Here is a 288,358-nt window from a genome sequence, read left to right on the forward strand (position 1 = left end):
CTCTAAACCTGGATTAAATTCATTTTTGTTGCACCAAACCTTTAAACTCAAATTTAAACTGTGATCTAGTATTAACTTTAACGTCACACTTGAGGAGGTTTAACATTAAAAATTGCTGCCTTTTGAGATGAATAGAGCAACTGCCAGGTAGTCTCTCTTGCTGGGCTTATGTCCATTTTCAGTCTTCTGTTATTCAGCCATAATGCACCATTAATTGGGTAAACACGTTGAATGGAATTAGGGCTTCTCTGTAGGCCCATCATGAGAAGCCTAACTAGGCTAACTTTTCAGCTAGCTAGCAAACAGTAACATTTTGTTAACTTTTTAGCTCTCTATCTAACAGTAGAACATTAAGGCATACAGAGCAGCCAAAAGTTGGCTGGATTTACTCTTTTTAAACTTAGTTTCGCTAAACTCTGAACTAATCTTAAAATAACCTTTGATGCAACCAAGTCCAAGAGTTATAGTAGGGGTATGGAGATTAATCATTATGTGTGGACAAGCGGTATCACAATTCTCCAAATCCATGATCCGACATGACTTTGGATTGTAAGGTTACAATCTGATTCAATGGATCAACAGTTATTTACATTTTCTAATTCTGTAAAAGGATCTATCGACATGGTATCAAGTGTGATAAAACGGCTGGAAAGCCACCCTGTGTTGTTTCTGGAGTGTTGTTTTTTTTTTCTTCAGACATTTGTTGGACGCTGCAAGCAAGCGGGAGGCGGAGAGAAAATAGTCCAGGGACAGAAATCTCATTTCAGTTGATTTTTTAATTTAATATTGAAAAATGTGACACCCGTACTGTGGACACTGTCTATGGAGAGAATTTGCTTTTCATCTGACCTGTTCATTTCAGAGGTATTCCATATCTTTTGTGCCGGCGACCAGCTTCTCCTCCTCTCTCCTCTGCTCCTTGGCCTGCATGATCTCAGCATTGACACACCTGAGCTCCTCCTGCAGACACCACTTCTCCTCCCTCGTCTTCTCCAGGGCCAGGAAGAAGACAACCAGTCAAAGAGGAAACATACTTTAACATATGGATGCATATCCCTCTGACCATGTCTGGGACTCTGTCAGTGTTCTTATTTTTAGCGTTTGTGTGCGTTATCTTTGCATGGGCTGCACCTTGAGGTCTTCCTGGTGCGTTTTCTCCAACTTCTCCCGTATCTGCTCTCTCTCACACTCTTTCATCTCCTGCTCTTTCTTGTCCCCCACATGGGTCTGGATCTGATCATAAATTTGCTGCATCCCACTGGAAAATGATGTAACAATACATAGTAAGACCAAAATGACAAAAGATGTAACAAGATGAAAATGATGTAACAAGACCAAAGTAACATAACAAGACAAAAACTGCGATGTAAAAGGTGTAACAAGATGAATATGACGTATGCCTTGAAGTAAAGGCCAAAGGCAGGTATGAAGATTATCTAAAGCACTGGAGTTAGCGGATTGTAGGAGGACATATAACTGCATATCATCCGCATAAAAGTGATGGGAGATACCATGGTTTTTAATGATCTGGCTCAGAGGGAACATCTGACAGTCTAAAACACAAGTGGAGGAGTTTATTTGACTAATTAATTTACTGAGCTCTGTGATATCAGTAGGGTTAAACTGGGTGAGGGTGGCAGGGTTATTATAGGCGATGGCTAGATGTTGCGAATTCGGTACAGTCTTGGAACGAATACGTATTATCTTATCGGTGAAATGAGAAGCAAATTTCTCTACCCAAGCATTTCCAGGTTCAAAATCCACGCAAATAGCTGGCTCCAACTGTAATCTCCACTGACTGCCTGTGGCCCTTTCTGCTACAGGCGCTATTACGCCACGAACCGTATCGCGAAAAATTCCGGCAGCTTTAAACGCAGCATTCTTGCCAAGCACTTCTATGAAACTGCACATGCGCGAAATAAAAAAGAGAAAAAAAAAAAAACTTTCCGGAAGATTGCGTCACTTCCCGGTTCTCCATCTGACGTGTCGAAAAACTGTTTTACACTGGTGGTGGATCTTACTCGTGGGGGATTTATTATCTGTTTAAGTATTATCTGGTAAGATTTAACTTTTTGAAGAGTAGGCACTAGCTCTTAGGGTTTTCAGGGCAATTCATTTTCCACAGGGCTTTCGTTTCACCTTGTTTCTATCCCCGTGCGTGTTTTTAATTCTAGATACGTGGTGGCAAGATGCTGGATTTCTTCACCATCTTCAGCAAAGGGGGGATAGTGCTGTGGTGTTTTCAGGGAGCCGGTGTCACTGAATCCTTCACCGGGCCTGTCAACGCTCTGATCCGCTCCGTCATCCTTCAGGTGGGACACAGCGACAGGTCAAAACCCCGAGACAGTTGTCAGTTGTCTAAGTCTCCATCTGTGACGGCTAATGCTAATGCTAGCAACGGTAGCAAACGTTAGCTTCTTGCTGAAGACGTTTGTGTATTAAACAAGCGACTTCTGAGGAGCGGTTAGCCCATGAATCACCTTATTACGATCTTAAAGCTAAATTTTGATATGATTCGTTCAGCAGTGACTAGTTTATGTTGTTAGGAAAACACAGAAGGCTAACTGCTAGCTGTAGCAGCAACGACATGTGTGTTGTGGGTGTGTGTTTTGTTCCTGTTGACATGTCAACGCTGTTTGTGATGTTACAGGAGCGAAGTGGGAATAATTCATTTACTCATGAGGCCCTGAGTCTTAAATACAAGCTCGACAATGAGTTTGAGCTGATTTTTGTGGTAAGTGGAATTATTTGCTATCAAACACCCCTAGGGTTTACACTTCAAAGCTGTGACCATTAGCCATGTGGAGGATCACTCTAGTCTCTGTCTCTGTCCAGGTGGGTTTTCAAAAGATCCTGACGCTGACGTATGTGGACAAGTTCATAGATGACGTCCAGCTCCATTTTAGGGATCGTTATAAGAATGAGCTGGAGCAGAAGGGGGCTTTGAAGCTTCTCAACTACAGCTATGAATTCGAGGATGATTTCAAGATGCTTCTCAGGTAAAGACAGTTTCACTAATGGAGGACTTTTCTTATAACAAAGAACCTCAGTGCGACAGTTATAATGTAGGAGTTCTCAGCCTTTTGTAATTTAAGTTCCATTTGTGATTGTTAAAATAAATTGAAAATACCCCCATCCCAAATAAGTGAGAGGAAAAAAAACAACTTGGCAAAAATAGAGAAAAAACAAACGTGGCTGTGACAGGATTTCACTAGATCCAACACACTGTGCTTTGGCACAGCTTCACTGCCTACGATTATCAGTCCACACTTTATGTATCATATTGGGGACATATTTCCTCACTGCATGCTTTGTAGTTTATTCTTCTTAAGGGTTGTCTCCCACATCACTTTCTAAGTTTGAAAAAAAGATCCATTTTATGATTACCTGGTGATGGGTTGTGATTGACGTCAGTTCTCAAAATTAACTATGTCCCATACGCTATGTTACAGGTATTAAAAAAGTTACTTTGTAGAATGAACAAAGAGCTTCGGTGTGGACAGTTGCAGGACTCTGAGGAAAATGATTAATTTTGAGCCCTGATTGGAATGGTGATATTACTGGTTATTGCAATTATGCCTTTTAATTTTAGAATTAAATAAAAATAACAAACTTTGTAAAATACTCCCACACAATTGCAGTATTTTTATTTGAATCTACTTAAACATTTGGTGGTACCACTGCCTCTGAGCCCCATGAGATTGTGCTCTTAGGCCCATTTGAGGGCCCCAGTCCAGTGGTCGTCACAATGTATATCCCATACAAATAAAAGTAAGACCAGATAAGCTGTGAGAATCAGGTGTGCATGTCAGTGACATTTGAAGATGCTTCATTAACCAAAATTTTGTCCTGTCCATGCTGACCTATATTAAATGTCCACCAAAAGAGAGGCAGAGGACAACAGCAAAGCTCGGAGCCCCACCACCATGCGGACCTTTAAGGAGTCCGAGAAATCCCAAAAAACTGTGAAGTCAATGATTGAAACAAAGGGTGGGGAAAAAGGAAAGGAACAGGGTGGCAAGAAGAATAAAAATACCAAAAAGGAGGGTAAGTGCTGTAGCGGGTGGTTGTTCATTCAAAATTGCTCGTGGAACATAATCGCAATCCTGACTTAATCTGATATTCCAACCATTTCCAGCTCCTGCAGCTGAGCCTGCCAAAGTGGATCAGGGCAAGACCTCGTCCTCTGGGCAGAAGACGGTTGAGAATGGTAACCAGGGCTTGACTCCTGACGAGATCATGCAGAAGAAGAGAGAGGAATTCTTTCGCAAGCGCATTGTGGTACCTAGTGAAAAACCAAGGTAAGATAAAATACATTAATGAATGTCAAACAAATGTTTGTAAACTATACAAATTGCTTGTAGTTTTCCCTCAATCACCAGCCAAAAACACAGTGGTAATCTATTGAGTGGCTGGTTAAAATTTGAAGATTCGTTAACCAGTTAGTGAGTGGGCAAAAAGTAATGCTATTCTTACAGTTATATTTTGATTTACTTAGGTGACCCACCAACACCATATAGACTGAGCATGCTTAAAGAGATTTGTATGTGAAAGTTCTTCAGCAACTTCAGCAATATGCTCAGTTTTGATCTCCAGGTGGAACGTTATCACTTTTTTGGACTAGCTAAGAGGTTTTGTCAGTCTCCCAGTTTGAAGCATGTTTAATTTCTTATTTCTGATTTCTTTATTCTGATGTTGCATCATTGTAAATACAGCAAATCCCCAAAGCCTCAGAAGCCTAGGGAGAAACAAATGCGCGTTTGGGACATGGGTGGTAGCAGCACCAAGGATCTGGACTATAGCGAAAGGAATGGAGACAGTTCCCAAAATGGTGGTGAACAGAACAAGGAAGGACAAAATGACCTGGTACGTAACACCTGCAAAAAATGTATCAAAATATAGGGATAAGCCAATTAGAGGCAGAGTGGGGGGGGGTGGTATTGCCCACTCCCTCCACTCCAGCCGTAACATGTTTCTAGTCAAAGAGATGTCTGTAATAGTCACTTTGGGGTCTGTTGTTGTCAAGTTCCGAATGTCCTGGATGTGTTTCAGGGGATGCAGCTAAGTTCCATGAAGGGTGACCTCCTGTCTGTGGACTATGAGTCCAGTGAGGAAGAGGAGACGGAAGAGGAAGAGGAGAGAGTGGTTGTCAGTGAAACAAGCAAGGCAAGGTATTGGAGTGTTTGTTTAATTCATTATGACTTCATTTTTTGATTATCCTTTAAGGTTATAAGTACTATGCTATTTTTCCATTTTGTACTGTGAACAACCTTTGTTTGTTGATTGCAGCTCCAAAAAGGGTGGCGGCTTTGGGGGCATGTTTGGGATGCTGAAGGGCCTTGTTGGATCCAAGAGCCTGACCCAGGAGGACATGGAGCCAGTACTGGATAAGATGAGGGATCACCTCATTGGTATGATATCACATCTATTTCTCACTCTTACCCTCTTGATTTTCTGCAACATTTATAAGTGCATCATCTGAGATTTATTCTTCTCTATGATCCTCCAGCAAAGAATGTAGCAGCCGACATTGCCTCCCAGCTCTGTGACTCTGTAGCCAAAAAACTGGAGGGCAAAGTCATGGGCACATTCACCAGTAAGTCAAGTCACACCTATTTAACATACCTACAACAGAGTATAGAACCCCACCCACTTTCCTATTGATAATGATTTCCATTTGGTGCAGTGATTTTTTGACATTGCAGTGCGCATCCTCAGGTGTCTTACTCCAAGAGTGCATTTCTACAGGCTGGGAAAAATAATGTGATTACAGTAATGCAGTTTCCACAACATTGTCTGTATGATGACTGCAGTAAATTAACTACAGAAGGATCCCAACGTAATATTGGTGTAACAGCAGCCTTAGCAGGTGTAAGGTAGTGTGGTGAACTAAATATTGTTGTGTGAAGGTGTAGTCTGTGCTTCTGTGCCATGTTCAGATTTACTCATGAAGGTGATGATTCAATGGGGTATCTGTGAGAGAAGGAGCCAATAGGATGACCCTTTGTGGTGCTCTCACCCAGGTCACAAAGCACATTGTAATAACTATGATGATGCTATTGCAACTCTGAGATAACTTGCGTCAGTATGTATCGGTATAGCATGAAGAATAATGTGTAATGAAAGCTTGATACTTGGACACTGTAACAGAGTGTGTGTGTGTGTGTGTTTGTGTGTAGCTGTGGCCTCAACAGTAAAGCAGGCCCTGCAAGACTCCCTGGTGCAGATCCTGCAGCCCAAGCGAAGGGTGGATATCCTGAGAGATGTCATGGAGGCGCAGAGCCAGCGGAGGCCTTTTGTCATTACTTTTTGTGGTGTCAATGGGGTTGGGAAGTCCACCAATCTGGCCAAGGTGAGTACAGTTAATCGAATATTAATCTCTGCCAGGATTTTAGCTTCCAATTTAAATGAAAATGATGGACAGGGGTCTTGTCGTTAAAAATGCATGCCCTGCTCTGCTGCATATCAAATCGGGTGATTCCCAAACTAACCAGCCATCCTGCAGTGGCAGTCTGTGCAAAATGTCCTGGATATTGAGGCTGCAGTCCAGAGTAGAAGAGTAATACACTTCAGAGAGCAGACAGGCAAAACAAAAATCAGATGTCTGGTGCAGAAGGTTAAGAGCTAGTCCCTCGACACGCATCTTCATCCACTCTTTGGATGTATTTCGGATTTAGGGCAAGCGATGTAAAGCAATAACAAATGATGTGTGAAAAGATTGAAGATATTAGATTCAATATGTTTATTGTAACACTTTAAAACTAGCCCAAAAAACCTAAACCTAAAAGGTATGGAGCTCTTAGCACCCCCTTGGCTGAATATCCCATCTTGGCTTGATGCGAGTTCAATTTTTGAAATGAACTTCTGTCCAGTTGTAGCCTTGGGGCTTTACTGTGTGTGTTTGGCCTTGTTTTGTGAGAATTTGTGGTCATGTATAGCTCTATTAGTAGAATATGGGAATTCAAACTGGGGTTTCCTGTGATTAATATGCCTAGTAAGCATATATAGCTAATCCAGTGCACCTATGCAACTTTTTTAGATGAATCTTTCAATGATGTTAGGGGTGGGCCACATATTAAATTAAGTCCTCTGCTTGTATCAGTATCATTTCAAGGGGATTGGTATGGTCATTCTTTAAATAATAACAATACCTTATGATTGAAAAGAATTCAATATCACATGTCAAGCTCAGTCAAATGTTTTTGATATTTGACGTTCTATTCTTACTAATTTTATACTCTTAGAAATCGTTGTACATAATTGCTCTTATTATTTTTTAAGTATGTACTTTGATCATGGACAGTGCTGTGGTTTGTTGAGTGACATTTGATGGAAAATAAGTAAAAATATTTAAAGTTGTTAGATGAACTTTTCATATATATATATATTTTATTTTGGAGGCCACTGTGGGCAGAAGTAGTAGTGTTTCCACCATAATAAGCTCAAAACATGACATCAAAAATGAAGTCTACTTGTTAGATATCTTGCTTCACAGTTTAACTTCTTAAACCCCCCCCCCCCCACTCCCTCATCCTGTCCAGATTATGTGATACACATTTTCATCTGTGAAACAAACTTCCCTTTGTCCTGCTCCAGATCTCTTACTGGCTGATAGAGAATGGTTTCACTGTGCTGATCGCAGCCTGTGACACGTTTCGTGCTGGGGCGGTGGAGCAGCTCCGCACTCATCAGCGCCGCCTGAACTCTCTGCATCCTCCAGAGCAGCACGGAGGACGGACCATGGTCCAGCTCTATGAGAAGGGCTACGGGAAGGATGCTGCTGGTATCGCCATGGAGGCCATTGCCTATGGTATTATTAGTAATCATCAATCAACTGATTGGATTTGTAGTGAACATGAAGTTAGCCAGGAGAATGTAACGCTGTGGGTCCTTGTTGATTCTTGTGTGTACTGCGTATCAGCTGTAAAGAGGTTGTGTAGAGGTGGTGATAAAGATGCACTGTTAAAGATTAATATCACCTCTATGGCAAATTCACACGTGCTGTTCTGTGTCGGATCCCTCCAGCCCGCAACCAGGCCTTTGATGTGGTGCTGGTTGACACTGCTGGGCGTATGCAGGACAACGCCCCCCTAATGACAGCCCTGGCCAAACTCATTGCAGTCAACATGCCCGACCTCGTGCTGTTTGTTGGTGAAGCTCTGGTGGGAAATGAGGCAGTTGACCAGCTGGTAAGAAGACCACCGATAGTTTCCTAACTTTTGCTCAGGCGTACCGTGCACCTAGAAGAAATGTTATTGATGACACTTAGGAGAAAATCGGCTGAATTCTGATGAAACATTTTTGTCATTGCATTGTATTTAATAACAAGAAACTAGTATTGACTAAGGAAGGGATGGGATTTAAGATTGGGATTCAGGTTGCAAATCTTGTATATTTTCCTTAATCGATAAGTTGTTGAATCATTGAAAACAGTCAGTTAATCAAGTAATAATTAGATCAGAGTTAAAGGTCTCATTATACACAGGTATTTATCATAATTGTGATATTTTAAACAATTAAATATTTATAATCATGTTAATAATATCACATTATATGTATATTGTATATTGTTTTTCTTAAACTCTACTGTAGAGGTCAGTGTTGGCCCAGTGATCCGCTGTCTTACTTGTTAAATAGTCATGATTGTACATTGTAGAGGATTAGATACATATTAACTTAACTGTCATCAGTTTCCACATGAATAACTCAGCTTTCCCTTCCTTGTGTCCTCAGGTGAAGTTCAATCAGGCTCTGGCAGACCACTCCATGTCTGACAAGCCGCGCCTCATTGATGGAATTGTTCTCACTAAGTTTGACACCATTGATGACAAGGTAATGCAATGTTTCTCTCCATGTACTGGCTTTAAAGGGCTAGTTAGGATTATTTTAAGTGGCATTATGTCAGGTACTTATCAATAGTTGGGTGTATTAACTACAGTATATGCCAGTCAGAATGCCTCCAGTTAGAAGAGGCAGAGAGGAGTACTAGCACAGAAGCTAAGCAAGCTACCCTAGCTACTTTAAAAAGTTAAGGGTATGCTGCATTTAGAATATTTTCACCGCTTTACTTTGCTGTCAGACAGCCTTTTATGATGGGAAAACCATGATTGTATAAGCCAAATATAACTCTTTCAAACCAACCAAACCCTATAGGTGAAATCTGTCATTTTACTTATGCAGGAGTTTACTGGTCTAATGCTGTCATGATGTGTTTGTGTTATTGTGTGACTTCGGGGAATCTGATCTATGCTTTTATGACACCAAAGTTACTCAATAACTCAAACAAACTAACAGATCAAGGCAGCGGTAGACCAGAAAATCCTGTTTTACATGGTAAAATTACTGATTTAATAGCTAAATATAGCATACACTTAAACTGATATATTATTTTTAAGAGCATTTTTTTTAAGTGGCTAAAATGCCTTTTGTTGCTGACTCTATCTACAGCAGTTCATTGCTTAGCCTCCGTGCTGGTGCCCCTCTCTGCTTCCCCTGCCATCTACTCTAACTTATCCACTGACAACTGAAGTACCTCACACAGCCCCAGATCAAATAATCCCAATTATCCCTTTAATCTTGTGACGTGGCCTTTTGTTTGCAGTTAATGATTTGTCTGTGGGTGTTTTATGACTTATGGATCTTTTCCAGACGGAAAGTTGATAGCACTAATGCGTCATCCTTCCTCCCTCACAGGTTGGTGCTGCCATCTCCATGACTTACATCACAGGCCAGCCTATTGTATTCGTGGGCACAGGGCAGACCTACAATGACCTGCGCAGCCTCAACGCCCGCGCTGTGGTCAGTGCCCTGATGAAGGCTTAAGTGGCTGCATGCTCTGCTGTTAATTCATCGTCGCAACGAAGCCAACAATACCTTTGCCACGCTGCCGTGAGATGTTCCAGCCCCGCTAACCTGCGTATCTCATCCTCCTTGTCCTGCCCTCTCTACTTTGAATTAAATGAGGAACTCATGTCATGCACAGGACTTTATTCTCCCAGTAAAAGACAAGTGTGCACTTTGAAAGACAACATTTTGCAGCAAAGCCAGAGGGGTCTCCCTTTGCATCATTTCTAAACTTTTGGGCCTACATTGAAACAGTACCTCAGATCAGCCTGAGTTTTGAAACAACAAAGCCACATCCAAATGACATTTTAGCTGACTAAAAGGACCTAGTCTGTAAATGTCATCAGTTTACTGGTTTACACAGTAAAGACTTATCAAAAATCCCCTACCTGGCATTTTGTCAGTCAGTTTTCCCCTCTTCATGTAAATGAGGTCAGGTCGTGAAAGCTTGCTGGATGTGACATTTCAGCAGCTGCCTGTGCCTGAGGAAAGCTTAGTGACCATAGTGCCTATCTGTCTCCTGTTTTCTAAGTTAACACTGTCACTGCACGGGTGGTTATCCATCAAGAGTACCATAGCAGTTCAGGTCAGAAGCCCTCTTGTCTTGAGGAGCAGTCTGAACCTGATTACAACATCTGTTCATACAGTGGGAATGAATATCAGCACTCATGAAGTTAATAGATGTTATACTCCCCGTCAAAAAATGGAAACAAATATTTAGTAGTAAAGACTGGGCTCAGTCATGACTTTTTTTTTGTACTGTAAAATGGGGCAGTACATCAACATCCCCTGAACACAATAACAACTGTGGTACACCAGATCTGGATAGATTGTTCTATGAAAGTCATCTCCCAGAGCTCCTTGCCTCCCTACCACACAGTTAACATATTTTCATTAGAAAATGGAGACTTTTGATTCCTAAGTTTATAGTTGATGAAAAGTGGAAAAAATATTTTGTAAATTAATTTTTAGTCTTACAGGTTGTCCAGATTTTGAGGATACACTTTCTGTGTGGTCAGCTGAAGTTCTTTGGCCCTTTTATTTATGTTTTCCCCCTCTGATTTACTCTTCATTTGTAAGAAGAAATATGTCTTAAACATCTCTACCCCCCTTTTAATTTGTGGTAGTGTAATATGAGAGAATCAAGAGTTATACAGAAGATTTGAGCTAATTTATGAGAATGTAAACATTTCTAAATAAAGCTGCTATATGCTATGACAGCCTGTAAAGTGCAACTTGTTCTGTCATATGCCGCAGGGGCACATGTTCTGGTACCCGTTACAGACTGATCCAGTATGGTTGTTAATCAGAGTTTATGTGGGTCTTTAAAAAGTCTAAAAACTAATAATCTGAATTTTTTGATGGATCTTAACGATAGATTAGATAATGAAGTTAATATTACATTCATGTAGTTTAACTTAAGTCTCGCTTTTAGATGTGGTTTTGTGAAAAAAATTTGCACTGATCACACTGACTACAAAACTAAATCAACATGGACTCAAATTTTCCTTTATATCTCTATATTACATTCATAATAATCTTTACAGGCATAATATGCAACATTTCCCTAGAAAAAAAGTAAATGAAACTTGTTGAACCCTGCAGAAACTCTGTTATTACACATGTAACATGACAGGACAAGTGGAATACCAAAAGCTTTTATTTTGAAAACAGTACTTATAAATACTATGTCAGAAAACACATGCAAGTATTAAAAATACAAAAAAAGGCTTACAAAGAACATTTTCAGCACAGGAGTGGCAAGTGATTGCTACTGGCTGGGAGCCTCTCTGCTATGAAAACTATGAAACTCTTCTGAACTTCTGAGGACAGAATCATAACAATGTGTCTGCAAGCCAAGTAACAATGTATGACTGAGAGAATTATTTCCACCAATCCCTGTTCCCCACCCAGTAGTGTGCAAATCAAGTTTTCCTGGTTTCAGGGCTGAGCATGACAGATACAATCCTTACATATCAACACAAGACTGTTTTCAGTTAAGAGCATGTGATGTGCGGTACAGCTCGCACCCAGAACTTCTCTTACAAGGTAGGTAGGTCGGTCAAGCTCAAGTCCACATCCAAACAATGAATTAATGCAGCACATTCGACGTCTGTCAGTGGATTCAGATCTATCACTTTTGTCAAGATGAAATGAGGAAATGCCATTCAATCGTCTGCAAAACTTTCTTTACTGTTTGCTTTCCAACATTTCAATACAGCACAGTGGGACTGAGAGGTTGGGTATTGGCATTGACAGTTACTTTAAACTTCTCCTTTCCCTTTTAAACAAGAACTAATAAAGTAACATCACGGACACCTGTAAAACACTGACAACAGTTTTTAGGTCTCCCATGGCCCAAAGTGTTCCTGGATTCATAAATCCACTGATTGAAATCAGACTTGAGTACTACTCAAAGTAGACTGATCTCTCGACGGAGCTGTGGAGGAAAATGACTGATACTGATCCCGACTGTGTGCCTGTCAAGAATGATAGTCTGGGGCAAAAAGAGAAGGAAGGGACTTAGGTGAACGGTTGAGAAACAAAGATCATCAACTGAAATGTTGCAGCTGACTGCCATGCATGCAATACTGCAAAATCAGTTCTATCTTTGTGTAAAGGAATACCAGCAGGTCTTTTGGTACTGAAAATCAAGAAAAGACTTGAGTTTTCTATCTACCAGCATGCAGTAAGAAAACAAAGAGTCCTGGACAGTGCTTTATTGTATTATTCAGGAAATGTCTCTTGCAAGTGGCCACTGCCTGAAGTCAAAGAGAAGCATTCAGTCCTAACCTTGAAGGAGGCTTTTCTGTGAGTTAAAGCCGTTCTGCTGCTCCTCCCCATTTTGTGAGGGAGACCCTGGAGGTGAAAGACAAAATAGACAATTAGAAAATGTAGGGAAACCACATTGTGAAGAAGAAAAAAAATGCCACATTTTCGTTTCCAAGAGAGACACTAACGGCAAACTACAATTTATGTAACCTGTGTTATAACATCACTGGGCTGAAACATGGCCATTTGTTTTAACACACTAAAAGGTCAGATACTATTTATGAATCATTTTTCATTAAACAAACCTAGAGTACCAGATGAACACAGTGAATTACACACACAAAAAGTGTCAAATACACAAGTCAGCATTATAAATAAAGTAAGTGCCCACAGTTTAATTAACTTTGTAACAAAGCCCAGCTGATATAAAATGAAATGAAAAAGCGTATATCAGCCGATATTTCCCTTTTGAATCCTTATACAACCAGGCTTTATATTTGAGATTGTCAAGCCAGCTCTCCTCTATAAATAAAAACCCCAAATGAGGTGAAAACAAAGTTAAAAAATGAAATTTTTAATAACTACCATAAAGGCATGGTTTCCTTTCACAGAAAATATAATACATTTACTTTCATAATAACTGCAACAACATTGGATGCGTTGCTTCAAATACCATGAAAAACACTCTGCTTATATGATGGTATTATCTTTAGAATTTCTGAAAGCATTTCCCATACACTCTCTTCTTTTTTCCATACTTATCCAGACCTGGAATTTACTAAAATCGAATTTCATACTTTTCCATACAGTGTAGGAACCCTGCATTTTCAACAACCAACATATCTGTCTGGCTCTGGTTCGTAAGCAAGTACCAGTAATTTAAGTACTGTTAAATAACATCAAACCATCTTTTGAGTGGAGAATGAAGCAGAATTTGTTGGAGTCCCCTTTAACACAGGCTGACCTTAACTATAAATGTAAATAATCAAAAGGCAAAATCATGTGTTATGGAGCTGACATGCAGGACACATCCTCTACTACAGACAGACACACAGATCATCTGTGACCGACTCTGATCCTCCGTACCCCAGCCATTAGTAGACACATCACGATTGCAGATTTCATTGGCCAGCCTCTCGAAGTACTCAGGTAGGTCGCCATACTCGTCTCCATAGGAGATGACCTTGATGCCCTTGTCCAGCATGTTATCACGCAGCTTCTTGAACTCTCCTACGTCTTCCCTCCGCACAAGCATGAAGTGCTCCAGGTCTGACTTGTGCTTGACCGCCTCCAAGAACAGAGCCTGGAAGGTTGTGTCATCCACTGTGCGTCCGCAGCCAAGAAACACGAATGATTTGGTCTCGTACAGCTTCTGGATCTCACGCTATTGAAAGCAGCGGTAATGTATGTTATTACACTTACACAAAACTACCATTTTAAATACATGAAAGTGCAAAGACAAAGGCAGATTGCTGCTTCAACCTGTCCTGCACTGTAATATATACCATAACATGCTATAATTTACACTTAAGGCATTTAGTAGAACTGTGCAGAATAAAATCCTTCATCAGAGACATAACCATTAGTGACTCACCATGACCTCAGTGTTCCTCAGTACATTCTGGTAGCCAGCAGGGTGCAGCACAATACCACTGGGGTTGGTGTAAACACCGTGGATATGCAGAACACTTAACCTACGTTTCTCCTGAGCCCACTCCAACACCTAGACACACACACACACACACACACACACACACACACACACACACACAAACACAATCTTAACAGTCCATTGCACTCAATCCTGTTCTGGCTGGGCAGGGAGTAAAACAACTGAATAGCAGTGAGAGGATATTAGCCCTGATGGAGACAAGGCATAAATACCAGGACTGAGAGGCAAAGCAACTGGTCTCTCAGAAAACTCAAACCAACTTTTGCAAATCTGTATCCTATTTAACAAATAATCAAGCAAACTTTGAATCACCTAGAGCATAAATGACATGATTAAACAACTGAGATGCTGCAAAGAAACTGGTCAGAAGTGAAACAAATCTGTTTTAGTGGGAAAACACAAACTTCTCCTTCAGTGAAGTCTAAAGCCAAAAGCAAATATTGTTCAACCTATAAAATTCAACAGCAGCTGTGTAATGGCTAGAGCTTTAACCTTCCTCCACACGTCAAGAGACAAAAGGCTCTTTCAGGTCAAAGCATTATCTATTTTGCTCCAAAAGCAGCCAACAAGGAACGTCCCCGAAAGGCACCCTGATAGAGCAGAGAGTGACTTCACCCAAATGCTCAGAGGTCAAGAGACTATTCAAGCCGATTTGCCTGCGAAAATTTGTCTCAATTTTAAAACTCCTACAATCTGAGACTGGCCTGACATGAAGCACTTGGTTTAGTGCATGCTTTAGTGAACTTTGCACTCAACTGAAGGGATGTGTTGTGGGAGGAAAGATCAATCAATCCCATAACATAATCCATAACACTGTTTACCTTTTTCTCATCTGTCAGGTCCAAAGACTCCAGCTTGGTGCCCTGGTGAGCTGCATAGATTTCCAACAAGTTGTCAAAGTTAGTAGTGAGGACCAGTGCGCCGCTCTCCATTAACTGCAGGACTGAGCGCAGTAAATGTTTCCCCGCATGCTCCATCTTGCACTCCAAGTCATCAAACACCTCATATAGACAGTCCTTGAAGAATGTGGATCGCACATTGCCTGTTCGCTACAAAGAAAAAAAAAACGGACAGGACAGGACAAGCTGTTTTGAGTAGAAGAACTGTACATAATGTACAAGATTATGTGTAAGAAATTGGAATTAATTGGAATAGTTTTCAACTGTTTTGCAGGTCTGAATGTGTAAGGACAAGATTTGGTGATATCATAAGAAACAGTCTCACAAATAATTTCCCAGTGCTTTCTGACATAATGACAACAAGACTTCACACAGTGTATGATGCACTCTAGACAGAAGGCCATATTCACTGTGTCTACCTACTTACATCTGACGATCAGGCCAAGGGCCTTTAAACAGAATGCAGTATGATAACAGCTTGAAGAGGAAGTGCAGCGAATAACCAGCAGTGCTGTTATGTAGTGTGTCAAGAGGAAGTATAGCACATGCAAATAATGATCATTTGGGCACTGATCCTGAAGCTGAAAAGTGACACATTTAAAGCTGCTGCAGTGGTTCCTCCTCATTCCTTCCACAAAATATAACGTCAAAATTAAAAATACCTGTATACCTCACTGTAACTTCACCTGGTGGTAAGCATCAGCATAACTACATAGAAATAGCTGATCTGTTCACGCATGGGCCCATTTGATTATGTGAGTCATATAGAGGGATCAGTATTAAATTGAAACTGTTTCATGACCAGTTAAAAACTCCTTGTAGTAGCTTCTAAGTTCTAAAGTACACATGGTGGCTGTGTACCCAAATCTGCTTTGATTAGTTAAGAGTAGAGAGGAAATGGAATGAATATTACACATCGTGATTATAGTAACAAAAATGATCATGGTTATAAAAATTATTGTTAAAATGTGCTGAATGTCCAAGTTTGTTGTATTGAAAACCTGTCAACTATTTAAAATGGCAACATGTCCTCCATAATTTCAATGTTTTCATTACTACAAAACAAACCCATGTTGTACACTGTGCCTGCACACCTGCATCTGACTGTTCCTTTGGTTGATACTAGACAGTATTTACCATGAATTATTCCAAATGCTGTAATCCAACACAGTACTGATGATACTTACATGAAAATGTATATAAGGCTACATGAAAAGGTAGTACTAATTGTTGGGGACTTAATCATGGTTTATCATAAAACTGGCAATTTGTTTAATTCCTAATTAAGTCGTGAAGGTGTGTCAGATATTCTAGAGAAAAATAGTTTTGCATTAAGTCTCATTCCCAGGTTGTCAAATACTGATGTTTTGAAAATAAGACTCAACAATCAACTGTCTAACTGACCTGTCACTGGATAAAGTCTCCCGTCTCAGGCTAGATGTTCTAAAGACTGAAAATAGAGCCTAGAAACAGAGCAGAAGTCTTGTTTTCTCTCAGAACACTAACTGTATAATGTTTAAAGATTATTATGGAGCTTTTACCCAGTGATGCCAAAAACAGCCAACCTACCCTCGCTTTCATAGAAGAATGGTCAAATTGTGGTAAAAGGCAAATTTGCCCAGTGTGGGACTAATAAAGGATTATCTTATCTTAACAAAATCTGGACTCATTAAAAATAAAGCTAAGAATTTACACTGTTTCTAAACAAAAGTGCTGTGTATACCAACTACAGACTAATTCATAAAATAATTTCTGGGAGTAATAACTGAGAATGAATTAAGACCCAAATCTAATGGATCATTTTGCATATTCCTTAACTGATAAAAACTTTACTGGAGTCTAAGTTTATTTTTAATGTGAGTGGCCCCACTGAAAATTAAACTCCTGACTCTGTCTGTGTTTACTGTATTGGCTTTAGGGGAAGTAAAAGAAATGAAAATAACAGTAGGCCAGTGTCAAATGATCCCAACTGTGATATCAGGTGCACTTTAACCAACCCACAACAAGCAGCCTTTTAATTGGATTGGAACTCCTGAGTTCACAGTTTCACTTATCATATCATGTGACCTGAGCAGGAGTGCATCAAGTGTCTCAAAATAAATATGGGTATTTGAACTCAAACTGAGCAACAACTAAATGCAAATGTTTATTATCCATATCACAGTACTAGGTTATATAAACTAGCCCAATCAGTGCTCCTATTTGTAGACGCATTAGTGATACACAACTACACTAACTTACTCCTAGAAGCTTACAGTAGATTTAAACTTGAGTGCTAAATACTCATATAGTTTTGTACTCCAGGCCTTAGGCGTGACAGAGAAGGGTTTCAACAAGACGAGCTGCTCTTCACAGGAGTTCCAGCTGGCATCATAAGCACCCCCATGTACTCTTAAGTAAAACTTCATGGGTGTGTCAAGTGTGCACCAGTTAAAATATCTGCTTAAGGGCAACTTTGCTCTGTATCAACACTCTCACCTCCCTCTTTGATCCTGTCTGCAGCTCTTCAAGTAGCTACGCACATATTAACTGAGTCTGCTAAGAGATTAGGGGCTGTGACTACATGGTCTAAATCTCACCCTTACCTGACAGAGCCTGTTGTAAAAAAGCAGGGAAAAAAAGCAGCAGGCAGCTAAGAATAGCAAAGGGTAGAGCAGGGATGCAGTGACCAAGGTGATTCTAGCGCAGGGAAATGCTCCGCTGACTTCCAGAGATTACAGCTCTAATGGGCTAAACAGCGGGAGTCCTTTCCACAGGAAGAAGCTCATTATCCACATCTAGCGTATAAAGCACCCGTCCTGATCACCGTGTCCTTGGACTGTCTCGGGACTTATGTAATAATCAAGAGGAGTGCAAGTAAACAACCCTGCTTTCTAAATATTTAGAGATGCACAAGATTGGATCTTTAGCGATCTTCCCAATATTTTCTCAACTCATTTTGGCCGATAATGACGTGCACATATTTTTCCCAAAAATTGCAGAAAACATCCATACTCTCTTACACCGAAATTAACATATTATTATCATGACAGCTCACTGGCAGATGCTGACATAAAATACAATACTCGATATAATGTAATACTACTAAAACTACTGCTGATAAGTTTTGTTGCCATAATGCCTGGGATAGCAGCTCTTAAGATGGGCAATTAAATTTGTGGTGTTATAAGAATGTGATCTGACTTCTCTACGCATGACAAATGTTGAGCAATCATTGCAAATATCTTTTGTTTTGTTTTTTTCACACTGTTATATTTAATATAGACATACAAAAAAGAAAACAACCACACACCACAACAGTAATGATAACAAAAAAAGCCATATCAGGTATAAGACGTTGCAAAGGTGTTATACAGTATAATGCCCCATAATTAATTATTGATTTCATTATCTTTAAGAGTACTTGACATGTATATGCAAACCAGAGAATCAGACACTGTTCACACAGGGCTGCTCATTACCAGTATAACTTGTATAACACCATGCTGAAACTCACGTCAAAATTTGGTCCTAATCCAAAAAGTTGTATCCTTGATCATGTCAAGCTATTCGTTCCTCACCAAGATTGTTAGAGAATTCAAGTAACCATCCAATTTAACACAATAATTCTTCAAGCAGCCAAAAAGACTAGGCCTTCAATTTTCTTGTCTTTTTGACTTTAGCTGCCCTATCATGAACATGATAGTATTAACAGATGCTGACATTTGTTGCTACTGGAAAACACCTATAACAAAGTGATACAAGGACCACAATGCTTGATGTTTTTCCACAGACAGTTCCACATCTGACTTGTGGAAAATTAACTAAAGCTGTTTCCTTTCCTTATGCAAGTACAGCTTTATCATCTAAAAAATGGCAGATTATCACCACAACAGCTATCAATGGATGATTTTTCCTTTCCTCTACTTCCTGTGGAAAACATTTATCTTTCTTACCTGAATTGAGCAAATAAACAAGTCAGCAAAGTTGTAATTAGCCTTGTTTTAGTCAAGGCTAAAGTTGAGAAGATTACAACAAAACAGTCTCTTTTAGTGTTCACTCCAGATTACCCTCATTACCTGACCCATAATCAGGCTGATACACAATTTCATGGAAAGTGGGTTAAACTCACAGCTCACTGTTACTGGCCTTAAATGTACCAAAGGCACCTCTCTCTCTCAACCTTGTATGCCTCCTTTTTCTTAGGATATATTTCTTGTGGGAGTGCTGTGATTCCAACTTCAAGAAACTCCTTTCTTAGGGTCAGTGGACATCAACTCAGATCTAGTTCTAGCGTCTAACGTGCAACATGGACAATATTTGCAGACAGGGGTTTTGTGAATGGCGTCATTACACTCTACATGCCATCTCCTGTGAGTTCATGCTTGCTGTTTGGGTGGTGCTTTAACTGTGTCTGAATGGAAAATGTGGGGTTGGGGGCTGCTGGTTCACATTATTCTATACTTGTTTTTTTTTCCTCGGCATGCTAGAGCCTGCTGTGTCTGTAGCCAACAGCAGTGGCTTGGTGTCTGCACGACTGTGGATTGAAATAAACACGACGGATAAAGCCATAAAAGCGCTATTTGTTCCCTTTGTGACAACAGGCTGAGGGCTGAAACAAAGCATGTTTTATCAATGTCAAAGGTGCGATGAGACATGACTAACACAGGAGGCAAATGGTATTAAGGTTCCCATCTGCCAGCCCTGTTCCAGACCAAACTGGTCTAAAAGGAAGGCAACGAAAGGATATGGAAAGGAAGACCAAAAATCTTTTTATCCAATTTATTTTTTGTAATTTATGTATAAAAATCTATTTCATTTAGACCCGCAGTGCTCTGTAAAAATGTTTTATTACTCAAAATTTATGATTTGTACTGCCTCAGTAGTCTTCCTGAAAGCTTGTTACGGATAGTGATGTCGTGGTTAGGTGGCAGGCTTATCTGGGAATTTTGGTAGCATTGATTGGTTCATCAAATACTAGTTTTAGATGGCATTGCAATTAGAACCAGACAGATACAGTATATCACCCAGCCGATATTATTGGTCTGTATGGGGTGTAAAAAAAATACTGATACATTTGGGTATTGTGATATTATGTTTTGTGATACTGTATCTATTGTCAGAAACAGTGTTGTGATACCACAGTCAACTTTTTTCTAAACTTGGATTTCCTGCACATGATGGTGTGTTCTTTATGCTATCACACTTTTCTTAAATTAAATTTTATAATTTAAGAATGTAAGAGCAATGTATGAGCAATGAGCAATGTATCACTTTTCTTACTGTATCACAATATTTAACAATATATTGAATTGTAGCCCCCCTATTGTGATATGTATTGTATTACCAGATTTTTGTTCCTCCACAGCCCTAATATCAGTATCCATGTATATGTTTTCCAATATGGTTTTGATTTTTTTTACAGAACATAATGAAGACTTTTTATTTTTTTAGATTTATTGGCAGTATTTCATGTACTGTATATTTTTCTGTGTTTTTTTAATTATTGTTGTTAATAATTTAATAATTCTACAAAAATATTTAAAAAATACCAGTGATAGCTAACCCTTCTAGTGATCTGGTGTTAATAAAGTTTATTGTTATTGTTATGTCGAGACAGGGCCCCACCACCTCTTCGAACTATTCCCCTCTGGCAGACGATACAGGACAATACATGCACATGCAAGACTAAAAAATAGTATCATAATCTTATATTTTTATATGTGGATTTTATCTTTATTATTTACTTAACTGTTGTTTTCTAATCTCAGGGAGTGCCTTCATTTCCCTTATTTCACTGTATTCCTGTTTTGCAGCAGTACAATGACAACAAACAATCTTGAATCTTGAATGATGTCCAGTTTGTCATTGTATTTTAATCTCTCTCTAGGAAACTCACGATTGTTGTCTGAATTTTGATGCACAAGTTATTAATAATGGTAAGAAATGATAGGAAAACAGTGAGCACCAGTCTCAATAATATGAACATTTAAAAGTTGTTGCGGCTCCACTAAACATAGTTTTGGGAAGTTCTTTCTAATGCAGGCTGCTGTTTGCTGATAAAACTGAAACATTAGTGGCAGGTTTACCCACTGTACTCTATGATGGCAGCTCCATACTACTCAGCAGTCCAAGAAAAACCTGTATGAACTTTCAGTTTGAAGTTTTTTTTTTTTACACCTGAATGTATATTTGCATATTTTAGGCATACCGGTTCAATCAGGTTTGTGAGCAGTATATATGCTGGAAGCTGTTGATTAAGTAGAGAAAGAGAGGGTTAAGAAAATAAAACACTGATGTGGTTCAGCTCGTCTGCCTTCGTCAGGGTGTTTTTTTTTCCAGAGCCCTGAAGAAAGTACTCGTGTTAAATGAAAAACAGAAGATACAGCCTAATACTTGCATGTGAGGTTGACTCCACATCAACTGACTAAAAGTTTTTTGGTATTGACCAAAATTGAATTATCAGAAAAAGTGCCACAAACAAGCCTTGTGTGATTAGTTCTAGCTATTTTACTGAGATAAGGCTAAGATGTCTTATCGCAATCGATAAAAGCTGAGACAAAATGTTCCTGCCTGAGGAAAGGACAGTGAGCTGGCAGTCTGTCTGCCATGTGTTTATACATGTGCGACAGGGTGGTGTAGAAAGGAATGGCGAGGAAGAAGGCTTAGGCTTACCGGGGAAAGTTTCTGAATGAGGTCATGGGCCACATGCACCAAATTCTTATCTTCCTGCATGTGCTTCTGGAAACGCCGACTCTCCTCCTCCTCTAGCAAGTCAAAGTCATTGGCTGCATCAAGCAAGGCCTGGATGAGGCCTTTCCAGGAGCGCAGCGCAGGGACCTGAGGGGCCACTGCAGAGCTTACCCCCGTGCCAATCACGAGGACCAGCTCGGGGGCTCGCTTGGTCTTCAGGCTGGGCAGCAGTTTCCTTTGGGGCAGGCAGAGATTCAGTGATGATGGTTCCAAAGAAGATGTTTCCCAAATCCTTCCGACAGCATGAAGGTTAAACACACTGTATTCAAACACACTTCACATGCAGTGTGAAACTAGAACCTACCTTTATTTAGGACTGGCAAAAATAACGAACTCAAGAAAACAAAGATTTTAATCAATCCTGTTGACAAAACTGATGCATGGATCATGGATGGACTGTGCAGCTGGCTCCAAAAGCAGCACTTGTGCTTACCTGGGCTTTTTTGCATTTGAGTCTGCATCCTGAGAATCAGCTGCAGGTCGCTTCTCATTTTTCACTGCAACAACAGAGGCCATTCAGCTCCTGTGAAGGAAACATGATCAACCACATGTTAACTTTGACGACTACTTAAGCTAACAATAAGTAACACATGAAAAATTATTCTGTATATGAAAGGCTGCAACATGCATATTTGACCATCATCTGTAAATAGGGCTGCACAATTATCGAAATATTATCAAAATTACAGCATGGCCAACTGCAATATCCAAATTGCAGAATTTAGAATTTTTTGATAAAGGAAAAATGTCTGACAAAACAGCATTAAAATGAATAACTGACTAAAATGTCATGGCTTACAAATCCTGTTTACCAGCTATAAGAATACATTTAGTTTAGTACAGACATTAACAAATGTCATCTCATCATGATTTTAATTGTCAGTTAAATTGATAATTGAGATGCAAAATAAAATGTTAATTCCCACTACTAGTTAATCAAATCACAGTCACAATATCTGTGAAAATAACTGCATTATGACTGGACAATATATCAACTATTACATCACTATTGTGATTTGATGCTTGACATTGTGATCAATTTTGGATATTTTATATCATGATATTGCATGAGTGTTGTCTTCTCTTGTTTTTAAGGGCTGCATCCCAGTAAAATCAAAATGTTCTGGCTGTTCTATTAAACGCCTTTTTCTATTACCAAGGTGAGAAATTGACTTGTTAAAATGTGAACATCTACCAGCCATTGACAGAAAGATAAGTTTACTTTCCCCAGCCCATAGTAAATCATGATTTTGTGTTTGAAATCTACCAGCCACTTGCATATTTTACTAGTGTTTGGATGATCAGTGGTGCTAATTCCCCCACCCTGTCTATTACTGATGATTATTTACCAAAAATGTAATTTCTTAATATTCTGGGAAAGCACCACTAGTCATCTCTACAACACTGTCGCAATATTAAGGTATTTGGTCAAAAATATAGGGATGTATGATTTGTCTATATTGCTCAGCTCTGCTGTTAAGTAGTTTAATCTAGCTACAGCAATACATCATATTCTTTGAGAATTTAATGTCATGTTATTTAAGAGAAAACGTGAATGTGTAGATTTTTTTTATCATATTGTGCAATCCTAATATTGACTGACATTTGTAAAGCTTCTCTTTTATCATATTGGAATAATGTCATAGAGGAAATTACAATTGACATATCAATCCAGGTCACTGTAATAGCAGAGGAAAACAGTGATTTCACTTGTCATGCTTAACACTGTCTTTATCATTTTGCAAACAGGAAATAAATTCTAAATTCCCTCCTGGCAACACACCTTGCCTGATGACATATGCTGTTGGTCACCACAAAAATACAAGCAACAGGAAGGGAAACTGAAAAAGACAAGGTGACGCTGGCTAAGACAACGAATGCTTTCCTCGTGTTTTTCTTAACTCTAACCATAAAACATATGATAAACATATAAGCCTAACATTAATATACAAACATATGTTATAGCCTATATATGTATGTTACTCTAACATCAAGTTGATGTCCAACAAGCCACATACACTAAGTCCACAAATTAATGCTACCATGAATTTCTGAACCACCAGAACACATTTCACACAATAGTCAGATAAAAGATTACTTCACAAGCTAACCTAAACACACAAGGTAGCTAGTTAACGTTAATGAACGTTACCATTACTTACCTTGTTATAGTTAATGTCCAGTATTTAACTTATTCCTGATCAAGTAACGCTAGTTAATCCCTTTGTTCTGAAGTCAGAGAATTTCGTCTGTATGAACGTGAATCACGTTAAATAGCCTGGAAATTGACCTGAGTTCGGTGCTTTTTGATGGTGTTAATGCTAGCTAACCTGATAATAGTGATCGTTAACGGTAATGGTTACTGAAACACCAACGAGTAACTGAAAAACAAACTCCAACTAAGTCAACAACTAGCGTTAAGCTAGCGTTAGTTTTTGCTTTGGCTAAGTTAGCTATATCCGAGTTTGTTAAAAGCACGAAACTACCTGTATTTTAGTTGTCATTCTGATAGTAGAGTAATTAAAGTGGTCTATATCTCTTGTTAACTAATAGCTTTAGCTGAAAAATATGTCCTTTAATTTCCCCTGAGAACCGTTATGGAACAGAAACGCTCTCGACTTCACCGGCTGTTACGCTTCTATACATTGACCGTCTACTAAATTTCACGAAGCTGTTGAAGTCGCCGCCTGTGGAGACGTTCTACCACTCTTGTGATGCCTTCAATGACTGTACGAATAACTGAACATTTTTTGACTCACGTGGAAGATGTCTTACAACATAGCAAAAAACAAACAAAAAACAATCGGAATTTTTTGGGAATTTATATGTTCATAATAGGTACATTTTCATACTGAATTACTTTCGTTATCTCAATATAACCCCATCTCCGGTTAATTTGATTTATATCTTTTCTTTTCTTTATATATTTATTAATTACATTAGCAGACTCATAATCAGAAAACGGATACATCAGTTATAGTCAGAAACAGCGTACATGTAGGTCAGAATATTAAATCATAAATTTTCATATCGGGATCAAGCTTTTTACAAGACTTAAGGCCACCTGCCACCATAGTAAACTGTTATTCTGTATAACTTATATGCATATATGAACGTAAATATTGTAGTTTTAAATCCTCCTTTGCATCACAAAATAGATCAAGATCACTTCATATTTACTAGAAAAGTTCGAAATGTTTATTTACAATTTCAACGCTAAGAAGTGCAGATTTACAAACAGCACCTGGAAGCAGCAAAAGCTATACCCGCCTTTCTGTGACGTCTAACATAGGACAGAGGCTAGACAGCAGAGATCAACCTAAGTACAACCAAAGTACAACCAAAGTACAGTATGCTGTCAAGTGTTAACAAATGATGCTTTTTGAATATGCACTGCATATTAATTAATTAATTATTGCGTCAATTCTTATGTAACTTAATTCAGAAATGTATTAAAACAAAATATCAACACAAAATCTGTCAATGTCAATAAAAAATAAAAAGAATCAAAACTTTCAGCAAGTCTGAGTATATGCTCAATTTTACTTTTATTTGTATAATCGAAGATAATACCATATTTTGATTTTATCTCATGAATCAAATAATGTTATAGTTAATCTGGCATTTATTCACAGACCCAACAGCTGATGTTTTTCCAGATGACCAGCTGCTTTCTCCTAATACATATGGTTTTTCCCATAACCTATGCTAAACAGGAACACGTCAGCATAGACTGCTTCAGTAAAAGTACTACTAGCCTGCCACCCTCTGTTTAAAAAGGAAAACTGCACTTTTGAAGTATTCTGGACAAAAATATTTGTAATTTAAATCCTCTACTGTTCTGTCTACTGTAAATCTAGTTGAAGGTTTTGTTGAATTAACCAAAAACAATTATGTACAAATATGCATTCTATGCTTATGTCATTCAACAGTCCACTCATTACTCACATTATTTTTTCAGTTTATTTGAGAATCTATCCAAATGAACATTTCCTAATCAAAAGTTTGACACACCTCGCTCAAAGTACCAAATAAAACATCAATATATATTGGAGTGAGATGATCCACACGTGTGTCCACCTGGTGAGTAAATAAGCTATAATTATAGTGCAATACATATTGTGTATAGGCATATTTTAAATGATAGCCCACATCAATGCATATAAGTTAGTATTACATATTATTTAAATACATAACTGAATCAGCAATCGATACATATTAATGTATTTCGAGACACAATCAAACATTAAAGGCATACCATTTGTCAGTCTTGGACATTCAAAAAATATTTTCCATTTAACCCATTTTTATCCCAAATTTATCCTAAATCAGTAAAGAATATTACAGCTGTAAGATTTCATGTATCCTCATAAAAAGGCTCCGTGTTGATTTGTTGAAAGGAGAAAAGGCATACTGGTTGCATTTAAGAACTTAAACCAATGCTCTCTCTTACAAATGATTATCAGTCACTGGTTTATTTGCAAGAAAGTTATAATAGGCTGTATGAAGGTCTAAAATATAACCTCCGAGCTGCTGTAGAGGTAAAATCCCTAAAACAATGCAAGTTTTTCTTACTCTTCACTCTTTCCCTTCTTAAAATGCAGCAGTTAGCTGAAGTAGCACAGCATGAACCTGACAGTAGCATGACGCACAACAAAAGCTTTAGTTTCTAGGCTGGCAGATTTGGAGCTATTGTATTTCACTGAATCAGAATTTAGTATTAAATAACTGAAATAAACATATGGTGACAAATTAAGCGGCCATGAATCATATTAACCGTTAGAGTTATAATAATTGCAGATTTTCCAACAGTCACCCTTTGATAATAAAACAGAGTTATGTCAGGTGTTTGCAGATGTGTTACTGGTATGATTTTTGACTTGTCTGATGAGGGAATTAAGTGCAACTGATGGTTCATGAACTCTTGTAGAAAATCAGCATACCTATCACCAAAGTGAAATATGGCTTTAAGGGCACAAAGGATTAGCATAGGTCTGGTCAGGGCTTGGCTCTACACAGTGTCCAACAGTATCTTCCTGTTCTCTGAAATCCTGCATAGAGCCTGAGAACCAAAGGGCGAAGGAAGAGGACTATACAGAGATCGAACCCTCTCTGAAGTTGGTTTTTCCAATCAGAACATTGAGAAGTACAGCTTTGCCCTCCTGGCTCTCCTTCTGAGCCTGTCTGATGATGTCGTTTAGCCTGTCCTCGTCCCCACGCCCTATAAGGTAGCCCTTACCACCGTAACCATCTGCCACTATATGATAATCTGCAAAAAGGAGAGGAAAATATAAATTGCCAATTAGCAACTGCCCAAACGTCATACATAAATATAAACTGATTTTGTTAATAGTGCGGGATATAACCTGCGCATTTTCTACAAGCAGCTACACAACCTGTACCTGTAAATGCAAGGCCACATGCCACATTGCTGCCGAGTATGGGAACCTGCTCTCTGGATATCTGACTCCAGCATGCATCATTTCCCACCACAGCTATTACTGGTGTCTGTGGGGGAAAAAAAGAGTACAATGAGAATTTTCAGAAGAAAACAAAGAGAAAATATACAAGCAAAGAACACACATGACTTTCTAAGATGGTAAGTCTATACAGGCCTTCAATCATTTGTAAAGTTCAGTTGAGGATTACAACTGTCTTACTGTGAACCATGTAATGTTACCCACTGAAAACTTCCGTGGAGCCAATATCCAATTTATTTTATTTCTTTAGAGGAAAAAAAAAAACACAACTATTCACTCATTTAGCAGTTTATTATCAAAGTAATGCTATTGCATTTTCAAGCACTTGATCCAAAGTTCATGCACTTTTCAAACCTTGAAAACACTACATTATAATTCAGGTTTTCACAGATTTGCAGCACTGGAATGAACCCCGTCTCCGTGACTGTGTGCCAACTGTACTTGACTGACATCTATCTCACTCTCCCGTTGCACCTCTTGAGGCAGGACAACTTACAACAGTATTTTTCTTAGTAGTATGTTGATGCTGATATGGGCACATCCTTCATATTTGCAATATTTAATTGAGTGTTGCCATTTATTATGGATAATAGAGGTGCTTACATACATATAATGTAAATATTGTGATAAGTGATTTTACCTTGTGTCTAGTGAATGTGTCAAACTCTGCAACACTGTATCCTAAGGAGCCATCACCATACACTATCCACACCTGAAACACACAAAGTAGCATTTCATTCATAAAGGGTGAACAACACAGATCAATACATGATCAGATTTAGCACTTTCAGAATCAATACTGTACCTCAGATTCAGGCCGGCACAGTTTTGCCCCCAGAGCAAATCCTCCTCCAACCCCCAGGGTCCCGAAGGCTCCTGTAGAGACAAGGGGCAGTAAAGTGATGTGTCTAGGACTACTAAAAAGCACAATTGACAACAGATCAGATATAAAACAGATTTGTGATTATGTAGCACTTGACTCGCCTACAGCAGCACAGTGTTCTGTGCACTGATGTAACCTCTTTATGTGGCACCAAAAAAGCAACAAATCAACTGACTTGAAATGATTATTTTATTTTACTGAAATTACAAGCACTCTCCTCTTACACTTACATAATTAAACATCCACTGATTTAATCATAACAGTTCTTCATTAAAAAAAAAAAGAGTTGTTTGGTCGAAGAGATCTAACCTGGATCGAGCCAACGCATAGGTCCTCTTGGTCTCATTATGTAAGCAGCACTTCCAACAAAATCTCCCCCATCGGCAACGATAATGCTGTCCTCTGACATCAGCTCATCCACACGGTGGAGGACTTTCAAGGGATTTAAGTGGTGTTCAGTCTTCTCATCAGCTTTAGCCCTGGAATAATAAATTCTCGAGTTTGTATGACAGATAAATGATTTTGCAGTCACAGAGCTGAGATTGCATTTGCGTGAACATTACATTAATTGATGAAATTGTTTTGCTTTCTCGTTATTTAAGATTTAACTAGTCAAGGCTGTATTTCCCTGTTTTTTGGTACCTTAGCATTCTATGAAGGCTTCTAAAGCATACCTTAGCAAATGAACATCTTTTCCCATGAGTGTTTTCCAGACTGTCCCTTAGCAGGTGCCCTTAAGGAACAGCTGCTAAGGTACAATCATAAGCTGTAAGCTGTTTTTCGTACCACCATATCCACGTTTAATTGCAGTGTGTGTGCATGTGTGCACTTTAAGATGTACTTTCCATGAGGGATACCTTAGCTAAGGAGAAGGAAACAGCCTGTAAGCTTAAGGGAGACCTTAAGGTACAAGTTATGATGCATGTAGTGCTAAGGAAGCTCTGGGAAACGGGGCCCAGGACCTTTTTTTATCCTCAAGAACAGAGTATACTTGAGAGTAAATTTGTTTAAGGGACACTGATGTTTTTACACGAACCAGGAACTGGGATCACCTCTGCCTACTGTACCTGTTTGTATTTTCTTTGGTTATATCTCCTGCTTTAAGGCTCTGAGGCCATTCCTCTGGACAGCGATGACCCTTCAGGCCTTTGGAAAGCTGCACTAAGAAAGTACCAGCATCACCTAAAAGAGACAAGTATTTACATTTTAGACTTTTAACTATTTAACTGATGCATTTGACCTATAGTACAAATCAGCAGTAAAGTATTTTCAAAGTCACAATGTTGAATCAGTATCATACATGCACACTGTACATCATACAGACAGTATTTTGATTATATAATATAGAGATAAGTTTCTTAAATCACTTATTATTCACTAATCACCAGAGATCTTAAATTATAATCATGTGTCATGATGGCAGCTTGTGAACGTACCCTGAATTGCTACAGTTGGTTTCCAGAACATATCTGAGTTTTTCAGCAGCTGCGTCTTATCCCTGTTGACAGCGATGATCTTACTGCGTCTGTTAAGAACTCTGCCGTAGCTCAGCCTGAAGTCACACACAGTGCCTGCAAACACAACACACAATGTTAGCATTGCTTTGGGAATTCTTTCCCCTGTCCAATGATTCCCAACTTTTAATTCATCAAGTTAGATGCGTTTTTCTCCACTGCTTTTCTGATGTCCAAACTCCCTCTTATTCCTCTCCCGATATTTTCATGTCCAACACAGTGAATTTATTTTAACCAAACCAGAAATGGTGATCATTGGAAAAGTGGAACGACGAGCCATGGCGTTTATGGTAAGTTTTATTTCCGTTTTAGTCAGGTTTGAATGAAGTGTGATTTACAATGAGTAAACAATGAGTTAGGTGGCTTTGATAAGACCAATAAAACCATTTAACACTGGTTAAACAAAAACAATCTCAGTCATTAACAAAACAGTTTACCTCTGTAGTTCCTTTCCCATAATATTGTTAGACATCTATGAGAGCAACCTCAGCCCGGCAACGGCAAAACAAGCACTTTTAGTGGATGTACTCCGACAGTCCACAATTGCAAATAAGGACTACATTACAGTCAGTTTCGCTTCTGTCGAGCTGCAGCCATCTCTCTCAATAATGGGAAGATTTCAAAAATTGTTGTCCCCATGTGTCACTTAGACACAAAACATGGGAAAATATGGTCAATGGTTAAAAAATGACTACGTTATTTATTAACCTATCTGTTGATGTTATTACAATCTTAATATGAATAAAATTTTAAGACTGTATGCCTGACCTGCTAAGAGCACCAAGTCAGCCTCTTTCAGAGCATCTCGTCTGTTCTGTCTGATGTGGATGGGACTGTTTTTACCCAGCATGCCACGGGACATGCCCCCCAGGAAGCAGGGGATGCCCAGGTCCTCCAGTGCCTTCCTACAGAGCAGAAAAACATTTTTCAGCAGATGAGCATCGCTCAATAAAATTACAAAACAACACTTCAATGCTATTCAAACGCTCAGTGTACACTAATGAAAGCCACAGGGAGCAACAACACAGTAAAAAGCTCCAGAAAAACAGTAATGCACAGGATAGAAAGGTAGAGAAGAGGGGAAATAACACATAGTCCTTTACCTGATATCATCGACCGGTGTTGGGGGTAGTGTTGCTTGGCTACCCAACAGAATAACAGGTTTCTTTGCTCGACTCACCAGCTCTATGCACTTTTGTACCTGTACCAGTGACAAAAAGACCAAAGTCATCTCAAGACAATACATACTGAGAAGAACTGACTGAAACATATTTGACTGAAAAACTGTATAAGCAACATCAAATCTTTCATACTAAGAGCGGTCTGACCTGATCGTCTGTGGCTTGAGGGATGTCAACAGGGAGTGGAGACACATCTCTGGTCTCCCAAGCTCCAGCGAACAGGTTCATGAGGTGATTATTGAGGTACCTTACAAGAAATCACAATATTTCATACATTATATCTCTTATCTTTTTATATATTTTTCCTTAATATGATTTGTACTTCCAGTATTATAAATTCTTAAAATGCAAAAGAAGAAAAAAAAAGACCCAAGCTGCATAAAAATCCAGGACTTATAAAGTTGCTGATGTAGTGGTACATACTCTTCAAACTTTATTATCATGCAAGTCTAACTTTATATTTCTCTAAAATCAAACATTCCTCTACTCTCACACAGCATGACTTGTGTTTTACATACACTAAATAATAATGTGCATTGTAAGACAATAACATACCATGAGACAATTTTTCCCATGAGGCCTTTGGGAGGGTTCTTAACTCCAAACTCTTTGGACACAAGGTGGAAGGGGTAGAGCGTATCGATGGGGAACTCTATGAAAACAGGACCTGGAGTTCCTGACTGAGCGACGGCGAGGGCTTTCCTGACAGTAGGCACGATCTCCCTGATGGTCCTGATGGAGGCACAGAACTTACACAGCGGCTTGAATAGAGACATCTGGTCGATGTCTTGCAGCGCTCCTCTGCCCTGTAAGACAGTTGATGGAGAGGTTAGAAGAACACATTTAAAGGGCTGTCATACACTGTGTTGACTATTCAGTTCTCTTATTTTATTCCACCTGCACAACATATTTGCACAAGTATTTCAATCGACTCCACCTGAAGTAGTGTACCAGCGGCTCCTCCAATAAGCAGCAACGGAGATTCGGCCATCTGCGCGTTCTTCACTGCTGTCACTGTGTTGGTGAGGCCTGGGCCGGCAGTCACTGCTGCTACACCAACAGTGCCTGGTGGGGAGACAATCGAGATAGCAACCAGCTGCGAAAACATACTCACAACTGACTGAATGGCCCTGTTCAGACCTGGTATTAACATGCATCCTGAGTGGACAGCTCTAAGCACAGGTGTGATCACACTCAGGATGCATTTAAGATCTATACAGATGTGTCCTGGGCGACCTTGAAAGACCACCTACTTAACTGACATCTTCGTGAAACACTGCCACAGACAAATTCTTAATTATTGGGACCTTCTTGCAAATTTGGCAAATGTTATGCATTAAGTTATTTCTTTCCTCATAAAACATTGTGTTGCTGTGAAGAACAGACAGGAGAGAGGCTGCTCTCTTTCTGTTCAGCTTTTTTTTTTTTTTTTGTCATCTGTGATGTGAAAACATGTGATACAGTCAGTCAAAAAAGCATAAGTATGCATCATCCTGATCACAGTTCATTCATAAAATCACAGCACCACACAGAGCTCTCCTGCCGGGCTGCTGACAGTGCTGATTGGCTGGCTGGACAATGCAGGTAGAATATTGGGCTAATGTAAAAAAAAAAAAAAAAGGAATGAGGATATATGTTAATACCAGGTTTGAACAGGGCCAATCAACCAACCTTACAAGACAATGACACAGTTTTGTCTAAACATAATATTATACCAGGGTTATTCAGCCATTGTTAATGCTGCTAGTTACACCTGTGTTTGACAATCAAACAACTGCAGCGGGAAACATCAAGACCCACCTTGCCAAAGAAACAGCACACCCTATTATTTTATTCTCCATAATTTCCTGTGTTCTTAAATAATACTCAGGGTCAGACAGTTTACTAATCTATTGTTGCAAATCTGCACCTGAGAGTCTGGCCACAGCATCAGCAGCGAAGACAGCAGTGGCCTCGTGTCTGGTGTCCACAATGCGGATGCCCACCTTCTCGCATGCCACCAGGATAGGCGAGATGTGTCCGCCGACCAAGGTGAAAACATACTTGACCCCATGAGCACGGAGCACCTCTGCCACGCTCTCTCCGCCATGCCGTGGACTCTTCGTCTCAGTCTGAAGTGAGTCAGAGGACAGAACAAAAGTAAAGTTAAAGAGGAGAATATTCAGATAATTCATTTTAACCAGAGCATAATGCTGATTGTTTTTATCTACCAGCTTTATGGGCAGCATTCTCTGTATATTTCATTGATTGTTTTTCTTAATTCAGTTTTAATATAAACTTATATTTGGCTCTATTTGTGTTTTTTTTCAATATTAAGAGTTATTTCTAATTATTAAAAATATTGGTGAAACTTTACTGTTTCAGTTCTCTGATATCATTTGGGACAATAAGGTTTATTCTAACTGTAAACATCCTGCCTCTAGTGCATTTCTTTGTCAGTCATTTTTGAGGGATCATTGCAGAAAATCTGTGTTTGTTTACATAATCAATGTTCTGTATATTATACCTTTATATCGTCAGATATATTGATCAGAAATAATTCTTTTATTTATAATTACGGGTGTCAGCATCAGCCTCCAAAGTAGAGAACAACATTTATCGTCCAGGGCATCTCTGCAGAACTTCATTATCCTGCTGTTTTGTCACACATTTTATCTATATTTCAGATTTAGTGATTTGGATAATGCAGCTGGGCCATATTGCAATTTTAGCAGTATTTCAATTAATTGTGCAGTCCTATTGTAAACTAGAAAAAACAGCTCTGTGACAGATAAACAACTGTCAGTGTGTGGTGATGGCCTCTAAAGGTCACCTGTCACACTATCTCTTCACTCCAACGGTCATTCATATTTCACAATAACCACATTATATTGTTCTGGCTTGCAGAGGTGGTGGTGGTGAGCCTCTGAGCTTTGTGCAATCCCACTAACAGCCAGAGTGATGTGATGGCCTTTGTGCTGAAAAACCACAAGGCTGGTCAAAGTTTACGTAGATGAACAGAGCTTACCTTTAACCTGTGACAGCCTACAGAGCAGAGGGGATTTTCTTCAGGCATGCACAGATAATGCAGGTGTATTTACTATGACTGATACGTGCCTGCAGTTTTAACATAAAATGCATGTGGACAAATAAGCAGAAGAGGACGGTTGCTGTAATTACCATGGTTAATTTTGACAACCTACCTTGTGAAACAACTGGTAGAATAAGCCAAGTTTGCAGGCTGCAAACACAAGCCCTCCAATCGCAATGCCTACAAAGCACCCAACAAGGGTGCCACCGACTTCAAATGACTCCATGGTAGGACGCGGAAGCAAACCTTTATTTATATATTAAAAAAAAACTCAACTTAGCTAAACTTGATATCCAAACCTTCCCTTAACTGGTCCAGTGCAGCAGCTCAGCTCGGCTAGGCTAAGTTCAGATACCGTGGAGCCGCTCCTCCAACCGCTATACTCCCATTTCTAAAGTCGTATTTTTACCAATACATTCAAATTAAATAAAAAAAAAATTATAAAGTTACTGAAGACAGGCTGTGAAGGACATGTAGTCGACTCTCCTGCAACTGAACCAGTGCTCTTTCCGCAATTTCTGTGCCGACACAGGAACGTCAGGAGGAAATATATTTACCAGTCAAGCTAGCAGGAACGACATGTAGAACTTCCGGCTAATATTTTCAAAATAAATATGTGCTGTTGCTCATGCTATCATGGTAATAATAATAATAAATAACTTTTAATCTATTTTAAAGCGATTATATTTTTTAATCTATTTCAAAGCTACTATTACCGCTGTTTGTCTGTTGTCCACTTTTATTTATATTTCATATTAATATCACTGTACCAATGACAATAACGATCTTTCTGATTCGGAGCAACAGCAGCAGCAACTTTATTAGTATTATTATTTGCACACCAGAATCATTATGTCGTATCATTTTGGCGTATTACAAATGTATTTGGCCATCTACTGTGTAAACTTGTCTTTGTATTTTGTTGTATTTTAATGTATTTGTCTGCTATGACAATTTAATATCCCTCAGGCTTAATGAAGTCATCTGGCTATCTTATCTTTGTATCTGTCTTTGTGTCTGTCTATCAATCTAGTTTTCACTTTGTGTATGTATTCACTCCCTACCCATTTTCATACACTTGTACAGGTAATGAAAGATGACTATTATGTCAGTATCATTTGCCTTGAATTTAATCTACATTTTTCTGCAGTTGCCATTCATAAAAAAAAAACACTATTGCCCTTTAATGTGAAGGGTAAGCCAATTTCTTTTCCGGTTACTGTGCTTTGTTTCTAGCATAACTGATATGGCTGCGTGCGGTTAGGTATCTTTTGTGAATAGGAGAGCGTCGCTGGTGTAAAGGACAAGCCTTTAGTCCAATGAGAAGCCTGTGAGGGCGTGTCCCGCTGTCAAAGGTTCAGACAACGTTATTTCTAATCAGAGCAAAGTTCAAACTCAGAAAATAAGAAAACACGACAAATCAGAAGTTCTTGAATTGTTGAATTTAAGGCAGCAGAATCAATGGCAACATGTAACATTTCACACAGTCACAAATATTATGCTGTACAATAGTAATTGAAAGTATTGTGGTTAGTAAATTGCTTTAAATCGTTGACACCAACTGCCAGTATCAATAAACTCTGTGTAAGAGTGTGTGTGTGTAGCACATTATTTTCACAGCAGTGAGCAAAAGGGGAGTTTGTAAACGTCAATCGTCCTTCCATGGTCAGGATTTTCAGCAAACAGTATTTTGTCATCTGCTTTTTGTTCCTCAAACACAATAATCTGAAAGAGAACATAAAAATATATATTTTTTTAAACATTTATTAAACCAGCAAACAGACAGTATTACAAAAGTAACACAAATACTAAATACCTGCACATAACAAAATATAGTATATATTTTATAATATATAAAGAAAAGAGAAAAAACAAAACATAACATAAATTAAATAAATTTCAACTTTCAACTTAAATTAATAACTAACCATTCATATATTCTTTCTCAAAAACATTAAGTAATATTACTTGTTCCTGAGGTGGACTCAACTAAAGTGAGGCACAATAATTAAGTTTAATTTTATTAGAATCTATGGGTTTACCTGATTCTCTCCACTTCTGAGCCAGGCTCCTGGGAGATAAAGGAAAAGCTGAGGGCCGATGAACCAATGGCGTCCAAGGTTCTGCCCATTGACAAACACAGCTCCTTTACCCCAACTCTGTGGACGGATGCACTGCTATGATCAGTGAAATGACAGTGTGGACAGTCTACTAACATCGATGTGGAGCAGTAAAATGTAAGGCAAAATATGTCAAACATATTCAGAATGATTCAAAAAATGTGTTTTAAACTAAACTAAATACTACAATTCTGCATAATACTGTATATATATTTATTAAACATGGAATGCAAAGTACTGTAAGATAAATGTGAGCTATCAGAAATAGTATGTAACATGTCCTTAGATGCAGTTTACCATAAAAGATGACCGGCTGTCCTACTCACAGGCAGTCTGATGAAGGTGTCTCTGGGAGGACCTTCCACATACAGTCTGGCCTGGAAAAATCCTGGAACGGAGGGCGACTTGAGGTCAGACTTCCACTGACCTGAACTCATTAATCTGAAATAAGAACAAACACCCATTCTTCATAATCATGTGAAATGATAGCATAAATCTGGACATTATGAGGTAATAATGATATGTGATGCATTTGTTTTGTCTTTTCCCATGAACTATTTGCCTGCAACCAATAGTGCATGTGTGGACAGGAAGTCATACACAATGCTTGCCAACCTTGAGACCTTGAAGATAATTAAAATTTGGAAACCAAAGCAGGGGTATATCATCTATAAACTTTTTTCCTTCTCTCTGGTGACTTTTAAAGAATAAAAATAACAAAATAAAGGCACCTATTAGTTGCAAAATGCAATGGGGCCACAGCATTTAGTCTTGCCTAGTAGTTGTGATAACAAAAAGGGAAAAAAGGTCTGAAAACGTCAAGGTATCAAGGTAATTTATTATCATTATACAACACAGGGTTGTGCAACGACAGGAGAGTTAAATTCCTTTATGGTACACACACATGCGACAGATAATTAATTTAATTCAGGTGATGAAAATAGGATAAAATATGAAACAAATAAAACAAAACAAACAAAACAATGGGAGGGAACTGCTAGGTGTCTCCTGAGAAAATAGGGAGTATCATCTAGCATGATGTAAGACCAAAAGTGTGATTTATGAGAAGATTAGCAAGTATTTAAGGGTGAATCTGCTCTTTTATATGCAACCAGCGAATGTCTATCTAGTGTAATGGATGTAGTCTGGTGGTCTGGCTATTTTGACAGAATGGAAAATGAAATTCAGTTATTAACTAACCTTTTCACGAAGCCTGGCTTCATATCTAAACAGAAGGTGGTAAATCCTCTCAGAGGGATGTGATTCAACAGAATATCTCCCACAATACCTGTAAAACAATATCAGGCAAAAATATACAGACATTGTACACAGACACATGCTTTCTTTTGCTGGTGTGCTCTATCATACATGCAGTAGGTATTGCATGGGTGTGGTGGTCCAGAAAACATGTAAAAAGTTAGAAAGTTAACACAGGTGTGAGCAATGTTAAAATGAATGTTAACAATGGTTTGACTCAAATCTGGAAATTGTTCTTAAATGAGCAGTTAACTTCTAAAACAAACATAGTAATACAACATGTGTAGACATGAATTCAACTGGTATAAAAGCTGCACAGGATCCATGTTTCAGAGTGGAATACCTTTGCGTTGTTCATCCAGAGCTTTCCCATAATTCACTCTTCCACAGTTCTCCACAAGTAGACTCAGTGTCCTCTCTCCCTTCAGGGCACAAAACACAAATGCCATTTGGAAAGTTATTCTGTTCCTTTAAATCCTGTTTGAGCACAGTTAAATACTTAGTGTAGTTACATGCTGACTTTAGCCAGTTAGGTTTAGTAATGACTGCCAGCTGTTGCTGCATATTTTCCTGAATTAATCATAATTCTGCAGATACATGTTTTAAATAAATTGTTTTTAAATTATGAATAAGGAGCCTGGCATGAGGTGGATATTGCACTATCCTGCTATTGTTAACAGAAGGAAACATGAACTGTAATTTCCTTCTATTTTACTCCTTTTGCTTTGCTAGTTGATGCTGGACCACGTTACTCACTTGTACTTTTGACTCATCTCACTATCAATGCAAATGCATTTTCTTGGGAACGGTTTGGTACCTTTGACTCCTGTATAACAGGTGACCAATACCAACTGTCCTGCTGAAAATTCCTTCACTCCAGAGACAAAATATATTTTTGGGATGTTTTAGACATATGGGCAGGGTTGGGAGGGTTACTTTAAAAATGTATTCAGATACAATTACTAATTTCCTGTCAAAAAATGTAGTCAGTAACCTGATCCAAATGTAATAATTTGATTGACTGTCCGTTACATTTGGATTACCTCTAACATCAGCAGCTGGTCAGTGTAACTAAAGTTTGCAGTTTGTTTGTGTTGCTAACGTTAGTAGTTGCTCTGCACAGGTAATGTAAGTAACTGGTCTGCATAAGTAATGTTAACAGGTGATCTATGTAGCTGAAGGAATTACATGTAACCCATTACTCCCCAAGCCTGCATATGGGCCCTTGTACTTTGGTGATTAACTTCCAAACTGAGCATAACTTTAAAGGATGGCGTGTTCAGATAAGAATAGACAAAAAAACAGTCAGTACCTTTCCATCAGGCAGTGTCAGCTCATGAGCCTTGTTGTCAAAGCAACCGACACATTGCCTGTCCACAAAAACCTAGAGAAGCATTCAAAGTCACAACAACAGGATTATATGTAATGTTGTATAACCTCAGAAAAAAACTCTACAACAACATTATGCATGTAGAGAATGTGTGTTCTCCTTATGTTCTCACCAGTGCTCTGTCTCTGATGTTGTTCTTGGAGTTGAGGGTTCCTCCGCTTGTGATGGTGGTTTCATACAGCATGTAGCCGTATGACTGACCGTTGTTATTGTTGACAGGGAGATTCTCCATGTTCACCGGCCTCTCTGACCTGTATGGCTACATGAATAGTCAAGCATCCGATCATATTACATACAAGAATTGGCAGAGCACAGTTAATATCAGACCTCTGAAGACAATGAAATGAAATCTGTGTGTCTGTGTGCTTTACAGGCAGCGTATAAGATTCCACCACTCCTGGAGTTAGGAAGTTCCCTTCTCACTGTATTAAATATTACAAGATATGCATTCATTGCATGCAGGATGCTGCAACACGTGTAGAATAAAAGAGACCACAAAACAGCATCAGAAATTTCCAAAAAAGAAAAAAAGGAAAAGAAAAGAAAAGAAAACAAGCAGGAGTGTTGACACATTGATGTCTGGACAAATCCGAGCTGCTAGGTGTGAGACATGTTTTGAAGACACCCAAGGAGAGACACAGGCTGATAACAAAGATAGTCTTTTCTTTCTGAGGCTGACCACATCTTACATTTTGCTCTCATCCCAGCAGGGCCCCTATATCTGTCTGACATTATGGTGTAGTTGGAGTTTGAATACAACATTTTGCATTCTGCAGATTATATAATCAGCTGTCACAGCAGACAGGTAGCTTACCTTGTCGGCGAAGTGCAGGCTGTCCCACAGTGACAGGTGCCGCTGGATAACAACAGGGTCGTATGCTCTCTTCTCCTGAGGAGAGGGCACTTCAGGAAGAGGCTCAGCTGGAATACGAGTTGGCATAAACATTGCATTAATGCTAATTATGACAGACTTAATTACTCTTGGCAATAAAGTCATCAAATGAACTGCTAGGTGTGCAGTTTCTCATCAAAACTGCAATGCAACAAATTAATTGCTTAAAAAGACATTACAGTGGTACTGGCTGAATAACTTCCTCAAGAGATGATACTTTGGGGTGTAATCTCCAGCCTCAGATAGTGGTGCATCGTAATCTGCAGTCAAAACATTAGCAAAAACAGTAAGAAGCAATGCATTATTTAAAGGGAAGTTTTGGAACTTTTCAGGTGGATGTCCAGTCAGTGCTGATGGTAAATGTTGTCATTTGAAGCACTAAATTCCTCAGTGTGTGGTATATTTGGTAGCTGATAAACTGACTATTTTCTGTAGTCTCCACCTCTGGGTAGCCAGGGGATGAGCTAGATGAGTATTTTTGTCAAGAAACGTTGTAATAACTATGGGCCACATCAGTCATGAGGCTCGGCTCTCTGTTTAATATTTTGCATGCTTAGTTAAAATTTGAATAAGAAATACCATGGACAAGGCAGTAGGTCCCACATGTGTAGTGTCCACAGTGTTATGTGTCCCTGTGGGAATGTAGGGTGCGCGGAAAAAAAGAAGAAGAAAGAAATCGATCTGGTGATGATTACATTGGACTGATGCTATTTTAGCAACAATTCTAATGTATCTCACTTCCTATGTGTCACATAGTTTAGTGATTAATGTTACACATCAAGGATAAAATGTGAGCCGCTTTTTCTCCGTGTAATAACCGACCAGTCTGACGTGCGTACAGGTCTGTATGGTTACACTGTAGCAGCCTGGTGTCATTTTTAGGTGATCCGATGAAGATGATCACAGTCAGCATCTATGCCTGACAGCACTGCTCTCTGGTGCGGCACTTCTTAGAGGCTGCAGATTTTGCATTATCACTGGTGCCAATCTGACTCATAAAACAAACTGCTGCTGAAAAGAAACAACACACTGTATTCACTTAAGACTGTTTTCATCTGTTACCAGTTGTGTTCCAGGCCTCCTGGTGATACACAGCAACATGGGCGTCAGAAGCATCCTGGTATATGGCACGGCTGGCACAGCTCTGCAAGCATGAGGACCAGCTTTCATATTTAAGGAATTAATTGCTACAAATGACTACATTTACCATTAACACTAGTGGACATCCACATGAAAATTATGGAAATTTACATTTATGGGAATTCATATTCATCACAAATCTGAAACATCGTTTGCTCTGGGCTCTGAACCAACCATAACTGGTGACCTGAGGTTTGTAGGTACCAAAGTCCATCGCTCCATTCATGAAGCCAAAGCTGGTTCCCCCGTGGAACATGTACAGATTAATGGAGACACCTCTGTCCAGGATCTCTGACACCACAGCCAGCATGTCTGCAAACCACATGATAATAAATGATCACATAATGCACAAAATGAGCCAAAGTGCAGTACGCAGCAGTGAAGGAGTTGTTAAGTAAAGCAGTAACGCTCCTCTCTGTTGGCTGAAACGTCCTTGAACAGTACCTGAACCCAACAGCTCAGCGGTGACACTCTGAATTACCTTCATCAGGCTATCCAAAATCACAAGCAAACACACAAAGGCCTTTGTGGAGCTTGTAAGTGTGTGATGGAATGAAGGGACTGTAGAGTGATGCTGAAAATGAGCATGTGCACAGCAAAAGTGTTCACTGGAAAATTGCTCTGGTTGAAGAGTGTTTCTGTACCCTCAGCATGGAACACGTGGTGATGTTCTCCCCAGACGTCAAACCACCCAGACCAGTACTCCATCACCATTAGAGGCTTCTGGGGCTACAGAGAACACATGTCTGTATTACTTAGACATATCATTCTGTCTGTTATTTAAGGGCCACAGAAAGTCTTGAATGAGAAGCAAATCCTATTTTTCTTTCTGATACAGTACTACAGTATATGCAAAAACAGAAATAAATAATTAAGACATTTTTACTGTTAGAAGGTGCCCATAATAATCACCTACCTGCATGTTAGCTAAGTGCTGGATAGCTCCGAAAGAGAGTCTCTGAAGGTTTATTGTTTTTAGAACTGAAATGATAAAGATTTAGATGAAATGAAGGACAAAGTAAAACAATGACAAATAACATTACTACAGCTGTGCCAGAAAAGAAAAAAACAGCTCAGTATCATTTTAGAATGTGAAAAGGTAATATAGTTATAACATCAAAACGAAGAAACATTTTTGTTATACCAATACTATTTATTTTTTCATAGGGTAAGGTCAACTTGATTGAGGACACTGCACAGTGAGATTGTCTGCATTTAACCTAATTTTAGGGACTAAAACCAGTCATTAGCCTGCATCTTGGTCTGGGGTACTGCCTGGAGAACACACATTTTTGATGGTGGGGAAACCCACAGCACCCACGCAAGCACGGGAGAACATGCAAACTCCACATGGAAAGGCCATGTCTGAACTGGGATTCAAATCTAACCACTGTAGCACCACATCACCATATAACTTGTTATAACATAAAACATTTCACGTTACAATGTGATAACTTATAGTATTATAATGTGACATTATAAACATAAGTTATTACGTTATAACATGAAACATTTCACGTTATAACAAGAAAAAGCCTTGTTATAGCAACAAACTTTTCAAGCTGTAATGTGATACTGTCCTGTTTTTCTTTTTTTGGCATGGCAGCAATATGCTGCAATACATTGTGGACAGTAAAAAGATTTGATAAGTATATAATGTCAAGCAAAATGTAACTTATTCATCACAGTATTTCAATCTACTGTATATCACACTGTATTTTTTCAGTTAAATATATCTGTAGTAGTAGTAAATAGTACTAAATTAATTGGTAAATTAATTAAAAAAACACACACATTAAAATAAATATTTAGGCTGTAGATTTTTTTCCTTTTTGACTCAAGAGTTATTTATCTTCATTACCTCCTTCCACCCCTCCATATCTCAAGCCCTCCCAGTTGTCTGAAGTCAACAGAAGCTCATTTATTCCCCTGGACTGGAGACACTGCAGGAGAAGAAAACATTTTTTTTTCATATTTTGAATTACTTACATTATAATGTATTGCAAAGATTTCAGTGAAAAAGCAGCATCAGTCAACTCACATTCTTTATAAATGGCATGTACTTCTCATCTTTGGCATAAGATCCGTACTCATTCTCAACTTGAACGGCAATAATTGGGCCTCTCTCTTCAAACTGAGAGAACAAAGGAAGGAAAAATAAAGTTTTTTCTTACTGAGATATCCTATTATTCTTTTAGGAAATGTTTGACGCGAACATTATAAGAAAACTTTAAGTTTGATTTACCATCAGAGGTTTGATAACTGAGACAAGCTTGTCGAAGTAGAGGTTGACAGCATCTACAAACCCAGGATAAGTTGTCCTCAACTGCATGTCTTTATCTTGTAACAACCAGCTGAGAGAGGAACAAGAAATCAACATGGCTTACAGCTAATATATGGCAATATTTTAAAGCGATGGGCAGATGGTGTTACCTAGGCAACCCGCCCAAGTCCCATTCGGCGCAGATATAAGGTCCAGGACGCAGGATCACCCACAGACCCATCGCTGCTGCTAGATTCACATAGGCCCTGGGAACGGCACGTACACCTTCTGCTTCATCTCCATTCTACACTGCTTTTTTTAAATTTCCATTTATCAGACTAAAAATAGGAAGAAAAACAACATGGAAATCTTACTTTAGGTCCAACTGATCCTGAAAGTTGAATGTTCCTCTCTCAGGCTCGTGCAGATTCCACGGCACATATCTGAAAAAAAGAAACAAGTCTTTGTAGCAGAAGCAATATTGAGTTTCAAAAATCTGGTATTTGCTTTGTTTCTATTTCATTTTGAAGTGAACTGTTTCATTTCTGCATTTTAAACAAACACATCTGATTTAATCTGATCTGTGTTTGACCGTCTCCTGTAAAAGAACAATGAAAATCCTGCGGTGTAAGTTATAGTCAAGCAGCAGTGGGAGCCTACGTCGTGAGAGTATTGAGGCCACAGGCCTTCATCTTCAGCAGACGGTCCTCCCAGCAGGCTCTGGGGACACGGAAGTAATGGATGGAGCCTCCCAGGATGCGGAAGGGCTCTCCCCCCAGAGTGAACTGAGACGAGTCGGCCCTGAGACCCTCCACACCGGTCATTCTTCAGGGTGTCTGATGGGGAAAAACAGATAAAATATAATGGCAAACAGTTCATCTTTTAAAGCAGGTCATACACGTGCGACAACAAAATTCAAAGGGATACAAAGGTACTTGAAATATTCTAACATGTATATTAAAACTGTTGGCTATTATATTAAATATTGTTTGAGCACAATAAAAGTAAAAACTTACCGAGAAAAAGTCTGAAAAGCAGAATTACAGAAAATCCCAATTACATAGAAAACATTGTCAAAGCTGTACCTTGATGCTGAGCTTGCTAGGGTGCATTTGAAGGGAGGATGGTGCTGGGAGGCCTCAAACACTATGGATAAGGGAAACTATTGTTGTTTCAGAACAAAAATGTAACAGTGCTCTGTCTCTCTCCCTCTCTCCCTCTCTCTCTGTAGCATTGAGAGAACTGACTGAGAAGGGAGGCATCACATTGTACACAATAACATTATAGTTTGAAACATACTGATGCCCTATTGGCTCTAAATTCAATCACAGCCTAATACGGGACCTTGTGCGACTGTGGTCATAAGTTAGTGTGCAATAACATACTTGTGTCTGTTGTGTGTTTCATATTATTCATCCTGTTCGGAGGATAGTTGTATAGTTGGGGTGTTTATTTCCCACTGTCTCTCAAAGTACATCAACATTTTCTGATTACTGATGAGACAAAAGAACAAATTTTTGACGGCTTTGTATTCAATTGCAACAGAATTCAATTTAATATAAGTTTAGACTAGAAACTAAGCTGAGATTTAAAGGGAGGTTTAAATGTAACTTTTCATGAACTGTTTAAAAGTCCAGTGTGGCATAAACTTAAGTTCAACCATAATTTAGTCAGGTTTTAAAATAAATCTTTGTCGGAGCAACCCAGCCCAAGGGTTTCTTTTAAGGCAGGTTATGTATTTGCAAAACTCATTTTCTGATGTTTATTAAAATAAATGAACAAACTATTGCATTCAATGTTGTCAAGGGAGAGCAGTAAAACATCACAGATTATAATACATTTTATAGCTGGAAATTGTATTTGTTTGTGACTTTGACAGAGAGTACTGTTCAATACTTATATAATACTGCTGTTTGCCTAAGACTGAATAGACCCTTAGTCTGTGCTTTTGGGAGTTATTTCAGTGCATAATGTTGTTTTTTGACACTGTTGTTGACAGTGTACACATTATTAAGCATAACATAATTTATTTGATTATCAACTGAGTCTGAAACATTAATTCCTGAAAGGTTGACAGATACGTGGTATGTTAATCTGCAAATTGTCAGGTCAGGAAGTGATGGAGCTACACTTGTCAGTGCCTTTTTTCACTTTCTATGGATGTAAACTCATTCAAGCATTCAGGTAATGTATGTAAAACAGGGCTAATGTGAACCCCAGTTGGCAGGTTGTCAGAAATCAAATATATTGTTAAAAACTGAATTAGACTGTATAGCAGGGATTTGGGGGTGGCGAGGTGAAAGAAGACATAAAACATATGAAATTGAAAAATGGATGGGAGGATTTCAAGGTCGAGTTAAGTAAAAGAATGAGTGATCACTACAGTGAAAGGAGGACATTCAAGACTAATTTTAATTTTGCACCTCATTAGGAAGCATCCTGAGAGCTGTGATGGCTGCCATCAGATTGTGGAGAGGATAGCGTAGTCTTTATTTGGCAAATATGAAAGACTATCACTAAAAAGGAACAGGTGAACAATGGTATTAAAAGTGTGGATGTAAAATAGGCTGCATTGCTTGTGGGAATGCAACAAATTTCAGTCATAATAGCCCATTTGAAAACATCATTACAGCAATAGGCCAACAGGTGTCAGTAAACCCACTTTTATGTCTAATTGGAAATGTGCTTGACTCTCAAAAACATGAGGAAATGGATCATGTTCAGTTGCTTTTAATGCTGGGAAGGAACGCCATCATTGTGAAGTGGGTCACTATAGCGAGGTGGATGAAACTGTTGGGATATCTGGGAGTTAGATCATCTGGATTGGGATACTGGGGGGGATACTGGGCATGAGTCAGCTCTATAGTTATAGTTTAACACCACTATATTGTGTTGCATTATGCAAGTGCTGTGCCTAATTATTATTTTTTCCATCATTATATTTTTTTTTCATGGACTAGTCCTATAACAATATTATATATATTTTTTTAAATAGTTAAAAGCAGGAATGTAAAAACAATAGCCTATTCCCTGTGACTATTTTCTGGTTTGTTTTTTTAGGGGACACTGATTGACATTTTCACCATGTTCTGACATTTTATAGACCAAACAGCTGATCATGTGAATGCAATGAAGCAGTATACAGCACGTAGCTGGATCTTATTTATTGAAGGCCTAATTAGATTTTTTGTTTGTTTTGTTTTCTTAGTCTTTTTTCCCCTGCTAGTTTTGTTTTCTCCTCCCATATTAGCCAGTCCTTTGTAAATTGAACTACCATGTTAATGATGCATGTGACTTTGTACATGTGGCTTGGGTTGTAAGTGGGAATTCCTCCATTATGGATGGGAAAAGGGGGGACAGGGAGAGGCGAAACATCTGTACTAATACCTGTCCATTGTTATGTCAATCTCTAAATAAATGATAATTATAAACAAACAAACTAAATCAATATATGGATGAATAGATAAAGGAAAATAATAAGAAGTTTTAATTTTTTGCGCTTTTTTTCAGGAGTGTAACTGTATGACGGTCCCTTCATACGGATAGTAGTACAGGCGGGTGTTTGTATGTAGCGACTTTACAACTAACGTCAGCAACGTATACAAACAAACACCGGCTATAATAGCGACTGCAGGAGAAAACTACATTATTTTCTTTCATTTTTCAGTTATTAGTCCCGGAAGTAACGTTACGAATTTCTCAACGTTTAGTGAACATGGGGTAACTCAACCGAAGTGGCGTTACCATGAACCATTTGTCAAACCGGATTATCATGATGTGACACAATTTACTCGCTGAACAGGACTGTCAAGAGCCGTAGGTTAGCTACAGGTTAGAGCTTTTAAAGTCGTGTGGTGGTCGCCGATGGAAAACTTACAATGGTTAATCTCCGTCTGTCACTAAGACGAAGATATTTTCTTCTGGCATGTTTTGCCGTCGGGGCGGTTATTGCTTACAAGTACTCAAGGTAAGGCGCAACACATGAACGGCTAACAATCAGGAAGAACGACATTTGTGAACGGGTCTTAATACGAGTCATGCATGAAGATGAACAACCCGCCCACTCTTAACTTCACAGGCGGTTGTTTTAGTCCAGCTTCTTCTGCATTGTGCTTATATATGGTTATATTACTGCCTGTAGGCTCAGCTATATAGTAAAGAAGCGAAACAGACGGTCTGAACTTTCACCTGGCTCACCTGTCGCTCCGTGGTGACAGCACGTAACAGGTTACCTGTAACTGTGTTAGACCTCACTGTGTCCTGTTTTGAGGTGTCAGTGCAAATCTTTTCTACTGATCAGAACGAGGTGTTAAAGTTGTAACATTATGCTGAAGTATTGACATGATGAAGATAGCTAGATAACTTCATTAGCTGTCAAAATCAAATGCATTAAATATAATCGGCCATAACAGAAATTTGCAAGATAACCAAGATAATCTGTTCCGAGCTGATTTTGATATCTGTATTTGGATCTGTCGACACTTATACGATACCAGCGCTCTTTTCTCTTCACTATTATTATCATTGTTATTGTTGTTATTATCATTAATAGGGTGGGGCTCTTCAGATTGTGGCTTGCAACATTCATGTGCTGCAGATAGTGCAGGGAGCGGACACTCATTTTCCCATGATGCATCAATGCATTCCAAACACCACAAAAAGTTTTAATGCTGCTTTTTATTAGTGTTTGTAATATGTTTGCAATGAGTAGCATAGCACTTTATGTTGCTTTATATTGGTGATTGTCATTTCAAGCATTTGGAGTAGTGCTACTACGAAATTAAGGTGAAGAATGGAGTTGATCTATTCATAGAAAATGTGGGTCTGTGGAAGCTGATCATGGATTGGTAACCTTAAGTTAATTATCCAATGAGTTTAATACATTGTTATTGAGCCCGATACTGATACTGCATTGGACCAGTACCATCTCTAATTGTTATATGGCGTAGTTGTTGTCTTATCTTGGTTTTAAAGGCTGTATTACAGTGCAGTGATGTAGTTTGCTGATCTTACCTGGCTCTTTTAGCTGCATTACTTGCTTGTACCCACTTAATTGTTATATCCACATTATTGCTAATTATTTCTCAAAAATCTCCTTGTGTTAATATTTTGTGAAAGCACCAATGGTCAACAATACAATATTGTTGCAATGTCAATATATATCAACATTGAGGTATTTGATTACAAATATTGTGATGTTTGAGTTTGTTGATATCACCCGGCCCTAATTCATATTCAGCAATAACACATGAAGGGCACACCTACGGCAAAAGCTGCCTTTTATCACCAAGATTCCTGGGTATTGTTTAGAAAATGATTTTACCTGTACCAGTACCGGTAGCTTTAAACTAATACTGATGCCAACAGAGTACCTAGTTGATACCTTTTTTTCTACCTCATCTGATATCCCTCATGTGAATGGAAGTATTCCTAAAATAATCCTTCTTCCACCACAGGGTAGTGCGTAGTATAACCATACTTTTAAATGTTTTGGTTGCATGTCACAATGCTGAATTGCCTGCTCCATCAAATGCACAACGCTTGATTTCACCACACCACAGACTGTATTATTTGTAGCTGCTAAGACAGTGGGACAATCACACTTAACGTTAAATCAACAAACACTTTCAGTGATTGTCTGTGAACAAAATCATACAAAAATATTCATTTGCGGCTTGCTTCCCATCATAGAAATATGTCTCAAATGTCTTCATGGCTTTTGATCCATTGGCAGTTTTAGTTCAACAGGTTCTTTTCTCAGTTGTTAACTGTGGTTTTCTGCTCCGCAGCAATCGCCCTGAAGAAATAAGTATGATCCGTGTGGAGGGTCTTAATGCCAACTCGTCTCAGTTCACTCTGGAGAAAAAACCCTTCCGCATCCTGGGAGGCTCCATCCATTACTTCCGTGTCCCCAGAGCCCACTGGGAGGATCGTCTGCTGAAGATGAAGGCCTGTGGCCTCAATACTCTCACAACGTAGGTTCCCTACTCACGGCTGGTTGAATATAATGTACCTGAAGACACTAGAATGAACAGTGCCTGATAGTTGTTCTACGAGAGACAATCATACACAGATCAAACAAAATGTGAGTAAAGCAAAGTAGAGCTAACAAAATTCATGAGTCATAGTTTTACAGTGGTAGAAAGTAACCAAGTACATTTACTCAAGTATTGCACGTAACTTGAGTATTTCCATTGTGTGCTACTTTATACTTCTAGTCCACTACAGTCCACTTTTACTCCATTACATTTATTTGACAGCCGTAGTCACTAGTTATTTTGCAAATTAAGATTATTAATGCAAAATACTAGATTTAATCAATTAATAAAACATGAGTTAGGCTATTATTATAGATTAAGCTACCCGGCAGTATATACAGTAGCTGAAATTAGCATCAAGTTTTCCAGCCAAAACATTAAAGAGGCATTCTGTATAATAAGTACTTTTACTTTGGATACTTAAAGCGTATTTTAATGCAAATACTTTGGTACTTTTGTAGGATTTTGAATTGAGGACTTTTATTTGTAACAGAGTATTTGTACACTGTGGTATTGCTTCTTTTATTTATGTAAAAGATCTGAGTACTTTCTTCACCACTCTAGATTGATTTTTTTGTAAGAAATCACGAGGATCATTGATTTCTTTTTACAAGAAGCAAACATAGCCCTGTAAACTACTGAAGTTCATTACTTTTAATTAGAATACTAAAAGAAACTTTTTATTTTTCTGTTTTTTTGAGGTATGTGCCATGGAACCTGCACGAGCCTGAGCGAGGGGTGTTCAACTTTGAGGATGAACTGGATTTAGAGTAAGGATCAATGAAGGTCTGTTGGAGAGCAGATGAACTCCTGCAGATGGCACTGTTGCACTGCAGAAGGGCTTAGCTTTCTACTCTCATGCATAATATGATACTGCTGAGAAGGTGTACGTTTACCCTTAAGAAATTAATTAGTTGTCCGCCCAGTCATCCAGTATCAGTGATTCTTAATTTATTGATTGCATTGGCAAAGATCCATCAGATGTGTTGCTTGCTGTCAGCCCTTCTTTGCATCTGCTGATCTACCTGAATCAGATATAAAAAAAACACCCTAGTGACAGCACCCGTTTTTGTATCATTTATTTTTTTTTTTTTAGAGCCTACCTCCGCCTTGCAGCCAGGCTGGGCCTCTGGGTGATTCTGCGTCCTGGCCCGTACATCTGTGCCGAGTGGGATTTAGGTGGGCTCCCCAGGTAAAAATCACAAAGCCACAATTAAGTGTTTCCTTTTGCAGATATTTTGTATCTGCCTCACAGCCATAGTAACATCGTAATGCATTATTTAAAAATAGCCAGTGGGGTGCTGAATTAATCCCTTAAATTGGCTTGGAAATGAATTGTTCAGTCAGGTAATCTGTTTGTTAGCGGTATCTTTGCTCCAGGCTAAATCCATTCAACTCGTGGAAATAAGTCATGGATTAGTTATGTGAATTATATCAAGTGTGCTGTCTCTGTCATCTGTGGATGGTTTCACCAGATGTCTTTCTAAGAATTTGTCTGGTTTAGATTGGTCCGCTTTACAGTGTTGGACATATATGATATAAAGACAACAAGGCATTTTACAGTGTAAGACATATTATGGTTAGAGGACATAATCCATCATATAAGTTAAACACTACTCAGATGAAAGCCAGTGATGATTTACCAGATTTTTGGTGAGGTATTAGAGAGAACAATAATTACATGTGACAGGCATATCTCCCTGAAAGGATGAATTCATTTAATTCTGTAATCAAAATAGATTTGGACAGATAATGGGGGTGAATGTTGCGAGGGAAAAAGACTGGAAGTAGGTATTTTTGGAGTAGTTTTGCCTTCAGGGAATGTGACGTTGAGGTAATATTTATTTGATAATCATCAAAACAGAGTGTTTCCAGGGGCACGCAGTGAAGCATGACTTCTTCTGCACCACATTTTATGATAGTCATGCTTAGGCTGGTGCGATTATCTTTGATAGCTAAAAACCATTAGTGAGTTCACAGCACAGCGCTTTGAGGAACTCGTGTGATATATTATATTTAGGGACATTTTGCTTTTGATTTATTTTTCAGTTGGCTACTACGGGATCCAAACATGACCCTGAGAACAACCTACAAAGGATTCACTGATGCAGTCGAGTCCTTCTTCAATCAGCTCATTAAAAGGATTGTTCCACATCAGGTACTTTCCATTTTAGCAAAGGGATTTAAAAAGCAATTTAACTGATGTACACACTAGAAAATTTCTTGAAAAATTATCTACACTAAATATTTAATAAATATATTATTAAAATACACCTGTGCCCAAAATAGACAAACTTTTTATTTTTGTTTACTGAGTTTTCTTGGTCACATGCATACAAACTTATTTCAGTTCATCTTTTAAACATTCAATATGTAAATCTCGCCCCGAGGGGTCACTCTGAAAAATGTAGTTTGATGATGTTGTGACGTAGCATGGGATCATGGGAGTTGTTGTCTTCACTGATAAAGAACCATCATCGCTGATGAAAATCTCTCTTACATGACTCAGGCAGAAATAATGTTCATGGACAAGATAATGTAAGTTTTATTCACGTTACTTGAAATCACATTTACCAACTTCCTTCCACCCTCTCTGACATACCTGATATATCCTGTGTTTTCCTGGAAATTATAGTAACTAGTGGCTAGTAGAAAAGGCACTGTTACTTTGAATAAATTATAGTTTTGATCATGGTTTGAAACATTTGGGATAATGTACACGTTCCAAATTATAGCTTTAGAAAAATGTGTGCATACATGTAGAGTAATTAAGAAAAACCTTTCGAATCCCAAAAAGACTGAAAAGTAAAGAAAAAGATCCCATCGTATTTTATTCCTACATGCAATATTTCTGTTACCCCCTCCCTATAAAACTGCAATAACTAGCTGTGGTTGACCATGTGGAAACCAGTGTTGGCAATAGATTGCACCATACACACCCAAATTGTTCAACTCGTGTCCTCCCAGCCACATTTTCTTTTTTTTTTTTATCAGCTGCATGCATCATTGCACAAGTTCTTATTTCCATTTCACAGTGTTTTTAAAATTCAGCTGTAAGAGGTAGGGATGGTCAAGAACTAGTGCCAGATCCTAATATGCGTCCTCTATTCATTGACTAATTAATGCGCAGTACTCCAAGGGTGGCCCAATTATCGCGGTTCAAGTGGAGAATGAATATGGCTCCTATGCCAAAGATAAAGACTACATGCCTTTCATCAAGGAGGTAAGAAACTAAATTTTTCAGTGTATTTCAATCATAAATAGTAGCTTATAGATGAGAGTTCATTTATTTACCTTGTTCTCTCAGCGGTCCTTTACTAACTCAATTTCCTTTTCACTCTCTTTCCAAGAAAAATCAATAATATTTCAGAAAGAACCTCCACTGTTTTGTTTAGTTGCCTGCCTCCATAATCCCCCTTCTTTTCAGGCGTTATTGTCAAGGGGCGTCACAGAGCTGCTGCTGACCTCAGACAACAAGGAAGGACTAAAGCATGGAGGAGTGAAAGGAGGTATTGTCAGATAGGCTGACAGACAAACAAGACTGTGCATACACACACACACGCTCAAACAAATACACACACGTATACAGTATGTTTGCAACAAGAGGTCTGAGCCCAGTGTCAGGCAGCTGCATTTCACTACCAAATTCTACACACAAAGGATTCTGTGTTGTACCAGAGAGTTGTGGCTCTTTTTATGTGCATAAACATTGTGAAGCCGCCAAATGCAAGTCTTATTTGTTTGCTTTTCTTTGACACAAGTTTTATGATTAAATCACAATTTTCACAATTTGCATCTGGATTAGTAACTGTTGTCATATGTGTTAATCATGTTGTTCTGCCTGCTCTTTTTTTGTCTGTAGCACTAGAAACCATCAACTTCCAGAAACTGAACCATAATGACATCAGGTATCTGGATAAAATACAAGTGAGTCTTATTTACACGCCACTGTCTTCTTTATTCAGCGTTATTTAAGACATGGTTCTAGATTTTGGAGTTAGTCTTTGCTAGCTACTTGCCACATTTCCACCCAAAGTATCTTCAACTATCAGTCCCAGGAGCTACTTTTAAAGAAACTGAAAGGTTGCAGGTCTTTAGACAGCAGTGGAAATGCAGACAGCACAAGGCTGGCACAAAGACCACTCAAATTAGTCAGCTGACATTTGACACTTTTACCCGTCATTTTTACAACAGCGAGACTTTGTCATCTGTCCTTCTAATGTATGCTTTCTTCTGTAACTTTATGCTGATTTGTCAAAGCACAGTGAACAAAGAACAATCTTGTATGCAGCTATAGATTTTTTTTTTAATGGTGGCTGAAATAAAATGCTTTAAGTATTTGACCAACCAAAAATGTTCAGCGACACAAGCCCCACCCCCAAAATTCCAGTACTATTTGAAAATACAATGATACTTTTTGTCTTTTATTTGATTGAATACTGTACAAAGACAATATATGTAATGTTCAAACTGATAAATTTTTCTTTTTCCTTTTTTTTGTAAAAATCCCATGTTCTCTGGGATAACAAGGAAAAGGACCGTACAGATTGTTACCAGCCCTAACTTAAAAAGCCAGCATTTGTGACTGTAGGGGGGTGTATTAGTGCCCATATGTCAACCATGGCATCATGGCTAACTGTCACATGTTTCCAGACTCCATTTATGCTGAAATACATACAAGTTTTGGAGCAAAATATGTTGCCATCCAGACGATGTCTTTTTCAGGGACATCCCTGCCTATTTTAGCAAGACAATGCCGAGACACATTGTGAACGTTACAATAGTGTGGCTTCATAGTAAAAGAATTTGGGTACTAGACTGTCTGCCTGCAGTCCAGACCTGTCTCCCGTTGAAAGTGTTTGCTGCTTGATGATGTACAAAATAGGACAATGAAGTCATATATCGAGCAAGAATGGGAAAGAATTTTGTTGACAAGACTTGAGCAATAAGTGTCCTCAGTTCCCCAAATGCTTTCTGAGTTGCTGTTAAAAAAAAAAGTGATGTATCACAGTGGTAAACGTGCCCCTGTCCCAACTTTTTTGGACCATGTGGCAGTCATCAAATTCAGAATGAGAATCTTGACAAGTTGAAAAGGATTTTCAAATCATTTCATTCTAGTTTTATTTACATTTTACACAATGTTCACAATATTGGAGTTGTGCCTTTAAAGGAAAAGTTGGAGCCATGAAAGAATATTTTTAATCTATAAGACAATTTATTACACATCTTTGCTGAATGCTCAATTCTGATTCAGTTACAGCCGTCTGTGGTCTGTTATTTCTGATATAGTTCTGATCATAGATTCTAGAGGACGTAGTAGAAATATTTTTGTGCTGTTAAATACTTTGTAACTGTTTAATAAGCAATTCAAGACCCCTCTGCTTCACACAAGGGCACAACCCTGTTGAGGTTTATTTTTGCTGACTGTACATTATCCCTTACTTATTCAAGGCTGGTGCATGTGCAGTAAGGGAGCTACTGAAAAAAAACTTGTATATTCTGTTAAATTGAGTGTGTGTTGCTTTCCAAAACTGTTTTAATACTGAACATGTTTTTTCCTCCACTAGCCTCAGAAGCCCAAGATGGTGATGGAGTACTGGTCTGGCTGGTTCGATCTTTGGGGGGAACTTCATCATGTGTACTCAGCTGAGGGTAAGACAGACTTAAGGTTGGTAGACAGGTTCTCTTTGGGGAGTGCTATAGGATCCTTGATGAGAGAAAGATACGTGCTCACCTGAGAGTGAGACAGGATTTCTGCTGATGGATTCTTTGTTGAGGGTGAAGCAGTTTCTTTCTGTACAGAAGGTCGATAATACTGGCTAATTTGAGACTGGTGTAAGACAGGTTTTGTGTTGCAAGCCAATACAGAATCTCTGAGGGTAAAACAGACTGTCTTGAGGGTAAGACAGAGTCTCAGTGCCTTAGGGTAAGAAAGGCTTAAGACAAACCTTTTTAGCTAAGAATAAAACAGTTTCTATGCCAGAGGAAAGACAGGGTAAGGACAAACTCACTGCTATGGGGGTTGTGGAAAATAATGACTATGAGACAGTCTCTCTAAGGCCGTGGCTACTTCACAAAAGGCACGGAGCCCACTCACTGCAGCTGGGATATACAGCTTAGCATATGGTCATTTCCTCTCTGTTTTGTGGCTTTGTCAGAGATTTATATACTTTTCATGCATGGTAGGTTGTGAGCCAAGTATCACAAACCAGAGTCTGTGTGACGTCCTCCAAACTTTGTCTCTGGGCCATATATTTGATGTTCAGAGGGCAGAATTTCAAACACTTTCTCGTACAGGATTGTTCAAAGACGTGCTCCACTGATTCTGGCTCACTCTATGGACGCAGGTGGGGGGTGTTACTTTTGATAGGAGTCACATTCGTGCTCATGCTCTTCCACATCCCCTGTATCCACATACAGTTGTTTAACTACTGTAGTAACTCTTGGTTGACATATCTAGATTCCTGTGGGTCTTGTATTACTAAATCCTACTAAATTTCAGTAACTTGCCCAACACTGCTAATTATATACTACAGTACCTTATAAGTCACAGGCAATTGCAACAACATTTAACTGGCTGCACCTGAAGATAAGACATAATATGTGAAATCTGGACTTAAAATGACCCTTTGGAGGTGTGCCTATATTCACCGCTTCTCCCCAATATGCATTGTGCGGATCCATGAGGTCTAACAAATGTGTTGAATGCACTTGTTTCCTCAGAATACATTTGCAGAGCTGATTTTTGGAACAGAGTGAAATCTACATTGTTTACATTCATGATTTCCTGCTAGCAGCCTTCTTCCTCTCTGGCCTCCTTCCTGTTGGTGCATTGCCACATTTCTTGGCTCCTCATTGCAGCAACTGTCGATCAGTAACACAACAGAGATTAGGAATAGCGTGAAACCACTGGCATTGGCCCATTTCTTAGCGTTACACTGTATACATAATATTATTGGATTAATATTACTGATGCATCAATGGGTATAGCATTTCCTCTTGTAACTGCTGGAGGTGTTTTTAACTATTTTATGCACCGTTGGACACTTGACTCTCTAATTCTGCAAAAGCACCAATCTTATAGAGACAAGTCTGGGAGCAACTGGGTTTAAAGGCCCTATTTTCATTAGACAAGTGAAAAAATCTCCATTTGCACAAACAGTATTTCAACATAATTAATTAATAAATATGTAAATATAAAATTGAAATAGTTAAGTACAGTTCAAGTACCTCAAAAATACACTTAAGTGCAGTACTGAAGTAAATACATGTAGTATCTTTCCACAGCTGCCTGCAAGCTTATGCATCCTGTGCATGCGCTAAAGAAATACAGGGAACCTTTTTGGAAAACATTGTTTCATAGTGCTACAAGCAGTGAAAAGAGGATAGATGCCAGTATTTTTAAACACGGGCCACCAAGCCCCTGAATTTGTTGTTTGAGTACATTTTTGTAAAAGCAATAAAGAAAAGGCAGTTTAACACAGACTTCCTTAACTGTGACACATCTGTTTTCCACTTCTACCATGAATAGTAGTGTGGTGTTTCTTGAAGGCACTGGGAAAAAGTAGCTAGACTTTTTGGCTAGTTGAAAAAACTGCCCGCACACATCAGAGTACATTACGTCCTTGAACTTCTGCTTCCATTCTGAAATTTTTGTTGACATTTTGTTTTCTCACAGTGCACCTTTTGTATTTCTGGTTCTGGAACTTCAGTAGGACTCAACTTGTAGTTATTTCTATTGTCAATTACAATCCCTAAACTAAACATATCTGATTTTGAACATCAGAACTGCAGCCAGCAAAAGTTTGGAATTTTTGCTTGATGAATAATGAATATTAATGTTTTTTTCAGAATTGTCAAGTAATTCTCTGTTTATTTAATAATCAATTAATCTGCAAGTTGTTTCATCTACATATTGCAAACACATATGTCATAATAAGCTCATAGCTAGCTACTAACTAGGTTGTCCTGGCTGTTAGTATTGGACCCTAAAAATATGAAGAGTCCTGGTACAATATTAATGTAAAAGAGCCAGCTGTTAACTCATAACAACTCCATCCCATATTACCAGCCATATAACACAGTCCACATGCTAGGAGGGGGATATTTTTAGCGTGATGTACGGTCCTGACATAAATGATAGTACCTGTTTCACAATTGCAAAGATTAATGGAAATCACACACCCTGCTATTGCCATCGTGAGTGCTCTCAGAAACGTCTCATTTCAAACACGCGGTGCAGAGCCTCCAGCTTCCTTTTTACTCTCTGTCATTCCCAGCAGCCATCCACATCTTAACAAAAAAATTCTGAAAATGAAAAGGGGCTTCCTTATGTATCTCTTCCTCTGTGAGAAAGGGTGGAGAAAAAAAAGACCCTCACCGTGCAGTAAGTGTCACAGCTATGAAATGAATGCTGGAATATTCACAGGGGATTCGTGTCCTTGACAGTTCAGCGCTCTGCAGACTGCAACACAGCCAGCAGTTGGTCACAGCTAGTACCACCACCATGAAACCATCTGAGCCCGGCTCTGTCACTCGCCCTGCTCAATTGTTATTCTCTCAGGCTCATGCCCTTGATTCAAATCATTAAAGTCAGTCCAATTTGACCATTAAAGTCCAATTTGAATACTTAATTACCTGCTCTGCTATGTTCACCGCAAAATATAGGTAGCTAATTTGTGCAGCGAGGTAGGCAATTTTTTATGGGTGTGAGCATCGTCCCCTTAATGAATTATAGTAACCTGTAATAGGATGTGTGGCAGAGGTCCATCTATGTTTCAATTGAAGTGGAATTGAGGGCGATAGGATTATTGAAATAGCGGCTCTGGCTTGTTGAAGCTGAAGTCAAATGGATTTTTTTTTCTATTTTTGTTACTCATGGGTCTCAAAGGGATATGGTGGCTTGTTTGAAGTGGGGTTGTATGAGGTGCTTATTCATAGTCAGTGTACTATCTACAGTAGATGGTGGTCAGCATGCTCCCAGTTTGAAGAAGCAGAAGGAGAACTGGTGTAGGAAGCTAAGTAATGTAGAGTCAGCAGCAAAAAGTATTTTAGCCGTCTAAAAAGGCGCAACTTAAAAATATCAATACCAGTCTAAGTGTAAACTAAACTTATTTTCACCACTTTGCCAAGCTGTTAGACAGCCTTGTGAGATAGGAAATTGCCATTTTATAAGCCAAATATGGCTCTCTCCAAAGCAGCGTGACTTCTTTGGTAAAAGCAATAACCTTATCTCACAGAACTTGGGAGTTGCTGGTCTAATGCAGCCTCGATCCCTTTATTTGTTTGCGTTATTGTGCAGCTTAAGTAAATCTGAACTATACTCTGAAGGCCAGAGTCACACAATAAGGCACACCAACAGCAGCAGGTCCAGTAAACACCCATGTTCTGTGAGGTCGACTTTCTGATTTTGACTGTTGAGTCTGGTTGGTTTGGGGAGTATGATATTTGGCTTTTATGTTGGTGATATCTTTTTTAAGTGGCTGAAATATTTTTAGTTTTGTTGCTGACCCTGTTCACAGCAGTGCATTGCTTAGCTTCCTATGTTCGTTCTCCTGCTGTTTCTCCAAACTGGTCGCGTGTCAACCGCCATCTACTGTAGGTCATAAACTGGCTATAGATAAGTACCTCACACAATGCCACCTCAAAAAAAAAATCCCAAAACTATCCCTTTAATGTTTACGCTTTGTAATTGTGATGATTTACTCATAGTAGAAATATTAAGCTAAATTGTGTGTATTTAGTGGGATTTGATTGTTTGTTTCACTTTCCTTGACAGATATTACACCTGTGGTCACAGAGATCCTTAAAATGGACATGTCCATCAACCTCTACATGTTCCATGGAGGGACAAATTTTGGTTTCATGAATGGGGCATTTGCAGTGGGAATGCCAGCACCTAAACCGATGGTAACGAGCTACGGTATGTGTAATGAATCTGTTTTTGACCTGAATTTTGTTACATAGGAGAAAAAAATATATACAGTAGGACTGCGTGGTATGGCCTGTATCATGGTATAATTTAAAGCACAAATGGCAACAGTATACGTCACGGTATCTTATAAAATTTCAATATAAATGTTTTTGAAAGGGTAAAGTATATGATATGACATCTGTCACTGTACTCTTAAATGTATTACTAGGCCATATTTCACCTAGTACAGATGTATTTAAGAACAAAACAGGAATAAGAAAGAAAGAAACAGAAAAAGCTTTTCTCAAGTATATGAAGTATTACCACCCATTTTAGCCAATTTATAGTTATTGGATAATAATTTTCTAGTTGTTCTCTGACTTTTCAAACCTGAATCATGACCATGTAATGGAAGATGCACCGGCCTTTTTACCACCGCCTCCTCCTCATTGTGTACACTGTAGAAAATTGTTACAAAGTAATTTTTAGTGTAGTTTTCCCAGATATCTCAAAATTTAGCAAACCTCTGACATTATTTGCTCATTTATTGTTTTGGTGTGATTTATTATCACGCTGCAGCCTCTCCGCTGCTCTCTGTTTTGGGGCAGCTTCTCTCCATACACACACGTACACAGAGTGAGGTCAGCAGAGAGGCCGCATTGAAGACAAGGAAATGAACCGAGTGTAGCTAACTCAAAGAACAAAGAAAGCAGTATTTTAAACTCTTTGGTCATAGCACGCTAGCTCATCCGTGCAGTGCCCTCAGCCGTTTCTTCATTTCCAAACAAAGCAGTATAGGCTCCCACGTTTTCTGGACAATTACCTTTTGCAAACCTTTGGTCAAGCAAAATTTGAGCTCTGCTGATCAGCCATGGACTCAAAACCATGTCAATCAGTCAATCAATCCATCAAACTTTGTTTATATATTACCTTTCATACAGGTTAATGTAATTCAAAGTGCTTGACAGATGACTGACAACAAAACAGAACAAGTGAAAACTGTAATGGAGTGAAATAAAAAATATATACTCTATTTCAAAGAGAAAGTTAAAACGGAATAAAATTGTAGAAAATGACACAATGAAATCGATTTAAAAACAATATTAATAATGTAGAGTTAAATAAAATATAGAATGAGAACTAGTTAAAATAAACTAGTTAAAATAAAATATTAAATAAATAAATAAACCAAAAACCAAATAAAAACAAAGAAGAATGCTAAAAACAAAACCATACTGATAATAATAAAATAACAGCTAATGTTGAACAGACTTTGCTGATATTTTGGTCATATTTTTGAGATGATCAAATGCAGATTTTGTGACAAACCCCACATGAGCTTTAAAGTTCAGGTCTGAGTCAAAAACCACATCAGTGTCTCTTGCCTGTTGGTTTGGAGTCCTAGGGAATTTAATTTTACGACCAGTTTCTCTCTCAGAGCTTTAGAACCTATGAGTAAAAATTTCTGTTATATCCTGGTGGAGCTGTAAAAGGTTTTGTGACGTCCACACATTAATATTTAAAATACATTTGAAAAGGGTTTACAGTGGGGAAAATTCATGCCAGTGTACTTTCTGTACCTCTTACTGTCCATCCCTGACAAACAGTTTTGATTGCTCAGGCATGAACAAGGATTTATGTCAAAAGGATTCAACATAAAACTGCATTTTAACAGCAGCCAGACCCATAGTCACACTTACTTGACTTTCAAAGTCCAGTGATTCTGCACCAAAACAGGCTGAAACAGTCCATAAAGAATCTGGGGAAAAATATTTGACTCATGAGTATACAATCATTAAACATTAACCTTTTATGAAATTCTATGTGCTTGAAACACACACAAATAGAAGAGGAAGATTAAAACATGATTAGGGTTTTTGAAATGTCTGTAGATGGCACTATCCCTGCTCCTGAGCCTCTGACCTCCGGCTGCTTAGAAATTTGAATATTCAGTGCACACTAATGAATTCATTACCTAATAAAATGCACGGGAAATGTAAATTAAAGATGGTACAATGGGTTTTATATCATCCTCTAGGGTATATAACATTGTAATGACCTCATTCTTGAGAAAAGAGGAGAATTCTGAAAACCCCCGCGCAGTAGGGAAGACCGCCCCTGACCTTCAGCGGTCTTCATACCTGTGTTTACGCCTCCGAACGACCCCTTTTACCTTTTTGCCTCAAACGGCTCCATTTACTCTCAAGATAACCCAAAATGTGTCTCGGCCCGCTGCTGTCTCAAGATGTTTGATAGGGGAGCACGGTGAAAGCATCTGCCACGGTGAGAGGCATCCCTGCCTCTCTCCCTGGCTCCCGAGCCCGCTGTTCTGATAGCGCATTATCTTTCAGATTACGATGCTCCATTATCCGAGGCTGGGGATTACACCACCAAGTACCATCATCTGAGGAATTTATTCAGCCTCTACCACAGTGAGTGTTGTGTGTTGTTGCTGAGACGGGCCCCACATCTTCTGTCTCTCTTTCTCTCCTCTCCCTTTCATCTCCTCACTTAAGTTAATTCTCCTTGTAGAACCTGCTCTCTGTTGGCTAAAGTAGGATAACTTTGCATATGATTACAAGCACGGATTAGATATGGGTTTATGTGTGTTTGGGCATGTGTGTGAGATTTCTGCCCAAGTCAAAGACCCTCAATTACCACCCATTGTGAAAATTACATACTAGGGCTTTTATTGTGTTCATTGCTTATGCAGTGTTCTCCATTTGTAAAACAAGGGTTTGTGGTTGGGGGCAGAAGTCTCAAGTGTTTTGTGGCCAGGACTGGAAAAGTAGCTTTTGGCAATCTGGGATTGAATCCAACAACAACAAAGTAATAATTTGCCCAGAGTTGTGGTGATTGAAGATAGTTTGAAAGGCTGCCTGTGCGTGATTCATCCTTATGTTTTGTAGTCTGCTGAACAATGAGCAGTGGCCTGGATATGAGAGTAGAGTCTGAGAAGGCTTTGTGTTCTACTCAGCAACCACAAACACATGACCTAATTCTTTAATTAGATCAGCTTGATATTTTATTATTGTTTGGTTGTCAGATCATGTACATTGTGCCTTTTACTCTTTTGCCCGTGGTGTTGTTTTTGCATTACCTTGCCATAGATTCAGGCTGATCAGACCTGTCAAAAGTCTTAACAGTGATCTTTCACAACAACATGGCACTCAAAGCAGACCTGTGACATGTATGCTTGGGGGTGTTCTTGTTATTACAAAGCTGTCAAAATTGCAAAATACAGTCTGTAATTTGAAACCAGGGCACTCTTAAAGTGATTGTTAGGATTATTTAAAGTGGGGCTGTATGAGACACTTATTCATAGTCAGTGTATTACCTACAGTACATAGAAAAAAGGTCCACTTTAAAAAATCAATTTCAGTTTAAATGTATGCTATATTTAGAATCTTTTCACTGCTATACTTTGTTATTAGACAGCCTTTTCTGATGGAAAACTGATGTTACATAAGCTAAATATTCCTTTTGCTGTTTGCGTTGTTGTTGGACACAATACAAATCTTTGACATAGAAATGCCTTTTCAGTGAATTCTTAGATTTGACACATTATATACACTACTAAAGGCACTTGCTTGCAAGCATTGTAGAAGCCCATTTAGGGGAAAGGTGTTGGCCATTATCCTAGAAGCTTTCCTTAAGTGATCCAGCTGTTACCTCTTGGTGATAAGGAAATGCTGTCAAGTCTTTTCCAGAGGGACCGCTGGTGTCTCTGCATGCTTTAACACCTTTAAAAGCAGTTCAGGGGCATGGGCTATCATTGTTAATTGCTGTAAAGAGACTTTTTTGTAACATAGAGCACAGACCGGATGCTGCTGTTGAGCTGAGGACAAATGGCTCACCCAGGGACCAATAAAATAAGTTTCCATGGGACTCTTATAATTGGTATTGAGTGATTAATAGGCCTTTGAATATGAAGATCCCAGAATGGGACAGTCTGCAGTACTTCATAGCCCAGAGTAAGGTCCAGTAACCTTTTCTGCCTTTTAGTGAATTGTACTGCAAGTCAAATTCAAGCATTCCAAAATTAAATAAGTTATCTTACTTCATCTACTTTGAGCACGAGCTGTAGACTTAGTTTACAGTTTTCATTTGCAAAGCTAGTCTCTTGTGCCTCCCTCTTTCTTTCTCTCAGATATATTATGCAGATATGTAGATGCAAAGGTGTATGCCTTTGCAAGTTTTAAGAGATTTCTTCAAAGATCAGAAATGTCCATCTTCAGCTCTCCTCTTTGACTGGATTTGCGTATGCTTACAAATATCTAGATTAATGTTAGGGCTGCATAATGAATCAAAATTTTATCGCCAAGTGCAATATCTAAATTGCAGAAGCTGCAATTTTTTGATAAAATTAAAGTGTGGGGAAAAAACAACATTATAATGAGAGAGATGCCCTGGACTGCAAATCCTGTTTCTATTTTAAAGGATTTTTTCCCTGTGAAAATGAAAATCGTGATGCAAAAATGATCATTCCTACTGATTGTCAATCATATCTCAATTGCAATATCTTTTTTTTACCATATTTTGCAGCCCTAATTCATGTCTATTTTTGTGTTTTGTTTTATTGGACATATGTATACATATAGTCTGTACACTTGTTGACAATATATACATCATGTTATAATAATTATATAATAATTCCCATTGCAGGCTAGTTTGAGTTGTTTGCATCCCCTGGGGCAAATAAAGGATAAAGAAAATGAAAATGACTTGATATACATCCAGACAATCCTGCAAACTACCCTCATTTTATCTCCTTGTTTTTCAGCCCAGCCTCTCCCTGAACCGCCCGCTCTTCGAGAGAGAAGAGCGTACCAGCCTGTTCTCATCCAGCAGCACCTGTCTCTGTGGGACAGTCTGCATTTCACTGACAAGGCAAGCTACTGACGCACAGAGTGCCAATATTCGAAGCACAAAAATAATAAACATCATCCTCATAGTATTGCTCAAAATAGAGTTGCAAGGTTGTTGACTGACAACAGTTACACACTGGAATACTTAATACACAAAAGCCAATCAAGTAAACTCAAAGAAAAATTGCTTGTTGTTGTGGTTTGTGTAAGACTTAAAAAAAAAAAAAAAAGATTTCTCCTGTGCAAAGAGCCTGTCCCAACCTGAGGACAGGTGTATTTACAGTACACACAATTACAGTAGCACAAGCTCCTTATCACATCTGTCTATTTAAAGTAATTATTATACTACCAATCAACATTAGCAAATGATAGACCCCCAGTGATAACACAGATAATTACTGTAATCGCTCTTGTACCTGTCAGCATTGGTTATTTCTTCAGATTCCTAAATGTTTCAATGCTTCAACTTACTGTATGTGTGTGTGTGTGATTAACAACAAAAACAGACAAAAAACTCGCTGGGCTGCACAATTAGTCGAAATCTTATTGAAATCACAAGTGCAGTATCCAAATGACAGAAGCTACAATTTTTTGATACATTTTTGAAAAATGTGTGATGAAACAGCATTATGATGAAGGACTGTAGTGCGGCAGAGTTGTTCTTTAGATCAGGGGCGTGTCAGTGTCTGGGAACCCAACCCCTGTAGTTTGCTTGATTAGTTTCACTTAATTCCTGAATGTCCATGGGATCTTGATGTGGATGTTATTTATCACCTACTATTGCTGTTGAACATGACTTCAGACTAGATACATTTAAAAAAAAAGTCTGAGCAAAGGCATTTATTTGTTTCTGCCTCTGGGAAAGTGGGAAAAACAGTAAAATTCCCCCAAACTACTGTGCTGCATGTCTGAACTAAGTCTGAAATTGCACACATTTAGGCTATTCTGCTTGATCTCCTTTTCATAACTAATGTAGTATTTTTTCACTTACATTCACTGAGCCTCCCCTGAAACTGTTAAGAGCCACACTGGGGAGGCCCACCTCCCATTTTTAAAATCTCTGCTCTAGATGGAAGAAAACATTTTTGTTTGGTACAGACTCCCAACAAATGCTGCATCATCGTGTCTTTAATCTCTTTTTTTCCAGTGACTTTTGGCCTTCATCAGGGTCCCTAATGGACCAAATGGAAAAAATCAGGACCCTGATAAAGGCCAAAATCATAAATACGGTGGTCTGACATTAAAGTTGTTTGACAAAATTGTGGCTGGGCTTTTACCTCCTGAGCCCTTTCACCTTCTCCATGCACTTTGGATGTAGGTGAAGCTGTGCCAGAGACCCCTACGTTGTGCTTGTGCAAAAATGATAATTCGTGAATCATATCGCAGTCGCAATATATATGTCCAAACAATTGCAATATGATTTTTTTCATGCAACCCTATAAATAACAGTCAATATCCTCTGCAGAACTTCCTGAATGTCATTTGGTCTATGCAAATGATAACAAATTGAATATATAGAGTGACATATGTTCCTCTTGTATATAAACCCACCAGGTGCCCATAAGCAAGACATCCCCTCCGCTCTAGTGGCTCAGAGCTCCGAGACCAGCAGTAATCAACGTTGCTTTGTGACTGTAAGGCAGGCTTTTGTAGAAATAATGTATGAATACAACAGACAACCTCCCTTTGCTAAACAAGGCATTTAAAATACAGATTGGTTAAAAAACCTGTTTGAATGGTGCCACCACGTCCGTTTGCTTTCATGTCCACCAGTCTAGTTTAGCCATTTACACTGTGCTCTTCAGGGGCATTTATATTCCAACCAGATGTAGCACGTCTGGCCGTTGCTTACAACATTAATTATTCACTCCCCGTCACCATAATTTGCTTCCCTCTGAGACGACAATTACTTTGCCCCTGACCAGCCGCACGGCCTCGTTTAAAAAGCGCGTTTTCTCTTCAGTCGCCTCAGAGAGGCTGAGTGGGATGTGCGAGTTTGATATTGTATCTGTGCGTTTGGAGGTAGGTGGTTAATCGTGTCATAGCAGGGAATGTTTATTGTCTTGTGAAGAGTGCATAATGCGCCTCCCAAGGGTATGCAAAAGATTGTGTCTGAATAAAAGAATTGCTGTGAATTCCAGACAGGAAAGCTTCATTAGGTTTGATAAATCATCACTTTGGGTGAAGCCATCTTGTAAGTGGGAGACTGTGCGACAGGAAGCATGAGATCCATTCTGCTTTGAGAGTGTTTTTGAGATGAGTGTTTTCCCTTTAAACAAAGCAGAAATTACATGACCGTCTCTAAAAATACGTATTTCCACAGCACATTTAAACACCCGTTTTAAGAGCTACATTGTATGAACAAAAAAAAACTTCTTTCTCAAACTCTTCATTTTTATTTGCATTTTTAGCCTTTCAAGTCAGAGAGGCCAGTGAACATGGAGAATCTCCCTGTCAACAACAACAACGGTCAGTCTTACGGCTACACTCTGTACGAAACCATCATCACCAGTGGAGGAACCCTCAACTCAAAGAACAACATCAGAGACAGAGCACTGGTAAAGACAGGAATACAGACGGCGACATAATGGTTCTGCGCACAGTCACACGTTTAACACTTGTCTTTGTGAGAACATTTAGAAAGCTGTTATCTGCTTGTTAAAAATCACAGCCCTGCTCAGTGTACTTGTGGAGTACAATTAACAGGCTCAGGCTGCGACCAGTTGCTCTGGTATTAAAATCAAACAGTTACAGGAGTGGAATGTGAAGACTTTGTACTATGTTCATTAGTAAAAATGTTTGCTTTCCATTTCATTTTTTTCTTTGTCCTTCCAGGTTTATGTGGACAAACATTTTGTTGGCGTTCTGGATTACAAGACACATGAACTTTCGCTCCCTGATGGGAAGGTACCTTGTGTGTTTGTATTTGATTATTTCATTTTTGATTTAGGTTTTAAATTCGGTTTAGTTTCTAAAGTTAGTTTGTTTGTTTCATTTTAATTTGCATTGTTTACAAATAGTTTTAGTTCAGTTGGTTTTAATTTTGGGGGGAGGATGCGCTGATGAACCGGCTAGAGACTGGAACTGGCCGGTTTTCAGCTGGACCGGTCATGATCAGATATCAGATTCTGTTCCAGTCAGATTTACATGCATGTTCCCATGTTCCTCACAATGGTCACATCACGCACAACTACCCAGACAGCAACATCAAAGCCTCCGTACGCTTGTTGTGTTGACACATTTGACCAAATTGACAAAGACTAAAACTAAAGACATTTCCTGTAAATCTTTATTGTATTTTAGTAAGATTCGCTAGTACATAATGTTGTTTGAGTTAGTTTTCTAAGCCTAATTTTTATTTTCATTGTAGTTAACTTTAATATTTTTTCACACCTAGTTTTAGTTTTAATTTAGTTTTAGTTCACTAACCTTGGTGTGTGTGTGTGTGTGTGTGTGTGTGTGTGTGTGTGTGTGTGTGTGTGTGTGTGTGTGTGTGTGTGTGTGTGTGTGTGTGTGTTTGTCCGTCCATGCTGTATGTAGTTCAGACTTAGTCTGCTATTAGCTTCTTTCAGAGGGATAAAGTTATTAATATTTAACAACACCCAGCCTGTGGAAGCTTCAGGGGAAGCTGAAATATATTTTTGGCTGCAAGGTTCCAGTATTGAGCCAACAGCAAATCATCAAACGACTGTTTATCTTAACAAATCTGAATATCACCCTTACCAGAAAATGCAAATTCAGATCGTCCTTGATCAATTACTCAAACCAGACCCACTGAAAGGAATTTTCTCCTCTGTTTTTGTGAAATCCTTCCATTGAGGAGTTCTGCTGTATGTCAGTAATGCCTCTTATGTTTTATGTATCTTTTCCACTGAAGGGAAAAAGAACTCTGAGTTTACTGGTGGAGAACTGTGGAAGAGTAAATTATGGAACAACTCTGGATGAACAGCGCAAAGGTACAAATCGTTAAGTAAACTGATGGCTTTGTAGATGTTCAGTCTGCGCAGGTCTTGCTGAATGATCTTTACCGCTTGAGACCTTGAAAGAAACTAATTAACAGGGTGTTAAGATCCATAAGAAAACTTAAAGCAGCTTTGACTCACCTTTCAGGTCTGGTTGGAGATATCGAGTTAAACAAGCACGTCCTCCGAGACTTCATTATTCATAGTCTGAGTATGAAGCCAGGCTTTATAAACAGGTTTGTACCTTTCAATTATAATCCAGTTTCCCCCCCATGTTTGTGTTTCCCTGTCATTACACCTGTCTGCTCCTGATTCAATCCATCTGATTATCTCGCTCCTTAACACAATTACAGCGGGAACATGACAGGAAAATTCAGAAATCAAAACAGCCTTTCAAGAGTGTCTTGTGTTAAACATGTTAAATTATAAGCAGAACAGTATGTAGATTATACAGCTGCACTCAACACTTAAGATCAGTGGTGTTATCAAAGGCTTAATATGACTTTAAACCTTTTACCTGTTGTCATTAAAATTACAGTGTTACCTTCTGGGAAAAGAAACTCTTTAGAATACTTTTGCATTACCAACCTCTTTGTGATTCCTGGTGCATGTTGGTTAATATTGTCATGACGATTTGACAGCGAACTGGGCAGAGGCAGATTACACAACTGCCTCTATGAAAACAATATATTATGCTGCAACAAACAACTAATTAAATAGTTATCTTCTCAAAACATATTCCTACATACAAACCATAAAGTGCACAAGCTTTTCAAATCACACAGACTTCTCTCTAGTTTACTCTTTTATAATGCAGGAGAAGATTTTCAAAATGTGTGTCGGATAGTCGGTTCCTGTGACAAGACTTCCAAGGCTAAAAATCCTCTCTGCTGGCACACTCTTCTGGATGGTGTTGGAGTATTGACTTGAAGAAATTTTTGATCATGCAGAATTTGATCAATACTTTCGGCTTGAGACCTGACTGGAGATACTCCGCAATTTCAGTGTTGTCTTAACCAGTAGGCCTGTCTGTTCTGATAGTTATTAAATAGTACAGTACATTTACCAAAGAAATGGCAGGGTCATTAAAACAATGCTGAGACTCAATACAACTGTACATTGAACCTTGCATTCCAGATCAGTACACACAAAAGCATCACCAACTAACAAGCACATGACTTAGACCTGTGCTGTGCATTGGAAAAAGTATTGACGATGGTGATTTGCATTGAGACAGGTTTAGATTTGTTAAATACAAAGTGTCTTTTGCAGTCTGTTAAACATGATGGGGGACCTTTTAATGTGGCACCAATCCCATAATAGCAATCATGTCTGGTAATTTCTCTGCATTATGAGGTCTCATTTTGCAGGAATCCCTGCACCCTGAGGTGCAAATGCATTTCCCCCATGATGTTTCCATATTACTAGATTGTAATATATTTCTGTACATTGCTAATCACATGCAAGATTAGTGTCCCTATCACCAGGATGGAGTCAAACATCTTCCACAACCCTGCCCAATCACAGTATCACATAATATCTGGGTGTTTTTTATATCGATTACCGTCTTTATGCAGCTCATATTTGTTGCACAGATAATAAATAACAGGGTCAGTAGTATTAGCTGACTGTGTGGTTTGTTTAGAGGTTAATATTTGTACTTAATGGACTGTCTGGTATATATTTCCATGCCATTGTTGGGTCTCTCCTCATTTAATGAAAAATTGCAATTTCTTTACCTCAGCACCACCCTCAAAATGTCATGGCCTGAAGCGCTGTATGAATGAACACTAAAAATTCATACCCGTGGAAGGAGGTTTGGTCTTATGTCATGTCAACCTTTTGAATTTACTTAGGGGCGAAATATAATCTACTGTACAGCCAAAACAAAGATAGTGATTGAGAATATTTCCTCTGGCATCCATTTGCAAATTTTCACTTGACATTTACCGTTGGCACATGAATACAAAATGACATGATACACTGTAAACTGCTGGCAGGCCACCTAAAAGTCAAGACTGATGGATTTTTTGATAAAAATTGCAACAGAATGTATCTAAAAAATACATTACTGAACTGATATTTGTGCTTTCGTGCCATGAAATATGCAGCATTTTGGAAAAGTGTGATCTTCAAGTATTTGAGCAAAATGAAAAGTGCAGTGTTTTCTACTCTTGCAGACTTGAGAGTTCAAGCCACTGGACATCTATGCGTCAACAACCCTCCTTCCCAAGTTTTTTCCAGGCCAGACTCTATGTGAACACTTTCCCTAAAGACACCTTCATCAAACTCCCCGTGAGTAGAACAGACATTAACTGCAGACTCAAACAACAACGTTATGTTCATTCAGTACCTCTTTGGCTGAACATCAGCAATAAATTGAACATTAAAACTCCCAAACTTGTTACAAGCTGTTTTCTTGGATAGCAGTACAGTATATTGACTGGTATTTAGGTTGTGCTTCACAAACTTTCAAGGATTCACAATGGAAATTAAAGTTTAAAAAGATCAAGTTAAGACATTTATCTATCAGATATGAATGACACTTTTCTTCCTCAATGGACAATGTATATGTTTTTGGTATGTTATTATTACCTGAGCTTTAGCCAGACAACTTTAGTAGATGTGATTGAATAAGTCAAGTTCCTTTTGACTATTTCCCTCCTGCTATTCTGTATCTTTTCTTAGCTTATATATTGTTACCTTTCACACATTTTCTGCTGAGACTCAAACATGAAGTGGCTGGAAGTAGAGAAGCTAAAAGCTATCATTAACTACAACCTAGGATGTACTAAGAAAAACATGCTTATCATAAAGAAGGCCACATGCTGTTTATGATCATTCAGTTTCTTTTTTTACCCACCAACATATAATTGGCTGAACCTGCCTGTTGTCATGGTGAACAGTCACTGGTTGTGTTCACAGGGCTGGGGCAAAGGTGTGCTGTTCATTAACGGCAAGAATCTGGGACGCTACTGGTTCATCGGTCCCCAGCAAACCGTCTATGTGCCAGGTCCCTGGCTTCACAGGGGGGACAACCAGGTACAGTGTGTGTCTATTTGTGCTTACTTTTGTCAAAGTCACTTCTTGACATTGTTACTGACTTAAAGCTCTGTACAGGAACACTTGTTTTCCCCAAGTTATCTTACAACAACAATGTCTTCAGTCCTGTATGTTTGCCCATGCATCGTGATGTAAAACCATGTTTATTTGACGTGTACTTTGATCTTTTTTTGTTTGGCCAATGTCCCTTCTGCTATCATGATGGGGGCAGGATTTATTACCTATTTATTACCTATGCCGTAGCCATTTCTCCAAAGTTTGACTTTTAATTCACCCACAGGTGGCTAGTAACATAATTAATGAAAATGGCCGTACCTCTGTGGTCATGGGTCAGATTAATTTAAAACTTTTCAAAATTCATCCATGCACAATCCATTCATAATCAATGACACCCTAATATTGCAGGGTTTTAGATATTCTCAAATATTCAGTAGGAATGTCTGTCATTTTATGTGTGTTGGATGCAGGCCTAGATGCAAATTACAAACTTCCAGATATTTTACTTTATTGATTAAATAATTTTAAGGACTGTGCATGTTGTCTGAGTGCGATCTGGTTCCTTCAGTCATGTGCACCCTCTCTAATATGGCAAAGTAAAAGTTATATCACAGGTCAACAGTTACAGTCTACATCTATTAATATTCTTCACCATGTGAATTTGATGGTGTTGAACTCTGGAGGATGTTCTGGAATCCATCTGCTGTATCTCTGTTCTTCTCCCTCATGCCTTTCCCAACTCGTCTTCTCTGTGAGTGTGCATATATTGACGTTAGCACTCAAACACCCACTCTCAGTGTCCTTTTCTCGACCTCGGCTAAGCTGGTATTTTTTGCATTATTGCAGGTCATCTTGTTTGAAGAGCAGGAAACAGATGGCAAGATCCAGTTCACCACCAGACCTGACTATGGCATGCCTGTCGATGTCCAGTGAGCACAGGAGGTGAGCGGGGAGCGTGGATGAGGATATGAGGATGATGGGAGAGTATTCGCCATGAGCTTCGTCTACTCAGGCCCTGACATCCTGCTGTGACCAGCCGCTCTCACAAGTCACCCACGTCGGTGAACGTGGCATTTCTCATTCAGTGACATCCTGTTGAATCCTTTTCATTCAAATTAATTAACAATATCATTAACCGGCCTTCATATTACTGGAGACCAAGAATGATCTTGATTATAATAATGTGTATAATAAACTGTATTCCTCTGACAGACTTAATTTATAAATTACATGCGGTGTAAAAAGAACTGTGAATAAATGCTGGTTTGACCTGTGTCAGTAGCCAAGGCCAAGGAAGCTGGTGAACTGCTTTATTTATCCTGCACACTGAGAGAGCCTGTTTGATATAACACTGGCTGCTTTTCAAATTTACCTTCTTTATGATTCGCTGTGAGCTCCTGCAGAGAAGTCAAGAGCACAAGCTGTGTTTGGAGATCATCTTTTGAAAATTCATCTGTTGTGTGTTAGCGCAGCCTGGGTACCATCGCTTTTATTTTCTTTTAAGATTGATGCCACAGTGACGCTCTGCTGATTAACCATTGTATTTTAATCATATCACATTGTATACCAGGCCAATATTAACAGGTAATCTAAAAGTTGATAGGTAGTCAGATTTCCTGTGGTGCTGAAACTCTGGAGCTGCTTGCGCCAGCTGTTCATTTAAGTTCAAACTCAGCCCAGTTATTCAAGTGTTTGCTAAGTGGAGATTTGCAGATCACTAAGCATCTTATCGCTTACCAGACAATCAGAAATCTCACCACCTACCAATCATCTGGAGATTTCTAAATACCGGACAAATTGCTCTCCCCCATTCTTCTCGGTGGTAAGCAAACAATGTTACTGCTCTAATATGAAGGGCCACCCTAAATACTGGACTGGTTCTGCAGTGCAGTTTTTTTTTTTTTTTAACTCTAGTTGTTTCCACCCACTTTGAGCAACAAAAGCTGAGATATTGTCCTCAGTAGAGTAGTTCTTATATAGTGTTGCTCAGTGAACAATCAAACATTGGCCAGCTAATATTAAAACAGTAATGTTAGCTTGCTAATGTTGGTCTTGTTCAAAGTATAAAGGAAGCAACAGAATAAGGTCAACACATCTGACCTGACACTTGATGAACTGATGTTTAATAATGATGCAAACTGGGAAAAATTTAAAGATTCAGTGTGTAAGATTTACAGGAATCTATTGGCAGAACATGGCAGCAATTAAATCTAATATTTATTAGTATATTTTCATGAGTGTGTACTTACCTGAACAAAAGAATTCTGTTTTTCGTTACCTTAGAATGAGTTGTTTACATCTACAGAGGGCGCCGGTCGTCTTCCATAGAGGCGGCCATGTTGCACCACCATGTTTCTATAGTAGCTCAGAACATAATAATATGTATTATAATAATATAATAATATACAATATTGTCCCGTTGACCAACAGACAAGAAACACCCAAAAACATTACCTCTTTGATAATAAAACAACAAATCATACCCACATTTGCAAATATTAACACATAGGTTTCATATATAATTTGGCTGAGTTATGATACAGCTAGCTTGCTAGCTAAAGTCCAGATGAAAGAGCATTTTGAGATTAGCTTGTGACGTATTCCAAGTAAAACGGGTCAGGCAGGTGGGGAGTTGGGAGAAATTTGATTTGGACATTGAAAAGTGGGCTTGTCATAACCCATCTCGGGTTATGACAAGCCCACTTGACAAGCACCTTTCTGTTGCTAGCTAGATGGCTAATGACTTTTAGCTCTGTGCCGCTAAAAGTTGAATATTGTTTGATGGGTGGATGTCAAGTTTTACTGGAAGAAAGTGTCATATATTGTTAAATAGGTGCATGATGTGACTGGGGATTCCCTGTTTTAAAGGTACAAAGTGATGTAGCTAGTAAATGGTTAGTTGTTTCTAATAACTTATGAAGGTATTGAGTCAAACTTATTGATGGTTGCTTGAACTGCTGTAGCAACCCAATCCAGTCAAAGTTTTATAAAAAACACTGTGAATTCAAGATAATATCAAAGAAGTTTGTGCAGAATAGTTAAATATTTCTCACAATTTTGATGGTGGTGAAATATGTACTATGTACAACTGTAGCGTGAAGCTCTCATCAATATGCATTTGAGCAAGTACCGTGCCTCTTCACGCATTCCCACAGGCCAAGAATGTCAGATATCTCAGTACAGAAACACATAGTACAACACAACACACAGTGTAAAGACGTCCAGCGTACAGAAACAAGACTTCAGCACGTCTGAGGTTCTTCTCAGTTATTTATTTCTCTTGATTCAACTAACATCTTTCTCTGAGACAGAATCGCTGTGGCAAATAAACAACCTTAAGAGTCACATGCATAAAATGTGAATCACATGAGGCTGGAAGATGACGGTGGAGATGATGAGAAGGTAGGACTTGTGTGTAAAGTGTATTGTGCCTTAGAGAAGAGAAGCCCTCGGAGGGTAATGCTCATTAACTGACATTAAATACTGAATAATCTGTACTGCTAAAGTTGATGTATACGCAGGTTGGTTCTAGTAGACTAATTCTGTGTGAGTATTAGATATTGCTTAATACGTCATCTGTCGGAGTTTTTCAAGACAAAGTTGTAACAACATCATTTTCAAGGTGAAGCCCTTTGAATTGTTCTGCTGCTTCAGGACACACCACAAATGATATACAACAATTTCAGGAATACTTGTTAGCACATAATGAAAACAATTTATGCTGCTTTTTTTTTAAAGGATAGTGTTCAAATTAAGTCTTTTTTTTTTCCATTTTGGACTACAACTCTTAATTTGTTTTAGTGCTAAAAACAACTCAGGTGGATTAATTAATTAAGAAGAGGATAATGACCATTTGAGTAGACTAAACAGTAATGCTATAAAGAGGATGGTGTGTGTGTGTCTGCCTGTTGGTAGCACTAAACTTTTATTGATCTCTATGATAACCAATGTTTACAGTATACCATATGTGCGCATGCTTTTTTAGAGAGCAATTGAAAAATACAGATTCAAGGGCAAACACCGCTGTGATTTAAATTGCACATCCACACTTGAAATAAATACATAAATAAATATATTAAATTTGATTTTTAATAAATAATGGGAGGCAAGTCGAAGAATAGAACAAATCCAAAGATAGTCTGTGATCTCCATGGCCGATCCCTGTGCAGTGTAATTATCATGCAGTCAATGAAAACAGCCAGTTTGATGAGAGATACAATGCAGCCATTGTCTGAGTGTGTATCTTATCATATTCAAAGTCAAATACTGTATGTAATAACACGCTTTCTCCGGCTGATGAGCCCAAGAGGCTGTAACGTCTTTGTAAGTTTTCATACTGCAGCAGTGTATTTTGGGTTGTGTGTGTGTGTTGGAGGGGGGTGTTGAGGGGTGCACGGAGATAATCTGGCAACAGTACAGAGGCTCAGTGTTTGAATTATCTCCAGCTACTTCTGCCGGGCAATGTAAGATAAGAACCACCACTGTGTATTGCACTAGACGGATGATTTATCAAGTCGAGGAGAGATTCTATTATACGAGGTGTCGAATAACTTTGTTACAGTGTTCAGCCGTACGGCGTTGCAGCTACTGATGTCTATCATTAGAGGTGCCGTGACTCTCTCCTGTGATCCAGTTAATGTACAGCAGATGGACACTAATACAAAAAGAAACCATGAAATACAGACATCCAGTCCACGATACTGTAGACAACACGTCAACGTTGCTACCCAGTCATTAGCAAAAATAAGATTTATTTTTGTTGTGCTTTTCTTTAGCCTGCTGTCAATTCAGAGTAGCATCTATCATCTCATTTCCTAAGTGGAAACCAAAGTTGGTCAAGAAAAACAAAATATTTAGGGCCATGCATAAATTATTTCAGTCAGTTATTCATAACTTACAGCAGATGTTTGAAGGTGGGTTGTAGTAAAGGCATAGTTTGGATTATTTGAAGTGGGGTTGTATGAGGTATTAATTGATTGTCAGTGTATTAGCTACAGTAGATGATGACCAGCAGACCCCCAGTTTGAAGAAACAGAGGGGAGTACCAGCACAGGAGCTCAGCAATGTATTGCTGCTACAAAATCAATGCAAGTTTAGGAGTACGCTATATTTAGAATATTTTCACAGCTTTACTTTGCCATCACAAAGCCTTTTCTGATGGGAAACTGCCATTATATATCACAAATACTGCCCTCTCCAAACCAACCAAACTCTGTAGGCAAAATCGGTAATTTTACCTCACAGAACACAGGAGTTGCTGACCTCCTGTTGCCCAATCTGTTACTTTCTTTGTGTTATTTTGTGACTTTGGCATTTTAAAAAGATAGTTTGGATTCACCAAAGTCACACAGTAACATAAAGACACAGAAGGAGGCAGAGGACAACCAGCAACTCCATTGTTCTTTAAGGTAAAATTACTGCTTTCGCCTATGAAGTTTGGCCTATATGTCGGTGTTTTCATGCCTAAATACAAAGTAAACTGATGGTGGACAGGTGGACCTATTTTGAAGTGGCTAAATTATCTTTTATTGCCAATCCTGTCCACAGCAGTTCATTGCTGAACTTCCATGCTGATATTCCTTTCTGCTTCTCCGTAACTGTAGCTAATATACTGACTATCGATGAGTAACTCATACAGACCCACATCAAATAATCCAAACTATCCCTTTAAAAGTCAGCAGATGTAGCCTGGGTATTGAAATGTGTGTTTTAGGGAATTCTATCTCCTTCACGTCACATTAAAGTGTTTTTTTTTTTTTTTTTTTCTGTAGAGAGGAGAGGGACTGACAATCCTACAATAGTAAAACCAAATTATTGGGCTTTGTTGCTGTTTCATCCTGCTCTTTTTTTTGTACTTGCACACAGCTGACCTTTGTTAACCAGCGGCTCGTGTACATGAGCGTGCATAGACAAGGGGAAATATTAATAACCCACTGAAATGACACACTGTTTCCCCCACAATGTCAAGAATGACACTCAATGTGAAAGCTTACACGGCAATTAGGCCGGCATTGGTGAGTCCACCATGTAGCTGATTTGAAGCTCCTGTCTGTGTGTTATGAAATAAAGTTGGTGATGTGCTATTACTCTTCCCATGTGTTGAACCTAGAGTGAACCTGTGCCTTGTCATGTGTCACTGTGAGGAATTCACCAGTGGAGGGGGGAGAGAAGACTTTTTTTAAACCTATAAATACAGTAGTTACAATGCTTTTGTCAAGATTTGTCACTAATCATCTGATTATTCTCATGTTGAATTACTATTTACACGTGTTGCCACAGAGGAACATCATTTGTGTGTGCATGTTTTAAGTGCTAAGAAGACTTTTGATGTTTACATGTCCTGTATGTTTCAGCTCCCGAGCACAACAAAAGGGGCATGTTTCAAACAGCAGTCTCTCTTTAAGTGTATTGGGGGGGGGGGGGTTGGTTGGTTGGTTTAAATGCATGAGTTATAATGACACTATAAAATGAACGATGATAACCCAAGAGTAAATGCAGGTAAAAGTCAGTAGAATAGAACTAGCAAGTCAAGTGCCTGTGAACACCCAAACCAATTAAATTAAATTAAAGCAAACATTTCATAGTTATCAAAAGAACATTCCTTCCCTTTCTATGCTTGTGTTTGCTCAAAGGAAAATCCACAAGAGACACATTTGTCCTTGGAGTTTGTGTTTTTCTTTCTTCCAGGCTGATGATGTGGAATTTCCCTCTTGTTTCATGTGCAGATCCAGACAATATGTGTTTTATTTCCATTTTTTTTGTGTGTGTTTTCTTGTTGTTTTTTGAGGTGAAGGATGTTCTGTAACCTGCTCGTTTGGTTGAATCCGCTGGCTGTATGCTCTTCATATTGTGCTGTCTCTTTGTTGTTAGGTTGTCCTCAGCGGGCCATGAAGGTGCAGGTCACGTCTGTCCATGCCCGACCCTGTGAGGTGTCCTTCATGTCGTTGTCTCCTCTGCACTTCGGTCCCAGCAAACGGCTGCCGCCTTTTACTAATCTGTGCTTTAATATGATACATTTGTACTGTTTCAGTCCATATTTCAAAAATGTCAGATTCAGTCAAGAGGATTAAATCCTCTTTCAAAGGCCCCCCATTTCCTTTTTTTTTCTTCTGATGATTAAGACATGAGCGTTGGTTGCACTTATCAAGAAACTTGGACGTTTTCTTCCTCTGCAGCTCCAATGACCTGCAATAGAAAGGGATTAAGATATTCTGAGAAGGAGTGCTAAGCCTTAATTAAAGTTAATTGAAGCCGTTTATTTCACAGGTGACATTTAACAATGAACAACAGCTGCTGTGATTGTGCCTTAAAAGAAATCACATTAAAAAATCTGTGTACAAAGTACTGGGAAAATAAGAACACCTGCTCTTTTTGTAGTCTAGCTGAAATCAGTTGAAAATGAACATGACATTTACATTTACCCTTCTGAAGGAAATTTGTTGAGGGAGAACAGAGGGTTTAGGGGCCTCGTTACAGAAAAATTTCCTCCTATTACAGAAGCAGTTCCTAAACTCATGGATGTATCCAATCTCAACTTTGTATCTTATCCTAACTTAGGAAAACCTCACTACAAATGTAAACTTGATTCTTAAATCAGCATTCGTCCTGTCAGGACTGAGTCTTTGTTTAGAATACAGGAGTATCCTTGACAACGACAAGAGATCGCTCATCACTGGCTAGCTAGCTTTCTATGAAGAAAAGATGAGCGTTAAGTTTTAGCTTTGATGAGTTGGAGGAGTTAATCTTATCTTATCCTCCTACTGTAAAGATTTGAACAGATGTTACATGTCGATCAAATTCAAAATTCATCATCTTGGGAGTTGATAAATACACATTAATATAATACATGGTCCAGGAAATGTAATCATTAATATTTTATGTTCATGTTGTTGTCCATCTTCATTATTATTGCCATACAGACCTAACAATAGTGGTGCCGCCATCTTTTTTTGCAATACAAGATATCCTAAATGTCATCCTTTACTGGTTTAAGATGGAAAGTTTCTGTAATGAGGCTCCAGGTCTGTAATAGAAGGTATTTCAAAATGTCTAAATAATGATTCATTTACCGTGTTCTGAGGGGAAATGGTCAAATCTCCACATTGGGGTCTGTGAATCCTTTTTTCCCCTCGTTTACAAGCACAGGTTTCTCTGTTCTCGTGTGCCAAACAAGTATCTGGTGGGAAAAACACAAACAACAACAGCAACGTTAGTAATGTGCTGATCCCTTAATGCACTCATTCAGTGTACTCTCCCTTTCAGCTTGCACTCTGTCTCGTGTTCTTCAGCACAGTCACTTCTGGTTATACATCCAACATGTCCCATGTACAGCAAAAAGGTACTCAAGTGTGAACCCTGCATTAGAAGGGAGTGAAGAGAGACCACGGCAGTGTGTTATCTTACAAATATGACACGGCCCTCTCGGCTCAGGCTGTGGAAAGTCCACTCCAGACCATAGAATAATGGCTACCTCCACAGGTCAGACAGCTGACTCAAAATGCGAGGTTTTTGCCATTGCAGCAGCACTACAGTTCTACCGGGCATGAGCTTTTGTGCTATGGAGTCTTTAGCCTGGGCTCATTTGGCCCCAGAGACCAGACAAACATCCAGGAAAAGGATGGCGAGGCGAACAGGGGAGGGGGAGAGAAAGAAAGTGTCGAACTCATTTTCCCCGCTCTCCTTTGTGTTGGAACCTTCCTTCCTTTCATCTCATCGTGGCGGCGGCCATGAATTATGCATAGGGCGTGTTTGAGATGTGCCAGGGGCCCACTCCCACTTTGCTCAGGTGTAGGGGGAGGTTAATAGTTACACTCGCATCTGAAGTGCTAGATTATAAGGAAGAGAGATGCCCATGCACGACTTTCCCCTTTTTTTTTGATTCCTCTTTTCCTCCCGCCTTTCTGTCCATCCCTGCACTCATCTGTAATCAGTCTGACGTCCCTGCCTCCCCATGCTCCCCCACCCCAAGTCTAATTCCGCTCTCTCAGCCATTCCCTGAATCCCCTCTTTTCATTTACCCCTCTGAATGGCTAGGGGAGAGCAGGAGAAAAAGCTGGCTGAAAGTATCTCCCTCTCCCTTCCTTTCCCTTCTCTCAATCTCTCTTTGTGTGTGTATGTGTGTGCAGGGGTGATTGCGGTGTGGATACTGGCTAGCTAAAGCCCTCTGGCTGACTCCTTCGCCCAGAGAGAGGCTTAGTGATGTGACCCAGACTGAGGGCTGTAAGAAGGAATGGTGGATTTGGCATAGAGAAGAACATTGCTGCTGCTGCTGCTGCTGCTGCTCCTGCTAGCCTCCAGCCTCTAACTGAAACACATCTCTATGTGGGCAGTGTAGAAATATAATCAATGATATCCAACTTTTCAGCAATAAATTTACACAAATTTATACTCCGACTATTAGAAAGTAATCATGTTTTCATGGAATTTCTGCTCAGAAATTTATAGGGATGATGTGCAAATCAGTGGCTTCATGCATATGTTGATTTTTGTCTTGTTTTTTTTCCAGAACATATAGGGGCAGTTCACTCAAAAATGAAAAAAAAAAGGAAATTTTCTCTAGCCTGAAGTGCTGGAGATACTGCGTGAAGAGATGTCTGACTTCTCTCCAGTATAATGGAACTAGATGGCACTTGACTTTTGGTGCTCAAAGCATGAAAAAAAACAATAAATTTGAAAAACTCAACAGCAATGTCTTTTTCCAGAAATCATGACTCAGTTACTCAACATAATCCATACACCTTGTTGTGAGCAGTTTCATGTAGGGACTTTTTTTTTTTTTTGTAGAAGAAAGAGTATACTTCCTACATGAAACTACTCACAACAAGGTGTGTGGATTATGTTGAGTTACCAGGTTATAACATTTCTGTGGCTGATAATCTCCAAAACTCTGCAACTCACACCAAAACAATCTGGATGGATACATTACACTACAGGCCAGAGAAAAAATATATATTTTTGATTTTGGGGTGAACTCTCCATTTAATCAAGTAAATTTTAGGCATCAAAACTTATGATATAATGTGTTGCCCGGATTGGGGATCAAGGAAAATAAGCTAATTTGTTCCTAATAACAGTTATGAGATGTTACAAGAGCATTAAGCTTTTAAGCTTCACCTTATAATAAGGAAATTATTTTAAAGGAATAGCCTGTGTGTTTGCTTTCTCGCCGAGTAGTATTGATTGCTCTTATATCTGCAGGTGGCCATGGCTCAGGCAGTAACTCCACTTATTGAGGGATTGGTTCGATCTTTCAGTCACATGTTAAAGTGTCCTTGGGCAAGATTAAGAAGTTAAGTTCAATGGCTGCCTCACTGGTGTGTGAATGTGTGTGCGATTTAATGTGACATGCAGTTGTAAAGTGCTGTGAGTCATCAGTAGACTTGAAAAGTGCAATGTAAAATGCAGACCATTTAGATACAAAGCTACAGGAACTAGCCAGTTAGCTTAGCTTAGCAAAAACACTGGAAACAGCAAGTCTGGCTTGTCCAAAGGTATCAGAATCTGCCCTCCAGCACCTCAAAAATTATAAATCTTTTGCCAAGAAAGTGAAGGACCATATTTCCAAAAATATCAAACTATTCCCTCAATGATTCATGGTGTTGTATCTTATAAAAGAACCATACTTTTAGAAGTGGTTTCTATCTTGATTAATTTGTTTATGATGAGTCACAGTTTCACACATCCTCGTTGTGTTTCTGGTTATGAGTGGCATGGTTTCTTGCTTCATCAAGGCAGTGTGCCTGCAATACTGTTAGAAACATAAAGCAACAAAGTTTGCTATTACATAACTTAATAACTTAGGAAAACATAATATCTCTCTGTTGCTGTGGGTGACATTCAGTCGGGGGCCTGATTTCAACACTGTGAAAAAAACAATTTTGGTTTCTTGCCATTTTCTTTCCTCTGAATCTAAATTATTGGTAAAATGCATATTACACAAATGGTTCTTCAGCACTTACAAACAGGACAGATTTAACAAGATTTTTTCAAGGTTTTATCACCTGTTTGCAAGTTCTAATAATAACTGATTACATTTATGTAGTGCTTTATTATCGATAGTCAAAGCACTTCACGGTGAAGTGGAAAAACTTGCCTCAACCACACCAATCTGTAGCACCCACCTGGGCGATGCACAGCAGCCATTGTGCACCAGAATGCTCACCACACATCAGCTTGAGGAGGAGAGGGAGACTTTGAGCTAATTACAATGGGGTATGATTAGGTGGCCAGATGGAGACAGCCAGGTTGGGAATTTTGCCAGTGCACCTGAGAGCCCCTCACTCTTTGTGATAAGTGTTGTGGGATCTTTGATGACCACAGTGAGTCAGGACCTCCATTTCATGTCTGATCTGAAGGACGCCATCTTATACAACACAGCGTCCTCGTCATTGCACTGGGATTAATTAGGACCAGAGGAAAGACTGCCCTCTACTGGCCCACATTGTGCCGCAACTTAATTTTTTCTCATTCAGGTAATAGGCAAGCACATACAGTTGAGGACAAAATTATCTAAGCTTATAAAATCAGTTAAAAACTGAGGGTTATCTTCCAATTTACACACAGTATAAAAACTTCAGTAAGGGTTTGAGCTGTCACTTGAGAAAGCATCATGCCAAAAACAAAAGAAACCAGTTTAGACTTGAGAAAAAGAATTGTTGATGCTCACAAAGCAGGAGAAGGATATACAATGTTATCACAGCGTTTCCAAGTGTCAAGAACTGGAGTGAGAAGTATCATCAAGAAATTTAAAAAGAGCCACACAGTACAGAACGAGCCTGGCAGAGGTAGGAAGCAAAAGATTTCAAAGACTCTGGAAAGAAAACTAGTGAGAGACATGTCTAAAGACCCCTGAACAGCTGCCAAGACACTAGTGAATGATAGTGAATGACTTAGCCAAGTCAGGAATTGTAGTCTCAAAGAAGACAATCACTAGAGTCCTGCACAGGAATGGACTGCGAGGTTGCAGACCAAGAAAAACTCCACTTCTGCAGAAGAGACACTTCAAGCCAGACTGAAGTATGCTAAGGACAACCTGGAGAAAGATTATGCATACTTGGTCAGTTGAGACGAAACTAGAGCTCTTTGGCCATTGAGACGTTGCTGATGTTTGGAGAAAGAAGGGAGAAGCGTATAACCCAAAGAACACCGTCCTCACAGTGAAATACGGTGGTGGGAGTATTATGCTGTGGGGATGCTTCAGTGTGTCTGGAACTGGGAATCTCATCAAGGTGGAAGGAATCATGAAGAAAGGAGGATATGTGAAGATTTTGAAAGAAAAACCTCAAGCAGTCAGCAGCAAAACTGGGTCTGGGTCGTCACTTTGTCTTCCAACACAACAACGACCCAAAACATACGTTGCTCCTGGTGAAGAACTACCTCCAGAAGACCAAAGTGAACGTATTGACTGGCCTGCACAAAGCCCTGACTTGAATCCCATTGAAAATCTGTGAGGTGAACTGAAGACCATCAGTTCTGGAGAAGATTGAGAGATTCACAAAAGAAGAATGGGCTGGGATTCCTCAGGAGACGTGTCTGAGACTGGTTTAAAACAAACGACTGCAGGCTGTTAGCCAGCAAAAAGGATACACAATTGACAAATAACATCAGGGGGGCTAATAATTTTGATCCTGGTAGTTTTTGTTTTTTGTGAAATAATTTTGTTTCTGTGTGCAAAGTACAATAATGTAAGTATCCAAAATAAAACTAGGGTCTTCGGCAAAGCTGCATTAAAAAAATTCTTGCTCTGTTTAACAGCACTTGGGAAATACTTAAAACTTTGTCCTCATTTGTAGCTTGCTGTTTAGCTTCAGCCATTCACCAGAAACAGGGTACATGTCGGTATGGCTGCTGTATGTGAGGTTATTAAGGTGCTGCTTTGTACTCCCTCTATATGTTACATATATATTGTTGAGCTGTCTATGTACATTATTCCAAATGTTTCCAACCATGTTCAATCTCATAGAAATCTATAAAATTATTAGAGGTAACAGTGCATGTCCTTTGGTTGCCTCTAGCTACAACATCCAGGGAAACAGGATATGGAGTGAGAAAGGAAGATGGTGACAAGCGACAAACATAATATGAATAAAACTTTAATTATCCGTGAACTTCAATAGCAATAGCTCCCATAATCCCACACTATGCCACATTGTTATCAGACTATGTCATTTGTTATTATTTTGGTGTTGAAGACCCCTAGTGGCAGAAATTAATAAAACGCTGTGCATTTAAGTACTGAATACCTCTACCCCTGGCTACAGCAGATTTGTTTCCTACAAAATCAGTTTTTACCATCCTCACCGTTCAGCAAATCCCTTAACTGCTACCTGCTCAAGTCAGGCAGCGAACATAAAAAAAATGAAATTACCTTAGTGCAATTGGCTGCTTTAGGCTCCAGGTCGTTGAGTGTGACAAGTTCTCGGAGCAAACTACTCTCCTGGTAGCCTCCCTTCACCCCACGAAGCTTGAAATATGCCTGTGGCTTGAAGAGGATGAGCCTCAGGTTGATGGCGAAGCCAGCCATGTCAATGGCAAAGGGCCGGTGGGGGTCGAACACCGTCTTCCAGCCGTAGACCTTTCCAGCTGCATTGACCTTAGGGGACTCGTACCGCAAGCCACCCACAAAGGCCACAGGCCACACTGAAACTTTCCGAGTCGATCTCATCTAGCAAGAGGAGAGTCAGGAAGAGAAATGGAAGAAGGAAGAGGGTGAATTAGTCATCTGAGAAAGCGTACATGACAGTGAGACACAGAATTTGAGCATCAGCTGCCAGCGTTACAACAGAGCGTGGACGGAGGGTTTTTAGAGCCGTGGCCATTATTCATTCTGAAAGATGGTGAATATTGACTGAGCCACGGTGCCGTGTGCAGCTGACACACTGTTAGATGAAAAGCAGATCACACACATTGTTCAACAGCTGCCCTACAATGAGATAATTAGACACAACCATCTTTAAAGAGAGTAAAAGCGGACAGAGCCAAGAGGCTTTGAAGGAGCCAAGCCATTAGAGCAAGTGGCTCTAGTCGCTGGTTGGCTGCGGAGATTCTTTAAGGTAGAGCACCGCCGTCCCCTGCTCTCTTTTTTTGTCCTTTAATCTTCCAGCTTCAAATGATCTCACCGCCCTTTTCTTTGTCTGCCTCTCAGTGAGTATTTGCCATTTGGGCAAGAGCTGCTGCAGTTATAAAAGACACGTTTTTACAATGAGGGAAGAGGAAGGTTTGGAAACAGCAGAGCCAATGGAGCAGAAATAATGATGCTGGTGCCTCGCAGTACAGTATGGTAGCTAGTGCATGTGTTTATAATATATGATACTATAGAGTGCATATAGAAAATGTCCGTAGCTTGTTAGCACGTGTTGGCATACACTGTTTATTTTAAATATGTATTTGCATATGAGGTGCTGTGTTAGACTGCTGTGTGATTTGATGGGCTGCTGCTGTGTGGTCAGTCCAGGGGATCAGAGAGTAGCAGGGTGTAAACAGCATGAGGCAAGCTGGGGGCTTACAGGAATCTGTGGACTTGAGCTTTAGGGACAACGACTGTGCCAACCAGGCACCCAGATAACATTTGGCAGAATGCTTGGTCTTAATGAGCTCTGGGTGTTAATGGTGGAGTAGAGATCGGGGGCTTATATGCATGTGTCCATGTGATCATTTTATTAGGATTACATGTTTTTCTGGCTGATATGTGTCCTATGTGTGCTTTGTTAGCAATGCTGTATTTATTTCAGCGTTTCCTATATTAACACCTAGTTCTCAAAAACTGTCGTTGGTTGCTGAGAAGCTCCTTTTAAGGACCAGATGTGTGGAATTTAGTGGCATCTGGTGGTGAGCTTGCAGATTGTTTTGCACATATTTTTCACGCAAAAAAGCAAAAGCCACTATCTACAGCCACCTTTTGGATTTTCTGTTCTGTCAGTAGAAAGATGGCAACATAACAAAGCAACCTCCATAGAAGATGCTATTTCCAGGTACTTTGCTTTGACAAGCAGTAAATGCAAATTCTGAAGTGTGTACCAATTTAGTAGTCGTGGTTTTAGTGTTAGCAGCCCAAATCCTGTCACCAGTCAGGTAAACAATTATGACATTAATGAGCAACAATCAGCATCATTGTATAGGAAAAACAAAAATGCAGACAAAGAAATAGGGTTTGCTGAGTGTTCTTTCAGTCTGCCTCCATCAAAGTGGACAAACCTGTCACATACACCTACCAATCTCCGGGTAATGTATTTCAGACATCTGTCACTTTTTCTGCCGTTACACTTCATTTTGCTGATGTGGTTATCTATACACACTATCAACTAACTATATTTGTGGCAAAGTGAAACCGCTGTCTATATTTTGCCGGCTGTTTGTGCTTATGTCACTTATTCAGTAAGATTATAAACAAACCTGCGATGAAAGGTTTGCGAAAGATATATGTATATTTAGATTCCCGGGTCCCGCAGTTTTCATCCTCTCTAAGAATGGCTTGAAGCCATAGATCTCTTCTTTCACTGCCCTTTGATCTTTAGGGAAGCAAAGAAAATTGTAAACTGTTTTTTTTTTAATTGCTTGATGTGCAAATGTGATGGAGCAGCTTTTAGGCATGGTGCCACTAATTTTTTTTCAAATTTATTACCAGCACATTTACAGTGCTTGTTTTAACCCAAAGGGACGCGTGGTTTCTCTCAAGTCAGGGATGTGACGTATGCCTGCCCTCATGTATTTTCAGGTGATTATACACTAATGAAAACATACTTATAGATATTGTATTCCATTTCAGCCATATTCTGACAATAAATCCCCATAAATCTTATACATTGGACCTTTAATTACCTTCCTAAAGCTTGTATTGGCCATTTTTTTGTAGCCAGGCCACATCTGAGTGCAGCCATCAACCCATTTTACCCAAACGTCACCTGCCTGCTTCCCTGACATATATACGTACCGCTTAAATCAGAGGGAAGTATAAATCAGGCGCTCTGCAGGCGATGTCAAGAGGCTTGTCACTTTCCCATCTATACTGAAAATGTGAAAATGAGCATTCCGCCTGCTGCCTCTGGTGGGAATATCAGCTAGAGCAAAACATCACAAATCCTTCTTCTGCTGGCACCCAGGCAAATGAAAATGCAACAAAGTTCCTCTCGCCCCATTCTGGTGAATACAATGTGTCTGTTTAGGCTGTATTTCCTGCTCCACTCACATAGACGCTCTCAGAGACAAAGTGGCTGTGTTTCAAAATAGTCAGAGAGGCAACACAAAGAAGAGAAATCCCAAATTTTAACAGAGGAAAAAGGCAGGGAGGCATGCAGGTACATTAATCAGTCCTTAAGGCTGCAGGACAGGATGAAACTCAGCAGAGCTGTCATCCATTGTCAATACTGGAGGAGTCTGTGGATTTAAGTCTTTGTCCAAAAACAAGAAAAATGCTGGGGTTATTTAGGTTTTCTAAAGCTGATTGAAATTCTTAAAAAAATACATTAAAAATATATTTTTACAGTTTATCTAAATTCCAAGTGTTTGTTGAACATATGATTCAGTACAACATTGTTCAATCAATTTTAATGTTTAAATATCAATTAGATAGCTTCAATCATTATATAATTGTGATGTTTTCATTACAGATGTTTGAGTGTAAATATATTATGAAAGCACCAAGAGTCAAAGTATCAGAATAAAAATGTGATTTTCTCAATATGACTTTCTGATGACGTGGTTGTTCTGTTCTCTTGGATTGAAATTGTTGGCAGTTATTCTTAAAGGCTGAAATTTAGACCTGAGAGCGTTTGTTAGTCTCATGGCCACCACAGGTTCTTCTACACACTTGGAAGCGGAGGGGGAGACGAGGTGTTTGCAATCTGCAAGCTCACTGCTAGACACCACTAAATCTGATCCTTTAAAAATAGCACACGCTACTAAGTAACTTTGTGGTTTAGGAAGAAACCAAAAAGTTTCTTATTAAGTCTCAATTATTCATGTAGTTCTTTACAGGGTGGTGTACTTTGACTGTGAGATATGAATATTTCATGATTTTTTTTTTCGTTTTCATTAAGGCATGGCCTAAAAAGTATGCATTTAATAAAGAGCTGTATGTGCCACTGAAAGACTAAGGTTGTATTTTTACTGTGTGTATGAACAGGTGGCAACAATAACAATCTGTGGCCCTGACTTCTCTGGCAGCAGATGTGATGTAAGTTTAGTTAAAACAATTCCAGTCAGAACTTTTTGCTGTGGCAGACTTTTGTGTGCCCTGAAGTGTACCGTCTATGTGTCTGGCTGTGTCAACTATTTGCCACAACAAATAAGTGCAGCTTTCACTTTCTGTGGAAGTGCCCCTGATTTTGTGCACACGGCAGTAACATCACACTGTAACTGAAACGAAAACGATGTACTCTCTGAGTAGAGAGTATTTGCATTGACCATCTGTCTTCACTAATCTCAACCTATACACAGATGTGCTGTGAATCTAAAAAAAAATAATAGAAACATTCATTACATGGAGGATAAGCAACAGTTTCACTTTTGACTGAAAAAGAAATTCATTTGATAAATTAAAAATGAAAAAAAGTCCATGTAAACATGTCATAACCATCCCTGCATGTGTTTAAGCTGTTAAGTATGTGGCTCTGACATTATTTCCTTTAATGGGATAGCTAGGATGATTTAAAGTGGCCACTTAAAACCCAGATATCACTCTCTCTCCAAAACAACCAAACTCCATAAGCAAAATCAGTAGTTTTACCTCACTGAACAGAAGAAGTGCTGGTCTAATGCTGCCCTGATGTGTTTGTTTGTGTAATTGTGTGACTTTGGTGAATCCAAACTGTCATTTCAAAACATGGAAATCACAAAATAACACAGAAAAAATAACAGATTGAAGCAGCAACAGGCCAGCAACTCCTGTTTTCTGTGATGTAGAATTACTGATTTTGCCTATGGAGTTTGGTGGGTTTGGAAAGAGCGATATTTGGTTTCTGTAACAGCTGTTTCTCATCAGAAAAGGCTGTCTGATGGCAAAGTAAAGCAGTGAAAATATTCAAAATCTAGCCTACACTTAAACAGATATTAATTTATTTAGGTAGACCTTTAAAAGTGGTTAAAATACCTTTTGTTGCTGGTCCTGACCCCTGACTCCTGACCCTGCATCTTCTAACTGAGGGTTATGCAACCACCATCTACTGTAGCCAATACAGTTCATACAACCCTTTTTTTTTTATTACCGTCAACTTCTATGAAAACAATTTGTTGTTTGTGTAATTTTGCTCAAAGCATTACAAATTTGCTCAAAGTAAAAAAGATTTTGTGGGTTACAGCTGTCTCTGGTCTCACCTAATTTTAACATCTGTTTTCCTTGATGCCAGAAGCTCATCAACATGTGATTAGCTCTAACTAGTTTCCTTTTTTTTGACAATTAGATTTAAAACGTTTTGTAAATTCTCCAAATCAAAGACTTAGCTCACTTCAGATTAACCAGGAGAAAGTCACATCACTCCCTCCACGTTGTCTCCACACTGGAGGAGTCGCATAAACACCTATCTGTCTTCCAGCTGTTGAGACACTGAATATTTACTAGGGTGTCAGCAAACTACTGAATTTTTACCACAGTGTCAGCAAACTATAATGTAGTTGCAGTCAACTCTCTGCTTTCTGTCTATCCGACTGTCACTTTCTCTTTTTCTCTCATTCTTTTTCTGTCTCCGTCCCTCCCCCTCCACCTCCCTCTCTGTCTCTCCCCCTCAGGGCCGTTACTCTGGCCCATAAATAGGCCTGTTGGAGGTGATGGAGAGCCTCGGAGGGAGACGGAGCACTTCGGCTGATTCCCAGAGAAAGGTAATGACAGGCCCCGTCAATACCCGCCGCTCCATTTACTACGGACCCCGTCTGCACTACTAACAAGACTTGAGGCTAATACTCAGAGGACCTAGACCGTGTCCGCTCAGGTAATTCAACTGATGTCAAGATGGATGGCCTGAGATGTACTGATTACATGCCCAAACCTCTCTCCACCAGCTCCACATCTCGACTGTGCTTGTTAAGTGTTAAAAAAAATGCTTCAAGTAACTGGGAATTTATAGTTCAGCCCCCTCTTACATAACATATCACAGATGCCTGAAGTATATGGCTCTCGGAAGTGCCTTATAACACAGTATATTTTATGTTTCACTTTATAAGAGGTACGTATATCCACAAGAAAGCACGCAATTTAAGTTGACATTAACATTTGTGCATGTAGATGTATTTTTTCCCAATTCAATACAATTCCAGTAGCAATATACGTGTACAGTACTAAATATTCCTTTTTATAACAAATATTTATGCCATGCAGAGACAAAAATTGACGGCGCGGTATAATATTTTGTCTGCCTCAACCTTGATGGAGCCTATCTAAAAGTGCAGCTTCAATTTAATGGATCTTTGCACAAAATGACCACAATATATTGCCGAGAGTTGCCTGATTTTTGCCTCTCCTCATCAATTCCAGTCACTTCTGCGTTGGCTGCTGAGCTTTTTAAACGGACATAAACAACTGGCCTACGTGTTTTTGCTGCGAATGGTTCAGTCTCCCGGCCCCTCCTGAATTACCCACCGTGCACTCTGAACATGGTTTGTTTTTCGAAATTGTTAGTGGACATCAGTAGTGCAGCATTTTAAAGGTGGACAGAGCTTGAGGGTCATCAATAGTGGTGCAGAGTAGGCGATATTTGGTAAGAACAAAACAGAAAGATTAGGTTTCAGTGTAAGCTCGCAAATAATTATGGACAGGTACGCTTTGGACGTATATTTACACTTAAAATTGGAAATAGTTTAGAAGTTAGGTTAAGGCTAGAGGCAGGCCAGCCATGAGGAATTATGTACAGGGGGACAACATTTTCCAAAATGGGCCCTCATCCACACTTTATCCAGCATGAACAGGTTGCAAAATAATAGCCTTATATAAGTGCAGTGCAGCAGTGTTTTTTCATATCTGATTAAGTGAATGTGCTAATATTACTTAGAGATTAAGCTAGCTTGGTTTTATTTGCTAGCTCCTCTTCTTTGCCTTATTTGCTTCTGCACACTTTTTTTGGCCATTGTCTCTTCATGGTCTTATTATCTCCATACCTTAGTTTTTCTTTATTGAGCTCCTGATTTAGGGTGAGGCATTTTGACTGAGCTAGTCAGTTTGCTTTAGATCAGCAGCACATATGTGATCTAAACACTGATGTATACAGTAGGAACTGGAAGCGGTGTCACTTCTCAGCCTTGCTTCAAATTTTGGCCAGTTGCCACTCTTCGTATTGCAGCAATTATTGAAGAGACGTCCTGAGATGTCTGTAAAATAGTTGACAGGACACCATGAAATGCAAACATGGTCAATAATATTTCTTTCTATTATGATTTTTTTTTTTGTTTCTGCATGGAGGTTTTATGTTTGTAAAACTTTCCTAGAGCCAAGAAAAGTGATTTAAAAATCTGTGACATCATCACAATGTAAAGTCTATGGGCTGAGCGGGAACCTCAAAAGCAAGAAAACTTTTTTGGTGTATGCAGCAATTGAGCAATTCTCATAAGAATAATAGGCACCATCTTTGTGTCCAGTATCCTGTTCTTAAAAAATCCATGGTTCTGCACATGAACCGCACCATTTTCACAATAACAGGGGAAGAAGGGGTGTCAGATGACCAAGTTAAAATGTGTTTAAGTGATGTAAGTCAGTAAGTACTGTACTTAATCATATTTAAGGGTCAATCATAGACCTTTGCGTGGGCCCTCCCAGAGCCCTGGGCTGAGCCTGAGCCCCTGATGGCGGAGCTTGAGGTTATGGTATGAAACTGGCCAGGACTTCCATTTGTAAATGTAGTTCCACAGGAGTCTGTAATAACACTTAAGCAACAACAATGAAACTAATTCAGCTGCATCTACAAGCACTCAGCACATTCAAAAGAGTTGGTAAAACTTCATGAAATACAGCAGCACTAACCTCCTCAAACAGCTCCAGGCTGTATGTGTTGTCATCGTCAGCGAAGTAGACGATCCCAGCTTGACTGCTGTTGGCATTGAAGGTCTCCCTCAGCCACCGCAGGGCCAGATTCCTCTGCATGGTCCCCCTGGGAATTCTGGGGTCCCGAGTGTCACCCCGCAGCTTATAGTTCCTGGGCGTCTCTACATTGAGGTGGGTGTAGTTCAGCCCCGTTTCTCGGAGGAGCCGCGTGACAAGAGGCGTCCTCCGTTGCGAGTCCTCCACCAGGATCCAGTGCAGGTTGGGAACGTGGAGGAAGGTGTTTGCCAGCCGTGTCAGCTCCGCCTTCTGCACTGGTCGACTGTACGTGGGTGTGATGATGTGGATGGTAGGCAGCACATCGGACCAGGGCGGAGGCCTCGTGTACACATACTCTGTCCTCACCACCTCAACAATGTCCTTATCTGAGGCACAGTATTCCTTGGAGTCCTGCGCCTGGCCGCCTGCCTCCCTCTTGCCCTCGACACCATCATCTGCAGATTTGGGGATAAGAAGACATGTAAGGCATTAGTGCAACCTTGGGCTGCCCTTTGTATATTTGCCTCAGGTGACTTAAACCCAATGGGGGTAAAGTGTACCTGAGAGCCGGTGGTGGCGGACTGCAAGCCTCTCTGGAATGATAAAGATCTCTTTTACTAGGTGGTGACAGGCTGCAAAAAGTGAAAGCAGGCACCGTGAGAGGATAACACAGCTGATGGACAGAGAGACAGTGCAGGGAAAGGGAGGGGAGAGATGAGCCTTTCTATTCCCCCAGCGTTGCCTTTGGGCTTTTCTTTAGAAAGACAGAAAAATGTTGGTTTGTGGATCCAGTCGACATGCCCTGTTTTTATGCTCAGACTCCACCATGGACTCTCTACCGCCCTCCATTCCCCTGGCTTACAGCTGCTGTGTTGCTGGACTGCAATAAACACGGCTTACTTATTTGGCTGAAATCTGGAAGTCCTAGTGTTCACATTTAAATGTGTTTTGTCCCTGTGTTGTGTCTGACCTCACTTTTAGTTGTTACGATTAAAACCAGGTCAGAACTCCACTACTGAGATATTCTGGCTCAGTAATTTAGACCAACCTTGCAATTTCATCCAATCATTGCAACCTGAGCTCTGACCAATTGTCACAGCTTCCTGTGAGTTCCACCAATCACAGCGTTTCCCCACACAAACATCATACAGCTGTAAATGATTTAGTATTTACTTTTTTTTTTTTTTTGCACTTTTATTTGTTTTATTTTGTCACATATACTGACAAGAAAACAAGGTTTGTCATTGGTTATGGGCATTCATCAGCGCTCTGTGCACTTTTATTTTATAATTCTTGGCTTGATGTTTTGACCGAGCTCCAAAGCTCCACAAAGATTTTGCTGCTTTTGTGGAATACACCCCAAGGGCACTCCTTCATTTAAAAATAAAGTATATTTTGATAGAATTTTTGTAATCCAGTGCCTTTTTGATAAGGTTACTCCGAACACTCTGAACAGAATGTGGTTTTATTCTCCCTGGAACAAGTTGCCTTTGATTTCTGAATTATACAAAAAAAAATAAAGAAAGAAAAGATAACTTTTTTGTTGCAATTTTTGCTTGCTCTCATAATTTCTTCAAATAACTGCCATGAAATCAGGCATCTGAGGCTGCAACAATCCTCCCACAAAAAGCCTGCAAAAATCAGTCCAAGGGTTGAAAAGGGTTGATGAGATTATTTTGCCATTCTGCTCATACAGGTGGTGGTTTGGTGGTTGCTACTTTTATGGCTGTAGGGGATGCACATCCAAAAAACTTTTACAGGTACTGAAGGCAAAAATCAGACAATAGCTCTGCACATTGTGCTGATAGCTCCCAGCTTTTCAAATCGATCTAACAGAGATCTGCGGCAGGCACTTTATCAATCCATGACGAAGATCTCTGTCAGATCGAAACGTTGCTCAATTAAAGCAGCTGGGAGCTATCAGTGCGGTGTGCAGACCTTTTGTCTTTTACAGATTCTGAAAAATTCACAACACAAGTAGAAAACTGCTTGTTTTTCTGTATTCCAGCAGGGATACCAAAGTAATAATTTATAACATTTGGTTATTGCACTACAAAAATGAAAAAGTTGAGAGACCTAAAAATTTAAAGGCAATAGATTTTTGAGTTTTCAACCCAACTTATTGTCTTAAGTTCTGAAAAAGTTTTACCAACTACTTTTTTTTTTTTTGTTACTTTTCTTCTTTAGATAAACTTGAAGTCTGAGTTTATTACCCCCCCCCCCCCCCCCAAAAAAAAAAAAAAAAAAAAAAATCTGTTGAAACAGTTAATGCATAAACTAACTGAAGAGAAGTGAATACTGGCTAATATTTAATATTTGCAATTAAGGCACCCAAATAATGACAAATTCACAGCTCACTGTGACTGAACTTTTTTTTTATTTCAAAACTCAAAAACCTATTGCAGTACGTTGCCTTGAAATTTTGATTTGTCTCAACTTTTTCTTTTTGGAAAATATCCTGTTGGAGATCTGCCTGTCTGAAAACATGTAAGATATTTTTTTCAGTGTTAAATACGGTGTTGTATTTGTATCCTCATAACACACGAAGTGTTGTAAGACTCACAAGAAACTTTTTCAGTGCATAAAGTCAGTGTGCTGCATTGCCTGTTGAAATTTTAGTTGCAGGCTTTTTGTTTAATCTAATGCTCTGGGCCATACAGGTTTTTTACCTGCTTGATTTTTGTATTTTTTAAGTGTACTATGGACCCCTTTATAAAGTTTTGTATATTTTTATGATGTATTTCCACTATGCATGACATATTAATCACATAACCTGTCAGGTGACTCCATTTCATATGCATGGGGAAGTGTCTCGTCACTTGTTCATGTCTGATGAAGGGCTGGGGCCCGAAATGTCATGTGACAGTGATATACCATTAAACCGCTATAAGGAGTGGCTTCTGGCGTGCAGACTCAGTTTTACACTATAGCTTACTTTTTAAAAAAGTGAAGAGAAAGAGTTTATACTGGGTGTTGCTACTGTCAGGCTGTTCTTTAAAGATACTCATTAAACAAGTTTTGAATGCTTTAGTTCTGTCACAGCTTGATTATTGTTTTGTGATTTGGTCTAGTGCCACAATGAAGGAGTTAAGAAAATTACAAGTAGCTTAGAATAAAGCAGCATGTTGTGCTTTACAGTGTTCTTACAGAACTAACGTATTAGACATGCATGACAGTCTGGGTTGGCTAACTTTTAGTCAGAGATCCACTTGTTTTGTTAAATTTTGTTAGGAATGTTTTGTTGACACGATCACCAAAAATATTAAATGAAAGTTTATTCTCTCAGTTGGCTCGACACAGTTGTCAAACATGATATGTAACAGAACGACGGTTTATTCTACCTTCAGCAATAACAGGTATGATGCAGAAAACGGTCATGTACAGAGCCATGGTCAGGTGGAATTCATTGCCATTGTATATTGTTCAAGAGGACACTAAAGATCATTTAAAAATGTTGTTAGAACAATATTTACAGTTATTTAAGGAAACATAGAGGCACAGGATGGATAAATATTATTTAAGGTCATTCTGATTATATATTTATTATGAATAATTATGAATGTATGTGCATATGAAAGGATCACATTTCTATGATTTCTGGATTAATAATGATGGATTTATAATTCCGTTCATGATTTAATGTATGTTGTACTGAATGACAATTTGTTTCTCTACATTATCTTGCTTATTCAGTTTTATTTTATTGTAAATTTAAGAGATAAGCTTTAACGTTTGTTGTGTTTATGTGGTTGTGGTATCTATTAGTGTAGCCAGTGCTTATGTTGGTGCTAATGGGGATCCTAATAAAGACAAAGACTCACTCATTTTAGAGTGGTACATAAAGCCAGTGCAACAGACTGCAATGTCTGGTTAATCAACTTTTGTAGTCATGCTGTGTATTTTACAGCCTTGGTATTAATGATTAAATCTCCCAGCAGCTACGGCACCACAGTGTTAGCCTTTTCTTGATCCTGTCTTCTGTAAGAAGGTTATTATTTTTTTTAATGTTTAGGTGAGAACAACGTGACTGCTTACTCATGACTTGCATGTAAACAGTGGTGAATCAGTCAGCTGACACTTGACTCCAGCGGTGGAGGCTGTGATATTTGGGCCCAATGCTGTGGTCATGATGAATAGAATATGATTACAGAATCATTAAGGTTGTTAATTTCTTTTCATTGTGCTAAGCTAATGGCAGTCTTTGTCACTGTTGTGCCCGAGCTCCATTCGCACCTCCAACATAAGGAGGATTTTTCTGCAGCACATAGATTAACACAATCTGCTGATGGCCAGATGTTCGACAGAGGCTGCCAGCTAGCATGCTGCCAAAAAACCTCCATGTTCTCTCTTTTAAGAGCACACAAAGGGAAGCCTGTGAGAAAGCTGGGTCAGATAGCACTCGCAAAAAAAAAAACAATTTGTTATACTTCATTGTGTCTTCACTGAATCCCATAAGATATTAAAATCACTGTATGCATTTACTGTTGACACAGTTTCCATAAGTAGGAATTCAGTGAGGAAAATATATTTAACAGTGCATCTTTTTAGGCATTCTTTTCTCTGACTGTCACCTGCAACCTGCCCGAGCGTCTGGGACAGAGGGGGTGGAGGAAAACAACTCACTCCAACCATAGACTGTACATTAAATAGGATCTCTTACCTATTTAATATACAGTCTAATGCTACAACTCCATAGTTGGAATTCAGTAATCAGTTTTGCACACAGAATGGCTACATATTGCTCATTTACTACAATTAGTAACTTCTGTTGATTCCAGACTGCCTTGGGTCATTTATGTGAACCTGTTTTGTTTGTTAACCCCTGTATGTGCATACATGACATTACAAGAGGAGGGCAAAGAGCTCGATTGATTTGCTGTCACTCTAATTTGGGTTTGTTTACTCTCCAGCATACTTGACATTTTACACTGTTGGGTCTGTGGTCTCTGGGGGATGATTGCAAGGCTCATGAGTATGTGTATTAATGACTCAGACTGGTGTGCAAACGTGATATTACACACGGATGCAGAGACATTCCACAAAGCTAAACAAGCAGACAGTTGCGATTTCAAATAGCCGATTAAACTCACTCTGGAATTAATATCCATCGAGTGAAACAGGGGAATAATTTAAAACTTAATAGATAAAACAAATGATGGACATGCTGCTTTATAGTACATGCTGTGTGTAGTCGAGCGTCACAACAAGAAGAAAATATGGATTGATGGACAAAGGCATGTGAGTGGATAGGCTGCGAATGCTGTGAAAGGACATTGTTTCATAACTGAGCAGGTTATTATCAACCTGAATGCAGATTAGAAAGAGCGGAACAATTCATTCTATTCAACTGACAGACTGAATATGTGGGATTAAAGTACTCTGTAGATATATGAGAGTTTACACGTGCTGGTAACTTCTAAGTCTTCATCATGCACATAAACAGTCCACACTGATGAGGTTTACGATGACTGGACAAGTGTTATTGAGCTCTGATGAAGCTGATGGTCATGGTTACTGAGTGCCTCTAAATGAACGGCCTGTTGTCTATGCCTGAAGTGTAGTGTTAGGTTCGAGGACCCACTTCAGGTTTGATATTGCCGGTGGAGTGCAGTGCTCTGCGTACCCTTGCGGATGGCGAGGAGTGGAGCTATAGCGCTTTGGTGCCAAACAGTGATGAGCAGAGTCCAGGGTAACACGATCAACACGATGGCAAGAATATCTCTTCTCTTCGGCATCTCCAGGATTGGTTATGTGGCTCGGCATTACCTGGAGAGAAAAAAGAGATGTACATACTCTTATTCTGCATTTTATAACAAGAAGGATTTCAGGTCAAGGAGCTTTGAGGAAACCTAGAAATAAATCCGTGAATTTGTTTTCAAATTTACACATAACAAAGCAGTGGCGTACTCAGGCTGTCTGAGTGGTAGGGGCGAAAAAAAAGAAAGGGCATCAGCTGCATGCAATGGAGCACCAGTGGGTCCAAAGTTGTGTTTCATCATGTTGTCTTGAATTCTGGGTTGCTCTGGTTTTCTCCACTGGAAGGGCATGTTTTAATATTTTGTCCACTGGAAGGGAACCCTAGAAAGCACTGAATCATGTTTTATCCACTAGATGGGCACTGTAGAGAGCGCTTAGTAATGTTTTGTCCACTGGAAGGGCACTTTAGAGGGTATTTAATAATGTTTTGTCAACTGGAAGGACACTCTATAGGGCACTTAATCATGTTTTCTCCACTGAAAAGGCACACTAGAGGGCTCTTACTCATATTTTGTCTATTTGAAGTAAACTCTAGAGGGCAGCATTTTTCAAACATAGGGGCACTAGGAAGGACAGTCGCCTCCTCTCTGAGTACACCAGCGTAACAGATTCAAGCAAATTTCAATTACTCTTGAATGGTGCATTCATAGGACCTCAATTATCATTAACTGCTTCAGAAAACACCACATTAGGCACTAGAGGACACCCATATTTATGCAGACCAAAGTGTTATTGAGGAAAGTGAAAAAGAACTTTGGTGATGCAGAAAGTGTGTAATAGTCTACTCAGAGCTGTAGAATAAAATATTATTCTGCAGCAGACACAGCACCATCACAACCTCACGAGAGACATTAAGAGTGAATTTATGGAGCAGGCAATTGTTGTTCAGCCTATACAACGTAAGAACAAAGGCTGTAAAATAAAACTGTAAGTCTGTCGCAGCCAATGAAAGAAAGGTCAAAGGCACTGGAGGAGGGCGTGGAGCAGGAGCTTCTGCCCTCTGCCAAGGCGATGAGCTCATCGGTGCCATCACTGAGGACGGGGCAGTGACTTCATGCCCAGTGCTGCAACTATTCACCAGCCAAATGGCAGGAAACGATGTCACCAGACTGCGGGTTTACTGCTTGGCAAATGTGCAGAGTCCAGATCACTTGGTTCAGCTTTGTATCCCTTTGAAAAATCTAATTACAGCATGAAAGACATTAAATAGGACTTAATTGAAATAGCACCTACAAATGACTTCCTTGAAATGTCATTTATTTTTAATTTCTCAGTTTGATTAAAAAAATAAGAAGAATAATGTAATTAAAATGCTATACTGTCAGTGCATTGTGTCCTTAATTCTAACAAACTTATTAAATACATGCATTTTCAGTGCATTTCCTACCACACTGACCTCATTTTAAATCAGCAACAACTAGCAACTAGCTAGCAACAGCAATCAGAAAAAAGGCACCATTATCTTTAATAAATTACAGATGTCTCTGCATTTGAACATTGTTGGAAATATTTGGGAAAATATCTGACACACCTTAATGAAATATATGACATATGGCTAGGGTGTTCAGACATTTTAATGTGGAAATATTACATACATGTACATACATACATACATACATGTAATTTAATTTATTATGTATTATAATGATGTGTATTGAAAGTTTGCTACAGTTAGTGAAGTTACTACTACTAGCTTGGCACATATGCAGATTACAGCGATGACGGAACAGATTTACCACTTAAAATTCTAGGTCAATTTTGAAACAGTGGGTCCTGAGGTTTAGACTTTTCATTTCCAGCTGGTTGTGGCCTTGATTTAGCCAAAATCAGCTTAAAATGAGAAGGCTCAAAAAGGGGTCTTAAAATATAATACGTATTGATTGCTGCTACACTGAGGCTAAAGCTACATCTCAGCATCCTCACCTGCTAATGAGCCATGTAACTTAGAGGACTTGGAAATAAAGAGACAGCTTTCTACTTGCATCGCAGGGTAATGAATTGTACTGAGCAGTTTTAAATATGATAAGGAAATTGTAGAGTGTAGGCCGAATACAATAAAAAGAGGGACAGTTTTTAACATTACCTTAAACTCTGCCAGCCTCCTGCTTCCACACAAGTTACTTCACAGTGGATGTGCAAGACATGAACTGGCGATGGCTTTCTTTCAGCACAGAGACTATTAAAACCTACAAACTATTGTGTTAATTAATAGCTTGTATTTAATATAAAGATATGTTCCTCTGCCTTGTAAGTAATGTTGGGTTAAGTTGAAGCTCATACGTTATGTTAGCGTTCAAAGCTATGATTAGAAAATCACTGTTCAGGTGAGGGGATTACCCAACAATTCAACTGAACTAAACTGTAATATTTATGGAGAAATAAAAAAAAAGTACTAGGTCATGTGAAAGACGACTTGCATTTAAACACATGTTTTCTGTTAGCAGTTTATGCACAAATTGCATGAATGAAACATTTTCTTTCCCCTTCAGTTGCATTTTTGTGTAACAGTTTGCCAGAAGTTCTTGTGAAAAGAACAAATGAAGATCATTCAGTTTATAAACATTATTCTGCATCATGTGAAGTTGAGATATTACTTAAAGAATCAGTCAGTAACAAGAATACCTTGTATACCATAACCTAGTGGGTTTTAAGCTGGGGTCCAGCAATCAACGGGGATCCTTGAGGGGTAGGGGGTCCCTAGCAAAAGGAGGAACAGAATATTTGACCAACTTTCATTAAATTCTTTGGAAGCAGGGAATACATAGGGTTGGCCATTTTGATTGATTGCATTTTGAAGTGTTCCTAGTTTGATCATTGTTAATGAATACTTTATTATATTTATACCTATAAATTGAAAAGATACTCTTCCTTAAGACAAAATCAAATCGAGTGTCCATGGTCTCATGTGCATCTTTTGTCCTCTGCCATAAATAGTAATTACATCCAAACTTTGAAAATAAACATCCATCTGAATCAATACCTCCAACAACAAACAGCAAAGACTAAGACACCATGTTTCACAAATGAAGACTTTGGCTATGATTGTTTATTTTGGATTGCAATATTGTGGCATCTGCCTGTAATGAACTCACTGCCACCTAGCTCATTTACATTGAATTTAAGGATGACAGACCTCCCCATGTCTCCCAGGGTCTGTCTCTCCACCTCCTTAATAGGCTTGTGGCATTATGCTGAGCCCTGACTGAAAAAAATGCAGTTATTAACTGATCTGCTCAATTAAACAACGGAGAAAAGCAGACATAATGTGAGCACAGGTGTTTGCCGTATTCATTTCAGCTTTACACTCGAGGAAACAAGTCATCATGTTCCCCATAGTGATCCTGCTCCCACTGTTGGGGGAGGTGGCAGTATATTGAGGCTTAACATAATTGTACATGGCAATTATGGTTATTGAATTCTGTAAATAAATACACCGTTAATGCCCAAGCCATCAACTGAGGAGTATGAATAGTTCTAACACAAACCCTTCACCATATTCATGTTCTCTGCTGATAAAGAAACTGGTCCTGCAGAGTTTTAAAATGGTATTTTTTCTATTTCAGTGGAAAGTGATTTATAGCAAATGAAAATATTATTGTGCATGGCTCTGTACGCTTGGAAGTACAAGTACACATAGAAAAGGACATTACCCCTACTACATGTCCTTGAATGAATGGTATGGGAATTTCACTGATAAACATAGTAAATGCATCCCTTTGAGCCATATGCGACATGGAAACAAACAGATCACACAATCTTCCAATGCTGCATGAAAAAAAAGCAATGTATGTGCTTTCTGAAGGAAAAAAAAATTGACTGTATAAAAGAAAAATATGCCCTTTAGGTCTTCCCATCATAGCATTATTTCATACTTTACAAATGCTGTAAATGCCAACAATCTTTTCACAGCCTATGAATACATAAAGATGTGTCTACTCTAGCAGTAGTGAATACAGTAATTTACAAAAGAAAAAATAAACACCTTCACCATGCAATCTGGAAGGCTCTCACAGAGGATAAATCTGCTAATGCTGAACACCTACCGATCATATATCATTTCTGTTGCTTCCATTTTATGTGAAATGGATTTATTGACCTTGTGAATACGCCCTAAAAACTGTCTCTGTTAGCATTATAATGATAATTATAGCTTTTTATTTAGGGAAAAACTAGAATTTTCTCTCAGAAAACCATTTTCAATTACTAAATCTGTCTTCCAAGTCATTTTTTAAATCCAGGAAGCCAATTTCAACAAGGGGCATCACTCTGCACAAACAAAGTGCCTTTAATAGGCTCAGGGACAGAGTTGGAGGACTCGTGAGAGACAAAAATTACAATGGTCAAGAAGGTCAGGAAGCAGCAGAGGCCAAGACATTTTGACTTGTAGCTCCTTGTCCATTTTCCACAATCCAACTTGGTAGCATCTTTAAATTCTCCCTGCCTGGTAAATGCCCACATCTTTCAAACTTCTTATTACCAGTATGTAACATAAGCTTTCCGAGATTAATAGTCTTATCCAAAGCCAAGATAGGAAAGAAGAGAGAGGGAAAAAATGCTCTTTTCCCCCTTTAATCTGTTGTCCTCCTTGTAGCCAGTAAACTGACCTTGATGTGTATAATCAGCGGAATGCCCCTTTAATAACATGGTTTGCATACAGCCATATGAATGAATAAAAGGCTTTGGATGCTCACCCACAGTCAGAACTGGATCATGGCACCACTGGTGACGTGCAGCTGGGAAGACCACACTGCATACTGGATGAGCTACGTAGTGGTGACATCATCAGTCGCACCTCAGCCGACCATTTCCTTTTTGCTCTTCCTCTGCCGTGTCTACTGACGCAGACAGGCAACACTCAGTCCAGACCTGTAAAATGAGGACATTTCAGTGAGCATGAGAAGTGATGAAGGAATTGTGAGTGCTTCTCTCTTTATGTTTTCATAGTAGGTAACACCATGTGCTCTCCGTGAGACATTCAAGGACAGTCAGCCAGGTTAACATAGCAGTTTGGACTATCAGATGCTTTACAGAGATCCTTGGCTATATGCACCTTCATGAGCAGTGTGTCTGTGTGATGTCTATTCATTATTTAACATCAAAGAGCCAGGGCTGAAAATGCAGCTAAGGAAAAGTGTGTCAGTATAAAGTAATGAACTCTAATTTGGATGCACACCATGCAGATTCACAGGAGGAATCCCTCCCCCGGGGGCGGTGATCTACCACTTTATAACGCTGGAGTTTCTGCTCATGTGTGAAACAGTTAATCCTGTATATTGATAAGTCATTTTACCTCATTGACTCCAATCTCAACTGCACAGACACAGACTCGGTGTTTTCCTTTTTTTTTTTTTTTTTTTTTTTGCCTAATGTGGAAACTGGAAGAGGGTTAGTCACAACTCCATTGCTTGCCAACAGTCTGGGGTGGGGGATGTTACAAAAATAAACTGGCATCATGTCTTATTCAAATACATCTGAGAGAACGCCGCTTCTATGGAGGCTTATGCTTCACTCAGCCAGTGATGTCTGCACGCTGCATCAGCTCCAGAACTGGATGGCTGAGGACTGTATTTTTGGGGGCTTTGTAATAGAGAATGATATAAACTGCAAATATGTGGGTTTTGCGGAATGAACAGCAGGAGACCCAGATTCATTTTACTGAGGCACAGGGTTGTATAAAAAGGCAAATGATCCAGTAATGCAGTAGGGGATGTTTGTGCTCGATGTGCACAAAATTTAAACTCCATCTATTCTCGGATTGCCCTGACTCATTGTCCAATATCTCAAACTGAATGACCATGCATCTGCAGGTTGACATCACTTGCGCGGAAAAGGGAATGAAAGATGATTATGAGAAGTGGTCCTCATGGGTTAGTTCAGCTTCTGCAGTATTTGCTTTTTACAGTATAACAGCAACAAGCAAGTACCGTAGTGACAAAAAATTACTAAACAGCAGCGATAGAAAGACTATACAAATGCTGCCAGGTACTGTCATGCACACAGACTTGAAATGACAGTGTTGTCGCTCTGATTTGTGTACAGCGCTCCCCTCTTCTACCCATTATGATGGAGCTAAACAGAAGGGAACACAGTATAGTACAAGAACCTGCCAAAATCTACGACCCTCCGACAGGCCACTGCAGCTTCTCAGTGCTAAACACTTTTGAAAGAAAATGTTTGGAAAAACAAAATATTGTGGCAGGTGCCGCCAGCTGAAGGGAGCTAGAGCTCAAACTGCTGTTATGTACTGAATATACAGAGCTAAAAAAAAGTGCTTGTCTTGTGATATGACTGCATTCATTAAAAGTTTTGATTTCTTCTTTGACAAGCTGCAGAGCTGTTTACTCATTTGAGCTGAGTTGGGCCACGCAGGAATGTCCTCTTTTAAAAGGAAGCCTATTCCTCTACTCTTCACATTTTTAGCTATGATAGCAGCATGGCTTTTGTACAGACATCTTTGACATTATAGGTTTAATCAAACTGGCTTCGGTGTTCCCCTGATTTTCCTCTAACACGAGGCTGACATTTGTGATTTGAGAAATCTCAGTAACTGTTGGATGTCATGAGATTTGGTGCAGACATCCATTCCCTCTTCAGGATGCACTGTAAAAACTTTGGTGATTTGATTGGTCCAATACTTTGGTTTATAATCTAACACCTGCTATTACATTACTATCAGCCTTATCTGCACTTTGTGTTTATTGCTGATTTTCAAATGCATGCTAACATGTTAAAATAAAGGCTCATTTATGCCCCCTTTATGTATGAAAATAGTTAGGTCCATCTCAAACTGCGTAACTGTCACCCACATACTTCCATGTGTCCTGTACACTGGCACAGATGTTAAGCAATATATGCATAAGAGGGAGCCACTCAGTCAAAAGTTATCCCAAAGAAGAAGAGTAAAAAGTTTCTAACACAAGCAAACATAGTGATGCTAGAATAAGTTGTAATGATGTACTTCCCGAGAAAGAGGCAAAAGCAGAGGTGTGTGGCCATTAAAGAAACTGCAATGTGTGAACTTCTTCATGGTGTGCTTTGGTCACGCCTCGCTTGAACTATTGGCTACACTGCTACATTATCCCTCACCACTACTGGTGGTATGGTTCTGTCCTGTCTGTATGCTTTCAGAAAATATGCACAAATATGGAAAAAATGAACGCAGAGTACAGACAGAAGGCTCTGTCTATATCCATGTAACGCTGATGTTAGTTAGCTCAAGTGCTGTTGTGCCTGATAAGTAACCAACAGTCTTACAAAGCCGCGGCGTGGCTGCAGACTCTGAGAGCCATAGAGCACATTGCTTTCACTTGAGCTGGATGACAGATGAACACACAAACATAAAAAAACCAAAAACATTCATCATTTATCATTTATGACCTAATTTCCCACCAAGCCTACTGCTGGACTGAGTAGCTCTTTAAGTTTGCTAGTTTATGACACAAAATGCAAATGTTACTTTTGGTAAGTGTTTCTGTCAACATAATATTTTATGTTGGTAATGATCATTTTTGTGCTGGTTTATAGTTTTATTATTTATTAGTATTTATTAGTGAGATGCTGTGTTTTTGCATATGTTTGAGTGTGTCAATGTCTTTCAGGAGCTGTGTTTCTTGAGAGTTGCCTCCTGGCTCTCCTCCCATGCTGTTTGCCACAATATTTTATTTTATTTTACTTTTTCCCCTACAACCATCTGGCGACCCCCACAAATTATCTTGCGACCCCCTTGGAGGTACCAACCCACAGGTTGAGCACCACTGTTCCAATCAATTTCACTCTAATATATTTTGTCATACTAATGCAGAGCGTTCCTCCTCCTCTGCTCAATAACAAATATGTAACACCAACAGATAAGAATGTAAAAAGGAACTGTTAGCGAGGCCTCCGTACTGCACAAGCGCTCAGGTGGCCTGTTTGTGGCTGTGGCACTTGAACTGTGTGATGTGGCGAGAATACACACCACACACTGTGGCAGCCAATGGCAGACAATGAGGCTTGACAGCCTTTCACATCAGCACGAGTTAACCAGCTGTGACGAGAACACCTGCCGCTGATTAATAAAGAATCACAGCAACAATGCCACGTGCGAAAATTGTTGTACTGATTGTTGAACTAACACCATTAGCCCCAAAAGGTGAGGTGGGGGGTGAAACAATATGTTTCTCTCATGGGTTTGAGTGTATCAGACAGATTCTGTGTGAGATAGAAAAGATGTGAGATCTCGGCGAGAGTATATCTAAATTTCTCACTGATTGTAGGAATGATTGATTATATTATTATGATTTGATGATATGCATATATTAATGAGTCTACTCATCTTTACCCAGCTTTTGGTAGCAATTCATATGTTGTAATTGTATAGAACTTAAATGATTTTATTTCTTCAGATGTCTAAATAATCTTAAAGGTAGAATCAGTTGGATCTGTCCAAGCTGGTCATAAACGCACCATAGTTTATTGTTGAGTCAAATACATACATTTTAGGTTGGTGAAGCGTCCCGAGCAGCAAAATAATGAGTAAGACAGGCAGAGGGCAGAGTCTCTGCAGATACAGCCACCACACACTTTTAGTGAGTCATAAGTGATGATTGATTGAAAGGGATTGTGTTTCTGAATCTATACATTGTTTTTTTATTGAAAATGTTTCATATTATGCCTTTGACTCAAAGCCTTCCTGTAAATGAGTTCACTTTGGGGATGCCAAACAGTATTCATACATACAGCATACAAATCTATTACAAAAAATCTATTTTTACATTGTACTGAAAAGTAAATCCTAACTACTTAAAAATATGAACATTTAAGACCCAACTAGCATCAGCTTTAAAATGATATAACACATTAAAGTGTAGCATTAGTGAAGCACCTCCAAGCTATTACTTGAGAACAGAGTGCCTCATTAAACTTTCCTTTGAATCTAGCTTTGTTTCATTTGGAGAGTATCCTTTATTCTTCAACAATAAACCTTCTGAGGATTCATCAGGCTGCAGTGGGAACAAAAAAAACTCCAAGTGACTTTTTTTTTTTTGTCAGAGTTAGATTTATTCCATATCATACACTGTGAAGACGGAGTCCTCTAGCATAGCACATACCACGTTTTTCCTTTAGTATGACTTTTGTGAGCACTTATTTCTGAGGTTTTCAGCCTTATCTCATGAGGGAATCCCCTCTGTTGTCAGAGAAATAACTCAGTTGTTAAGTATTGAACATATACTGAACTTTATTGTTATTGCCTGTTACAACAAGATGTGATTGAAAGCATGGGGGCAATAGCTAGCAAGTGGACAAAAAGTTAAGACAAGTACATTCTTCTCACTGGAAGCTGGAAAAAACTGTCTCATCAGGTCCTAGGCCAGACCTATAGCCCATTTGAACATCTTTATGGCCTGCATATCAGGCTGGCAGGTGTGGGATATGAAGTAAAGTACATATTTTCAAGCTAAATTGAGATACTACTACTATGGTTACGTAAAGCACTTACATGCTGTGACGGGCTGCGATTGCGCTCGCACTGCACCTGCCATTAACTCACTCAAGCCTAATGTTGCACCCAAACTGTGTTGGAAAAAGTAAAACCAAGGCAGTATAATTTCTCTCACTGAGTCAAACACCTCACTGTCAGAAGTCTGCTAGATGCGGTGGTGACTGATTGATTTTGATGATAATTCAAACAGGTGTACTTATTGTCAGTCATCTTGTTTTTTACATTTGTCTCAGAAAAACACCTCACATCTCTTTGTTTTTTTAAATGTAGCTTGATGAACTTCCATCAAGCTTTGTAACCATAACTTTCCTACTTTTTTGAATGGACTGGCTGCTGTCTGGATTTGATTATAATGATACAACTGTAATGAAAGAAAAGAGATGCACATTTTATTCCATGTAATAATACATCTATACATCTATTATACTGCACAAATTATTTGTAGTTATTAATTGATTAAGTATTCGGTGTGGCCAACAACCTACTTGCTACTGAAGTTGAACAGCCCTGTCCACAAAAACATGTATTTGTATAACATTTTAACATAAATTGTTGAAATGCATTACTGTTGTTTGGGTTATAAACATGATGCAAAATACAGTGGGTTCCTTTGACTGACCCTCTGAAAGCCTTAACATCAAAATTTTGGTTGGTCTTCATTAAAACTTAAATTTAAATAATATCCATGATTCATTATTCAAATCGCAAAAAGTGTATTCACAAAAATGAATAACAAAAAATATTATTGGGGTGAAATCCCAGTTGTTTCTCGCCACTTGCACGAGTTTTGTGTCAACATCGTGGTTAAACTGGGTTAAAAATGCAGACGGTAGCATCACATTGGAAAAATAGGTCAAAGAGAAAGCAAAGTTTATTACTTGCTAACTTTGGATCCATTTCTTAAAAGCTGAATCAGAATAATAATGAAAACATGGTCTTAATGATGTGTGTGCAAAACATATACAGCCTAGTTGACTGTCTTGGCCTGCATCCATGAAATCTTTTATATTGTGTATTGAATCTGGGTAAAACTTCAGCATTACACTGGAGCACAAGGTGTGGGGGGGGACTCCCTCGATTGCCACTGTGTATTTCGCACACTGTCTATAAACATACTTTAATGGGCACTGCACAGTAAACTTTGATAATTTATTGCTCAGTCCCTCACACTGACAAGTATATCAGAGCCAGTGGGTCAGCTCTGGCAGGCTAACACATTCTCCCTCTTTCTCCTCCCTCTCTCCATCAGATTTGTAAAGCTGAGTCTCCAAAGACGAAGCAGGGGCAAGTTTCCAAGTTTGTAATCGAGTCTGTTTCTGACTTCTGAGCTCCCTTGGCCCCAACCATCTCCTATTTCCCGAGGACCAATAATAACATCATCTTTTCCTTGCTTGCTTTTGTGGCAATATTTTGATGTACTCTCCAGTCGGCAGGGAAGAGGGGCTCTCTGGAGATCGTGTGTCCTGGTATGTCCAATCGTTGGCTTTCGTTTTTGAATTTATTGGTCTCAGACCAACTTGGTGAAGCCCAGAACAGCTTTCAGGGGCATCTGGGGAACCTTAGAAGACAAGTTGCTGCAATAGATCATTATTGATGTTACTGTCACAGCCCCAAAAACAGCTTCGCCTGGAGGTGTCATTAAAAGTGAATTCCGAATGTGAGGGCATTGATTCAAACAGGCTTAATTGCTTTTGAAGTACAGTAAACCAGGAGCAGGTGATCTGTCTGGGTTTTCTCTGATATGTTGTGCTTCTCCCATTGTCCTGGTTTTGGCTTTCGGGGCACAATGTTGTCATATCATCATTAATTTAATAAACGTGCAGGTATTTGGCTTGATGACACTGGTAAACTTTGATGATTGACAACTTACAGTGTTGCACCCTTATGGACAGTAGGAATAACGCAAGATGCACACAATACATGCACTGTAAAAAAAAAAAAACATACTGGAATTAAGCAGGCTCAACTAATCTTTTCTTATTAACATAAAGCCGCAATATGTAACAAAATACACACTCAGGAGTTTGAATTCAGTCACTGCCTGCCACTTACTAATTCAGTGAATATTCTGCATTAATGTTGAACTCTTATTAACGTGAAATGGGAACAAACAGTCACTTTGACTCGGAATCAAAATTTCAAAGGACAACATGAGTTCTTCTTGAAGTCTTTTGACTTGAAATGATAAGTTGAATGATTGAACTCATTCAATTAAGTTTCTAAAGAAACATGATCAGCATATTAGCAGATTTCCCAACATGCATTGTGTGACGGTTAAACCTCTCCTGAGAGCGTTCTTTTTAATAGTTTGAAGAAAACAGCTTATATGATGAAAATTTCTGTCTCTAATAAACTTTAAAATAACTTGTGATTGCTTGTGTTCACAATAATGAAAACATTTACTATATATATACATACATACATGTACATGAAGAACTGACTCTTCTTTCCTTCGTAATTCAGACTGTGTGTGTGTGTGTGTGTGTGTGTGTGTGTGTGTGTGTGTGTGTGTGTGTGTGTGTTTTCATGAGTGTATAAATACAGTATATTCAATAACTCAATTTTATTGGCTTAATATCTTTGTTTCTCTTTTCACTCAGACAGAGAAACTGTAAAATATAATGGATGAAAAAACAATTAGCGGCTGCCTCATTGGTGTAGTCGAGAACAATCTTGTGTTTTAAAGACCGGGGCGCACTGAGGCAGTTTGAATCTCTCCGACTGTCTCTTTCTCACAAACTAATTAAACTCATTTGTGGGCAGAGGGGGAACTGATGACACACTACACAATGTTAATTTGAAATCTTGAGCAGAGTTGGCAATTATTTCACTTTTCGAAATGTGAATGAGAGTGTTTAAAGTTCTCAAAATTAAAACGGGCATGAAGAACGATCAAGTATCTTCATGGGATTTGTGTAAGAAGCGTTTCCTCTGTTCAAATGAATAAAAATGGGAGGATCTTTTAGGTCTCCCTGGCTTGTGTTTGCTATGCTGCCATTCATATTCTGGGTTGGGTTCAATGAAAGGTCGCCCTGAGAGTGGGTTGTGTTACGTGTCCCATCAATCCAATTCACACCTGCCATGGAGCGAGTCCGTTCAAAATTTGATCCTCTCCTCATGAAACAACTGCCTGCATTGAGTCAAGCTAATAATAGCAATGCAGGGAAGGCAGCTACTGTATGAATGCTGAGGGTGCCTGTGAGTGTAAAGACAGCTATGTTGTTTACAATCATGTGATACACTTAAAGGTCCAGTGTCTGAGATTTATAGTGGTTTATTGGCAGAATATGGCAGACATGAAATATAATATTCATAACTATGTTTTCATTGGTGTGTAAACACCTGAAAATAAGAACTGCTGTGTTTAAGTTACCTTAGAATGAGCCATTTTTATCTACAGAGGGCATGGGCCCTCCTCTACAGGGGGTTATACCACCGTGTTAAATCAACGTGTTGCACCGCCATGCTTGTATGGTAGCCCAAAATGGACAAAACAAACACTGGCTCTAGATGCGACCTTTCACGCTTTGTGCCATGGTCACTGTAGATCCCCTTTCTCATAAACATGTAGTGGCTTGGCTTGACTCAGTATGATTTTACACACTGGTCCTCTAAGTTTCCTTTAAATCAGTCTAAACTGAATTAGAAAATAACCGGTTGAAATGACAATGGTAATAATTTCTGCAATAATTCCTAATCCAAGAATGTCTGGCAGAGATCAACAGACGTGAACCACAACAAAACATCTTTAATCTGCCAGATTTGAACTATCAGAGCACCAGTTAGACCGATCACTGTAAATACTGTCTGAAGCAAAAATTAGTGTTACAGCCAGTGCTGTTTCTCATGCTTGATTTAGATGAGGAAAGCTGTTTCATTTTCAGGAAAACTTGAATAACCCATTAGCTGTGAGCAGCGGCCCTGATTGATGGCCCCGGTCCACGCCCGGATCAGGCTGCCTCAGCAATGATAAAAGATTTAAGAGCACCAACCTTCAGGCAGGTTCTTCTCTGCTGATAACTGCGGGGGATAGCCTATCGCAGTCTGCCCTTAACTTATCCTGACTAATTTATAGTCCGGCTCACCCAGGGCACATTTCCAATGCTTGAACCTGGGAGCACGACGCAGCCTCTCACAGCTGGCTGAGCAGGCTGAAGGAGCCCCGTCAGGATTGCAGGGGCTGCCACTGAGACCTGGACCTGCCATGTTAGGTCAGCACAGTTAAGCTCAGATCAGAAATGAGTCAAGGGAGGTGTCATCTTGGCGAGACCACAGGGCGAGACGGGAGTAATAACAGCGCTGCCTTATAGTTTCTCCTCATTATGACAGCTAATAAGTAAGTCAAAGACAGCGTCATTAGTGTCCTAAATGAATGTGTGCAGTTTAAACTTATTAAAAGTATTAAGTCCAACCACAGATATAAGGACTATCTCAGGCTGGAGTTTTTGAATTATTTCTAAATAAATTATAGAATCAAAATTAAAAATTAAACAGAAGCCAGCCTTTTGAAATAGTCTAATACACACATAAAAACAACACTTTTTTATTTATGCCCTCATATATCCTATTCAGTTGTCTGAACTGTTGATGTTAATGAATTACATCCTGATACCTTGCTTGCTATTGGACTACATTTCTCAGACTCCATCTCTACAGCATTTCTGTGGCTGGTGACTGCAGGCTAAGTAATTTTACTGAAACAAATATGATCCACCCATCGACAGAAAAAAAAATGTTTAACCAGGCTGTGTTCACTGCCTCAAATGAATTAACTTTTCCCGAGCCATATTAGCTGAAGCTAGCTAGCTTGTTAACTAATGTTACATTGATACATTGATCATTGATCTATAAAACTTTTTTTTTAACAGGCATCTATATTGTAGTTATATTGTGGGTTTGTAAGTTATGAGAAGTTTGATCCCACTCATTGCACAGTATGATCCTACAGCCAGCAGCTGCTTAGCTTAGCTTAGCTTAGCACAAAGACTAGAAACGGGGCTTAACAGTTAGCCTGGTTGTGTCCCAAAGTACCAAAACTTGCTACCATCACCTCTATAGCTCACTAATTACACTCATTTTCACATTATATTTTTTTGTTTAATCTGTTTTATTATTTTTTTTAATTTAGGGTTAAGTGTTTTTGTATGAAACTGTGTAGAACATGTTAATTAGCTTTATTTGCTGGTAAGCACACAGTGCTGGTACAGAAAAAGTCACTGAACACTGTTTTTAAAGCTTCAGTACATTTTATACGTTAAATGTTACGATTGTATTGTTGTTAATACATGTGTTATTGAAAAAGAACCAATACTTTTAATACCTTTAACAGCCCTGGACCTTTGGACAGAGCCAGCTGTCAGGGTAAGATAACCAGCTACAGTGTACGTTCTGTATTTACCACTAAGATACCAGAGATGCATCAATCTTCTTATCTTGTTTTCCACCAGAAAGTAAATAAGCACATTGGACAAAATGTCAAATATGCTTAAAAATGTACTTAGAATTAAAGCTGGGAGCAGGCAGTTCATTTTTGGCATCATTGGGCAAAAGTTCCATAATAATCTTTGAGCATAATGTGCATCAAGTGGTCTGAGAGAAAACTAGACTTATGCTCCTCCTTTTGGCTCCGTTTTCAGGCTTTAGAAAATCTAGCCTTTGATGGGAAACCAAAGGACCAATCACAGGTTGGTAAGAAAGCTGATTGTTGAGTCTAATTTCCAAGACATCAATATTTCATAACCTGTGAATGAGCCTCAACAGTCAACCATCTTCGAGTCACCAGTCCAAAGAGACGGTAATTTGATGACCTGGGACTGAGACTTAATAACGGTCTTTCTTCAGAATTACTTGCTGCACCTTTAATGGATGAGAATTAATGCTGCTCTTAAACAACACTGACCAAAATTTAATTTGCAGGCTGCACTTGTATGCTAATAATGACTTTACATTACAGGCATTGACTGGTCACCAGAGCTGCTTTTTATGAGGAATTTGCCCTGTGGCAACAAGAAAATTAATAACATATTCATGGTTTCGATGTTTTTTCATCGCTGCCATTAGAGGATACTGTAAATTAGAGAATGACATTGGATCCTTTGTGTGCCTTCAACATGACAAGCAATATCAATCATAAAGTGGAGGCTTTTGTTGGAGATGACACTAAATCAATACATTATGACCTTTGGAGAGTCGTCAGGAATGATTCATGAATGTGGACATCAACAGTTCCTAACAAAAGGGACAGCACAGCGTTTATCTCATTAAAATTGGTTTTGGTGCACAGGGCATTGATTTCAACCGCATGTGACATGTCTCGCACTGTGAACAGGCTTATTATGCCTCAGCATAAGGTCAAAGGTTGGCAGGGGGAGCTCCCAGATTCATTAGCTAATTAAAGCCTGCTTCCTGAGTGGGAGTTTAGGTGTTCGACTCTCTACCGCACCTTCTTGCTTCAACACGCTATCTCCGCTGAGCTCTGGGTTCCTTAATGAGGGTTAGACCATGGATTTCTCCAATGAAAGATTCCCCAGCGCCTAAGTCCCCCAATTATATGCCCTTGTGGAGGGAAAATATATATAATTATGAATCATATCATCGCTAATTAAACCTAGGGGATTAGCTCCAATGCAGTGACAGTGTAGCAAAGTTTTGTTTGGCCTGGGAAATAATTGGTGCAAATAGAGGAAGAATAAAAGTCTTTCCTTAAGGAGAGTCTTTGTTAAATAACCTACTGCTTGTTTGACAATGGATCAGGCTCGCTGGGCATCTAAAGGAATTTGGGAATTTATTGATTGCATTGTAATAATGAGAAATACTTAGTACTTGTCCTCATCTGCATCAGCCATGGAGAAGGAAAGCTGAGATTCGAAAGACTGATGGTATGAGAAATGACATGTGGGGACACTGGTAGCCTCAGGTAGGAGAGACCAGCCAGTGGGGAAAAAAAGAGTGGAGCTCCGTGACCGACATGAGAAAACTAGATGGCTCCAAGGTGTCAAGTGTGTGCCGTAGTGTAGCATTTCTGCATGTGTGAATCTGAATCAGGGACGTGCTGGAGGACAGCATGCGTGCTCAGCAAAACCTTCCCCAGGATAAGTAGAGGTTATAAGGATATGTCTGATGTAGAGGCAGATGAACTTGACAAATAACAATTATGGACTCAACACAGCTGCCAGTTTGCTCATGTCTGTCGCTGGTGTTTTCTTAATTACATAATTAGTCAGAGTGTTGGTATATGTGATGTCCCTCTATGACATGCTGTCATTAGCTTTGAACCTGCCAGTAAAATACGGCCCCCAGGAGACAGACAATTTGTGGTGGAGACTCATTAAATAGCTTTGAAAATTGGTGGATACATTATTATTATCATTATTTCCCATGCTTACTACACACGTTAGCCGTTCTATTTGCCAATGCCTTATGCAGTGTATTATATTAACACAATGGTATCTTTAAAGCCCATTACCTTATGCGTCACAGATGATGTATTTGTGTTGACACACTGGTGGCTGTAGTCCAAACACTGTGAATAAATTACACATGCAATATCAACTAAAATTATGCTTGTTTATATGTTAATATCTACTTAATGCTAGTATCAAAATCAGAAGACTGAGACCGTATTAGAGAAACATCCTAACTCACAGATCCTATCTTCCATGTAACCATGGTAATTAGAGTTAGGATCTAATTAAGGGGGAAAAAAGCCAAATGGTGAACAGTTCCTCAGTCAAGGCAGATGTAAACTCCCCAAAATCTTAAATAAACTCTTTAGTATAACCATAAACCTGTCCTAAGTTTCAATTTTGCACCTGTAATAGTAGCTAATGTAGCCAACAGTGGTGTTCACTAAGAATAACCTGTAGTAGCCACCTCTACTGTTAGTTAATTTGTTTTATTTGTATGACTATTTTTTTATTGCTTTCACATGATGGATGCTGGATACAGCAGACCTATCTTAGCCCATTGTCTTTTTATCGCCCAAGTTAGCGTTTTTATAAATTTCCCATATTTTCCATTTTTGGTATGTTTCAGCATATTTCAGTAATAAAAAAAAAACAAACTTACAAAGTTGTTTAGCTCTGTGAGATAAGAAAAGTAGCATTGGTTGCTGGGGAAAAGTTGATAGGTGGTATTGGACTGAGTATGTAGGATTTCCTAAAAGTAAAATATAATAGGATGAAGCAGGACAATATATGATTCCTAAAGTTAGTTAGGACTGACTTTTGTAATACCAACATGGCGAAAAATTATACAGACTCTTCCTATCATAAGACTTAATACAGGAAGTTTCTTTAATATGGCCTCACTAATGCCATTGTATTCTATATGAAAATGATCCTTGTCAGCAGTCTTAACATGCTAGTCAAGCCACATTATTATTTCACATTAAAAGCTGCACAGCACATATGCAGAACTTTCACACAAATGGCATTTCTTGAATAAAAGCACTGACATTTAAAGATCTCTGGTAAAATGTCAAATAAGTGATGATGTTGAATGCAGGCCTAATGAAGTAGCAAGTCAGCGCAGTTTCCAGCTCGATGTAAAAACAAGGCACCTTTGACATTTCAACCCGAGCCTTCATAATCTGCTCTTTGCTGGCCTTTCAAATCATTGCTTATCACTTACTATTATTATTTGTCCTTCTACTTTGCTTGCATGCTGCTATGCACAGTCGCATCCAAAGAGCACCCAGGGGCACAGAAAGATGACACCGACAGAACAGTGTTGACACAGCGACTGTGTGTCTGCGGATGCTACATTACAGAGGTGTCACTGACTCAACAGAGCAATGACTTTGCTGAGATAAAGAGCACGGCGGTGACTGACGGCATGTCTTCACAGGCAATGCTGTCACCAAATCCATGAGTGTTTTCAGCTACATGGATGCTGTGCAAGCATCTGTGAAGACATATTTGCACTGTGTGATAATAACGAGGGAGAGAACTTCAAAACCAAATCGCAAATGTAACTTTAAACACCTTCATTACCAGACCAAGCCAGACATGTTATTATTGGACAAGAGTACACAAGGCTACGGGATGCTAACATGGTCAGAATGCTGCTGTTAAGTTTGACATGTTGTGTTTTTGATAAGAAGATACCATTCTCATGTCCAAATAGTAAATATAAAGCCTTCGCCAGCAGCCAATCGACCCTTCCTTTCTCGCATCCTTTTTTTGCTGTATGCCCCAATGATAGTTTAGCAAGCTTGTACCTCAGTCAACTCGCACCTTTCCTGTTTCCTGTACTTTGATATGCTAAGTGCTAAGCTTGTCTATGTTGAAAAGAAAAAACAAACAACAACAACAAAAAAAGATGTTGCTGGGGGACCTTTAAAAGTAACATATACTCAAATCTTTTGATTTGCCAGAGTGGCTAGCAACATCACAGAGACATAGACAACAAATGACTTTGCAAGCTGGCTGAAGCTTACAAAGCACATGAGACACCTTATGAGTGTCCTCGCTAACCGTACAGGTTAGCAAGACACAGAACACACAAACACAAGTGACTTTTCTAGCAGGGAGAGCCAGCAAAGCACATGACACAAAACACTGCGAGCAGCCTAGCCTGCATCTGCATAACTAGACTGCAGACATGCAGACCTCTGTCTGCCGAACGGCCCACTGGCCTGTTCTGCTGCAGCCTCCCTGCTTTTGGGCACCAGGCCCTGATTACTGATTGACTGCTGCCAATCACTACAGCTGCACAGCGGGGAGGTGCAGTACCTGGGCACAGGAGAGCTCAGCAACACATACACACAGTGTGGCACATAACACTGACTGTAATGTTAGGTTTGTCACCACCTCATACTGAAACTCTAGAGGGCTTTTAATTTGAAATGACAGTTTTGCGTTTGTATTTGCACTGTGATGCAGTAACTTTAACAAGGCAATAAAAATGAAGCTTCATACTGAAATATTGTATTACATTTCCCATCATGCCTGAACTGAGCAGTCTCTTAATTTAGCAGTTTTATGTTGCAAAATGCAAATTAATTTATAATCTTTGGTAAATGTTTTGTTCAGTACGTTATGCATCAGTCATCTTTGTGCTGGTTTATAGTTTTACCAATTAGTTAGGTGTCTGTTACATTCCAGCTGTGTTTTGCTGTTTTAATGTTCTTATAATGTGTTTAATGTAAAAGGCTTGATGTTCCTGACAGCTGCTTTCATTCCTTTTTTAAAAGTATTTTTTTAGGCCTTTTATGTCTTTATTTGGATAGTACAGCCTCAGTACATGGGGTGCATGTTCTACCAACTGATCTACCAGGGAACCTCCTGCCAGTTGCTTTCTGTCTCTCATTCCACACTGCCTGTTATTAGTTGAGAAAATGTGGTATGCCTTTTAATCTGACAATTGGTGACACAATAGAAACTGGTCTGAAACCCATTTTGGGTGCCAAACCAAAAACTTGGAAAATGCTGGCTTAGAAGGACTGAAACAAGGTGAAACAACTAGTCTGAATCTGTCCAAACAAAACAATACCGGCACCTCCAAATCTCACTAATTAACATGTTATATCTTTGTTTGTTTAATCTGTATCTGAACTGAAGTGTAGAAAGGACAAGTTGTGGTTTTACAGGGGTTATGTGCTTGTCTATTTCTTGGCAGAGTGCATTTACTTCTTGGAGTTTTACCTTGTCATAAGGATGCCAGACAGCCAACAGACTCCTGGAAGTCATTTTGCTTGGCCAAGACATTGTTCTGCAGATAACCCTTTTAAGAGCAAAATTTACACTTTGGTTTTTGTACTGAAATTGTAAAATGTAAATTTGTGAGCTTTTGAGGTGGCAAGCAGATTTTGCTTCCTTTGAACAGAGCCAAACAAAGCTAAGCTAAGCTAATTGGCTACTAACTGTATATTTCCTAGGCAGACATTAGAGTATTATCGATCTTTTTATCTAACTTTTGGTAACAAAAAACTTTTTCCAATAGACCCTTTACCCTGCAGCCATATTGACATGAAGGAGGAAATATGCAATGTTAATGTTGTTAAGGTCTCATTCCATTCAGTGTAGCAGAGCCTTTCCAATGAGCAGACGTGCACCATAGCAGCACCCAGTATCATTGGTAACCTCTGTGTTTATTCTACTATTTCATGTCAAAATGGCTGTTGCAAGAAAGGTTTGTCCTATATGTAGTTATATTTCATCGACAAGTGCAACAGCCATTATAATGTTCCCTTTAGTTTAGTTCTGACGCATGAGAGGTGAGTCATTTCTGCAGTGCAGGGTTCTGTGCCCATAGTGACACATACACACAAACACAGTCACACACCAAAGCCAGCGTGACTTTCCTTCCTCCTCAGGGTGATCAATAGCCTTTAGGCTGAAGGAAACCCTACTGGATTTGTCACTGGATTGAACCACAGGACCCTGATGAGGGGGTGGCTGAAGAATAGCTGAGGTGGGTCAGCCCAGTATCTATAATGAGTCCCCTCGGGGCTGCCACATTATATGTGGAAATGGCTCCAATTAGGCCATCCAACTGTAAAGTCCACAGGAAGGGAGGGCTGGGTAATAACAAAGTTAGTGGGGAGGTTATGGATGAGACTGAGCTACAATCAGGTGTTATCAGAGCTGTATTCAGTCACTCTGTTCTTAACTGGTGCCTTATTACGCCGCTTAAAGTCAGCTGATTGAACAAATCAAAGGCCATTTCCTCCAGTTTAAAGACCCATATCACTGCACACTGAATCCTCCAACAGCTTCCCATGTTGAAGCACAATAATACAGTTTTCACGGTCACTGGCTTTCATTGCTTGAGATCAGATGCCAATGCTTGCGTATTGCATTTGAATAACATCTCAATCTGCCTGCAGATCATCATAATTACCATATTTCCAGCCTTAAGTAAAGCCTTGTTCTTTCACAAAACATTAATCACTCCCAATGTACTGAAAAGCAGATCGTAAGCAGATTTCTTTGTTGGAAATGAACGAAACTGACATATTTGCATGACCCCTTGGAGGCGACACGTCATCATGAGTTTGATGAGTGTACTCCTGAAGTTTGACTGACCCCTCTGGCCCTTTGACCTTTAATGTAGCACAAGGATTTCTAGATGCATGGATAATAATACAAGAGGAAAGGTAATTGGCTCAACACGCCCATTCATCTAACAGTGATCATGTAATAACATCAAATGTTTACTAAACTGACGTGCCTCATAGTAATCTTGGCAGTATTTGGAAATTTTCCATTTAACAGCACAATCCAGTACAGTATGTATGTCTGTTCCTTTCTTGTGAACGCGATATTTCAAGAATGCCTAATGACAATATCTTCTAACTTGGTCACTGTGACCTTATGTCAGTTCCATTCTCATGAACATGATATCTCAGGAACGCTTAGAGGAAATGTATTCAAATTTGGTACAAATGTCTATTTTCACTCAAGGATGAACTTTGGTGGTCAAAGGCCAAAGTCTGTTTTTGACCATAAATATTCTCTTAATGAAGACAGTATGTTTTTCAGTGGAAATTATTCACTGGAATCACACATCAGTACAGTTAAAAACATACTTAATGCCTTTCATAAATTCCTTCAAAGTATTCACCATTATATGAGTCTGAATATTCAGACAAACATGGATGTAAATGGCAACTTGACAGAGGAATACAACTTTGAGATGGTAATTCAAGTTCAGTTTGCATTGGTGATCATCCAGTCGATTTCTTTACTCATTTGCACGCAAAATACTGAACACTGTGTTTTTTACTGATATTGTGAATGCGAACAAAACTCTGATGTTTCCTCTTCAGGTGCTGTTAGTTTTAATAACAACGTTTTATTATTCTTATGATGAATTTGTTTTCAAAGGAGGAAAAATGTGATAAATCATCCTAAGAACAAAGCCAGCATTGTGGCAACAGCTTTTCAACAAAAAGCATGATCATTCTCTTTGGAACATTTTTCAGAACAGACCTTTAATGTGATTTTGAGTATGCTTTCCCTGCTTTATTCATGCTCAATTAGTCATGAGTCGTGTTTAGAAGTGCCAGTGGTCAGGGGAATGACACCCTCGCTGTCTAATGCTGTTACATTATGAAATAACGTCTGGTTGAGCACTGGCGAGGACATTCACTGGCTTGCTATTGATTAGCATCATAGTCCAATTCAGACTGACACATAGATTTTTTTGTGCAGCTCTGAGTCGAGGCAGAACTGAGAACGCAAACATGCAACACATAGCTGCATTCAATCCTACTGGAGGAGGCAGCTTCAAACTGCTTCCTTCTGCATACTACTTCAGTTCTACTGCCTGTGTGTGTTTGTGTGTGAGAGTGTGTTTGTCTGTATGTGTGTGTGTCATTTTATTTTGCCATGCTTGGCAAGTTCAGGAAATTCAAATGTTGCTGTTCATTATCACCCTTTCTGTTATGATTGTGTTCTATGATAAAATCAGAGAACAAGTATAATCTTCATATATTCATTTCTTTGTTTGTTGCTTTGCTTGTGCAGCCACACACAGTCTGTAGACACTGAAATATGAATTTGACAAAACTAGATAATAATGATGCATCTCAGCAGCGGGTTTCTGGAAATTTTTCAAAATTACACTGATTGGTCCCAGCAGGGGGTTCACTACGATTGCAGGCCGATACAAGGTGTTTCTGATTGGCCCAGAGGCACTACATCTGGTGGACATGTTCACTGCTCCCTGGAATACAAATAAAGCATCTATGTTACTGTGATTTTAGCATCTCAAATCCTGCCAACATTTTTTGTTCTACTGGTTGTCTGGATCATCAGACATTTTCTTTGTACCGTCAGTGTTCTCTTACGTTGGCTGATGATTGAAGAGATCTCCCCTCAACTGAGACATTGACGTGAACCCATGAATCCCATTCCTACCTGAGGCTGTCCTCACCAGGAAAGCAACAGGGGTGTCATTAATATCGAACTTTGAGAGGCCAGAGACCAGGGTCTGGTTTCACCAAGACAGACTTTAACTGTGGCTTCAGATGTCTAAATTCATCCCTTACAAAAACCTGTCTAGTCTTTGATTGTCTTAACCCACTATGACATAGTGTTGCCCTCAGGCAAAGAACTAACTTTTTGGCCCTCACACCATCCTTTTATTTAACTAACAAACAAACAAAACAAAAAAAAAAAAAGAAAAAAAAAAAAAGAAACTATATATAATGTCACATGACATGTCAGTATCCAAAAAATGAAGGTCTGAAGTGGATAAGGCCTTTCGGCCCAGAGTGGAGCAGTCCTTTCAAGAAGCAAAGCTACATTGTTCATAGTGCCATGATTGGTAAGATCAATAACATGTGTAAATTGAAATAACTTCATATAAAACATATATGCATGTGTATGAGTATGTTAAAAACTATGTTTGATTGGTTAAAGACTTATTTTGTTGTCATTTAGACACTAAAACTGTCTTTTTTTGTTCATTGCCTAAGGGCAACATTGTGCAGCTAGACCAGTTTTGTTCAGCCAATATCATACTTAAACAGTGGATGCATAATTATGACCATAGTCCGTGTTTTTATTATGCTATCAGGGACCTCCAAGCTCTCAAAAAAATATAATATAATAATCATACGAATTCATGCCGTGGAGTCTTAAACATACTATAAGGAGCTTTTACCTGGTTATGAAACAGTCTCAGTTTAATACTAATGCATCTATATGACTTACTCATATGACATCACTTATATCATATCACTTACTTAATGTTAGTGATCAGATACTAACTAAGAGTGGCAAACTTTTTAGGCCTTAATCAAGTCAGACTTTACTTTTGCGAAACTGCCTAACTTGAATTATACTAATTTCAGGACAACATTAAGGCTGAACTAACACTTCAGACCAGGCACGGCACCAGGATTTCGGTGGGCCTCAGTAACTTTGGGTGGACTTTTTAATTATAAAAGTTAACACTGTTTCTAACTGGTAGTCTCACTATAACAAAAATGACTGGTATCATTCTGTGGAGGGTGGAGGGAGGGCTTCCAGTTTATTATGACACTTTTAAAATCTTTTTAAAAACAGTTTCAGTGCCGAGATAGCTTATTATTTCACCGTGGCAGTTTGTGTTTATTTCAAGTGGCACAGGATATCTCCTTATTCTACATATTCGCTATGGATCAAGCAGATCAATACATCAATTCACTAAGAAAACTGACATTTTAATTCCTTTTGATGCATTTTCGCTTGATCTGGCTGGATTACTCTTTACATTGATTACAAGTGGAGGGAGAAACAAGTGTGGTAAGTGGGTGAGCTACAATGACTTTTAACAGGAGAGAGCGCGGTGCACTGCGCTATTCATTCATAAACTGAACTGTCTGTGCTGTGAAGGTAATCTGAGGACAATCAAGTCAGCCAGAAATATATATCTCTATCTCCTGTATTGTCTACTTTTTCTAGAAGTTGTAGTTTCAATGAGAAATGCTTTTGCAGGTATAAAATAAGACAATGATATGTTTTCCTCAATACACCAGTCATCATTTTCTGCTGAACAACCGCCATGGTGTGACGTGTGTGGGCGAGCGTAACATGTCTGGGGCGACGAATAATGGCCCGTTGTGATTGGTCCAGACCTCACATGTGATAATAGCTGAATAAACGTTGTCTTTTTTTCAAATGGAAACTTTTTTTGTCTCAAGGTTGTATTAAAATGCTGATTTTTAATAATTAAAAATAAAAGTTAAGAAAGTATATGTCCCAGTCATTTAAGGTGGGTCAGTTGTACAAATGGGTGGGCCCACGCCTGTTAAGCCCATCCATAATGCTGCGCCTGCTACAGACCCATCTAAAATCTCTTTGTGAAACTGGCACAGGATTTTTTTGTTTCAGTCAACCTTGGTTGCTTGTAACCAAAGCAACCCTGACTATAACCAAGTTTTAGAGTAAAAGGAGTCAAGTGTTCATACTGAATGATTTGTTGTCATCAGTGTTTCCTTTAAGATGAAGGCTTTGGAGGGGTGAGGGTTTGACCACTACAGGGGTCCAGACAGAGAACAGTCATCAGTTGGATGTCAACTCTTTACTGCAGATCTTCAAATTGATACTGATAGCAACATTTAAGGACTGTAAAATGAGATCAGCATACCTTCTGTGTGACTGTGCGAATACTTAACATCTGCTGCACCAAATACTTTAACTGTGTTCACAGTAATATAACTGGGCTAGCTGGTTAACTTATCACTTGGTGAAGCTAATATCATAACAGGGTAATAACTGAGACAGGTTTTTACTCACATTACATCGGTACAATAACACTTAACATCAACAAGACAGTGTAACATCATGAAATACAGAGAGAGAATCCATCTATTTTGCAGCATGAACTGGACTGTCTGCACGGTGATGATGGCAGAAACAACATAGCAGAGAATGAGCAGAGTGACAGGAAGCAGAAACAGCTTTACTACAAAATAAAATTTTGAAAAGTCTCTGAACATAAACATCTGAACGTGAAGAACTCACGACACAAAATATACACAATATTATTCCCGACCATTGGAAGGGCCAACCGTTTGTTGTCTCCAATTTTCTACTTTGCAGCATTTTGCTAATTGATGCAACTACCACCTACCAGGTCCACTGTTTTTCATTAAATCTAGCCCGGTGACACTTAAACAGAAATATCACTACACAAAGCTCTGAACATATGGAATAAAAAACACCTTGTTACTTCTCCCAAACAGTAAATATCATACACAGTGGCCATATGCTGGGTTAGAAAATAGAGCAACAAGACTGCCTCAGAGGGGTTTGTTGGGGCTGTATAGCTGCAGGGCCAGACAATGTTGGCATATCCCTCTTCACTTCCCTACGGAGATGGTGCACACCTGAGGGGGCTGTGCTTTTGTTAAGACTGTTGTCCCGTTAACTGGTGCTAGGGCCCTCTAATGACACACACATACACACTCACACACGCTGATGTGGTCTGATAGGCTTCTGGGTGATTTAAGTTCTTCAAAAGCCTTCGGGACCTCCTGGTTTGTGTGTGCGTGCAAGTGGATGTGTTGGTTTTTGTGCTGGTGTTTTTCTGTGCACACATATAGCTGCATGTTGTCACTATGTGTGTGGGTTTCATCAGACAACTCAACACCAACTTTCTCAACTCCCCAGGACTTTAGTGAGTCTCAGAGCAGTCCTAGTTATCTAATCTTGCAGGAGCTCACTGTGTGCAGGTACCATACAGCGCTGCAGCCAGCTGGCTCGTGGATAAATCCCAAAATGTCTGGAAAACTGAATCACTTATTTGGGTCATGTTGGTTTAGGTGGAACAGAGTTGTTCAACTGCTGAACTTTCAATGATCTGCTGTGCTCATTTTGGCCTTTTGTTGGCTAAAAATACTTGTTTTTTGGCATTCTGCTCTGTGTTTGTGCCATAGAAATGCATAACTGTGCCTCTGTGAATGGTTTATTCTCTAAAACCAGGTTGCTGTGCACTGAATAATTCACTGTTCAAGAGGGAAACGTTAAGAGACATTTCTCATGATAACAATGAAATTGCAAACAATTGCATCATGGCACAACACTTTTTACTCCTTCTAACCTTACAGTGTGACATTATCCATGTCTGAGGAATCTGTGTCCTTGCACACATTCTCTACATTTTACATCCCTATTCAGAGCTTTTCCAAGCTGTGGGTACAAATAATACTTACAGTGTTTTTGTACACATTTTCTGTTTTGCATGTTTTTAAAGAAATCATGAATTTCTGTCAAATGTTGGCAGTTTGAAGTTTTGAAGGCTTAAAGGAGAAATGTGAATATATATATTTAAAGCAATAAATTATAAAATAAATGCAGTAAGACAGGCAGCCATGTAACTCTCACTTTAGTCCAGAGTGTGTATTTTTGTAACAGTGTGCTTTTGATCTCAAGATAACAGGCTATACTTTACAGTTAACAATTAGAAACAGCTGATCAACTTACAGTGTAGGACTCGTCGTTGCTTGTTGTTGTCAATTTACAATGTTGTACTCATCTTGCACTCCTGCAGTGTTCCTGCAGCCTGCCTGAGCTTCCTTGAATCTGGGCAAAAGAGGGTCGGAGGGGAACAGCCAGCCTCAACCATAGATCGTATATTACATAGGTTTTCAACCTATTCAGTATACAGCCTGTATCACTCAGTATTTGGATGGCTATACTAATTTTTGCACGCGCGACTGCTACATAGTGCTCCTTTAATTGCAAGTTCAAGGGTCTGCCATGGTTTAAAAACCATTTAGAAATGACTGGTGGAAAAAACAGGTAAACTAAAAAGCACAAAAACTCATTCACAAAGTATTTCCATGGCAGCTTCTTTTTCACCACAAATTTTTAGGTCAGTCATTTGTATGCTCACTTGTCTTGTAAGAATTAATGCGAGAGAAAACTGCCCAGGGGACAAATGTAATTGTAGTGTAGGTGGAAAACCCAAATAAATATTGATATTAAGCACTTCCAAAAACCACCAAATGTGAGTGTTATTATCTTTGAACTGCTCATTTCCCCCTTGTGTAAGTAATCACATACAATGATTGTGTGTCATGCTTGGAATTTCATTATTAATCTGAGAATGATTTAGCAGCTAATGCCCTGAAATTGAAATGAGAAAACGTCGCCTGTGGAATTTCAGCATAGCAGGTTTGTGTCATTACAGAACAAAGAGCTTGTGCAACAAAGTGCAAAAGAAACACAGCGATGAGCTCACAGTAGATTTGGTGGAGCGACAGTGATGAGCAATGTCTTTCCTGTATTAAGAGTAAAAAGCTCGCCCTATCACTGAGCTGAAATCTTGGCAGGAAGCTCAAGTGTTGCCTAGTTTGCAGTCAAGAGAAGAAAATACAATGGATGCCTTTTTTGGGAAGGCGCGTTCTCGCTAAATAATTTATGTTCCAATTTCTTGTTCTACAAAAACCTTGGTCTCTAGCGTGTTTATCATCCAGGGCAAGGGAGAGACGCAGGACGCTAGAACAGAATGGGAAATGCACTTACTGTTAATAACAATGCCTGGAGGTGAGATATAGAAAATGATGGCCTGTTCTAAATCTGCTCTGCAGCCTCAGGTCAGGATATACATTACTGTAATCTATTCTAAACATAGGCTGCAGTATTCTGTGTATGCTTAGCTCTTTAGACGCTGGTATAGTGTACCACTGTTCAGGAGATTAGTGTGAATGCTGCAGCTGTGATAAACACTGAGGTAGATTAACACATTAAGTACACACAGTGTCATTCAACATCTGAATGTTCTCTCGTCTACATGCAGCTGGTGCTGCATTACCTGTAACTGCTGACTGTACAGTAATGTTTATTACCAGAATCCTCATGCTTTCAAACTGCTAGGCAAAGCTCATTAGTACATGAGCAGGCACTGAAATTGTGCGGTCTGTTAGGAATCGTATACAGACTCTTTGATTAAATTAACCCACTAGAAGTGTGTGGTGGTGTCTGTATCTGCAGAGATCCCGCCCTCTGCCTGTATTTTCTCATTGTTTTGCTGCGCTCACGACAGTATTTGACATCCGATGAATGAGACTCAGCGGTCAACTATCTATCTGCTTCATTTACAGAGAGCTTGAAAAAATCCTACTGATTATACCTTTAAACACTGTCAGGGATTTGAGCAGGGTGTGAACTACAGGGGAGCAAGGCACAGCTTGGCTCCTCTTAAAAAAGACATGGCCTCCCCTGAAACCCGATTTGTGAAATTTTCTCTAAATTATTGAGAATGTGCTATTTTTGCCATGCATTTCTACGTTTCTGTATTTTAATGATCATGGATCATGCATTACATTAGGCTGATGTATGGTTCATGCATGAGGGTGATTCATCACTAATTCACTTTACAGTAATAAATATACCAGTATGCATATTATTCTTGCCGTCACCATTGAAACCTGGTGGCACAATTACATACATTCCACTCACCTTACTCAAAGATCAGAAAAAAGAAACTGTATTAGTCCCACTCAGGCTGTGCATCAAATCATTACTAATTTCTCTCTTTTGTAATCAGCTGCAAATGTTCATATATCATTATCAGATATCAGACATCAAAAAAGTGAGCGCTCTCAAAAGCCACATTGATTATACATGTCTACAATATCTGTACACAAAAGTGTTTAAAAAATGATGCAATGAAAAAGAATAATATCAATAAATACAAGCAAAATACAAATTATAAAATTGTGACACATCCAAATAAATAAATAGGTTTTTAAAGCTCATACGGTTTCCTTTCAGCATAACAATGATCAATTCCAGTAGGGCTGTAACTAATTATTACTTTCAGGATTGATGATTCTGTTGATTGTTTTCTCCAATAATCATTTCACTGTTTGGTTTATAAAACATAAAAAATAGAGAAAAATGAAAGAAAAAAATTGACACTTGAATAGCTGCAATCATTAAATGACTTAATGAATCGATTATCAAAATAGTTGCCACTTATGTTGTTTTATTTCATGATCACTCCATATATTTAGGCCTTTATTCATTCATATGATTATTTATTTCACAATGTCTCATTTATTTACTTAAAGCTGATGTAACATTTCCACATGTATAGAAAAGCTAAGGCTATGTTGTGTAGTTTCTTGAGTTGTATTTTTACATTATACCCAATATTTCCAACAAGTTTAAACCAAGAGAAATACATAATTTATTTAAGGTAACGCTGCATTTCCTACCAGTCACTAGTTGCTATAACTTCCAAGAAAACACTGAATATGTCAGAGAGTGAGGAAGAAAGTCAGTGAATGTACTAAACACAATGCGAATAAGACTTTAATACCTCGTCTGTGAACATGATAACTGGCTGAGTCATGTCAGATGTCTATGGTGGCTGTTTAACAATGAGGACAACAACTCCCAGGATCCCATGTTACTTCATAATGTCATCAAACTATGTCTTTTGTTATTGTTTTCATGTGAGAGGCCCCTAGTTGCATAAATGATATTTTATGTGTCTAATTTTGTCTCTGTATCCAACAGCAAACAGAAAATCACCTTACTCATCTGATAAAGTCAAATAAATATTTAACCTGCATTTTTAACATGCAGGTTAAATCACTTTGGATGCATGTGTTTAACTTGATGACAGATGATTTTAGCCAGAACAGAGAAAAAAGAGGAATAATATCAGGTCTGTCAAACTCTATCACACACATGCACACACACATACTCACCCAACACACACAATTTTATCATCCCTGCCTCCTTTTTATTCTGATGTCCTCCTCTTTCTCCACCTCATGTTCCATCCCTCTGTCTCTTATACATACAGTTGCTCTCTGCTTCTTTTTTTAAAATAAACTTCCTCCTCCTCTCCACCCCATCTCCATCCTCCCTTCTTTTTTCTCTTGTCCTCCATTCAGCTCTTTCTCTCCCCCTCTCCCTCTCTCCCTCTGTCTTTTTGACTGCCTCTCTCTGGGGGCGGATGTGTCTCTGTGGCCCTCTGCAGATCTGGAAAGGACATCCTCTCAGTTTAATTCAAGTCAACCCCGGTCTCCTGGTGCTCCAAGACGCAGCATGTGTGACAGTTCTACAGAGACAGCCAGAAGGAACAGACAAGTCTCATCTGCATATATGTATCAGTATGTGTGTGTGTGTGTGTGTGTGTGTGTGTGTGTGTGTGTGTGTGTGTGTGTGTGTGTGTGAGGGGGTGTGTTTCAGCCAGGCATCTTTCAACATTTCCCTGCAGAGTGAAAGAGTTAATTTCACCCTGGCAGCAATCATGGTCGTCTATAAATCAATGATGAGAGGCTGCTATGTTGATTAGTCGGTGCTAATTCTGCTCACACCAATTAAAGGGGTTGAGGGTGCTATCTAAATTATTACATAGCATATGCTATTTGCATCAAACTTGGTGGAGGGACTGTAAATAAACCTATGATCACGAAGATATTATGGAATCGTGCCTTTTCTCACATGTTGAAGTCACACATGAACACACGGTTTGCCTGGCAGCCAGCTAAAGTGAGGCTGCCGTGTGTAGCAGTATTATACAGATGATGATATAGGGAGGCCCAATAAAACAACATCACAAACTGCATCCGTAAACACAACCACAGAGTTGAATCATTACCTCATTCTCAACAAAAATAAGGTCTAATAAAGCTTAAATACAAATTAAAAGCTTCAAAATGGTAGGATTTGTTGCACAACTGTTGTATTGGATTGCATTACGCTGTAAGGCATTACTGTTAATTAGTCCACCCTTTCTGATTACTCTGCTTTTTGGACTGACTGACACAAGCACTTCTGCCTCCTTCCAAAACACACAGGTGATTAGATAGCCAATGACCAGAAGAACAATGACATAAAGACCAGAAGAACAAAAAACACAAAGTAGAAAGTGTGGTAAAATGGTGATGTTCAGCCAAAGTAAACGTTTGAAATGAGAACTTAAGCATGCTAACATTCACTAACTAAACTAAACATAAAGTGCACCTGAGGCTGATAACATTTCTGGGGATCTGAGGCACCTATGTTTTTATTATAACCATAAAAATGTCTGAAAATACACATTAACATTAATCCAACATATTATTAGGAAAGGCAAGCATCTTGATCACTTCCTAGTGGCAGGCTGCAGTATAGGTGATAAAACCTGTCTCCCAATGTTAATAGATAGCACATCAAATAAATTTTTCTGAATGATGGTTTCTGTCATTTTAAGTAGTTCTTATTAAACTGATGTTTGTTCAAGTGTTATTTTTTCTGATTAGTTATATTCCTATATAAAAACAGGGTTTTATGCCAGGTAGTATGGGTGGGAACTGCTGGGTCCCTGCTCTATATCCTTGATCTGGAAAAGACTCCTGCATCAGATAAAAAGTCAGTCACTATAGTCATTATGATTCATCCTCTGGGAACCATGAATGTCTTTAAAACATGCATCACTATTATTTCACTCTTATACTGAGAAGAGAGAATAATGGACATCTGTTTCTCGAATAAACGTCTACCTAAATATCAGGCATGGGAGTTTAATATTTGGTGCAGTGTGAAGCACTGCTATCGACCGGTGCGGTGGTGTGATCCCAGGGCACAGTGGTTTATGTAAGTCTTATAGATCTGTGTGCTAACCTGTCTTATTTCAGCTGTGTTTGTCTGCAACGGGCAAAAGGCAATATGAGAGTATAAGGTTTGGATTCATCTTACTGAACCTTTATCTCGCCATTGAGAAACCATGATATTTTCTTTGGTAGTGAGGAGACAGCGGAGCCTACAAGCAATTTAATAGCCAAAACTCTCTCCCTCTTTCTTTCCCCCCTACCTCACTATCTCATCATTTTCTGCCTCCACACCTTAAGATTATTTCCTCGGGTTTCTTGTTGGCTCTTGAGCTCTCACACCTCCCCCCTCCCCATCATCCTCACCTCCCAACGTTCTCCCCCGTGCACCCGTGCGCTATGCCTACATATATATCCACCTCTAATAATATCAGAGGCCAGGGGGATCGTAGACAACAGAGGTAAGTGGATCTGTCAGATCATTTTGCCTCTGTCGTCCACCTAATTCCTCTACTGGATTTCCTGGTGAAAATGGAACATCTATTGGACAGAGAGCAAGAAGACGGCTGTGATAGAGCGAGGCAGACAGTAAGAAAGATAGTGGGTGGAGGTATATCACCTGCATCCTCCTTTTTACCTTTACCTTTTAACCACATCCCTTGAAGCTCAGATAGTTTTAAATTTAGCTGCCTCATGGAAGAAAAGAAATAAATGAAATAGCCATATATTTGTTCATGTGGCATATAAGTGACAGCGAAAAGAGAGAACAAAGCAAGACTGTCAAGGTCAGCCTGGCTGTCTGTGCACCAGACCGTTACAATGCTCGTATTTTGAAAAACATCTCTGGATAGGAATATGTGGCTCCTAACAAAGAAATATATACCTTGCATTCACTTTCTTGTTACGAACTTGTTAACCTTAAACGCATGGAAGTGGGTTGCATTGTTCTGGTTACTTGTATGGACACGTGTACCACCACAACAATGAGAACAATGGGACACTCACCAGCAGCAGTCCTCTGCCCGTCTGCAGCAGGCACAGGCCCCTCCTCCAGTGTATTCCTTTCCTCCTCACGTCGGTGTCGTTGGATACTGCCACAACTCTTCTTCTCCTGCCTGCCCTAATTGGTGCCGTCTGGAGAGTGGAGATGTGTGCAGTTGAGGGTGGTCCAATGCTGTGTCACCGGTGACATCCAAACTCTCCCAGCAGTTTCACGTCCTCAGGGCCGGCCCCTGGGGGAACAAGAGCGCGAGAGATGTGTGAGTAAGAATGGGCCTCCTCTTCCTAATACAATGAGGAGCATTGAAGAAAGGGAATGAGCAGGATGGCAGCTGGGAGGAGATACTGCCATACTACAACAGCCACTGAGCCGTTCTCAGTGCCGCCTTGGTGACGGGATTTCTGTTTGCATCTGGACAGCTGTCAGGAGGGATAATCATTGCGTGTGTCTATTCCTCTGAGGACTCTGATGATGAGGTACAGTTACATGCTGCCTGACAGACAGGAAATTGATGAGATTTTTGTTTTTGCCTTTATAGGGTGTGCCTTTTAGGACTACACCCATCTAGCTGACTTCTGCTGGATAGTTATTTGGGTGTTTCACATCTTTGTCACAGAGTACAACCACCTACATGGTATTTAAAAAAAAAAAATTAAAATCATTAAATTAGAATCATTATGTTGTCGTCTTAAAAACCCAGTAAAACACAGAAAGGCCTGGGATTCTTGACACAGAGGACAACAACAGACAAGACTAATACAGACAGAAATTAATCAGTGGCAGGTGACAACAATCAAAGCTGTGATTAAAAAATGAGGGGAAAAGACAAAGACAGAAAGTGAAACCAGAAACCAAAGGGAAGACAAGAATGAACAAACTAAACACTGGTTATACTGTAGATACAGCCTTTCGCATGTTGTGCAAGTTTCGCAGCCATCATAGGTTTTCCGTGCTTGGAAGCAGAAAACGAAAGGAAGTGTTGTCAATCTGCAAACTCACCACAAGACGTCACTAAATCTTACACTCTGGTTCTTAAAAAAAGTATATCTATATATATATATATATATTCCTGCGTTATTAATTAATAACATAATTATTTTTGTCCACCTTACTGGGGAAAAGGATGATAGGACAGTGAACGAAAATGTCCATAAATGCTAAAATAATGCCTTGGCACAAATCTAAACAGCAATTTCCCAACTTATTCAGCCTATCAGCTATTAATAGCTTCCCTCCTCTTATGCATACCCTCTGGGGGCCATTTCAAAACGACCATTTGGAAGAAATGAGACAAACACACCAGCTGCACTTCTCACTCACTCCACCACAATTCCTCTGCACGACTCCCCCAGCTACTGCTCTCCATTATTGATGAGACTTCCTCTGTCAGCCTCATCTGCCACAGTGTTGGTTGCACTCGCCCGTGGGCAGCCGCTGTGGTTGTAGAGGGGGACCAGCTGATGCCATGCGAAGAAAAATGAGACGAGGGTCGGGCACATTAACAGCCTATTGACAAGTTGCAATGCAGAGGGCACGCGGTGTCGCACGTTTGTTATTGGCCTAATCTAAATTCAATAGGGTTGTCATAAGGGAAGAAAGTAATTATCTCAAAACCATGGGGAATGCCCCTTCTGTAGATCCAGCTGACTCGCATATACTCCACTTGAGCCCCAGGATTTAAAACATGCTCTGTGGTGCCAAAATACAACAACAAAAGAGGAAAGCTGGGAACAAGGATGCAGAGCTAAGTGAGGGAAAAAAAAAACAAGCTGCAGGGTCAGCTCACCACTCAAACTGTAGATTCCCATGCAAGCACTGTCCTAATGTTTTTTTTAGTATCTCATTATGATGTGTATCATGCATTTCACAGCAATTCTGGAAGCTGAAACACCTTTTGCCAGAAATCTCTGCAAAGCAAACAGCTGGTTTCCTTTTGCATACTGTAGACATAAAGACAGATTGAATAAAATCGGAGATGAGCACCACTGAATTTGAATTAATCCTTACAACATACACACTCACTACACATGTATGTCTAGTGAAATATTATTTTAGAATAATGTAATGCATTCTAGACATAGGTACTTTATATTTAAGTGACATTAAACATAGAATCTGCAACACAGTAAAAGCACAATTCAAAGTTGGCCTTTCCTCCCAGTTAAAAAAAAACAAAGAGAGACAGGGTGAGATAGATAGAGTGTGAATTAGGAAAGTGATCACCAACAAGGAGAACTAAGCAGTGACTCAGAGAAATAAGACATTATTTTTTGATTGTTTCACAGCACTTATATTCTAAAGCGCAAATAAACACGCCCACTCCTCTGCACGACGCCTGATTTGGTGTGAATACACTGGAAGCAATACTCAGTCTGTTCCACCTGTGTTTCTATGTGTGTAAAACTCTTTGTGCAGCTCTCAGCAGATGAAAGAGATGGAGAAAGTGATGTAAGTGTCGGTCGCCACGTTTTTATAGAGTTACGACCTGCGCGCCGTTTTGGCTGGGGGAAACACGCCGCTGCCAAACAGGCTGAAGCCCAGACACGTCCTGAGTAGAGCTAAACATGAGAAAAAGTAAATCCAGGCAGAGGGCAAGGTCTGTTCACATACAGACACTGCCATACTAGTGGGTCATGAGCGAAGATTTAGAGGGATTATGTTTAAATGACCTAATACATTTAGGAAAATGTTGCATAATATGCCTTTAAATGAAAATTAGTAAACACAGTTGAGTGTGCTACATGTGCACAATTAAACTTCCCTGGTTAACATATTTTCTCATTCTCGATTAGAATTGCAATATATTTAAAGTAGATTCTTTGTTTTACCAGTACTGTAATTACACATGCTCCATATTGAAATTTAGAAGGATTTAATATGATATTTTAATAATAATTAGACATCACCTGACAACTTCATGCATCTTAAATGTGTGTAACTTATATTCAAAGAAACTATAAGACAATATATCTTAAACATTGAAGCATTTATTACGTGTTAACACAATGAAAAACACTTATTTCCAAAATGTCGAGTTTTCAGGAGCTTAAAAAGCAAAATATCTATATTTTGAGCTTTGCAGCAATGCATTTTTCAGATCATCCAGTGGCTTTGTAAATTGTTTGTTTGCCTTAAAAAATATGACTGGAGCGCTCCTTCCTTCAGTTTTATTGAAAAAATCAAAATCACTAAATTTGGAATTGTTATTTTCACAGGACAGTAACGCCATGTTAGAAGGTCATAACTCTGAGACTTGAGGACAAAAGAGTTGATTTACTATCACATGCAGACAATCACACCCTCCTCCTCCTCCTCCTCCTCCTCCTTCATCACACAATGCATTCTGCTGCTATTGTCATATAACAGCAAACCAGAACACAGCACAGAGTATGATGCCAACAGACCACACTTTAAGTCAAGGAAACTATTACTGTTACAGAAAGTGTGTTTTAGAAATATTTTAAGGACACAGAGTTGCCCAGCAGGTCGCCGCAGTGCCGAGGGACACTGATGGAAAAAACTCAAACAGCAGTAATCATCAGCTTAGACTGTGGAGCTACCAAAGGAGGCCGAGGATCTCAAGCTGTGCCTCTGCTCATTGGGGGTTAAAAGCTCAGAGATAAAACCAGGCACTAACCCAAAATGTGTCTTTTGTGCCATGCGTAGCTATGGTTACTACACTGAATATAAATTGGCTGCTGATAGGAAGTGTGATACGGTGAGAGCAAAGGATAGTGATAGTTTTCAAGATAGACTGATGCTATTAAATTCTTTTAAATGTTTTATACATTTGATTAATTTGGTCAGATACTCTGAAGCCTCCATGCCTGCATATCTGCTCACTGTACAATGAAACAGGCTGTTTGGGGCTCATTTACAGACTATCAACATTATTCATGAGCCTAGACTGTGATGGGCTGGCACTGTTGTTAGCCCCCTACCTCTCTGGTTTAAAACAAATATCCAAATCTGCAAACCTGATTCAGACTTTGAAAGGAAAGAAGTGGACACTGAATTTATTTGTTCCCAGAGGGAATATTATATTCAGTGGCAGCTCTAAATGGCTTCTTCATACAGTGCTATTTCACCGTCCAAAAAAATTAAACCATGAAAAGAAGTGGACTCATTCTTTTATAGTACTTAAAGTAACCACGAGGATTTTAATTTTAATTTCTGGAAGTAAGTATCTATTGCCAAATATGGTAATGCAATGGTGACTGAGCCTACAGCCCACTATGGTGGTACATATTTTCTGTACGATGAAATGGTCATCTGTGGAGGCATTCTTGCAAAAAATGCTACAATACAAACTGCACATTTCCTACTGCTGCAGCTTTGCATTAAAAGCATTTAACTAGGGAACTGAAAAGTTTAATTTAATTATGAAGCAGTCACGGTAAATGAAACGTGTTTGTCAGTGAGCGTGAAAGCTGTTGTTCATTAAAGAAATGTGTCCACAAAACAAGACAATGGCCGTTTTGTTGGGGGTTTTTTTGACAGTGAATCAGTTCGAAATATTGCAGGCAGTAATGGAAGAGTCAGGAGCAGCCACAGTGAGCTGTTAGATGGAGAGCAGCAGGCAACAGACTGCACACCTTCAACTTCTCAGCCAGGTCACCGACTCCTTGTCACTGTGCCCTGCTGTTCATAGACTCATGCCATGTGCAGCAAAAAATCCTGACAACGGTCGTTCAGAGAATGATGGAAAAAGGCCAATTATTGCAAGACGTCTATATTAAAACTACAATAGTTTCCTTTGCTGTCCCAAGACTAAACTAAACTTACTGTTACCAACAGCTCATGTTGCCAAAACAACCAACCAGTACTTAACTGTAAATTTAGTAATAGCTCTGTGTGAAATCCAGTATAGGACTATACAAATATATTTTCTTTAACAGTCTACTCCTTAAAGTAAAACGAATAATACAGTTTACAATGGTGATCTGGCATTATTGCAACTCTTTTTTTCATGTCCAGATACAATATTTACAATACAATAGGGCTGCAGCTCAAAATGTCAAAATGTCAAATTGCTTCTTCTGTCCAACCAACAGACTAAAACCCACAGACTCATAAAAGACAAAGAAAAGCTGCAAATAATAACAATTAAGAAGTTGAACTGAAAAACTGCTCTTGTTCCTGATCCTTTTACATTCTGGAGATGTAAGATTTTTACCCAGCAACAGAGTGATGCATTTCATGTGTTAATAAAATCTGCAATGTACTCAGAAACTCAGTGGAGTCACAGCACAAACCCCAGACTGACCACGACTCTAACACTGTTCAACCACCGTTCTGTCATGTTCTGCTCTATGACCAGACACTTACACACACACACACACACACACACACACACACACACACACACACACACACACACACACACACACACACACACACAAACACAAATGTATGCGCGTGGGAGCACATTTTCAGACAGGCTCATACTGTGCAGCTGGCTCAGGCTGACCACTACAACCATGGCAGTCTGTGCATCTGACAGTGACGGATGGAGGACAAAACATGAAGATGGAGAACTGGATGGAGGGAGCAGCAAGAGAGAGAGACCAGACGGGGTGGTGTTGATATTGATTGACTTTAAACTTGCTAATGTATTCCATCAGAATAGAGATGGAGCTGCGCTCATTTTCACACATGCTGGATGCATCATCAGGAAATGATGAGTCCTCATGCTCTTCAGCTGTCTTGCAGGAAGAAATCCAACTTGTTAATGAAATAAAATCAACACAATTAATTGTAAAACTATAACTGCAGTTTTGATTGTGAGTTATGTTTGTATAGGAACTAGCTGCTGCATGGTTTTTGATATTTTTCATAATCTAAGATGGGAGAAGAAACTGCAAGAGCCCTGCAGGGACAATTCTGCTTTGACAGACCCACCGGGAGCCATGCACAGTGCATCAGTATTAAAGAAAAAACAACACACACACACATACACACTCTCATCATTAAAGTATATGGACCCACTACAATATACAGTATGTATAGTACAGTAGACATACAGGCTGACTTGCCCAAGGCAAGAGAGGAAAGACTGCAGTACAGGAGGAGAGAAACACACTCTTATGCTTCTGCAGAATTCACTATAATAACTGAATTTTATATATTTCTTTGCTGCCTTAGATGGTCAGAATATTGGTATTCTTCTTTCTTTGTGAAACTTAATTTTATTTTGGTTATTTCTCAGATCCCATTTTACAACAAAAAATATTTTCACATAGGTTGAAATAGTAGTAACAACACTGAAGATACGCAACATAAATAAAATAAACATATAATACAATTAAATATGGGTTATATAATTCCAACTCCAAAATAGCTGGAATGTTGTGTAAAATGTAAATAAAAACAGACTGCAATGATTTGACTTGTATTCAACTGTATGCAGTAGAAAGAAAATATATTTCATGGTTGAACTGATTAACTTTGTGGAAAATCTGCGTGGGCAAATAGTCCAACAGTTTAAGAACAATGTTTCAAAACTGCAAGGAATTTAGATTTTTTTTTACCATCTAGAAACCATAATATCATTAAAAGATTCAGAAAACCCAGAGAAATCCCTGCAGGGGCAAGGCCCAAAGCCATCACTGAATGCCTGTGACCTTTGACCCCTCATTATGTGTATTATGAAGCATAAAATACAACAGAGACTCCAGACTGTTGAGAACCTGAAGTCGCACATCAAGAAAGAATGAGAAAGAATTGACTATATGTATTGCAAAAAAAGAAGTTAATCAGTTTGAATATTAAATATCTTACCTTTATACTGTATTCACTTGAACATAGGTAAAAAAAAAAAAAAGGGTTTTGCAAATCATTGCATTCTGTTTTTATTTACATTTTACACAATGCCCTGATTTTTTTAGAAATGCAATTATATATTGATTCACCTTACATAGATAAACATTCCCCTAGCCATCTTATTGTAATTGCTGCCATTGCCACTTTTACTAATAGTTGTTAAAATACATCTTTTCCCTACTGTGAATTACAACCAGTTTCATTCCTAGAATTGCTATCAGGTCTCTTACCAAGTCAACATTATTCACAGTAGAAAAAACTGATTTCAAAAAGTTGTCTAATGATAGGTATTGCCATAATATATGTAAATGGGTAGCCATGGCCTCCTCGCATCTCCTCAAAAATCACTGCCAGAACTTGTGCTGTTCTGAAAAATATGCAAATTATCTTCCATTCTTTCAATTCTTATTTTTTAAGGTATGTATTATCACCGCTGTGGAATAATTTTGGTGAGTGGAAAATACCCCGCTGTGCAAAAAAAAACAAAAAAAAAACAACAACCAAAGGCCGTCCTCTGCTGAATGTTTGATGGTGCATTGGATAATGCCAGAGATAATGACAGACCTGGTGGCCTTTTTCATTCTGAAGACATCTGTCGTTTCAGTGAAAATTGCCAGGTTTGTCATGAAAGAGAATTCATCGTGCCTTTGAGTATGGCTCTATGATTAATTCAGGCGTGTCAGTTGGTGAGTAAATGCTTCTTTATTCTTGTGTAAGTGGTCAATATTAATAATGCACAGGCGGGTCTAAGTTCGGCATCCGTCTTGGCAAAGTTCAACATGGAAGGTTTCACTAGCTGCACACGCTTGTCACCACATTCTTACTCTTCTTTTCCACTGCGAGCTTGCCCTCTGTCCTTTCTCTCTCTTTCCGTCCCCAGCTCTGAAAGGTGCCGTATGGCTCTGACGCCTATTCTGATAGAAAGATGTGGCCCATCAGCAGTAATTGGAGGAGCTGTGGTGGTTGGGTTTCTCTAGGAGGCGGCGGCATGATCGATCCATGGATGGTGGAGGTGGGCAGGCAGGCTGACAGCGCTGCATCCTCCACAGCTCCTGACAGCTCAATGAAGGCCAAGCCGCAGAGCACAGGATGTCCTTTTACAAGAACAATCATCAAGCGTGCAGGTCACCCCTGCGCCCCGAGAACTCACAGCCATCCAGTTAAATCATAATTACCCATTTAGTCGATTATCAGCTGGGTAGAAGCACGTTGAATTTAATGTTAGCCTTTCATTAGACTCACATTAAAGAATAAAGGAAATGTCAGAGGCTTAATAGCAATGACATGATGTAATTATCTACAAGGTGATTTATTTGAAAGATTTTACAGCAATAATCTCCCAACGCCCTCAGACATTCTGTGAAGTACACAATTTAATTGCGCACTGTGTGCGCTGACACGATGAAATAGCATGAGATGTGGATGATGGATAGAGCAGAGGCTTCACACAAGCAGGATCATTTGCATACTGGTGACAATACACAGGCTGGTGTCAATACCGCGCTGCGTTTTCTCATCACTGCTTTGGAGAGCAGCCTTTGTTTGTCCTCTTGTTTATGGTTTTCTCAAGACCAAAACTGTACTCTGCTGAGCTCAGCCTGACCATCGGTTACCATGGTGATTCACGGCAGCTGGGACCGATGGCGTGTTAGAAAAGCTTGGCACAGGTTAAATCAAAAGAACTATTTATTTACCTCGCAGTGCTGTCAATATCCTAACCCTCCCCTGTTGGACCACATGTTACCATTGAGATTAAGACCAGGTGACTCTGTTTAGAACCTGCTGGCATCTACAATAATACCAAAATACAAAAAGACCAGTCACTGTGGCTTCAAGAGATCCTGTTGTCCACTTCTATTTCATTGATTCTTTTAAAATAAATGGGGAAATTCACTCATTACACACATCCAGAGAAAAGAATTTAAAAATTGAGATGCCCCACATAAAATTGGCGAAGATACTGAGTGCCCCACATATTTCTAGTGTTAGTCCCTGCTGTTATTCTTCCATCACATCTTCCTTTGTTGCCATCTCTTATTTGCATTTAAAAATGAAAACATGCCAAAATTTCAACACAGTCCAGACTAGATTCCAACAGATTCAACACCCAACCGTCTGAGTAGTAATAGTCCCACTGATATAACACATAAATATACTAAATGCCAATGAATTGCTCCACTGGCAGCCATTTCTTTGACAATATCAGGCCTCACTGCAGAGGCTCAGCCCTGCGACCAGTCAAACTGTTGAGCTGTATCGATTCATGTGGCTCTGACGGTGCCAAAACCCCTCCATGTTCTGGCTTAGAGCCAGAGTTATTAAACCTGCCCAGCTTTGGCCACAGTGGTACATATCAGGCCATGCTGACTATAACACTGCAAAGCACTGGACAACTGGCTGGGCCATTGCTGGGATTTAAGATATACTGGGGACAGTGGTCCAACTACCCCAAAACACCACCCAACCTTCAGAAAATTAAATAAATACATTACTCAGCTTTGGTGAATATTTAAGACCTGTCATTTCTATGGTCTGTTAGTTCTGAACAGACTGCTGCTATGAATAACAGACCATTATGAATGCAGTTTTGATCACAGATTCTAGACAACCTAGAAAATCATTTTTAAATCAGTATTTTGTGACAAATTATTGATTTTTTTCAGTCCTTTTTTCAGTGATTATGTAAGTGGGATAATGCACCCTGCTGTGGTTTATTTTGCAATCATGACCTTGGACACTAACTGTCTGGCTATATTTTCTGTATCATTTGAACTTAAAATGGTCTCAAAGCCTTTTCAAAATGCTAGGAATAGGATTCCAGTGTGAAATACCTCATCTTTGATATATTTATTTCTGAAAAGTATTCAAAATTTAAAATATGAGTCTGAAATCAGCCTATAATATATTACCCACTGTGTGTTCATTTAAAAAATGCAGCCCTGAACTCTGGCCATGATAATAAATGACAGCTACAATGAACATTAAAAATATTTTTCTTCTAAAAATGAGACATGGGGTGGAGTAATTTTAATTTGCTTCTCTTGTCATCTTTGATTCAAACATATTTCGCTGTAAATTGGCTGCATTGCAGTACAATATGTTTTAAATTAATAAAACTAGCCTTTTCTCACTCCACTGCTAGCTTCATTTTCACACTGCCAGGTTAAAGATTAAATTACTTGTTCAGATGGACTTTTCTTTGCATTGCAGTGGGAGTTAAGAGCAGCCCTCATCCTCTAGGAGCTCGGCAAATACTTCTGAACAGCCTCCCCTCGATGCTACCTGCTGATCCCCCTCAGGGAGAACTTCTGACAGAGACAGAGGACAGGAGAAGGTTGTGGCTTTACAGGCAATCCCCCTATAATATTACCTCTCTTCCCCCTGCCACACATATGCTCACACACACACACACACACACACACACACACACACACATCCACCACCACCGCCACCCACACAGTTTCTGGAATACACTGATCCCTGTGAAGAATTTCCAGCCTGAGCCGGAGCTGCAGAGCTGTACAGGAATAACATCGGCAGCCTGAAGGTGCTGCAGGGTGAACCAGCCTGAACCTCACTTGGTCTCTGGGGTATAAATAGATAATAGCTCCTGGTTTTGTCCTGCCGGAACGCAGCACTACATAGAGACATTGCTGCAAATAGCAACAAGAGCAAATCCTGTTCAAAGGAAATATCTAATGCTTTTAATGATCAAAATATTCAGGCCACCTCACTGAAATTGTGAATCAAAACTGTTCACAAAGTTGCCTCATAGCTGCTGTGCACTTCACTGCATCCCCATAGTCCTTTACCCTTGGAGTGGCCGATATGACAGGCCGGTGTTGATGTTTTGAGTACCATTACACTAATAGTGCACTCACTACCAAAGTGAAGCAACCACAACCTTTCACAAGATGCCTTTCATCTTCATAGCCGCCGCTCAACCTACTAGGGTCATTTTCAGCTTCAGCATGGGTTCAATTGCTCCCAGAGATATAGTCAAGGGGGGAGGGTAATTTTTACTCTTGGCTAGTAGGTGGGTGACTGCTGTTTGCACTTGGCAGCTTTGATCTTTGATGTTTGGTTCGAGGCATCACGCGTGCAGAATGGTAAGAGCAGCAGCTAGTGCCACCAGGCACTTTGGAGGGTAACTTTGGAGGTGATGACACACTTCAGGCTCGCAGTTTTAGTCACCTTCCTCTGATGAATGTTTATGAGCTGCTGTTATCACAAAGGCAGTAGTCACTGTGGAAAGACAACAAGCCCATGCCGCTTGAAATATTTATCACTTTCTTGTACCTAGTTTGTCCTTTCATAGTATCATTCACATCTGCTGGTCTAAGCACTTTAGTGAGCATCACAGGGGTTGTAACTGTATCACTGTTATTGATGTATTTAAAAAGAAAGGCATCCATTATAAATTCACCACACCTTATCCCTAGCTACTTAATCTAAATACTGAAAGTCCTGGTTCAATATTATTAAGGTCATAAGCTTAGAAGTATTGATATGACTGACTCAGCTATCAAGCCAACATGGTTTGACCTGCCTGTGTGAGGCCGTTTTGTTTAACTGGTAGAAGTCACGGTCAGTGCCGGCTAAAAATGGGAAAGTGCTACCTGAATGTTTTGCACACTGCTATTTGCTAATTAGACAGAGAGAGGAGAGATAAATTATTTGACGACAGATTTATTAGTGTCTGACCTTTTCCAGCCTGGATTCCAGAACTCAGAGTCACTGGCACTGAAACACTCAAATTTTAGAGCCTTAAAAGTCCAGTGTGTAAGATTTATGGGGATTTATTGGCATACATGACAGAAATATTCAAAATGATGCTGTTGTGAGTGTAAAAATCACATGAAATAGGAATCATTGTTTTTCTTCGTTACGTAACAGTGAGATATTTACATCTACCATTGAATCTTCCATGGTCAACCTTTCATGTTTTGTGCAAGTTTTGCGCCCATATAGGTTCTCCTACACGCTTGGAGGGAGAGAGTGAGCTCACCACTAGGTGCCACTAAATCCTACACACTGGTTCTTTATAGGAGTAACACTAGAAAACTGAGGGGGATGAAAACACAGTGGATTCGACACTGGGATTCGATTTGGTTTATTCTAGCTGATTCTGATCCAGTAAAATATGCCTGCATCAGCTGTGATACCAATCCTTAGAGTCCTTTGAATGTTTGGCAGATATAATGTTGAGCAAGTTTACCATCTTAACATTAAACAGAATGTACAGCTGGGGTTGACTAGAATTTCATTCATTTTGCGAATATCTGGTCACCAAAGTATTAGATATGTCAGGATCACAGTGATTACAACCTCTTGAATATAATTGCAAGTGTCTCTGCAATTTCACATTGAACTGCCAACCTCTAGTGACAACACTAGAGGGAAAGATAAGTCAAAGGAAACAGACACATCACTTGCTTGGTCTCTTTTGTGGTCTCCAAAGATCCAGCTTCAAAGAAAAAAGTCAATTCTCGCACACACTTATCACCTCTGCATTGATTTTTAACCTTTGGTCCTTATGACCAAAAAGTTGACCGTTCTATTAATAAATCAGTAGAGAGGTGATAAGTGTGTGGGCGAATTGATTTTTTTCTTTGGAACTGGGGCTACAGGGAAAGCCTGTGAATCATTAAGTCGGCAGGATTCATCCTCTAGTGACCATATATGTTACTACAAAATTTCATGAGAAATATCCATTAATGCAGTAGTTTTTTAATCTGGACCAAAATGGTAAGTGGTGGACCAACCAACCAACAGACCGACATTGCCATCTACAGAGCCTCTAGCGTGGCAGAAAACCTTTCAGAGCAGTTTTCATGTAATGACTGTAAGACTTAATGAGGTACATGCACGTCTGTCATTTTGGCATGTTTTAAGTGCCTAAATATCTCTGCTACTGATGGGACACTGAAATGTGTTCATGTGCTGCAGCGAATGCCTCTGCATTAGAGCCAACCTCTAATCATGTATCATGTTACCTACATGTTTCAGTCCACAGTAGCACACTGACAGTCTAAACACGGCTGTGACCGCCAGAGCAGTCAAGCAAACAATAAGAAAATCCCTCCAACAATTGAATCCTGTGTGAGCTGCAATTATATGTTGCTCCCTGAGGTACTCCCCTTGACGCCCTAAAAAGGTAATATACCTTCTGTCGTAGAACACAATCACATGCTTCATACTACTAGTCTGCATAATTACAGGGGCTTGGGGAAATTGAAGGGCTCCGCTACCCATAAAACTGAGGGCTTAAGTAATCTTAGCGAGAGGGGAGGTATTAGGAAGAACATGGATGTCCTTGTTGGATCAGTGCTGCTGCATAGCTTGGACAACCTGCCACATTTGGATAAAGACGTGGTTAACAGTTCCCTCACGGCATTGTCTGACAAGCAGTGGTGTGAGCAGCATGATGACTCCTACACCAGGTTTAAATATAACAATGAGCTTTATGTAATCTCAGCTGCAATATAACGTAGTATCTATCTATCTATCTATCTATCTATCTATCTATCTATCTATCTATCTATCTATCTATCTATCTATCGAAGTTTGCAACAGAAGAAGTTCTTGCGACAGAAACATGAGCATGAGCGGATGGCGTATTTCTCACAAGATGAATCTCTACTGACAGTTCCGATCAGACCAGAGACAAATGACGAGGCATCCTCCCCCATCTGCCATCAGCAGGCCTGACAGAGCACTGTCTGGTTCACTCAGTGCTCTTTCAGGCCCTGCTTCACATTCGATCAGGGGATTTTGACCTCTGCATTCCTAATACATGATGCTTCCTCCGCAGTCACAACAACACCGTGCCATCGCTGGTGACTGCGGAGGGTGTTGTGAGCCGAAGTTGCTGAGAGATACTGTGGCATTTCATCTTGATTTGACACACCGCTATGGTCACTTGGTGAAGGGAACATATTCTATCCGTTGACTGAGGAGCAGAGGAAAACATCGTACTCTGCAGAAAGGATGTGGTTGAATCTATACTGATATATGTGGAGGGATAGCGCAAGTTCATTTATCTGATTGCTGTTTCGATAGGACTGGGAGAGGCTAGGGTGCCTATTTCACCCCAAAACTTGCAGAGTCCAGCACATTTTATGCTCCCCTCTGGCTCTGTTGGCTGAAAGTCTTGCAAACCTCTAAATTGGATTTGAACATTTGAGAATGTGGCTCATGCTCTGTGTAATCTTTAAACAAATCATAAAAATGCACCCTGTGGTGATTGTTCAAAGATCTGTTAATTGATTTGATACACTCCTGGGACTGCCAGTCTAGACCTTTGCTCTTGGCATTAACATAAATGTTTTTGTCAGATGGGAGATCTCTGGACTGAGAGCCATTACAGCCGGGCTCGAAGTGATCAAACTCAGGAGATGGACTGACATCATTTGGGCTTAAAAATGCCTTTCCTTTGCCAGTTTTCCCGGGAGCCTGCATGGGAAAATGACTCTGTATCGGCTTCTTTGTTCCTTCCACTTAATTGCTGTAGAGCTGCAATATGTCAGCTCAGTCCACAGGAAGAAACTGCCTCGGTCTCACTTGCAGGATGGGTTTCCCTGCCATTAAGAAGATCCTCATTCTAATTGCAAGTATTTTGTGAGACAGCCGCTCTAATGAAGGGAGGGATATGCCGACATAGCAGATCACATTACAAACACTGAAGGTAGAAGTGTGTTCTAACTGCTGACTGGGAAAAAACAGAGCCTGTTGGATGTATTTCAGAGGTATAGTACCTATTTGCACACTGACGATGTTGGAAAAGATAAATCCTCTGATCTGCATATTTCACTGAACAGATTAACGACGGGAGAGATTCACATTTTGATTATCTTGCTGAATCCAATTATCTAACTACTGTGCACTTCACATACATTTTACACCATTTACACGCTTTGAAATAAAGGTGATAACCAGAACCACAAAAGGTTCATATGCTTGTCCACATCAGTTTTTAGTTCCTGGTAAAACCTTTTATAACGGTTCCACTTGGAACCCTTTCATAGGCCTATTCCACCGACATGGAACGGTCCCATTTGGGTTCAAGCAGCTAATTTTGAACAGTTCTGAGCAAAAAAAATAAAAAATAAATTGGTTTGGAACTGGAAAGTTGGGTCCAGACTAGAAGCAAAAGGATAGCACCAAAGTTAAAAAAAAAAATCTTGAACAGAACAAGTCCAACAACCAGAACTAATTTGGTGGAAAAGGGTCATCTGGGGGTTCTACTTAGACCTCAGGATAAAGGGTTATTCCTAGAACCATCTATGAACGATCTGTGGGTTTCACCCAGAGACTCCTGTGAGAGGTTCTACAGAGAACCCTTCTATAGTGTAACGGTTCAAACCAGAACCCTCACTAGGGGTTCTACCCAGTACTTTTCCACATTCTAAGGGTGTCACCAAGAACCCACCCAAGGGGTTTTACCAAGAACTTTCAAACTTTTTCCCCTATGAGGAATCAATAAAGGTCCATCTTATCTTATCTTATCTTATCTTATCTTATCTTATCTTATCTTATCTTATTTTATCTTATCTTATCTTATCTTGGGGTTTTGTCTAGAACACAATCAGGGGCTTCTACCAAGAACCTTTTATATTATGATACAAACAGCCCTTGATGAAAACTTGATGAAAGAATTCTTCAAGGATTTCAACAATCCTTAAAGAACACTTCATTCCAAAAAGGGTTCTTTGGATGAAAATGGTTCTTTGTTGAAACAAAGTCCCCTTGACAAGCCCTTAATACAAAATTGTTCTTCAGAAGCAAACCGCTATGTATCAAACATCAGCCCCTCAGGAACAACCCCTTTTTAAAACCCTTATTTCCAAGGGTGTATCATTATCTGAATGTGTCTGAATGGGTGTGCATGGCTGTTGTTTTTTGGCTCCTAGCATACAGTACATGTATGTATGCACACAGTATATAATCTATAAGTCTGCTGTGTTAAGGCTGGTACAGGTATGCCTTCAGTGGTTAAATGCTGTAGGAGTAACCTCTATTTGGGAACTGACCTGTCACACCGAGATTTCATGTTCACCGAGACTCCCTGTGGACACTCAACCATGCGTAACATTCGCTCAAGGCAAAAAAAAAAAAAAAAAAGAAAAAAGAAAAAAAAAAGCGGCTTTATGAAGTGACTGATAGGATGTGCTGCAGCAGTGGGTGTGAGACCTAGAATTCTCCACAGTGTTACCACAGAAAAACTGGCCTCAGTGTGAGTGACTGACATTGAATTGGAGGGCATGGAGGTCTAAAGCTTAGTCTTTTATCTGGTCTCAAAGGGGAAACTGCAGTGTACGGCCGGCATTTCCAACATTTTTGTGCCTACAGCACACTTTTATCAGAAGATTTAGCAGGAACATTTAGATTTAGCAGAAACATTTATCAGAAGAAGTGCACTCCTCCAAATACTACAACACAACACAACACACACACACACACACACACACACACACACACACATTTTAAGCTTGGGAAACACATGTATACATGTACATTTCTTGTAATAGTAGTACTGATCTATTAAGTTCATGTTCCCATGGGTTTAGGGAAATGTTTTACTTTGAATCTTTTGCCTTGATCACTTTGAAAGCAACTGGCATACTACATGGGAGTGTGTATATTAGTTTTGATTTCAAGCCATCTCAGTGAAGTGTCTTTAGACCGAATGCAAGTGAAAATAAGAGGTAACACAAACGCATGTAAGGTTTTTGTAAAGACAACAGGAGTAGAATGGAGAAGGTCTGCTGGTAAATATGCAAAACTGCTGGAGTTTTAGGCAAGTTTGAAATCCGTCTGAATCTGAGCTGTAGCACACACATACACACTGGCACACAGTCCGGTGCATCACTGCGTGATCTGTGTTAATTACGGCTGATGACTTGCAGTCGTGGGCAAAATTATGCAAGTAAACAAGATCACAAATTGCTTCATATTCAGTTTGAACACATACTGTAAGTTCCACCATTGATGCCTCCATAGATAACTTATTCAATGCTTTAAAACTTTAAATCTAACTAAGAAGTGAACACTTAGTTGCTCTTAACTTTTTTCCTCTTCCTTAACATTAGCACTTACACTTAAACAAAGTTTCAGAAAGTGTATTTTTACAACTTGAGAATGTGTACACTCCTTAAAAACAACAAAAATTACTGTACTGCAATGTTTCAAGAACAGAATTATTAAAACTGAACCATGTATAAGGCCTGAGGTTGATAATGATGATCATCGTTGGTTTCAGTTTTCTGACAAACTCAAGTGCATCATTATGATCAGAGAGCTTGCATGTGGTGCAGTGCATCGTTAATGATACTGCAGTTTCTTAATAATCTTTTTCAAACAAAAGCCAAGAAATAAATTCAATTAAACAAAACAAATTTCCATATGAGGCTGCGTTGCTTTGAGCACTAAGCACAGAGTGCAATTAAACAGCTCTGCCTTGGTAAACAAAGCTAAACTTGCATCGAAGGCAATATATCAACTGATTATTTACCACCCTGAGCACTCAGCAAAAATCAATAACATGAGCAAACATCAAACCAAACAAGATTTGCAAATCAGTCCTCATAAAACAAATGAAGAGTGCAGAAAAAAACCCTCTAAACTACATTGAGACCCATCACAGAGCCACTGGTGATAAGAATTATCCTGAGGAGTTAAAGACTTTCATGGATTCCTTTGCATATGGGGCAGGGATGGTTTAAGCTGCAAAATGAAAGTCAGAGTCAAAGTCAGTTCATAATTAAGCCAACACAAAGTGTGTAAGTACACATGCTTGTGCATGTCCTTGTATGTGTGTGTGTGTGAGACAGAGAGAAAGTGTGTGTGTGCATGCACAATTTCTCTCTCTTGGCATGTAAATGGAGAAAATTACGGTGGCCGACAAGTGCAAACGCGGTGCATATACAGACAGGTGCTGCAAATACAGAAACGCGCTGCATATAAGAAAACAGATGCAAAAGGAAAACGCTGCAAATACAGAAACGCGCTGCATAAACAGAAACGTGCTGCAAATACAGAAACGCGCTGCATATAGGAAAACAGATGCAAAACGAAATCGCTGCAAATACAGAAACGCGCTGCATATAGGAAAACAGATGCAAAACGAAATCGCTGCAAATACAGAAACGCGCTGCATAAACAGAAACGTGCTGCAAATACAGAAACGCGCTGCATATAGGAAAACAGATGCAAAACGAAATCGCTGCAAATACAGAAACGCGCTGCATATAAGAAAACAGATGCAAAACGAAAATGCTGCAAATACAGAAACGCGCTGCAAATGAGAAAACAAATGCAAAAAGAAAACGCCGCATATACAGAAACGCGCTGCAAATGAGAAAACAAATGCAAAACGAAAACGCCGCATATACAGTCACACAACGGAAGTGCTCCAGGCCTCTAGGGACAGTGCTGAGCTTTCCCCAGAGAGACAGACAACGGACGAATCAACCTGCGGAGGAGAGGAATAGGCCTACGTGAGAAGTAGAAAGTTATTGGTGAGAGGAAAATTGGAGGCGGGAGAGGCAAAAAATCAGAAAATGTAAATCCGACAAACAAACAAAAATGTAAAAATGTAAATCAGCTGCACTTTCATAATACAGTAAAAGATGAGGAAAACATGTGGAAAAAAGAAAGAAAGAAAGAAAAAGAAAAAAAACCCCGTGCTTTTTCATGTAGCCTCTCCCACCTCCAATTTTCCTCTCACCAATAACTTTCTACTTCTCACATAGGCCTATTCCTTTTTTTTTTTTTTAGTTTAAAAAACAGTTACGGGATGTTTATTCTTCATAATTACGTTTCCCCTTTCGGGATTTTTTTTTTATTTTATTTTATTATTTTTTTAAACAAACTTTATTGTCATGTTGAAGACATACAAAGAAACATGACATATAAGCAACATGACAACACTCATACATAAAACAACAGTAAAGTACAGGGAGTGCATAATACATAACAGACAGTAAGGATTTTATCTAGCAATATGTGCCATAATATTTTCACGTAGGCCTATTCCTCTCCTCCGCAGGTTGATTCGTCCGTTGTCTGTCTCGGGGGAAAGCTCAGCACTGCCCCTAGAGGCCTGGAGCACTTCCGTTGTGTGACTGTATATGCGGCGTTTTCGTTTTGCATTTGTTTTCTCATTTGCAGCGCGTTTCTGTATATGCGGCGTTTTCTTTTTGCATTTGTTTTCTCATTTGCAGCGCGTTTCTGTATTTGCAGCATTTTCGTTTTGCATCTGTTTTCTTATATGCAGCGCGTTTCTGTATTTGCAGCGATTTCGTTTTGCATCTGTTTTCCTATATGCAGCGCGTTTCTGTATTTGCAGCACGTTTCTGTTTATGCAGCGCGTTTCTGTATTTGCAGCATGTTTCTGTTTATGCAGCGCGTTTCTGTATTTGCAGCGTTTTCCTTTTGCATCTGTTTTCTTATATGCAGCGCGTTTCTGTATTTGCAGCGATTTCGTTTTGCATCTGTTTTCCTATATGCAGCGCGTTTCTGTATTTGCAGCACGTTTCTGTTTATGCAGCGCGTTTCTGTATTTGTAGCGTTTTCCTTTTGCATCTGTTTTCTTATATGCAGCGCGTTTCTGTATTTGCAACGCCTGTCTGTATATGCAGCGCGTTTGCACTTGTCGGCCACCGTAGAAAATGATGAGATTTAACACTTAATTTAAACCTGTATTATAGTTTTTACACTGAGACTGAATAAAATGACTGTGTAATGTAAAAGGGTCAGTCATAGTGTCAAAATAACTGAGAATTATGACTCAGAAGCTGCATGAAGGTTTTTACCCTCCTCTATTTTGTTTCATTTTAGATTTTAAACTCACTGTGTGGCAAGTCTCAGCGCTTCACATAACACCTGTTGTCAGATGAACCTACTGTAGATTAATTACCCAGCTAGTCTGACAGCGTGACAATGCACAATTCAGACAAAGTTAGCAATTAGCTTGTGAACGGAGTTGGTGGAGACCAGAACACAGCTAAAAAGAAAGCAAATAATGGACTCACATTGTTCAGCTAACCAGAAATAAACACATGACATCTGCTGAATATTAAAGTATATTATCTAAAACATTTGGTATAACAACTAAACTAGCAATGCGGTGGTGGTTGTGTTCTGTTGTTGTTTCGACACTTGTCTACCCCTCTGTGGCCACAATTATTTAATACAGTTTTTAAAGCACAACATGTAAATTCTGCCACTAGGGTTCTCTCTAATATTAAAACAATGACAAAAGATGTAATTTGATGACGTTGTGAAGTGGCGGGGGATCAGGAGAGTCGTCGTGTTTACCTTTAAACTACCTCCATAACTGATGAAAATCTATCTGACATGTATCAGGCATAAGCTAGCTAGCTAGCAGTGGCTAGCAGGACCTTAAAGGAATTATGGATTTATCTGTGTTTGAACATTGTTGGAAAAATTTGGGTTAATGAATGTACACAACTCTACAAAACATATAGCATATGTGTTATGTTTTAGTACTTTTAATGTGGACATGTTTAGGTTAAAGATACCTACAGGTAACTAATGTCAATGAAAGCTACCCAGTAAATAAATGAACAGATAGACTCTTGTGTTGTAAAATAAAAGAGTAAGATCAGCAATTAGCTGTCAAGGAGCACCAATATAGACAGTGTGACTAACACATGACTGGAATTCTTACAGTAGCTGTAATAATGATGGTGAGGAAGACAAATAAACAGACTCTGCCTACTCATCAATCACAGACAAGGTGCCCTTGAATGAGATATGTTGCTGTTCTGTTCAGTCTCCCCACACATAATCCAAATATTGACAGACCAGCAAGATTCAAACTACGTAGCTTTCACTGAACACGATACAGTGTTTCTATAAAAGCACCGGCCCCCCTCTCTCTCTAAGCCTGTCCCCACAGAAAGAACAACTGAACCGAACATCAGACAATTGGTTACAGTCTCCCCAGTTGACCACTAATGTGCTGCAAAGAACTGCGGTTTGGACACAGTGTTTCACACCAGCTCTGCTACTGTTTCACAATATGTGATGATTTCTGGGCAGAGACATATTTGTCTGGCGGTAAAGAAAGTCATAAAGTCCCTTTTATGATCACCTTTTCCCCAAATTTATGGGCTCTGTGAGGCTGTTACATAAATGTTAAGAATAGACTGTTTTACTAGGCTTAGCAGCTAATTCAACACAGTAAGCTGTCTTCTGAGAATATAAAAATATATATACAGTAAATTAATATTTTTGAGTGAAAGTTTTAAAGTGGCTCCACTACAGTTCAAATATGTTACCGCTCAGTATATGCTCACATAATGGATGAATTAGGATGTTTAGAAAGGCAGTCATTTTTCAGAGGACTTTAGGGCTTTGAAAGGATCGTGCATTATTCCTGTTTCTTGGCCCAGACGTTCCAGTTAATGTGTCTTTTCTCCCCTCCGACCAGCACGCTCTCCTCCCATTTCAACAGACTTCTAACAATATGCATTGAAGCCTGCAGTTGATACGGGGCTTCAAATAGAATCACTTCTCCCTGCTGCCTGCCTCCTCGCGGTTCCAAATGCAAAATGTGATTTACGTCGACACGAGTCTCCACAGCCTCCTTCAGCCGCATCTGTCTCAGTCTCACAGCACACTTTTAAGTACCAATCTGGGGCCTTATTGAATCCAGCTTAAAGTGCAAAGAGCAGTTTGTCATGCAATTCATTGCTAGAGACAAAAAGTTCGGAGGCATTTTATGAACTCGAGGTGTAATAAGCGGCCAGGGGAGCTCATATGGATCAAATATAAGTGCTCTCTGTCCTTTTTGACCAGGCTGGGACTTCCTCCAAAGCTCCTACCCTTCTCACCCCCCAGCAGGGGCTTCAGTCCTCATTTGTCACCGGTGTCACCAGGCCCCGAGAGGTTGTCTGGTTTTGATGAATGGAGCGAGAGCTTCTGTCCTTTCTCCGTCATCCATCAACTTCTGTGGATGTACAGCATTAAAGACAAACAACTCTTGCTGGGAAGCCTCTGCAGCTCCGGTAGAGTTCTGACACCTAGTCCAAGACTGGTGAGACAGGATTTATAAAAGATTCAGGTTGGGTTTGAGTTAAAGGAGGTGGTTGATCAAACTTATATGAGATGTACTTTTGACAACAATGACTGTACATACATCTATAGTGGGGCCTTTGCTGTGTTCTTATAAGGGTATTTTCTATTGCACTCTTTTTGTGCACTTCCACATAGAGGGCATGTTGGCCCAAGTGATGCATTTATCAGTGCTCATCTGCAGTGATGTTCCTAGACACCATGAACTTGTCTCAGGGACACACCCCATATTTTCCCTTATAATGTGAGTTATAGCAGATGATCACATTACCATATTCAAGTTTTCAGAGTTTCTGCTGGTCGTCGATGTAATATAACTATTCTGTAGTTATATTACTTCAGTCAGCGATGAAGTGGGCAAAAAAGCTCAGGTGGCAGTGCATAATAGTTACTGAAAGGCTGTGTTTTCTGTTCTGCCAAAGAGAAGAAGTAAAAAGTCCACTTTACTTTTTTTTAACGTTTAGTCCAGACTGCAAAAAGCTAACATTAGCTAGTTACCAGCTACGAGACAAACCTGCAGAGCTGGATCCACAGGTAGAGAAACAAATGCAATCAGATAACAACTAACAAACAACAAACTCCGTCACACACGCAGGATACACACAAAGCCAGCTTCCTTTAAGGGGAAGGCTCAGCTGGTAACAGAGGTAAGCTGCGGGTCTGCTAACCAGAGGTGGGAGAAGGATTATGCCCGGTACGTCAGCAAAAGTAATAATATAACCCCACCACACTACTACACTACAAGTAAAAGTCCAGCATTTTAAACCTCACAGAGGTAAAAGTATAAAATCAAAATTTACTTAAAATCACTGTGCAGTAAAATGGTGCCGTCTGTGTTTCACTATCTGATGTTTTTGGATGAATATTTCTGCTGCATTAGTCTGTATGTTGCATTTTATTGCTGTAGATGTTTGAGGTTGTAAAATACATGAATATAATCATAATTCTAATCATGTATCATAAAACATGACATGATTACAGAAGCCAAAAAACACAAATCTTATCAGAGACCCACTCAAATGACCACCTGTGGTTTCCTGGGGACTCACTACATTGAAAACAGCTACAGCAACATCAACATCACTGCACCCGTTGCTAAATTTCCATTTGTTTGTCTGGGAAAAAGACAAAATACAGGCTGTATGATATCCTTTATCACTGATGACTCATCCTCTGGTGATATTTGTTTGACAGGAGAGTTAGAAAAGTAGTGCATCCAAAGGAAGCCACTGAATTAGGATTAATATTTAAAAACAATCATGATGGACAGTTTTTAATTTCTCTCCTTTTGCAGGAAGGATAACAGACATTTTCCACCTAAAGCATGGCAGGTTTTTAGAGTGCATCACTTGCATACACACTATGGAAGTATTTTATATCTTTCCTCAGGATGCAGCACCTCTAAATGTATGTTAAGTGTTGAGTGAAATTGATTTTCTCAGGGAAATGTCGCTCAAAATAACTGCGATAGAAGATACAAGCTCTAAGATGAAACATTTACAGAATCTGTCTGACTCGTGTCCTTGGATGGAAACTGCTCAGACTTCAGGCATTCATTTTCTCTCTGAGTGTCACAGCCATAGGGCCGTGTACGAGGGTACACTGGGTGTAGTTAAAAATGGGGGTGCAACCCTCCCCAATCATGAAAGCAGGAAAAAAACGCTGTTGTAAAATTGCCAGACAAGTAAATTTAATTGGTTGGTTTCAAAGGACTACAAATAAAGTTGCAGCATATGCCATATTACACTTCAATTTAATCTCCAAATATAAAAAATGAAGGTGGCCATGTAGCTCAGCTGGTAGAATATACACCTCATGTACAGAGACTGAGTTCTGAGCAATGACAGTGGGTTCAGTGAAAAGCCTTTCACCCATCCGTAATTTCACACCAAGTGAGTAAGACTATTTTTTGAGGTTTGATTTTTAATCATGAGTGACCACTGACTTTATTAGGCCGACTAGATCTAACACTGTGGCGCGCACGTTGAGAGCCTTTGCAGCAGTCGCATCTGAGTGTAACCAAAGTATGGAATCTGTCTCAGCAGTCACACCAAATGACTTGCTTTAACAAATTCCCTTTGCTTATAATATGAAGAACTGTAAAATAATGAGGCTGTTCAGACAGACAGTGACAGATCACATGCAATAAACTTGGCATTTCATCCTTGTAGCTGTAGCAAAGGTCAAGCTGCATGCGGCATGTGCAGTTTATATGTTCATTATAATGTTGATTTATGTTGAAATGCCGTTCTTCTGCCTCAATCATTATTAATACCACCAGATAATACATTAAAGGTCTCCTTAATACACATATTTTTGCTGGAACTATGAGCAGTATGTTTTGGTGGTAACTGAAATTCTGTCCTAAAAACAAGTGCATTTCTCAGATTCCATTGGGATAGTGTTTTTCTGTTCCAAGGAAAGAAAAAGCCTAATTTTCTAGAAAAATATGAATCCATGAGCCTCGCCACATCACACTATCTAACAGTACAGACTGACATTTTTGCCGCCAAATGTTGAACCCAAGCCGGTGCCCATCTTCACAGATAAATCAACACTGCATATTGTATGTGCATAGCTTTGACAGACCCCTTTCAATAAAAAATGGAGCCCAGATGTGTGTGTGTTTGTGGCTGCAGCAGTCGCAGAAACACAAACACATCAGAAGTCTATTCTCTCAGGAACAGAGGAGCACAAATGAGGCTCTCGTCTCTCCTCCGACTTTCGGACCAGAGGATGCAGAGCATCCTTGCTCATGTTGCTTGCCTCTCACACCTTTGGGAAATTAATGCCTGTACTGTAAATGTAATTTGGATTAATGCATCGTAACCTATAGACAGCTTGGTAATCCCTTAATAAATAAAGCTGTGAAAAAATATATATTAATTTTCGTGAGCTTGTTATTCTGAAACTTCTGAAAACAGAGGATTACCGCGGATGGCACTTCACGTTTAAGTTGAAATGCATAAGCTTTCTTTTGAATTTCATGCATCCACAATTAGCTATGAACACAAACCGCCTTTTTCCTCAGGTGGGGACAGATACCATCACTCCTCTACCTCCTAAATGAAACAGCAGAACGGACTCTGGCATGACACTGAATTAACCTCTCACATACCAGCAAAGGTTAATACAGAGATAAAGTCACTATTACGGCAGGTTCCCTACCTCTCTCCCTCTGGACCTATCTCTCTCCATCTCCCCCTCTTTCCTCTCTGTCCTCTCCATCCCTCCATTTTTCCCCACTTCAATTAACAGTAATAGAGTCTGGGCATATTGCCTCTTGTGCGCTCATCCTGACAGCTCATCCTCTGCTTCACCTCCGTCTTCCTAACACCAGACTATGTGGCAATTACATTACAGCCCAGTGGTATCAGGGGTGCCTGTGTCAAGGTGATACCATGTGAGAAAACACCTGCGTGTTCACAGTGACCCACAACCGGTAGCGGTGCAAGCAGGGCTCTACAGCTGACACCGTGTCTTGAATCAACCTTGATGCCTTCAGGCAGAACAGGCGCCTGTGCAGACCCGTTTAGGCTGCTGGTTTCATCGGAGGGTTGGATGGAGATGTAGGTTGGTGCCCCGGAGAAAAGAAAAAGGCTCAGCTGGTCGTAAGAAGCAGGTCTTGTTTCATAGAATGAAGACATCATGCATGGCTTCGCTTAACCTTGAGATGTTACCTTGGGCAAATAGATTGGAGTTAACATTTCCTGTCATAATTCGGCTGTGAGAAAACTGTGTTTGTATCTCTGCAGGGTACGTGACGTGTGTGCTAAATCTGAGCAGGAGGAAAATGTTCAGTCTTTGTCTTTCTTCCTCCTTCCCACCATCAGGGATTTTTGATAAAGGGGTATCCTATCCTGCCATGCTCACTCAGTATCTTTGGATTCAGTCACTGCTGGCAGAATAAATAGCAGGGTTCAAGGTTTTGTGGGTTTTTATTGTCTTTATTATGATTTCACAGTTTTATTTTTAGTTATTTTTTATTATTCTTATGTAGGCGTTAGTGACTCATGATTGCACAATTATGAAATTAGAAGGTTGCACATGCTTGATCACACTAAATGGAAACCGTTACAAATTCAGGACAGGACACATTCAATCTATAAGATTTAATTTCCAACTTTAAATGCCTAAACTATACAAAAATGTAGATATTTTGGCTTTTGTTGGACATAATGCAGTTAGGGTTGCAAATTGTAAGCTCTTTCCTTAATCAATCATTCATAACATTAACAATAATTTAATTGTAATTTAAAAAACATAAATTTTTGCTTATACCAAGCAGTGCCAAATGCAGTTTTTCCCCTTATTCAGCTTTATTTACAAAGCAACATATTGCATATTCTCTAACAGCATTGCAGAGCCTGTGAAACATATTGAAGTGGAGGCCTACATGTTAAATGTATAATTGAATATCAGATAACATGGAGAGCAAGTTCATAAAAATATCACTATCATTGTTATATTTCAGATTAGGACTGGACAGTTATATTGGCTATCATATACTGGTTGAGTCCCTTGCTGATCTTTGTCATTTTATTTTGGTAACGATGGTCTGCAGAGTGACAGTCACTGCTCAGCTGTTTAATTTAGTCACATTCCTACACCTAGGATTCTAGTTGTAGGAATGTGTCGTTTCTTCATACTTTGTGAGTTTATTTTGTTTATTGGACATAGGAAACGCACACAGCGTACATAAGGTGCCAAACTCATAATTTGCATGTGGAAAGAGGTGTGAGGATGAGGGTGGAGCACATACACACAAGCATGAATATACTGGCAATCACTGGTTGATGGGCTGACAATAGCCCGTTTTTTTACATATCGCCCAACGCTGTTTCAGATCTTTGTTTGATAGTAGATCGACTAAATTTTACATGATAGATCAAATTCTTAATTGTTGATTAATCATTATCATTCCTAGTATTTACAGAGAAATAATAATACTGATAATGAGAAAATGCAATGTCACTTTGAAGTTTTCACACTGATGAGGGGATATAAACAAAACCGAATCCCTGTTTGTCTTGGACGCCTTTTCATCATATTTTAAGCTGTAAACATGACATTTTGGAGACACTCTTAACCTTTCCTTTGTGACTTTTTTACTTCAGATACGCTCATGCAGAAAAATATTCTGTTGTTTGGATCCCTGGAAGATCTCAAAAATACTAATTTATCTCTGCCTCTTGCCAATAAGGAGTAGTGTGAAAAGGATTTTATTGATTGGGTGCTTAGCAAAGCAGAGTGCTTTGTTCATGTCTCCAGTGATGACAGGGTGTCTCTAAAATGGGTCTTATGCTGTTGTACTAACTTAATGATCAATATTATATTTGTGTTTCAATGTCTTGCACTTCTTTTTTCTTTTCTTTTCTTGTTTTTCTGTTCTAGCTCAAAATAAGCTATCAGAGCACTTTACATCACGCCCGCCTGCTGCTACAAGACTGGTTTATGCAAAGCTACTTTGGGCACAGAGCACTTATCAGATTGGTGTGGTGCTTAACACCAGCCACACTTTAAAGGATAGCTTTTCCTTTTTTATTTAAATGGCTTAAACCTTCTTAGATTTAGCCCTTTGGCTGACGTGATGTGGCATTATCGCCGGGTGCAGCCTCACTAACCTCTCATTACACAGCATTCAGGACAAAAAAGCACAACAACAAAACACTCGACCAAGATGTTAGGACTGCTTCACTGAAAATGCTTCCACTGACACCTGCCTGTGATGATTTTAGCTTTTTCTACTGTTGCATTGACCAGCTGCTCCGGCAGGATCGTTTGCTGAATGACTAAAAAGGAAACGGATGAAAATGAAGAGATAAAGTGATGGGCTGTGGAAGTGTACTGACAGACAGAGAGTGACTATGACAGCTCATTTTCAACATGCAAGCCATCCTCCAGAAATATTCTCACACTGAAGAGAGAGTTGATGAGATTTTGAAAGTGGAACTTCTCAGTTGAGGCTTACATTTCAAAAGAACTAAGGGAGAAATGTGGTGTGAAAAAAAGAACTCACAGTTCTTTGTGATGCCATTCTCCCAAAGATTAAGGTTTTAAATTTCTCTCTGGAAAGCAGAGAGAAGGGAATTTGACTTTTGAATCAGCTGTGGGACAGTGTTTCAACCTATTTGCTTTTGGTGCAGAAACAGTGATGCCACATTTTTATGTCTCACCACTGAGGTGAGGATTTAGAGAGTAGGTGCTGGAACAAGCCGTATTCAACCAAGGGCAGTGGCCGTAAACTGTGTAAAAAAAAAAAAGCTCAAATTAAAAACCTACTGCTGAACTAAAATCTGAACTCTACTTATTTTCTGTGTAAGGAAATATAAAATATAATAATAATCATGCAGTTATTGTGCATATTTTTATTAAAGGTTACAAAAGAATGTCATCATTCTTTCTTTTTACCTCTACAACATTCAACATATACACAGCAGCCATTTTTGTTTAATGTCACACTCAGTGTGGGGAGATAAAACCTTGCTAACGTTACTGTTTGATAGTATTAGACTACATGATATGATTGGAAAGGCCTAAATGAATTCTAAAATATTTACTTACAACTTTTCCAATACCAGTGCTGACAATAGCCATGCATTTTAAAATGAATCATTGATATCATGTGCCTCCTAAAATCCATATAGAGGAAACAGGGAATTTTTCCACTAAACACATTATACTGGTTATACTGAGAACTATACAGGACTGAATTATGTAGACAGATAGGTAGACTGCTTTTCGTTGGCGTGCCAGAGCCATGGTCAACCAAAAACTATAAAGCCCTCAAGAACCGACACATGAACAACAGCGCCTCCCCCTCTCCTCACCCTCCCTAACAGTCAATCACGAACATGCCTTAAGCAACTCCAGTCCAGATCTGCCCAGCAGTTCACTTGAGCTCACTTCAGTTCCAGCAACCCGACACAGCAATTTTTTAAATCATTCAAATTTGCCAGGGTGGTTAATAACTCAGGTTTCCACGTTGTGACAAACTCAGAGCACAAATGTGTTGTTGCTGTACAAGGTTTTTAAGCTCGTATTTTGAGGGTAATCCATTTGCCAAAAAAGGGACAATTCATACGATAAACAACATTAAAGATTAATTTGACTGACTCAGATTTCACAAACTGCAGTAATATTGTTATCCTGAATTGTTTTTGCCCCAAAATCATGTAGTGATAATCCTGATATTGTGACAATATTGAAGTTGTGACTTTGTGACAGCCCTTATTCCTTCTAACCAAGATGTGACTTTTTCACTAACAACATTGTCCCTCCCAGCTGGTTAACTGTGATATTACAAACTCTTTGAGCACCTGCCCATAAAGAGTATGCCACTGATCAGTCACAACAAAAATTCAAATAAAACTTAAATTTCTTCTTTTTATTAGTAAAATTTTACTATATAAGTATACAAGACACAAGACAAAGAGCATATGCTTCTATTTTCTATTAAAAAAATACAAAAAAACAGTCAGAGGTAAAAAGTGTGCACAGTACCAGTCTCAGTAGCAACAACAACATCCATGGTTTTGCCACATAAATAAGAGCAGGTGTGAAGCATCTCTATAGGCAGCCAGGTTCCATTAATATCAATCAGCCAATAAATATGCTCCGGTCAGACTGATGATTACGTATCCTGGCTGTCTGGGGCAATAATGATGATGAAGGCCAAGGGCTGGAACAATGTGTTTGGCTGACTTACAAATATTGAAAAATTATAACAAATTTGAAAATAGTTCTTCAGCGAGCCTTTAGGAGATTATCAAAAGATCTACTGCAAAATCTAAGAAAAATTCAAAATTTGTCATGGTACAACATGCCCGGTGTTTCTTTACCTAACAGGATTCACAGACATCTTCTATAACAACTGCAGGCTATCACCCTGGTAACAGCATCCTAGGCAGCCACAAATTTCACACAACCGGTTCACCAGACAAATATATCAGGGATACAACAGCGCGACCCTCTCAGACACTCACACACGGTGCTATGAAAGGCTCGCACACACACAAAGGCACACCAGGAAGCCCGATGCAGAGCGGGCGTCTTACTGATTACAAACAATGTGAGACATCTCAAGGCTGCTACCCGGCTTCTCTCAGCATGGTAAATATTGTAATGTTGTGCTTTCATTCGTTATTCCTCGCTGCCGTTCGCACATGGTGTTTGGCTTTCTCACTACGTCTCAACCGCCGTTTAAACACAAGTCTCAGGTTCATCTATATTCTGTCTTTACCTAGGCTGGCCTCTGACAGCTACTAATTATACAAGAGTAGCAGCAGGCGGGCAGCTCTGGCAACAGCCTTTTAAAATTGAGAAAAACACATTTACAGTGCTGATTAAAGGAATGGTCCACTCTAAAAAGTATATAAAGTGGTAATTTCTCTGCCCTTTCCACGGTGATTGAACACCTTGTAATGGGAGTCACAATATGTATAAATACACTCCCTGTCCTGTGCACTCATCAATCATCTTTTGTAGCACTATATATAAAGACTTCAGCACTGCATGGGAATAAAACATGAGCCACACACCCAGAAATCCATATCCATTATCGTGGCTTGCATGCTTTTCATTCGTAGTATGGCACGGCTGGAGCCTTATTGATTTTCATCCCTTTTCACTGCTTTGTACGTGGTGTAAAAGCTTGTTTTCCCTCTCTGGATTTGAATTCTGCATGTTAGAAACCACATTTTGACAGCTCCTATTAATCATAGGTGATTATCACCGATGTCATTGGTGCAGTGAACTCAGTGTGCCAATGAACTGTAGATGCCACAACTTTTGTTTTTGCTAACATTTATTTTCATCATTTCATTGTTTTCATTGTCAGTCATTTACTTGATTAACCGATTACTCGTTTGGTCTATAAATTGTCAGAAAACGGTGAAAAATGTTGTTTCCCCAAAGCTCAAGATGACATCTACAAATGTCATGTTTCTCTACAACCCAAAGATATTCACTTCATAGAGGAGTCAAAAAAACGGAAAATATTCACCTTAAAGAATCAGACAGTTTTGAGTACTACACTGTTAATTGATCAGCTGAGATGTCCGTCAATGTAAAGCTGCTATCCTGCAGACAAAAGCCCACTGCTTTGAAAGTACTCACTCTGGAGCTGGAGCTCAGTGACTGCCTGTCTTACTGCCAGCCAGACTACATTAACACATTGTTCAGTTTAATCTTTATGAACATCTACTCCTTCTTAAACATTATTAATGATTTCCCACGACTCATGAACAGACACTTTCTCATTCTGCGGAAATTATTACAGTGAAATGGGCAAACAGAGACAGGCGTTCTGGCCTGCAGTGGAAATTTTACCGTGACTGTAGTTCTGTTGCCAGAGTATTTCAACTTCCTTAATTTCTGATGACATATCATGGTCATTTTTAAATTATTACAGTAAATATATTACAGATTTCTCCTTTAATACTTGAAACCTAATCATTGCAGCTCTAATTGTATTTGAAAGTAATTTTCAGAAAAAGCTGTTTGATTTTCTTGTGGTGACTGTTGTTTTAACTCAACACTGAGACCATACTGGTCATTTTGGCTGAAAAATGAGCATATAGAGTATTAGCATGCTTAATGCATGTACATATGAAATAATTTTGGTTTCTCATGGAATTTGTCCTTACCTTTTGCAAATATATGACTTGTTATGAAGTCACTTCTTGAATTTAAATAGAGCAGTAAAGGATTATGTCATTAACTGTGTCACTATCATTAAATTACAAAATCACCATTTGGGTTTTTACATTAGCAAATGAATAACTTGGAGAAGTGCTGTGGGACTGATTAGAGATTTCATTACAAATGTTAATAGCCTGACTTCATGTGTGCACTGTTTTAAAATTAGGGCTACAAAATGTGAAAGGCAGCAGGGGTAAATGGTTGTGGTGTCTTTAACTATTTTACAAATTTAACTTTGATTAACTCTAATTCACAGTCAGCGTTCCAGCTTTATTGTGTTTGTATGTTGAAAAAAAAACTCTCAAGTTATTATTATTATTTTTTTTTATAAATGTTGTATAAGGCATAGAAAAACATTAAGACTAATGGCACATACAGCATGTGCACTCATGCACACACACTCACACACATTTAATCCTTTGCAGCAAAAGGAAATGTCACCCTCGTAGGGCAAATCTGGAATCACATGAAAAAGCGGGCAGCCTCTCTCTGTGAGGCACTCGTCTGTGGAGGAACTGCAATGACCCAGACACTCCCCTGTTGCTTGCAGCCTAAAGGCTTGTGATCAAACAGCAAATGAATTTTCATGCAGCTGGACACTGATGAAATTTAGGATTTTGCTCTTTAAAGTCTTTAGTAGCACAAGAGGAACACAAACGCTGCCGTCCTTTTGTCCTCCGTGGGAAAAAAAAAAAAAACAGTCAGTGTGCCCAGATCCTCTGGTATCTCCCCGTTCCATGACTGATGACTCGCCCCTTTGTGTCTTTTGGTGTGCAGACAAGACATGAGTGACACAGTCATAGAACAATCAATTAAACGCACCTCCTCTGAATGTCCTTCCTGGAGCTGATCGTATTTCCTTGCCGTCAGTTTTATAAGATAGCAGCAAAAGGCTCAAAATTCATGGGATCAAAAAGTCAGTGCTGGTAAGAATTAGGTTACAATATCCTCAAAATCCAACTCTGTCGTGTTTGCAGTTTCTTGCTAAAGATGTGAGAGGGTCTAACACTGAGGGTTAGCGCAAATTTCTTGCTTATAGACCCCTTATCCATTGGTAAGCATGGGTTTTTTGGTGGGAGGTGCTTAAGTGGAGGCAGAACAATTCCCTGAACATGTTAGCTACCAATAGCTAGCCAACGTTGTTGGCTTGTTTCATCTCTAACCAATGGGACCAGACTGTCTGACCTGTACACCCTCACTGGCTGTGTACAGGCTGGATGATTGGACGAATGTATTGGTTGTATTTCTTGGGCAGTTTTTGTCATTTTATTTTGCTAATTTATTGGTCTGGGCATGTGACAGGCACTGCTCCGTGAGCACAGCATACCCACTAGAGCCACAACATTTTTGCATCTAACACAGTGAATTAAGTATTTATTCAACCAAATCAGAGTTGGTGACTGTTATAACAATGTGAAGACTGATGATGATGGTTTTGATGTCTTATTTTGTTTCTGTCTGTTGAGTTAAATTAAGTGTGTTTTGCAGAGTAATTGAGGCAGTTAATGAGATCAAATTAAAATTCAGAAGGTGATTGGTTGTATTTTTTGTTAAAGAAGGAGTCAGGTGTGAGAATAATTCCTTTCTTGACATTCTGTGACTTCATTTTGTTTATTTAATCGTGGCTTGCACAAATCTCCCAGTTTTCATTTTACAGCTTTTAACCAAAGTTGTCTTCAGTTTTTCTTTTTTCTTTTTTTGACTGGCAGTGGCAGCTGGTACACAATAAAACTTCAATTGTGTGCCACTTCTAGAGGTGGAAATCTCTGGGTACCTCACGATTTGATTCGATCACAATTCAGAACAATTCGATGATAAAATGATTCTCAATGCATCAAAATAAACTTTTAAGCCATAAGGTGCCGATTTTATTTTATTTATCAACACCTGCTCATAGTCAGTCATCTTCACCAAAACTCAAGAAGTAGTCTACTTTAGAAGTTAACATGATTCATATGATACATTTAGGGGAGAATCTTTCTGTCTGATTTGATTCAGAATCCATTTTTGACTGAATAGAAAGAGGGGCGCAATTTTCAGTCTCCTGTTCCAGTTTTCCTGAAATACAATATGAAGCATAACTAGCAATGAAATGGTCTGTAGCCTTTTCATTTATAAAAAAGGTTAACTGCATGAATTAATGAATTAATCAGTTTGAAAGAATCATAGGCTCCTGCATGTATGACAATAACAGAATGAGGGGTAGTGTGGTGTTATATGTCTTTTTCACTGGAGAGCAGCATCTCTGCTGCACCGTCAACAGAGTTTTTACGATGAAACAGACTAGAGTAGAGAGTGATTTTCTTCACCACAGAGCTGGTCGATGTTGTTAAACGCTGCAGTGTGTGTCGCTCATCCGCTCTCGTTTGTTACAGCTGATCGCTGCTCCTCTCCGTGAACAACTTAACGTCTCTGTCCAAGTGCTGCGCTGCCCTCACAGCTAAGTTCTGCCTTTTTCGCTCCATCATCATCATGTTCATTTGACATTTAGAAAATCGATTTTTGACTTTAATGAATCAATTCAGAATCTTCCATGTCCACAACATGATGCACCTAAGAATCAAATATTTCCCCACCCCTACCAACAACACAAGAGGACATATTCGCTCTGTTATCAGGCCTACACTATGAGGTGGTTTGATTCCAGTTTTTCCCTTGTTTTGCCTCCAGTTTACAACGCAACCTAATTATGACCTCAGCACTAAAAGGGTTTATTATTTAGTCTCTTTGGAAACTGTGACTGGTTCGAACAAGATGAGCCTAAAGAACACATATTATGAAGAACCTGGGCACAAAATACTTGTATCACACTTGATGGAAGAACAGAATTACATGTTATATTGCAATGAAAAAGTAAACCGGTAGATGCTGAGAAGAACACCAGGGGCATTTTTCCCTAACCCCTGTGCCTTTCTCTGCCTGCCATTTATTCTGAGTCACTGCCTGCAGCTCTGTCATGTTTAACATCACACATGATGTCAAGCCCTGCTTATCCTCTTAGAGCCATCTACGTGAAGATTTTAATTGGTTAACCACTGCACTTGGAATATCAGTGCGCCTGCCATTAGCCAATGAACCAAGGCCTGCAGCAGCTTCAGCAGATAGTCCCTAAACTGGGCGGATGGTCATCCATGCTCATACTGCACTGCTTTGCCAGTTAAAGGTATTTTTCTCCCATGTCTGTGTCTTAATGCAAGACTGGCTGCTACACAGCCCCTGTCTTGTTTGTCTTTGGCTAGAGAAAGGTTTTTCTTAGCAGTGATTGTTCAGCGGTAAGTACCCAACTTGTCAGATCCCATCGCAAGCATTTGATTTGAGCAGCATTGACCCTGATTGCAGTGGTGGGCGAAGCAGCTCCATGCAGCGGAAGAGGACACAGCTCTGTTCTCAGCCAAAAGCGCAGCTTGGTCTCTTTCACTGGGTCTTTGAATATGAGCGTGTCAATACAGCCATTGCACACGGCTGCATATGCCCCTCTGGCATGATTCCTCCCCGACTGAATCGATTCAGGCTCTGTTTATCTCATTAGCTTGTAGCGTGTAATCAATCACACAAGGGCATTTGTTTCGGGCCTCCAACCCACTGCGTGTTATAACTCAACTCCTATGCTCAGTGTGAACATTGTTCTGTCTACAGTTATCTTTAGCAATGACTGCTATACTGAGCTGCATGAAACCAAGCACAGCCTCTTGGCGTTCATTCAAATGATCCTGTTTCAGTAATGCGAAGTGATGTCCATGCAGGCAAAGGACAAAAGACACATGTGAGGGAAGCATGTCACACATAAACACACACACCGGCAGCCATGATTGCAAAGAATTCTGATATCAAGTCTAGATAGGAGTAAGTCACACATGTGCAAGTCACAAGCAACTGACTAGTTACTGTGATGAGAATCAAGCAAGTAAAGTCGAATATCTGCTATGAGACAATAATGATTCAACAGCCACGCAGCAACATAACTAATGGTAACATTGTAACTACAATGTTGCAGTAAAGTTGTTACAATGTCACACATGATATGTCGCAATGGCAATGTTGTAGGGACAAAATGTGTTTGTTGGGTATAGCTCCAAATATTTCTGAAGTATAAACAAGAGCCAAATCTAACAAGGCTTAAACTTAACGTTAACTAATGTTTGACCGGCCAATAACATCAATAAAAATGCACACTGACGTACGTTTCTTTGTGGGTTTTGTAGTGATGGATGAAGTTGGGTATCGTTTTTAAGCTGCGGATCTCACATATTGCTGTTCTCTTCTAATTGTCATCAACAACATAATCCTTCAATCCAAATATTATTATTTTTGGACTAGAGCACCTGAGCATCCTAGTAGGTTGCCAGGTTTATGCCTATTGTACAAAAATTTACCCAATCATGGTTTAAACAAAAATGTAACCTCTCAATATCTAGGAAAATGCAAATATGTAATAAAACAAGTTAAGTCCCTTTGAGTCATCTGTCTCAAGACTATATTGAATACCAAGTAAAAGTCTTTTATTATGAGGCTGACCCGACTCAAGTCATGTTACTCAAGCCCCCTTCCTCTGCTCAGAAGAGTAATTAACTAGGTGCACATTTTGTCTGTTTGCACTTCTATTATTACTGTTTCCATTTAATCACATGCATCCAATTCCTCACATAGTATGTGGTAATATCAAACCAATCACTGAACTTAAATTGAAAGCAATAGGAGGTATTAAGAGTGTAAAAACAGGAAAAGGAACCCCTGCATTTCAGCCTAAAGTCAAACGTTCTTGTACTGAACTTGACTTAAGTTGTTGTGACATGAGTCATATCAGGATGACGGATGTGGGAGCGCTGGACACCATCAGACTGTGGCTGGCTCCAGCGGGGACGTGGCCTCAGGCCCAGCAGCAGATCCCGCCTTTGCCAATTTCACCGAGCCGCTTTGATCACTGTACAGTACTTTCCACTAACCACCCCATCACATACATGTGTCAACATCCAGGCAGCACAAATAATTATTACAGTGTCTGATACCTACATGGCATTTAATGGAACTACCACTTTATCTGCTTGGCAGCAGTAGTAATTTACAACAAGTGTCTCTGGCAACGTAGTTCTGCTCCGTTCTCTCTGTACTTCATAAAGACGAGGCAGACATAAACAAGACGTTCACTTGAGTCTCTCATGGGAACAAAATGACTACAATACTGATTCATTCTCATTGAACTGTTCTCAGACTGTACTAGAGTTTTGAGAGGAGACAGTATAATCGCTCCCTCAGTGCAAACTTATGTTGATCTATTAAAAACAAAACTAGACAGGGACATTCGTGAATCACCTATCTAACAGGGAAATGACTATCCTTAAATCACGCAGTGACAATGAGCTCATAGTTGGATCAGGTCAGTGTTGAGTCTGAAAATGTTAAAGGACGGTGGTGATATTAAAGGACCAGTGTGTAGGATTTAGTGGCATCTGGCATTGAGCTTGCGGATTGCAAACACTTCCTCTCACTCTCTTGTTCCAAGCAGTTTTATGGTATGCCATGTCTGGCGGATAAAGCTGCAATGATAATAGCAGCAATACAAGAAGAAGAACAATGTGAAGAACATGAATGTGCAGCACTGAGTGAGTAAAGTAACAGTTTAATATAAAAGATGCAGTCCATTATCATTACCAATGAACACAGGACTGACCTCATTCAGAATAAAGGTCCAATAACAGTTTAATGGTAAGCAAATAATATTAACTGTCTTTACTAGATTTTAATTGCAATATTTCCAAGTGCTCATGATGACAGGCTGAATATTTTGCCTCAGAACCTAGGCAAGCCACAAAAGTCGCGGTGGTTAATAAAGACCTACTTATGAATATTATATTCCATTTCCGCCTCATTCTTCGTAGCAAAACATCTTGCTGGTTTTACATAGTGAACAGTTAATTATAGTCAACTCATTTGTATTCTTGAGCCCTTTTCACTGCAAATAGCAATCATTTAGATCAAACATTAACATCCTGAGGGTCTGTACATTTTATCAATGGATGTATTTGCACCATAAAATATGTGTCCCTTTAAACGGTCATCTAGAATCATACTCCAACTACATGTCAGACATTTAAGGTGGCCACAAGGAACTTTCATATTTATTGTGGAAACCCCTGTGGATGAAAGGGTTGTTTCTCCACTGCTGTAACCACAAATTATAATGTCAAAAACAAAAAAATCTGCCTCTTTTTATCTGGCTACATACTACTCACTGTAACTTTGTGTGTAAAAAAGTAAAGATAGGCTCCTCTGGTCTGGATGCTATAAATACTTAAATCTAATTTCAAGGAGAATCCAACCCAATGGCATTAAGAACAACTATATACAAATATCCAATCTTCTCTCTGATGGTCTTATTGGCTTAAGTAGGTCATTTAGAGGTATCTGTATTAAATTATTTCATAACCAGTTAAAATTCCTTGTAGTACATTTAAATGATTTTCTTTATTACGAACCTGAAGGGCATGTGCTGAGATGAGATTAAACCCCAGTTGATACAAAGCACAGATTCCATACCTTGAACCCACAAGTCATTAGTCTATTCAACTTCTGCTCTTATGATTTCCACATATTCTCAAAGTGATAATATTCAACCATCATATCTGCAGTCAGATGGTTTGGACAGGCTCAGCTCAGACGTTGCCTGAGGGGCATCGTGCTGCAGCCCTCAGGACTGTATAAGTAAACCTACTGGTTAGCATGAAGCGGAGAAATGAGGGTCGACATCTGTCAGTGATTCCCCATGTTGTGAAATCAAAATGTATAATAAACCTTAAAAAATCACCACAGTATTCATAGCTTGACAGCCTTCTTTGGTACACTCACACATCACTTATAAAATGATTATGAAAACGATTATGAGCATGAACAGTTTAAGCTCTTTATTTTGTATCTGTGTTTTACAGTTTGTTCACGGTAATTAATTCTTACAGCCAAGAAGCTCAGCAAATTAAGTCTGGTGCAATGCAGGTCAGACTTGCTGCTCATGGCTCGTATAAAACTATTAATTAAAGTCCAAAGCAGAAAGGCGATAAATGGGCTTGGTAGATGCTCCGGCAGGTCACCTTGCTCTTTAAAACTTTTGACATTAAATCAATTTTGGAAATTAGTTGGATTTCTGACAGCCACTCAAATAACACGCCGCATCAAAGAGGCTTCTCCTCCTGAGGTCAAGAAGGTCTGTCAGAGAAAGTATTTCATTTTCATAAAAGTCAAGGAAAAAACAGAACAAGGACATTTAACCCAAAATCAAAAATACACATTTTCATTCTGGCCTGTAGTTCTATTTCTCTATCTAGATTGTTTTGGTGTGAGTTGCTGAGTTTTGGAAATATCAGCAGTAGAGATATCAGCCTTCTCTCCAGTATAATGGAGCTAATGGAACTGGTTCTTGGTGAGTAGAGCTCAAAGCACCAAAAAATACATTTGAAAAAGTAGGGATGTAAGGACCCCCAAAAACTCAACGTACAATAATACCATGATAAAAAGCTCATAATACAATAGTTATCACAATATTTAAAATAAAGAAAAGTGACAAATGTGTACAGCATTTTCGTTTCATATAAGATTAGTTTTACACTTAAAGCTTTCCTTCCTTAATAAAAGAAAAGTAGCCCACAATAAGCAAAGCATTGGCAATAAATTGGCATGGTATCATCTTTGGCAATGAATGACTGAATTATGTACAATTGCAAAACATAAACAATGTAGCAGTCAGTAGCAGTCCTCTTGCAAAATAAAACAAAAACAATGAAATAAATTAAATAACTTTATGAGGTGGCTTTGTAAAATTCTCAGTTCGGATCATTTCTGGTCAGTTATGGCATTCTAAGGTCTATTTTTTCCCAAATTATGTTCTGACCCCTAGAAAAGCTTGTTTACCAAAAGAGGTCTGACACAATCAGACTAGTTAAGATTTACAAAAACATATCATTTTACTGAAACAAACAATTAAAGTGAATGACCTAAATAAAAAAAAAGACAAAAAACTAAACCAGAAAAGAACCTAACAAACCCAAACCACAGACTGAGGACTGAAGGACTGGCCAAAATTCTTCCCTCTACCCCAAAGCAACATGAAACTAATTCCTAACAAACAGAAACAAAGCCACAAAAATAGGCCTACCGGACCCACCAGGAAAAGAGGAATATAAAGAAAACAAAAGCTACATCAGGTCACAGTAATACTGTTGCTGCCAGGCCGGATGGTGGAAGAAAGACTGAGCTCAAGTCCCCTCCCCCTCTTCATTGGTTCCTCAATCACCAAGCGCAGCCACAGCTTGAGATTCACTGTGATTCAAGATGCCGCCACTTCACGTCGGGCTCCTGCACCGCTCTGTGGGGTTCATTTTGAAAATAATGACCTGCTCACTGTTCATCATCCCTTACATGTAATATCGAGGTAGATACCATCGCAAAATTGAGACATTTTTTATTTTGATATTCGACATATTGTTACATCTCTATGAAAAATGCAGACCATATTGTGAGCAGTTTTGTATAGGAATCTACTTTCTGCTAGAAAGAAAAGAGATGCAACATGAAACTGCTCACAACAAGGTCTGTGGAGACACTGGTGTTGACTTTTTCAAATGCATTTTTGGTGCTTTGAGCCACCATAAACCGAGTGCCATTTAGTCACGTCATATTTCTGCCATTAAACAATCCAGATAGATAAGCAGCACTATACAGGCCGGACGAAAATTTGATATTTTTGATTTTGGGTGAGCTGTCCCTTTAAACCCACACTTTAATGGTACACTAGCACCAGCTTCTCGGCATTCATAAGGAAATTGTGGACATTTTGCCATCATTACCCATGTGTCAGGGTGATCCAGAGATGCAACACTGCAAGTGAGACGTAATTGGTGCCTACTGCACATGAAATGTCGTGCGAGCAACAACAGGAACAATAACAACAGGTTATCTAAGGCCTGTCATCTCTCACTCTTCAACATGGAGCATTACAGCATCTGGCAGCTCTGAAATGCAGAAATGTTGAAGCTTCTTTTGCACATTAACTTCTTCCACCTCTCACTCCTGTCAGTCACATACCATCAACTGTTTAAAACTTCCACACAGTTCATTTCAGGTCATGACAGAAGTTTGGATATTTGGAAACACCAACGTTAATAAGACCTAATTTAACAGTGAAGTGGAATAAAAAATAAATTTCTCCCTCTGCTCTGACACGTTTCCTTCTGTATTTGCTTCTACTCGAGCTTTTTGCTGTGTTGGTATTGTTGGTCTGGGAATGTAAATATACCACACAAGGAAAAAAACATTTATTAATATTTAATCTAGAGTAATTCCCTGCTGCAAATGAGTGTTTATCCATCTCGCTCAGTCAAAACAGTCACAACTGCTGCCTACATTACCTCTAGTAACTCCGAATAGGAAAACCAGACAGCCCTCTCTCTGTGCCAATCCCATTTCATACTGTGTAACAAGGATGATTGCACCATGGCAGAAAATGAGTTCAGCACATTCAGCATGGAGGGATGAAAAAACTGTCATGGTTTTAATTGTGTTTTCGTGGGGTAGATTAGTAAATCAGATTGGTCTCAGATCTAGAAAATCATTTCGAAAATGGAAGCCATAATGCACTAACCCTGGCATTTTGTCTTATTTTGCAGTGATCAGCTGTTTGCGGAGGTCCAGAGGAGCACCTTACACAACACTGCTGGACTGAGATGCGGGGCGAGAACGTGTGAGATTTCATTTGGATCTGTCACACTGCTGCATGCTGCTTTGCATCTCATCAGCATCCTTATCAAGGCACTCAATCAATTAATTAGATCTGAAAATCATGACAGAATGTGGGAGAGACTGCCACTCTCAAACGGTGCAAACCCTTGGGTGGGTTCTTATTAACACCTTAGAATATGGATCTGGATAAATGCCCCACAGAGGCAGTTATTATTAACTTCTACACCATAAAAGAGTTCTCTGTAGAACATCTCACAGGAGGCTCTGTGTGAAGTCTTTCACAGATGTTTCAAGGTATAGCCCTTTATGTTGGGGTCTAAATAAGGCTCCAAGTGGAGCCCTTATAAAAGGTTCTACCAGGATCTAAAAGGGTGTATAAGAGGCCTTTAGGTGTCCTGCAACAACAGAAACACTCTCTCCAGCTTCCTCTCACTGTGAAATGATATGTCAAGCATGTGCTATTATCTATTATATCGCTGCTCTCACAGTTTACTGGGTTTGAAGCAATCAATATCAGCTCCTATTTGTTACTAACACCAGAACTGTTCCTCTGTCCTCTATCAAGATCAACAGAAATGAGGTTGACTATGCTGATGAATTCTTACACCTTGGTAGCATCATTAACGCTGACAATGGATTCCCAATACACATGAAGGCTCTGCTTAATAATGAGGAAGATGTCTTTTGTAGATTGCATCTACATTTACATAATAAACCATGAAAACAAAGATGAAGCTCCACACAACAATGACAAGTCAGTGCTGCTGTGGCGCTCTGAAGGGTAAACAAAGGTGAAATAACAAAAGTCGGCACCTTCCTGAATGGAAAAAATGTCTGCCGAGCTCTCCATCTTTTAGGTATTTAAAGGGCCAGTGTTTAAGATTTACAGGGGTATACTGGCAGAATATGGCAGAAAGGGAAAATAATATTTATATGTGTGTTTTAATGAGTGTATACTCACCTGAAAATAAGAACTGTGGTGTATTCATCACATTAGAATGAGCTGTTTATATCTCCAGAAGCTGTGAAGTTGCACCTAAATGTTTCTGTAGTCACCTTCAATGGACAAACGCTGGCTCTTGATTCGGACTCTTGCATTTTGCACAAGTTTCACAGCCACCTACATGCTTGGAAGGGGATAGAGAAAGACACGAGACATTTGCAGTCTTTAACCTCACACTGGTCCTTGAGGATCTCTGCCATGAATATCCACCAGCACAAGCCAGCAAACCTTGAACACAGCACAGAGTCCTACGGTTGATGAGAAGCTGAGTTTGACCAAAGATGATCTGAAGGAAGATTTGTTTTTTTTTTTTTTATTAACATGCCTTAAGACCTTATTTTGCAGAGAGAAGAAGTAGGATAATACAGCAATTTTCATAATGATTTTCATAAGTAATCAAATCTCTGGTGATTGAAAGTCTTAAATTAATTAGATTTACATTAGAAATGGTGTACTGAGAGGCAATCAGTCATTACGCGATTAGTCGCCGGGGTGCGTGGCGGTGTTGGGGGGCGTACGCGTGTGTTTATTTGTGATAAGACTGTAACCATTGTGAAACAATCATAAAATCATGTTTAATTTCACTGATTCACTGTTTTCCTGCTACCACCTCTCTCTCCTCATTCACTCTCTACCTCACAGGATCACCACTGCCCTCTCTCTCTCTCTCTCTCTCTCTCTCTCTCTCTCTCAAAGAAATGGACACAAACCAAAGGAAGCTGCTTGGTGTCGCTATATTACAGCATAAACTGCAAGCACACAAAATAAACCAAGCAAGTACACAATGGGGAGGCTTTCATCGTTTGGCCCATGAACTCCGCCTGGTTTCAAAGATATTACAAGATGACTGTGTGGTAGTCTGCTGGCTTACGTGATTGGCCACCACAGACGTGACACCCGGTCAGGTTTCTCCAACAGCTGACTCTGTTTGACTGATATTTTCACGGCAACGCCAGATTCTGTCTCAATGTGACCCAGGAGCAGGATTTTCTTTGCTTTGTTTTGCGTGTCTAAAATAAGCTGGTTGGAAAAGATGGCTATTTTTACAGTGTGAACACACTTTGAAGAAGGATGACAACAGGCCACAGCAAGATACAAATATTCTTAACATGTCCAACGTTTCCTCTGCTGTCGTTTTAACTCCTATTACTGCTAATGATTCATTAGGTGCTGGAAAGATGTTAATCTATAAATGTCAAACACTTATATGCACTGTATTTACAGTATGTGTGTATTACCTTCAATAATGTTCACTCTTGCAGGAAAATACAGAATGATCTCTTTAAGATGTGGTCTCCTTATATTCAGAGGTGGGATTTCTGCTGTAACTGGTGATTTCCTAGCTATTGCAGGTCAGGTATTTGTCAGATTTCACATACTGACTTCAGCTGCTGTTGCAGCTGGGTGACGCCTGTACATCTGTTCAGTGAGCAACACTAGGTAATGGTGATCTTATATGTCCATGAGAGGTTACTGAAATAATCTCCCAGTATGTCCATAAGTGATCCTTTCCCCGGACAGAGATGGACAGACACTTATAGCTCTTGTTAAAGCTGAGGGATTTACCACAAAGCCTCAAGGATTTTCTAAAGAGGGTAATTGAGAAAGCTTGTTTGTGCCTCAAAACCAGGACTTTTTGTTGTGCCGTGTGTTTGCCATTGCTGTTGCCTAATCTGTGAGTAATTACAGCAGCGATCCCTGGAAGGAACTGGATGTTTATCACACAGACAAAAAAAGAATAAGAGCTCATATGGGAGATTCACCGCTAAAACCACTCGAATTTGGAAGTCTTAGCTGTGAATAATAGACTCAATCGTGGTAAGTATAATATGTCAATAATGAACTTCAAGTTGAAAATAAAAGGTTTGATTATTTTTGTGCACATTTTCCATCTCATCTAATTATAACTTGAACAACTGACAAGTCATAATGAAATGAAAAATGCCTTTTAACCCTTTTATATCAAACCCCATCATAACAATATATGCCAAAAGAAAATATAAGAGGCAAGATACAAGAGAGATCTTTATCATTATACAACAGAGTTAAGCAAGACTTTGATGTAGTTCCCTCTTTGCCACTCATAAAAAACTACATCAAATTATAAACAGCTGGCTGAAGGGAGATAAAGAATATAAAATCTAGAATTAACTATTTTACTAGGAGGGGAGATGAGGATGAATTAAGTAGTCTCACAGTCTGGCGGTACAGCAGCGGGTACTAATGTATCTCTTGGCAGACAGCAGCAGGGTGAACAGGCTGTGGATGGGGGCGGTTTTGTAAAAGAAGAAAAACAAATCATTTATTCTACCTGCAAAACAACATATGACGTGCTTAAAAAGGCTTGAGCCAGCCAATTTCAATCAATAATCATGACATTCACCCATTAATCAACTTTTCCACAGAGTTATGTCTGCCTGCAAGTACATCATAATATGGAAGGTTAATACTCTCCTAATGCTATTTAATCTATTTTTAAATCCATAATGTGTGATATTTCCACATTAAAATATCTAAAAATCCTTTACATGTTATAGGTTTTGTTAATTTGTGTTCTTAATTTATCCCAACAATGTTTAAATGCAGAGAAATCTATAATATATTCAAGGTGACAGTGTGTTTACTGCTAGATGTGCCTAGCTAGTTGCTATAACATCTGGGATATGATGGATATGTGAGAAGGTGAGGAAGTAACTTTACTAAATGTCACTAAAAGTAACATGAAAACGACTGTAATTTTACCTCGCCCACGAACACGATTTCTGCCTGAGTCATGTCAGATAGAGTTTAACAAGCTATGGTAGTTTAACAGTGAAGAAAACAACACCCATGATCCCACATCACTTCATAATGTCATCAAACTACATCTTTTGTTTTTGTTTTAATGTGAGAGATGGCAGAATTCACGTAGGGTGCGTTTAATGTTAGGAATGATTCATTTTGCTTGATTTTTTTATGTCAATATAGATTTATGATATCATGCATGTATTCAGTAAACTGCGTCATCCTGTTAACTAACACAGACCTCACCCACCACAGCGCTCGCCACTGCTGTCAGGTCATATTATTGTTGCGTGGACATGGTGATGACAAGGGATGACCTCTGTCATTATGTGAAATGATCATCTCAGCCTCCTGACCTCAGACACCTACTGTATAACATATAGCTGGCTGTGCTTTGCTCTCCATCATGCTGATTATAGGTTAAGCTCATTTTGCCATGAAAGACAGAACGGTGATCTTCTTGTTTGCTCTCTTATGTAATTGTAACACTCAAAGGAAATATCTGGAGATAGGAGAGAGAAAAGAAGTGTTATCCACCCTATTCTTCTCCTATTCTTCACTGTGTGTGGCAGAATATGGTCTGACAGTGGGGGAGGTAAAGCTCGAGGGCTGGGTCAGGAGCCTATGCTTAGTGTTTGTGCCTGTAGATACTGTAGACTGTGCATCTTTGTGTGTGAGTGTGTGGAGGAGGGTCTGAGCCTGTGTGTCTGTATATACTGTGCGCTATGTGACTGCACATACTATACGCCTCCAGTCGCATCTCTGCTCCGTCTTCTAATCTGCAGCAGGCCTGATGAATGTGAACACAACTGATACCACACTGCCAGCTGTCCCTAATACCTTCTTTTTTCTAACACAGCAGCACTGCCCTCAGGGGCCACGGGCAACCACAAATACACATAATGAGATTAAAGCAAAAAAAAATTCATTAAGAAAACGGGGAAACTTATTTGAATCGTGCAGCATTACTGATTGAACCAGTAAACAGTATTACAAGCCTTAGCAGCAAATCCCTACAGAAAAAAAAAAAAAACAGAAATTATGCCATTCATTTTATTGACACTCACACCGACTACTTGTTCAGCAAATGCAACTATTATGAGCAAAAACAGTCATTTTCTGTAAGTTTTTTGTTTGCAATAAAACTCCCCCTCAAGGACTGAAATAAGAAAAACTAAAACCCTCTCTCTTACTTTAGCTGTTCTAAAAAATTACAATGGTTTCTGCTGCTGAAATAAAAACAGCTTTCATTTGACATGATGATATAAAAGTGAATTTATTTATAGCCAGCTGGAGCATAACAGCATCAACTACAAGTACAATAAAATCTGAGGGTCTCCACTCTCAGCATGATGAGCAATTATGACATGTTTGCAAGGACTCCCACATTTTTGACCTGGTTTTCCACTGAATGAATCGAGAGTTTCGACTAAAATTACAAAAGCTACACTGGTCAATGTCAAGACACCGACAACCCCTCATGTTCTCAAATCCAAACATATCTTGCATAAAAGAAAGAGAGAAAACCAAAAAAGCACAACATTCACTTGAAGTCTCATTAATGCCTCCTTTACATACCAAAATAGATCTGTCCATTTCAAACAATGTAAATGTCACTGGCCACATACTTCCATTCCATGTATCATTTACAATGGCATGGCTTTTAAGTAATATGTAAGAGTGCAATTTACAAAAAAATCAAGATACGTTTCTGAGGTTATAAGGAAGTACCTCTTGAGAAAGAGGGAAAAGCGGAAGCAGCGGCAGCGCTCTGTGTGGCCACTAAATGCAGTACATCACAAATGTTGGCTATTAGCATATGTCAATGATCCCTTGAACTTGAACTAATGGCTACACTGCTATACTACCCCTCATGGCTGCCAGTGACACTGCTCAGTTTCATCTGTATCATAAGCTTTCAGAAAATGCACACAAATATGGATGAAATAAACGCAGAGTACAGACAGAAGGCTCCGTCCATACGTACATGCAACTAATGTTAGGCACAAATGAGCCATAAAAGTCTTTTTATAAAATACAACACAAAGTGGAAAAAATATCAGAAATATTGTATTAAAATCCAGCTTTACTTACACTTAAAGCGCTCCCTTCCTTTGGTCTTAATGCACTTGATTGTGACTCGTACTGCTTCACTACTTCCAGGACGGCATCCCACCCTCCTTTTATAATCCTCGGTTTTCAAACCCCATTTCCCATTTAAGTGAGTAGCGATGTCCTACACAGTGATTATATTTGGCAACCTTTGCTGAAATTGCTGAAACAAGTCAGGATGAATTCAACAGCTAGCGCAGTTTGGAGGAATTGAACATCTAATTATTCTGTGTTGCTGGTCACTCCGAGCTGCTCTGATGTACCTCGGGCAAACAACTGCTGTCCCTGGAGGGAGAAAAGCTGCTGGAGAGACGGCAGAGAACCTCTGCCAGCACGAGTCTGTGGAGCACAGTTTATTCTAATTCCTCTGCAGGACATTAATGAGCCAGGATAGTGGCTGTCTTAATGGGCAGCCAGACAGATTTTAAGTGCCCCATGGAGTGTAATCCACAGAGGTACAACAGCACTGCTGCAAGGCCCAACAGATTGTTCTTAGTTTTCATTTTGCTATAACTTTGCTTCTAAGCTGTTTATTAAAATGGGGACGTGCCCAGTGGGTTTTAAGCCCCTGCCTTTGGGACCACCAAGGCCAAAGTCAAACCATGCCATCACACACTCTATTTTTATACAATTCAGACTTCTGACTGTTAAAAGAGAATGATTTATATAATTGCTGAAGAGCAAACACCATTGATACAAGTAACCATTATTTATTAATGTAGATCCTGCCTCCCTGTAATTTTAATTCCTACCATTTGAGCAAAACCAAATAACAAATGAAAACTACTAATGGGCAGAGGTGGAGGATAACCATCTACTTTACAAATTTATAGTATTTTAAGGACCAACAATTTTTGCTTTTCATTTTCAAAACACAGTTTCTCTTAACTGTCTATTACCAAATGCATTCTCTAAGTCGCTCTTCTTACAAGAAGTGCTTTTACTATAAGCTGTGTGGTCTGCATACTGATGCTGTAAAGAATGCAGCTGTTTTAGGATGCAGGAGGGCATCTTAACCAGCCCTTTAAAAAGTGTTTTTTTCAAGTAAACATGTATAAAACTGTAACAAGGGACTTTACTTTTAAAGAGTACTGCAGGGATGATGTATATTTGTTGGCCAACCCTGAAGTTAGCATCACTCTGGTTCCCTCCGCAATAAGCCAATCGGATAGGATTTTTCCACTGGATTTTGAATTAATGCAGAAAATAAAATCTACGTTAATCTTATGATAATCTTCACAAATGCGCACTGTAAAAAAAAAACTCATAATGAGATCAAAATTCAAGGCAACTTACAGCAATAGATTTTTGAGTTTTGAGCCCAGATCCAACTCAGTTTTGAAGCTCTTCAGTTTTAAAATAAATTTTGCCCACCTGTAATGTTTAATTGAGATAATTTCATCTTTTTTTCTTTCTTTTAGATAAACGTGAATCTTTGACTTTTAGAAAAAAAATGTAAAAAGTATTTCAAAAAATGGTCAGAGTGAGCCGTGACCCTGATTTGTCGTTGTTTGGGTGTCTGAAAATGAAATGGTTTGGATTGGAAATTAAGCACTTTCACAGAAATATCCGGATCATTTTGGTATAAGTCAGCTAGTCTGGACCATACAGGTATTTTGTATGTTTGCAGCAGGTACACTGTAAAACTAGCATATTTATGTTGAAGGTCGACTCTGCAGGATTTGTATGAGCTGTTTGGAAGTGCACCAGAAAAACACCAGGGCGTCAAACACCAACATTTTGGGGTTGGTCCGAAGTGTCCTGAACACAGCAAAACATTGAGAAAATGTAAATACAGACACTACCACTTCCAGTGAGTCATACGAGATAATTGAAGGGAATTATGTTTATATGAATCTATGCACTGTTTTTTAGGAGGAAGTTCCATGTTACTTACTTAAGTTAATGAGATAAGATTAGTTGATTCCACTAAATTTCTTTTGTCAGTGTAGTATGTGACACATGTAAACTATAGTTATTTATGTAACACTTCCATCCCTAACTTCTCTGCTGTCAACATGAAACCCTTAGATTCTGTGGGAGAATTATTGATGTAGCCTCAAAAAAATATAAAAAAAAATAAGGACACTGGTGGTTAGTATTCAGGATAGTGAATATTTACCATGTTTCCTCAGTAAACACTGCACTTGTTTTCCCAATATAGGCTGATACTGAATTCCCGCTGCTATAGTGGCTTTGGCTTTCTGTTACACATTCTGATTATAATGAAGCACAAAGTGGTTCTGGGGCTCGAGTGTGATTTTCCAGTGCCTATATTCAGCAGCAAGGTATGAGAGAACTCGTGTGTGTGTGTGTGTGTGTGTGTGAGACTGTATGAACTATTCTAGTTATATGTCCCTATATGTACTTACATTTATTAGTGTGGGCTGCTCAGATATATAGAGTATCTATTGTATGTCATAAAGGCGATGTTTTATTCTCTGCTGCTTCGGCCTCTGTTGCCTAAGGCTGGACCGCTCCATGACTGAATCTGCAGAGGAGCTCAGTTACCTTCAAAGAAAAATCTACAGCACGCACCGAACAGACTTCAAACATAAATGAATTTTGCCCAGTAGAGTGGGGTTCAAAAACCTGTATCTGCCAGCTCTCGGTGTAGGTAGACATGATGCTTTACACGCACCCACACGCTGCCCTCTGTTTCTAAACCTCCGCAGCCTTGTCAATAGCTTTCAAAACATTTGTGCAAAGTCTAATCCCTCCGTCTTGTCGGGCTTCATACACATGATTACAGTGTGCAACGATGTGTGAAATGCTGCTGAGCTATCTGCGATGAACATGTGAACTCCACATGTGGATGTAACACCTGCATGATCTATATCTGTATTGTATAATATGTGGATTATGATGACATTTATTGTATTGTGTTAGTTTGTATTTGGGACAATATTATGGTAAGGCATGTCTACTGTCAAAAATACTGTTTCTGTATTCATAAATTGTTTGGTAACACTTAACAATATGCTGTTATACTGCATTCAAAAATAATTTTTGTGTGGAAATAGCAGCATGTGGCGATGTAGCTTGCTTTGACTTTGTGTTTCTGAGTTCCCAACATTTATTGCTTCACATTTCACTGCTTGTAAAGTGAAGCTTCTTTACAGTAATAAAAAGTTATTCTGCTTCACAAACTCCAGTTACAATTGTTCTTTGACCTTCTTCCAGAAAGATTAGAGAGTTAAATTGGCAATTTCCCAACTGATTGAAGCAATAAAATGCCTTATTAGCTCTTTTAAAAAAAAGCAAGATATGTTAGTAAAGCATATAAACAGATCACAATTGTGGCTTCACAACCTGTGCTGCCAAAAATTATTTTTATATATGAACTATAACGGTTTGTCCATTGCTAAAGCATTAATAAAACATTTGTTAAACATCAAAAAGGGAATCAATTACTATGTACATGTTATACTGTAAGTATGCCTTGTTTAAAGTGGTGCCAATATATTTATTCGCTTTAGTCCTACACTGTAACTCATGATCTACAGTGGCACAACTGTAGCCACATCATGCATGTGTATTTCTGTCCCCTCAGCACTCCTCAATGTATTGTATGGTCAAGGCTACCAGAACGCAGAGTGAAATGACAAGCTTCCATAAATGCGATCTGGATGCTATTTGCTGACATTGCCAGACTGAGCAGAAACTAAATATATACATGGTCAGAGAGTGCAGTGCTATAGAAGCATGCTAACACCCGTGTAAGAAACAGCTGGGGACACACACGACTTCATTGCTTGAAAGTATATGTACTGTGTAGGCTGAGGAACGGGCACCAGGTGTTGCTGCTGTCATGTATGTAGACAACTGTGGAACAGATGAGGAGTTTAGAAACGAAGGAGCACGAATAGTTAAATCACCGGGTAGCTACACAGTCCTGCCGTGACCAGTGGTTTGGATTCATTACCCTATTTAATGTCTCAGTTACACACACTCACAGCAGTACCACTGTCACTGGATGTAGGTATCTATCAAATAACTATTAAAGGGATAGTTTGGATTATTTAATGAGGGGTTATATGAGATACTCATTGATAATCAGTGCATTACATACAGTAGATGGCGGCTGGCACACCCCCAGTTTGGAGAAGCAGAGAAGAGTACCAGCACAGAAGGTAAGCAATGTACTGCTGTGGATCAGCAACAAAAGGCATTTTAGACACTTAAAAATAGCCAATCTAAAAAAAAAATCTATATCAGCTTAAGTATACGTCATGTTTAGAATATTTTCTCAGCTTTACTTTGCTGTCAGACAGCCTTTTCTTGGACTTGAAACCAATGTTATATAAGGCAATAATTGCGCTCTCCAAATGAATCAGACTCCATAGGCAAGATCGGTCATTTTACCTCTCAGAAAACGCAAATTACTGGTCTACTGTTGCCTCGGTCTGAAAGTTTATTCCTATCATTGTGTGTTTCGAAGGACAGTTCGGATTCACTGAAGTCACTCAGCAACACAAACAAGCCAACTGATCTAGGCAGAGGTAGACCAACAACTCCTGTGGTCTGTTTGGCTTACATAACGGCACTTTCCCAGCTGAAAAGGCCGTCTGACAGCGAGGTAAAGCTGTGAATGTATGCTAAATATAACATACACATACACTGAAATTGATAAATACATCCTACAGCCCCACATTAAATAATCTCAACTATCAATTTAATGCATATTTTCATGTTAATAATTCCATAACAATATTGCCTCTGTCCTTTTCACAGACACAGTGTCTTGATTGTGCTTGAGAGGAAGCATATTTGCTTAATATGTCTGATGTCATGATGGGTGTCAGTGTGCTGTCACAGGACCAGTCAGAACTTCCAGGCAGAATCAGGTTGATGTGTCTTGACACATGACTAAGGACTTCGGACCAGAGCCCAGACCTTTGGCTCTGTAACCGCACTGTGCAAGATTTTCCAGTGAGAGTACAGAGTCCCTGCTGACTATAAGAAATACATATAATTAACTACTGAACCCTGCAATATTGATATTGCCAACACATGTTTTACATGCACACTTACTTATGACATGCACACCCAGATGATCATAACAGTCAAAACATGTCTCGTTAGTGGCCAGAAGTACAACAGGAACACGGGCTGAAACAAAGCACTGTTGTTTCTTCTTGCCAGAGTTGCTGGTGCACCTGTGCTGCATCTTTTCACCCAGAGCCAGGGTTTCCTAGGTAGGTGTCAGAAATAAGACCGTACAGCCCACTTAACTTCGACTCAAGCTTTCCTTTTCTCAAACCAATGCCCCGTTTTTTGTTCGCTTCTGTGGACAAGTTGTTATTTTCTGTCTGGAAGGTAGTGTATGGCTCCCCAGGGTCACCGGTGAAAGTGTTCTGTCATACTTTGCTTTAGAAAACACACACTGCATTTTGTTCTATCCCTCAACCACCACCCCATCATACATTTATTTCACAGGATTTAAGACACAGGATCAAATTCATATTTCATGAAAAAGTGAATTTAATTTGCATTTATCAGCTGAGCTCGCTGAATCTAAATTCTAATTGGACCTTGTGCAGCAGCAGCTTTGCTGGTCAGTTGAGAGAAAATCTCTCTGTGCCCTCTCTGCTATCTCAGCGCCCAAATGCTCATCATGAGGATTATCAGCAATTCTTTTCATCAGACGCACACACAGACGCCGACTCTTCTCTCTACCCCCGGCTCACGCTGCCTCTCTGCAGCATGCAACATGCATAGATTTCCCCTCACTTCCACCGCGCTGCCATACACAGCGACCCAGGGACAAAGATGGCAATCTCCCCCACTGCTGTTCCAAACCTGATCAGCATGGAAATTGGTTCATCTCTGTCAAGCTCATGTGCATGCTTTCAAGTGCCTCTCAGATGCATATCTGACCCTGGCGACCAATCAGGCTCAGAGGGAAAAAAGCAAGATAAAGTGGCATCATTTTTTTTTTTTTTTTACCTCATTCAGAGACTTCAGTGTGAGACTGCTATTCCCAGCGCATGCGGCAGAAGGACTCCCATTCATTCTAGAAATCCTGTTTTTGTCCCTGCTGTGTGTTGTCCCCCACTTCCTCTTCCTTGTCCCTTGTCGAGAGAGAGGCAGCATTCAAAGCATCCCTTTCTTTTATTCTGCCGTGCCAGCTGACACCCGCCTTCATGCCTTGGATTGATGGAGATAAAAAAAAGAAGGGGATATAAAGCAAAGAGAGGACAAAGGCTCCCAGGATTTATTTGCCTCCCTTTCCCTTCTCTCCTCTTCTTGCGCTCACACCAGCCGAAACAGGCGCATGAGGGGAGACGTCAGAGTGGCAGCGATGTATGCGCTCTTCACCTCTTCTTTCTCTCGCTCTGCCTCCCTCCTCCTCTCTACCTCTCTTTGTGCGTCTCTCCCTCTCTCTCTCCCTCTCTGTCCGTGGCTCGTTGCTTCACACAGACGCAGGCTGCTCTGTCGTGACGGGTGAGATGGCTCTACGCGTGCAGAGACATCTGTGAATGTGCTTATGTTGGGGGACTAAAGTAGCCTCTTAGCTGAGATTGAGACCACCCTCCCCTCCTCCCTTCCAGAGATGGGCTTTCTAATGGCATGTACCATTAAAGCTCGGAGCAGGGTGGGCTGCAGCACTGAAAAAAAAGAGGGGGAGAGGAGAGAGGGAAGGGAAGGGGGGAGCTGCTCGCTGGGGGGGGCATGTAGTGGAAGATGTGGTCAAAGACAGAAAAGACTGAGAGGAGTCCAGTTTCATTGTGTAATAAATCTACAGCTAGTTAAGTGACAAACGGTGTAAGCTCTTCCCTTCTATGTCAGTTTTCTTTTCAGTTTGCAGGTGCTCACATGATCTCACTGTACAGATCCTTCACCCCTGATAAAGATGTTTGAAAGACAACAGCTTGGACATACGCAAAATTACTGTATAAGACAAGAGCATATGTTGGTTTTGGCATCGGTGAATTAATTCTGGAAGAGCTGCAATTGTGTCACAGATAAAGCATTCCCTCACGCATGACTGGCTGCACAATAGCACACATGCAGAAACATATTGCGGAAATTGGGTGGAATGAACAAAATTTTGCATGCACAGACAAAAGTCATTTTGTTCTGGATGATAAAGTCCACAGCGCATATATCTCCAGATGCTACCACGGCTTTGGTGATTGGCAGGAACTACGCCCGACACCAATTCCACCACGACATTTCCATCCCCTTAAAAAGTGCACCATCTAATTTCAGGCGTCACTGAATAAAGAGCCTGTCTGCTGTGGAGGTGAGACAGCGTCTGGTGTGAGGATCAAAAGCCATCACCTCTGCCAGCTCACCTCCTCTGAGCCTAGAGAGCAGAGCTGGCTCTCTGAGGAGCTGAGCTAGGCCAGAGAGACGGGGAAGAGGAAGAGGAGGGCCGTGCGCGAGGGAACCACAGTCCTGGGCAAAGGCAGGGAAAAAGACATAATTTCCCTGAGTGTTTCGCATGCTTGAAAATGAACAAACTTGCACACACACATCTCTACACATTTGTGTTTTTAATTACATCTGATATATGAAACCTCATGGACTATTTCTCATTTTGCCCTTACAGTATAATGAAAAAAAAACAGGCAACAGCCAATAGGGAATAGAAAACAGTAAACTGCTGCAAGTAGCACAGCCATTAATGTGATGGTGTGTGCGTGCCTGTAAGCCTGGATAACCTGAAGAAAAGCCGTCAGATGATCTAGCGGCTGCGTGCTACATTTCCCTGCAAAGTGTCATGTGATATTTCGAGCGTCAGTCCGTTAGTCAGCCTGACTTCTCATGACTTGAGTTGCTGAATCAAAAAACACGAGAGTGTGACACGGGCGTTTGACAGAACAATTTACTGGAAAGGACGAGTGTTCCAGGGTGGCTTCATCATGAAGAGTCACATCAGTTCAGGGTGTTGATTTGGAAACTAGACTGTTTATAGTACTCTGTGCCTACAGATTGTGAGATTTCATCTATCTTATAAATTTACTAAAAGCCCCACTGTGTAACAAGGACCTAATAAACTTGGGTATAATGTCAACTTTAATGTGGATTGACTGTACAATGATCACCCCTACTGAACTGTATGCTTTGATGCAAGGTGGTACTCAAGGTACAGGTATTCATCTGCACCGCTACAGTGGTAAACAATTAAGCTAAACTAGGAATAGAACCCTTGCAAGAGTGATGATTTATGTGCATCAAAAAAATCTAAAGAAGAGGAAATAGAAGAGGATGTGGATCCAGTCATGGCAAGGGAAGAGGGGCCAACTTTTGATGCCAGTTTTGCATGATTTATGAACTATCAAGTCTTGATGCATTAAGATCAACAGATCATTGGTTTTATGCCCTGACAACCATCATTTACATTTTCAAAAGCTTCTTTTAAAAGAGTCTATTTGGTATCAGGTGTGATGGCTGGTAAGCTACGGTGTGTTGTCTTTGAACTGCTGTTTTTTCTTCGGACAAAGAAAAAAAAAAATACTTGGAGAATCATGATTCAGCCTTTGATTTAGATTTTGATGTGATTAGTATACATAAATGTACATTAATGCATTGCAACATCTACTGATATGATCTGCATTTGTCCTCAGATGAACACTACATTCCTGTTGGTTGGTTAGTAGATGTAGGTTGTAGCAGCAGTCACATTGTGAGATGGTTCTCCTAAATTTCTGACATTGTCAGAGCTTTGTCCCAGTCTATCTTTGGTCGCAAGTCTTTGTGCTAAGCTAAGCTAACCAGGTGCCGGCTGTACCTTCACATTTACACTGTTAACTTATGTACATCATGTAAGTTAAGTACATTATGTAATTCAGCTTACGTATATGAATTAAAATAAGTCAACAATGACTTTTGGTTTTGACAAACAACATATAAAAAGCGTACAGCATCACAGCTCTCCAAAAGTGAAGCTAAAGCATTATATACATGTCAAATAAACCCCAGCCTCGTCCCTATGCTGACAGTCACTCTTCAGGGTAACATCTAATATACTGGTATGTCTATGAAACGATTTGGCATGCTACTGTGTGTTGCCATGCTTTCATATGCAGGTCAGGTGTGCTGGAGACTCCAAATGACCCATCAGTGTGACTGTGAGCTCCAGTGTGTTTGATATATGAATCCTTTGAAACACGCTTGTGTAAAGGACAATAAATAAACTTGACTTGACTATTCTGTTTGTGAACAGAACATGATTACACACTGGCTGTTCTGACACACCGTGTAGCCACAGAGTCAAGGTCATGTGTGTTGGGTCGATATATCAAAAATCCATCTTGAGACTTGATCGTCTGATTTATCTGCTGCTGTTGATGCCGTCTAAGGACACAACACTATTTGTACAAATCAAGTGTGAACCAATGAGGTCTTTATGTATGTGTGTGTGTTTTTAAAGTATGCCATGCATGTCTTAAATCTTTCAGAGCTCCACCATGGCTGTGGGTGGTGCCTCTTTTCCTTTTGGAGGAGTATGATTTTTTCCCACAAGCCATCTGGTGTGTCTTTTCAGGCCTAATAAGAGGGAAACAGAGAAGCATTGGAGTTCAGCAGATGATAGAGATGGGAGCTGAGTAGGCCAGCACACACACACACACACACACACACACACACACACACACACACACACACACACACACACAAGAACACACACAGGACAAGGGCAACAGATGGAAGGGGCCCCGATATGCTGCTGGTGCTGGAGCTGGGCCCGGTGGGCAGGCCCCACTGGCCTCACTGGGGGTCCATTGATATCTAATGTTCTAACAGACTTTGAAGTGTTGTATCCACAGAATGTAATTCTACTTCGCCTGGCAAACTATTCTCACTTTGGGGATTGTTACACAAATGCATTTCTTTGGTGAATGATAAGTGCAGTTATCATCTGTTCCAAACCACTAAAAATCAATTTCGAAATAAAAGTATTCATCAGTCAGCATTACTGAAATGGGGTACGCTTCATTTAAATAGTGTTAACAGTGTGCCAGATACAGACTGATCTTACCATCTATTATAGCTACAGCAATTACTTGTCACTTTTCTACTATTGTGTTACTATTACCACATATCCAACACGAACAAAACAATTCCCCATCAAATAGTATGTTTTTTTTCCATATTACACAGCACAATCCCCCTGGATATTATAGTAACTAATGTGTTAATTTTGCTGACTGTTAATTTTCATCATAGTCAACAAATTTTTTCACTGACGAAAATGCCTTTGGGCTGACAAAAATGTACTTTGACAACCAAAGTTAGGGGTTTGGTGGCTCGTGGATGTATTGCTTAAAAATATTAGCGTCTATCTCTGCTTGAAATATCATTCAAGCTAATAGAAAGCATCACTGTCCTGTGAAGAGAAGAGAATGACCCAGAGTTCTCAAATCGCCAGTTACAAGACTGACAAGCTAAAAATAAGTGTGAAGTTTCACTTTCACCAAATATGTAACCAAAAAAATAAGTATCCTTAATGTTAATGTCCATCACAGGTTAATATGTTTCCCTAAGGAGTATATAATGAGTTTGGAAATTCTTAACATTTATAAACCTGCTAGATTTTAGCAGGTTTAGTTAAAAACTAAAACTAAATCAATTCAAGTGGCTAAAATATGACTAAAACTGAATAGCATTTTAGTTAAAATACTACGACCAAAACTAAATCAAAATTAACACAGGTGATTAATATCAATCAGAAAATCAATGCTCAAAAACAAGCTTTTATTTACCACAATGTCCTGCATTTCTACTTCTGTTTAATTGGTGCAAAGCAAACTACATCCAACAAAACCTGCCAACACACATGTCAGTTTGGAAGGAAACGTCTTTCAAGTGCCCCCTTCTCCTCTCTAGGAAGATGAATGCTCCCTGTGGTGTTTAAAACAGTGACCATCATCTAATGGTTCCTTTTTGCTAAAAAAAAAAAATAAAGTCATCAAAAGCTTTCTGAATTCAGTCCACTTTGCTCCAAGCTTTTGTAAAATTGTTTTTCTTGTCTTTCAGGATGGCCTGGAGGCACAGACACACACTTACCAGGGAAGAGGAACGACAGAGTGAGAATGGAAAAGGGTAGTGTCAGGGCTGTGTCAGACACAATTATGCTATTTCTCCAAGCTGCATACAAGAGAGTGCAAATATGCATGTTTGTGACCAATAGAACAGTGAGCACACACAGACTGTGGCAGCTTGTCACTGCTTTCCAAAATGTCTGACTCATGTGCGTCTCTGAGCCAGACACCTCTACAATAAACTCTCCCTGGTGTGGATGAATGACACTAGCTTGTATGTGATGGCTATAGAGAACATTAAACTGATACATGGGCAGCTGGTCGGCCCAATAACAGTCTGTGTTATAGCTTCCCTGTGTTGACAGCCTTGGGCTGTATCATTACTTGGAGGTGAGTGTGTTGCCAGGTGACCCCCACAGGTAGCCCCCAAGACTGATGGATAGTGAAGGTGCACTGGCCCCGTTTCCTCTGGACAAATGAGTGGCCTTCCTCGAGACAACATTAGAGAACAGCTGTGGAAACTGACTAAAATATTGCTGTGGTCTATTAAAGAAAGCTCTACCCTGACCTCTATATAAAAGTTTCATTAATAGCAGTGAAAGAAAGCAAATTATTAATAGTATTAAAATTTCCAGTGTTCTATATTTATGCATCTGTTTTGGTAATGATTTCTGAAAGTTGATTAATTCATTCACTTAATCAGTCTTGGAAATAGAATTTAATTTAATCCATTGTTCATGTTTATTAAATGATATGTCTGATTTTCAATTAGATCTTAAAAAGCAGAGTATTAATTACTATAACATAATTAACTTACTTTTATGTTGGAAAAAATGAATCCCCTCAGACCACTGACATATACAAAGATGCAACACATGACACCTCCCTTGCCCCCTGGTGGCGGGCTGCAGCACAGATCATAAACCCCGCCCCCTCCATTTTACAACAATAGACCCACTGCCAGTCAAAACATGCAAATCATAGTGAAAAACAATAAGACGCAAGCTGGGAGATGTGTGCAAACGCGACCAAAAAAAACATAAATGACCTCACAAAATATCGAGAAAGGAAATATTACAACAAGGAAATATTAACATTAAAATTTAATCTCTTGCCTTCTGAGTAAGTTTCTCTCTTTTACCAAACAAAGATTGGTCTTAACAGCCTAAACACACTCCATTTAAACTCAACAGACAGATACAAAATAACTCACCAAAGCTGTCTTGTTCAGTGTTTCCACTCCTCCAACAATCATCAACTCTGGTTCAGTCGAAGCAAATCTTTAGTGCACTGTGTTAGGTATGAAACAGGCTTATTCTACTAGTTGTTTTCCCCGTCACTTGTCCTCCCAGCTCAGTGTCCTGTACTCTGACCAGCAGCAGTGTCCTGAGCCGGAGCAGCGTGGAGCGGTCCCTGTCACTTATGCAGATTAATAAGCTAACAAAATGAAATGACAAAATTCCCTCAAAAAACAAACAAACAAACAAAATAAAAACAACAAAATAACAACCACCAGTGAACTTTTCAACAAGCATCATGTGGTCCTGGAGACTGAGTGACTGTAAATATTCAGAAAATCTCATATTTTAAAACTTGCTAGCTAGTGTTAGCTAACAGGATTTTGTCCGCTTACTACTATAAGCTCCGCTCACAAAAGAACATCAAAAATGTTTACCAAGAGAAAAATGATCACTCTAGGTTGATCTTACCATGCTGATGTATGTTTGTTTCTTTTTTATGATGTGTTTGGGTTTAATTAGTTATTAGAAACTAAAAACAGGGGTTTTCACAACATGTTTGATTGCTCAGCTCTGCTCGTCCGGCTGTATGGGGTGGAACTCCAACCCTGATCACTACTGTGCAGACTCTAGCTGACATCACCAATGCAAGATGGGAGCACAAGTATTGAGATATTTTGGCTTCACTTTTGTACAGTGGAAGGAAGAAGCAAAGCCGTGTCATCCATCTTTATCCCTTTTAAGCTGTTCCTGGACCAAATGTCACAATTCTTACCATTAGACAGAGTAACTCTAAATAAAAATGACCAGAAACTTTGGAACTTTTGGCACTGTCTGTCCGTTTTGGACTTGGACTTTATTCTGACATTGTACCTTTATGACTATGACTAAACAATAAATTATGAACAAGTTATTGTTACTTATAATTCTGTCAATGTTTTTGTTTTGTTTTTCATACCATTCAAATTATACTTACTCTACTTATACTTGCGTTCTGTTATGCCTGTATGTTTAGTCATTGGTGCTGGAATGGTACACTTTCTGGGACTAAGAAGATGCTGAATGTTTTTTTTTTTTTCCTTCTAGTTTTGTCCTGGGTGGGGACAGTATTTGTACAGACTGTTGGGTGGTTGTCGTCATAGTTACCTCACCGTTGAGTAGGAAATGATGTCAAATGGGTGTGTGGTTATGAGACTGTCCCTTGGCAGCATTGGCTTTGGGTGCACACATAATACTTTGTGTGTTGACACAAATTCCCCAAATATATTACATCACTGAAACAATAAAGCGACAGGGTTTTGTAATTACAGCAGTTCTATCATGTCTAGTCAAAATTTTAATTCAGGTTGAAATCAAGTTAAGCACCCACGTGTTCTATTTGATTTGTCTTAACATAAATAAATTTCACACTTCATTGGCAAACATTCATGTCAGGCTTTTGTCACATCTGTCCAGATGAATGAGTTACAATAAGTTCAAGACAAGATAATAATTACCTGCATCGCTGAAAAACAACAAAAACAGCATCAGCAGTGGTAGCAGCTGAAGAATCAGGCTGCAGGGCAGAGAAAGAGGCTACAGTGGATAAAAGTTATGACATGTTTTTGATATTCATATTGATATTAATTTAAAAACAGAAAGTCATTCTAAAATCTCTTCAATCTCTCTCTTCAGTTTTGGTTTCTTTTTTTACTCTCTCCTAAGCTAAAAAAATAAAACCAGAAGTGTAGGGAATGGATTTGAGAGTGTTTCTCTGCTCTAATGTATGCTGCAGACATTAGCATGTCTGGCTAACGAACCTACCTCCTAACCCAGTGTTACTTCCAAGGCCAGGAACCTTTCATACTACATTAGTTTGTAGGGTTACAGGTTACTTTATCTTAGAAAATGTAAAATGGCAGGCTGTGTATTCACCTTTCCTCCTCTATCTACTTCACTCCTCTTCCTATCCAGTCTAACTCTTCTCCTTCGTCTCCACTCCACTTGAAAAACAGTTTGTGGTGATGTGGATTCATTTGACACGAGCTTCTGGTTTTCCACAGCAGCAGAGTGACCAAGTAGTTAGTAGTAGAATAAGAGTGATATGAAGCTGTTACAGTGAGCAGCCTCCTCTGCTGGCCAAAACAAGTACAAAATGATTGAGACATCAGCGGTAAGCTCTGCTGCCCGGTCTCTCTGGCCGTGTAAAATATTAATTCACTTGGCGGTCTGTTTTTAGTGCACAATTACGGTCCCCCTAATTTAGGCTAATATCATGGGCTCTTTTACGACTCAGGAACCCTGACCAAACTCATTATTTGGGACCAACCATGCTAGCTAATGTTAGTTTAATTAACTAGCTAGCTGATAACACCTGCTAGTGAAATCTGTCATTTCAGCCAACACAATTTACATGACAAGGAGGCACGTTTGTCTACCTCTGTCTGTCATCATTAGTAATTGTGTCAAATGGATACATGCTAGAATTGAACCCCAAAAGAGACAAAAACACATTATTCAGCACGATTATCAATGAGTTATTTTTCCAAACCTAACAGTTCATATTGCACTACAGTACATATCATATGACATAAGCAGATTTACTCTATCTTTTAGACCACATAAGTTCTTGCAATGGTGGTTGTATGTTGCAAAACTTTGTGAACATCTACTATAAACTTAAAATAAACTTTTGATCACAATCAAATGAATGGAGGAAAAAATAGAATATAAGACTGACACTGAAAATAACTGTAATCATCCTTTAATGGTTTCATTCATGGGAGGAACGCAGTTTACAGTGTTTTCAAAAGCTCAGAGGGGAGTGGCTGGAGGCCAAGACTGCCCGAAGAACAGCTGTCTTTGGCAGCAGCAGGGAGGCTGAGGAGGGACTGTATTTACATTGAATTAGGCCATCAGTTGGACAGGGTCCTCGGCATACAAGCGACTCAGACAGATCAACAAACAGCCGTCTGACGCATGTGATTCAAGGGCAAATCCTTAGACAGCTACAAATCACAGATTGACACTCCTGCATCTGTAAGAAGGCTAAGCTCTTGACACACACTGGTCCAGATAAAAGCACTGTACGTACTGCACATACGTTATTCTCCCCCTATACAGTAGACAGCAGACATTAATTCCATACATCATTCACCTGGTACCAAGTTGCTGGTTATTGTATTGTGTTGTAGCTGCAGCTGCATTTCCCACTGTGAATAACTAGCGTCCATTGTAGCTGGTGTAATGAGAGTGTCTGAATGCCTCAGGGCTCACAATCAAACCCAGCAACAGACACAGCTACTCTCCAAAACATTATGTCCAAGATGTTTACTCACCATTTTTCTTTAGACAAAGTGAAACCAGTAGAAGTCCAGCAAGCTGGAAAATCTCAGCTCTTGATGACTGATGACAAGTTAATAAGCTGTGGCCGGATTTTCTTGACCAACAAATTTGTTACTGAGTCTGTATGGTTCTTCAGCTCTGTGGGAATCCAATAAATTTGCAGCTGGGATAATAGGTGCACTAAGAGTCTCTATGAACAGATTATCTGCATTTGAATGCAGAATCTGTGGGCAAGGGACAAGACTTTGGAATTGGAAGCATTATGATTTCTGTTTGTAGTCCAGTTAGTATTGACCAACCACATTTGAATGGGCTTTTGTTGCAGGTTAACAGCAAAGGAGGCAGAAAGCATTGGCAATAATGCAATCTTGGAACCAACTGTTTGGTGATGATTTATCTTTTTTAGCCCAGCATTTTTTTAAACATTCTTATCATATGATAAGCATATGCTGTCTGGCTTAAAACACCTCCATAAAGTATTGTATCAAGTATCTAATTGGACTGTAAACAGCACATGAAGAGAAAGTGTTGGCCTGGATACCCATCCCGTTCTCATCCCATTTCGTCAGACACCAACATTTTGTCACCACCCTTTGGCAACTTATCCTAAACCTATGCAGAAACCTACCCGTTTCAGTTAATCACATATTAAAGAAAGGTTTTTTTGGCAGTGTCTCATACAGCTGCTAAAAAGGTGCCTTGTGTGCCCATATGAGACACCAAGGGGTGGTAACAAAACAACGGTATGTGACGTGTTGGGATAGGAACTGGTTGGGATATCCTTTATGTGGATATTTGCTGATTACACTGGAAGCCCCAAAAAACCAGCTGTTGTCCCCAGAAGCTAAATTCAGACAATAGCTGATGGGTTCAGAGACGGGTGCATTATAGCATTTGGCGACAAGTAGTTTTATTTGTAAGAGAAAATATAGAATGTAGAATTCATAGATTAATTTTCAGATTTTTCTAGTGACTGGAGGCTCGGTATAGTTCAGAAGCTCAACAAACCATGGGAAATGTGATGAGGAAGTAAGACTTACCTCATCATCTTTATCTGACAGGCTTCCAAGAAGACGTTATCATTGTTTTGATATTAATTTTTTAGAGAAGGCAGAGATGCATTTTGATGAAGCTAACAACTCCAGCCCAGTAATGAGGATGCTCCTTTTTGTTCTGAATGCAAACCATTTGATCCGTCCAAACAAATTTAAGCTTTTTCAGTTGATCATATCAGGAAAAAGATTCTATTCTTGTGGAACTTACAGCCTTTGAATAATTTAAAGCCAGCTTTGGTCCATTTTGCAGAACATTTTTCAACAATAATAAGTTGAATTAAAAACAAAAAGCTAATCCTGACCCTTGATAGCTGAAGAAGTTCAGCTGTTGACACATCTTCTTGACAAATAATTTTTTAAATCCCCTAATTCTTTGTTTAGCAAATAGATTTACAAAGACTGAATAGGTGCAGTGTAAAAGCATGTGGTGTTATTTTTGCTGCAAACAGATTACTGTTGAGTCATTGCAAAAACAATATTTGTCACTCTGTTCTTAGGGATTTCTCTACATTAAGTTGATTTTACTCAGAACAGTTGTGAAAAATTACCTCTTTACAAATACATGTTTGAACTGTTTGTTTGTTTGTTTATCAGCATTTCTTCTTATGAATTTTAATATGTTCATTTGCTTGTGTGGGAATGTAGAAAGCATGCTTACAGTGCTGACCAAACTTTACTACTGAATCAAAGGGAAGTTTGTCATAAGCTGCCACTCTCTGTTTTAGTGATTTCAGTCACATCAACACTGGGCCTCATGCATGAATGATTTTATTTTTCTCTTATATTTGTTCTTTTACAAAGCAATAAGAGGAAAATAAGAAAATCTTACGTGGGATTAATAAAATGTGCACTGAGAACCAAATCTCAAATGTTGATGAATTGCATTTGATCTTAAATTGGATGCACGTGCCAGGAAATTTTGAATTAGCACACGGAAATGCTCCAATAACTATATAAGGGCAGGAGACTTATGTGTTGCGTGCAAACCAGAAAGCAACAAACCAGAAAATATTTACTTCATAACATTTCACAGCACATATGGCAAGTTGGCTTTTGTGTGTATTGGCTTATTTGTGGTCTGAGACACTTTTAAATTTTGATCTCATCTATGAACAAATGGGAAGCAATGATCAATACCACAAAAATTGTTCTCACAGACAATTTAAGATAAAAAATTATGCGCACAAACAATTCACGCATGAGGATTTTTATGTCAGTGCTTTGCACTTTGATGTGGATATAGAGCACTGAAGGTGTGATTAAGCCACTTGTTGAGATTCCCACATGGTTTTCATTTACAGATGCACTTCACACTTGTTCTAAAAATCATTCTGCATCACAGATGGTCTGTAAGCTGTCATTTTGCCATAATAAGTTTATCATATTTATTGTAGTAATGGCAACTTAAGGAAAAGGCTTTAGTATTTATCCACAACAGATGCTAAGTAGGTTTTAAGGAGGCACAGGGACACACAATAGACTCTGTACAAACACAAACTAAAACCTCTGCTGCAGGTGTTTGACCCTAAAAATTAGGGTAGATAAAGTAAAACAGGGTAGAAAAACAGTTAGACATGATAGACATTTATCAAAGCTGGTAAATGCCAGGTTTTCATTTCCCATTGTGAAACTGATCAGCAGCAGATCCCAGGTGACTGGGATTTATACATTTATACAAGTTCCCACAATTAACTATTTTACAGGGGAACCCTCCTGCTATAATTTGATTACAGGAATAATAAAAAAAATAATATAAATCAATAGATTCAGAATCAAAAATGTTAACTCAGCTTTGCATCAATTATGTAAATGTTTCTTCACACTGGAACTGCAACAATTTGATTAATTGATATATCGACTATATTGTTAATGGACTAATAGGCACAGGCATTTCAATTCCATGCAGCATCTTAAATGTACGGTTTTACTACTTTTTACTACGTTTTTATTTATAACAGTAAATGACTTTGGGCTCTGAGAAACCGTGTAAGGCTTTTTTTTTTTTAAATCTATTTGTTTGACAAGACTAAACGATTAAGCAATTATTGTGAAAGTAATCAGCAGATTAATTGATAATAAAAGTACTCATTAGATGCTACTTCATACAATCATCTTATTCATTTATCACCAGCTCTGATAATACAAACAGTCACACTGTTTCTTGTTTTGTGTTGTTTTTTACACTGGATGAGGACAGAAACACATATCTCATCTCAGATTCACACACTACACTTCCTGGAATTATGCATCACTACACAAATAGGTGTTTACTTGCTACTGCACTCACCTAGCGCTGTGTTTTGATGTTGTGCTCTGTGTTCACTTTTCTAAGAAAATACCGGTTTATTTGTGAGAATTCGGAAGTGGTGGAAGGTGTGATTTCAGGTTGTGATATAGGACATGATCATGCTGTTTCTACCCACTGAATAGTAGATAGAGTTTCATTAGTATGCACTGGCAAATGGTTAGAGTCCAAGAAAAATATGATCATCTATGGCTGGCAGTTTGAAAGTCGGCGCTGTAAACAGGCAAAATGACTCAGAACTGAACTCACTAACACATTTGCTGCATATATTAGACGATCTATTCAATGACCCCGGGCCTGCTTTCCATATCTGAAAAATCCAACACACACCACTCTGTTTTTCAGAAAGCAATATCTCTTTAGTGTCATTTTTTTTTAAAGCAAAACAACCTGCCTCCCTAATAGATGAAATCGAAAGGCACCACTTTTCCATCTGAGTCTGTCAGCAAAGCCACGCTTAGATTTTTTTTCCCCCCATACATAAGTGAGATACACCATCTCCAGTTTGAGAGCTTCAGGGTTTTTGTTGGTGTGGAGAAAACAGATGGAGTGGAATTAATCCTCTCATTCCAGCTGTGACCGTATGTTAGTGCTTCTGACAGCTGATCATTATAATTTTCAATATTTTAGCCTGATTTTGACCATGTTGATCAGTTTTCACAATTAAAGACTTTCTTTTGTGCCATTGTACATTTTAGTGGTGTTGCAATATACCAGTATTTATGGTATCTGATATTTAAAAAAAAATAAATATTGCTAATGTGTTAATGCACATGTAAAAAATCTTGTGCATCTAAAACAACAGTAGATGTTATGCCTTAAGGGATCAATGTCAATTTAAAGGAGCAATATATGGCATTTGTGCATACAGAAATGAGTATTGCAGTCCAAATAGCGAGTTGGAGGCATAGACTATATATTGAATAGGTCGGAATCCTATTTAATATATGATCTATGGTTGAAGTGAGTTGTTTGCCCCACCCCCTTCTCCCCGGACTTCAGGAAGCTCAGGCAGGCTGCAGGAACACTGCAGAAATGCAAGAAGCATGCAACATCATAAACTGAAAGTGACAAGTGACAGTGAGTCCTACACTGTAAGCTGATCAGCTGTTTTTTAATGTCAGTTGCTTAATTTTAAGTTCAGCTTGTTATGACTGCCTGCAAGACCCCATTAACATATTGCTCAGTTTAACAATTATAAACATTACAAAACGATTATTAATGCGTGTTACGATTCATAAACAGACACTTACTCATTCGGTGAACATTAGCATTAATTTTAACTCGAAGATGAAACAAGAGACACTGTGACTGTAGCCAGTATTTCAACTAAACATATTTCCTTGATTTCTGATGATATATCATGGTCATTTTATGATTTATTTGTAAATATATTACAGACTTCTCCTTAAAAGCAGTTATTATGGCTTTTTGATTGTTGGAAGATACGAACATTTAGGTCTTCAGCAGCTGCTTTAGAAATGACAATGCAGTAAGATTGTCATCAATTTAGTGCCTTAATTGAATCTTCATCTATTCAAGACACATCTGTTTATTTGCATAACTGAGCCCCTTTATGTAATGGATTGATCTTAAATGTTTAAGTCTCCAACAAACATATCCTATGTACAGAACACTGTGTATTACTGTTTATGAATGTTTATTATTTTCATTACTGCTAAGAGCAACAGCAGCATAAAAACAGCCTCTGTATTTGAACGGAGTTTGCAATTTTGCCTAGCGAGCCCACAACTTGCTTGCAAGGCAGGTTTGTTTCAAATTTATGGATGAGGTTACTGGAGTGCACTCACAGACCTGACAAAAGCGTTGTGAGAAAATGCAGAAAAAAAGAAAATCCTCGGCTACCTTGAAACTGGTGAGGTAATCAATGAAGCGCTGGCTCCAAACAAAGGCAGAGTGCTCTTTTTAGCCCTCTCTCTGTCATATAAACACACAAATAGAGGCCCAGACAAAATTTGGAATATTGTGTTTGGCCAGCAATTTTTATTTCATCATGAGAGCAAAGCTTATCTCACTTTAGATCCTTAATAAATGCAGCTGATGAAAACACACTGTGGACAGATGAGGAATTATGTGCATCACCAGTGTCTGATTAAAGGTCTCTAGCCAACATATGTTACATATTCATCCAAAATCTCAACACTAATCCGCCACTGTCCCTGAATACTTCGGGATTTATGCTGTAATATTTCATAATGACCTCGGAAGTCAGACCTATTTTCAAAATAGCTGGAACTGTGTTTGTGTGGTTTGAACAGAAGCACCTCTACTGTGTCTCATATGTTTGAGGCGCCGGGTTGAATATCAGACTGGGGAAATCATCATGACAAATACATCCTCAGCATGTATTCGTCGACAGCAGTAGGAAGTAACTAAGTACATCTACTCAAGTACTGTACAAAAGTACAATTTCAAGTACTTGCACTTCCATTTTGTGAGCCGTTATACTTCTGCTACACTACATTTGAGAGGGAATTATTAAACATTTTACATTTACTACGTTTATTTGACAACTTTCGTTACAAGTTACTTTTCAGATTAAGATTCTATACTGAATAATATATGAGAAGCTTATAAAGAAAAATGTAATGTTAATTATTAAACCAAACATTACCAAATACTAATTTCTTTACTAAACAGCTCATGGTTTAAAGGGAGAGAAAAGAAGTTAAAACTCCACTAAAAAGTAAAATGCTGTTTAAACACTGATGCATCACTATTACCAATCTAATAATGTCATAAATAATAAGGATGACTACTTTTACTTTTGATAGATTAATTGCATTTTACAGTTAATACTAAGGAGCTAACTTTAAGTTAACAAACAACTGACAGTTATAAACAGCTGATCAACTTACAGTGTAGGACTCGTTGCTTGTAATTGTTAGCTTATAATGTTGCGCTCGTCTTGCATTTCTGCAGTGTTCCTGCAGAAAGGTCTGAGCTTCCACAATCTATGGAGGAGAAGATGGAGGGAAACTACTTGCTTCAATAAAGACAGTATAGTATATTAAAGTATATTATATAGGATTTCAACCTCTAGCTAAGTATTTAACATATCATCTGTGGCTCCAACTCACTATTTGCACTGCAGTACTCATTTTTGGCTTAAAGAGTATTTTTAGATTGGTGCTTTTATTTAAAATACATCTTCAACCACTGCTGAGTGGAAGCACTGTGTTTGGATGAATGTAGCTCCCAGATGTAAAGATGTGGATGTGTATTAATTAGAAATGTGAATCAGTGTGTTTGCTCCTTTTTCAGTAGGTTTACTCATAGCAAGGGTGGCAAGGTTAAATAGGTAATTCAATACACTTTATTGATGTGAGGATCAATTGTTCTGCGGGATATATTTGTGTTTCAGCACTTAAATAAATGATGCATCAGACTGTACATTAAATACGATACATTACTGACAACAAGCCAAGTTTCACATAAAGGAGTCTGCTGTGTGTCTCTTGCTTTAAATGTCTCCAGACAGTTAAGAGCCAGTTTGCGTTAGTATACAGTATGAAGTATTCCACATCAGGGAGCATCTGAAAAAGCTCATGACATCATTTCATATCACATGCATGACACGGTCATGAATAAATCAATTCTTTGTTCACCTCATTTTTGACCTTTATTCAACACTCATGGTCACGCATTCTCTTTTCCTACAATTCCCTGCTTCCCGCTCACAGTGCTGCATGTATTCAAGGCAGTAACACGTCAGGGGGTTTCCCGGTGCAACCCAAGTCGACCACTCAGCAGCTCCACTGGAGCGGGGGGGCTGCTTCATGTTTTGATCAAGGGCACCTCAGCAGCACACCAGGGAGGGGAGCCCGTATTCATTTAAAAAAAAAACATTTTCTCAGGTGGTCCAGGGATTCAAATCTGTTACTGTCTGATAACAAGCTGAATTTTACAGTCTGACCTCTAAGTATAATGCAATGCTTGCCTCTCACTGCTTTTAGATGATGTTTTACGGCACCAATCGATGGTGCACTTACTCTTGCAGCAGTTTGATGTCAATGGGGCATTAACAGTTAAGCTGCAGCATCCCCAGAGGACAAAATGTACACAAAGCGCCTTACTTTTTTTTTTTCATTAATACAGTGTTAAGCTACACATTGCTTTTTGGTTAAGCACCTTATATGTTTGTGTAACACCATCAATGTTTTGAATATTTCAGGTTATACATGCACATTGGCTGCAAAAACTGGTAGTAATGCTGCCAGTTTACTTGCTGGCCATATGCAGTACAACATTTTACACAATGTCCAGTGTTTTGGAGATGCTATACACCATGCAGGTTGTGAGTTTGGGGCTATATAAAAGTGTAGTGACCAATTCTTACATCCCTGTTTCCATTTCTCTCTTCTACTCTCTGTGAGAGCTACAGGCAGAGCTACACAAACACAACCACACAGGCAGAGCAGACGGTGAGGATGCAGCAACAGGATGAAGGTTCACTTTGGCTGTATTTACACAAAATCTGGCGTCATGTGGAGGTGTGGGTGTGTTTGCTTTTGCTTTAAAGCGTAACAGCCATGAAACGATCAGAATATAATGTTTTACTTCTCAAATCCGCTGCTTTGCGCTCTTAAATGCCGGCCCCTCACTTCAGTCTCAACCTCTCTTGTTCGTTGAGCCAGGGAGCAGGGGCCAACTCTGAATGGTGCATTTACAAACAACCCTGCAGATTCTACCTTTAAAAGAGGTATTGAATATTTTACAACAAAGTAATGATCTGAGGAAAGTCCTTCAGGAGGGGACCCGTTCCTCTTGGGAACCACTGGACCAGAGCTGCAACTAATGATTCATAGTCAATTAATCAGGCAATTATTTTCCCAAAACCTCAGCTGACATCCTCAAATGTCTTGTTTTTCCCACAACACAAAAACTTTCAGTTTACTGTCAGAGAGGAGTAAATAAATCAGAAAATATTAACATTTAAGAAGCTGAAATCAGAGAAAGTTGACTTTTTTCTCAAAAATTTAGGGATTGACCAATTATCAAAATAGATAGCGATCAATTTAATAATCAATTCTACACTACATAATTGTAAATAAAGTAGATGAACTTCCACGGTAAAACAGTAAAAAGTAAAATGCTGCTTACCCATTGATGCGTCAGTCTAATAACATTATATATATCTGTCACAGCAGGAGACAGTTTTTCTTAAGAATGAACTTTACTTTTGATACTTTAAAAAAAGTAAAATAAAAATAGGTTAAGTAGGTTGTGAATGTAGGGCTTTTTCTTGTATTTTGTCATTGATGTATGATACTTTCAATGAAGGAATTCAGAAATAAGATGAAAACAATGCAGGTCACAGCTTTAGTTTGCACTGTCTTTAATGCATTCAGTAATATACGGTATTCCAGGCAGAAAAGTGTGTGTGTGTGTGTGCGTGTGTGCGTGTGTGTGTGTGTGTGTGTGTGTGTGTGTGTGTGTGAGAGAGAATATACAAAACCTCAGTGGTGCCAAGTCAGCACTGAAATGCTCCGTTGTCCAGGAAAACAAATCAACTGCTGCAGCTGTGCCAAACTTTTTATTTATTCATACTACACAGATGTTTGCAGCATTCTTTCTGTCGACAATAAAAAACACCAGAGTTCAGTGACAGAGGCAGGAGAAATGAGAAGAAAACAAACAGGATGCGACAAACAGAACTCAACAACACTCCCAGTATGTGGTACAGTGTACAGATTAGAAACGCTGACTTTTGACGAAGCGATCGCCAGCTCAAATCGTCAAACCAGTTAGAAAATCATGAAAAAGAACGAGCATCATGCTCCCATACCTCAAGACTACGGTGAAGGTAATAAAGCTACAGTCGGTCCACTGGGGTGAGCTCATCATATTCTTGATATCATAAAGGATAAAAAAAATCTACAATAAATGTGTGTGGTGGGGCTTTTGTGAAATTGACATACAGGTGGAGCGATGAAGAGGGCCTGCAGGGGCATTTCCTCACTCATAAGGGGGTGAATTGCTTCAATAAATTGTGGGAAGAAAAACCATCTCGGACTAACATTGATTTGGTCAAAGACTGAAGCGGGTTTTATTGTCGCATTGATTTCTCTGCTTCTTTGTTTGCCACTGATCAGGTCCTACTTTCCTTGGAGGTGCAAAGTGTCAAAGCTTTTACAGTCACCTGAAGTGCCAGTTATGAGGTGCAGGTAAGCAGCCAAAACACTAAATAATTCCACTCAGCTATCCATCCATCTTTCAGCCCTTATCAGCCCAGGTCGTTGTGGTCCAGACATCTTTCTTCCCAGACATCCAGCGCCTCCTGGGCGATCTCGAGGGCCAGATGGGATATATAGGCTAATCCCTTCAGTGTGTTTTGGGTCTCTGTAGGGTGTCTACCCTAGTGTTTATAGCTTTAGGATAGTCAGACTTTATTCCTTTAGGGCATCTCAGATACATGTTGAGACTGTGAAATTGCCACTCATTACTGCGGTAGTAATGGTTATTGTAATGTAATTATTTTGGCAACATGTGATAGCTGGTCAGAGATTTCAGTTTTGCTGTACCTCCCAGCAATTACTTTGCAACACTGTTGTGGGCAGCTTGGCAAGTTTATTGATATTTATTTAGTGGCTGTTCAGGCTGTTCTGGCAGCTTTATTTCTCAAGTGACCAGCAACAGATGCAGGGACTTTTCCACCTATGGGGAAAATCACTGATAAATCTGTACTGCTCATACAAGCTTCACCAACTGACTACACAGACATGCTAAAATGAATATGAGAGAAGTTTTAGGAAGTATTCATAGGTAACCTTATATTAAAAGAGAAATCTGTAAAATATTTACTTTACTAAATCATAAAAGAGCCATGATATGTCTGCAGAGATTAAGGAAACATGCAAAGTTGAAATACTGGTTTCTCTGACAAAAACACTACAGCCACCTTTCCACGGCAGAACGTCTATTTTTGTTTTGGCAATATTGCCTGTTTCATATTTATTCACTTTATATGGAGCTAAAATTAATCTTGGATAGTCACCGTATGAGTGTGTGTCTGTTTATGAGTCATCAGAAATCCTTAAAAATCTTTTAGAAGGAGTAGATGTTTAGAAGCAAAACATTAATGAAGGCTGGCAGACACTAAGGCAGGCAGTCACTGAACTCTGACTCCAGAGTGTGTATTTTCAGAGCAGCTATAGTTTTCAGGATAACAACTTTAACTTTACACTGACAGACAACTGACAGTTTCAGTATCAACTTAATATGACTTATTTATCATTATCAAAGGTTGTGCATGTCTTGTGCTTGTGTAGGTTTGGTGTCCCTACAGCCTGCTGGCAATCTGCTTGAGGTTTGAATCTGAGCAAAAAAACTATTTACTATAGTGTATATCTGGCTCCAACCTGCTACTGGGACTGCAGTACTCATTTTAGAACACTAGGTATGAACGCAAACACTATTAATTTCACAACACGCATTAACCACTGGTTTATTGTGGAGTGGGACAAGCTAAGGTTACCTTCAAGTCATCAAGCTGCCACTTAATTTTCACAACCGCCAAACACTGTAAGGCTTTTAGCTACACGTTGGCATACGCACCCCTGCGTATCATAGCTGCCTGTGTCTGTTTGGAGGAATGGTTGTGTGCATCCTCAGACATGAAGGCTGTGCATATGCAAACAAAAACACAATTAAATACCAGGCATATCTTTGGCCTGAGAAGACATCACAGAATGATGTATGCAAAAGAAAAAAAACACAACAAATCTCTGGCACATCTTGGAGTTTTATACAGGAAATCATCTTTTGGCATGCTCATCTTTTCTGTAAACTAAACTTGAACTTTCTGAATGTGATCTTCTGTTTGTTTGTTGTTGTTATTTGGTCATACTTTATTTTACAGCACACTAATAAGACGCAACAAGCCATACATACAACAAATTGCTTCATGAGCAGTGGAGGATTTTTTAGAAGAGATCTGCAAAGTCAGCTGTTTAGCTAAACAAAACAAGAGAATGCAGTGTTTTCACATATTTTCACAGCTGTAGGGCTGCATAACAATTTCTCATGCATAGACTGTATTGAAAAATACAATTTTAACTAATCTTTTCACAGTGTGCCTATATTTTATGTTCAATCAGTGAAGCTATTTACATAGATATTTTTCTTTCCAACTCAAGTAGTGGCCTGACAGCACTCACTGTTTTCACTGTAATCGATCAGATTCTGCGTCGACCTCTGTGAGGCAATCATTTTGTCAATGTCAAACTCCAACATGAATTTCTCTGCTGCTGTCAGCTGTCATTTCATTGTCTACTTGATGCTTTCAATTAGTCATTCTTGATTGAAATACCATGTTTGTTCTGTTACAGTGGAACAGAGCAACAACAGAGTAAATAAAACATATGCACAGAACATAAAAAGTTACTTAGTAAGTAAACTGGACTTGCTCCCATGGTATTACTTTGTCATGCCTTTTATGGTTGGTAATTTCTTTTTTACCTTCCACTCAGACCACCGTATGCACTGTAGGCCTATATTCCACCAAACTACGGAGTGAAACATTCCACTGTGCTCAGGGAACCAGTGCAATAAAGTCAAATGCACCATACATGTTCTGCAATAAAGATCACATTATACAGGCCTGCTGCACTCAGGAGATCCTGCTGGGTGGAGGCTTTTACTGGATAAATACATGTTTTGTAGAAAATACTGCAGGATATTTATCTTTGCAGGGCTTGAGGGAGATTGCTGGATTGGCAGAGGAGACAAAGGGAGTGTGAGATTTGTTGATCAAATGATTTCAGTTTCAGTCCGTCATCTCTCTGTGGAGAGGTCACAGGTTTTGTTTTAACATGGAATTTGCTCTCTCTATGAAACTCTCCTCTTTCCTATGTATTTTTAAACAGACAATACTTGTATTCTTTACTACCCTCACTTTACTTTACCCTTTACCTTAAAGTCCCACTCTATGAATTGTTTATGGGCATCCCTGCAGCTATTGCCAAACGATTGTCTTTTGTACACAGGAGAATGTGTCGGTTAACAAGCAGAGAGAAAAGCAAATATATTCTATGGAAGAAGCGGAAGATACATACTCATAGCATTGAATGTAGCACTATGCATTAGTTTGAGTGATTGCAGTCCACATCTTGTATCTGTACTTCTAGTCCCTTCTCTAGTCTGCTGCAATCCAAGGAGTTTTTCATAAAAGCAAAGGAGAGGACGTTATAGGGAATGTCTAAAAAGGAATGAGCAAACACTGTGACAAGGATGAGAACTAAATTTGCTATCAGCTCTTGTAGTGAAATTACTGGTGAAGTGCAGTTTTGCTGCTGAACCAGAAAATATCAGCCCATGGGATGTTTTCATTGACCCTCATTTCTCCTTTGGTCTCTGCTGCATTTCTCCCCAGCAGTGTGTGTGCCTTTTCAGCAGGAAACTCACTGTCATTTTCGCCCCGTGGAAGCAATTTCCCATGCAGGCCTTTGGCAGGACAGACTGTTAAACCTCCTAGGACCCCTTCACCTCACCTTTGTTCAAAGCCTCAAAGTGCCTTTATACAGATACAACTTGTGCATATGCATTTATGAGCTCATATGAGCTTATGTGTAAATATCGATGTGTGAGACTGAAAATAAAGCCTGTCCCTTTGCCACAGTAAATTCTGCTGGTTATTGATGTGTATCTTCAAGTAACCTTCCCTTTTTATTGGCATCTTTTGACTTTCTGCTGCTGTTATTGCTTCTTGTTACTTGCACAGCTATTTGTGCTGAATTATTTTTTGTTGTTGCTATATTATTGCATTGATGTTCTGCTGTTCCTCATTGCTCTGCATGGCTCTTGTTCTGTCTTGAGAATTCTGTTTTTAATCGTTTAATCATTAAAAATAATTTAAAATGAAAAAAAAAAACTTTAAACTTTACTAGATGAAATACAACACAGCAGATAGGCCTTGTGGGTGTTTTTACATTAAAACAAAGCAATCAAATTAATGTTTACCCATGATTCTGTACTTAAAACTACCTAGTTAATTAATTTGGTATTAGTTTCCAAAGCCTACACGTCCAAACCCTGCATATCTAACTGTATTTAACTGACTAACCGCATCCTTTAAATACCCTCAGAAAACATAGTTGGCATGCAACCACAGTCTACAAAAACAGAGTTTAGTGTAGCAGGTAAAAAAAAACAACTCATGTATGTGAAGCATCACATCTGATTTCCACATATTTCAGCCAATATATTTATCCCACAGATATGAGAGTGGTAGGAAGAAAGCAAATAAGCACTTGCTGAACGTTGAGCTACTCCTTCAATTTCAAACTTTTACAACTTTTAGCCAGAATATTACTCTCACCCTCCTGCACCTCAGTGGGTCAATCTCTCATCACAGCACTTCTACTCATCTTGATTAGCTGTCAACCTTTAACCAGCTTCAGTCTGAAACTCACATAAGTACCATTTACTCTAGTTCTCTCCAGGCACAGACGGAGCAGACCGAATAACAGAACTGTTCGTTATCAAAAGAGGTGCAGATGTTCATCATTGCTTTTTTTAATGGGTTTTGCTGCAGTAAACATGCAAACAAGATTTTTTTTTCATCTCTGCATTCCTTCTGTTGCTGCAACTTCAGTTTCTTAAATAAAAACAAAGTCCTGCCCTCATCCAAAGCAGAAAGTAAAACAATATCTTGAAATATCTCAAATGCTACTGGAAACACAATGTAATACAAACAGGGGATTTAGTCATAGATACATAAAATCTAATGGCAGAGCTTTCAGTAAATGTCGACTCTTAAAAAGTATATATTCACACAGCTGCCTATCATTATTAATGCACATCTCATCTGAAAACTCCATCCTAAAAAGTATTTTAAAGTGTTCTTATCGCTTGATAATTTCATACACACCTGCCCTCAGGTCCAACACTCCAGCTTTTCAGATAGTGCCGCAGAAGAGCTGACACAGCTAACCTGAGCCCCTCATATCTCACTTTCCTCAATCTTCAAAGGGGTCAGTCTGTCCTGCCCTCTCCTCTCCTCCCAAAGCATCGTTCACTGCCCCCCCACATTCATTAGTCTAATGAGTTCAACTGCCGTCCACGCAGCCAATGTCAGCCGACAGTCACAGTTATCAGGCCAGCGGCCCTTATCCAAACAGCCACTCCTTCAAAATGTGATCTGCATCTCTGACCAAATCGATACTGCAAGAACAAATCCTCATCATCACTTTCAAGGTGAAAAACAGAGATAAAAAGTAGAGTTTGTTACTCCAGATGCACATGATGTTTGCTATAGCACATATTCAAATCTAAATTAAGTTTAAATTGTGAGATTATTGTAGTTTACATGGAAACAGATTCAAATAGAAAATAAATTCACTTTAAGTAGCAGTAAATTTCCTCCATCTGAAGTCTTTTTTCCAATTCTAAGAGTGCACTCAGTAGAGAGCAGATCACAGCCAGGCAACACATGGTGAAGCACCTACTGCAATGCCACCAGAACTGCCAGATGCATCCAGCAGAGATTTGCAAAGTCCCATCAACACTAACATGACCTCGGCAAACGCTGTCCCGAGCTGAAACAAGATTTCAAACTGAAGCAGAGACATTTGTGTGTAATTTTGTCATAATCAGTGTATGAAATCTTGAAAAATGTGTCCTGAGGTCACGTGAACTTTGACTACTAAAATCTAATCAGTTCATCTTCGAATCCAAGTGAACATTTGTGTCAAGTTTGAAGAAGTTGCTAATGAAAACACAGTCATTTGTGGAAAAGTATTCATTTCTGTATCTTGGACATGACACCACAGACACTGTGTGCAAATAATGCTCACTGCACTCTTAATAAAGATGTGTTATTTTTTGAGACAATAAATGTGTAGACATCAAAATAACACATTCTGTGTCAATTTCTGCAAATAATGTGTTGCATGCCGCATCCTCATCAACACACGCAGCTGTGTTACGATTACTGGCCAGTCACATCCAGTATCCAGGTAAAATCGATGTTATTGCACTAAGTATGATTCATTTACAGCCGTGTAATGTTAGGAACTAGGTCAAATGCAGTATCAACAAGTATTTCAACTTGGCCTGGCAGCTAGTTCGTTTCTGACCGGTGACATCACCTCCCTTGTCATTTTCATTCAGTGAGGAGCATGACGGCAGGGAGCAGGGGTCTTTTAACTTACGTCTTAACGTAGCTGTCTAGCTAACCTCAAGTCACACCGGACCAGCAGTAAGCTATACTGATAACAAGACTTCGTTAATGTAATTAGTTATGTTGGAAGCTAACGTTAGCTGGCTTGAGCCAAAAGCCACAACAATAACATGACTTCGTATTAATGCTTTGGTTATGTGCTAGCGGGCAAAAGCTAGTGTCAGTGAAGTCAAAAGTTTTGTTTGTAACAACCTAACCTATTACAGAGTCATCATGAAAACTTCATGCCTATTCATAATCTTATTTACTTAATTTAGCGTCCGTAACACGGCCACAGGAAGGAGTGCCGCAGGGATAGGCTCCAGCTCCCCCGCGACCCGTCAGGGACAATGGATGGATGGTGACTGGAATTATTTCAACCACAGATAGTCTTCCTCAGGTAAAGAGGTGAACATACACTTGTATTTATTTGTAAAGCAATGACAAGTTATCATCTCCTGATAAGATAACCTGCCACATATGTGTCAGAAAAATGTATCTCTGAAGTGTGATCTCAGAATGTTACATTCATATTATAGGCGACTCTTAAATAAACCAAAAGTATTTTTTTAATTGCATTATTGTTGTCTGTTATATTATTGTTTCATTATAGGCAAATAAATCAGCAATTGTGTACATAATAGACCAAGCAGAAGTGTCTCTTATCTTCCTGAAAATGTCTCATCAAGTTTTATCATTATCAAAGATCATCTGTCTTTGAAACATATCAGTAACTGCATGTCCACATGAAATGTTTATTTATTTATTTATTTATTTTATTAATTTATTTATCTTTATTTATTTATTTAAACTTTTATGTGTTTTTACTTTTCTGTCTCTTGGTTATGAGTTTTCTCCTGGGCATGAGTTAAATGTGCACACCATTAGCTTGAGGATGTACATTACTGCAGGTAGAGGAGTAGTTTTGCAGCATCATATACTGTGTATATATTATTAAGCATATTATCATAACCACAGCAGATTAAATGCTCTCTGTCAGTTCAGCTCAAATATTAACTGCTAGCTAGTGCTATTTTAAAACCTTAACATTACTGCTGCTGTAGCTTCAGCCATCATGCTTCCTTGAACAGAGTCATGTGGAGACGTGGCTCTGACATGATAATGGAGGGCCAGCAGACCCAGGACCAGCTCACCTGCATCTTAATGAGTCAGCTGCATAAAATAAAGAATAAATGAATGCATAATAAAAATAAAAAAAAGTATCTGTGTGCATGTATCCAGATGCATCAGTAATGTGACGGTAAAAGGTATAGGGTAAAAAGTATGCTGCATTAAAATTACTCTGACAAGTACCATCTCTCCAAGTTACTTTAGTACATGTAAAAGAGTAAATGTAACTTGTTAGTACCCACTCCTGAATATAATCTGCATGCCAATATCAGTGGAAGTCCTTTTTCAGAAATGCAGTTTGCATTGTCTGAGGTGATTTACTGTTTGTACATTCAATGTCTGGAATATTTAAGGTTTGAAACCAGTGTTAAAAAAAAATTGTTTTTCTTTTCTCAGGCATGGAACCAGCAACCCCTCCATTTGCAACAGTGGTGAGGGATCCTCGAGGACCCATCAGTCTCAGCTAATGTGCATCAACTGTCTGACCAGCCGAGCACACCAGAGTGTGGAGCTCATTGGCGAGCTTCAGGCGTTGGCCTGACCAGGTCAACCCTTGAAGGGAACATTTCAGAAACAATGTGTGTTTCTTATACTGTGACTTTGTGTGGACACATGAACAGAACAGAGATGTTGTGATTACAGCAGATACAGAACTTTTGGAGAAAATGGCTCATCTCCTCACACAGGCAAAGGCGCTGTTATAGCTTCTGTATGACTTGTGAATGTGTGTAATTTTGAGCAACACATGAATGTGTTAATGTAATTCCATTTATAACACATACTTGTGTTAGTATTTACACATCTTTACACATTTCTGTGTTAATATACAGTATGTTACACATGCAGTGTGTTAATATCCTAAATGTGTGACTATTAACATAACATATTGTCCCAAATTCAACTTACTGATGAGTAGGAATTAAACAGGTTATATTGACACATTGTTGGTAAGAGATTTCATATTAAAATCTAAATTAAGTTAAAAGTCCAGGATTATTGTAGGTTAAATTAAACTAAAAAACACAAATAAATTCACTTTCAGTATCATTAAACTGCAACTTTCTGCATCCTTAATTTACCACTCTATTAAGTGGCACGATAAGTCAAAGCTAATTTTAGGCTTTAATTCCTTTTCCTGGTCCTCGCTGTGCTTTCAAGGACTTTAGCGGTTGGATTTCAGCAAACAGCAAAGTTTGTTATGATCCGTCTGGGGAGGAGAGAGAGCTGATTGTGGGTCGCCTCTATTGGGATTCTGCTTTCACAGATAAGATAGCCCTCGGAGACATGCTGCCTGCAAGGGTATTGTCTTCCATTTCCAAACCCAGTCGATCATATCTGGGTCAGAATATTTGGCTAATTAGAGGGTAAAATAGTTTTTCGTAATTCCACAACAAGGGGACGTGCCACACTGAGCATATTTTTCAAAGACAATAAGACTGTGACTGTAGCTCCCTTGATGGGCTTTTATACCCCCATTTATACCGACATATCTTCTGCTCATCAGCACTATAATTTCCTGCAGAAATTGCATTTAGGCACTTGGTATTCAATAGAGGATGTTTATCAGATTATATGAGCCTGTGCAGTCTGATTTGCATGTTTCTGAGGGGGTAGCGTCATGACTTCAGTGCTCGCATTTGAAAGCAGGAAAGAGCAGGCAAAGATTTGATTTTGTCTTTGAGCTCGTATTCAAAAGAGTCCGCAGTTCAAGATGTTTAATTTCTGCATCCCATCAGATATGCCCCGAGTGCAAATGAGATTTACACACATCTCACAAAAAGACATCTAGATAGGACTAATAGAGCTCTGTACTGCTCCCTGCTCTTCTCCAACAGCTCATCTGTATTCTGTAAAAGCAGAAACAAGCTTGATGGTATTTTGTCTACTTAAGCAAAGCATGTTGATATGAAATAAAATACCTATATAATCATTAAATAGATATAACTGTAAACAGGTTCAGTCAGTCTAACTTACACAGTCGCTCAGACATACAGCACATTTCCACCCATTTTGAACTATGATGTCAATAAAAACAGGAGCAGGAAGTGAAAGTTTCTGTTGTGGAGAGATGCTGTTTACAACCATCACGCCTACAAGCAAATCAAGCTGAGTGTGACTCCTCTTACCGCTTTCTTGACCTCCTCTTTGCTTCAGTCTTTTTCCTAATTGCAGCAGAGGTCATGTGCCTGAACCACAGGCTGACAGAGATGTAATCAATAGAAAGCAAAGTGTTGCATCTTCTCTGGTGCCTCTGTGTCATGTTTACAGTAACCTGTATTTTTTGCTTCTTTTTTACCCCCTTAAGAACACCATGGTGAAGTAATTTGATAAAGAGAAAACTATCACAGGGATTTGATGTTAGAGGAGCTTTGCTTCAAGAGTTGCTGTCTGCTCTTAAAGTTTGAGTGAATCACTTATGTACGAGCACCGTGAGGATCCCAGATGGCTGCTGTTACAGACTGGACACCTTCAATCTGGGCTGATTAAAAATAGGAATACAAACATAACAAGATAGTTGCAAAAATAACATGTGTTCAGACACGTGATGCAAATGCATAAAAAGTCAACAGAATAGACAGGATTTTGCCAAATGTGGCTCAAACTGAGTTGAAGATGTGACTTTAAAATGGCTAACTTGAATAAAAATACCCACACTAATTCCAGAGCTTTATGAATCTGCTTCATAGACACACAGATGGCAGGAGTAGCAAGGAGAGGGACTGGAGGGAGCTGACAGAACTTGAGTTTCTGGAGAGTTCAGAGTTCAGAGAGACTGAGATGAAGACTAACACACAGGCACACTCCCACACACACGGTCAGTGCGTCCATTGCTAGCTACAGTAGCTTGCAGCTAACATGTACAGTTGGTATATTGGGTGTTGGGGGCAAATGAGAACTAACAGTCCAGCTGACAAATTTGCACAAATGATACAAGGCAGAAAATTAGCTTCTTCTGTCTGAACATAAGAATCAGCCATGCAAGTGGCTCTGTCAGGCAGTGGTTAACACTAAACACATGAGCGTGCAAACATGCTCACAATGACGATGCTAACATGCTCATGTTTAACACATATAATGTTCACCATCTTAGTTGGGCATGTTATCCTGGCTATAAACTCAAGTGCAGCTGAGGCTGATGGGAATGTCATCAGTTTTGCAGGTACTAGAACCAAAGCATTGGACAAATTTTGACCTGATGATGGTGTGAGATAAAAAGTCCCTATTACAATTCATCATGAGGGAAGCATAAATGTGTGAACCAAATTTTATGGCAATACAAATGAGAGCTATTGAGATATTTCACTAAAAGTCACAAACATGGACCTCATGGTGGCCTGTACTCAACCTTCAATATTTTTACTAATTCTCAAAGCAGTCAGTGCTACATGGTGCTAGCATTGCTAACCAAGTAAAAATTACCACATTATTATTAAAATGTCAAATAGATTCACCCTGTAGAGTTTTTTGCAGACTTGATGGCTTTAAGGCATAGTTTGTATTAGGGTTAGGCTTAGGGTGGGGGCAAAAATAGCTCTTTTGATAGTAAAGGTTGCTGACCCCGCTTCAAACCAACCAAACTCAATATGAAATCAGTTGTTTTATCTTGCAGAGCACAGGAGCTGCTGGTTTACCACTGACTTGATCACTTATGTGTCTCTGCTTCTCTAAACTGGGAGCATGCTGACCACCACCTCTCATGGGTAATACACTGACTATAGATAAGTACCCCATACAAACCTACACTAAAATATCAGAACTATCCAAGGTAAAAAAAAAAAAAAAATTAATTAAAAAACATGAATTTTAAAGAGCCCTTTTAGACAAATTTAGGCAATGACTTTTTGAAATGTTGTCAGAAATCTGATCTCTTTTTTGATATGAAAGTTCTCACATTGTAAATGAACTGCACCCACAGTATATAGCGCTTTTCTCCCTTAACTGACAAAGTGCTTTACAATTTGCCTCTCATTCAGCCATTTACACACCCCGGCCCTTCACTCTGCCCTGTCCATGACTTCCCAGCTCTCCTTGCTCTCACCAGGTAATAGCCAGTGATGACTGAGATTCCTTCACATGCTATATTGAAGAGATGAAAAAAAAAAAGAGACAAGTCTAACTCATTTGCTGCTCACTCGCCTCTTCACCCTTGCATCCCTGGAGAATGGCCGATTTCCAAGCTAATACGCTCTGGAAGATGTGAATGCTGGTGGAGATGCGCTCTGCCATCAAAGTTCACCAGACAGAAAAGAGGCTCATCATTCAGCAACTCAAACGATGGAACAAGCTTTGCAAATGTGGCCGCTGTTTACAGTCATGTCATTGGTGTGTGATAAATGGAAAAAAAAAAACTTTCTGTGAGACTAGCAGTCACGTTCTATTGAAATTTTATTTTTTTAACAATTTCATGTCATCCAGGACCGTGACACACAGTCCACACCAGAGGTTGCGCTAGACTTTTTCATTGTCTGTCATTTTGACTGACAGGGTCATAAAAATCCTGTCATAATCTATTTTTACCTGTCACTTTAATTTTTTAAATGCTAATAATTACATATTCAATAACATATAATTTTGATTCATTTTTAATTAATATTCAGTCCAAACAAGCTGAACAGAGAATCCACACTGTACCTCTTTTATCAACACCATCATCGTTATTGGGCTTTTTGAAGAAACTTCAGCTGCTGACACTCAGCTGCCGTGACACTAGGTGCGTTTGAGATGATCCAGGCCTGCCCAGAATTGATCAACAGTGATCGCCGCATAGTGCATGCTGGTTAGATTTGTGTCCCGACTTGATCCCGACTTGCACATGTGGGCAACAATAACCTCACGAGATCGAGGCGGCCACAGTTTGTAGTGCCAGATGCCGCAGCTGCTCTCCACCAACTGCAAACGCCTGGCTGTCACCTAATTGACAAGCTGACAGGCTCTGATTGGCTCCTAATTTTGACAACAAACACCACATGTTGTATAAAATACAAATTTTCTGTGTAATTGTAATATTTAATGCTGAACATATCAGTCTTTTGTTGTGCGATGAAGTTTTAATCTGTCAGCAAGCAGATATTTTGTGTCTGATAATAATAAAGGTTATATATATGATTTATCAAAAGAACAGTTTAGTGCTTTACAAGGCTGATAAAAGAACAGATGTTACATGTGTCAAAAGGAGGATCTCTTCTATTTTAACTTCAATCAGCAATCAAGAACGCACTTTATTTCTTCAGCTATGATCATGATCTGCAGACTACAGGTAACCTACAGGTGATCTGACAGGATGTTCGTGTCTCTTCCTCTACTCTCTCGTAAGTCTACTGAAAACTGTCCGACTTGACTGCAGCTTTTTGTCTCCACCTCCTGCTGCGGCCGCCTGATCTCGTCTACTCTCCAGGCGAGGCGCAGTTCATCTTGAACGCACCTAATAGCTAATTAATATGCTCACTCGCCACCAAGTGGTCAGGAGTGTGAATTGCAACCTGTCAAAATGACAGATGACCTTCAGATTTTTCCGTCACCGTTTTAAAAAACCGGTCAACGACGGAAAATATTCGGTTAACGCGACCCCTGGTCCACACATACAAATACATGATTGACTTCCGAGCAATAAATGTGAAAATCAACAAACTAACAAAAATAAGCACTGAAGGAAAATCAAAATGTCACAGTCTTGTGTTCATTTCTGTGAAGGACAACTCAAGGACCTTTTTTCAGGCTCACAAGCATTGTTTCTGTTGGAAAAGGACCAGACAGGAGATCTGAGGGAACAGGATGAATATTTAATCAGTGTTACCTCGTTGGCATCCGCTATGCCATCTTTTTGCAAAGTTGCAAGTTGGTGTTTTATTTCCACAAGCACAGCACAATGAAAGTTGAGCAGTTTGTGTTGATTTTATTCAATATCACTTGTCATTTCATGGGGTTGCGGGGAACACATTTCAAAATACCACTGGTCTTAAAACAACACAAATCAGAAGATTAGCTGTAAAGGTTAAATCAACATCTTTTCATACAGTCATCTGTGTCAGGACATCTGTAATCCCTGACAGAAGCAACAAAGGAAACAAACAACAGCAAAAATCAAGGTAATGCAGAGAAAACCTAAAGACAATGATGGATGACAAATTAAAGGAAAAAATGAACAAATGAGTGGAGTGAGTGGAGCTGTGCTGTGAGATCAGCTATATGATGTTTAAATTGAGTGATGCTGATGGTTAGGAGTAACAAAAGGTTGTCAGATTCAAGTACAGCAAAGCATCTGTTACTTAAAATGAGCTGCAAATGTGTATTTATGCTTATAACACATGCAGAACAGTTTGGGTCCACTTAGAGAGAAGGGTCACTTCTAATCAATACAAAGTTATTCTGACTGATCACCTTTATCCTATCATGAAAGATCTCTATTCTGTGGTCTCTTCCAGAAGGACAATGACCCTGTCCATCAGGGAACAAAGGGTCACTGAAAGGTTTGATGACTATGACAGTGATATTAATCACATGGTATACCATCTGTAGTCACCAGATTTCAACCCAATTGGACACTTACAGACCAACGTGTTATTGTCCCTGCAGACTGTGAGATTTCTGCAATCTTATTACTGTAAGTTCTAAGTTTATTGCAAGCCACACTGTGTGACACCAAGTTTGATGTATGAAAACTGTATGATGATCAGCCTACTGAATCACAGGCTACAAAGTAAGTCAACCTCATCAGTGTGTGTCATCCATCTGCACAGCTACAGTGTTACAGAACTGAGCCCTTGCAGTAGTGGTAATTATGTGTTTTCCTCCTCCTTCTCCACAGAGAAGGAGAATGTGGACCTGGTCGTGGCAAGGGAAAAGAAGCCAATTTGGGATGCAAATTTTGCCAAGAGAACTTGAGAGCTTGATGTAACATTGTAGTATGCCAAGTATGCTAAAATAACATAAATAAACATGCATTCCTGTGTGTAGTGTCTGCTGATATGATTTGTTTTTCTCCATGACACACACTACATTTCTACCGGTTGGTTGGTAGACCTAGGTCGTAGTAGAAGTCACACTGTGAGATGGTTCTCTTAAATTTCTGACACTGTCAGACTTTTTCGTCTCAGCCGATCTTTGGTCGCAACACTGTGAGAGAACGGTTGTCTTTGAACCTCTCTCACAGCGCGATGTAGGACCCACAACCAAAGATGTCACCACATTTCTTTCAGGCTGTTCATCTTTCATCTGGCACAGCCCAAAATCACACCTGGCTTTACACAGCGCTCCCCACCGCCATCATCAAAACACCAAAAAGGGAATTTCTTTTGGAAGACTGGCGTTCATCCCTCCTGTAGAGTTGAAGAGACTTGTAGAAGCAATGCCAAGGTGCACTGAAGCTGTGGATCAACACCCTTCTAAGACAATTTATGTTGTTTTTTCCTTTAATTTGTCACTGGTTGTAGCCACAACCTATGTACCTATGTTATTATTTGACTGTTTGTAAGAACACTGATATAAACATGTTCAAAAAAACCATGAGACTCACCTTTGTTATTCTTTAAACCAGTTATGACATTGAAAAGAGGATTATGCATTACATAGCCTCAGTGTGTCTAACACATAAAGGCCTAGAGTGGCTATTTCTGACCATACTGTACTTTGTGACCCGTAAAGCAGAGCTAGTGTTAGCCCTGCAGTTGTCGTGCATCATATATCCTTCTCACCCATAAAGAGGTAGGGAAATGCCCTCTCCTTTCTGGCCCAGCAGACAGATGGTGGGTTTCTTCTGTGAAGCATAATCTCCCAGCAAAGCTGAGATAAAACAAGTTTAATACTGTAAAATCCTGAGGTTTTATCCCTGCTCTGATGATAACACACATATGGCTCAACATCTGGGGGGAGGGGTGAACAGTGGCTGACCAGACGTCGTGTGACAAGTTATATAACCTTCCTGTAATAATATGACATCCAGAGTTTTTATTATTAATAATAATTAGAATTTGGAATGATCAATATTAGTTCATATTTAATCATGTTTCCACGTGTAAATATCTCTAAGCAATACTGAAGGTGGAGGTGTTTTAAAGCAATTATAATGACATTCTCCTATGATACAGACAGACAGACAGTCAGCAAACGGTTTGCGGTGGAGACAGCTTTGAAAATCATCTGATTTCTGAGGCTCTCTTTAACTTTAACTTTAATGCTTTTTTCACTCTCAGCAATCCCCACCAGCATCAGAAACACATTAGAACATTAATTAAACTCTCACCAATGCATCATGGGAATGTCACAAGCCAGAATCCTACAGCACCCCACAATGGTTAAAAGGCGCCATTACACAAGTTACATTACACAAACTAGACAAGCTTTCCAGACTGAAGTTCAGTTTCAGCATCATGTAATCTTACACCACTACTGATACTACTACTAATAATAATGACCATTAGCATCAGGAGGAAAAAGAGTGCTGGTATCGGTTTAGTATTGGTATGATATAAAATATACATAAAATATGCCATAATATAAATATCCAATGTCAGATATCAGAACTGAAAAAAGTTGATCTGTACATCTCCACTAGTGGTAGGGATTAGGTTTTTTTTTTTACAGGACCTCTGTTGCTGGTTGTGTGTTGTGCACATGGTCATGCAGGTGGAGGTAATGCACCAAAAAATGCATCGATATCCCAAGCTTGTAAAAACAGATGTAAACAATGCTGGATTAAAATATTCTTTCAATCAATCATCATTCATTAATCTTTGCAAACGCTTAATGAGGATATGCATTAAACACAGTCTTAGACCTGAAAATAATGTGTTAGTGAGTAACACTAAATGTGAACATACAGTTTACAAGTTTACAATATGGCACCTTCACCTGCCATCACAATAATGTAAACATCAAACTGTACTAGTGCAACATTATTGTATTGTTATTGTGTCCAGTCTGTGTTACATTGAACAGGTAGAGCCACAGTTTGGACACAATGTGAGACAAATCCAAATAAGAGCAGCTGGAGGAAATTTCAAAAATCTCTGTTTGTCTTAAATGAGGTGTTTACTGTATGATTTAAAGGACATTTATAACCTAGAATTATGCAGCATGTTTCCTCTGTGACTCCTGCGAGTGTCACATTAACACCAATCTTTCTGTACCAAAGAGCACAGCCACACTTTCTGGTTCACCGTCCTTGAGCAAAATCTTGTGGGATAATGGGCTCTTAAAAGCAACTAGTACCTTGAATATTGGTATGAAGTGCATTCAGTGGAAATACTGATGCTGCTGCGTGCTTGTTCTCCTTCACCCTCACGAAGGTTTTCAAGCCTTATAGCTTCATTTATTTTTTCTATATTCTATAACAAACATAAGGTCAGGGTTGCTTAAAAACCTTTGGGGAATTGCATGTTCATGACAAGCATGTGGCTTTTAAGCAGGCAAGAGCGTGATTATTCTTTGGATCAGCATTTACCTAAAGGGTTCCTGGGATGTTGTCAGTCACTGAGAGTAGAGGATTATACCAGAGACAGGCTTTCATTTCTAATTTTCCTTTTTCTATGTTTTCTATGTTAAAATTATATTTTAAAAGCTTCCATGTTTCCTGATTGTATCCTGATTACCTGTTTGCTTTGTCTTGACACAGTCACCGCTTTGTTGCTTCAGTTTCACTTCTGTTATCTTCCCAGGGTCATAATTCTCACACATTTCTCATGAATTGTGATCAATATTCCACACCTTTTTTTTCCTTTGCACTGTACAGCATGCACTGTTTCCACCTGGACAACAGACCCGCTGTATGTGATGCTTGAGAGTGCTATAAGTAATAAAAAATAAATTATGTATTTACTTTAAATATTAATAACTTAAATATTATTAAAATTAGGGAATTAATAATAAATTTCTGATATCCTAGAAAAAATAACTCACATTTCTTAAATTAAGTTTTAAAGAAAAGGGGCACCTTTTTTTAGGAGCAGCCTAATTAAGCCTAATTAAGTTTTCCAGCTAACACACCAGTTACAGGTCATCTTTAGTCATGTGTTTGAAAAAAGAAAAAATTAACTTTTTATTTTGCTATTTTCATTCTTTGAAGGTCACCATAATGCAAGGAGACAAAGTCCATGAAACTCCAAGTTTTCTGGTGAAAGACTCCCAGAAGCCCCACTTTAGTTTCAAAATCCTCCTTATTTTTGAGGTCTCAAGGTTGGCGAGTATGGATTAACCTACCATCAAGTGAAGCTAAACCCTTCCTCCAAGGGAATCATTCGTCTCTTTCCAGGTAGACATTTAATCTGAAACACGTGCTAAAGCTCTTTAGTGTCAGTGAGGATAGAATAACAACGATCACAACAAAAACAAAGGAAATGCAAAACTCAGTCCATATATAACATATAAAGTACATTATGTTGAATTTACCAGGAATTTAGCACCATAGTGATAAAGGTAATAGATGCTTTTAGTGCCGACATCATGATTGAGACACGTTGTTAGCTGGAGGAAAAACAAAGGAAAAAAGTAATCTTTCTTTTTTGTTTTGTTGTTGTTTTCCAAGTACTGTCTGTTATAGGTATGGATGACTTTATGTTACAAAGTTTGTCCTGTCCACCTAATCAAAAATTAGGGAACAATGATAAATAGATGATTTGTCTTGTAAAGCTATTTCTTTTTAACACATTAGCTAGTTAGCTAGTTCTATTGCCAGAAGTCAAAACATAGAGGAAACGGTTAAAGTGTCATAATGCGTATGTGCAAAAAAGATCATCCATCTACTGAGTGAGTGTGTATGGGTTGGCCAATCTGGTCCAACTAGTTGAAAACACAAGCCAACGAAACTTTCTACATGGTGTTAACTAACATGTTTTGGGAATTATTCTGCCTCAACCCAAAAGAAAAAGTCATAATAGTTTCAGAATATACAGCACAGAGAAGGTGCATGTACATGTCAGTCTTTACAATCATATAGAAGAATGTTACTCACCAGAAAACATTCCTATATGAGAGATGAATTATAGGAAGGAGGCTCCAGAGCTGCAAAAGGAGAAGACATTTATAGCTCTATCTTGGAAATGGATTTCACTATTCATTACCCCGAGGACTGATGACATGACTTTTAATGCTGAATCATTGTACCATGACTTATCCTATCCATCTTTCCTCTCAATACTGTACGCCAATGAGACATCTAGCATTGGAGCATCTTTGTCATACTTAGTGTAGCTACACATTAACAGTTTGTTAGCTCGTTAGCTGTTATTTGACAGCAACATTTACCTGAGCGAAGGGCTGAAAAATAAGTTTTAAACCAGTTAATGGCACATTCTCTTCGGTTTTAGTCACGGTTACATTCATCAGCTGTGGATCTTTATAGCAATTCATTCCAGGAGTAAAGCCCACCTCTCTACAGCCTTTGCAGCAACTTAAAAACATTTCTAAACCTTAAATGTACTGGTATGTGAAAGGATGTTGGTGAGGAAGCAGCAGATGGACCTGACAGTGAATCAGTCTTGGTGGCGGTGCTGATGGTGATGGCGGAGAGGAAGAGGGGGAGGGACACGGAGGGGATATGGAAGAGAAGAAAGAGGAGACGTGAGAAACGGAAGAAGGTGAGAGGAAGATGTGTGGGCGTCAAGCTCGGTGACATGAGACAGACTGATTCATGCGGGAAAGGGCATGTTAAATGAAAGCCGGGTCTGTGACAGCTCCAGGGGCATGTATTGCACTCTTATCAAACCCCGTTGCTCCTCAAAGGCAACATACACACACAGAGACACACACACATCCAAGTATGAGCCAGCGATACATCCCCTCTCTGCTCCTTTCAAAAGTTGTTAGCTTGTTGACAAAGAGTTTGTTTTTTTTTACTGTTTGTGGCTGTAAACTTTGTCTCCAGCTGAGACGGTGAAAATGTTTTGCTTCTGTATTGTGATTTGACTTTGTGCTTCAGTGTTTACAGCCGAGCTGGGTGCTTGCAAACAGCTCCACAGGTAACCTTACAGTGGGATAGCATGCTCATACTGTTGTTTTGGTATTATTCAGTGCCATATACAGATGAATCCCCAGATTTAAAACTGATTTATTACTCAGCGGTTATCAGTGGCCTATGTGGACTCCTTACAAGCACAGGGCTCTCGGTTCAAACAAGAGGTGCAACGTTCTTGAAAAAGGTGTGATATTAAACTCAAAGGTGCTTGTCAAAAGCATATTGTAGTCATAGTTACCATCCATTTGATGTGAATGCTTTAAAGTCATATTTTGCAATATCTGACGTGGGGCTGTATGAGGTATTTATTGATAGTTAATGTATTATTTACAGTCGATGGTGGTCAACACGCTTGGTTTGGAGAAGCAAAGTGGAGTACCAGAGGGAAGCTAAGCAATGTACTGCTGTGGACAAGGTCAGTAACAAAACATATTTTATCCACTTAAAAAAGGTTCACCCAAGAAGGTTCACCTAATCTGTATCAGTTTAAGTGTACACTGTATTTCGAATATTTGCACAACTTTACTTTGCTGTCAGACTCCTTTTCTTTTTTATTTCACCTAAAAACACAGGGCAAAAGATCAATGCTAATATACTGATGATAAAGGAAAAAAATATTCAGCTCTCATTTCTTGTGGTGAAAACATAATTTATCTAATTAAACATGTACCAGCTGGCAAATTATGCACCAATTACACTGTAAATCACAGATGACTCTGCAGCATGACAGTGACTGCACACCGCTGTTAAACTCTTCCCCAATCACTGCACCCTGGGAGTGAGAGAGTATCCTTTCACACAACGACCGTCTCGATTTACACTTGAAACACACACGCCTCCATCTGCAAAGCCCCACTGGAAGCAATCGCACCCCAGAGCCTCGGCGTCCCTATTCCCCAGTCTACGCTTTACTCTGCTTGGCTGGGTTTTATTAATGCAGCCCTTCCACATTATCCATCATTCCTCTCTGGCAAAGTCCTGACAGTTAATTAGATGCCACATTTGCTAGAACTATATTAGGCATTAAACGCTAAAAAAAAACCTTTAGAGAAAGCCAGCAATCATGACCTATGACGGCAACAAATAGACACATATAAGGAGAGAATGTGAGATACAACGCAGCTAACTGTTTTAAACTTTTAAATCTAAAGGGGGAGGGACATCAGATGGCCTCCATACATCACTGTCCGACTGTGTCCACACTCACTGAGGTCAGACACTGATGAATGATTCTCTGTTGCAAAACCCACAGCTTTAGGTCAGCATATTACTGTATTACAAAATCCATACTGTGTAAAGCAAGACTGCACTACAATAGCTAAGATTAAAGGGCCATTTCACTCAAATCCTGAGGAAAGAAAAACATATTTTGACCACTTCACCTGGTATTATTATATAGACACGAAATACAAATACATATGTGATCATGGGGTAAATGGAAATTTGTTTGCAATACACACAGCATTACACATTCAAAATGTAACTCAAAAGCAACTTGTTTTTCAGAAACAGCAGAAGGCCATTTGAAGGGGGGCTAAGGGAGGATGTCATCCCCTTTCTAAGCAAAATGGCAAAAATGTGAGTTGAGTGTTGAATTGAGAGTGCAGGGGCAGAGGCGTTGTTTAGTTGAATGTTAATCCAGTCCGCCTGATTCGCTGATCCTTTATCAGACCCATGTTTGGATCTGTGGCCCTGACCATCGCTCTGAAACGTCAGTAGTCTAACTGTGCTGTGTATTAATGAAGCCATGGTGCTGTCCATGGTGCTGAAGTAGCAGATCCATAATATTCTTTTAACCAGCATTTCTCAATTTTTCTCAGCCAAGGAGCCCTTGCAAGATACAAATTATACTATAAAATATCTATATTATTAAAAAAAAGTCAATAGAATTTAAGTAGGCTGCTTCAGAAAACCTTGTTATACTTCACTGGATTATATACAGGTGCTTAAACATTTCCTGACAAGCCATATGTCTAACTTTACTATTTTTACTTGTAAAATACGTTTTTAAAATATTTCACTTTCTTGTGAGGCTGTATGCAGCAGTCTGTGTGGCACGTGCCAGCTACTTCCTTCACAACACAACACTTTGACTTTATTCTTAAAATACTGTGAAATTTTTCTTTTGCATTTTAAACTAAGTCTCAAAATATTTCAGCATCGTTCTTGAAATCTTTTTTTTACCCCGACAGTGGTTCTAATATTCTGTTTTAATGTTGCGTAGAGAAATTCTAGACATGGATGGATATGGCAGAGAAGCTCTTCATACAGAGCAAACATACGAGCCATCCATGATGTCCTTTGGGGAATGAAGCCCAGGAGGAGACAGGCTTCTCATGTGATAGATGGAACGCTGAATGTGTTTTCTATCCCTGATCTATCCTACTTTTAACATCACGCTTTGATATGATAATATAAATGTATCTTACATGTTCATTCAGCAATACCACGTTTGGTAATGTAAATGTATACTGTTAGATACCAAACAGTCATTTTTCTTGGCTGCAGCTTATACCTAAGTAAGCATAAAAGCACTTCCCAGCAGTGGTGTTGCTTGAGAACATGATTAATGGTGGATCTTTGCAGAAAAGTATAAATAGTGGCCCACAAAGGATTATGTTTATAGTGACAGGCAGTACAGTGTATGAGTGATACCATCTGATCAGCAAAGCAGACTCCATGAGTGGTACAGGATGAACAATAAAAGCAGAGGGGAGAATTTTCTCTATTAACAGGGTCATAGGTTATTTTAATTTGTTCTCTACCACCAGCTGCTTATTTGCACCAATGATCTATACAGATTACTCAGTGAATTAGCCAGTGCAGCTAACCTGTTAGCTTTTAGTAAGTGTGTGCACCTAATTGTCCACTCATATAGGAGTCATTGCGCATCCTCTCCTTATCACCTGGAGTCAAGATGGAGAGCGTTTCTGATGGCAATCATGGTATTGTTGACAGACAGAGAGGAAAATGGGTAGACATACCTGAAATTGATGGTCAGACTGGGCTATCGCTTTTTAACACAGAGAAAGTAAGAGGTCTAATTCTGTCACTATTTCCTTCTTCTTCTTTGCATTAGGGATACTGTTTGTTCTTAATGTTCATTTGACAGTTATGCTGACATTTACATTTTTTTGTATAGACCAATACTGTAGAGATATTTCATCATTTTATTCATTTAGTCGAGTTATCCAGGTTAACGGTTTCTTTAGCTGCTCCCAGGTCTTTGAACAGCTTCCTCCTTTAAAACATGTAATTCTGTTGTAATGTGTAATGTAATTTTCTTTATGTTGAAATGCATTTGGTTCACCACACCTTTGTTGACAGTTGTACTCGCTCACCTTTAAATTCTTAGAGTCTCCAGGCATTTATTATTTGTCCACGCCATATTTGCAGCACTGTTGGGTACAAACAGTTTTCAGCTGTTTGCTACTGAGGCATAGAATAGATCAATAAAGAAGCTTAGCTCCAACCTAATTATAAGTGCATCTCTTTAAGGATCATAATCTCCATTAATGCCCTTGAAAAATCTCAATCCAGCAAGTTAGTTTTTTCTCCCAGATGTCTTCAGCTCCTACTGCTGTCAGCCAAGGAAAAACTTCCAACTGAACTGCATATTTATTGAATTTCCGTCTGACTGTATTACATTTCAATACACTGCAGGCTCTTTTACAACAGGTATTTCTCTTGTTATACCCAATATGTTGAGGTAAATGCCCTTGACAGGTCTAATGATAACACGGACTTTCAAGGGTAATAAAAACGTACATTTTCATAAAAGCAGATGCAGACTAAAGGTCCTCGCTGTTTGTGACCCAGAGGCTCCGAGCAGAGTGAAGTAATTATGGCTGGAGACTGACCTCTTTTTAGTTAAGTTTGACACAGGGCGTAGATGAATGCCTCTAAAGAACACTCATTGCAACACACTCGGTTTGATCTGCGTGCAACTTTTTTCAACACTGCACTTACAATGCCATGAATTAACCCTGATATGGAAAGAAGGCTGTCTCAGACTCCCACCGCTGTCTTAGCTTCTGCAGCGCTCTTGTCAGAATGTCAATTCAAGCCCGGCCGGCCCGATGCATGTGCACTGTGTGTTTGCAGACATGTGCGCGCACACAAACACACACACACACAGTGTTTGTGTCATGGCCTGTGATTTAGCTGCTCCCTGTGAAACACAGCGATGTGCGATGCAGCTTTATGAGCTGATGTGAATAAATAGGCTCTGGCCTAAGCTGAGGTTTTAACACCCAGCTGAACTTCATCTTTCTCCAAAGAAAGTACAGACGGCAGCTTCGTAGATCTCAAATTAGCATCATGCATTTACATATCCACTTGCATATTCATGTTCATATCCGGTGTGATTTAAATTCCCACGCCAGTCATGCAGCTCACCTGAGATGACAATAAGCTCCGGCTTCCTGGCTTCCTCTTTTCAGGCTGTTCCCAATTTAAAATTGTATCCTGCAGGTGCTGACTTTTTATATTTGATTAGTTTTTTGAAAGCAACTCTTCCACCTCCTTAAGTGTGAATCAACTTGTGCAGTGAGGGGGTGAAACCCTCTAATTTAATCGAATCTCTCACTGAAGTCTTTCTCTTAAACATCACAGGAAATGAAGGGGGATTGTTCATTATCGAGGTCAGATTTTAGAAGTAAAAATGATGATCTAAAAGCAGACATGAGTGAAATATGCAGCTATGGAACTTTTAAATTGTACTTTTATGCAGTGTGGACAGTCTTCTGACCCATAAGTATCCTTTACACTGGGGATGCAGGGGCATGTCTCCACAAATCATTTATTAAAAGCATAATTTGTTAAAAATGTTGCTTAAAAAATTGCTTCAACCAAGAAATGTTACCTAACAAATGATAACACAATAAGAAAACATATAACTGGTTGAACGTGACTCATAATGTTAAAAATGTCCTGCATAAAAACAGCAAGGCAGTTTAACTCACTGTAACATCTAAAGGTAAGGTTTATGTCCAAAGCCTACACACTTTTCAACACAAAGTGACAGCCTTGTTGTGGTTAATAAAAAAAAAAGAAAGAAAAAACTGAAATGCATATTTTCCATGTCTGCAAGACATAACTAATCATCATCATCTTATATTTTCAGTTTTTTAATCTTCAGTTGTTATGAAAATGCAATTGGTTCAGTTTGGTGAGCCACACAAAGACACTCTGAAATGCAAATGCATGACGACTCAGCCTTAATCAAAGTGAATAATTATTCACGGCCTGTCAAGATTCATTGATCTGATTTCAGCTTGGATATGCCCACATTTTTTAGTTGGGAAATGATGCATGTTGGACATACAGTTGTTTTTTTTAATTACACATACACTGCACAGTGTGTAAGGATGGTATACTATATATCATATTATAATATAGGTTACTGTTGAGTAACATTTAACTCAAAACCTCAAAGGGGGTTTAAATTAATGTCCCTAACTGCTGTATATAGGTTACTTTCCAATGATGAATTAAATAGTAAAAAAGCCTACCATACATGCCACACACACACACACACACACACACACACACACACAAATCTCTCCTCTCCCGCTCTCTCTCTCTCTGGGGTGAAACTTGCATGTGTGTCTCTGCCCTTACAGAAACATTCAATCTCTTAACATGCCTTTCATGGCTGTCATCAAATTGGAGAATGTGTTACCATGGCAACGGTGTCTCAGGCATAGTGGTGACAGCCTCTAGCCAGTCCTTGCACACATGCACACAGATGCACACACACACACAGATGCACACACACACAGACACATACACACAGAGAGAGAGAGAGAGAGAGATGGAGCATGAGCAGGTGAAATATCTGCACATCAAAGAGAGACATACTGACCTGCCTACTGCTGTTTTAAAGCACCAATAAATTTCCCGCTGATCTCTGTCTACAGGTGGGGGAGAAAGGGAGCAACTTCAAATGCCATCCCAAAGCAACAAAAGGTGAAAACATCTGACGCCTACAATATTGCTATTCTCTGGCCACAGCAACACACAATGAGTGATTATAATGGCATTCCTGAAAAGTGCCATCATATGCCATCTAAAGGTGGCAGCTTCCTCAGATGACTCACTTGGCATTTAGGACACATTGTTGTACATTAAAAGGTCCAAAATAATACTCGTCTTTACTTTATTCACTTTGCAGCCTTTCTGGGGGACTTTCTGGACCAATATCTCTTTCTCTACCAAAGACAACCCTGTCTCCTAAAAAACAAATTTGCATCAGAATATAGGACATATGATGCTGCCTGAAGCTCATTTATATTGAACAGCTTATAAATCCTGAACTATATAGATTGTTTGGTTCAAAAAAATAAATAGTAAAGTAATAACAATTGATTCTTCAGCATCTTGAATTTTTTTTCAATACTCTTGCCAAATTTTTTTTTATGCAATTTTGTAGTATTTGGCACAATTTGGCACAAATATTTGAATGACCTATATGTTTTTTTATTTTTAACATGCCACCATTTACCTAGCCTAGGCACCAGACAAATCTGCGAGCTCATGTTTCATTTGCTCTGGCACTATCCTGTTCTGATAGATTTCCACCCATCCTGGATCTCTTCAAGCTAATCACAACCATTTATTTAACGTGGAGCAAGTTTGATACGATGACTGACAGAGGAGCAAAACCCACCCAGACAGGGTAAGTCACACATCAATAGGGCTGTGTGTCATTTAAAAATTATGATAACAGTACATAAATCAGAGTATTTTATTCAATACTTTTTTTACCTCCATAGTTTCAAATGTTTTGATGCCATCTCAGCATGCTGAACTGCTAACTCGCCAAATATACTGTGCTCAACTTCACCACACAGCACACTGTATGTAGCTGCCAGCTGTGGCTGCAGCAGTGGGCCAATCACACATCGCATTAACGTGAGGAACACTTGCGGTCGTTGGCTATGAACAAAAACATACAAATAGTCATGTTTTTCTAGATTTGGATGCACAAGGGATTGGGGTGAAGTTGAGTATCAATACCAAGCCCTACACATCACTCCATTTTTTTGCTGTTTGAAAACAGACCAAACAACACTCCAACATGCATGTCACTTAGCGTTACATCACTCTGATTTGTTGCAGGTCTATCCAGTTGCATCCTGAGGCATTTTGGTCTGCATCTGTTGCCCCTTGCAAATCAAAAGTGATCTGAGAGAATCCACACTAATTTGCATTAGAGGCTGATATTTTTCAGGAATCCCGTGGGATTCAACTTATGAATGGGACACAACTTAGCTATTCATCACAGGAGTGGGATGAGACAGGAAAAAAGTCAACAACAGCAGGAAATGTAACAACAACAGGATAAGCACATGATCCTCTTGTGCCAAACAGGTTTTAAATATGTAGTTCGAATATGAATATACAAGATTTTCATTATTTTGAACATAATGTTCTTCATTCTGTTGTGTTTTTGATTCTTGTTTATTCTTTCCTCTGAGCTCTGGTGGCTGACCAGTGCATGTGTGGACTGTGGATTGATGGGAATGGGACAGGACAGGAGTTATTCCTCTGGGATTGACAGATTTTTTTTTATTATTATTCTGTCATAACATTGGAATGGAACAGGAGTATTTATTTTGACAGCTCAAAATTACATGTAATTGCAGCTTATTTCAGTGACTTGTTTACTCTTAGAGATCCTGCAAACCATGATGCATTTCATACATTAAATCTGCCATAACTCCATGGTGATGAGTCTTGAGTTGAATACAGACCGTGATTCTGACATGCAGATTTAAAACCTTTAAACACTTCCTGCTACTAAAATGAATTCAGAAGTTTGTGCAGCCTTGTTGGAGGGATGTGCCCTCTGAGTGCCTCCTAGGTTCCTCATCTTTTTAAATTTCACACTTGACTTGAAGGCACTCTGCTTTCTAGAGTAACTTTGCTTTTGAAGACTGCAAATTGGCAACTTGCAACAAATGGAGAGGTCGACACAGAGAACAGCAGCAGAAAAGTGAAAAATTTGCCATCAACAGACTTCAGAAGAATTCTGTTTTAATTGCCAAGCTGCCTAATATCTTCAGTTTTACTAACAAAAGCCTTTCTTCCCCTTGCGCACGCTGTGTAGCATAACCTATCAGGCAGTTACAATGAACTCTTTAGTTGTTGGCGATTTTAATCTTTTTTCCATTTATATGCTAAGTGTGCCACAAAATGGTTTTGTGCCAACATCATCTTCAATGATGCTAATCTTTCTGACACAAAATGGAAATGCAGCGTGCGTGGCCCTGAACTGCCTGCCTGCTCAGATCGCAGCCAGAGCATGTAGGCAAGGGTCAGGACCTGTAAGTGTGGCACCAGGCCTCTACTCGACTGACCGCTGGAGACAGTGTAGAAACTATGTGGCAGGACCGTAGAGTGGAGCTTGAAAGAGGATTGCTTCCGACAAGGACCATGGGGCCCTGAATATTATTACAGTCCTAAGGGTGACAGAGAGAAAAAAAGAATAGAAGGACAAATGAGAATGTAGAAACTAAAAATCTCAAGGATTTGAATGCCCAAGAGCCCCGAGAACAAAACAGTCATTCAAGAAAAGATCGAATATCTGAAGACAAACCCTGGTCCAATCACTTCTTGTACGAAAAAAAGTCCCAAGGCTGGAAAACCTGACAGATGGTGTAGATCGTTCCCCTTTATTTCTTTTGTCTGTATCTCCAATGTGTCCTGGTACTGAGAGAACATGTTGAATGTGTGACGCTTTAATTCACAGAAAAACTGATTAATTTTATGACTTCTTTTTCTTCTGGAGTTTTCAAATTTTCAAGGTATGTCTCGAGCTGAATCAGGACAAATTTTGTTCTGAGTGAACTTTTTTTTTTCTTTTTTTTTTACATGTGCACAAAAGGGTGAGAAATATGAATAGTCTTTGGCGATTAGACCCCACTGTGGTATAAATTACATTTACACCATATTTCAAGGGGGTGATGAAGCAGAAAAGGAAACCCCCATACAGAGTCTAGACAATGGTGATGGTGATGAGATGAAGCCAGTGCTGAAGAGCTTGACATGTAGACTTTGATGAGCTCGACTTGGCTCTCAAGCTGAATGAGAAGGAGGAGGGCCATGACAGTTGTCTAAAATGACAGCTTTGATTGGTTTAACAGAAAAAAAATGAACACCCATATTCAGCTGATTAAGCAGAAGTGGGAGGAATGAGAGAGAGATAGAAGACTGTGAATGAATGAAGTGTAAAGGACTTATGCTGAGCTTCATTTAGTTCTGTCTTTTCTCAACACTGTATTTAAAACATCATACAGGAATCAACTAATCTCTTCTCATTACAGATGCACCGATTTCAATTTTCTTGGCCGATTCCGATTTACGTCTTTTTTTTTGAAGGGTCTGGCCTGCCAATTCCAATTTTGGCCAATTCTAATTTTCAGTCTAAGAATTGTAATTGACAGCATTCACAAACATTTTTGCAACTTTTTTTGTAAAATTAAATTGGATGTTCATAATAAGACACTGACTATTAAATATTCATTAAACACTATTTAAATTTTCTCCAATGTCCTCCAGGTTACAACCAGGCCTTATTATGGTTTTATATTAAAATTATGAATCAGGTAAATGTGAAATCTTGTGAGATTTCACGTGATCTCCTGGGGAAGCAGATGTAAACAAACCAGAGACTGATGGCCAGTCCCCGGTCAGGGCCGGTCACACGAAAACCGGCCTGATTCCAAGCATTGCCGATTAATCGGTGCAAGTCTACTTCTCTTTATCTTAAAATCAATATATATGTTTTAATACTCTCATGTTAAATCAATTTAAAATGTCTATTTTTTGTTTTCAGACCACTTTCAGAACTTACAAAACTGAGCTGTTCTGACTTGAAGCCCTTTAAGTAAAATTAATGGACTGCTGTGATGTCACTCAAGTATTGACAGGAACTTAATCAGCATATTAGCAGAAATCCCAGAATGCAATTTTTTGACATTTAAAGCTGTGTGAAATGTGCTGTGTGTTTTTAATGTTAAGATAAACCATGTTAGTTCAGTTTCATAATAATGACAAAAATGCTAACTGGGTTAGTATCGAATTTATTCACTCCCACTGTACACTTAGTTGATTCAGTTGAATATATCTCTCACATGAAATAACAACAAAAGATGTAGTTTGATGATGCTGTAAAGTAGCATGAAATCAGGTGAGTTGGCTGCTTCACTTGTTGCTAATGGATGCATTAAAGTTTTATTTATCTTTAATCATGTGCCAACTTCCTTTCCCAGTCTCCGATGTATTCGAAGTCATAGCAACTAGCTAGCAAAGGCTAGCAGGAAAGGCACCGTTACTGTGAATAAAATATGGATTTTTCTGTTTGAACATTTTTGTAATCATTTGGTATAATGTATGTACACTCCTTCTCCTAAGACAACACTGAACTCATAGTTTTAGTTCATGTGTATGTTTAAGTTGAACCAGCTTAAAATGGTTAATACTGTAGCTATCTATGAATCTGTCCAGCTATGTATCTACAGGCACGTTTATGGCTGCAAGCATTTTAGGGATGGTTTCATCAGTTTATTTAATCATTCCAGTGTTTAAGACTGAATGTAAGAAAGATTTTGCCTGGTAAAAATATGCATCCACACATGTAATGATGTACTCAACATGTAAACATCTCATTCACATGCATTGCATTCATAAACAAGTAGCAAAGGAAGGTGGGGCTGTACCACAAAGCAGTCTGGTACCGTGTCTTATTGGGCCTTAATGATGCTATTTAATTATTCCCAGGATGCCCAGAGGGGCTGAAGTGAAGGTATATTTTTGGGGATGCAAGAGGCTTAGAGGTCTGTTCATCATTAGCCGCTGCATGCTAACACTGGAAACCTTAATGAAATATTCAGCGTTGTGCTGGAATGTCTGAAGCTTTCTCCTGCTTCAACAAGATTATTTTCATTTATTAAGACACAACAATGGCCGAGGCAGAGGAAGTAAAAGCCTGTACAAGCTACCTAGGTATTTATGAGGACTCAAATCTATCAGAGTCTACGTTTCTTTAAAGACAGAACACATGTAGATGTGTCCTTTCTCGATTCATATTTAATATGCTGCACTTGTGTGCCAGCTTTACAAGCTGTAAATTCAGTCCACTGAACTTCTTGTTCCATGCGGTGAAGATGGTTTTCATTATGCACCGATGAACATCACTAAAAGGAAAGTTTTCACTTCATTTGGAACAGGATAGAGGAGCAGGGGTGTGCTGTACCTCCCTGGAGCATACTTGGTCTCTTTCATGATCGAATGGCTACTGCATTTCTTAATTAATTCAATATCTTTAAATTTTGTATGACATTCAAAGAAAAACAGGCAAGAATGCTCACACCTCACTGGTTAGATTGGTTGCTGATTGAGCATCTTGTTGAATAGCATTGACATACTTTATATCTGTTGACCTCACAGCTCTGCGTTGGCAGATCATGAATATACACTTCACTGCTTCTCATCCTGCTAATAAAATAATCAATTTGCTGTTGTTTGAAGGGACATGCATGGTACAAGGGGATCATGTGCTTGATTACGTCTCGTTCAGTTTCCAGGAACACCTTACATCTGCAAGAAACATCTTTGTTGTGTTGACAAGCAGAGTGCACATAATGAACACCAGTGAAAAAACAATATATTGTAGATAGCTTAAGGCCTCAATATACCCCCATCTTTAATGTCAACGCAATATAGAGAACAAACAAGCATCCTGGAAGAATTGCTTCAATGTTTTTGATGATCTCGTCGTGTGAAAGCAGGCACACTGCAGATATTATCCTCTCGGCACAGCGTCTTGTGTTCATCACTGCATGGGTGGAAATTAATTCTATTATATTAGCTGAGAGTTATTTGATGCATATTGTTAAGACTCTGGTGTGGCCGACTCCGCCATGGAAGCTTTACGACACAACATCATGACGTAAAATGAAAGAAGATACAGATCTGCAGGTCAGAATGATGGTAATCATGGTAGCAGGAGACCAGAGGCATGTCCAGACTTTTTTGAATAGGGGGGCTCAAGTGGGGCACGTACTGATGCAGGGGTGGCATGAAGCACGTGGTGTCCCATAGGTAATTTAGTAATAGCATTTATTTATCATTCCTAATATGTACTGTAATTACTGATATTACAGCTTCTAACATTCCTATAGACCCTGTACCCGATATCCAAAATACAATAAAAAAAATATATAAAAAAGACAAGAATAAAAAACAATATGCACACAAAATTAAAAGTAGGTTACATATAAAAAACAAACCAATGCACATTCAAAAATACTCCTCAAAATAAGGTTGAAATTAAGGTTCCGCCTCTCACTGGACACATGACCAATCACACTTAAGAATAATGGGGTGGCACTTGGCATGGCCAATCAGATTTCAGGGGTGGCCAGTGCCCCCCGAGGCCTTCCCTCTAGAAATGCCACTGCAGGAGTCTTAGAAGGACTAAACTACTGACTGAGGAGCTTCTATATGGATACAAACAGACAGAGAGAAAGTTTAATCAATTCCAGGTCTGTAGCAGTCAATTTTCTATTAGAAATATATGTCTGCCCTACTCAAGGATTGAGTGGCTGTGACTGAAAGGGCGATGTGGAATGATAAGAGCATAATTAGAGAGAGAGAGAGAAAAGAACTGCTATAGAAAACAGTATTTCTTGTATTTCCCTATATGCTGAGTTACTGAACTATCCTGATTTTACCTCTCATAACCCAAGCTGTGAAAGCAGCTGCTAGCTGTGTAGGTGGATGGCTGTCGTGTACTTATTGCAGTGTTATGTGAGGTTGGCAGGATAGAAAGTCACACTTTAGTTCTAAAGAAAATCCCTCATTGCCTTGTCCTATGCATCTGCCTGACTGAAACACATAAACTACGTTTGTAAAGGATCTCTGCAACTGTCTCAGGGCCTGTGCTCACACCATGTTTTTTTTCTGAGCAACAGCATCATTTTTCAGTTGTTTCCAATGAAGCCACTCTGAGTACTTCTAGTTAAAAATCTCTGAACTTTTCGAAAAGGCACTAGTGTCACAGCCATTGCTTTTCCTTCAGGCAACCAATCATATATTTGATGGAGACTTGTCAGAGAGTGGAGGAGAAGCTTGTTCTGTCCAGACAGAATCACAACACAGACGATGAATGTTGCTGAGTGTTATACTTTTATCACCTTACGCATTGTAAACTTGTTAGCTGTGTAGTCAACCATGTGTAACGTAGCATTAAGTTAGCTTCATAGCTAATGTCAAGAGTTGCTGGAAAAAAACTTCAGCAGGACCAAAACACTTCAGGTCCTCCAAAATATACATTTTCAAACTCCAAATTAGAGAGTTCAATTCAGTAATAGGTTTACTGTAATTTAAGAGTAAATATAGCAAACTGAGGGCTTGTCCATGGAAAGTGCACTAAGTTACAATCCCACAGAAGCCTTCTTTTATACCTACTTTTTTCTCCTCCTATTGAGGAGCTTAGTTTTCTCTAGTTTTCTAAGGCTCCTCCTTATTTTATAATTTCAGGATTTTGACACCATTGCTTACAGAACATTTCATAAAAATTTTATTTCAATGAGCTAGAATACTGTGGCCTCTTCACAATGGCACACTATCATAATGTCAAACCCCCATGCAGTGTTGTTTTTCTCTCACCAGACATAGGCTTCATCTCTGCGTCCTACCAACACCATTCTTCCTAAACAAACAACAATAAAAACACGCTATGTGGACACAGGCCCTAAAAGTAAAATATTCTGCAGACTATTCAAGCCTTGAGTATGTCTTGCTGTCTTTTAGCAGATCATGTGTCAGAAAATGAAAATAGAGCCACAGGATATTTTTCATGAAGTCATGCAACATGTTACCCAATTTCCTTATTCAATGTGAGCAAATAAAATGTCTGAAGCTCCATCTGACAGAAGTAACAGTGAAATAATGTGACAAACCACATTTAGAGATCAGATTTTCATGCCAATTTGATCTTGTTGTGGGCCAGGGCTTCCATGTGATTTTAGTTGCTGCACTGAAAACGTTTTGGCACATTTTCTTTTCAACTACAAAGTCAAGTGGAGTAAAGAAATTAAAACAAAAATAATGTATGTTCTTATTATACAGGCAATTGTATTTTATTTTGAGCATCTATTTGTAGAATAGGTCTTATATTACACTGCATTTTCTCACTTAAAAACCAATGTACTGTGTGTCACTGCACTAAAGTATCCAGAAATTAGTTTGTGGAAGTCGATTTCTAAAGATTTCTCACTGGGAAGCAGTGTGTCTGCAGAACCTCTTGGCATACACTCTGAGTGCCCTTTTAAACCCCCCCCCCCCCCCCCCCCCCACAGTATTTGTTTTATTTAACAGTTCCCCGTGAGAAACAAGTTCACAGACACAGGAACAAAGGTTACACTCCTGACTTGGAACTAGCTGAGTCAGCAGCACATCTAAGAAACTGCTTTCTGACAGAAACGCAGCCCTGATCCCCTCAGAGTCTCTGGCAATCAATGTATTGAAAGGATCACAGTGTCGCTCAGATCATCATCTTTACAGCTTTACAACTGTTCATATGATTTATTTTGGCATTACAGAATGGGGGGAAAAATTGCGATGGTGCATCTCATTAGACACCACAATATGATACATTAGCTGTCAGCCTGCATGTTCCTGTTACACCACCAGCACATGCAGTGGTGGAGCACACAGAGGTTTTGATTTCCTGTTCATCACAGCTACAGGAGGAAGAGTCTGGCAGGACATCGCATAATTATATCTCTAAAAGTGTGTAAGCACCCTTGCCAGTTGGCACCAGTTATTTCAGTAATAGCCTTTACATTGACTAAACCAATCAATCTCCAAAATTGCCACATTTCCTTTTATTTCAATTCAGAGTTAATGTCAGATGTAGTGATCAGACTTTTATTGCTTTTTCTGTATTAAGATATAGCATATGGAATCTGGTGGTGATTTAATTCAGGGAAAACTGCACTCATACTGCAAGTTGCCATTAAATGTATAGATATCTGGTGTGCAGTAACACAAATATCCAACATTATGAATTAGTTTATGTTAATCCCTTTTTATTAATCACTGTAATTTCAGGCCTATTTGGCTTGAGGCCCAGTGCAGGACCAGTTTAGGATTTAGTGGCATCTAGCAGTGAGCTGGCAGACTGCTAACACCTTATCTCTCCCTCCCCTTCCAAGCATGCAGGAGAACCTATGTTGACAGTGAACCAACAAACTGCAAAAGGCAGTTTCTAGAGCCAGTCAGTCAGTTCTTGGCTACTGTGGAAACATGGTGTCCTCCTTGGACGAGGACGTGGACTCTCTGTGGATGTAAATGGCTCATTCTAAAGTACTGAAAAAGCAAATAATAGAGTGCACTCTGTGCAGATCCCCACCAGGCAACAGATGGTGAAGCACCTACTGCAATGCCACCACAACTGCCAGACGCAATCAGCAGAGATTTGTAAATTTCCACCGACATTAACATAACCTCCACATACGCTGCCTCTTACTGCAACAAGATTTCAAACTGACGCATTTGTTGCTCACAAAAAATAGAATTACTGTCTCACAGTTTTTTGTCCCCACCAACCAGACAAGTTACAGTTTACATCCACATCTGTCCAGACTCCTATAATGTATGAAGACTTTGAAGGAATTTAATAAAAGATATTTAATGCATTTTATGGTAAAATGGAAGCTCTCACTACAGATGTGACTCAGAACCAATAGAGAACTGAACATTATGATGTCACGGTGAAGTATGAATATAAAATGTCATCATCTCATCATTTTATCCTATTAGATATTTGCGTGAAATGTCATCATTAATGCACGAAATCTTGAGTTATGGCCAAAAATGTGTTTAGTGAGGTCACTGTGACCTTTGACCACCAAAATCGAATCATTTTATCCTCGAGTCCAAGTGGTCATTTGTGTCAGGTTTGAAAGAAATTTCCTCAAGGCTGTCATCAGCACGGAGCTATAAAAAGGTTTTAAAGGTCTTTCCAAAATTCTGAATCACAGAGGTCCTGTGCACAAAAAAATTGGGCAGATAGGTCCGTTAATATTCAAGTTTAACAGCGGACAAGCTTCAGGTCCATTGATTATGCACACACACACAAACGATCGCATGATCCCCTCCAGGCTTATGCTGGGCTGAGATAATAATTCTTATTTTCAGGTGAATATAATGAAAAAAAATAATGAAAATATACTTATGAATATTGTATTGTATTTATGTCATATTCAGATAATAAATCCCTCTAAATCTTACAAAATGGACCTTTAAGGTTAATTATACATAGTATATTAATCATTTTCATAATCATTTAATTGTAAATCCGTTACTGTACATGAAATCTATTGCTGTGTTTGGTAAACACCGAACATTCCTTAAGTCAGGAGGCTGAAACTCCCTCCTCAGCGTGTTTATGAAGCCAGCTGTGTTACTTTTCTCACTTGACTGCTTTGTCTTATTGGAATCAATGGGAGACCAAGGTGGTTCACTCACTCCATTAATTTGGTATCACGAAACCGCAACTTTGTGCAAACCCTCAAGTAATATACAGTATATCAGACAGCGCCACACTTGTTTGGCTTTGACCATGGGAGACTAACATCCATACTAATGTCCCGTCCTCTGCTGGGAGGGAGGTACTGCAGGGTTTTCCTGATTTAAATGAGACTTCAACCTTGCGAATCGATGAGCATCAACCCCCACAACAACCGGCACAGTGGCCTGAAAATCATCATGTTTTAAATTCATGGTACATGAGTCAATAAGCTATTTGAGATTAGGCTCCATTGTTGTCCTCACTGGGTAAAAAATGTATGAACAGACAGACTGCGAGGCAGTCTCAGCTCACTTGTGTTGCAGTTTTTTATGAATAAAATGTCTCAAAAAAGCTATTTGTCTGCACTACATGCTTTGTTTTTGGTTATTGCTAGAAGCAGACTGAAGATATTCAAAATCCCTGCACTGACATAAACAAAAGAGTGAAGGCAGCAACTCTCTCCACCATTATATTCATTTTTTATGGGGCAAGGCATAAATCAAAATCTATAAATAATGTATTATACAACATTTCTCACAATGAGGCCAATCTGGCCTGATTACAGGTGAAATATCAATCCAGCATCAATAATGAGTCTCTCTAATCTGCACAATAAAGACTTTTCATTATCAAGGTGATTTAGCACAAAATATACATCTTCAGCCAGAATGGAATGAACCTTTACAGCAAAAACTCATTTAAATTGGCAACATTTTATTTTTTAGCAGGTTTGATCATTACATTTTATTAGAAATGTACCGCCTCTGTTGAGTCTGAAATACTTTTACATTTCACATCAGCATGCTTTCCTTTGTGAAAAATAGTAAATTAATGTATCTTTGCTTTATTCATTTTTTGAGAGGCACCACTTGCAATTTTCTTGGACAATACAATTTCCAGTATTTTATGGGTCTGACCTGCCGATTCAGATTTAGTCAAATTCTGATTTTCAGTCTTTCTAAGAACTATAATTGTCAGAATACACATGTAACTTTTCTTTAATGTAAAATTCATTTGGATGTTGGATAATAAAACAGTGACTGTTAAATAACTTTTACATTTTCTCCAAAAGTGCTCAGGGTTACAGCCAGGCCTTATTATATCATTACATTCAGATGTTCCAGAGTGAACATGATCTCTCAATATCTTGTAGGAAACATAATTTCACATGATTTTATGGAAAGCAATGTAAACAAACCAGAGACTTAACAGTTTGCTCTAATAAAAACTTAGCAGTGAGAAAAACAGAAGAAGTTAAACAATACTAGTTCAGAAAATGTTTGAGGAGACACCTTAAAATGGGTTGCTATTTTTCAGCTACAACTGGATGTGAGATTTTAACTGTCAGTCTGTGAACACCAGTCTGCTGCTGGCTAACATTAGCCTAAATAGCTAAAAAGTTTACCATTGTTCTGCGACACCGTCAGCTGCTCAGTTGCTGCCTCTCCTTGTAGACCGTCTGTCTTCTCTTTTTCCTGTTCTTGGGATCTATCGCTAATGCTGACTTCATGCAAGCATGTGTCTGAGTGTGTGTGGCTGTGACCAGAGCTGCTGCGGCTGTGCTGTTATCGTCCGTGTTGCTGCACGAATGACGTGACCATTGTGTGAAGCATGTGTGCGAACATGACCAGTACAGAATCAGATATACCACGCTGGCCGGCCAGTCACCAGTCAGGGCCAATTCTGTTCTCTGGCTGGCCGATCAGTGCATCCCTTTTAAATTTAAAGGTGCAGTATGCAATTCTGGAGAAGACAGATGATCAATGGGTCACATTCACAGGTCGTAAAATTACAGATGGCTCCAACTTGCTATTTGAACTGCTGCACTCAGTTTTGGATGCAAATACTACGTATTGCTCCTTTAAAGGTTATTCTAGAACTTCTGCCCAATGACATCTGAACACCCTCCCCCAGCTTGAACACAGCTGAAGGTTATGCTTTTTGTAAATGAATTCATCATAACCACCTCTATATTAACAGAAGCTGAATAAAAAATGAATCAAGGATAAACAAAAAATGACAGAACAATACCGCCAGCCTGTGAAACCACATGTGCATGACCAAAATGAAATAAAGCAACCACGATCACGTTCAGGCTACTATTTGTTCTCTCTGTGTGGCATCAATCATTCCCACCCTCAGGGTTAGGGTCATCCATCTGCCTGTCTGCCCCTCTGGCCGTTTTATTAGCAAACATACAGTAATTGAATTTGCTCATGTTACTCCAGCAAAATTGATGGGTGTATGCTGTCCACCGTCAATAACCTCAAAGTTACGCTAGAGGCACCGCTTGTAAGAATTAACTGAATAATATAGAATTTTGTTGTCTTTAGCAAACAGATGAAATTAGAAAAAACTAGATGAACGGTAATTTGACCACGTGGGCAGTTTTGCTCAATAAAATCCAAGGATATTGATGCGTTGTCCCTGAATGTTACAATAAACACTAAACAAAACCAACCAACAGTAGAAAGAATAAAAACAGAAATACCGCTACCACTTTCACACTTCTGCTTTTTTCTTGCAGCCCTTGTGAAACATTAATAAGATATTTTCAGCTGTTCGTAAGGTGATATTATTTTGCAATAGTGGGAGAATAAATAAAATAATTATTATACCTCATATCTTTCTATTTCTACCTTGAAACTATTTGAGATGTGTTTTGGGTCACTGTGACAATGACTAAAAAAAAATGTGTGTTTTGAGAGGCTGAAAATTTCATATAATTATTTTTTTCTAAGTAACTGGACTTGCTTATGGTTCCTGAAATAAAGATGTGGAACCTCAAACAAGTCAGCTGCAGCTGCATGTACTGCTGGTCCTGAAGTTGCCGCGACCTGGATGACAGGTTAAGGAAAGATTGTGGTTTATGGGTGATAACAAGAGTGTTAACTGCAGGGCTGTGACTAGATGTAAATTCCAGTCTCTTGCATCAGATTGTACCACACACCCATAAACCAGCCCGACCTCAACGCTCCTCTTACTTTCCAGCTCACTGCACAAAGAGCCACACAGGCACTGAATATTAATATTCGTTTGGCACTGGGCATAAATCGTGATGTGCAGAATTGTCCAGTATGGATGTAATTCCTTGGGATACTAGTGTGGAAGGTTAAGAGGAAGGTTTGTTTTATTAGAAGTGCTTCTGGTCATTTCTATCTCGATATATGGTTATTCGTCACCTCAACCAATTATTGCCTCTGGGTGGCACCCAGACAGGCATCTCAGCTCCCCCTCAGACATCAAAATGCAGCAAGTTCTCCAAATTAAATTTAAAAACACAGCGTTTGTCTGTGTTTTCTAGGAGTATTTCCTGATCTGAAGTCCCTGTCAGCAGGCCGACATCTTTCAAAGCCAATGTTTCAAGGTTACACGCGTCTTACAAACATGCCTGTTAGTATGCAGCCCAAAACAGAAAGGACAAGCCAGCTTGTTTGCACTGACTGTCTGATAGTTTTATGCCCATGCCCTTCACACACTGAAAATTGCACATGTGAATGTGTGTGTGTGCACTTGTGTTTTATTTATAAACTCCCCACGCAGCATGTCTGCTGTAATCGCACAACATGTACAGATGTAACACTCTACAGGACCAATTTGGCCAGTAAGTAGAAGCTGTACTCCATTTGCCGGTTCCGTTCCATTAGTTCTATCAACCATACTGGAGAACTCTTCCTCGCATCAACCAGCTATGTATAATTGCATCACTGTTGTTGTCATTTCACGCATTTGTGTACTTTGATGTGAAACACAATTAGAGAGTCATCGCCGTCAGCTTTGCACGTGAAGCCAGTGCCCTCGACAGCTGGCTCTTCATTGGCCTTTTCCATTAACAAAAGTGGAGCAAAACACATTTGAAAATGTAATTATATTTGTTCAGTAATTTAATTTGAAAACAAAAAAAAGTTTTTTTTTTCCCCAGACAAGAAAACATTTTAATAGTTCTAATCATCATACTTATCAGTAATGATATTATGTTACTCACCTGCACCACAGTCTGTGCTGCTATCTTCATTGTACTGGGTTTGTTTGAGGTTACAGACTCTTTTTTTTGTGTCATCATCACAGAAAAACAAAGTCCCAAGCCTGAATTACAACCTCTGCACATTGCTTTTCTGCCTCATTCATTCTTTGTGTATCATCTTCCAATTGTCTGGAGGTCATCAAAGTGAAATGACTCACACTCTTTGTAGTAGTTTATTTGGCCCATAAATAAAATAAATAACTCGGCCTCTTGTTCTCTTATCATTCTAAATGTGGCATTTGATGAAGCTTGATGTCCTTGTTTGATTCTAGGGTTGTATCCACATGGCTGAATGCACTTTGGATAAAAGGGTCAACTAAATGCATACAATGTAATGTAGTGTAGCCGGATGAAAAGCTATAACATCTGGTGTCATTGAAAACCTCTTTTAACAAAGCTAGATTATCCTACTAGTTGAGCCACAAATACATCTGCACTGCAGCAGACTATTTTTGTAAAGGAATTTCCAGATGAAAACTTTGAACATTTGCTCTATTTCTAACGGTAATGAGTCAAATGAAAATGTTTTAAAGTTGTTTAGTTAATGTTTTTTGTAGACTCTACATACATCCTAGAAATTCTGTTTACATTCTACTAATGTTTGGACTTTGGTTTGTGCAACAAAATCACTTTGGTTAAGGTCGGGAAAAGACTGTGATTTCAATTAATGTTAATAAAGTAAATATGTTGGACCTCATTCAGTCACTTTTGGCTATGTTTAACTAAGACCACTTTTCCTTTGAGTTGCCTAAAAGTACAAGCAGAGGAAGGATTGCAAAAGTGAATAGGTTATAAAAACAAGTCTGATATGTTTTCACTGAACATTTAGCAAAAATGTTCAAATCAACATTTTGCGACCTGTCGCAAACATTTACTAACAATGTTGAAAAAAAAAAAATCTTGCTGCAAATCAGTAGTGAATAGACACATTTGTAGGAGACAAGGCTGAAATCTCAATATGCAGCGACAGACTCACAGTGAAACAAAAGAAGCATGTTGCCTCTGTGGGTCTTGGAGCACAAACAGCAGGTATAAAGAGGTGGGGGACAAATACAACAACGCCAAGTGCTCAGCGGTACAATAAATTAAAAACACAATAACAAATTTTCTTATGGGACTTCAGGGAACACATGGCATACATTGTTGGAGTTCTAGGACTTTGACAGCCTGGCAAAAGAAACCTTTGCTCATCCTGGCTGCGAGTTCTCCAAGCAGATGGCCGTGAAAGAAAGAGGCGGTGGGAAGAGTGAGAAAGGTCCTTGATAATGGAGGAGACTTCACGGACATAGCATTTGTGGGAAAAAATTAAAAAATCCTGAATGGAGAGTCAGAGAGGTCTGAATGATGCTTTTTTTTCTCACCTTATTATGTGCTGAAGGGACTCAAGATCTGAGGCCTCACAGGTTCTGTTCCTGTCAATCTGTTTCCCTTTAATGTGAGAAAACCCAAGCCTTACATATCTGACTGACCTCAAGGAGTTTGAGGAAAACTTATGTTTTTGCTGTTGAGCACGACTTTCTTTTAAAGGACCAGTCTGTAGGATTTAGTAGCATCAAGTACTGAGATTAGAACAAACACCTCTTCTCACTTAAGTTATCGAAAACATGATTCTTATTTTTAGGTGAGTTTTACACTAAAGAAAACATACTTATGAATATTATATTCAATTTCTCCCATTCTGCCAATAAATCCCTGTAAGTCTGACATACAGTAGTGAGGACATGTAAGGCTTTGCTCAGCATGTGTTTGCTCCACTTTCAGTTTCAACTTTATAATAAATCCTGTCGAAAACTTTTACATTATTGTTGTTTTAGTTGCAATATAATTTAATGCTCACTTGGGAGATTGAAATTTAATAAAAATCGTGATCTTGCAGATACTCTGAACACAAAGCGGCTACATTTTCAGGTCTGTCTCATCCACTGTTCCATAGAGAAGCCCAGGGAAGCAACTGTGCGCTGTCTTTTCATGTAGGTGTCAGTTTATCAGATAGTAATTTTTATAAGTTAATATTCTCAAGAATTAACCTAAATAAAAAATGTCAAATTAAAATGCATAATTTCAAAAAACGTTTAAACATCACCAGTGTAGTAGCCAATAAGAGCTTATTTTTCTCCCTTTTTGTCATGTTGTTTTTCCCCCCTTCATTTATTTGAAGGATTAGTGAGTAAGCATTAGTAGTATCTAGCAGAGAAACACCGTCGTCTTCTTAATTTGTAGGAGAACGGTGTTTGTCCATTCTGGGCTTCTGCAGAAAAATGGTGGTTCAACATGGTGAAGTCCAGACAAGAGGACCCAGCTCATTTTAAGGTAACAAAAATATGACACTTCCAATTTTCAAGTGATTATACACTAATGAAAACACGTATGAATATTATATTCCATTACTGCTCTATTCTGCCAATAAATCCCTGTAAACTGGCCCTTTAAGTTCTAAAAGTTTGAGAACAACTGTTCTAGTGCAACGTCTTCTTCGCCTCATTGTGGGGCATCAAGCCGCGATGCTGGACTGTTTCTCCTGGTGGCTACAAGAGGCAAACATGAGCCCATTCCATACCTGAAAACAAACTTCAATAAGCAACAGAAAGGGTAGGTTTTGCTTTGCCGGAAAGGTTTATACTACTATTTATGGGGGAAAAAAGACTTCAAGAAAGAGGACTAAATGGTTGGTTTGGAAAATACACATCTGGTTGACTTTCAGCAGTTCCCTTATACTATTCTATGGTACCATCAGGGACTGTTAGGGCTATATTTCATTTTTTGTCCAGCATTTTACAAAGTAACTCATTTCCCTTTATTTTAGAATCAAAACTACTGTAATTAGTAAGGCACACCAACACCTGAAAAATGATGAGTCTGTGTTGATACATCTTCAAAGACAAGAGCACTTCAGACGCAGCACTCGGACTATAAACATTTCACTGTCCATACACCCTCACAATTCACTGTTCATTACCTCACTCCCATATTACAGGAACATGTTGTAACAAGCTGATTTTGCATGGCTGGATTTGCAGCCAGGAACAAATTGAAAAGGATCAATGAGCCTGGTAAACTAACCCTCCCTCTACCTGACTACTACATTTCCATTTTTGGAAACTACACAACAGGCTTGAAAATTGGATGAGCAAAAATAAATAAATAAATAAATAAGCCTCCTAATGAAATTCAAGGGTTCACTGCGACACTTCACTTGCTTGCCTTGATGAAGAAACACACTCTGATGGGAAGGTGAAATAATGAGAATGCGGATGCCTGAGAGGTGCATCGTAATTGGGATGGGCATATTCAATCAAAACACACTTCTATTCAATTTCCACTGTAGCAGGCTTACCTCGCCTGTAAATTCTTTTGATTGACGCCGGTCGGAAAAAGTGGATGGTGCACGCTATTTTTCCCTCGTCAGGCAGTGATGGTCAGTCTGTATCCGAATGAATATAATTAGCAAGATCACTTCCCTGACCTCTGAAAGTAATTTGGTGTTTGGACAAAATGCGACTGCCTGAAAATTACATGCACTGTTCTACTGATGGGTACGTGTCTGTCTGCAGCGGATGTGACACTTAATATCTCCCTGGTTGATCATGTTCTGTCTTTTATAGCCGCTACAAGTCGGTGTCCGTTGGAATGAGCTGAAACAGTATCCTGCAAAAAAAATCCTGTGTTCTGCTGTCTGGAGCACCAGATGAGTCAGATGAGTATGTATGAACAGTGAATGTCATCCAATACAGCGACAATGCTACTAAGGCCTCAGATATTACAACAAATCATCTCTCAGACTTTACAGAAGCTGAAAGGTCATTATTTTGCATTGGATTAGACTGTACAGAAGCTGATGTTTTCACCCTCAAAAAGAAGGCTAAAATAAACTGAGTGATTTATAATTAGTGTTTGACCCTCTGACTGTTAGTTGCCTCTGTTAATGCTCAGAGCAATATTTCCTTTTGCTTTCTGTCTAGACAGGTCATCTGAATTTGCCTTTCATACAATAATCACAGACAGCCAGCGTTAAAACTGCCTCGAGGACATAAAAGCCACCATAACAAATAAAATCAGGCACTCATTTTCAGCAAATTAAAAAACTGTGGATTTCATACAGAGTGCCGAAATGCAGGGCAGTGACCAAGGGACTGGATAGACAAAAAAGGCCGCTGCGACAATTTTTAAGACTTGAAAAAGGTATGTAAAGGCAATGAAATGTGTGTCTGTACAGTATGAATGGGTGAGGATGTAAGTAAAATAAAATGCAACACAATGCAACATCCATGCAATAAATACGCTGTGGAGAAAATAACAGAAACCGTCATAAAACGCAACCACAACACTGGAAACTAGAGCGAAGCAAAGCCTAACATTATAGGCTTCATCAATAGCACTCATCACAGAGCTGCTGTATTTGAATTATACAATAACTACAACTGTTGATGTTGTTGTGTACATTTATATCTTTAAATACTGGCAGAGTACACGGTACACTTCCACCCAATTTGAAAAGTTTCACTTCAGAGCCAGTATCAGATTCAAGCAGAGCTATCTGTGTTGTATCAGAAAGATCTCACAGCTGATTGTAAAGGGAATGAAACGTCTCTTGGTTTTGTGATAAAGATGGTGGAGAACACCACAAACTGAACACTGGAAGATCCTACAGCTTGATGATCATGTCAATCAGTTTGAATATTTTTTTCTCATGCTTTTAATGTACATAGAAAATGGTTAACAAATTTATATTACTGTTTAAATTGCATTATCCTGTAATTCTCATTACATAGTATTCCCTTAGACATGTTGAGTCCAATAAGACACCAAGGCTCAAATGTGCACTTATGTCAGTATAAAAGCCTGGGAAGAATAAACCTCAGCTCAGATCGGCACCTGTTCTACTGGCCTGAACACTACTTAATCTACTGCACTTCAAATATAATGATGGTTTCCACAGACAAAATCACAGCTGGACCACTGGTTCACCAGTTCTACCATTGTGGCCCAGAGTCCAGAAAGGAGAGCTTTGACCTCAATCTAGTGACTAGTGCCTCCCTGTATAGGTTCATATGGACATACTGGGCACTGTGCAAAAGCATGCACAGCAGCAAAGACTGCACAGAAAAGGAACAGCAGCCTCGCTTCATATAAAGGACAAAATACAAGCTGGTTTTAAAGCAGAATAATGGAGGCAATCTATGTCAAACTGGAGCAAGCATCAGTGAACAGAAGAGAGGGGCAGCGAGACCACTTATCAGCTACTTACAGTGTCACTCTGACATGCCCTCACAGGTTTAATCACACCAACTCATGCCTTGATTCATGAGACTGATGCGTCTCACATCACTGCCATGTGACCTTAATATATCACACTGTTCCACCGCCCCTTCATCTTTGATTAGTGGAGAATCATCTTTAACACTAAAACAACAAATCAAATTCGCTGTTCCCCAACTCCCAACTGTGATTGTCCAATAATAGCTTGGCAGTCATACCTAGGCACAGCAGACCTGTAAAGCTTTGGATTTCTTCACATACCAAAGTACTTTTTCCAAGATAGTACAGAGTTTAGCAGTGTGCTTTTTAACCTTTCCAAAACCAATGTAATGTGTAAGGAATGTATAAACTAAGTGTTCTGCTTTAATATGAGCTGCAAGCATCATGCAAGCATGTATGGTTAACTAGCTTACTATTAACCTAATGCAGTTACTCATGGCCAAGGAGCATTTCATTAGCAAAGTGCTTCATTTTGGAGGGGGGTTACAGGTTATGTTGGAAGAAAAAGGAAAGTTCACAACTAGCAGAACTAGTTACTACTATATCACAATGTACATTAGCTTTTCTGTCCCACTCTTCATTGGATATGGGGAAAGTTTTTTTCCTCTACACCTCAGTTAGTTCACACCCTTATGGATAACCGTAACATATTGCTTAAAACTATGAAAAATAATAAATCTTAACCAAGCACCCAAACATTCTGCTGAAATGTAAAAATGTCTGATCTGATTTATCCTTCTTCGATTACTACTTTGGCTAACTAGCTCTAAAAAACCCATAAAAACCTAAATACAAGTCTGATTTGTAACTGCGCTAGTAACTAAAAATACGGTCTTGGGACACATCAGTATGTCTTTCTCATCATATCAGGGGTTGAAGGCTAGCTAAGGCATGTCTGAAATTAACAGCAGACCAGAAAAGACTGAACATTGTATAAGATTTTCAACAGCAAATATTGACAGCTGAGACGGGGGAGGGCGTAGTTCACTCATGGCAAGTAAACGAAACGACTCACTACAAAGTCTACTGCAAGTATATTCTCTTCCCCTCTTCCTTGTTCTCCTCTGGTGTTGTGTACCTGTTCTTCTGTTGTCTGTTGCTGCAAAGTTTCAGAGTAACAGAGACAGTGTGTCTATATAGGTGTAGTAAAAGTCTCCTGGTACACAGTGGAAGGTCAGCAAGAGACTCTGAGCTGCTGCCAAAGGAGTGCTGACCAAGATTACAGTGTGTGCAAGGAAAAAAATTAAAAAATAATAGATCTGTGTATATCTCTGTTTCCTTTTGATGGTCTGTATAACTTAATACATTTTTCACTATAGTTACTGAATTCATATATTAAATATCTTGGCAGTAAAAAGAGAAACATGGTTATGTTGGGTAGTGGATCAAACCAATGTGAAGCATAATGAGGGGAGAGCATGCATTGTTTTGTGTCTATAATTAGAACAGGTGCTTTGTCACAACACTGATCTTACAAACTAACATTGACTAGACTAGACTGACAGACAGCAGCGGTTATAATTCAGAAAACACTGGTAGGGACACATCGCTACTGTCCCTAGACAATTCTAAGCTAAAAAAAAAAGGCTTTAGAAAGAAAGAAATCATTGGAAGCCCAGGAACATAGTTATTCTTTTAGAAACACCAATGAAGAAAATGTTAGCCCAGGTGTGACACTGGAACTTTTGTGACTCTATACAAGAGCAATGCTGTTTATCTCATTGTTTTATGGTACCTTAGGGATCATGTATGTAGTCACTATGCTCACATTTGTGACCTCTTTTATAACATTTTCACTTTTAAAACGAGTCAACCTCAGGCAGTGTTTCCAAACAACTCATGGAGCTAGTGTTAACTGCAGGTGTCATGTGGGAACGCTTGACAAGCGGTAACCTAACTAAGGGCATGACTATTGCAAACAGTCACCTTTGACTTTGCAGTTCTTCATATCTGATGAACTAACTGAATAAGAATTTTTATTTCACCCCCGACAACCTTAAAATGATACAGCTTTCCACCAGCGCTTTTACCTTCAAAATAGGTCTTCTTACTGTGAAGACAAAGTGTTCCAGAGATAATACACAGAAAAAAAGTACATGCATGATGCTATTTTCACATGCTGATATATTATCTATTCAAGGCCACCTATTAATGGAAGGTCCCTCGAGTAATACTGTACGTGCTGCTTTGGTTACCATGGTAAAGAAAGTGAATAATTTCCTTGCATGTTCCACTAAAGAATTTAATTGAACATTTAAAAGAAATATTGGGTCGCAGAAAACCTTTTATTAAGCACCGAGCACAGCACCAAAGGGCACCATCTATTAGCTTGTACATACAGTATAATAAGACAACATGTTTTCAGCTGATAGTGGAGCACATAGGTCCCTGTTGGCACAGCACATAATATTTTCACATCTTCACATGCAGACTCTGAAAGGGACAGGGAGAGGCCTATAAAACATCTACAAATTATTATTATTATTATTATTATTATTATTATTATTATTATTATTATTATTATTATTACTACTATTATCATTATTATCATTATTATGAAATTATGATCCTGAGATTCTGCAAGCCTTGTTTCAAACATTTATTATTTTGGATGTGCATCAAAGAATCTGGTTGAGGTTAAAAGTCACTGGAATTTGTATATACAACGTTTTCTCACAACACCTGTGATCATTTTATATATCATGTCAAATTATGGCAGATGCTTGCACAGCTGGCAGGACCTCTAGGGCACAACCTGAAGTGAATTATGTTGTAGCTGCTCTGAAGTTATCTGGAGCTGTTGTCTGTTGTCTAACGTCTGGTCACTTTAAGCATTATAGGAAAAAAAAAGAAACACTGAAACTGAGTATTTTTCAGGGAAGGAACACAACTACACCTTCTGTAGATATATTGTACAACCAGCATTTAAAGGTAATAAAAAACGGTTAATTTTTACAGACCATGCAATCCTTCAGTTCATTAAAGAACAAATCAGCAGTAAACACGCTGCCCCCGAGGAGGGACTGATAATGCATTGTTCCATTAGGTTCTGAGAATAGCCAGTCCGTGGAGTTTGGGATATTGTCTGTGAAGTAAAGCAATTAAACCAATCCTGCAGTGATCCTTTTAGTCCAGTCATTGTAATTCCAAAAATGCATCAACAGGGCAGTGACCTGCATCTTTCACAACCTACTCAGTGGGCCCAAGTTTTCATGTTGGATGGTAATATCATGCAGTGGGCTGTGCATCTGTTATTTCCCTTTACCTCTCTTTATTCTGGTGGCACTGTAGTGTATCTACAGAGTTGTATGTCTGATACCCCTTGAGGGGGCCCCATGACCATGCGTTTTGGTGTACATGGTATTTCTTAAATACAAATTTTGAAACACCCACTTTGAATTAGCTCCAGTGGGATTTATTTTCAGGGATAGTTGGTTCCACTGTGCTACAGTCTTCAAGGGCTAAGTTACTGCAGAATGAAAACAACAAAAACAAAAATCAACTGCACAGACATTTTAAGGCAGAGAAGAGGTTTTTGTTTTTTTTTGGTGAATCTTCTGTTTTCGTTGTTACAGTCAGTGGCAGGTTTGCCAGTATGGAACAGGGAAAGACAGGCATTTAAAACTAGACATTAACTTGTAGGTTGGAATTTACTGAATAATTCATTATCTTTGAGTTTAACCAGGCATCATTTAGAAACACACTCTCTTGGTTAATAAAAGGAGGTCATAGGATGACTGATGGTGGAAAGGAAACTCATGAGAAACAAAAATGTGAAGGGCTATCTCTAGAGCCATTGTTTAGTTTGTCCATTCTGGGCTACTGTAGAAATGTGGCAGTGGAACATGGTGAACACAGTTTGCCCTCTGACGGCTCCTAAGATAATGAAAACACTATGTTCATTTTCTGGTGATTATACACAAATGAAAAAACACCCATGAATTATTATATTCCATTTCTGCCATATTCTGCAAATAGAGTCTGTAAATCTGTGGAATTTTAACAGATAAATTCAGACCTGTGGCATGCGCTGTCCTTGGTGCTGAAGAGCTTCTATAGATGTTGGTATTTGGCAGATTACTGAGTGGATTATTGCCTTGCATGGCGTCTTTTTTTCTGGGTGTTAAATAAGTAGCAAGGGCCAGTAACACGGTGCTGGGTGTGGTGATCCTGATGTAGGCATTTCATGAATATTCTGCCTAAGCTGTTCAGCTTTCATTGTGATTGGCACACAGTCTGTTATCTGCAAAGACTCTGGACAGGGCGAACTGTCCTGACGGTCACTTTCATATTATACAAATATGAGAGAAATATTAGAAACTGAGTAGATTTATTAAAAATCAAAATAAGATGTGAACCGCATTCTAGGTTGATTCTTGTTGAAATTTCTTATTCCTTTTAATTTAAAGTGCTTCTGCTTTCCTTCTTTAATAAATGAAATAAATGTAGCCAGACATGACATACGCATGTGCAAAAAAACTGGCAAACTGTCTTTGGCTGTGTCGATTGCAACTGACAATGGCAATTTTTGAACTATGAATGCACAACTGCAAAACAAAAACAGCAGTACTCCTTTTATAAAATAAAATGAAAATATTAAAATAAAATGATTAACCATGGAATATCATTGTAGATACCGTCACAGTTGAGATTTTTTATTGCAACATTCCGACATTCAACAGTTAACTGCTATTTTGATTATTTATGACTCAGTAGACCACTTCTGTATTCTGTTTATGAACGATATTACTGATTATATTATTCAGTCACCGGGGAAGAGGGCTAACAAACAAAGCTTTGCCCCCCCTTCCACCTGTCAGCCTGTTCCACCACTGCTTACAGGTGCCAATTCAATGTAGAACTTGAGTAGCTGGTACCTCCTGCTTGATTGTGTGGTCCATTAAACTCAATCAGCAGGCTGGGAACCAGCAGAGGTTTTCATCCTCGTCACACACTATGGCAATTTGCACAAGGGGGCGAAGAAATTGTGTTAGAGGTTTTGTATTCTATTCTTGAAACAAACTAGGTTGCATGACGTGTCGTCCAAATACATCCAAATCCAAAAAGTTCCAACGTTAATACCCTTTCTGAATCTGTGACACTCAAAAGCTTCCTCCTGCATGGATCTCACTGCTCTCTCCATCTCTGTCCAAGAATTATTCCCACATCCATACTTTTTCTTGTTACTTTTAGTACATACTGCAGCTGCCCTTACTGTTGCATGCAGTATGCATATAATTGGGACATATTACCTCCCTTGTCCCTTGCTATACACCCATCACAAAGAATTGTAGGCCAGAATAGCCAGAAAAGCATGCTGGCTTTTCCTGGCCTATCAAATATGGGTATTGGAACAATTGGCACAGCAAGTCTGCTGATTGTGAGCTGTGTGGAGAATGAAAAAAGACAGCTGGAGAGAGAAGTTGAAACCCTGCTTTACTTTCACACCTCTGAGCGCTCTGCTACGTAAAGTGGGTGTGATTGTCGGATTATTTCAAGGCAGCGGCAATGGCCTTGAACGTGTGTACTCTGTATTGTTCTAGATTCTATTTTTATGGATGTGCTGTGATGTTTACTTGCTGCGTCTGAGGTGACTCAAAAGATAATTTTCCACGCCTGGTTGGAAAGTGGAAGTTCTGTTCTAATCACTTAATTAGCTGCTCCGCATTAATATTTTCTCCCAGCGCTTTAACTGCATCTGCAGGCTGTGCAGGTGTCCAGGTTGTCAATGTTACCTGTACATAATGAAGCGTCGGGATCTTTGGAAAACACTGTACGGTAAATTAATGAGTTTTGCCGGCTAGTCAGCAGTTTGTGAATGTGCTATCACTGCACATTAGATTGATCCAAACAAGCACTTAATACATTGCTTTCTGGTCTGAGGCACATGGAGGGGTCCAGAGGATGTGGAGACAAAGAAATCAATTGGCCTGATAGAGAACAGAGTCAGGGCAGAGAGGGAGAGACTGGCTGGGTGGAAGGAGCCAATCCAATCAGACCAGATGATGATGATTGCCTGTGTAGTAATCAAGTTTTTATATGAAGGACCACAGGAAATTTGTGAGCCAGTCAATATCCAATTTAATCAATATCAACGAGCTCTACTCCACAGCAGCAATTTCTTAAAAAGCTGCCGGCTGGTCCTGCCAATCTTTATTAATAAGGAACCCAACGAAGATGTTGGTTCAGGAAGAAAAAGCTCCTGTCCTAAAAATATGCACTGCTCACCTTTTGTTGACACACACAGCGATGCTTCAGCGGAGTCAGTGAAATGAGTTTTAAATTAGAGACTGTTGTCGTGCTCTGACTTTGCTGTGTGAGTGTTGTGCCTCTCCCTGCAGTTGCTTACAGAAAACAAAAGTATAGATAAGAGTTAGTTGAGATGGAAAACGCAGTTTCTCTAATTAAGTGATGACAGATAAATACTAATTTAAGTAACTGTTATTGACATTGTTTGTACAGTGTTGTTAATTCAAGTGCAGCTGGTAAGATGCTCTCAGAAATATGATGGTTCTTAAAAAGTTCTTCAAAAGGCTCTCTGTTTCAACAAAGAGCCATCACCAACTCAAGAACCTCTTTGTTTAGGGAATGACTCTTCATGTTCTTTAGAATACAAAAGTTTTTCATTTTATTATTTTTTTTGGTGGCTGGTATGAGGCATTTAAAAGGTCTCAAAGTCTTTTACTTTAGACTGTGCAGAAACCTGGTTACTCTGCTTCATGTTTCATGTTTTATACAGAATGTACAACAATGTAAGTGTGACAGTGTGTCCATAGTACATATTTTGCCCTACCCTGTAGCACTATTTATCCATCTAGATTTTATTAGTGTGAGCTGCGGTGTTTTTGAGATATCAGCAGATATCAGTGGAGATGTCTGCCCCCCTTCTTTGATATAATGGAACTAAATGGAACTCTGTGACAATTGTCATTTCAGCCCACAAAATCAACAGTTGTCCAGGAGAAATAAGTTGCATGCTTTTGTCTGTTACTGCTCGAAAAAAAAATTCAGAGAATCTCACTGGAAAATCTGTCATCTTTTTCATCATTAACTGCAGACATGCCAACAACAGTAACTAAGGGATTTAGTCATAACTACTGGCATAATAATTCCTTGCTTCCACAGTTAGGATAATTAACTGGCTCAGCATATTAGACATACTGTAATTAAAGCAGTGAAACAACATATGACACAACGGAGATTGCTAATAAACACCTGACATTGAGTTTCTGTTAACTTGAGTAATGTAAGAACAGATGATGCTCAGGTGGGTCAACATGAAGAGTTAAATAGCTGATGTGAAGGTGTTAAACCTCATGGAGTGCTGTAGTACCACGGGGCACAGATGTGTGATAAAAACCAGATGTTCCACTCACTTCAGTTTCTGATGTTTTCCACTGGGAAAACCCATGGTGATGTGAGGGTCACAGAATGCTCTACATGTACATCTGCATATGCTTGTGCTCACACATACATGTATGTTGTATGCATAGTCACATGACATCTAAGTTTACTACTCCTTTTTGTATATTTCCACAATTTAGAGAGACATCAAACATCTGGGACCACTTCAAATCAAGATAATACATCTTTAAGGAGAAATCTGTAATATATTTACTTTAATTTACCCCAACGCCAGATTTTCAAACCACTGCTGCAAAACACTAAAGGATGAAAGAAGTGAATGCATTCAACTTATTGCATGAAAGCAAGGCCAAGATAGCAACAGACTAGCCTACTTGACAAAATCTGGTCTAACAGATGAAAATATAATCGATGACGTAGCACTTTCACACAGGTGAAAATATGTATCAGGTGGCGGCTCACGGACACACAAATACAAATACAGTAGACTACAACAGGTGACAGCGCACTTCAACACAGATGAAACAGGTGGCAGCGCAGCTTAACGCATGAAAATACAGTAGAACAGGTGACAGCGCACCTCAAACACAGGTGAAAATATAATCGATGACGGCACACCTTCAAATTGACATTATAAACAAAAAAAAAAGTGTGTATGTTGATTATTTGTCAAATAAATAATAAATAAGCTGTACTTACATCTTAGGCGCACTCTCCTTCATACATCCGTGGGAACAATCTGTGGTTGTTATTTCGTCTTTCTGTAACAATTTGAAACAAAGTTTAAATGTTTTTCGAAGCTTTGCTGTTTCTTCGGCCGTTTCTTTCAGTTTTTCGTCCTGAAACACGCTTTTGTATTTGTGCTCCATTGCTCGTTTCTCACTTGCTTGTTGTCTGGACACTTCGTAAGCAAACTTTACTGCGAGTTTTCCCTCCAGGTGGTAGTGCGCATGTCCACAGCCGCAATAACCCAGAATTCCACGCGGGGACACTTTTTTTATATATATATTTGGACATAAAAATCGCCCGTTAATCCTTATTTAAACCTAATTTAAAACGTGACATAATGGTATAAGTAATTAATGATAAACCTGTATATGTAAAACTTATTTTGTGTTAATGTAATGTTATTTATTTGGTGAATGACACTGAGTATGTGACACAATGAGTTAAGTGTTTTGACTGATTAAATACTCTAAAAACCCACGTTAGTAATTTAAAAATTTAGGATGAAAGCTGTCTGTCTTTGATCTTGCTGTGAATATTTATTTATTTATTTTTTGAAGTGGTAGTGGCAAATTACATAAACATTCAGAGTCTTTGCAGCACAAAATAATTTTAAATGAATATACTGTAAGTTGCTCTTTCAGAGAAGATATTTTACAAAATATTGTTTCAAAAATGAAGCAGATGTTACACATACAAATACTTTGGGTTTACATATTTGTGAAATGATACGTATGCTAATTGTGTGGCCTTCACAGAGGCTGTCAAAGATCTAAGTGTTTGTTGAAGTGCTCCTTTTAACCATTCATTCTCTACAATATTTCCCAAAATGACCAAACTCAAACATTACAAGAGAAGCATTTGTCTCATTACAAACAAAAGTACTTAATTTAAACAAGCTGCACTCTATAGCTTCAAAGCATGCATTTCCTTTTGTATACTAACCCTCATTGTAAGAAAAAAAATTAAGTTGCTGAACAAATATACTTATACTTTATGGTCCTACTCTATAGTATGTCTTTTCTGGTGACACCTCACACTGAGGAATTCTAGAGGCTCAGCTTTGGTGCTGCTGACATGAAATTAATTACTGACAATCTGTTTCAATCTCCAACTGCAAATGAAAAGTGTCAATGAAATAATGAGCTTTTTGGATCATGCAGGCAGCTACAGAGCGATGAGAAATGAACATAAAATATTAAATAGGGTATTTTGTGCCCTACGATTGATAAAATCTAATCCAAGTATACATGTATATGATGTCAGTACTGATGTATGTGTATAAAATATGTAGGAGCATTGTTGGTTTATGGCCAAATCTGTATAACTCGAGAATGTGTTCGCCAGTTAATGTATTTATAAATTTATTAACAACTTGCTGATTTATTATTTCAGTACAATGATGAGTTTTCTAGATTGCTCACCATTGCAAAACTCACCTCTCATTCACCTTACTCACAATATTTAGTCTCTGCTGTTAAAGAATACAGTATATTGATCAGTTGAATTTGTATTATGGCAGTTGTTTCACCCGCTACAGGCTATAGATTATACTGCATACCATTATTTCTGCTTTGCACAATTGTGTTAGAGCTGTCTGACATTTACACTAAAATGACTGTGAATATTATCACCTACTCCTGAGAATTTCCCATCAGAATATTATATTAGAATCTATTTAATTTATGGGATATTTCAAGAGTGTATAACATTTATTAATTATTCATTTAATCAAAATGTATGAATATGTATGAATTACTGACTGCTGGATACCCAACAGGCCAGTTCCAGCTGGTGTTGCTGTTGTATCCTAATATACTATATTGTATCACTGGTATGTATGCATGCAGCATGGACTGGAGTGTCGTATCCTCCCTGTGCAACAGAATACTTCATCCGATAAGGCTTCCTGCCTCCATTTATATGTTTTGTGAAAATGAAGCAGCCAGCTAGAAAATAAAATCCTTTTCTCTATTAACCAGATGGGTGCACAGCCGGTCATCGGATCTTGGAATTAAATGCTAAATTTTCAATTGTGTTTCAGAGCACACCCACTTCAATGTCCTCACCTACACTGGAAGTCAATTTTTATTTATTTATGAAACACAGCAAAGCCTCGTCACGCAGTATACTCATAATTCTCCCAGTGGAGTTACTCTCCTGTTCACTATATATGCTGCATTATGTTCTGATCGCTGCAATATGTTCTCGGTGAAGGAAAACATTGTTTCAGAAAGTCCAAAACTTTATCCCCAAAACTACGAGTTTTGAGCACTGACATAGGAGTACCATTTCATTTTTTCAGTTTAGTTTTTACTGATCATTTCAGCTTTCATAAACATGGAAAGCCAGCAGATGAACTTGTAAAATAACAAACAAGAATAACAAAATTCACCATTCTGTCAGGTTCATCAACCAAAACAGTTGTATTTTTTGTAGTCTTCATCGTTGTTGTGGATCATGAATAATCTCAATTTCTCCCACTTTTCTTCCAGTTGTGTTTCTTGCAACCTCAAATTGTGTCAGTGTTTAGATTTCCTCAACCACGGTGCCTTGTTGTTCCCGGGTATGGGGATCCACTACCCCATTTTTCCTGTGATAGCTTTTTCTAGCTATTAACAATATTTTGACCAGATACCTATCCATCACTACACATTTTCTTTAGCAAAATAAAAATTGCAAACATTGCATGTAGCTCATAGGGATATCATATCCCAGTTCAGTGGTTACAACCCCCACAAAAATATCCATGTTGCAGAAAGTCAGGGTGATATTTCTGAAGCTTGTTGGGAACTCGGGGACCAGAGTTTCTGAAACGTTTTACTCCATGTACCACCTCAGAAAATATTGAGCTAGTACCAGATTACTGTTTTGCACTGTTTGGTGCTATCAGGTTTCATGAATACTTAACTGGCGCTTAAGTGGTCACTAGCACTTGTGCTCAGTTCACTGCTGTCCACTTCATTTTCAACACAGCTGCTCAAAATATTCTTTTCCTGATGTGCACTCCTCCTCGCAATAGTTCTTGTTTGGTGGCATGATTGCTTCGTTAGTGAAGTATTCGTTTTAATTCTCTTCATTTTGCTTCTGCTTACTATCTTGCCATCACAGATGCACATGCTACATGCATGATCATGACTATGTAACAGGCTAATACTGAAACATTTCAGTGACACAGATGTTTTTTATGTTTTAATTAGAAGTTTTGTAATCTAGGAACTAGACTGTGGCACAGAAGTGCCAAATTGAAAAGGAATTGTTTGACTCACAAACACAATTTCCCGTCATGCTTGCCAGATTAGTTTGTTAAGCTTGCTATACAACCTGGGTTTTTTTTGTCTGTTCAGAAGATTATGGTGTATGTTGGTAATTGTCATTCCTGTGCAGGTTTATAGTTTTAACCATTACTGAGGAGAGATGAGGTTACATCTCTTAAGGGCAGCTGAATTTGAGTGCTGATCCCTCTTTGCCAAAGTATTTTATTTATAGTATTTTTATTATTTTTATTTATTTTGTTCTCACATCTGGCAACCCCCCAAAAAATCTTGGGACCCAACTGAGATTCCCAAACCCCAAGTTGAGAACCACTGTCCTAGCTAGGGATATCATATCCTAGTATCTTTTGTAAAATTTTGTATACCAAACATTCATATTTGTGGCATTTACACAATATATGTGGCTGGTACACTCTCTCCGGTAGATTTATTATTAATCATTAACTCCTGACCTCGCCTGTGGTAAAAGAACTGATCAAACTTTTCCAAGAGATTTCCCTCTATATCTATGAACTGATGGATTATTGATAAATTTTCCACCTACTTTGCCCAGCACCATGTGAAATTTTTATGTATGAGGGCATGTTTTAACTTCTAGTTGCATTTTCCCCTTGATTTATACCTAAAAAAAAACTTTAACCAACCACTCAAGTGTTGCTTCCTCGTCTCAAGTGATGCAACACTCCAACTTTACTTTATGGAAAAACATCCACTAGTGCATTATAGAGGGCTAATCCAAAAATGGATTTAATCTCTGTTGAAATTATCTGTGGCCAAATCCTGCTACTCACGCCCAAGCAGGTGACCACTTCAACCCCTTTAGGCTCAACTGAGTGTATTAAGTTGCCACTGGGGAAACATAATCAGCTCTCACAGCATCTGTCTCAGCACATGGATTAACAGAGTCAGTGTGGAAACCAGTAGCACTCTAATCAGGACCAGCCTAACTGGTAGGAGACACTCGTACTGTATGTGGCACCATGATGCTCTGCAAACACTGCAGAGAGACTGATATTTCAGCTCGAGTGGAATTCTCCAGTTTAACTGACAATACAGTAACATAAGTTATATCATATGAAACATAAAAACTAACACAACAAACTGCAGTTAGTTTTATAAACAGCATGGATTGTGAACTGTTGTAGCTCTTGGATCCAAAACACGATTCAGAAACTGATCACAGCTTGAGCTGCTGCTTATTGCTTTGCAAGTGTGCCTCTAGCTCTGTGCGTGTGTGTGTGTGTGTGTGTGTGCTCATGCATGTGTGCCTGATGCCGTTTATTTTGAATATTGAATGTAAAAACAAATTTAAACTTAGCTTCATAAAAGCATCTTGAGTATGTCTGATTAAAATGATGGGCAAAATTATAATCTCATTTATAATTTAGGGGAATTTAAAAAGATCAACAAATCATTTGCAGCTACTAATATAACTCAGTGAGGCCATTACTGTGCTATTAAAGGAGAAAATAAACTTAATTTTATTTTCAGGCATCTCTTCACCATTTTAATGTTTGATGTTGATCATGGATGATATCTGCAAAAAAAAAAAAGACTTATTACTCACTGCTTAGTACACTTTTTGGTGTAGGTGTGTATGTGTATATTAGAACCCAACCAATATTGGATTTTTGGGGTGCCATTACCAAAATTCACTCAATCAATGTAATCGCCAGTATTCTTTATACAAAATACAAAATACAGAGTATAGAACACACACATAAACAAACAGTTTTACAGTGATCATTCAAAAATGACTAATTGTGACAGATGTGTAATCAAGGCAGGGTATTTAACAGTTTAACAAAAAATGTTATTGTCTAATTGTCCAATTAATTCCAAAACCTACAAAGCCTACAAAGCTAAAAAATACAGTGAGCAGGTCTTTATTGTGACATAAACCCCATCAGTGTGGTACAGGATCACCCTGCTCACTGGACATTATCCGGCTTATTACACAGCTACTTACTTACAAAGGACAGTATTTGACACAAAATATTAATTAAATTTTTTTTAATCTAATTGCTCCTTCAGAAACTATGATCTCACCTGATTCCATAGCAACAGTTTGTTATACAGTAACAACATACCTTAAAACGCTGTACTTGACTCAAAAACAAGTATTTAACAGTCACGTAATAAATAAAAACAATTTACATTATTTTTCATTTTAAAAATGCTTTCATATCAGTCCATATCAGACAACATACTCTGATATAGACTGATATAGCTGTGATAGGCCGATAATGAGCCAATAATATCGGTCGACTGATATATCGGTCAGGCTCTGCGGTACATGTTGTATCCAGGCAGAATGTTTTCAGTGTAAACAGCTAAATGTTTTTTGCATGAATATGAATGTGACTGTGATCAGGGACCGGCTAAAATGGTTTCCTGTACTGTGCTGCTGTTTTCTTGCCACCCAAGGCAACAATTACTGTAAATTCATTACTCCATAAAACCTATTATACTACCATTAAAAGTCCATTATGAAAGGGTATTGTTGGAAGATAGGAGGTGTTTGCCGGCCCTCTGGGTATCAGTCACAGATGCTTAAGAGGCACACAATTAGAGGACTTTAACATGTTAAATGGCTTTTATCCGTTATGAATCAAATTACTAAGTGATTTATTCATTTATTGCTTAAAATGGCCAATCTGTTGCTGAGGACAAAAAGGATACGTTGACCAGCGGCGTGACTCAACTGACCTTAACTTCTTTAAAAATAGACACAGATTTAAGCAACAACACCTGGCAGCCACACACATCTTTGAAATCTGCAAAGAGACACAAGAGAGGAAGAAAAAAAGGACAGAAGTGTCAACAAGAGAGCTCGCGGGCAACAAAAGCTGTTCACAAATTTCCTGCGTCCAACCTCATTAAAGTGACAAATAAGCCTATCAACACATTACACTCAATGTCCCTGTACTAATTTTATCATGGTCAAGCCAAGGGACCGGTTGATGATGAGATTAGGTTTATGTCCGTGTCTCCACCACCTGGAAGCATGCACGGTTTGTCAACACGCTGTTTAGTTCCCAAGTAATGGAGTTTGTTTGGAGTCAATCAGCTGACTGAGCAGCTCCCTTGAGTGTCACACCACCTGACTGACAGCACGGATTATATTGCTCCCTGCGTGACGGATCACTGAGGAATTGCCACAAAATACCTAAAGAGATTGGATTGGAGGAGAAAAATTTGGCAATTTCTCGAGTCCCACTGGAGTCCCTCCCCTTCCGTTGGGCCCCATGGGACCTTACTTCAGAAAAAAATATGAATGCTAATAAGTAGTGAGTGACAAATAATTGTGTTTGCACTTTCTTTTACAGTACACAAATAAGACATAAGAAGCTGTACCTTGTGTCAAATTAAACGAAAACGAGAAATGATATGTTCTCTATTGAACAGTAGTTAGACAGTAATTACTTGGTCCACCTGTTTCACATATTGTTTTTTTTTATGAGGAAGTAACAGATATGTGATTACACTTTAGTTTACAGTACAGTTCTGTACTCTAATAGAGTGTAATAAGGGTCTAATATGGGTCTAATAAAAAAAAAGTTTCAAGATGTAACAAGCTGAATTGACATGTTGTATTGGCTGGAGGTAAAGTTACTGCAGCTAGTAAGCTAGTGACAGTTAGCCGACTACAAAAAAGACGGCATCATTCAGACTCATGAAACGCTGAGTGTTGCTCGTATCAGAGCCTAGAGAAATGGAAAGCTTGTCAGCTTTAGTCACGGTTGCTAACCTATGATTGGACAGGTACTGTTTTGGGCGGGGTTTAGCAAAGGGTCAATTATAAGACAAAAAGTGACTTTCATGACTTGTAATAATGTCTTTTGAAGCTACTACAGGGAACTTTCATATTTTGTTGAATTTGGAGGCCACTGTGAATGAAAGTAGCAGTGTCTCTACCACAAAATATAATGTCAAAAGTGAAATTCTCTAAATAAAAATCTCCTCTTGCTGCTTTTTAACTGGCTAATGTACAACTCACTGTAACCCTTCCTGGAAAAATGCTAACACGGGCTCATTTCATTTGACTTCACTGAGAATCTGACCTGGCAGCAGGGATTGAAAACTCCTACATAGAAAAAGCCATTCTTCTCACAGATGGGCTTACATACATATTTAGGTCATATATAAGCATCAGTTATAAACTGAGGCTATTTCATAACCAGGGAAAACTCCTTCCAGCAGTTTTAAATTGAGATATGTGTGTGTGTTTGTCTGTTGCCATTGAATACAGTACATATTTTTTCTGCTGTAAGGTCCCAGGGTGGTCCATTGCAAGAGGAGAGACCCTGCCTCTATAGTAATGTCATTACACCAACAATCAGATTTTGGTTTATTTTTCATTATTATTTTCTTGAGAAGAAGGCAGTAAAGACAGTGCCCAACATGCTGGAGGATGCCTCAAGGATATGTTCAGCTGAAGCAGTAATTAAAATGCATGCTACTTTGTCTGAGAGAAATTCAAATGAAATGGGTTAAAGGGTTGTGGTTTTGAAAAACTGACATAACCAAAAACAAACACAGATGACCCTGGAGAGGATTGTTTTTTTTTTCCTTCACGGTGTGGACTAATTTTGTACTGTATACTGCGTCTGAAAAAAAAAAATTCTCCTCTATGTTACCACGTCCTGTCTGGAGCTACATTTAGCTGCGAGCATACCATGCTCTCTCTTCCATGCAGTAACACATTTATCTTTTGTTCTTTTGTTTTGTCTCCACTCATTCCGAGGAATGTCACTTACCTCCGAAATTGCGGGGCCCGAGGCAGAAGGTAGAGTATTTGTTTTCGCTGTCTGTTCCACAGAGCCGGGCTCATTTGTCAAAAAGAACGTGATCGCAGGGCCCTGCCCCAATGCCGTTTGTCTTGTATTGATCACCTCTTGTCACGCCTGCCTTTCTTGTAGGTGATGAGCACTTTCTTTTTTCTTTCATGGTGAATGGGGTCTGCTTTTTAAGAGCTATTTGAGGGCACAAGAGTTGACAAGGTGTTCTTATGTTTGGAGGTGGTTTTCTTAAGATCACCAGAGTTTGATGTGACATTGTAATTACAGCGATGAGCCAATAAATGTTACGGAACCCATACATAAAGTTCACCAAAGGTAATTTGATTAATTATGAATCTGTTAAACAGTGAGTTTACATGCACTCAAGGATCCAGGTCAATCTGTGCAGGTAAATCCAATTCACATAGGCCCATATTTCAAAATGAATGCCATAGAACATGACTTGGGGAAAAAAGTGTCATACATGTGTATGATTTAAGTTACTGTCAGGGCCACGTTTCAGACTGAAAAACAGTTAACTGGGAATCATAATTAGGGACAAAAGTCATGTCCACACTTGGAAAACCACTGATTTTGGGGTCAAAGGTTAGGGGTAGGGTTAGTCTCCAAGAAATTAATGTAAATTAATGTAATCTCCCCAGCGGTGACACAAGTAAACATGTGTGTTTGTGTGTGTCAGAGGAGGCTGACCCCCAAATTGCAAATTTTACAATTAGTCAGTGTTTAAATATTCACCAGCTGAAATGGACTCATTTAGACTTCTAGGGGCAACACTGTATTAGTTTCAGTTTTTGTTGGGTTTTTTGTAGAAAAAATTTAAATACAAAGATAAATCCCTATGTGTTATAATCTTTCCTTTTATCTGCTATCACAGTTATAATTTCTCTATCTGAAGTCTTTCTCACACACATGCTGACATGTTAAAGGTCAATTAAAAACACAATTATGCTGATACATGTCCACAAATAGAGCTTTCTCCTGAAGAGACCAAGCCTGGAAATCAGGTTTCTTCATCATCATTGACTGTACAGTTGCTTGGCATGCACCATTATCTAGTGATGTATGAAGCAACTGTGGAGTTGTAATCCATGAAATAACCGCTACACACCTGCTGAATGCAGTGACACTGTTGTGATTAAGCAATGACTTGTTGAATTACAATCTGTGTCATGTCTGTGAAGAAAAGATATTTTGAAGAAGTGAAGGAAAAGACACATCTATTCCAGTGAGGTGCTGGCTCACCGGCAGACATCATAGAAGGAAAAGCTGTGATGCATCGGAGTAATGAGGGTGCATCCTTCCTCTTCTTCCTAAAAAAAGATATGTTGCCTTGTTTCATAGCACCTCACACTGACAGAACACATGAAATCAGTGGGGAAGAGCATAAATAGGCTGAGTGCTTCAATAAGTGGAGAGGCTCTTCTTACCTATCAGAGGTGGGACCAAGTCATTGTTGTGTAAGTCCCAATTCCAATCCCAATAGCTCAGTAGCATAAATTTAGTTTTTCATGGATCTCTCCTGCAACTTGATTAAATGCTGTCAGAGTGGTTCAGACAAAGTGGATCTGGGGAATTGTGTTAACGTTAGTTTATTCAGGAAATGAAGGGAAATGAAATGATTTGTTGCAGACTTAAAATAACATACTTGTTCAACTTTGGGCTTGGTGTCAAGTATCTTCAAGTCAGGAGACTCAAATCCAAGTGAATTCACGAGTCCTTGGTACCAAGGTCCAGGATGAATTGTCTTTTTTGAGACAGTCAAGTTGAGTTTAAAGTCATCAAATTTGTGATTCGATTCTGATATGACTTGAGTCCTTATCTCTGCTAAATTAATAATACCATAAAGTTTAAGCTGTGTCTATGGGAAAAAATTAAGCAATCGCCTGATTACGCTGCATCAAACCTGAGACAAAAGAACTTCATCGCTGTTACAACTGATACTGAAAATGCCTCAGTTGAGTTTTTTTTGACTGGCTGTGCAGCTGGAAAACAGAGAGAAATGAAAAATGTGTCAGGCTGAGATGTGGAGGAAATGCAGCTCATGTCATAATTGAATCACCATCTGTCAGACAAATCCAGAACAAGATAACAATGACAGGTAAGCATGGGTCTGACTGCAAAGTTTAGTGTGCTGTACACAATAAATTTTGTGTATTGTGTAATTTCTGTTGTTTTCACTTAATGTGTAATACATACTGTAGTGTCATTCCTACTGTATATCACTGAACAGATGGTGGAGTCTGCCTTTAAAAAGAGCCCATGGCAATGTCTTATGTTGTCTGTTGTGCCTGTTGTCTTGGTTTGCATCCTTATTTGTCTCCTGACCTTGAATCTCGATCTCCTTCCTCTGTTATTTTGCCTTAATAGCCTAGATGTGTTAATGGCAATCAGAGGCAAAAGAAGAGAGGAATGATGATAGTGTGTGAGAAAGGTTTATTCAGGATGTCTTAGCAGCATCAACTACCCAAACAGCATGAGGGTTATCAGCAACAAAAACATAAAATGCTCCATAATGTGGATGCATGTGTAGGTGCTTCCCAGTGATTGCAGACATAAGCATAAGCCATTAAGGGTTTATCAGAGGTTTGCAGTTGCCTGGCCAGAGCCCCTCACAAACACATGAATATGTTTTTTGTGGCATTAACAGCCTCTGCTTAAATGGCTAACAGAGCGGCTGCCTTTCTCCCAGGATAATAGGGGGCAAATCTAAAGACAAATGTGCTCTTTACTGCATTAAGGAGAAACACAGCTGAATGAAACCTAAAGTGGCAGCCTTCCCACTGTTGTTAGCATCAAGACGACATCGCCATGGTGACCCCACATCACCACAGATTCCAGATAAGCTCCCAGGTCTGAAACAATAAGGTGAGGACATGACCCCCATTAAATTCCTGCAACACATACGCGTAAGCAGCCGCCTCTCCCGCTCGCCTCTGCTTGTGCAGATGCTCCCCTCGAAGCAGCTTAACACTCTCACAGAAGAGCGCTCAGTTTGCAAATGACAGCACCAGCAGAGTTAAATCCCTCTAAATGTCCTGAAATGACTCACACAGATGGGTTTAATAGAAGTTATATCTGAAAAGGTTGACAGCCACCAGACCGGACAGCTGTAATGACCATCAACAAGACCTTGGTCACATTGGACCTGCAAGTAATCCCCTGTGTTTCATCCTGCTGTAGGGGAGGGATCAAAAAATGCAGCCTTCACACATGAGGAACAACACACATGTATGGTTTCAGTTAGAGCTGCAGATGGTAACACTGGAAAAACCAGAAAGCTTACTGTCGATTTTGAAAGAATCTAACTGAAAAAATCCAGTACTGGGAAAGTTTGATTGCACTTCCTTTGCTGTTCTTGTGCAACTACTGTAGTTCTCTGTAGCTTTAGCAATACTTTTGTCTAGCCTTGTGGAAGACTCTGCACAGGTAGGCAAGTACATAGGTAGACAGACAGGTAGACCATTTATTCATTTCATTTGGGCCAAATTAAATCAGTGGATGGGCTTATTACAGGCACGCAACAGCCATAGACACCATTTTTTCTCCTTTTCTTTTCTTTTTTTTTTTGTGCTCAGAGAGATTTCCTTAATTTCATTCGTCACTGGTTTTATGTTAATGACAACTTTGATTTACATTTTCAAATTCCTCTTCAAAATAGTGTGATATAATAACTTGTAAGCTATGCTCTGTTGTATCTGAAATGTTTTATTGCCCTATCTGGTTGAAATTTGACATTTAACCACAACCAGTATCATATTATTGGATATGGTCAGAAATGTGCTCTCGTCAACAGTGATGTCACAGTGAACTGACAAACACTGTAGTACATTTCCACATTACTGCAGTGCTGAAGTTTAACTGCTGCATATCAGCAAAAACAAGATTCTGAGCTGCTGTTAAGTTGCTCTTTAAGTTCAAATATGTTGACTTTCAAATGATTTTTGTTTTTGAGCATGCTTTATGTGCAATTTATTTATTATGTTGTTTGTTTTATCACTCTGTGGAGGAATGTTGTGTGTAGCATTCGAGTGCAAAACAAATTTCCCTATGGGGACAATAAAGTATATCGTATCGTATTGTATTCATAAATCCATAGTCATAGTAGCTCTGTGAGGCTGCACTTAGGCACGGTGATGCCTTGAGTGAAATACTAACATCCTCATGCTGTCATGTTGACATTGACAATGCACGATGCTGCATGTTTAGCATGTGTTTAATACATTCAGAATCTTAGTTCAGCATGTTAGCATAACATTTCCTAATTAGCGTTTGGCACTATACAAAAAGAATAGCTGATCATGGAAATATCTGGAGGAGGCAAAGTATTGAATAAATTAATTTTTTTACCTGATGGTGGTCCTGCATGAAAGGTCTGAGAATCATCACAGTGATTACAATGCATCCTGAGGGGAACATCTGACCCAATTTCAAAGGCAATCCATCCAATAGGCATTTCACTCAAAACCACAAATGGGAACCTCATGGTGGTGCTAAACAAAAGGTCAGTGGATCCTCAAGCAAGTGAGTCAAAAACACATTAGTTGACCTGTAAAAGCAATTAAATTGAAAGGCTATCAGATGAGAGTTTGTGGTCAGAGCAACAATAGCTGCATCAAAGAGGCATTTTTTTCATTTATTTCAGTGAAACCACTCTGTTGGTACCTGTAGCGATGCACCCACACCAGCGCAGCTCCTTGTATTTCTTGAGGCAATTACTGCCAGTCTTAACACAACCTAATGGTTTATTAATATGTGATTCATGGAAACTGATTGAATGATTTGAACAGGTCATGTGTGCCAAAATATCAAATGAATGCACTGAGTGGTCTTATTTAATGGCACGTGGACACAGCATGGCCGCTGAATTTTCATTGAGCCTATTAAATGTCAGGAGGTTCTCTCTACTGTCCTTCATTTTACATTATTTCTCAGAAAACAGATATCAGATTGCTTCAAAGAGAAACCAGTTGGGGAATCAGGTATGCTAATTGACAAAGTGGGCTAGAAAAGTCCTTAAGGCATCTTATTGATACTTATGATCTGTTTATGTGATGCAGTAATTTACCGTATGAGTCACAATTATAAGTTAGTGGGTTAAAAGGGCACTGCATCTGGCACTTTGGACTCCGTTTCATACTCATTAGCAGCTCATTAGGAGAGTGCTGATGGTTCAACTGAGCATGAAGAAATATTATGAAAATATCCTTTTAACTACTGCATAGAGATGATGCATCTTTAAAATCTCAATCTCTCCAGTTTGACTGCTTTATGTCTAGCTTCTTATCATTTGCTAAAAGTAAGACTACCAGCTTTTATAAATCTGTTTTATTATTCTGACAAATGAAGCTTCAAAATTCCACAGCTTTTGTTTTTTTTTAAATTGAACAATACTTTTTAGAAATAGCCATAAATGTGCTTTGAGGCATGTTCTAACATTACAACACAGTCTAACATTAGTTAATGAATTGGCAATTGTCCCATCATTGCCCTGCAACCACAATATTAGGCTGGAGATACACTTGCTTTTAGTTGTGTTCACATACACATCACGGCTGTCGTGGGTATCCTGCAGCTGTTTGGAGCGGTGGTTGTGTACATCCTCAGAAATTAATGCTAGAACACAAGCAAGTACAGTTTGGCCTTAAACATCACACAGCATTACATTCAGCAAACACATTGGGGATGCCTCATCCGAAAAAGCCTTTTCTCTTGTCCAAGTATCCCACACAGCCAAAGTCAAGTCAGGTCAACTCTTTTTTTAAAGCTCAAAATCACAAGTCAAATTTGCCTCTAGTGGCTTTAGAATCTGTACAGCATATGACACCCTCTATCTTTAGGCCATCGACTTGGATAAGTAAAAAGTATCCCCCAAAAGATCTTTGAACAGAGGTAAAAGAAAAAGGAGGAAACCTCAGAAAGAGTAGCAGGGACAGGATCCCTGTTTCAGGACAGACAGGCGTGCAATAAATGCTGCGTGTACAGAATAACATATAATGACAGTATAATCTTGAAGTGACATATTTAGTCAAGCTTAAGTTAGCAAACATTTGCAGAACACTAGCTGACTAGCCAGCTAATCTACATCAATCACCTGCCAGTTAGTTTGATAGCGTTTTGCTAACATTATCCAACTTATAATGTGACCATACAGTATGTTGCTTTTATGGATCCCCCAGCAACGCCTTTTAACCATCTTCAAAATGTGGTTTTCTTTTCAACGTAGACAAACTGAGCATGTATCTAAGTACAGGACAAAGAAAAGGAGAAGTCGTGTTGTTCTCTCCTGACTTGATCCTTCCTTGTGTATCAGCTCTCAGATGTTTGTTGCTTTGGATAAGAGTCTCCTAAATTAAACTGTAAATTATAAACTTGTGTCATATATTTATTTTATGACGTCTTTATTGGTATATTTATTTAATTTATGGTAGTAGAAATATGGTGCATTCATTTTGTTTTATATTTTCACCTTACACATTCTGAATTTAATTAGTCTTCTGTGTTGTATTTTGTGTTTTTTATGAACTAATTTCATTGCACAACCCTGTGTTGTACAATGATAATAAATATCCTTGAGTTATAAATTGGCCCTCATTTTTATTACTGACATATGTGCCTTGTGAGAATCCAAATCTTGTCGGGAGAGCAACAGGACCTAAGAGGCTATAGACAAGCTTCGTCACGTGACTTTAGGATGGGATCTCTCTGGAGTCTAACAAGGCGGTCAGCCTGAAGCTGAAGTACAGACAAATGCAGTGCTATGTGTATTTTCTAACCTTGGACTGATAATGCTCTCCCTGGGGTGCGCTATGACATTCCATGTTTCACTGAAAGTGCATTTGAGTGAGTCAGCGGCGTTCAGCTGCTCTGCGCTCACTACCACTCTGTATTACCATAATGATGACTCAGTCCTGTTCTCTACCGCCCCGTCCTGTCCAACCCTGTCTCAGTCCTCTGCTCTCATGCCCTCTCCTCTCCTCCTCTCCTGCCTCTCCTTCCACCGTCCCGTCCTTTATCACTTTGTCCTGTCGGCTCCTATTCTTAGACTGCTCTGTCATCGCGGACCACTCCTCTCCTCTTTCCACATTGCTCCTGTTCCTGCTGTTACTCACTTTCTCAGTTTGCTGGCACAACCTCCCATAGCTGTCTGTTATAGGTATTCTTCCATTACAGTTAGGTAAACGCATTTGAATTGTAAATTTGTGTTAAGGGACCGCAGCGTCATCAGTCCTCATTAACCGGCGCACTGATTAGTTAAACCGAGTCACTGGACACTGGCCAAGTGTGTAACCAAGCTGTTTTACCTTCAGCCAGTCTTGTGTTTCCTCACCCCTCCCAGCAATCTGAGCTCATGTGCCGAGGCTGAAAATAGAATCTGCTGCATCATATTCCCAGTCCTCCTGGTAAAGTACCTATGGCTTAACGCACTGCTGTGACTGCTGGTCGAGGTCAATCTGTCCTGCATTTGGCAGAGGTTTTTCCACAGGGACTGCACTACATATAACAGACAGATAGATGTAATGCTGTCTTTATTCCTGGGGTGCGTCACTAAATGCAATGGTATGCTCAAGGTAAATGCAATAACATCTCTGCTTCAACTGAAACAGACAGTATTAATGTGTGTTCTGTCTCTCATATTGGATCTGATGGTGATCTTGATTCCCCCCACCTTCATCAAAGCCTTCTGAGGTATGATACACACTTTCAAACATTATGTGGTGTGGGGTCAAATTAATGCAAGTCACAAAACTAAACTTTTGCATAATTGGCAAGAAAACCTAAGACAGCTATATGAGTTTCTGTAATGCACAGCTTTGATAAGAAAAAAAACTAATTTAAATAGAAATTATTTGCAGAAGAGAAAATGACGCTTTAAAAATACTCAGCCAGTGTCAAAATACTGTTAGGACAGTCACTGTGAGTGAATAAATAAATCAAATGGGAAATTTAATTTTGGGATGTTTCCTGGCAGAGCTTAAAAATTGTTAGATGGCACATCTGATACTCTGAACCTGCCAAAATGACAAGATAATAGGTTTAACCAAGGACTGAAATGCAGACTCAGCCTTCAGTGAACCATCGAGGTCACATCCTGGACCATAGAGGGCAAACACATAGGCCATGTAATATATTTGACTTATAGACCATATGTATGGATTTGATAAATGAACCAATGTCATCTATTAACATCCTAATGACTCCATAATCAACAAAGGTAAAACTTAGTGAAATGACAACAGTGGCACATGTGGATGCTACGACTGCAAGCTATTATTGTCTATAATAGAAATACACTCCACACATTGGGCTTTGGAAAAGGAAGCGTGGGTTTGGATTAATGAGCAGTGGACCCTGAGACAATCAGTCAGCATCTTTCAACCACACAGATAAGTTGGACGCACAGGCCTCAGACACCCCAGAAGAAGAGGAGGTGAGCAGGAACATAAGCCAGGCTAACCATCGTGGATTCACGGCTTTAGGTCAGGTCAGGGACATGAAACAGACGAAACGGGACACAGGCTGGCCAAACGACGGGAAACCAGAGACACAAATCCTAGAGACCTGCTCCACCACAACACCCCAGATCAAGGTGTTGCACTTGACGAATGAACCAGTTCTGAGCGGACAGGTCGCAACACACAAGACTCTGCAGGATGAGGTGAGCAGGACTCTTTGCTTACATCGATGATGCTTGGTTCTCAAATGGAATCAGAGTTTGATGATGTCGACCATATTATCATTACCATCATGTTGCTGCTGTTTACATTCAACCATGTAAAAGTTAATGCAACATATACATATTCTGCAATATACAAATACATATAGTTTTTCCATTTCCTTTTATTTGTATCATTCTACATTGAATTTAATTAATCATCTGTACATATGCTATATTTGTGCGTAGCATGAAGGAGCTACGCCTTTCACTGTGTTGTGTAATGATAATAAACCTTCATATGTTACCAGTGAAGAAGTGAAGCTCGTCGCTCTGTGTCATTCAAACTTTGGGTAATCGGGTGAAAAATGTTTTAATAGTGACAACAAAAAAAAACTATGAATACACGAAGAGTTCATCCATGTGGGTCAAATATTTTGTTCAGTCTCACAAAAGGTTAAAAGTACATGTCTCAAATACATCTGTACAGGAGAGAGTTACAGTACTGTGATAAGATGCTGAAAAAGACAGCTGTTGTACAACTGTTTCACAGATGTTTAACAAATGCGCTAACAAATAATTTATCATACATTAGTAAAACAAGAGTGCAGTCCAGTGCCACAGTTTAACATTCATGAATAAATCAGCAACAATTACTTGGTAATAATTAGGTCATGATTCATACATCATTAGCAAAAACAGTGATAACTTTTTAGGTTGATTACACATATTTTAACACTAATGAATTGGCAATGATCCACAAGCAAATGTTACAGATTATTACAAAATCAATTAATTTAGCAATTTCTTACATTTTACTATTTTCCACTTGGCATCAAATATTTGTAATGTAAAAACCAGCCCTTATTTCAGTGAACTTATTCTTGTGTTTTTTAGCTGTGAACTTTCAGTTTTCTCATATTATACTCTATAAATCTGAGAATCCCACTTAAGTGTTTTGGTCAGGCTGGTAGAGCGCCAGTGAACAAGGAATGAAATGTGTTGGAACTGTTTTATGGGTTTTTCAAGACTTCTCAGTCTTTAAACTGTTGTACAGACTGAGGTTTTTTGACTCGCCAGACTCTTCTAGACACTTTGAAGTCAAAAAGGTGTGAACTCAGTCAGTCAGCTGTGCAGTCGGCGACTGAGATATATGAGAAGATTATAAAGATGAAGTACATGAAGTATCTCTCATTATCAGACAGAAGCAGAAGAACATTCAACTCATCAACCTTATTAAGTTAAATTTTTAGTAATGAGATTTTCAAATGATCAGTGAATGGATATTCAGTTACTTTTTAACAAACTGTGTGGGATTTAAATCACAAATTAACAAATTAGAAGTGATATGTCATGTTTCTACGTCTACATCATATATTGACACGCTCTGATCAGGAAGATTACAGCTACTGTGTTATCAGCCAGGAAAATGATCTCTGGCTGATTAAAGGTTTCATTAATGGCTTTAAAGTTACCATTTGAAGTTTTTTATCACTAGTAGCACTATGGAGCAATAATTGTGTGAGTGGGTCCCAGTTTTGTTATTAATGTGGGGTGCTTTGATTTTGTTTTGTTGCCTTTCTCGCTCTGTTGGTCAGAATTTATTAACGCAGCTTTAGGTGCACCATCCAGCTGTGATTAAGTGCTTCGTTGTGGGAACTAAAAAGTCACACCATTACATCATTGTTGCATGATGGTCTAATTTTTCCAACACTGAAGTAACCTGCTGGTTTAATTTAAGTGTGTGGCAGCAATTACGATGCTGTCTCTCTATACTGATCTTTGATCTTACAGTCCAAAAGGATTAACCGCGATATCAAAGAGATTTTTTTACAGAGTAATTCCTCTGTCCTCAGCTAGCAATCCCAAATTCGAACCCAGCAAGTGATGGTCTTGTTCAAATGAAAACACACTTTATATTTGTCATGCAGCCCAGCTCAGAAACCCCCACTGTGAGGCTCAGAGTTTCATCTGATCATGAACTGACCCGTGTGATTTACTGATGATCAAAGCTCAGTAAGTAAGAGTTAACCTTCACATGGCCTTCGTCATTGCCTTTATTTCATATATATGTATGTATGTGTGTACATATATATGGTATATATACAGTGTGTCTATCTATCTATCTATCTATCTATCTATCTATCTATCTATCTATCTATCTATCTATCTATCTATCTATCTATCTATCTATCTATCTATCTATCTATCTATCTATCTAAGTTAAATGAGCAGTTTTTGAAAGAAACAAGGACTTTGTGGTAAACAAACACTCATGCGCACAGGGTACAGTTAAACCTGCAGGTCCTCTCTTTGATAGTTGGTCAAGGATGCAATCCCCCCCTCTTGGCAGTTTTTTCAAATTTTAAAAAAGGAAATCTGCTGTAATATTACGGTAGAAGACTTAAAAGTAAATATTCTATTCTATTTTTCTTTTACACTTACAGGAATGTGTGTGTGTGTGTGTGTGTGTGTGTGTGTGTGTGTGTGTGTGTGTGTGTGTGTGTGTGTGTGTGTGTGTGTGTGTGTTCCATTTGTCTTTATCAGATCTGTATTGAGATGCGGACCATATGAGATATAAGCTCTGTGACTGCAAAGCCTAATTTAGAAAGTGATGAATGTTGTTGGTCAACACTGATTCAGCACATTCAACACTTGATTAAACATAATTACTCGGCTAATGTTGAGTTTGGTTTAGGTTTAAAAACATTTAAATATTTCAAAATGCAGATGTTCCACTCAATCACATTAAGCAGCTTACAATCAAAATCAAACAAACCTCTTCAGATCTCTCCCTCATTACTGTGTCATTCAGTGCTGCACAACAACCTGGTCCTTGTACTCTCTGTGAAAGACTAGAGGTGCTCTTCACCAGCCTCTGTACTAATTGTCCACATGCATTTGATCTTGTGGACAATTACTGCTGAGAGCTGTGTGTGTGTGTGTATGTGTGTCCGCGCATACGTTTGCAACGATACAGATGCTGGCAGACAGTGTTCGTCATTCTCTGTGTCACCAGAGCATCTGCCTGCACTCTCCTCCAGGCTCTGTGGTTCAATCAACAACAGCTGGTTATTGAGAGCTAGCTCGCCTGTTTAGGCTTCAACAGGCTCCAGCTGAAGCCTCAGTGGTCTGAAGCCCATTTCAGTTCTTTGTTTTATTTAAGACTTGCCCTTGAATAAAACACTGGCGTTTTGTGTGGTTGACATTCTTCATTTTTTCTCAGGGAAAACTCAATATTCTGAAGATATGAGTCAAATAAATCTCAATGTTTACAGCGTCGGGACAAATCATGTAGCATCTGACCAACTGTGAAACAGATATACCACATGTGAGTCATTTTCAGTTATTTGTCTGTGTGATTTTCTACCTTTTAACATTTTTGCTCCTTAACAGAAAAGCACATACTCATGGGGCGCTGGAATTATTTTAAAACAAACAGTAGTTGTATTGTGTTTGGCACAGTTCTGAAGGAAGATCCCTTGCCAGTTGCACATGATTGTGCTTGCACTGCCAAGGTTTAACAACAGAACAATAAGCACTGCTTTGATACATTAATGACCACAAAAGAGGTTCCACCCATCAACAAAACTGATCTCTCAGTAAGGCTCACCAGCTTCCAGAAATGTGTTAATATGGGCAGATGACTGAAAGTTTGCTCCATGATCATTTATCAGCTTGTATTAACAACAGCAGCAGTTTCTCCTGCAGGCTTGGCAGTGCTTCATTTCCATACAAAACATGCATAGAGCAGGAAATGCATTTTTGCCACGTTTCACCCAATGGACAAACAAATCACATTTCTGACTTTTATTTTCAAAGTGATTAAATGAGCCATGCACGCTTTCCTCTGCATGGTGTAATTTAAATTTTCAACATCGTAGACAGCCACAAATGTCAAAATGTCAAATATAACCTTCTGGGGAAATACACAATATCAGACTGGCTGGGAGAAATTACAGAACACTCAAGTGTGTGATCACTAGCTATTACGTTTAAAGCTAAATTGTATGATGGGTTTAATTTGTGATAGAAAAATATCACTTAGTAAACAAAATGAGGGACAACTGAGAGACAAATCAATGTTTCCATGAATGTTTCATGCAGGCTGCATGACAAACTACTCGCATAGAGGCTTTATCAATTCATAAAGGTCACTGTCAAAGCTTGTAATTGTTGCTAAACAGCACAAGCTAAACAGATAAGATGCTAAACAAAGTGGTCCCGATGACCCTCAGCTTGATCATGCTCTGCATGCAAGAGCCCTTTGCTGCAGACAATACAACAGAGCTCTGCACATATGTAGATAAGAGGACTTTTATCAACAAGAGAAACCTTTCTATTGTTAACATGTCAGCAGTCACAAAGGCATGTGTTTGTGTTTTCTTGCAGTACTAGATTGTGCTTGTATGTAAACGTATGGCACACAACTATAAATCACATTGACTAGGAGCCTGTTCAGACCTGGTGTTAACATGCATCCTAAGTGATCTGATCATAAGTGAGCAGCTCTTTGCACTTAAGTTCACACCAGGCATTACAATGGCAACGATGCATCTTGCGTGACCACTTGTGATCGGATGTCATGTCCCTGCTTTATATTGCAAATAAACATCGTCAGTTGAATGTGTATCACTGTCCATTTAAATATGCAGTAAGAAGATCTGCTTATTTGTTCCTTTTGTTTTAGCCTATGATGAGCCTCACATTTTACCTGGACCATCACCAGTCTGTCAGGAGAGAAGCCCTATAACTTAACTATGGGCAGGACACACACCTTTACTTCTTCTGACTGTGTGGAAATCTGACGTTTTAACATCACAGATGGCGAAAGGCATTAATGCCAGAAAAGTGTGCATTCCGGTGCACCATGAAGCATCTGCCTGGGCCTCAGCCTGAACAGGAACCTGACTGCTCTTTACAGCGACACAATGTGTTTTTTACAAGGAAAGAAACCATGCATTAATGCTGAATTTACAAGAAGGTAAAGCTGGTTAAGAATTCACTGTAGCTGTTTCACTTCCCTGTTCTGTATGCAAATAAATGTTTGCAAAATGCATCATTTGTAACTGGCAGCTTGACAGTAGCAACCATTAACATGGTGGGACAAATGAACATGTTTTTACACACAGAAAGAAATATATAATATTTGCTGAATTCACCAAAAGAGGTTCAAATAATTAAGCATTTGTTATATACAGCATTTCACAAAATTGATAAAGTTTCTCCTCACTCAACGACACTCAAAATAGTATGATTTTTTTAAGGGAGTCTGGGGATATTGCAGTTTCTAGTGTGTTTGTTAACATCTACTGCGGGTAACAGAGCCCAAACACGTGATTTGCACTACAGTGAGCAACATGATGTACTTACAGGACATCACGCCTGTATTTAGAGCTGATCATTTGTTATTGGATCACCCTCAACACATCATAATACCAGGTCTGCACAGGACCACAATTTGGCAAAATTGAAGTGATAGAATTTGTCACTGTCTAACACACACATAAATCTCAGCTGGGACGTAATTTGTCAAATAAATGTGGACAATTAGAACAGAGGCTCATCAAGAGCACCTCCAGTCTTCCACAGTGGAGTACAAGGACCAAATGTGTCTAATTTTAAATTTCAGTTTCATGAAGGATCAATATCCCCAACGTTTGCCAATGCAGGACAGATACTCGGAGATGGCAGAGCCCTCTGTCTTAGAGTGCAGGAAATGGTTGTTCATCTTTGTCTGAAATCTGGATGTTCACAAAGCCAAAGACAAATTGCAGCTCACAAAACATTCTCTCCTGACACCCGCCTGTCTGTGATGTTGTTTTAAGCTCTCAGAGAAAAGGCTTTTCGTAGAGATTTAGATGGCACAGCGGGAGATGCAAATCCACCCATACAATTTCTCTCTGTCAGACTTATGAAAAACTAATGTTAATTTTATTTATCATACTTCTTATTCATGTGTCATAACATATAAACATCTGACTTCGTAGATTTTATGAGAAGCACAGCAGCTAAGACAACTTTTCATAATTGTAGTCCCAAACGTTTAAGACAATAATACATGTCAAGGGAGACTACAAAATGGGTCTGGAGAGAGCAGAACTGAGGTTTCTTTTCCACTTGGTTGTAAGAAATTAAACCAAAGATCTGTGAGGGAAATAAATTAAATTATTACATTCAGTGCAGCAGATCTATCACACTTAATGTCATACAGAGGATAGCCAAGGATGTAGTCACTACATTCTTGGCAAGTGTGCCTGAAGTAAACCCAGTGGCTTCCCTTCTTCAATATTTAATTGTTTGTTTGATAAACATTTATTAAATAGTTGATCATCCATTTACTGTCATTTGGCTCTCTAACCATTTAGTATTATGTCAGAAATAGCTTTGAGTTTCCTTTTTAATGTTTCCACATATAATAAACCTCAAACTTTACTATAGGTTGCAATGGGTACAGATTATTATTTATTATTTGATATTCACTTGACAAAGTACAATTCACATGATGGATTTTGCATGCAGGCCATAAATACACATGAAGTGGAGTATTCCAGATGATTCCTGTATTATACACACACACACACACACACACACACACACACACACACACACACACACACACACACACACACACACACATGCACACAGTATATATATGTGTGTTGGTTGGAAAACGACTTGTTCATCAGAGAGATTTAGCAGCATAACAGGTCTCTCAATTAAAACATCTACACATTACAATAGCCATTCATTGTTGTACTCTCACACTGTATTGTGTGATACTGTGTGAGCATCGCTGGATTATTGTTTCTGTGGAATATTTTTTAAGGACACAGGACTGGGAACCAGCTGAAACAAACCAAACTATGTAAACTCTACCCTGTATAAACTTATTATAATAACCCTGTGTGAAAACTGGAGATTTGTTTATTTAACCGTGCTTTTTAATTTATTAGTCTGTTTGACAGCTCAGTGTACGTGATCAGCTAACAATAAGCAGGCAAACATCAGGTCAAGAATTACTGTGGTCCTTGGTGATTATCCAAACGAAGCACACCATTCATGCTTTCTCGTCAGTGTCAAATGTGTAAAGTAACAAAAACAGGACTTCAGCTGGTTGAGTCGATAAACTCAATGCCGTCAAACTCAAAACCAGTTAAATACAAAATAAGGCAAGGCTCTTCTTTCAAGCACAGTTTGAATTACTGCTTTGCTGCTGTGTGCTCAGTGCTGCCACAGATGGCTGCATGTAGCTATGGATATAAAGAAGCTTCACAGATATAAACACTCAGGAAAGCAAAGGCTGGCAGGATTCTAGTGAGGGACTGTGATGGACATCAGCACTTTCATTGATACCCAATGGGTTATTTCATTTGACATGTAAGATTTGTTTACAACTTTTCTGGTCATCTCATTTCTTGTGTTACTTGCCCTACATGTGATGTGTTCACTTCCACAGATTTCAGCAGTTAGGATAAAACACATTTATGGCACTGAGCAAAGGAGGACAGATGATGGTGAAGTTTCTTTTTCCACATTATAAGTGTTTTTTTATTGCAAACAAGATGACAAAGGTTCCTTCCCATGTACATAGTTTACCCCAAACCACGATCTTCCTCTGAACTTAACAAAGTTGTTTTAAATGGAATGGTTAATAAGATTCCCAGTGGGTTGGGCTGGTTGTTGGGCCACTGATAAAAAGTCAGCAACTTGTTTATGATTAAAAGATGCTGGTGGCTTCAGAGTGAAGGTAAGGAACGAGCGCCAGAAGTTGATGCACACGATGAGACAGGTACATAGAAGGCGCTGGTGAAGCACCAAAATGATAATGCTTTGTCTCCAAGTGAGGAAGATTTCTTAAGTCAGATTCTAATCATCACTCATGTGTTTGTCATGCAAGAGGCCCAAAAGAAAAAAAAACGAATAGTCAGAGTTGCCATATTGATATTTCACTTAAAGTGTGATGCAGACTCACAGTTGAGAGAATGTGTGCTCAGTTACACATTACAATGTATGTAAACCTGCCACTTTAGGAACAGTGGTTATGTAACCATAACCTGAAATCATCATTAATACACGCACACAACTCCAGACAAAGCCTCCAGTACTTAAATAAATACCTCCGGACAGGTTTGCTAGCTACACATTGCATTAGAAATAACAATGTTCTAGAAATAACAATGTTCTAGAAAAATACACATGAATAACAAGGTTTTAAAGCATTGGTTTCCAACCTGAGGTCTGGGACCCCCTTAGCGGAGCAGTAAAAATCACAGGGGGTCCCCGAGGCTTTGTCTGCTGTGAGGTTGTCATAATTACATTATGCATATGTTAACTAAAATAACAATTTCTACAAAAGACTGTATACAAAACTTTTTAAAAAAGATCCATTTTGTCCTTTTGTCAAAAACAGTAGGCTGCTTAGTAGTCCACACCTCTGCAAGCTCTCAAGCTCAGTGAAAATAAATCATTATTACTGGAATGGATGAGTATATATAAGCCTAGTCTGTCGGGTTGTTAAAAAATGCTTATACTAGACAAGAGTCTTTTACCAAAAGTAAAGATTCTACGAATCTAAACAAACATAACTGATGTTCATTTTGACAAGACAATACAAGAAGGGAGGGGCTCCATATAAAAAAGGTTGAGAAACACTGTTTTAGAGAATAGTGCAAAACATGACAGGTATGTAGTCAAAACATAACCTGTTGTCACATCATAAAACTGAACATATAAGAAAGTGTTACATGTGAAAAGCTAGTGAAGAGGTAAAGTGTCCTCTACCCGACTGTCATTTTTATGTCAGTGTTGTAATAACTGTTAGCACTCACTCACCTCCCATTCTCATCTGCTCAGACAGCCACCCTCACAGTCCTGTTTGCCTTTTCACTGCTCTTTCGTAAAGGTGCCCAAATCTGTAAATTGATGTGGAACCTTTTGGTTAGTCGCTGCCTTTTATTATCAGCCTCAGCGGCTCACTCAACTCAGAGACGCTTGCACATTATCTAAGCAAGTACCCACTCCCAACGTCTCCCCAACCCCTCCACTAATCTGCTTATCAGCTACTGATAGCATGAGCTTGAATGGGCTCCACTAATGGCAGCTACTCAAATAATGGCCTTTTCTGAACAGTAACACTCAGCAATATGCTGCACTAAATGCAGAATGTACAGTATATGATTTATACAAAAATTAGTCTTACAAATCACAAATGAATTCAAGTTACAGGGACAGTATTTTACTCTCCAATATGTCCCTGCTTGGAGGGTAGTTCTTTTGGGAATTTTGCGGATGGGGCTTGCAGGGCTGAAGATTTCTGATTGGTCGAACACTGCAGCATTTTATTCCAGCCAGCATTTTTAAAAATCTCCAGCCACTAACTGACAACAACATTGTTGTATAACCCTGTGCAATAAGATCTGTCACGTTTTCATATGTCGCTATATTTGCCTAATGTTTGCAGGTGTTTAGACCATGATGGAAATGCAAACAATGCGCTGAAATAACCCTTTGGTTCCTTCAGAAGTAGTTCCTGGGGCTAAAAGTTCCAGATACTTTGGGTGAAAACATAGCTTAAGGTAATGAAAACTCACTGAATATCATTTTGAGGTGATTATACACTAATGAAAACATAATTATGAATGCTACATTCCATTTCTGACATATTCTACCAAGAAATCTATGTAAATCTTCCACACTAGACTTTTTAATAATTTCATTTCTATGCTTGTCCTTGAATTTTTAAGTGTGATTAAAAAACGTGAAGTCAGTATTGGGCTAGTGTTATAAACCTTTTATTTAATTTGGTGTTCAAAGATTTTTATTTGATCACTGGAAGGCAAAAGCACAGAATGACAAACATCAATATAAAGGTTGTCATTCATCATTGTGTTACTGTTCTGCTCTTTACTGAACCTGCAGCCAGGAATATTAGTCCAACATCACAGCTAAAAATACACCTCTCTGACTGTGCTGATTATTATAATAATCAGATTAGACACACTGTAGTACAACATTGTTTTGTGGCAGCATGCTGATTTGAGGATCTCTGTTGGTTGGTTAAGGGAGATGTGTAAGATCTGATCAAGTCTAATCAAATGAATGAGAAAAAGTAAAAGTATAATTTGTAGACTTTCTGTCAAATTTCTTCCTGTCTCTTTCTCTTGGATGCGCTCAGACCTCCCTTCCTTTACCCATCACCTGACTGCCCTGACAGATATATATAAATATATATATAAATTTACACATCTAGACACTGCTTTGCTCTTTGGATTGTATGTCAGTGTTGGACAGGGCAAGACTGTCAGCAAATTTACACTTAAACTTAAACGTTATACTGCTTTTCTCTGGCTAAAAAGCAGTATAAAGTTTACATTTCTCATCTGATTTCAACATGTCATTTTTATGTTCAAGGATTCCTGATCTACATGAAGTAAATTAGAAAAAAAAAAAAAACTTTTCTCCTACTCCATGCAGATCATAAACCCTTGAAAACCCATCCTAGTTGCTTTGCTTGATTTTTTCTTTGTGCATTTTAAATTCAATGACTTTCCAGGACCTGCCTACCTACCTGCCAGCCTGCTTACCTGTAAGACTTGAGCCTTCAATAAACAGTGGAAATCAGCTGTCTGCATTTGGATCCTTTCCCTGTTTCCACACTTCCTGACTGCTGTGATGCTTTCTTACCTGAGATAAAATGCTTTCTAGTGAGGCCACAAATCCTTCTTTGTGGCTACGCACTGCATGTCTGGTGGTAAATTGCCAGTGTCAGTCTCTAGTTGTGAGTGAGCAAACAATAAAATGCCTCTGCTTCCATCTAAACACTGCACACCATATGGCGAGCATGACAGCCAAGCAGTGAGTGACAAGCCAACACCCAGTAAGTCTTAAGTTCTAACCACACAGACAGACGGTCTTGTCTATTGAGAAGATTTATAGTGTCTTGAAATATCGTTCTACAGAGACAGCTGACCAGTGGAGGTACAGTAATTACCAAAGATGTGCAGTAATATTGTATATTTTTCTTACTGTCAATAACTTCTCTGAAAAGGCCAACACCTACAATGAATTGACCTCAACAGAAAATGTTTTCTGCAATGCTTCCTCATACCTACACAATAGTACAGGTGGATTGACAATTGCTACCAAAACAACATATATTACTGGTGGACAGTACCGGCAGCGTCAGGCTGACCGGACCTTAACTATGTTACGTAAGACGTGAAGGTTTACATTCTAAAACAGTTTAAATTTTGTCCAATTTAGGCACAAAACTACTTGCTTAGATCAAGAAAAAGATTTTGATTTGGGTTAAAATAATTTATGTATGTCACATGACCAAAATGACACAAATGGAAGTGGCAGATTAAGGTGGTCGTGGGACCACAGGCACACACTCAGGGCGCACTGGCTTACACACTTCCACTGAGACGGTCTGGTCAGTCCTGGGCCCTTGCATATATGGGGCCCCCAGGCTGCAGCCTGGGCCAGCCTGTGCATTAATCCTCATGTCCATAACGAAACTTAAGTTACGAAAAAACTTTTGTTGTTGTTTTTTGTTTTTTGTTTCACATAGGATTTGAAGGTGAAAACCCTTGTTTGAGCCGTCTATCCACTCCAACTCCTGCATATGCAGACTTTCTCGCTCCTTATACTTCTCCTATCATCTAACAATAAATCAGAGTTGGAAAAAGCTGCTTGCACGACTGACCAACAAGTACGTTCAAACATTTTCTTGGTGGTGAAAACAGTCCTACATATATGCACCAGTTACTGTAGTTTGAGCTGTTTAAGGAAATTACTGAGCCCTTTTGCTAAATAAAACCATATATACTTGTGATCATTTTTTAAAGATTTATGTCTTCAGTAGAAAAAGAAGGTCTTCAATGCCACAGACAGGCTGGGGAACATAGAACATAAAATAATCTAGAATAACTCTATAGAGATATTGAAAATGACCAGTGAGTCAAGTTAACCAAAATGAACAATTTTTGACTTCACATTTGGTAAGCATGACTAATTTGCAATGGGGACTTTGGAAACCATTTACCCATGTTGTGTTAAATACAGATAAGTAGGAAAGCCAATCACATTATTAGTAATATATATTAATTTCTCTTGTGGCATCTAGTGAAATAAGTCCTTATGTTGTATTTATAAATGTAAGGATGTGTGGAAAGCTATAACTAATGCAGAGCTTTTGTGGGCGTAAAAGAAGGTGCTATAAATTCCTCAGTTGTCACAGTCTGGCTCCTGAGTTGGAAAGGACTCATTAGATGGGGAGCAACCAGCTTATTCCCCTTCATTTGATTTACGATGGCCTATCTCTGTTTGTGGAATTTGCCTACATGATAGTGCTGTCAGATATAACCAAGATAAAGTGTTGGTGCTGTGTCGGGCATATCTGCAGGGATTCTCTCTGTGTGATTATGGCTAAATCTTGTTTCCTTATATACCCAGCCGCTGCTTTTATCCCCCTGTATCTCCTCTCCCTGGGTACATAACAGAATTTGAATTGGATGAGGAGCTAATGAAAGATATGAGAAAAGCTAAAACACATGAATCATTTATTCACATCTACGGTGGCTTCAGTTCTTCTTTTATCTCTGTGACTGTTTTTTTTTTTTAATTATTATTATTGTTTCCTACTGTGAATCATTTGTACAAATCTCTAAATATTCCAAATATTGTATTCTCAGGTGAGCTCAGGTACCTGAATTCTTCCAAAAGACCTCAAAATAAATAAATAAATAAATAAATAAAATGCATTGTTTGTCCATGTCCTCTTGCATGACACATAGATGCACGCTCAGAAAAGTGCAACATGAACATTGGTAAAATATTCGCCTCCATTTTATTTCTATTCTATGTGAGCCGAGGATCAAAACAGATTTGTATCTCAGCTTCACATGGAGTTCATCACTGGTGAACTTTGACTGGCAAAGTCACACCCTCAGCCAATAGCAGATATATATGTAGTTGATCTTAAAATGGACTACAAACCAGCAAATTGATTTCTGTGTGTGGCACATCCTGCACTGCCTGCATTTGCATTTGGTGGGCGATGGTCACCCACCTGCATTTGCATATGTGTATTCACATGCTCTGTCAGGACGACATGATTTGTTCATGGCCTCCAAAACCATTACAGAGCATGTTTAAAACATCAGTGATTAATGACTACACTGTGGTTAAAGTTTGGACAAAAATGGTCTAATTAGGTTTAGTGTGACATTCAGGGATTCTGTGGTTTGGGTTAAAATGACTAATTCGTTATGGTTAGGGGACCTTTTTCATCATAGTTACAATAATAAATGTATGGTTAGGGAGGGTTTGTGGTCATGGTTAAAAGAAACAAACATTGACTGTCAACAGGAAACAAACTGAGTTCCTGAGTTAAAGTCAAATGTTTTGTTGACGCATCCATTCACCTCCTCCAAACACAGATTTTATCATTCTGTAATGTCGCCTCCTTTGCTCCCATCATAATTACTTGCTGGAATGACTTATGTTCGAAATCTTGGAGGTGATGAAGCTCAAGGTCTTTCTAGACTCTTTCTAATTTCCTCTTCAGAGGGAGGAGTTTATTCTAAGTGCTACTTAAAATGTAAAATTAAAGCAAAAACAACTGCAATTTGGATGCGTCACAATGTGTTCGAGCCTCTCATTCATGCTTTGTTCCTAAACTGTCTTTTGCAAAAGATTATTTTGGGGGTTTATAGCCTTTATTTGATAGGACAGCTTTAGACAAACAGGAAATGGAGGAGAGAGAAGGGGGAAGACACATAGCCAAGGGCCACAGGCTGAAACTAAACCCTCAGACGCTGCCAAGGACTTCCAGCCTCCGACCATGGGGCACGCTCCAATCAACTGAGCCACTGAGGTGCCCAGTGGTGAGCATGTTTTAATACATGACACTGTATTAAAGTGTCATCAACCTGGAAACCAAAGTCTGTGGTGCTATCACATAACCCAAAAGACCAGATTTGGGTTTGGTGTTTGCCTACTTTGTAACACATTTACTCCATGTCACCTTGTACATCTACATTACACTATAAAGATCTGTTCAATTTTATTCCAACCCAATTGCAAAAATATTGGATGATTCTGCAAAACTACTTAGTTGAAAAATGTTGAAATGCAAATGTCAAATTTTAGCAAAATGTAGTCTCTGCTTTTCTTTTCAATATTTATAATGTTGAACATCAAGGTCGAGCTGCTGCTCATACTTTAGCATTGGATTGAAAAACTTCTCTGACAAGGTTGTTGTCATGTTTAAAAATTTAAAAGTCTACTCTGACTGAGTCTTGGTATGAGATGTGACACAAATCTGTCCCTGAAATGTCAGATGGGAAAATGTTACATGCCAATCCACCACCCTGACCTCCACTTTTTATTTTAAAGACATTCCTGTATTATTATATCAACATCACAGCTCCTACACTGACACAGCCTGAATGGAATCTGCATACTGCAGGATCATCAGGATGCACATTAATTCTGGAAATACTTATCACAGTGCATCACGTTGTGTGTTGTAATGGCTTTTATGTGATTTTTTTTTATGTACTTTCATTTTTGCATATTTGTTTTTGTCTAAAGCAATATCTGTAATTCAGATTTAACTGAATTACATCAAGTGGGAAAAAAAGCCCTTCCTGAAGAAGGCTGAAGCAGTGACAGCAGTGATGGAGGCTCTGAGTTTACCGGCACTGAGCTGTATTAACAGCAAGAGTGACACTTTCATTAGAGTAACAGGAGGTTGTCTTAAATGAAGTGTCACACCAGTATTTTGGATTCTGATGAGTGTGACTGTGTGTGTGTGTGTGTGTGTGTGTGTGTGTGTGTGTCTTTAGATGTCACTTGCAGGCCCCCCCAGCAACATCTTTTGACATCTTCAAGTTGACCACGTTTCTGAGCAGCGCCAGACTTGTTCAACTGTTAATCAAAACGGAGCAAAAAAAAAAAAAAAGGGCAGAACCAAGAAACAGTCAGTTATCTGATTCTATAGATAAAGCCCCATTAATGTGTTTTGTTTTGTTTTTTTCTGATGGCTTCATGTGCTATGCTAAGTACAT

General features: G+C 39.1%; 6 protein-coding genes across 10 annotated transcripts; 2 read left to right on the forward strand and 4 right to left on the reverse strand.

The window, feature by feature from the left end:
- Positions 1-1,916: 1,916 nt before the first annotated feature.
- srpra (SRP receptor subunit alpha) lies at positions 1,917-11,058 on the forward strand. Its single transcript, XM_084717219.1, has 15 exons — positions 1,917-2,057; positions 2,175-2,312; positions 2,651-2,734; positions 2,836-2,999; positions 3,887-4,047; positions 4,139-4,301; positions 4,716-4,866; positions 5,053-5,171; positions 5,290-5,411; positions 5,510-5,596; positions 6,180-6,352; positions 7,597-7,810; positions 8,026-8,189; positions 8,734-8,832; positions 9,694-11,058. The coding sequence occupies exons 2-15, from the start codon at positions 2,190-2,192 to the stop codon at positions 9,820-9,822; spliced, it is 1,953 nt and encodes a 650-aa protein (XP_084573345.1). The 5' UTR covers positions 1,917-2,057; positions 2,175-2,189; the 3' UTR covers positions 9,823-11,058.
- Positions 11,059-11,485: 427 nt separating this feature from the next.
- On the reverse strand, positions 11,486-24,607 carry siral1 (SIR2 antiphage like 1). Of its 2 annotated transcripts, XM_084717220.1 has the most exons (8): positions 24,081-24,607; positions 22,352-22,441; positions 21,841-22,093; positions 15,109-15,336; positions 14,210-14,338; positions 13,702-13,999; positions 12,637-12,702; positions 11,486-12,340 (listed from the first exon to the last, which is right to left on the reverse strand). In XM_084717220.1, the coding sequence occupies exons 2-8, from the start codon at positions 22,432-22,434 to the stop codon at positions 12,327-12,329; spliced, it is 1,071 nt and encodes a 356-aa protein (XP_084573346.1). In that variant the 5' UTR covers positions 22,435-22,441; positions 24,081-24,607; the 3' UTR covers positions 11,486-12,326. The 2 variants fall into 2 exon arrangements, with proteins under 2 accessions (XP_084573346.1, XP_084573347.1); XM_084717221.1 differs by having other exon boundaries at positions 11,486-12,702; positions 24,081-24,606.
- Positions 24,608-25,862: 1,255 nt separating this feature from the next.
- On the reverse strand, positions 25,863-34,593 carry hacl2 (2-hydroxyacyl-CoA lyase 2). Its single transcript, XM_084717222.1, has 14 exons — positions 34,159-34,593; positions 32,886-33,087; positions 31,914-32,041; positions 31,532-31,782; positions 31,124-31,223; positions 30,899-30,996; positions 30,564-30,700; positions 29,718-29,852; positions 29,349-29,463; positions 28,591-28,760; positions 28,204-28,274; positions 28,039-28,110; positions 27,321-27,426; positions 25,863-27,187 (listed from the first exon to the last, which is right to left on the reverse strand). Exons 1-14 carry the CDS (start codon positions 34,270-34,272, stop codon positions 27,009-27,011), a joined length of 1,878 nt encoding a protein of 625 aa, XP_084573348.1. The 5' UTR covers positions 34,273-34,593; the 3' UTR covers positions 25,863-27,008.
- Positions 34,594-35,543: 950 nt separating this feature from the next.
- Positions 35,544-44,314, reverse strand: LOC146328299 (beta-galactosidase-1-like protein 2). The gene is made up of 19 exons (XM_084717225.1): positions 44,194-44,314; positions 43,769-43,944; positions 43,483-43,551; positions 43,279-43,374; positions 43,091-43,199; positions 42,887-42,979; positions 42,707-42,788; positions 41,762-41,826; positions 41,490-41,574; positions 41,020-41,157; positions 39,885-39,965; positions 39,628-39,734; positions 38,926-39,072; positions 38,736-38,807; positions 37,767-37,845; positions 37,367-37,454; positions 36,493-36,607; positions 36,089-36,205; positions 35,544-35,771 (listed from the first exon to the last, which is right to left on the reverse strand). Exons 2-19 carry the CDS (start codon positions 43,930-43,932, stop codon positions 35,661-35,663), a joined length of 1,818 nt encoding a protein of 605 aa, XP_084573351.1. The 5' UTR covers positions 43,933-43,944; positions 44,194-44,314; the 3' UTR covers positions 35,544-35,660.
- Positions 44,315-46,676: 2,362 nt separating this feature from the next.
- Positions 46,677-72,245, forward strand: LOC146328300 (beta-galactosidase-1-like protein 2). 2 transcript variants are annotated; one of them, XM_084717223.1, is made up of 19 exons: positions 46,682-47,075; positions 48,898-49,083; positions 49,848-49,916; positions 50,243-50,338; positions 51,196-51,304; positions 52,277-52,369; positions 52,574-52,655; positions 53,009-53,073; positions 54,714-54,798; positions 58,925-59,068; positions 61,411-61,491; positions 63,843-63,949; positions 66,339-66,485; positions 66,763-66,834; positions 67,805-67,883; positions 68,038-68,125; positions 70,070-70,184; positions 70,815-70,931; positions 71,796-72,245. In XM_084717223.1, the coding sequence occupies exons 1-19, from the start codon at positions 46,987-46,989 to the stop codon at positions 71,880-71,882; spliced, it is 1,911 nt and encodes a 636-aa protein (XP_084573349.1). In that variant the 5' UTR covers positions 46,682-46,986; the 3' UTR covers positions 71,883-72,245. The 2 variants fall into 2 exon arrangements, with proteins under 2 accessions (XP_084573350.1, XP_084573349.1); XM_084717224.1 differs by lacking the exon at positions 70,070-70,184 and having other exon boundaries at positions 46,677-47,075.
- A 4,456-nt stretch (positions 72,246-76,701) lies between these two features.
- Positions 76,702-184,941, reverse strand: LOC146328301 (galactosylgalactosylxylosylprotein 3-beta-glucuronosyltransferase 1). 3 transcript variants are annotated; one of them, XM_084717226.1, is made up of 9 exons: positions 184,373-184,941; positions 131,178-131,404; positions 102,396-102,570; positions 97,571-97,713; positions 92,508-92,579; positions 91,891-92,402; positions 84,316-84,612; positions 79,019-79,125; positions 76,702-78,134 (listed from the first exon to the last, which is right to left on the reverse strand). In XM_084717226.1, exons 4-8 carry the CDS (start codon positions 97,680-97,682, stop codon positions 79,039-79,041), a joined length of 1,080 nt encoding a protein of 359 aa, XP_084573352.1. In that variant the 5' UTR covers positions 97,683-97,713; positions 102,396-102,570; positions 131,178-131,404; positions 184,373-184,941; the 3' UTR covers positions 76,702-78,134; positions 79,019-79,038. The 3 variants fall into 3 exon arrangements, with proteins under 3 accessions (XP_084573352.1, XP_084573354.1, XP_084573353.1); XM_084717228.1 differs by lacking the exon at positions 92,508-92,579 and having other exon boundaries at positions 184,373-184,940; XM_084717227.1 differs by lacking the exons at positions 131,178-131,404; positions 184,373-184,941 and adding an exon at positions 111,178-111,306.
- Between the last annotated feature and the right edge of the window lie 103,417 nt (positions 184,942-288,358).

The sequence above is a fragment of the Lutjanus erythropterus genome, chromosome 4, assembly GCF_056507025.1.
Source record: "Lutjanus erythropterus isolate fLutEry1 chromosome 4, fLutEry1.hap2, whole genome shotgun sequence".
NCBI classification, from domain to species: Eukaryota; Metazoa; Chordata; class Actinopteri; order Lutjaniformes; family Lutjanidae; genus Lutjanus; species Lutjanus erythropterus.

Coding starts and splice junctions, on each gene's coding strand:
- srpra (XM_084717219.1), top strand. CDS start 2,190: ATGCTGGATTTCTTCACCATCTTCAGCAAAGGGGGGATAGTGCTGTGG. Junction 4,302..4,715: donor GTACCTAGTGAAAAACCAAG/GTAAGATAAAAT, acceptor TTGTAAATACAG/CAAATCCCCAAAGCCTCAGA. Junction 8,190..8,733: donor ATGAGGCAGTTGACCAGCTG/GTAAGAAGACCA, acceptor TTGTGTCCTCAG/GTGAAGTTCAATCAGGCTCT.
- siral1 (XM_084717220.1), bottom strand. CDS start 22,434: ATGGCCTCTGTTGTTGCAGTGAAAAATGAGAAGCGACCTGCAGCTGAT. Junction 22,094..22,351: donor TCAAATGCAAAAAAGCCCAG/GTAAGCACAAGT, acceptor CCTGCCCCAAAG/GAAACTGCTGCCCAGCCTGA. Junction 12,703..13,701: donor TGTGTCTACTAATGGCTGGG/GTACGGAGGATC, acceptor TTTCACCTCCAG/GGTCTCCCTCACAAAATGGG.
- hacl2 (XM_084717222.1), bottom strand. CDS start 34,272: ATGGAGTCATTTGAAGTCGGTGGCACCCTTGTTGGGTGCTTTGTAGGC. Junction 29,853..30,563: donor TGACTTGGTGCTCTTAGCAG/GTCAGGCATACA, acceptor TTGTGTTTGCAG/GCACTGTGTGTGACTTCAGG. Junction 28,761..29,348: donor ACCAAAGAAAATACAAACAG/GTACAGTAGGCA, acceptor TTATTATTCCAG/GGCTAAAGCTGATGAGAAGA.
- LOC146328299 (XM_084717225.1), bottom strand. CDS start 43,932: ATGACCGGTGTGGAGGGTCTCAGGGCCGACTCGTCTCAGTTCACTCTG. Junction 41,575..41,761: donor AGCACTTAGCTAACATGCAG/GTAGGTGATTAT, acceptor TGTTCTCTGTAG/CCCCAGAAGCCTCTAATGGT. Junction 37,455..37,766: donor TCTGGATGAACAACGCAAAG/GTATTCCACTCT, acceptor ATTGTTTTACAG/GTATTGTGGGAGATATTCTG.
- LOC146328300 (XM_084717223.1), top strand. CDS start 46,987: ATGGTTAATCTCCGTCTGTCACTAAGACGAAGATATTTTCTTCTGGCA. Junction 52,656..53,008: donor GCATGGAGGAGTGAAAGGAG/GTATTGTCAGAT, acceptor TTTTGTCTGTAG/CACTAGAAACCATCAACTTC. Junction 70,932..71,795: donor TTCACAGGGGGGACAACCAG/GTACAGTGTGTG, acceptor GCATTATTGCAG/GTCATCTTGTTTGAAGAGCA.
- LOC146328301 (XM_084717226.1), bottom strand. CDS start 97,682: ATGCCGAAGAGAAGAGATATTCTTGCCATCGTGTTGATCGTGTTACCC. Junction 92,580..97,570: donor ACTCCTCGCCATCCGCAAGG/GTACGCAGAGCA, acceptor CACTTTTTGCAG/CCTGTCACCACCTAGTAAAA. Junction 84,613..91,890: donor GCCTGGAGCTGTTTGAGGAG/GTTAGTGCTGCT, acceptor TCCTCTTGCTAG/ATGAGATCGACTCGGAAAGT.